Source organism: Leptonotus elevatus, chromosome 7 (assembly GCF_054856555.1).
Source record: "Leptonotus elevatus isolate MCC_2025b chromosome 7, RoL_Lele_1.0, whole genome shotgun sequence".
NCBI classification, from domain to species: Eukaryota; Metazoa; Chordata; class Actinopteri; order Syngnathiformes; family Syngnathidae; genus Leptonotus; species Leptonotus elevatus.
The window spans coordinates 3041757-3330114 of record NC_141245.1 but is presented as its reverse complement, the minus strand read 5'-3'; the positions used below and the strand labels follow the sequence as shown (position 1 = coordinate 3330114).

The following is a 288358-nucleotide window of genomic DNA, read 5'->3' as shown; positions in this document are numbered from 1 at the left end:
GATATGCACTTTATTACATTCTTTCCAGGTGGGTTTGAAATGGTCAGTTTTTCGTTGCCAAATGGGAGACAGTGCACTGCAACGTTTACTGTGGCTGGCAGACTGCACACTGGCTGACGGTGGCCCAGAACTTTAGCTGAATGGCAAATGTTGAGCTGCCGCACCAGAGGCGATGGCTACGAACTCCGCTCGAAGTTAAAAAAAAGAAAAAAAGATTGCGGAGCAAAAAATGTAAGACTTCAAAAGAGAGTAACGTTTTTTTCATTTTGTTTTCTACCCATACAGAGGAGGCATATGTTAAAATAGTTTGAATGTATGGCATTTTGTATCTGAGTATCAAGTATCTTGAGGTCAGGCTGAGTGTCCTCTTTTTTTGGAAATGAAAATATGGTCAACCTGGGATACGTTGTACACTCGCCTACCGACACACAAATTCGTAATTAGTGTGCGTCTCAATTTGCGACTGCCTGCCTACCCAAACCTAGAGCTCACTACACATCACTGCTATAAGTGTGCTCAATGTAGATTATAGATTGTTCACAGCAATTCTAGCAAGACAAATGGAAATAATTCTACCAGAAATGATCAGTTTAGATCAAACAGGATTCATGAAAGGAGAGACTGCAGGTCTACAGGAGATGCACGGAGGGACCTCAAGCATAAGTGGGTTACACACACAGACACAAAATGTAAAAGAAAAAAAAAGTGTATACAGTGTGTTTGTGGTGATCATGTCTCACGGGAAACTGAGATCTGTGACTCAAGAAGACCCCAAAGACAATGAAATGAGAAACCTAGATTTCCGGTTCCGGGTCGAAAATGGCGACAGCGTAGTTTGGTTTGGGTTTTGTTGTTTGTTTCTATCATGGGTTTGGAGTTTGTTTTGATTTTGCTCTCAAGTTTCTTTAGTCAATCTTGATCTGTGTTTTGTTTTGGTATCCTTGTATGTCTCCCTTGGTCTCGTTAAGTGTAATCCTGCCCTTCCTTGTGTGTCAACCAATCAGTGCCCTCAGCTGCGTAGCGGCTCCTTATATCAATCAATTTCACCCCTGCTGTCTGTGTCAAGCCATTGTTGTTTGTTTTCTCCTCTCACACTGCTGCTTTTTTGCCCTGTCGTTCCCCCTACGTCTTGCCTTTTTGGGGACTTTGTTGTTTTGTTCCCCGGCCAGTACTAAGTTTGCTTCCTTGTTTTGGTATAATTAAAGATTTGTTTGGACTTTACCTCTGCCTTCTCACCCTGCCTCCCTGCACTTGGGTCCACAATCGCCACCTCATCCCACCTCAACGTAACAACTGCTCCCCGAGAAAAGTGGAGAATATGCCCCAAAAATCATAAGCCTGAGGAAGCTATAAGCACAGACTGTGACAATATCAGAAGCTTGGATTATGTTAAAGACTACCAAGAGACAAACTGGAAACTCTAAAGGACGTGGAAAGGCAAACGATGAGAAAGCTAAGCTAGCAGAGGAACTAGCATACTGGGAGCCAGAGGACACCAAACTAACGGAGAAGCTAACAAGTGAAACCATGCAAGTACACGGTAAAATAGCTGTTTTGGAGACCGTCCTCAGGGAGATTAGAGATTTTAGAAGGGAGACACCCGATAGCCTTAATGGCATTCGTGAAGACTTCAAGCTGGCGAACGGCAGGATCGATGATGTCGATATCCCCTTTGGTCCAATTGCAAACATATCTTGTTGCCTCTAGCTGCCTCTGAGGAGGAACGGCAGTGGTCCAACACAGTCATCCCTTGCAAATGGACCTTTTGGAATTCCATGAAAAATGACCCAAACGTTTTGTCACATAAACATGATGGTATACTATACTTTCATTGAGGAATTTTGTCATTTAGAGCCCTGCTATTTTAACTAAGTAATGCCTCAGTATGTTTGGCCATAGAGACACTTCTCATGTTTGCGGAAAATCGTAGAAGCATTTCACCCAAATAACACCGTCGCCACAGTGAAACACGGTGGTGGGTGTATTATGCTGTGGGGATGCTTCAGTGCGTTTGGAACTGCAAATTTTGTCAAGGTGAATGGAATTGTGAAATGGGGGTATAAATCCTGTGTGGTGAGAACACCTGACACAGATAATCTGCTGATCCTCCTCTACCATGCCAGCAAGATCAACCTCTCAATCTATCTTGAACACGGCTCTGGAAAACATCGCATTCTCCTAAATGTGACGGAACTGTCTGAATCACTTGGCCCAGAGTTTACAGGTGCTCGTCAAAAATTAAAATATCCTCAAAGTTGAATAATTTCCTGTAATTCAAGTATTTATTTGTTTATTTTTACATTATTTGGGCTTCCAGCTCATAAAATGCATTAAATGGGGGGGGGGGGGGGGGGGGGGTCCAAAACGACCAAAGAGGAGGTTTATGGATGTAGTTAAAGAGGACATGAAGGTAGTTTGTGTGAGAGCAGAGGATGCAGAGGACAGGGTTCGATGGAGGCAACTGATTCGCTGTGGCGACCCCTGGAGGGAAAAGCCGAAAGGAAAAGAAGAAGAAGAAGTCAAATGTAATAAATTACTATTTCACTGAATTCCCTGTGTCATATCTATGGGGAAAAGTGTTAATTTGTCTCTGTAAGTTGTTTATATCAAAAGTTGTGCCACTTCCTATATCAGATTTAGATTTTCTGATTGGGTGCAGTAAAAAGTTAAAAAAGAAACATTTTAGACATTTTTTCAGCTTGTTACCTGACAGATTTTGAATATAGACACTTAAAGGATTAAAAAAACAAAAAAAACAGGCGGCATCAAAAAAGCCGGGGGTGCGCGTTTCCATCTAGACTACAGTGGCTCTAAGATTATAATAGATCTGTAATTGTGCATCTAACTGGACTTTCATCATCTTCAAATCACACATTTTTCCACATTATAATGTGGGATACAACAATCTTCTTATCTCTGGTCTAACAATTGGAATGGATTTAATTTCATCATAGAATAATAGCATATCGGTGGAGTTCTGATATGCCAAAACTCATTTTTTAATGGTTATAGTGTAATGTGATTTTACTTGCATCATAAGTAAGTGAAGTGCAAAATAGAGTTTTTTTTCACCCTGAAGGGTCTTCTTGAAAACATGCATTTACAGTTGTAGCAGTATTGCCAAAAAAGCACTCGCATACTGTAATGTCAGCTGGAATATCGCTCTGTATTGGAGCTGAACTCTTGATTTCACCTCTAGACTTGCAAAACAGCACATGATCAGATGCAATGTTGCCTCAGTTTTGCAAAGTGATGAGCATTTTATAAATCAATAAAGATGATGGCGTGTTGATAGTAATAAAGGAAGTATGGATTGGCTAGCTCTAACAGGCTTTTACAGTCCTGGCTTCTAAGACTGACACAGTAATGGCTATCTCATATATCATCTATACTAATGGACATCATGGCTCTGAGATTGAAATCCAGTCGGGGTTACTCCCTCTCACTTTTTTTTTTTGCCAGAGCAGTTTTTTTGGTCAGCAATGAATGGGCAAGATTACGGCTGAAATGAAAAAAGTGATCGCACGCACACGCACGCACGCACACACTGTTTTTATGATCACATATCAGTAGGTCTAGAGTAGTGGTGTCCAAACTCGGTCCTCGAGGGCCGGAGTCCTGCAGGTTTTGGATGTATCCCTGCTCCAACGCACCTGTTTCAATGAACAGGATCGTTATCAGGATTATGCAGAGCTTGCTGATGAGCTTCAGGTGTGTTGGAGAAGTGAAACATCCAAAACCTGCAGTACTATGGCCCTCGAGGACCGAGTTTGGACATCACTGGTCAAGAGCGAGGCGTGGTTTAAATCTGCGCTTGGGTGAGCTAGACTAGGTTTTGATATGTTCATGGACACAGGTAGCTTATCACAGTAAAAATTAAAATAAAGAAATAAAAATGCCCAGTTTTGCGCCGTTGTGGGTGTGAGCACAGCCAACTTGAATTCCTGTCAATCACAGTGGTTTATCTCATTTTGGGAAGCATTCCCACATATGTTATTGTAATTTTTTGCAGAGTAACAACTCCCACATAATACTTCCGATTTACACTGTACAAATGCTTTAAAGATTCACTCTTCCCGGGGTATATATCATCTGATTCCACATTACTTGCAGTATTGGCACAATTTAACGTTAAATATCAACGTTTCCCCATTCATTTTCAATGGGACAGACATTGAACTTTTTCGAAGTATCACTTTCCACGCTCACTTCCATACATATAACTTATCATCATTACCAGGTGTCTGATACTGCTCGGTAGCACAGTTGGTAAAGTGCATTGTCCATTAACCAGGAGGTCATAATTTATCTCTCAATTTACTTTAAAAGCATTCGACATTTCTTCAGAAATTTAACTTAGTCTAGGTTTTTCAAGGTTTCTCATTTTTCGCCTGAAGGGGTTTATTTTTTATTTTTCCTTGCCCTCTTGTGTTTTGATTAGGGGATGTCGTTGATATTTGTCAATTGAGGACATGTCAAGTCCTTTGTGACTTTGTGACTGTGTCTGTGTGATTAAGGGCTATATAAATAAACTTGAGTTGACTTGACTTGACCTTTAAAACTGTGCGCATGATGTGCAGTCCTTGACATGCTGGGAGAAGACACTGAGGGCCATATCCACTAAAGGTTTGCGTAGCTATTGCGCGGTGCTAACTAGTATAAATTGATTTTTTTTTTTTGCTATGTTGGTTTACAGCACATGACATGACTCGGGCTGATCGGCGCAGGGGGTTGGGTAGTGGGGGGTCTGGGGATATTTTGCGTTATTTTCACGTGACAGATGCATACTGTATGCCCTCATCAACCTCTGAAAAATTATTGTCCCAATAATTTATATTTTAAGGACATTGAATGAATGAATGGCGTCCTCCTCTCTGCTCACTACAGCTTAAATGAGGAAAATGCTTTTGCACCTCTTCCTCAGTTCAAGTTTGCTTTGTGATAATTTAATCTTTTTTGCAACTGTTACTAAACTCCCAAGTTTTTGGCACAAACCCATTGCCATGTGTGGTAAATCAGGTGCAAATTTGCTCCCAGCTGTCAAACTTTATGGGCGTGTTTGCGTTGGTATATCATTAGAGCAATATCCTTAGTGAATAGGACATTAACAGGGAACAAGCTGCAGGTGCAGATGTAGAGCAATTTTGGGGGCTGTAAGCGGTCTAAGCGCATTCTTAGTGGATTTTGTCCTTATTACAGTCCATGCGGGAGCTCGGCAAAGCCTAAGGAATTGCAAGCAGAACGCCACGGATGGATGATTTGGCCAAGGAGATCACAGATCTGTAAAGTGGGCACTTTCACCCTGATTGTACGTGTCCTTGTGTGAGCTGGTCTGCCACACCATGATGCTGGTGTTCACCATGCTGTCCAACACACACATCTGTAGAAAGCTTCCCACTCCAGCATGATGCTGCTTTCAGAGAAAGTATACAGAAAAAGCCCAGTGATGAATTGACTCTCTCAGAGTTGATTTCAACACTTGTAAAATAGTGAAAATATTTCACACTGAGAGAGAGTACATTTTTAACTCACAAAGTAGTTACTTGACACTGCAGGAGTAGACATTTAACTCTCCTCAGACACTCATGAAAGTTGACTCGACCACAACGGGGATCCAACCTGTGCACTCTGGTACCACAGGTAGTGACTTCAATCTCCAGGCTATCTAACCACATAGTGTTTGTAAACAAATTTAACCGGTAACTTCGACCCGTCGCGAGTGCTTGTTTTTTTTTTAAAATAGCGAACCCTTGAAAAAGATACACAAACATATTTTTTTCAAGGCATAAAGTACTCGCCGAAAATGTGGTATGTCAACATCGGCCCGTCACCGGCGAAAGCTTCTGCGTTTAGCGAGGGCTTTTGTTGGTTTGAATATTGGCTGTGACCTTTCTGTGTGGAGTTTGCCTGTACTCCCTGTGCCGTGTGTTTTCTGCGGATATTCTGGTTTGCTCCCAAAAACATGCATGTTAGGTTATTGAAGACTTAAATGGTGTGAGTTTGTTTGTCTGCATGTGCTCTATAACTGACTGACAACCAGTCCAGTATGTACTGTTGGAAATCAGTCCTTGATTTCTGCGTGTTCAAATAAATTCAAAGTTGAAATCTGTGAACAAGTTTGCCAGCTTTTATTTCAGAGTCTGAAAGACAAATTGAGGGGCTGCTCAATCCTACAGCTCACCCACAATTGTGTCCTTCTCAAAGTTCATGCATGCATATATACACAAATGTCCCCACCCCCTTCATCTTCAAGAAAGTACCATTTGGTCTTCCAAGCCATGTGACATTTCCTGTCAAAACAAGTCTACACACCCCCTCTCCTTATCTCAGAATGTGGGCAAACACTTCCTTGTACCAGGGACCCCCCATAAAACCCCAGATAGAGCAGAGCCCCCGAGGAATGAAAGAGAGACTTTGATCTTGTTTTGTCAGCAAAGCGAAATACAATCAGGCCATCTCCCATTGAGTTATTTTAGTCCTCAACAGATGTGAGGTAAATAATTGGCTTCTAGATAAACAATTTAACTCTGTAGCATCTTCGCACCAGAGACTCCCGCATATCGGCCCTGTTATTTCAGACACCCCTTATTTAGATTAAATCAGACACCTCACTTCCTTAGGGGGAAAGAACACAGACCACAGTCTAACTAACATATGGGGAACAGTTTTACATATCTAACTAAAATCAAAAACACTTTGAAGAATATATATTGAAACAGAAAAACAATGTTAATAATCCAACAGTACCCAACCTCTCACCTGATAATATCAGCCATCCTGTCATGGTGTTGGTGTTTAATTATTGGCAGGGATGTGTGCTGGCACTACATTCAAATGAGCCACAATGGAACCTCAATTCTCAAACTATGTATTGTTTGTAAAAGAGTCGAACCACCATTAGCGAGAAAAAATATGCTTCAACATTGCATTATTAATGTATGACGTCAGCGTCTCATGTAAAGCATCCCCACACCTATGACTAACATATATATATATATATATATATATATATATATATATATATATATATATATATATATATATATATATATATATATATATATATTAATACAGCATATGTTTAGCTTTTTTTCTGTGGATTTTCATGTCTCTTATTCTTAAAGAACAATAAACACTCACCTGAACTAACTCTACCCATTCCTTCGTGAGTCACACCAAAATGGACTTACACAAAATGTATATGAGTTAGTAGACATGCAATGTCCATTATATAAACATGTATATATTTTTTACTCTGAATTCATAAACCAACTGTCTGTTAACACAGTGTGACATGGGAAAATGCATACATTACACGCCGAGGCACTGATGTATTCGCTCATGTCAAAGAGTGTGTGTCGACATGCACATACATAAGTAGGCATGGTAATGAATTTGAATCCTGGGGAGGGAACAGCCATCATTCAAATACCCTTGCATTGTCCTTCATCTACATTGTGCATGCGAGTAGGGGCTTGGCAATGCACCAAACTGGCTCATTACACACACTGACAAGCAGACGTGCTAGCAAAACACACACACACACACACACACATACACACATACACAGGCACGCGCACACAAAGCAATGTCAAATATACAAAGAACATGTGTCATCATGTATGCATTTGCAATGCATTTGCGTTATTTGGGTTATTAATAAAGCATCTAACACATGCAGGTAGGATAGGTTGGATAGGACAACCAGGGATTAGGAAAAAGGTGAAGGGTCATTGTCTCCTTGTGACACCTTTGCCTTCATGTATGCGGTGGTGTTTGTCTGCGGACAAGTCATGAATGCCAAACAGCCAGTATGTGTGAGCTGAAAGAGGAGTAGAAGACTACTGATAGAATGAGAAATGATGAGTGCTGTGTGTGGTGTTTAGTCAGTGGACTTTTTCCTGCCTCTGGTAATTATTTATTTAATGCTCTAGCGACGCACTGGCTACTTTTAATGTAATACAACGCACTAATGTCACCTATTCAAGGGAAGAAAGAGGAAGAGGATGGTACATATTTGATTCAAGACGCGAGTAGGAAGGGAAGACGATGGAAGAGGGCTATGGAAGCCCAAAAGAGTCGCTATTAAATAAACAAAAACAGCGTTTTGAAATAAGTACTATTTTTCATAAGTAACTGACTGATGTGTAATATGACCATTAAATTGTAAAATACGTTAATATTATTATGAAATATGTTCTTACTATTCTTTTTTTTTTTTTCCTCTGGTCTAAAAAAGGGACCACATTTTTTATTATTATATATTTTTTAAGAGCTTAGTATTGTTCCTTCGGTAATGTCATCATCATTGCTCTTTATATATATATATATATATATATATATATATATATTATTATTTTTTGTATGTGGGTGAGTATGTGTATGTGCGTGCGTGCGTGCGTGTATTTGTTAGCTCACCAAAAACCTATTAGAAAAAATCCCATACCGTTCACCTAAACCGAACACCGCCGTCAGGAGACCCGAGGGGACCAAAGAAAACAAAGGAAAGTGAAATCCAGCACCGACCAAACACCGCCCACCGGGCCACCCACCAGAATTCTTCCCCAACCCCAGAAACATCTAAATTCCAACAAATCCAAAAAAAATAAAAATAATAATAATCTAGGGAGACCTCAAGAGACCGAAGGAGACTGAGGAAAGGAAGGAAGGACAGACGAAGCCGAGTGAGATCCACAGACACCAGCCTCCACCGATTCAATGACCTGAGGAAGAAGCAGATTGTGTCTGAGTTTCGATAGATGCTGGTGTGGTGGATCTGGCATACATGAAAATCTCCACCAAAGAGGGGAGCCGTCGACCCCTGCCAGGACAGAGCAAGCGCAACACCTCAGGGCCCCCCAGGCCGCGGCAGCGCCAAAGGACGACCCCCGGGCCCCGCCAGGGCCACCGGCCGGAGAGCAAACCCAGGAACAGGAGCGCCCCCCACCCCAACACGGCCCGCGCCCCCGACCCAACGCAGCAGGACGGGGCACTACAGGCCCGCCAGGCACCCCACCGGCCCACAACCCCCGTCCATTTTTATTTGTTTTCATTATTTTCATAATGCCATTTTTTGACCACAATTACATGGTCTGTCAATTAAATCACATGAAGTTGAGCTAGTTAAGTGATTGGCTGATCTTTTACACACACATTAGCAGCAACACTTACAGTATCGATTCAAGCGTGGAGACTTATCATTAATGATGAGAAGCCTGAGGGCCACGTGGATCATGCATTTGAGACACAATGGCTTGTGAGACAGAAGTCACTTTCAGAGTTACTCAGAAAGTTGCTAATCGTTTGGATAGTAACGTAAGGCCTTTATTTAAGCCTGAGAGAGGATTACATTAGCAGGGTGTTTTTGATGAGGTGGTGTCTGGAAGTTTACAGAACAGTCCAGCATCGATGCTACCAAATGCTAATGCTGATGACCACGCTCCACAAAACCCAGTAGCCTACAAGGTTTATGAAGCGGTATGTGTGTCCCAATGATCTATATATGTTGACTGGGGCACATCTGTGCATATGAATTTAAGGGCCATGGCTAAAGAGTAAGAGTGACTAATCAGATTTTGTTGTTAATGGATTGGTTTGTGAGTTTGTAGGTAGACTGCTTCTTTGCTGATTATTAAAAGCAGCAGTTTTTCTTTTGCTACGCATATTTGTCACAAAAAGACTTCAAATAGTTTTTGAGTGCTTGCTGTAGTTGTACATGAGAGATCATCAGAATGGTTGAGAACTCTGCAGGGTCAGACATCCTGTGCAATTGTGAGAAAGGGCAATTCAATTGATGATGGTGTGGTAGACTAAAATCACAACTGTGTTGCCTTGAATAAGAACAGGAGGATTTTGAATTGGATGCGAGTCTGAACCGGAAGCCAGTGTAGCTGGTGGAGGATGGGGGTGATGTGTTGGGTGGAGGGAGTTCAGGTTATGATGCGGGCAGCTGAATTCTGGACCAACTGGAGTTTGTGAAGGTATTTGTGAGGAAGGTTAAGACGGGAGGTGACAAGACTGTGGACTAGGATGGCGGCAGTGTGGGGGGTCAGAGTGGCGAAGAAAATTTATGATTTTTGCGCAATTTAACATGGCCGATAGAGGTCGCTAAACTAAAATATGTAGCATTTGGTCGTAATTTGTCACCTTTTCAAAATTACCTATGTGGTCGTGTTGATTGGAGGACTGTCTCAATCGCTGATATATGATGGTGCTTGACCATGCAACGCTCTAAAAGTCAGTACAAAATGTTTACATTTATTCGAAAAGAAACTGGGAGCCGATGTCCAGCTTTAAGAATGGGAATAATATAAAGCCATCTATTGGCACCAGTCAGTAATCTCGCTGTAGAATTTTGGACTTGTTGCACAGGACAACTTTTTTTGTTTAAACATGAAAATATACCATTATAGTAATCTAAACGAGATGACACAAAGGAATGTATAATCAACTCAAATTGTTCAGAGTTTAGAAATGTTTCACAAATGGTAAAAACTATTTCTTGTCAACTGTTTGGAGTGGTGCTCTAGAGACATTGTCTTGTCCAAGAAAACACCAAGATTCCTAAGGCTTGCTTTAACGAACAAACCCAAATCACCCAAATGTTGCTGTATCCCTTGAAAAAGGTGTTGTATTTGTAAAACATACAATAAATGTATTAAATTAATGTAACATGCTCTGATATTGTTCCCAAATCACTCTTAAGGTAAGACTCGTTAACAGTTTTTGGGCATAGTTGGACGTTTTTAGAGAGAATTCTTCAAAACTGCATTAATACGGCCACTGGGCAAGAGTCACATAATGTAAATTATATGAGTGCAACAGTGCACACTTAAGTTTTAATTTCACCTCATATATAGGGGCAACTACTGAAGTAATCGAATTACTCAATTGTACGCTCAAGTAAATACTCAGTCATTAATGAAGTACCAGGCAACAATGTCACTGTCATGACCTATTTCATTTAATTTGCTTTAACATGGCATTTGTAAAGATCTCCCCCCCCCCCCCCTTTATTATACAGTATATAGCGGTTTTGCTTATTGCTAGTCCACACTTTTGGCTTTTTGAGTTTCCTGCTTGCGTCCTGGTGCTTGGCTCCACATTTTGCCTGCACACCACAAAAATGAACCGCCAAACATGACAGAACAGTCAGAGAAACCCAAACCCAGCGGGAAACACACGTTGGCGAACTGCATGCTGTCACTCTGCTAGATATCGCCATCCGCCTGCCAACCAAGCCAACCTTCAGCCAGTAAGCTCTCTCGTTTCCTCTCTGTCCTTCACATCTACTGTTTCTCCTTCAGTCTTCCTATTGTATCTTGTGATAGGTTTTTGTTGTGCCCTACTTTTTTATTTTTTTTGAATCTGTTTCATATAATATGATTTTCAGATTTATTAGATTTAGACAACCTGTCAGATTCTGATTTTAACTCATTTGGTTGTACCTGTGTTGCGTATGTATTCCTAGTCAGTTTTTTATCGACTTTGTCATATCCGGGTGTGGGCCTTCTCCTGTATATCCCCTCTTATCTTTGCTTAAATAAACGTTTGTCTATTTATATATTGTGTGGTGGCCAACTGAGGCACCTAGGTCATTGTCATTTTGTTAACCCTGTTCCATCACCACATCATTCCATACGTTTTCTTCCCTTGATCCGCGCCAGTCTGTCGTCACATTGTTCTGCACTGGTTTGCGTGACTGCCATTTCATGCTAGTGTCCAAGTCATGTAATTCTGCACCGCTCCCCCAATTCTTCTTTTATAGTGTCCATCACTTCATCTATCATCAATGTCCTTCTCTATTCTCAATTGTCTTCACCCGCCACCCCCCTTGTCCTTCAATCTATTTTGTGGCATGCTAATCAGGATAGTGCAACCCCCGTTCTAGCTCCACAGCAACTAAAGGCCCCAGTTGCAGCTACACTGTAGGTGAAGTCTGCAGTACTCTCTCAGCAGCTGTTCATGGACGACAGCAACTTGAGCCCGCTGTTCCAGCTCCGTGGCAGTTCAAAGTGATGGCCATCAAGGACCACATGAGTAGCCCGCGGGCATTTAAAAAAAATAACTCACAGGTGATTGGACATTGTGATTTTCTAGGAATGTTGTACAAGCGATCATTTGAAAATATAAGCACTGGCAGAGATTTACAGAAGTACAGTGATGCATATGTGAGTCTTCACATACATGAAATTATTATTATTAAAATAAAATAATAACTTTGAGAAATTTGAGAAAATATGTTATTTCAGAATGGTATATTAAACTACTAGCCCTTTGTATTAGTCAGTACCCAAGAAGCAGCTCCCATTTTCCCAAAAATATGTTAACATCTGAGTTTGAGCATCCAGGTGGCACTACTGATATATTTGTGATATGAAAGAAAAATATATCCCTTAGGGGCAGTAACAAATAAAAAGAAAGAAAGAAATCACCCATCACTAATACAAGATCGAGGAAAAATATATTGTGTTATGAAATATGATGCAACGGTGACACTTTAATTTTAGTGTCTTTCTTGCACTTAAAGTGCTCTATTTTTGTTCTCGCCCATTAAAGCTCACAAGCTAATCATTCATCCATCTATTCTCTTCCACTTATCCAGTGTTGGGTGACTCGGGTCACTGTATCCAGGGAGACCTAGATTTCCTTTTTCCTGTGTGCAGTCAGGTGGTCTGGTACCCTAAACTCCAAAGCAGCCTCCACACAACTCACAGAAGGACAGGGTTGAACGTCTTCTCCAAGTTCACAAGACACTCCCATGAACCCTCAAGGACCCCGTTGAGGATGTAGGGCTGGTCCACTGGTCCACTGTTCCACAGCCAGGACAGCAGAAATCACACTGCTCCAGCTGGAATGGATGAATGACATTTCAATTAATTTCAATAGGGGAAATTTTGATAAACAGGTAAATTGATAGGGGCTTGGTTACAGAGGAAAATACAAACTTGTCAATTAAAGGTAGCACTCTAATTATTCATTGGTGGCACAATTTAACCACTGTTGCTAACACATGTAATACATTGGCAAACATTTTATTACTGAAGTATTGACCAGTATATGTAAAATACATGTGTGAAGAAAGGGCATGAACAGAAACACTGAGGTTGACCACGACGATAATTGGGTTCTCTTCGCCTTCTGCGGGGCGAAATAACAAATAACTTTTTAGCCCGTTATAAAAGCACTGGGCCTTAGTGCCTTGTTTTTTTCTTATGCCACTTCACCTTCCTTCAAGTGATTTATGCTGGTAGGCTGAGGAGACTGTACTGACCTTTCAACTCATAATCCATGCTGACAAAGCCTGTGAATACAACTCTTTGAACCACTCACACGCGCGCACGCACACAGAGCGTTCCAAATCTAGCCACTCACCTCGGTTAGGCCACTGCTCATGTTGTTAGTAAAGCTCAGAAGGGCAATTGCGCCCAATATTTGGTGCATTAATATTATTTATATATATATATATATATATATATATATATATATATATATAGTATGTGTTTACTTGTTTAAAACTGTTGATAGCAATAGTGCTAACATTATTTAAAAATTTAGCACGGCCACCAGTATGCAAGTGAAAAACTAAAAGCGCTTGAGGGGCTCTCATCAAAGAAAAAAAGGAAGGCGCTGCAGGAGAAAGAGTGGCTCACCTGTAGTGCAGTACTCGGCAGCGCTCTTTTTTTTTTTTTTTACATAGCGACCCTCTCCTTCTCCGGTGTGCACAATGAAGCTGTCTGTACTCACAAACGGCACAAGGTGGACACTCACTCCCGTGTTTGGTGTTTAATTCAAACAGACACTTGCTTGCAGCGTTTTTTGCTGTTGTTTTTGATTGCGCCACCTCAACATCCTCTTTCGGCCATATTTTTTCGGCTTGAATTTGATTTCGGCCGAATGCCGAAAATGCATATTTTTGCTATTTTTGGCCGAAATTTTTCGGTGGCCGAATATTTGGTGCACTAATAATATATATATATAATATTAATGCACCAAATATTCGGCCACCCTGCAATTGCCACACTTTCTCCTGCAGTGCCTTCCTTTTTTTCTTTGATGAGAGCCCCTCAAGCGCTTTTACTTTTTCACTTGCATACTGGTGGCCGTGCTAAATTTTTAAATAATGTTAGCACTATTGCTATCAACAGTTTTAAACAAGTAAACACATACCACTATCTCCAGGGTGAATACAGATCTGTACAGGACACCGTGTGTGACTTTGCAGTCCGTTCCCAAAGCCAATTGGCTGGTGCGAAGAAATGTATTTGTTTTTAAACGTTGGTGAATATGTGAATGTGCCAATTTTAAGTGTGCCACACTGTATCCCGCTCCAAATAGCCTACAAATGCGTCAAGTACTGCACATTGACTATAAAGTGCAATTGTACCGCCAGAAAATGCTCAGTTGCTCACCCCGCGTTTGGTGTTTAATGTACCATTCGCCAACATGTCTCTGATGTCTGTGGTGTGGACGCATTTCAATTTATATTGTGCTGTGTTTAAATGCTAATGCTAAATAGGCCTAAATATTTTATAATAATATTATAATTTTACCCCTCCGTCTGGTAGGGCCACCCATGGCAAACAGGTCCGAGGTGAGGGACCAGACAAAGCATGGCTCAAATGACCCCAATGATGAACACAAACTTTGGATCTTCGTTTCCCTTGCCCGGATGCGGGTCACCGGGGCCCCCCTCTGGAGCTAGGCCTGGAGGTGGGGCTCGAAGGCGAGCGTCTGGTGGCCGGGCCTATACCCATGGGGCCCGGCCGGGCACAGCCCGAAATGGCAACGTGGGTCCCCCTTCCCATGGGCTCACCACCGGTGGAAGGGGCCAAAGGGGCCAAAGGGGTCGGGTGCGCAGTGAGTTGGGTGGCAGCCAAAGGCGGGGGCCTTGGCGGTCCGACCGCCGACTACTGAAGCTAGCTCTGGGGACATGGAATGTCACCTCTCTGACAGGGAAGGAGCCCAAGCTGGTGTGCGAGGCTGAGAAGTTCCGACTAGATATAGTTGGACTTGCCTCCACACATGGCTTGGGTTCTGGTACCAATCCTCTCGAGAGGGGCTGGACCCTCTTCCACTCTGGAGTGGCCCACGGTGAGAGGCGCAGAGCAGGTGTGGGCATACTCATTGCCCCCCGGCTAGGCGCCTGTACATTGGGGTTTACCCCGGTGAATGAGAGGGTAGCCTCCCTCCGCTTTCGGGTGGGGGGACGGGTCCTGACTGTTGTTTGTGCTTATGCACAGAAAAGCAGCTCAGAGTACCCACCCTTTCTGGAGTCCTTGGAGGGTGTGCTGGAGAGCGCTCCCCCTGGGGTCTCCCTCGTTCTGCTGGGGGACTTCAACGCTCACGTGGGTAATGACAGTGAGACCTGGAGGGGCGTGATTGGGAGGAACGGCCCTCCCGATCAAAACCCGCGCGGTGTTTTGTTATTGGACTTCTGTGCTCGCCACGGACTGACCATAACGAACATCATGTTCAAGCACAAGTGTGTCCATATGCGCACTTGCCACCAGGACACCCTAGGCCGCAGTTCGATGATCGACTTTGTAGTCGTGTCATCGGCTTTGCGGCCGTATGTGTTGGACACTCGGGTTAAGAGAGGGGCGGAGCTGTCAACTGATCACCACCTGATGGTGTGTTGGCTCCGATGGCGGGGTAAGATGCTGGTCCGACCAGGCAGACCCAAACGTATTGTGAGGGTCTGCTGGGAACGTCTGGCAGAATCCCCTGTCAGAAAGAGTTTCAACACCCACCTCCGGCAGAACTTCTCCCTTGTCCCGGGGGAGGCGGGGACATTGAGTCCGAGTGGACCATGTTCCGCGCTTCCATTGATGAGGCGGCCGATCGGAGGTGTGGCCGTAAGGTGGTTGGTGCCTATCGTGGCGGTAATCCACGAACCCGCTGGTGGACACCAGCGGTATGGGATGCCGTCAAGCTGAAGAAGGAGCCCTATTGGGCCTTTTTGGACTTTGGAACTCCGGAGGCTGCTGACAGGTACCGGCTGGCCAAGCGGAATGCGGCTTCGGCGGTTGCTGAGGCAAAAACTCGTACATGGGAGGAGTTCGGTGAGGCCATGGAAAACAACTTCCGGACGGCTTCGAGGAAATTATGGTCCACCATCCGGCGTCTCAGGAGAGGAAAGCAGTGCGCCATTAACACTGTGTATAGTGGAGATGCGGTGCTGTTGACCTCGACTCGGGACGTCGTGAATCGGTGGGGAGAATACTTCGAAGACCTCCTCAATTCCACCGACACGCCTTCCTTTGAGGAAGCAGGGTCTGGGGACTCTGAGGTGGGCTCCCCTATCTCTGGGGTCGAAGTCACTGAGGTGGTTGGAAAGCTTCTCGGTGGCAGGGCCTCAGGGGTGGATGAGATCCGCCCAGAGTTCCTAAAGGCTCTGGATGTTGTGGGGCTGTCGTGGTTGACACGTCTCTACAGCATCGCGTGGACATCAGGGACAGTGCCTCTGGATTGGCAGACTGGGGTGGTGGTTCCCCTTTTTAAGAAGGGGGACCGGAGGGTGTGTTCCAACTTTAGAGGGATCACACTCCTCAGCGTCCCAGGTAAGGTCTACTCAGGGGTGCTGGAGAGGAGGGTCCGTCGGGAAGTCGAATCTCGAATTCAGGAGGAGCAGTGTGGTTTTCGTCCCGGCCGTAGAACAGTGGACCAGCTCTACACCCTCAGCAGGGTCCTCGAGGGTGCGTGGGAGTTCGCCCAACCAGTCAACATGTGATTTGTGGACTTGGAGAAGGGGTTTGACCGTGTCCCTCGGGGAGTCCTGTGGGGGGTGCTTCGGGAGTATGGGGTACCGAGCCCCCTTATACGGGCTATTCGGTCCCTGTACGACCGATGTCAGAGTTTGGTCCGCATTGCCGGCAGTAAGTCGAATTCATTTCCTGTGAGGGTTGGACTCCGCCAAGGTTGCCCTTTGTCACCGATTCCGTTCATAACTTTTATGGACAGAATTTCTAGGCGTAGCCGAAGCGTTGAGGGGGTACGGTTTGGTGGGCAAATGGAAGACATACAACACCAAAGATAATTTCCCCTGATCTGGTGCTCCACGCAAGATCTCACACCGTGGGGTCAAACTTATCACAAGAACGGTGAGCAAAAACCCCAGAACCACACGGGGGGACCTAGTGAATGATCTGCAGAGAGCTGGGACCAAAGTAACAAAGCCTATACACACTGCAAAAAAATTACGGCATACCGCAGTGAACACGAGTTGTATGCAAAGGAATTTGCAGTGCTACCACAAAAAACCTGTGGCTAACCACGCCTGCAAAAACACCTCCAAACAGCCTCTCAAAACTGTTACCACTGTTGTATGCGGGGGGAAAATGCCCCACTTTGTAGGGCTGGGTGATTATGGAAAAAAATAATAAGCACTATTATTTTGATTGAGATTGAAATCACCATTAATAAAACAATTATTTATTTGGTTTTAAAACGTAATATTTTTTCAAACTTAAGCATTACATTGCCCTCTTTAATATGTTTATTTTAACTTGTGTTATTTTCACACGTCTGGGGATTTAGTGGGCTAACAGGATCTAAGGGGTTGTATTTTGTGCTATGTTGTGTAAAAGTGTGTTGTTATGACAAAAAAATAAAAGTCCTTGCATATTTGTATTTTTTAATTTTGAGAAGTTAAATTAGTAAGAAAGTAAAATAATAATATACTAAAATAACAAATGAAAACAAATACTGGGCATTCCTGCGCGTTTTGGCCTCTTAGGGGAAATGTAGTGCCATGCATCCATGGTGTACACACTTACAATGAGAACAGAAGAAATTTGCGATTGAATTCCAATAAAATAAAATAAAAAATTCACAGATTGGGAAGAATCTGTGCCTTTGAGTAGTGTTTTTTTTTTTTAAATCACAATCTACTCCCAAGGCAGCAGGCGGTCTTTTGTCAGACTTCTCTTATTGGTGTCTTTAGGGGCTTCTAAACAAGTGAGCTGGGGATACCTGGGTATTAAGTTTCTTATCCACCCTTTATAGACATGTTTATGGGACACTAGTGAAAGAGCAAAGAAATATGATGAACAGGGACACAATAAAGATATGGCGTGTGAATTTGATCCGGGAGGAAATCTGCTCTTCAAGCTTGTTGTTCACTATCATGAAACACATAAGTATAGAAAAGATATGCAAAATGAATGGAAAGCAGTAACTAGACATAGTTGGATCATTCATTTAATGTCAAACTTGTCTGGGCACACAAAATATAGTTTAAACAGATCTGAAAACAAGTTGACCGTTGAAGTTGCAGTTAACTTTGATATAACCCCTGCTGATTACAAACTTTCAGCGATAAATTGGCAAATTACAAAAAAAGGATAAATGCCTTTTTTGTATCTTCCTGTTCCCACCCTCATGATATGAATCTGTTATGTTTAGCGTCAAAGGAAACTTGCATAACTGAACCCCAAAGCAGAACGAATACCAGAGAGTTAGAAAAAAAAGCAGTTATTTTAAAAACCCAAAACGGAATGCGAACAAGTAGTAGTAATCAAAATTGTGTTTTGGTACGTACCAAAACCCAGGCTGAATTTATGATTCGAAACGCTGTTTCGAGATCTGTACCAGAAGGACAATGTCACGTGACTGCATGTTTTCTATTCTAGTTTCTTCAAAATAGTCACTCTTTGCGCTGATGATTTTTCTCTTATGGTGTCCATTATACAACAATATGCTGATTGCTAATTGTGTAAATTAGATCATGACAGACAGCCAATAGCTACTTTCCTTACTGGGCAGTTGGTTGGTAACACTGCTGTGATATTTTACAATTGGCCACTTGATGTTACTGTGGGGAGATGTTTCGAATCGTTCCAAAAGATCGCTTCTTTTGTTGAATCACTTGTTCCAAATGATTCAATTGTTTCAAGGTTCCATTTCTGCCATCCCTACGAAAAAAAAGAATACAACAGGTAATGGTCTCAAAAATTAACAACATGGAGAGTGGGCAATGCCAAAGAGAATAACCCGACAGTGTTCTTCAGCCTCTGCTACACCTAAATACCTAGGTTATTAAGATGATCCTCAGGTTTGCAACAGGAGACTCCGCCCACTCAGTAGAATTCCAGGATCTGTTGGAAATACACGAAAATGACACTGCAGACTGCATGGAACAGAAACATAGGACAAGCCACTAAAAGTTATTTAGTGTAATCCCAGATTCACACAAACTTCAATCACAATAAATAAACACAATGTTAATGTAGTACAGTTATTTCAGTGTAAATTTAAACACAGGATCAATGTCTTTGTAATACTAGATTTTATACAGGCTCTTATTTAATTGTGCCCTGTGTGTAACTGTTTCCCATGGACACTTAAAAAGAACAAGTCTGTTCAATTTGGGGATTAGTCAAGGGTGTTCCTTGCCCATTACTTACAAGTGGCCTGTTATGGAAAATTGACTTTTCCCACCTTTTTGTTTGTATGAGTGTGTGAGTGTGCGTGCGTGCGTGACAATTATGGTTGGATTAGTTAGTGGTAGCTTTGCGCAAGGCATGGGGGCAAATTGCACTGGGGCCGGGAGGGACACGTCCACCTCCGATATTTGATGACCACAATCCGTCCCTTCCACTTTCACCACCTAAGGTGATACTCTTCAGTAAAACATAGGACATTGAGTTTGCAAATAGCGTATTATATATATATATATATATATATATATATATATATATATATATATATATATATAATAGCGTGCAAATACCAGAATTCATGAATTGTATTCAGACCAGAAAAGCCCTTAAGTTTGCTTGTTTGGTCCGGACCAAAAGTGGACTTTATTTTTTTCGTTTGGTGCGGTTGACATTCACACTGTGCTTTTTGCAAGTGAACTATATTGCGTAATCAAATCGACGCGCGTGATGATTTGATTGGAAAGAAATAACAAGGGTGGATTGCAATGCGCAAACCCGGAAAAAGAGGAAATCATGAAATTCCTACGTGCTGCATTACTGCTCTATACATGTGTGGCGTTAGTAGATGCAAAATATTTATATAAATTGAAACAGTAAAACAATGTTAATAATGTTAACAGCGTCAAGAGCACCTTATTTAACGGAGCTTCCGTGAAGCCCTTTGAGACTCTTGTGTGATTAAGGGCTGTATAAATAAACTTGACTTGACACTGTTTCTAATTTTGGAACAGTGTTGTCGAATTGCGTGTAGTAACCCAAAGGAGCCCTTGCGCTCCGCGTGCCCCAACTCACAACTAAACAGAATACGGAGGATTATGTATGAATTTAGCACAACATTCACAAACGAGCAATATGTCTCCCCCTTACTAGAGTAGCTTGTGAAGGCCAAAAAGCCATTTGCGCTATTTTGTATTCAGACTACGAAGCAAACTGCAAGAAGCGAGTGCGTTTGGAAGCAGAATGAGACCACTTCAAAAAGTGGGCCTCTTGTTTGATCCGCACCAGGATTTGTTTGTGTGTATTCAGACCTGCACAAAAGATACGGATCAGCGTGGGAAACGAACTCTGATCCGTTTAACCCATTAAGGCCAGGAGTGCATTACTGTGTTTTAACTATTAGAGTCAAGAGCGCTCTAGCGCTCTTCTACCTTTAAAGCCAGGAGAGCGGATATGTCATTTTGTTTTGTTTTCACTAGGGATGTCCCGATCCGATCACGTGGTTGCTGACTCGATTGGAATCGGACGTTGTCTCCCGATCTGGACTCGGATAAATATATGAGGTTATTTTTATAACTTTTTATTAAATCTGGACTTGTGTGGTGGCACAGAGTGAGACTCCATTTTTCCACACAGCTTAGCGTGACACTATTAATGGCATTGAACGGCGGGGCTAAACAAAAATAGCACCGAGGTATTTGGAAGTTGATGATAATAAGTTATTATCATCTTTAATGTGGAAAGCAGAGATGGTGCGACTTGCACTGTGTGCAAAGTGAGCATTTCGTGTGGCGGAAAGGATATAGGCCTACAGTAGATGCGTTGCTTCCCCGCTGTTGTGCTGTACTTCACTGACGGGCTGCCAGGCAGCCCGCCGCCATTAGGCGCTGGCAACTCAGACGTGCGGGTGTGCTTCGTTTCCTCTGACGTCCTTAGCATGGTCGCCAATCCTGCCCGGGCCGGCAGTCAAGCCTAGTGCGAGTCCAGACCCAAAGTCTAGATATGGTAAGATTACATACATTTTGCTTGCAAACCTAACAGATGAATGGACACTGCAATTAATTCTCTTCTCACAGAATTACTCACCGTTTCCTTGTTGAATGTTGAATAGCGAGAGGCGCTTCGTACATTTTTATCTTGTAAAGATGTTCATGCTTTTTTCCCCCTCTAAGACAAGACTGAAGACGACATTTTCATCCGTTGCCTCGATTGGTCAAACGTGCAAAGATGCCGCATCGTCCAATCAGTTTGAAGTATTGTAGAGCAAGTCCCTCCTTTCCCGAACAGATTTGCTGAGTGAAGTTCCAGATTGAAAATGTGAAGTACTCCCTTGAGTGAATCACAATTATCAATCTGGTTTGTTAGGTTACTCCTTTCATGGAGACATCTAGGAAAGATGATCTCACTTTATTGCCGCACCTACATAAATGAACCGTCTGCATGGCTTAATTACTGTACTACTATTTATTATCTTAGTGTATGCATATTCACAATATCCAGGTCGTGGTTACTTTACTCTTTGTTTTCATATATCAGTGTTCACACTCAAACCCATAGTTTGGTGGAAAAAACATTTCACTTCATAATTAATGCAAATACATCTGCTCAAGGGCGACAAAGAGAATATTGATGTTGATTATTTTGGTAAAAAAAAAAATTACATATATTTTTTTAAATGCACGCGCAACACTTTCAAGACGCGGAATCAAGAATTGCCACATAATCAAGATTGTTCTGTGCTGAATCAACACTTTTTCCTTTGCACACCCCTGGGGAGACTATGAAGGTTATGATTTAGATATTTTAAAGCTTTTTTTTTTTTAATTATTTAATCAATTGAAAAAAAGATTTTTCTTCCATTGTATGTTCTTTTAGTAAGCAGTCTTTTATTTCTGCACTTTGTTTTTAAATGTCTGTCGTTCTTTTGTTTTTAAATGTTGTACTTTTAAATGTTTAAAGCATTGCATTAGCTCGTGTATGAAATGTGTTGTATAAATAAAGCTGCTGTGCCTTCCCTTGTTTTCTGCCAAATTGAACTTGTGAATTTGTTTTTAGTGTGCGTTCATTTGAGAACTTATCACTCACTGCTCCAGCTGTGTACTGAAATGGGCAATCATTTATATCATGTACAGTTAGACACAGTGAGATTATAAATATGATTAAGCATTTGCTTGGTTATTTTCTTGGCAGTACTTGCTAAGGCACAGTGTTGAATGACTACAGTAGATCAAGCGGAGGATACCCTACTGGGTTACAGACCCAACATCCTCCATTACTGAGACAACCTGTGCACTACATGCCTGACTGAACCAATGTCTGAGCACATTCTGTCTTTAAGCATATCCTCACTCACCAGCAATTTGGATTAATAGATTTCAGATGAAGGAGATGGGAAGGTGAAATCAGGGGGAAAGAGAGTGATAGAAAATAAAGCCGCTTTTTTCATTGTACCAGTTCCACACTGGAACAACCTTTCTCTGCTCTGAGTGGTTGCTTTTCTATCACACTATGGCCAATGTTTTTACAATGGAACCGCTCTTCAGAACCCCCTCCAAGGTGATTCTAAAACATAGGCCAACTTGGGCCGTGACATTACTGACATATGAGTGGCCAACAGGTGTGGGGCATTTCATCGGCCTTGTCTACACGTAGCTGCATAATACTCCTCTGTCATGTTCGTGCTCTCAGACTGTATCCTTTGTGTTGCAACTGCCTTATGTATTTGACGACCACAGACTATAAAGGGAACAGCGGAAGACACATTCTGTTTGTCGGACGATTCATTTGCTTGCCTCCACAGCCCAATGAATGATAGTTAGCTACCTAGCTCCACGTCTCTTAATTCAGGATCCCTTCTTGCTGTTTCTGGTCTAGTTTTCGCTGCCTCGTCTAGTCGTGAGTAAATTTCGCGCTAACCGCTTAGTTAATGACTTGCTGAGCATTCCATGTTTAGCGTTTGGCCCTGGCTGATGCAAGAGTCTTTGTTCTCTTTGTCATGTTACTGTTAGACTAGGTGATTGCATCACCTTCAGTTGAAGCTTTGTTTTACAAATAAATGTCAAAATTATTATTTGTGTCTGCGTTTTTGAGATCCAACTCCTGAACGTTGTCCGACCATATGGATCCCGCAGACTGTGCCATGCCCTGGCCTCCCATGGACAGTTGGTTGGACGTCATGAGCAGTCCTTGACTGAGCTTAGGGAGGCGCTGAATTCATTAGCAACCCAGTATTGATGATTTATCCGCGCATGTTTCGACTAGGGACTCATTGGGGGGCTCACCTCGCGAACTGAGTCCCCCACATCCGTCTCGCTGTGGGTGTGAGCCCGGGTTGTGCGGCGAATTCATTCAACACTTTTTTAATTTTTGACAAACAACTCTGTATCTATTCTCCAGATAATACCAAAGTCGCGTTCATGATGAGTTTACTTACGGGTAAAGCAGCAACTAGTAAGTAAGTAGTTTTTTCCACAAAGGCCTGGATCCGCAAGTAAAGGACGAGCTAGCTGTCAGGGATGAAACAATTGATTTAGAAGGACTCATCGCTCTCGCCATATGACTGGACAACCGCTTGAGGGAGCGTGGAGAGAACGTCGCTTGGAGCGTTACAGGTACCCCTCGCGCACCACCGGGACGGTCCCAACGGACCCTGGAGGTGGTTCCGGCCTTGTGACATCTGTCATAGAGCCAGTGAGGAGAGACCAAGTTTCGAAGAGGAGCCTGGACTGGGCGAGTTAGACCAAAACGTATATCCCGATATACTTTGGCTTAAATATATATATTTTTAAATCCCCGCAAATAAATTTTCAGTCAAAGCCAAATATGACATGCCATAAGTAGTTTTATTGAAACCTGATATTTCAGGGAATAGTGGCTAAATCAAATGAATAAATAATTCATGAAAATGCTCAGTTGTTCAAATAATAAAATGTAAATATAAATGCTGCATAACTATTTTAAAACTAAATATCTGCAAGGTGCACAGTTAAATAAAAATATATCTTCGGTGACGAGCTGCAATTGTGCACTACACAGTGTATCTTACACAGTTCAGTTGATCCTGCTTCAATTGACTGGTGCGTGTTGTAATGGAAAAGCAACGGAGGCCAGCCTGGATCAAGTGAGGTCGGTGAGGCGTTGCCCTTCTGGAACCTGCAATAGAGAAACAGCCAGCCACAGTTCTCCAGAGCATGTTTTTTTTCATAAAAATATATAATAATATCTAATATCTAATATTTGCAGTGTTGGTAATAACAGCGTTTAAACTAACGGCATTGGTAACTCTGTTCTTTTTTCATAAATGGAGTAATCTTAACTAATTATTTTCCTCTATATTTGAAACTCCGTTAATGTTAGTGTACATTAAATGTATTGCGTTACAATTGATTTATTAGTTTCAAGGTTCTAAATAAGCTTACAGTAAGTTATGCAGTCGTGTGCGCTTTTCCAGAAAGCTTGCTCCAAGTCCATTTATGAAAATGCCATTTGCGCAGTTAGATGCACTGTTGTTGTTGCACCTTGTCACAATCAAGGTGCCTTGACAGCTGGAACATGTAGTGACTTTTATTTTGGAGGTTCCGCGTGAAGCGTGTCACAAAGTGTTTTGCTTCACAATAAACTTGTAAGCATTATTAGCAAGAGCCTACGTCCCTAGCCTGGAACTGATTCCGGCTTTGATAAGACTGACGTTAGTCAAAATAATAACATAAGCACCATGACAGACAAAGAAAAGATAAGTCATAGCGACACTCGTGAAACACTCGCCTAGTGTAATTAATAGCGCCAGCAATTGTATTTCTCTTAAGTGTCTGTGCTAGGACTGTCCACAAATTATATATAGGTGACACAAATCCCCATATATCCAGTATTTTGTTTTTTATATATATATATATATATATAATATTATTCGGGTTGTAACTGATTGTAGTATTTGGCGGTGGTGGAACATATAATCTGTCATTATGGAGTGACACAAAAGTCATTGAAAACACCCTATATAGCTTGGACATCATTTGAATTCCTGCCTTTAATAAAAAATAAAAAATATGATAATATAATAATAATAATATTATGGATATAGTATAAAATAATAATATTTTTAAAAAATCCAAATTATTTGATATAAAGCAACTTTTGTCGTGAAAATTTTTACTTTTCCTGGTAATGAGTTACTTTTATTATGAAATAATTCAATTAACTATAACTACATTTATAAAGTAACGTTCCCAACACTGAATATTTGCATAGTGTTTGAAAACTTGGTCAAGCTTGGTTTTTGGGTGGTTGAAAAGCTCGGGAAACAAACAATATCTTTGTTCCACATCTTCTTTGCTAATTAGTTCTGTTATATTGCTCAGTGTTGTTTGTGGCTGCAGATCACACAGCATGACATGTTTCATCTTTTCTACTCTCGTACCATAGCACTTTGATATGAAAACAGGAAATTGAAAAGTAGGTAATGGGCCCCTTATTTGGCTTCTATCATTCCTTACTCCCAATGAGGTTCTGAAATCACTTCTTGTGTTCTTGCAGCTTCTGCCCTGATGGCTACACAAGTGCACTATGCTTCCCTCATGAAATCCTCATGGGAGTTATTACTCTTGTTTTCCAGGAGCTCCAAGAAATCATTCCTCACCTCTGCACAAAAGTCACTTATGTTCTTAGTTTTGATCCCCACGTGCTGTCGAATATAAATCAGAGTTTCCTTGCAGTTCTGGTCCTCTAAGCCAAAAGCTACGGCAGGGCAGGAGGTGTCACTATGTTTTATGGACATGGGAAACCTAGCAAAATAAAAAAAATAAAAAATAAAATAAATCAAGCTAATGTGATTGAATATTGTCAATGTACGTTCTTTTTTTGCAATTTTGGTAAGCTACTATTATTATGTTTTTGCTTTGCTTCTAAATGACCATGTTTACATGCAGTCAACTCTTTCAAAACCCGAATATTGGCAATATTCTATATATTTACACAGTAAATATATATTATATTATGTTGTATATCTTTTAGGTGGACCGCGCCCATTGTAAATTTAAACATGATTTCTGGCGTTGTTTAGATTGGGTTTACTGTGCCAGGTGTATCTGCTAAATACATCCATTATGGTCGGGATGTGCCGATATGTAGCTCTGGCATGCTTGCTTGCCATTTCTCTATGCAAACCAGGCACTGGCGGAGCCAGTGGGGTGGCCGGGGTGGCACTGGCCCCCCCTCAAATGTGATTGGACCCCCACAGGTGCCAAATGATTGACATATCGCGCAATGGTGCAATGCAATCTGCCAGTATTTTTACCAATCAGACGGCTACTAATTGTTATGCCCCTCCTGCACAGTAGCTGGCGCTATTTTCCAGAAAATTTCATCTACCTCACTAGCAGTCTGGAGAAGTAGAATCTCCAGAGTCCAATCAAGATGACTTTAGTTGCCAGTAAATTCCTGTAAATTATAATAAAAATAGTTCCAAAGTTGTATACTAGATTACAGTAAATTACTGTTTGTTTGTTTTTTTATACAGTAAGTAACTGTAATTTATATACAGTAAATACTTGTAAAAAAAAAATACAGTAATATACTGCAATAGATTTTCACAGTAATTAAATTAGATTTTACAAGAATTAGCCGGGAACTTTTTTGCCATTTATTTCCCAAAACTGAAATGGTTGTTGTGTGTATGGATATTAGGGAATAATAGGATCATTTTAAATAGTCTTATTATTGTCCTTGATTTGCTGTAATTCTTTCCATGGTACTTTTTGTTTTCTTGTCCATGACAAAGAGGTGGCTTTTCGAGCTCCACCCTCGTGTGTTGTACTGTACTGCTGCAGTAAAACAATGAAATGTGGCTGTAAACTGGAATGCAATGGGTAGATGGATAATTTGGAACCCTTTAAACTACAGCCATCAATTTTATACCTCTTACCCTGTTCATGGTCACAGTTGAGTTAACTTGCATCCATTGTAAAAATACATTCAACCAGCGCGTTTTTTTTTAAAAAACATTTTGTTATTTTTATTATATACAGTATTTATGTTCCCACTTCTGTAATCTCTATTCTCTAGTCTATTGATCACTGGTTAATAGTGCAGGTCTTACAGGAAGACAGGGAGAATCAAGACTCCAAAGACACTGACCTTCACCCATCCAGCTTCAGTGCTAAATGAACATGTTCAAAATGTTATTTAGTGCAGTTAAATTGTAATGGAAAGGTGTCAGATTTATTAGAGGGATAACTGATTCATTGATTGCTATTAGGGGCTGGATGGCTCGCAACTCACTTCAGTAGGATTCATTGAAATATATCCATCCATCCATTTTATTAACCGCTTATTCCTCACAAGGGTCGCGAAGATGTGAATGTGCTTTGTTGAACATGGCATTAGGAATTTTTGGTTGAAAAATGAATTTTATTTTTTAGACAAAAAGAACAAACAAAAAAAGAAAAACAGAAAGAAAAAAAGTTGAAAACTGAATATTTGGAATGTGAAAATATGGCACCCTATTTGCTGTGCATTTCTGGAGTATGTTGAATTTGAAAAGATGTGAAATCTGTTGAGAAATATGGAAGTCGATGCATGCTAAGAATGTTATATTCAAATTTACTTCCACTTCCGTATACAAAAAAACTGTCCAAAATGGCGACAAGCTTCAGCTCTTCAGCCTGCACAAATTCAATCTGTAATCCAACCTGTTGCACCAAAAATAATTAACCCAACCTTAGGTAAAGTAACCCAATCTACTTAAAATCCCCAGATATTCAGCGAGTAGGCTAGGAAAACAAGCATGCCTAGCATGTTTTGTTTCTCTGGGGTTTCGGGGGATAATATATAATTATAAAAATCCTTGAAATATAAATCTTTTCAGCAAACGTGAGTGAACGTATCACTTCCTGAAGTGATTCATTCTATTCTCAGGGCGCTTTCGGGAATATGTTCTCAGTGTGCACTGTTTCACTCCAACCCTCGAAAACATGCTTGAATTTGAGTCCTGATTTGACAAATGAGTCAGGTGCAAGTTCTGAAAGAGCACCAGAGGAGTCCGTTGTGAACTGCTCTCCAGCCGTGGTTTACTATACATAGGTTTTTTAAATTTTCAATTATGCATATTGAATAAAGCACTTGTACGGAAGCGCTGCGTGGAACTGCCAATGTAGAATAAACACTGACTGGCAAATACATTTAAAAGGAACCCTGACTGTAATGACAAAGTTGCACCATATTATTTATTTGGTTGCTACTGACATATCTATGAGAGCTATTTTTCAAAATTAATTTCCAGTTTAATACGTTTTGTAGAAATGTATTTGTATGTACGCCGCCATTGTTGTTTACGTCGCAACGCATTCTGTGCATAGTGACGTGGAATGGAATAAACTAACGGCGTTAGGTAGGTAACGCCATTCTTTTTTCACAAATAAACTAATCTAACTACCGGTAATTATTCTCCCCATATTTATTGTTATTGCATGTGAAATTTGGCACGCTAAAATGTATTTATTAGTTTCAAGGCTCAAAGTAAGCTTACATGTCGTGTGCACTTTCCGGAAAACTTGCTCTGACAATGTCATTTGCACACAGTTAGAGGCACTGTTGTTGTCGGACCTCGTCACAATTAAGGTGTTTTGACAGCAAAAATGTGTAGTGACTTTTATTTTGGAGGTCCCGCGGGGAGCGTTTCACCATGTGTCTTCCTTCTGGACCTTCACAGTAAACATATTAGCATTTTAGCAAAAGTCCACGCTTGGAACTCTTCGGGCTTAACAACTTTGACAAGAGTGACAATAATCAAAATTACAGTAGAGATTTGCCGAAAAACGTCCGCCTTAAGGAACGATTACAATTCTGTTCCACCAAGAACCATTAACATCGCAACTCCACAAGCACCATGACAGCGATAAAGAATACCGTTAAGTCATAGTGACATGCTCGCCTAGTGTAATTCATAGCGCCAACAATTGTATTTCTCTTATTTCATGAGTGCTAAAAATGTGAAAAGTGTTGAAAGAAATATGCAGTCTGGGCAAATCACACTCTCAGGGGTGATGGAGTCGAGGTTTGTTGTGAACACCAAACAAATTAAGGTGAGAAATGGTGCACAGTTATATAACATTTGTATGTGAATGATGCATGTTAAGCCAAGAGTTGGGCAGTTTTCTGACGTGAATCAATTAATAAACATGTCTCTAAATGTGTAGAATTATAAACTCACCATACTCTCTTAATTGAAAGTGTACAAAAGTATGTTTTTCAGAGAGCTCAAGTGGAAGCTGATGATTTTGAGGAGGAAATGTAGTAGTAGTTATGGCAATGATTTTGTCCATGATAGCATTAATCACTGCATATTTAATAGCATTGGCAATTTCTTTTATATGTTATTGATTATTTTAGCCCACAACAATCATTAAAAAAATGCCCGCGAAATCCTGGAGGGACTGGCTAGGACTGTCTACAAATTACCTATAGATGACATATGTGCCACGAATCACCATATATCCAGTATTTATTTTATTTATTATTATTATGATTGCTGTAGTAATTGGCAGTGGTAGAACATACAGTACATCACCACTCCTGTTCGCACCCTCAGATCCTCCTCATCAACCATCTGACTGTTCCACCTGTCCGCCTCAGTACTATGGGCTTTGGAACGCTCTGCCTCCTGATTTCTGCAATTCACCCTTGACTATTTTCAAATCCAAACTAACAACTCATCTATTTAAGATCGCCTACACAGCATAACCACACTGCTCTTTTTTTGATATGTTATTAGATTTTAGTTACAATTCTATTTAATCAGTAAAAAAATTTTTTATTTTGTTTTGTAATGAATTATTATTATTATTATTATTATTATTATTATTATATGATATGTCATTATGGAGTGGGGCATATGTGTGACATAAATATTAACAAAAATAAATGAAAACATCCTATATAGCCTGGACATCATTTTAATTTCTTGTATAAAAATATAATAACAATAATAATAATAATAATGTAAATATCCAAATTAATTTATATTTAAAAAAAAGTAGTGACATTTTTTTTTTGCCTGGTAACGAGTCTAATTTAATTACTAACTCAGTTACTTTTTTAAGCAAGTAATGAGTAGCTATAACTAATTACTTAGTAAAGTATAAAGTACCGTTCCCAACACTCGCTACGAGGTTCACCTTGCTTTCTGTATATCTGTTTCGCATTGCTCGGCAGAGAGACAGCCGCCATTCAACGTCATTACGCACTGAATGCGTTGCGCCATAAATAGCAATGGCTGCGTATGTACAAATAAAGTTTCTACAAAATGCATTAAACTGGAAAAAAAAATTAAACATGAATCTCATAGTTTCTATCTATAATTCTAATCTCATAGTCATATGTTAGTAACAACCAAATAAATCATATGGAGCAAATATGTCATTGTAGTCAGGGTCCTCTTAAACGTACGTATTTATGTATGTTCAACCGCAGTTTAAAAGGATGTTTAAACATACTGGTATTTGTAAATACGTTTAATCATACTTGCCAATACGTTACGAACGTACTTGTAGGCTAAATGCTAAAACCATAGCATTTTCTCGAATGCCACGAGGTATTGACTTGCGCATGCAATCTCAGCATTTAGCCTACATTGTACCAATATATTCGTAAATTAAATAAGTAAACGATAAGCATTGTCCATTCATAATTTTTATGATTTGTTATGTCAGCAGTTCATGATTTACATGCATCATTATTTTCCCATAATACAACAGGGTATGTGAATGAGGAAGTCAATACCCCGTGGCATTATGGGAAAAATAATAAATGATTTGAAAACAAAACACACAAGGAGTTTAGTGTTGCCAATTGATATGTGTGTGCTTTGGGTCTCGAGGACAGCATTTCCAGGCGTGAATCTGTAATCGACTTTGTGTGAGCTGACTTTTCTTCACCATTGTGACTAACATATTGTACCATGGTCGTTACATTTTGTTTCTGTTTATCTTGTGTGATAAGACCATTCAATACTGAATAACTGCAAATAATGCATTTATTATGTGCATATATTAAATAGCTGGCAGCTGTTTCAATCTTTCCCTGTTACTATATAAAATGTGTGTGCATGTGTTGAGCTTGTGTGTTAGTGTTTGTGCCCCCGGCATAATCAATATGTTATTTGTGAGTGCCTGCAAGGAAACTTACACATCTGTGGTATGTGAGGAGCATGTATGAGTATTGTTGCTGCCAGCACAGATATCACATGGGATTTTCTGTGTGTTCCCTTTTGGTTGATTCACTCGGTACAACAGATGGGAAACATACCCTTTTGTGTCTTGACTGAATATACAGTACCTCTGCTGTAAACACATATTGGCAAATAATGACATATATCAGGCAAAGCCTGCGTATATAGTATGGTGCAAAAGTCTTGGGACACGATTGGATTCATGAATTCTTTTTAGCAACGGCATAATAATCATACTGTATGCTGTATAACTAGAATGCCACAAAGTCTATTTTGTCGCCTATTTTGAAAACAATTAATTATAAAAAATAAAGCTTGTGGGGGCCTTGGTTTTGCACCGCAGTAATCACAAATATAAATATAAATATAATATAAAATTTGTACGTTTTTTCTCTACTTCCGTGACTGCCAACCTTGAGCGGCATGTGGCACATTTCTGTATGGAAATGGGTTAGACCTGATGTTGGTAATTTCACAGACAAGCACAGGCCGATATGCAACAGGGAGGGCTGCACCACTGTGGAAGTGGTCACAGGCAACTTCAATCAAGGTCAATCAATCAAAGCTAATCCTTGGAGGCCACTCCAAATTGTTAATGTGCACCCCAAAATAGCTGTGGCAGCCAGTGGCATGGTTTTCAAAATATAATGTTGATAAAAATTAAATTATGTGTTTAATTAATTGATTTCTGCACTGATTCAGAGTGTTTGATGCCCACTATTCACATACTTATGAATGAAATACGTCTGACATCCACCACACATGTTCATAGAGCTGCCTGTGCGCCAATCAAATTAATCCAAATCACATTGGATCAGCTGTGCCATTATTTAGACATGGTCTGAGTGGCTCTAAGTTCAGACCGGCTACATCTTCAGGTACATCTTCCGATTTCTAGGATTTGCCTTGCTTGTTGTGCTGCTTGAATCGACACCTGACTGAAACATATGGGCCTTGTGAAGAGTGGCCGTTGAAGTGAGGATAACTGTGATAAAAATAAATAAATAAATAAATAAATAAATAAACTCACCTACTGAAATGCATGACAGTGGTGTCTTCAGGCACGCCACACAATGCTGGACGGTATATGCAATATTAAATGTATTGTACCTCATTCCTGTCCTTCAGGAACCAGAAGTCATATTTATCACATTTGGCTTGTGACGCATTGGCCTCTACTTCTGCATTATCACAGCAAACACTTCAGCATTTTCTGTGTGTATATTTATTTTGTGACTGATACACGCCGACAAATATGTTTAAGAAAGACACATTCACAATTGTTGCTGAAATAATGACGAAGCTGAGGAAAGTAATATTGAGCACACCAAAAAAATGTGGCTGGTTTAATTTAATACTCCACCTGAGACTTGCAGTGTATAATCTTGGGAAATATAGTAAAGTCCTAATTGCTGTGGATAGTGTGGCATCAGTGAATGAGTTCAGTTATTACCTTGTATGGCAGCCATTCCAGCCACTGCCATCATCATCATCACTTTGTGAAAGAGAGAAAGGCAAGCGTTCAAAGGTTCTATATTAATCCCAGCTGTATACCTTGTTCCCCTGCCGTAGTTTGAAAGCCTTTAATCTGGTTTATTGATGTCACAAGACTGACAAACTGCCACACGTGTGACCTTAATGAGGACAAGAGGCATGAAAAATGGATGGACAAAATCTGAATAAGAATTAACGATAGTAACCCCAAAATCCTTCCGATAACCGTACATCACCATCCAATATGTTCCGTCCCCTATATCTGGAAAATGCCTTTTCTTAGCCTTGATTTATATTTGATGGGAGTTTCCATCAAAGAATCAGCTAACATCAGCTACCCACAAACCACCTCCAATACGCATAAAAATGTAGATGTAGTGCTATTCTGTGTCATCTAAAAACTACCCATAGCTTTCGTCACGCCTTCTGCACCCATAGGACACAATCACCTTTTGTTCAAGTAACAAAAGATCACTAACTCATACTCACTCAATTAATCATGGTCTTTTCATTTGCATTTCTTTACATCTCTTTCAGTGTGTTCTCCATAGCCTTTTGTCTCAAACGATCTTCGTTAACAGACAACAGTCAAGCCCTGCAGTTGGCAGTCTCTTCACAGCACAGCTTCTCATCTTTTAACGAGTCCTTAGATTATCATCATCCTCTCCCAGTTCCACTATCGCCTTGCTTCTCGTCTTGTAAAACTAACAAGTCATAGTATAGGCGATGTAGCGATCAAAATCTATTTTGCAGCCAAAGCATTAAAATATTTTCTCACTCCCATGACATCTCTCGCTTCTTCTCCTGATTGCCACTGCCATTTTCTCCTTAGACATTCCTTACTATTAATTTAGAATTTTCATATAATAATCAGAAATTTTAATTAAGACCCCAGTGACAAAGACTAATTTGCATGCATGAAAGGAGAGAAGACCTCAACTTTTATCACCTCACCTTCTCTCATTGAGCTTTACTGACTGGTAGCAACCCTGTTTTTAATAAACACTAAACAGTTATAAGACACATTTGCTTACATACCTGACACATATATTTGTACTCTTAAGTTTGAAAATTACAGCTTTACTTAACTCTTTTACTGCCACAAGTTATCCAAAAAACAACCCCGACAGTGCCAGCCGATTTCGAGCATTTGAACTCATCTTTCAAGGCAGAATATCGTGTACTTTGACTACACAAACATACTGCGTACCAAATGAAAGATCGTGACAACAGCAAAGTGCGCATTCGCAGTGGACACCATTCAGACATGTCAAGGAAGATGAAAATACTCAACATAACTCACGCGTATGGCCAATTCACACTGACTGCGGTGCGTTTTCCGTACGGCCGCTGCAAGCAATAGAAAGCACTCGAGTCTGCGTGTCAATGCGGTGCGTATCGGATGCAGCTCTATTTTTTCCGGACGGCGCGTGCGGATTTTCATGAAGCTGAAGAAATTACACGAGCCGGACAGGAAGTCGAGCGTCGGCATCAAGGTAGATCCGGTATATTTCAAAATAAAAACCGTTTGAAAACTCATTTTTGGGGGAGGGAAGCTAGCTAACTACATAGCATGATATGAGTAGGACATTCAGGACAAAAAAATTAGCTCAGAATTAATTAAACATGACAAAATAACACAATTTAAACACAAAACGTACTTACGCATGGTAGAAGAGCCATGGTAGAAGTCCCAGAAATAATGTCCAAAAGCATATCGATCATGTGACAACAGGCAAGTGTGGCCATTGTTTACTAATAGGACTGTATATACAGGGTTATCGCGTGAACTCAACTCTCCAGCGTAAACCCCCGTGATCTTGTGGTCTGGCGGGTGCAGATTACCGGACACAAACAGCTCATGCAACGCAGGCGATGTGAATTGCCGTCCGTGCGGCGGTCGTACGGAAAACGCGCCGCGTCCGTTCCGCAGTCAGTGTGAATTACGCTCAGGTTAACTTCCCTTTTAGTTGTTCGTAGTTTTGATTGACATTAAAGTTGCGACCGCCGACCAACATCAACACAACGCTATCCCAAACTCATATTCAATCGCTAATTTAGGATGCTAAGAAACCGCTAATTAATTACGCCGTCATTCATGTATGATACGGCAGAAGTCTCCGATGTAAGTGGCTACTTGCTCGCATGCAGTTAGTTGTTACATTACATACGGGTGCTTGGCTGGTAGCTGTAAATGAGTTTGACAGCTGGTAACTGGCTTACATGAATTATTTTTCACTATTCTGGATCAAGGCTACTTTGTAATTCATCCTCCATGTTTAAAGGAAGGGAATGTGCCTTAAATTACACTTTGAGGTATTTTCATTATTAAAAAACAAACAAAAACCAAAAAAGATTAATAGAACTTTGTCTTCATTTATTAAAAAAACAAACACTTTTGCCCAATAAAAAAGAAAAAATTCAACTCAAAATGTGAATCATAGCCGTTTAGATTGTAGTTTAAGCCCTTAGTAGGCTACCTTGTTATTTTACATATGGACCATGTATAGAATGAAAATGTTTCTGCCTCATATTGCACTTTAAGTTGTGTTCCTAAATCCTAAATGGCTACATTAGACATTTGGAATTATTTTTTATGTAATTTAATGGGGGAAAAGCATTTTACAAAATAAATGAAGACACTCAACCCTAAACGGCTATATTAGACATTTTGAATTGAAGACAAAGTACTATTTATCTCTTTTTTTTCTGATCCAAAAAATTATCCGATCTGTGGCTCAAATCCCTGATCATTGACATTGGATTATCTGAATTTTGCTGATTTTGATGAAACGTGGTCAAAACTCACCTGATGATCAGTATGTGTGCAAGGTCAAAAGATTATCAGCGGATGTTGAGGTTGGGAATTTATCCACAGGTCACTAAAGCAGGTGAGGCCAAGGTGCTCTTCATTGTTATGCAGACCCAGTGTGTTTCAGATGAACAGAGTGGGGGAAGGAATCCAATAGTATGAGGCAGAGGCACTGCTTCCTCTCACTTGGGCGACCTTGTGACATAACGTGTGATAACTCCAACTTGCGATCTCTTCTCTGGCCTTACTTCCAGCACATGCCAGCGTTTTTCAAAAGCATCCATTTCAGCACACAACCAGAGGCAATGACACGTTAATGTTTTGCATGTCTGCTATTTGTCCTATGATGTCATGCCAGTCGCAAATTTAGATTCAAGGCTGTGTTCAGACTGCAGGCATATCTGAGTTCAATCGGATTCCTACTCAAATCCGATTTTTAGAGCTGACTGTCTATACACTTTATTGACCCATCTGACAAGTTGCTATAGCAACGACGTCGAACGGAGGCATCGTTCAGCACGTGTAGTGTTTGACGTCATACGTTTGCGACACTTTTTACAACTCCACACCGCCCGAATGGTTCCTCCCTTACCACATTTGTAGTACAGTACCCCAAACCGTCATGGTTTGGGTTAGGTTACGCCCAATTCACACTGAATGCGGAACGGCATCCGTACGGAAGCCGCAAGGAATAGAAAGCATTTGAGTCTGCGTGTCAATTCACACCAGCTGCAGTGCGGTGCATGTGCGGTGCGGATCGGATGCGGAAGATTTCCGCAAGCTTTCTATTTTCTCCAGATTCCGCATGCGGATTTTCATGAAGCTGAAGAATTTCACAAGCCGGACAGGAAGTCAGGCGTTGGCATCAAGGTTGATCCAGTATATTTCAAAATAAAACCGTTTGCGAACTCGTTTTCTTGGGAGGGAAACTAGCTAACTACATAGCATGACATGAGTCGGACATTTCAAACACAAAAAATGTGCTCAAAATGAATTAAACATAACAAAATAACACTATTTAAACACAAAACACACTTACCCATGGTAGAAGAGCCATGGTAGAAGTCCCGAAATAATGTCCAAAAAGCATATCGATGTGACAACAGGCCAATACCAATAGGAATCTATATACACGGTTGCTATCACGTGAACTCAACTCACCAGTGTAAAGCCCCGTGAGCTTGTGGTCTGGGGGGGTGCAGATTTCCGGACACTGACAGCTCACGCAACACACGCAGTGTGAATTGCAGTCTGTGCAGTCCGTACGGAAACCGTTCCGCGTCCGGTCCGCAGTCAGTGTGAATTGGGCGTTAGGGTTAATTTTGTTGCTTTTGATTTTGTCATGTTTCTTTAAGTTTCTGTCATGATCTGTTGTGTTTTTCCTTGTGTGTCTCCTTTGGTCTTGTTAAGTGTAACCCTGCCCTTCTTCGTGTGTCAACCAATCAGTGCCCTCAGCCACTTGTGTCTTGCCCAGGTGTGTCTCGTTTTGTCATTTGTGTGCGTGTGTATATAGTCTTTTGTCTCCCCTCTGTCTGCGTCGATACATTGTTGTTTTCCTCCTGTCATGCTGCCGCGTCGTTCCCCCTACGGCTTTCCTTTTTTAGACTTCGTTGTTTTGTTTCCCCAGCAGTACTTTGTTTGCTCCCTCGTTTTGTTTTATTAAATATTTGTTTGGACTCCACCTCTACCTCCTTGCTCTGCTTCCTGGCATTTGGGTCCTCAATCACACCCCAGGTGCAACAACAATCTCTTTTTCTGTATTTATTTTATTTTTGTAACCGACCATATGTCAATGGCTAAGAAGAGGGGCGTAGCCCCAAAAAATTAATTGGGGTGGCCAGGGTGAAACCATGACTCATATAGGGGTGACCATAAATTTATACCTGAAACGTCTAAATAAGTGGTTCTTAACCATGCAGCCATACCGTCCGCATGCCGACCTTGGGCTGCGAGCGCTGACAAGTGGGCTGTATAAAATATGTAAAGAATTCAATGCATTGGCGCTGTTACAATTGACAATGAGTTGCTCAGTTACAATAGAGCTTTCTGCCACTTAGCGGCAATAAGGCAAATGTCAGTTACTGACCTGTACACAATAAGTAGAAAAGGAAACCGAACAGCGAAATTCACAATCTTGATGCCTTACTTCACCAAAATATGTTTTTCCTGTGATAAAATCTATTTCATGTAGTTATTTTTGTGTTAGTAAACAGGACTCAAGACTCTGAGCTTAATTTGATGCAGGAATTCTTTGCCTGTTTGGCATCTTGTTGGATGCCAAAGTTCACACATTAATAAATGTATTTTTGATGATCGCATTGTTTCATGTTATTTTATATTGTTTCCGCTTTTTATAAGTGTATTTGATTTCATAATTGAATACAATCATAATATCTGAATGGACCATTTTGTAAAAGAAATACAGGTTAAAAAGAACCCTTGGTTTATTTTTATTATATTGTTTTTTGTAGTTCTTATTTTTTTGTTTTATTGTGTCTTTTTAAAATATCAGCTTGTTCCTACTGTACAAGATTGATTCATCAAATGTCTTCTTTTTGTGTCTAATTTTACACACATTTATTTGTTCAAAACACTGAACATTAAACATACAAATAAATAACAAAAACAAGTAAATTACCAGTATGCCTTTTCATGGACTATCCATCCATTTTCTTAACCGCTTGTCCTCACAAGGGTCGCGGGGGCGCTGGAGCCTATCCCAGCTGTCTTTGGGCAGTAGGCATGGTACACCCTGAACTGGTTGCCAGCCAATCGCAGAGCACACAGAGACAAACAACCATCCACACTCACAACCACATCTATGGACAATTTGGAGTGTTCAATTAACCTGCCATGCATGTCTTTGGAATGTGGGAGGAAACTGGAGCACCCGGAGAAAACCCACGCAATCACGGGGAGAACGTGCAAACCCGGAGAAAGCCCAGACTCAATCTCACGTCCTCTGCACTGGGAGGCGGACGTGCTAACCAGTCAGCCACTGTGTATGTCCGTGGCCGTGGCCACCACGTGCCTCCGCCATGGGCTATGACCAGGCAATAATTCACTGTTTCCGGTTGCATATGTAAAGAATTTAGTGGGACCGATTTCAGCATTTGAGTAATGTAATGTAAACTGTCACTGTATGTCCGGTTGCGCATGTGATGAACCAACAGGACAGTGGAGCCGCCTAAGCATTTGACCACCATAGCATGTGAGGAAGCAGTTGGGCAGGTGGAATCGATGCAATACTGACAGCGCTGGCACATTGGGTTTTGCGTCACGTAGAGCGACGTCAAGGACAGTCGAATCCGATCTGTGTGTTTGGAGTAGAGGCTGACATTTTTTCGGAGTGAACTTTACCTTTACTCATGGCACTGTATATTGACAATATACTGTGTAAGCTGAGCAATGGCAGCTCATCAATAGAGGGCACTAGGACACCACTTTCCTGCCCAGTCACACTGAAAGGGATAAAAAGCCAACAATGAAAACAAAATACACTGTTATCAGATAAATACTTCAAAATATATGTACATCTGTTATTAGATGAGCCATTATCTATATGACATATACTATCCCACAAAAAATAATATAGAAGAATAACATAGGTAATTTGTAATTCTGGTGCGAAATCACTCTTGTAGTCTGAGCTTTGTATGTGGAACCGTTGTATCTTGGTCCTGGTTAAAAAAGAGAAGTGCTTGCACATACTCCATCATTGAACTGACTTAGCTTTTTGTGCACCTCGTGCAACAGACTGCTTGATTGAAGTTCTTACATTCCAAAATTCAAACAGCCTGTCAGCACTGCTATAGAAAAAAAAGGGCAGTGTGGCACTTAGATGAAAGCCCAGATTGAGTGCATAGATGTCAATGTTTTGACAGCATCAGTTCAGTAGCCTGGAAGATATCAAGTCAAGGATTCTGGTTGTTGAAGATTTTGACCATTTGAGCTAAAGTGAATCATTTCTGTCATCAAGAATGCAAATTTAATTCAACAACAAAATAGTGCATTTGTTCTATTGGCCGATAAAATAGAAATATTTTGTTTGAAATGTCAATATCATGTGGAAATTACTCAATATAAAGTAAATCAGCACAAACTCAAAGTTAAAGACCTACAAATATAGTAAGATATAGTAGCTGAATGGAACATTTAGAAAAAGTAACCACTACTACAATAATTGAGGTCAAACATATTGTACACAAATGCAAATATTCATGTTTGCACAGCTGTAGCTGATGTATCAGTGTACATTCAAATCCATGTTCCTGTCAGAGTATTGCAACGCTCTAACGAATCATATGTGCATCTGTAGTAGCTGATTAACATCCATTGAATCCTGTCCAAACTTTTGTTTTAGAAATTGAGAAAAAGTGTGTTGAGGACTGTTTTGAATTTTAACATTTAAAATTTCTAGGGTGAAATGACGCAGTTTGATGACCCGTACTTGAGGCTGTTCCATTCTAAAAACTTAAGATGATTTTCAAGTCCAATTTATACAGGTGCGGCTTCGGTTCACACTCGCTTTGCTTGTAGTGCAGAACACCCAACATTATCAAGACATGTGTGTCTGTGTGGCAGAGAGCTTTCAACACTGAAACTTGACAGCGCAAACAGTTGTATCTCTTTATGTATATCTCAGGCGCTTGAGGTGTTCTGCATTGTCCATTTTCCACTTATGCACAAATGGACAAAACCATCTAGAAAACCCAATTACAGTACTTTGAAACATTTTTGTCTTGCTATTTGTAGAGTGAAAATATGGAATACATTAAATGGAGAACTTCAACAATGTCCAACAATAAATCAGTTCAAATATTTAAAAAATAATAATAAAATGGAGAGGTATAGGGCAGAGGAGGAGCTGGGTTAAAGACAGGGATTGGAATTAACTGTTATACTTATGACTATAATTTTGATATTATGGTTAAGATAAGGTTATAATATTGCTATTTACAAATATGAATAGCTCACTCTTATGAGAAAATATGGGTTTATGCTTTGTAAAATGAGTGTAGGAACTATTATTTGGTAGGTTGATACACTGAAAATTAAAAAATAACTACTGAGAAATTTGCTTTGAAAAAAAAGACTGAAATATGAGCAATGTTATATATATATATATATATATATATAAATGATTTTATATTTCCATTTTTTTTATTTTTACATAAGCCTGATTTTGTGAAAACGCATTACATATATACATGTACATATTAATGTTGTTGTAGTTATTCCTAAATACTAACTAGCATTGGCCTACATACTATATTATTAGTAGTAGTTATTGTACATGGTCTTTTAAAGTGTCAATTGGCGAAGTAGGCTCATGTGATACTTTATAAGGTTACTGGGTGAGAGGAACCAATGGTTTTGGGAGAAAGGAATGTCTGTAACATACTGTGTACGCATAACTACATCTCTATTCTAAGTGTGTGTGTGTGTGTGTGTGTGTGTGTGCTTGAGTGCCAATCCCTACTTTCTCATCCATGCGTTGTAGTGATTCAATATCCACCACCATGCATATAGTCTATGAACAAATCCACTGATTAGGTTAGAGGCAAAGATTGATTTGAGAACATCCACATTCCCTTTGTGGTTAAATTTAAACTGGTAGAGTGGCTCTGGAAGGGAAATATAATATTACATTATTATCCGTGCCATTTTTCACTGAACTAGATTGAAAATGAACTTGAGCACTAGGCAAGAAGAAAGATGAAGGAAAAATTGTAGTGTACATTTGCATAAAAAAAGCAATACATAATTTCCAATTTTGTGTTATAAAATAAGTCAACAAAGTAGACCTACTACTACACAATAACAGCAATACGTTGTCAGCATTTTCTGAAGACCTCCTAGGGAGGAAGGGCATTCATAAATGTCCATAATTTGCAGTAATTAATGTAAGAAAAGTATGATTCATTAAATTCTATATAATAGTAATTTTATTTTGTTTGAACCTTTCACATGACAATATATTATACTATATTACGTTACCTTGTTTAATAAGTGCCCTGAAATTCTCACATGAAGTCACCTGGGAAAGGGAACTGCTCACCCGCAACCTTAATGAGGAAAACTGATATATTAAGGAGGAAGTGATACTCATAAGTTCAAACATTCAACTTTACATTTTTTAATTGTAATGGGACTTTATCAGGAACATGTTTGACTTCAGAGAAAGACAGATGGAAATCAAAATTTTCTCTTGCACTGTGTTACATAAGCTGTTGGAACAAAAGCAGACATGTCAGGTCAATGGCAGTCTAATTTTGAAATAGGCACTGCTCTGATTTAATGGCATTGGTAATTAACTAAATCATGTCTATCGTTCTGCAATGATTAATTGCTAGTATGTAGTGTAGAAGTTCTTTAACTGAAATTAGATTGTGAGGACAAGGATAAGAAAATGGATGGATGGATGGATGGAGATTTTAAATTCTAATGTATAATTATTATTTTGTTCTCAAGTTTACAAAAAAAAAATTGTATATCACATGATTATTTCTTTATATGTCCAAGTTTAGTCATAGTATAGTAAATTATAGTTATACATTAAAGGTATTAGAGAAGATTTTACTACAAATTAAGTTGTCTGATTCACTTAAAAATCGCTTTATAAACCTGTAACAGACTTGTACTTATGGTTACCAAAAAATATGTTATTCATAGACTGTGGACATGGCGGGGAATGTTAGATTCTAGCCAATCAATAACGAAGGTGCGTCGTTATTGATTGGCTCCTGGCTTGTCAATCACACTTCTTGCGTATGTGCCCCGAGTACGTAGCTTGCGTAGGCCTCTAGCGTAACAGTGATTACCAGCGCAGCGGTGGTGTAGCTTCTTTCTACTGTAGCTAGCTACTCACGTGTGTGTTCAAAGTTAACCAACAATGGCAGAGAAGGATACAGGACCACCGTGCCATAAAAGAAAGAAGGTTTTTAAGGTTGCTGAACAGAGGAGACAAGGACTGAAAGAGCGAAGCCAAACAGAAGTCATTTTTTAATGGGGTTTACACATGCGCGCTATTGACAAAACTCAAACAGCCGCAGAATCCTTTTTAATACCTTGAAGATGTCAAACACACACACACACACACATATTTTTATTTCACACCGACAGCATCAGAAACTGGGGAAGCTAGATAATGTGATGGAGACAAAGGGGGGGGGGTGGAGGGATGGAGGGAGGGAGGGAGGGAGGGAGGGAGGGAGAGAGAGGGAGAGAGAGAGAGAGAGAGAGAGAGAGAGAGAGAGAGAGAGAGAGAGAGAGAGAGAGAGAGAGAGAGAGAGAGAGAGAGAGAGAGTGATGTGTTAACGTTTGAAGGATCACATTTTCATTATGTTTCTGTAATAGCTTATCATGGCAGAGGTTCAACAGCTTAAAAAAAAGGAATGATCCACTTCTGAGCCCGGCCTCCAGCACTGAAATTGTTTTCATTGAAAATTCAAACAAATGTTTCAATATCCTCAATCACATTCTCGAGCACTTTGAAATATATTAATTGTATATAACGCCACATGGCCCAGTGGGGAAAGTAAGACAACACTGAAATCTAATCTGTTCTGAATAGCAAAAGAAGGTTTAGCGTCTTGCTCAAGGGTGCTTAGAAAGTAGTCAGGAATTGACTTTCAGCTATTTGTCTTTTTTTAAAGCCCAAGTTGCTTACAGATGAGTTTGCCAGTAAATATTCTCATTCATTCAGATCATTTCTTTGTGAGAGCATTGAATCGATTGCAACTTGACTGCTGTTCTTCGAAGAAATTTCGCTTCTCTTCTGAGCAGGCGTTATCATTTCAAGCCCTAGACTAGATAGGCCTGCTGCTGTTACCTGAACATTAGTGTGGAAACGCAACTACTGTATTTATTCCCTAAATTGGAGACATGCTCTAACCACCAAAAGTATGAATCTTTTGGGTGCGAAACAACAATCGTTGAGATGCACTGACCACTGTCTGCTAACAACAGTATTTGGGTAGAATTAAGATCATTAATATTCTATTTAGTTGCAACAAATTACAATGTTTGTGGTAGCACCTCAAGGCCAAAATTGGTTGTATTGTGGGTTAATTTTTTTCGAGGCTAAATTATTCTCAGTCTCATTGCAACATGGAAGATGGGTCGTGTTATAAGCCCCCTCCTCCTCATTTTAGAGATGGCTTCTCAAACATATGATTGCCTTTCTTACTCCTCTTTCTAGCCATCCGTCTTCTCAGAATATTACAGATGAGGTGCTGTCGCCCGGAAAATTCTAGTTCCCATAACAGGAGTCAAACCCAGGTCGCATGGGTGAAAACCAGAAATCTAAACCACAAGACCATATGGAAGGCAAATACTCCTGTGAGGAACGGCAGCAGTCATTGTGGTTTATGCATGATCATTGTAAAACGTATATTACTGTACAATGTAGCCGTTGAGCCCTGTCATTCCTGGATTATTTCACAAAAACAAACAACAACAAAAAACAATCAAGGCCAATAAGGTATTTATTGAAAAAGAGAAGAAAAAGAGGGCAAATCTCTAGAGAGCTTCTTTGAAATGCAAGAAAGAAGAAGAAGAAGAATCATCTTTATTCGTCATGTACACACATGTACACGAAATTTGACCTCTGCATTTGACACCATCACAATAATTGAAACAGCAAACACACACTGTTACGCCGCTTTTCCCAGTAAGGGTTCCAGAACAGCCTGTCCCGGCACCACTCCAGGTGTGCTTGGCCTTTTCCAGTGCAAACAGACACCAATCAATCTGAGGCTGGATCACCTGAAATGAGGATCCTCCACTGCACACACGCAGTATGTGCAGTTCAGCCACAAGATTTCACGAGTGGTGAGTCTCTATGCATGATGGGGTGATGCCGCAAATTGCAGCCCATCAAATGTACAGAAGCTTTCACGCAGACAAAACAATTTCCGACATCTGCTGCCAAGATATAAGAATAGTTTATGCAGTATGCATATTGTATTTTAAAAAAATACTCATGAGCCGAGGACACGTTGCTATGTCCATTCTCTTGAATGGAGAGCTCACTCTTATCACTGGGCCGCCTCTTCAAGTCGCTCCCGCCGGCAGCACATCATTGTCACACTCTGGTGTACAAAGCCATCCGCGACAGCCACTCTCTAAGGCAGGGGCCACGATTGTCGAGCCGGGGGACCACCGAGGTTGCAGGCTGAGGCTGAAAGACGTCTTCACCGCGGTCGAGACTACCCGGAAGGTTCCACACGACGCGCCACGCCTTCCTTTTGGAGACCTGGAGACCTCTCATTCATTTCAATAGAGAGTTCGCTTTCATTCAAGTGAATGGCATTTTTTACCACAAGCTTCACTACTTCATTCATTGGTATAGTGCTGGGCGATATACGATAATTATCGCGAAGACGATAGAAAAAAAATTCTCGTGTCATTTTTTTCCTATCGTGTCTATGGTCATTTGTCACTTACAGCAAACAGACAGAGAACCTTTGACGGACAAAAACATTCATTCTGCATGTTTGTTACGCACAGCTGTAATAGGTGGCAGTGAATGTTACATAGTCATCGTACATTACAAGCTTACGGTGCCAATGTACTGTAAATCTAACGTCCATCTGAACCGCTTGTAGTCTATGATTTTTTTAATTATTTTTTTACGAGGTGGGTAAATGCAAATACTACTACTTTGAAAAACTTTACTAAAACAACAAACCCATAATTATTAACGTTTTAAATATATATATATTTTTAAGCCCATCTCAAAGCATGCTAAGTACTCCTTTCGGCTCATTGAAATAACCTAGTGACCTAGCTGTGTGAAACACGCATAGCACTTTGCGGGTCTAAATGGGCTGTTTTAGCTATTTGTAAGTTTTTCTGAAAATTGAAGGGCGGAGAAAGCCCCCAAAGGCTTCGTGGGGATGCTTACGTTACCTATAAAAAGGGTTTCTTAAGTCGAGACGAGATCGGTTCTACTACTTATGCTGCAGAATAGCAACGAGCTTCGGCCGTTGCACATAAACATGTTGCGCTTGCGCTCCTAAGTTAGTAATCACAACCTCCATGCTGGCGTATAAGAAGCACTTCTTTAGTTACAAATATCGAAGTCCTCAGATTGAGGCGTGATTAACGAGGAAAAGACGGAGAAGCCTTGCAAACTGCTTTGCTAATCGGCTAACGTTAGTATGGAACTGACATTAATTTAAGTGCTTGGGTGGTTGATTACACTTTTTACAAAGTTCTTGCTGGTGCCGCGTTAAAGTGGAGCGTGTTGAACTTTTAACAGCAAAACAGCTGGCTTTTTAATGTGTCTCTGGAGAGAAAAAGTAATGCAACACACTTAGCAAAATGATACAACACAGTTAGCTAAACAGGAAGTGATGTTATTGTTATGGCGTCCCGTGCGTCAACCGGGAGGAAGAAGATTAAATGTCCAGGATTGATAAGCCATTCAGAAAATGGATATACCAAAGTTAATACCTTTTCTTTTGTTTTCTGTCTGAATTTTTTTTGGTATCCCCTATTTAGATTCACAAATACATTTGTGAAAAATATGTCAGTGGTTACTGTGCCTCTTGTGAACATTTGATGATTTTATATAGCAGCAGTACTGGATGCATTTCTCTTTTGATACAGATTTGTTTAATGCCACTTCAAAATAAAAGGAGAAAAGGTAAACAATCATAGTGTGTTGTATAATTTGTTTTTATATAGAAACATTTAAAATATATTGGCGTATGTCGTTATCATCATATACAATAGCCTATATCGTGATAGAAAAGTTTTCCATATCGCCCAGCACTACATTGGTACATACTGTACGAAATTTTACGTATTGTTGTAAACCCCCAAAATATGTCTACGGTATATACTGTATTTTTATCACTTGGCGACAGGTGGATATGCTGTGGAGTTTCTAGCAGTATCAGATAAAAGTGATGTCACGGCCTTCCTTGGCCTGCATTCTTGAACCAGTTATACGAGGTTCTGAGGAATGCTTCCATTGTAACCACACGGCTCCGTGTTGGTTAAGCGCCGGGGGCGTAGTTCGGGGTATCAGTATCTTGCTCAAGAGAAAGCACAAATGTTGAAGAAGCAGATGACACAGACAAAGGCGCATACATGAATTGCAAATGGTGATTTACAAGCTCTAAGCCCGCTTTGTACTGTATAACATGCGAACACTAGCTATAATGAGGCCATGGAGCCTTCACTACAGCGTTGCTAGATATAAACACAGCTCAGGGATAACACAGATTCTGTGTTATATGAACTGTGTTCATGAAATACTTTATTTTCACCTTTATTTTCAAATATGAAATAAAGAAAATGACTAGACTTTATGGCCATCTGATCGCCTGGATCATGATCAGACGATAATTTGGCACTGTATGCAAGATAGGTTATCGACTGTGCTGTAATGTCAAAATTTGCCCGATTAATCAAAGATGTCATTAATCAGATCCTCAAAATAAGACATTACTCAAAAACAACCTTGTTCACTCCAGAGCCCATTTAACCCAAATAAAAGAACTAACTAACTACAGTATGTGTGTTGTTTAATTTCAACATCTTTTTAATTTCAAATAGCTTTCATCACTCAGCGTAAGTAGCATCAGCTTCCGGCTACGCACATCCAGCCAATCACATATGCAATGAGCAGGCAGATGTGTTGCTTGTACTTATGAGGAAATACAGATGCGCTAAACTTTTGCCAAACAAGGCAATGTCAGAGAAAGAGATATTGTAAACATCTTATGTATAGTAAATTTAATGTTTATCTGCGGGGTTTTTTAAATATAATTTTTTAGTTTCACCCACCCCCCAATCACCCCCTCCCCACTGATGCATTTCATTGTGTGTCAATTACAGCTGGATTTGTGCTATGCATGGGTTAGAATGTCGAGTTAAATATGCAATTTGTTTAACTTAATATTGTTCTCCATCTAATGATTGAATGAGACATTGAGTATCTTTCTTTTTCCAAACCAGCTGATTGACCCCAAAGATCCTGACGCCAGCCAACCAGCCAATTCTTATTATTTTTTCCAAATAAACAGTAAATAAACAAATTATTTAAACAGACATATTGCTTCATCTTGCTGATCGGCAATCGTGATCGGCCCCAAAAATCCTGATTGTGTAAAGCTCAGAAATTACCTTGCCATTTCAATACTTTTGGAGGGGACTGTCCGTCATGCATCTGACTGGCAAGCAGTACATGGTATACCCCTGGGAATTCAGCTGTCATTTGCTTCATCTCACTCGCTACCCTTAACAGGATAAGCTGTATAGAATTAATGAACAAAGACAAGGCCTTCATAGGGGCTACACTCAGATTAAGCCTGTATGATTATGTGAATTATTTATAAATACAATTTGGAAGTATAATTGATCCTCCAATGAAGTTAAAAAAAAACAGGCAGTATAAAGCTCCGATGAGGATAGGTTCTGATAATGCATACAGACACCATGTACCTTTTACTCAAGCTCAGTGGCGGTTCAAGACAGTTTTACCTGGGGTAGCAAGGTTGTTGCAGGAGTTTTTTTATTTATTTTTTAACATTGTGAATGTATGTTATTTTTCTAATTTTTGTAAGTTACTTTTGTTTTCCCTGCTTTGCTTCCGCTGTTGTTTGTTGATGGTTGTAGGTGTTGTCTTTGCTTGTGTGAAGCACATTGAGTTGCCTTGTATATGAAATGTAACCTTCCTCTGCAAGATGAATTCTCGCGGTATTTGTGAGTTCACAAACTCCAGAGAATACATCTTGTACCGAGCCCGTTGATTTCCACTGAGGACCAAGCACAGAGCGACATTGTGTTTGGGGCGTGATATGCAGCTGTGACGAAACCAGGAAGGCAGCGCTGACGGAAAAGCAAACAAACCTAACATGGACATGCAATTAATTTTGTTCTTGCAGAATTACTCACCGTTTTCTTGTTGAATGTTGAACAGCGAGAGGCGCTTCGTGCATTTTTAGCTGGTGAAGATGTTCGTGCTTTTCCCCACCTTTGACGAAAACGGAGACGACATTTTCATCCGTGGCCGTGATTGGTCAAAACAAACGTGTACAAGATGCTGCATCGTCCAATCAGCACGAAGTATTGTACAGCATGTCCCGCCTTTCCCAAGCAAATCCAAATGCAGCAGTTCCAGATTGAGAACTCCCTTGAGTGAATCACTATATCAATCTGGCTATTGCCAGGTTATATGAAATGTGCTTTAGAAATAAAATTGCCTTGCCCTGTTAACAAGCAGTTCTTCTTAAGTAACAATCATTAGCTTACAGCCTGATTTTTTTTAGGTATATACAAACTAAAAATAAAGACAACTAAAATGACAGTAAAATCAACTTTGATTAAACTGCAGCTTTTAGCAACATTCCTGACCTGAGTAAATGAAGGTGTAACGTCGATTGTTGTTAACATTTAGTGCATTTTTAAATGGAACCAATACTGTCCTCTTTTGAACAATTAGGAAAATTCACTGTGGTACAGAAAACTAAAATAAACACTTGTGGCTTTGTTTTATTAAATTTTACCTTTATCCAAAGGGTTTTGTTTCACCCCAATAGAATGCTTAATTTAAAAGAAGTTAACTGATTTACACAATTAAAATGAGTTACAACAGGAAGGGGGGGGGGGGTCACATTACTGTAAAGATTAGGAGTGGGAACTTCTTTTTTTTTTGTCACTACAGTATAACATTGCATTGCAAATAACATATGTGTGAAGGTCAAAGCCTTCACACAATGAACTGAGTTATGTGCAGGCCCGGCGAGACCAGCGGAAAATTTCCCTGCTCGCCGCCAGGGAGTGCTGTTTATTTCAGCCCGTGAGTTCGTTTCAAAAGCAGCAATTAACTCTTTGACTGCCAACCATTTTCAGAAAAGAGAACATGTGGGTGCCAGCTGATTTAGAGCATTTTGACTGATCTTTCAAGGTCCACAGAAAATGTTGTGTTTGGACTATGGAAACACAGATACTAGCAAATGAAAGATTGAACTCTCATCTTTCATCAGAAAAAAAGTTTGTTTCCACCTCATTCAGTTTTTCAGTAATCAACAATAGAAAATAGGTTAGTTTCACCCAAATGCTCTGTTTTGGACCAAAATACGGAGAAATCAAGCTTTTTGTGAAACGATATTATTTGATGCACTCTAGTGAATTTGACACTTTTTTTTCCATAAATGATGCCACAAACACCTAAACAGTGCTTTATTTCTATAAAACACTACCACCAACAATGAAAAGTGTTTTTTGATAGCAAAATAAGTTTATTTACATTTAACAGTGTAACAATTTGACAAAACAATTTGGCAAACTATATACAAATGTGTGCAACTGTGCATGTGTGGTGTGTGTACGTGTTACTATTTACAATTGTGTGGATGTTTCAACTACACAATTTTTCTTTTTGTGTGGTATATTGTGTAACACTCACAGGATTTGCACCACAGATTAGTTTCACTGTGATTGCCCCTTCGCGTGCAGACCCTACACTTTCTTGCGGGCATTTTTTTCCGGGGAGTAGCAGGTTTGTACTGCAGTGTGTGTTTGGCCATGTTGCCATCAAGTCTACTCTCAGGATCATGATACGGTGACCTGGTGTTACGTCTGGCTTCCTCATGCCCTTCAGTTCCTATACCTGCAACAACTTCCTCCTCCTCTTCCTCCTCCTCCTTGTCTTGTGGTAACAGCCACCCTTTAACCACCTAGCCGGATAAACTCCAAAAAGTGTTGGCACTTCCCAGGATTTTTTGTTTTGTGCAGGATATATGCATTGAACATGCATATTTGAAATAGATAGGCAACAAATGTTTTGTGCCATTTCATTGTTTTCTGCGTGAATGGGTGGTAAGAGATGTTCTGATCCATCTTATCCACTCCATTCATGGTGGCATTGTAGTCCAGAACCAGTGTCTTCTCCGTGATCAGACTGTACCCACTCCTCCGATGAATATGCATTGGACTCAGGGTACTCTTCATCGTCCGATTGAACGTCCGCCTGTGCAGAAGTGCTCGGTTGTGCACCACGTTTTCCGCCGTTAGCATCGCTAGCCTGTGAGGCTGTATGACGTGGTCGAAGCCGCCACGTCAACGCTTCAACTTCGGCGTCAACCTCGGAGTCACCATCATCATCATCAATGTGCTCTTTAGCACTGGTCGATGCTTTTCGTCTTTGAAAAAAAATGCTCAAGCGTGAGCTGCTTGCAACCGGTCGCCATTTTCGCTTCCTCAGCCATTCTCCCCTCAACACTCTAGCTCCACCTCACATCTTCTACTACTGACTCCTACCCGATCTTGTCCAAAAAGAGTAATCGCTGCCATCTAGTGCCCATAAATAGTCATTATACTAACTCGATCTGCTTGATACCTAGAGCACAGCTGGCCAAGTCTTTCCTCTACCTGTTTCCATTAAAAAACATAGTTAACGTCTTTTAACGTTTTGGGCGGCACTCATTTGGATTTTACTAAACGTTATTAAACGGTTTTGGCGGTCAAAGAGTTAAAGTGCTTTTGGTAGACCTAGTCAGGCCCAGAGAGACTAACTTGGAGTGGCCTGTATTTTCTCGCTTGGTCGGCCTCAATTATGGACCTTTTGGCTGCTATTTTGTGCAGAATAGATCATACGCAGCAGGCGTCACACTCTCTCTCTCTCTCTCTCTCTCTCTCTCTCTCTCTCTCTCTCTCTCTCTCTCTCTCTCTCTTGCTCACTCTGTCTCCCCTCCCCCACCATCTTTATTGCCCGCTGGCCGACACAACAGTCAAACAATACACTCTGTCTGAGTGTCCGGACTCGTCAAAAGTAAAGTCAGATAGCAGAGTGGCGCAGAAAAGGCAATAATAAAGGTGCATTGAGCCGTTAAAAAATTTAATATTAAAGTTTTTTTCTATATCATGCATGCTCCACCAATGCCCAGATGAGTACGAAGAGCCCTGACAGTTTTACTCTGACTGCGCCGATCAGCTTTTATCTTCCCTTTATAGTAGAGTGTGCGGATCCTGCACACGCCACAGTTTCTTAGGGGAGGTGATGAGTGGAGTGGTGGAAGGTGACATCATGCGCATCCCCTCGGAGTAGCGGACATGTGGTGTGCACTTACGATCGTGCAAGTACTCGCACACCCACCATGAACGAGTCTGACACAGATGCTGCAGTTACGCTTTGGGCCAGAGGTGGCAGTCGTGAGTAAAAAAGTGACCAACTGCACATAGGTCCTTTTAAGAGAAAGGGATGAACGTAGCAATTATGTTATGTTCTGTTACTTTGAGTGCTGTTATTTACGAGTTCATGAACACAACACCGTTCATGTTTGCCACATAACCATGTCAAACACGGCTATACAAAAACTGTCAACAACTGCCGTACACATTATGCACACTTGCACTATGAATACTATGAAATTATATATACTATATACAAAAAGAAATGCATGTAAACATATTCCATTCTGCTGAGGTATTACACATACATTTTTTAAACAATTAAGTGAAGTCAGACGATATAAAAAGAGGAAAAAGCAATATCTAGAATAAAGACTTGGAATGTTTTTTATCTTTGTAAACTTTATTCATCCAAAATGTTTTTTTTTTGCTTCACGGAGAAGGCACAGATAGTAATGGAGAATGAAGCTTCATGAAACACTTGCATTTTTTTTTACTCCTCTAGATGGTGATCTTAGTTTAGAGATAATTGCTAGTGCAAAGAAAATGTATTACACTTCCACTGCATCTCTAAACCAATAGCACCATCTAGAGGTGTAAAAAATATCGCAAGTGGTTCATGAAGCTTCATTTTCCCATCACTAGACGCAGGCCTCCCGTGCGGAACTCTGTACGACTCCAGGGTGAGTCCCTGAATAAGCACCGCGAGCGACCTCCTCGCACAACTAAAGGCTCGCTCTCCCCACCCCCATATCAACTGATAGGCAGCCATGACCTGGGACATGGACGGTGCACAACACCGACATTCCCTCCTCGCTCAGCCACAGCGACAAAGTGTCAGAATGGGAATAAATTCTAAACACACTTTATATACACACTATGGAGAAATTATAAGGAACATTTATAATAACATTTTGAATTTAGCATTGAGTCATTGGCAACAGGTGTGGCAAGTGGGGTGGTAACCGCCACCCCTTGCCACCCCGTAAAACCGCCCATGCTCAAGCTGAAAACATTAGCCTTGGAACATGCACTCACATTCCAACTACTGGTTTTACAGTTCCAAAGATCACATTGCCCATGGAACCAAGGTTTTCACTTTCCACACCTTATCATCAATACAGTATTGTTTGCCTTCCAACACTTAATAATTCCGTACCAGAGCACTGCTGCACACTGCAGCTTGGTGTTTGACAGCAAGAGTCCAGCCGAAAGGTGATTGGAAAATGGAGCTGTGAACATTAAAGTAAAGTTCAAGTAAATTGTGAATTCCACAGGGAGTGAACTCATGTTTGTATTGGAAATGCTGGGAGCAAGTTATTGAAAAGGATCACAACCCACAGAAACACCCCAACTTTGATTAAAGTTATCCACTGTGTTTGGATGTAAGCCAACAAAAGTATCTACAAAAACAACAAAAAGTGTAGCCATGTTGTGTTAACTTATCAATTGTTTTTATTTATTTAAAATATTTAGCTATTTTTGGACATTATCACAGTTGTGTATTGAATTTTCTTCGAACAGATGTTTGAATTTCTGATTGATGTTTGTACAACATACATCGGTTAAAAACCTTGCTTATGTCCTTGTGATTTCGTGAGAGGTCATCAGTGGCGGCCCAAGTGTTGTTCCAATCAGAAGTATGCATAAACCAAGACCACACGGAATTCCCGGATGATTTTTTGCTAGCTTAAACCAAGCATGCATCGGTTGTTGCTTGGTGAAGGCTTGGCTGAGAAAATACCCCAAGATGCATTTCATACTTCAAGGAACAAATTGCAGCGGAGGAGCATCACATTTGTTCTTCTTCTTTCTTCTTCTTTCATTTCCGGCAGACCAGGCACGGCATGTGCCTTGCTGCCCCCCACCAAGCATTACGTTTGTAAGTACAGTATTCCTCCCCTTTTAGGAGCGTAAATAATAATAAATATTTAACGTGTAAAGTACAACTATATTCAATCTAGTCCTTTTTTACACAACTTAGTTTCACAACTGCAATTTACAATATTATATATGGATATATTAATATATATTAAATATGATTTGCTATATATTCAAATATTTTTTTTTATAGATGTACCACAATTTCAGGAGAATCAGATCAAAACCTGCAACTCACATTGATGTCTTTCCAGAACCCCCCCATATAATCCTAAATTGGATTAATCCCATGTATAATTTTAAATTATACTTCTTTAATAAATTACTCATTATTATATAACATCTAGTCACGTGGTGCACAGTAACGGCAATGCGTCCAGGAAGCTGGCCGTAAGAATAACATCCAGGTATTCTGTCCGTTCTTTGCTCGACCTTTATGGCTTTTTGCGTACTTGCAATTAGAACAGTACTTGGGCCGTGACTGATGACGTTTCAAGACATCACAAGGACACCGGACACTAGATACCGGCGGTGAAAACAAGGCTTTAAACTAATAAAAATTAACTAAGATTAAGTATTTTTTTAGGGGGGGGATACAAAAAACTAACAAACCTGCTCTAAAACGTAATTAAAACTAACTCAATTTCAAAAACAAAAGGCTAAATGAAATAATAATCATTTTAAAAAAAATGACTACAGTAATGAAAAATGCAGAAGTATTATAACCCTGGTATTTATTTGGACACAAAATATTTAATTCACCACAATGATCAGTCTCACTCCTGTTTTTTTCCCCTCCGTTTTTGTGTGTGTGTGGGTGTTTTTATTTTTACATATATACATGTTCAAAAAGAAATACAGCTGAGAATGTGAGTAATAATGTTTCTATGTGTCGGTCATGTGATCGGTCAAGGGACATGTGACTTACATGTATGTGTAAACATTCCAGTGGTGAGTATATATACAGTACATACAAGTCGAAATGCCACACAGTAACGAATTAACTGTAAAATGTACAAGAAATAACTGGCAACTTTTTGCCAGTTAATTCTTGTAAAATCTAATTGAATTACTGTGAAAAAAATTCCTGTATATAAATTAGTTACTTAATGCATTTACTTTTTTTTTTTTTCAAGAAAACAGTAATTGACTGTAATCTAGTTTACAACTGTTTCTTGAAATCTAATTTACAGGAATTCCTGTAAATGTCATTGTAAAATCCATCCATTCATTTTCTTAACCGCTTATTCCTCAAAAGGGTCGCTGGGGTGCTGGAGCCTATCCCAGCTGGCTTCGGGCAGTAGGCAGGGCACACCCTGAACTGGTTGCCAGCCAATTGCAGGGCACACACAGACAAACAACCATCCACACCTAGGGTGTTGTAACCTACCTTGAGAATTATTGTATTGCATGTTTAGCAGTTATTCTAATGTAGTTAAACTAAAACAATTTTAGTATGTACATTTATCTACATAGGGACAATTCAGAGCGTTCAATTTACCTGGCATGCATGTCTTTGGAATGTGGGAGGAGACTGGTGCACCCGGAGAAAAACCCCACACAGGCACGGGGAGAACATGCAAACTCCACGCCGGAAGGCCGAAGCCCGGATTCGATCTTACACCCTCAGCACTGGGAAGCCGACGTGCTAACCAGTCATCCACCGTGCCGCCCTCATTGTAAAATAAATTCTCGTTCTGCAGCCAAGTGCACAAATGAATGTTAGCTGTAATGTTGCCTGTTTATCGGAGAAATGCGATGTGAAGACGATGCAGACTGCCCCGGGCTAAAATATTACTCACCAATTCACTGAATTCTTGTCCAAGCTCCGGTGACAATACAGGGTCCGTTATTTGCTTCTTCTCCTCAAGTTACGACCAAAATCCCAAATCTTTACAGTATTTTTTATGTAATCCACATATATACATGCCAAAACATAGTTGCTGTAAAATTGACAGTATTTGACCGCTAATTATACAGCAAATTACTATACTTAGTTTTACCCATAATGCACTTTGTTTACCCCAGAATGCATTGCGGTATACAGTTAAATACTGTAAAAAAAAAAAGAAAAGATAATTCTGTAATTTTTTATTATAGGTATTACAGAAATGTGTTACAGTGCATATACAGGGAGTCCTTGAGTACGCGACCTACGTCGTTTCGACTCTACGGGGCCCGTGCCTCGTCCGTAGAAACCTTCTTTTTGGTTAATTTCCCACAGTAAACACGCCATTTTAAAGTTATTTAAAGTTGTGTTGTTGTTACCTCCAGCAACGGACATTATCGAGCAAGTCGGCTCGCCATCAGGCGCGTCACATTTCCGTGTTTAAGTTTGAATTAGCTTCGCTCTGCTGTCCGTCAGCAATGAATGAGCGTGCGGAAACACGAAATATTGGTTCCGACTCTTCCAGGTCGTGCAAATATGTTTTTTTAAATTACTGTACAAAGTATTTTGATGTAAACATCAACTTCTACGGTGAAATCCGATTAAGTCGAAATTCAGGTTACATCGCCAGTGTAGGAACATAACTCGGCCGTAACTCGAGGACTCCCTGCCCTGTACACGGACTCTTAGGTTTAACAGGTATCATATCAATCAATAAATCAAACTTGATTTAAATAGCACCTTTCATACATTAAAATGCAACTCAAGGTGCATATATGCAATGACTAATCAATAATATGAGTTAGATGGTGAAATAGGAAAGACAAAATCTCAACGATTGGATCTAAAATGATACAAAGAATACATGTGTCAGTGCAATTGTCATTCCAAATAAGATATAACTTTTTTCCTTTTTTTCTTTTTTTCTTGGTTGCTATGGCCTCAGCACGACCAGCTATGTTGAACATGACATGGAAATAAAAGACAGCTTTCTGCACCATTTGCCGAAAATAATGATTGTGGAGACTAAATCGGATCCAAAGGTCACTACCCTTTTCCATGTTGTTATACAGCAGAGCTATTTAAAGATCAAGATTACTGGCTGAGCATTCATAAATCCTTACTGGAAAAGGTTGGTTGGGATAATGATCATGAAAAATAAATTGTGCCAAGGATGTGCTGTCCTTTTTATTCAAGTGATTGAAGGGGACAATAAAAGGAAGGCAGGGTGGTAACTCCTGTATTGGATGGGGTCCTTGACAGCAGTGTCTTGTGAGTTTAGATTTATGAGACATATTGCTAAGGCCTACAGATAGCAGGGTCTGTCAATATGTCGAACCCATAGCCCACAGCAGCCTCTTCTCAATAACTTCCACATATATTTGGATGACGATTCCTGGGAAGAAGCAAGCATCTCGCAAGGCGAATGCTCTGGCACTTTGGATTCACAAGATAACAGAATCACTCTGCTTGCATCCATGAATATCATGCGACTGAAAATGATTCCTCGGAATGAAATTCTGTTCGAATAATGTTTACAATTTCGAGCAATATTATTAACTCAATGCTGATGGAAATTCTATTTCCTGTTCTGTCCTCTAAATTCAGGTTCCACAATTGTAAACTAATAAAGAATCTTATTGATTGGTCATGCTCCTTGTCGAAAGACCAGTTTCAGACTGTTCTGTTCATTTTCTAATTGATTTCTTGTTTTTGGCACAGTCAATTAACTAATTAACTTTTAGTTGGTCATACACATTGTATTATACTATTTCTTCTCTGCATGGAAGGAAGCTTCAGTGTTGTTTTGTTGAAACCACTTTGTAGATAAGAAGTAGGTTAAAATGTTTGCCTGGGCTTCTTCATCTGTTTTTTATTTTTTATTTTTTGGTCCACGTGCCTCCAGCACCGAATTGCAAACCCTCCTTCCAACAAATGGAGTAAACAAGCATTTTCGAATGAGGAATATTTAAAGCACCCTGAACCTCACATATTTAGCTGTATTCATTGCATCTACTTCACTTGCTGATGTTACCGGGTTGTAAATAGCCCCAATTTATCAGCTTTGCTTTTGTCTCCTGTGAACATAAGGATTGCTTAGCCCCAATTCATAACACAAACGTACAACTCCTTACGTTTACTATATCACCAAAACGATCATCTTTATTGATAAAAATGCTTTTGGTAAAACAATATATTCAAAAATGTATACTGGAAAATATGCACCTTGCAAACATATCCAACCTGTTCCTTTGCTTGGTTAGGTACACGTTACAATGAATGTTTCTTTCAAAAATCAACCTTGTTTTTGGTCTAATACTCCATTTTGGTGTCTTGTCAGAATAAATAATTACAGATTTTTATAACAGTACACCTTGTGGTAAAGAATTGAGGCAAAGACAAAATTGCTTGTGCATGAAGATGTGTGCTCAAGAGAGGATGAGAGATGTTAATTGAAGACTAAGAATTATATATCCATCCATTTTCTATACTACATGTCCTCATTAGCGATTTTTCTTGCTGACTTGGCGTAGTACAACCTTAACTGGTCGCCACTCCAGAGTGCCAAAACTCACAGATCAAACAACTGATCATTCGTCCATCCATTTTCTGAAAGATAATTTATCAAATGGAAATAATATTTTGGAGTAAAAGAATAGAAATTCATGTTTTAAACTCTGATTCATTGATTAATAGAAGAACAAATAATAATTGACAGTTATTAAAATAATTGTTTACAGCAGATTTAAAGTAAATTGTAATATTTACGGCTAATCCATGGGAATCGGCATCACATTAATTTATATGCGAGAGTGTGAATGGTGGTCTTTATTGTGTCATTCGTGTGGGTGACGTCACCGATTTAACTTTATAGATGATGGATGAATGGATAAAGTAGGCTACAGGTCATTTGAATATTTTGCAATGAACAAGTATGTTTTGCAACAGGTTAAATGAAATATTCGTTTTTGAACGACGGGATATCTCAACTGACAGTCTGCCGTTTCTCCGGCAGGCTGTGCTGTGCCCGCGCACTAGTGCGCGCGACACGACTCGTCACGAGCGCGCGGAAGCAGCAGAGGAGAACGCTCACAGCGGAGCAGCCACTCGGTGAGCAGTTGCTGTGCATTGCAGTTGTACCGCCGTGGATGGTAGGCATAAGTACGGACTTTTCCACCGGGATATTCCGCAGCATGTGCAGGTAAGTCTCGCCGTTTGAGCCGCATATATTTCTTCGGGGATTCATGCGAAGTTCCAAACATGCACGCGTACGTGCAGTGAGCATGAATGAGGAGCAACACGCATTTCTGCAACGAGTGATGCGATTTATTGTATATATTTTTAAATGAATATTTATGATGTGCTGGACGCGATGAATGAGCAAGGGCATGGTGTACAGTCTAATACTGTAAATGAAGTCCTGCAGCAGTCAGTGTGTGTCCTGAATAACTGGGTGGAGGAAGAGCAGATGAGAGGTGATTGCTGATGATTGGTGTGCTGAACGTGTTGGATCTCAGTCGCGTGGGACTGTCCGAGTCCGGGCGCCATCCGGACCACAACCTTGTTTGTGTGTGTTTTGTTTAATAATAATAACCTAGGCCTTTTGAGAGTATTTCATAGAGGCAGGTGTATGTTGGATACTGGACTCCAAATCATATACATCGTCTTGAATATCAATGCGTTAGGTTGCATTTGCTTAAAAAAAGAAAAAGAAAAAACGCAATAGAGTAGCCTATACACACATCTTGTGCCTTGATGTCAATTAATTTCCAAACTCAACCTTAAAATACACTTGGTGTCATAATGAGCCCTGCAAGATTGCCTGTAGCTGCAGACAAGTATATGAATGCAACAACTGGGGGCTGGTCTCAAATGTCCCACGGATCTCCATCATGAAGGTTACCAGCAGTCATTAGAGGGCTGCTTTGGCGTCTCGGGAATATTTACAGTCTGGTTTCTGCAAAAGCCATCAGGACGCAATTTCTGATGTGACCAAAGAGGTTATTTAGTGTACAGCCTGGCTTCTCTGATTACAACATACATCACATGCACACACATACCTGTGTATATACCGTACATCTGCTTTGTGTGTTAATCTTCTCACCTTTCAACTGGCAGGCATCCAAACAAGTGCACAGCTGTATGGCTGCTCGGCGGGCCTGTGTTTACAGATCCTCTTCATTTCTGTCCCTATCACCTCCTCCTCTTCCACCCCATCACCTCTTATCCTTGCACCTCCTTTATCACCGCTCTCGCTTTCAACAGCGTCGCACAGGCTGGGCTGTAGATCAGCTCGGCTCACGGTGGACTTGCGTCCTTGCAGTAGCCTACGTAATATTACCAGCACGTAACTAGGAGAGAGCCTGCAGGTGTTTATCATACTGCCCAATGAATTTTTAAACACATTTGATGTTCTTCAAAGATTTACATTTATTCCTGCTTGACATGTTGGGAAATAAGCTTGTAGGTGCAGTTTGAACATAATGCAAACAGTTCAGTGTTTCCCAGTGTATATTAATACTTGGGTGGGCCACCCAAGTAAACTGGCCACCACCCAAGAAGTTTTCAAGAAAATCTGTGAAGAATATATTTAAAAAGAAAAAAAAAGTGTCGCGACCGGATATACCGCATGTAACGTTAGTTCGCCGTCACTCACTTGTGGATCGTGAGGCTTGAGGAGACGTAGTAACAGGACTGAGAACTGAGCACTTGTTAGTGCAATAAGAAAAGAGCAAAATATAAGTAAAAAAATTAAATAAAATAGCATATAATAAAATATCTAGATATCTACCGTATAAAAAAATTAGACATAGAGGTAGGAAATAATGGTGAATTACACGTTATTTGTATTGCAGACAGTTAACACGTGTTGTACATTTGCATAAAAAACAATTACAGTTATTTAAATAACGCTGCATAAGGAATTATTTCATTAAAAAAAATATCAACGCTGTTGTAAACATATTCCAGACATTCCCCAAAAATTCCGGATGTACTTTTTTTTTTTTTTAACATTGCATTGAATTATGGGCATCAGGGTTTTCAAGTGGTTAGCAAGCATGCCTCACACTTCTGCTGTTTTACATTTTTAACTTTGCTTTACAAGTTTTCTCTGGGTCCCTTCCACATTCCAGTAACATGCATGTTAGGCTGAAGAAGCTAAATTGTCCAGTGAATTAATGTGAGTGTCAATATTAGTTATTCCGTCTATGATGGATTTCCCCAGTGATTGGCAAACTGGATGAATCGATTCATTGAAACAAAAAAACAATTTTTTTTGGGTGATTTGTTTTTTTGAGATTGGGTGAAGCAAAGCAAGGATTGTGATTTCATTACAATTAATATATCTACGGAAGTTAAATAACCATATGCGTATGTTAAATCAAAGCAGCAACATACAGTATTTGTCTTGACAACAGCTTCATTAAGTCAGGTACTGGCACATTTCTTTGTGGTTTGGGCTTGGATTGCAGATCTTATTCGTGTGGGTCGGGTTACTGTACTAATGGGTCAAATGTGCTTGTTGCGGGTGCAGCATTGAACATTGAATCTGGTTAGAGACAGGCCTTGAAAAAAAAATCATTTTAGGAGTCGCTGTTTGGCAGCATTTTTAATGGATTAAAGCCAGCCTGCAGTGTGTTGGCGCAAACAAACCACCCAGATGGAATAATTGAGTGTTTCCACGTAAAATACATACAATGTACTAACTGACTGATAGATTTTTTGTTAAATTTTTCCTACACCATGGTTGAAGCATCAACTCGTCAGTCTACAACAATTTTTTTTTGTTCGTGCCTTATTTCTACAAGATAATTAAATATCATAATGAGATTATATTCTGCCTTTACAAATGTATAAATGCTCAGTTTTGATGGACAGTATCTGTGATGTATTAAATTATTCATGTGTAATATTGTGGTTGTAATTTACAGTGGTGTCAACCTGCAGTATATCAGGATGTCACTGCTCTGTGTATTTAGGATCATGTATAAAAAACAGTGAACATTGTTCCGTTACTGTCTGACTGACTGTCCGAAATAATAAATTCATCTGTTTTAAATCTTGACCCACACAGCAAATACTGACTGACTGACTGCAGTGTGTTGGCGCAAACAAACTGCATTAGTATAAATGTTTTGTGAAAGCCTTTTTTCCCCCCTTTTTTTTCTTCTTCGTCTCATTAAAAAATCCGCACATGACTCTTAACTGGTTTAGTGGTAAAGAAACTCGATGAGCGTTTCTACACCAGTACAAATGGCTTCATACCTCTACATTGCACCATGCCTTGATTTGAACTACTTAGCAGAAGTGTGGCGCTAGAGCAGTTTTATGTAATATGATATGAATGAATATGCATTTATGGTTTATGTCATATGATACTTCTTGATCAAAGCTCCCTCGAGTTGTTAAACTGAAGTCACTTGAAAGCAGAAGTGTGTCCTTTTTCTTAATGTTAATACGCAAGTATATGCAGAGTATCACATGACTATTAGAGCTGGGCAATAAACCAAATTAATTTTGAAAATCTAATCCTTGAAACTTTGCGAAATCATGAAATCAAATTGTGTCTTCTGGCTTATGAAAAGCTGTTGTTCTTATGTTCAGTTACATCCAGATGATATTGTGAGTTGTAATTTTGCACAAGTGGCAGAATGCTGGATGGGTGGTTTACATGTTTATTTTATTGTATTTTTTCTTTAGAGCTCAGTATTGTTCATTCGGTAATTTTACAGATTTGACATGTCATCATCATTGCTCTCTTTATTTTTATTATTTTGTATGTGCATGTGCGTGTGTGCGTGCATGTGAGTGTGTGTGTATTCATTAGTTCACCAAAAACCTATTAAAAAATCCATACCGTTCACCTAAACCGAACACCGCCGTCAGGAGCAACGAAGAAGGACCAAAGAAAAGAAGGTTTACATGTTTATAATAGCGACCAACTACTTAATTGTGACAATTAAGCACAAACTATGAATGTTACGTTTATGTTAAAACTAGTCTAAAAAGGCTTGTTTAAATAAAAAAATAAAAAAACTGTTTGGTGATGGTCAGGTTGAGAAGGGAGGGTGTAAAAAAAAAAGGCTGCCACATTACTAGTACAAGGCTGGATCTAGTCTAGTGGGATACAGGGCCATTAGCCACCCCAAAATCTTGAGATATTTTTAACTATTTGCCTTACAACCTATAACAGAAAGCTGTAATGTAGCAGTTTATCAAATTAAATTGTTTAATAAATTAAAGCTGAATCATTTTAAAGCGGCCCTTGCACGCTTACATGTTTCTGTATGTGCCCTTTAAGCAAAAAAAAAAGTTTGTACAGCCCTGTTTTACAACAATAAAGATATGTGTTACAGGCCTTTGACTGTTTTATAATTTTTTGTGTTGTTTATTTGTTTAAATATACAGCAGAGAGAAAAATCTGATTAAAAAAAGCTCAGCTGATTTTTACCTATTTTCAAAAAGCTGATATCAGCTAAATGATCAAATTGGTTGAGCCCTAATATTAGAGCTGCCAAAATTAATCAATTAATCGACAAGTAATTGATTATCAAATTAATCAACAACAATTTTAATAATCAAGTAATCGTTTGGAGACATTTTTTTTGTATTGTTCAAATCCGCTTACTTCAACTTATCAACAGTAATTGCTTATTGATTTCTGTAGTCCTAAAACTGATTATCTTCTGTTTAATCAAAATAAGACATTTGCAACCATCTGTTTTTACTTTGAAAAACAATGCTCGAACTTCCACCTTTTTTTTTTTAAATCACTATACAAATACGAAGTAAGAAATAAACACCATCACTGGTTAATAAACAGTAATCAGGGAAAAATGCGTTTGTAATACACTTTAAAGCAAAATTAAAATGAATCTGATTAGTCGATTAACCGATTGAATAATCGATAGATTAATGTACTTCTCATTGATCTATTTTGTTCTTGACTTCTTTTATTTGTTTGAGTTGAGCGTGAAGACTCAACTTTGATGTCGTTTGTCATCTCAAATGTATTTTCCAGACGTGGCATTAGCACGTGCCCAAGTGAGCAACTCATGTCTGCATATTGCAGAGATGTCGGTCCTTTCCTTCTGGTGAACGACTCGGATTGAGTGAGTTTTAACAATCCCTGCAGATGTACAGTACATGCAGATTTTGATGAGGGGTGGTGCGCGTCCCCTGCTGCAGTGGCTGACCTCTCTGCCAAGCACAGTGACCTCCACACGGAGGAGGAGAGGGAGGCCATCCCTCTGTTCGTTTTGTTCTCATTCTCCCCAAGCGCCTTGCTCCACAGGCTGCCTGCTTGGAAATGGCATTACTGCTACCCCTCCTCTCCGTGCTCCTCCACCCTCCCCCACACTTCTCCTTCATCTCCGGGGTCCCGAGGGCTTTGTGAGCGTCTGTTCGTGCCAAATGCCAGCACTCTGAAAGCCCCCCCTCCCTCACTCTGAGTGTCTAGGAGAGAGAGTGAGTTGGGGGATTTCTTTGGTTCCCCTCTCCATACAAGCTGGGGGGCGCCTGTTATGTGTTGCTGGATGCTGCTCCTTCCCCAGTGTTGGAGCGCTTGGACAGTGTGAGTAAGTGTGTGTGTTTGTGTGCAAGGTCCCACTATTGTTCTCCACAACTGCTGGAATGCTGTTGAATGGTGGTGGTGGCAGTTCAGCAGTATTGTCTGTCTTTGTCATTTTCATACTTTGTCATTTTCATACTTTGTAATTTTGCCTCTTTTGTGAGACTGCCTTGCCCTACATATGGTCAAGGACAATGGCGATATGCTGTATCCGTTTTGCCATTAATGATCAACTCAGCAGCGGAGGTGGCAAATCCAGGTCCAGAAAGTAAAAACCCTGCCACAGTTTGGCTTTAGCCCAGGTGCTAGCTAGCTCCCATGGTGCTTGTTTGCCTTTTAGGGAGCTAGCTAGCTAGCATGAGGGGCTAAAGCCAAACTGTGGCAGGGTTTTTACTTTCTGGACCTGGATTTGCCACATCTGATTAGCAGTAGGTAAATGTCTTGAATATGCTGAATATATTTGCCCCCACACTTCAACACTAATAAAAAGATAACACCATTGCTTAATAATTATCCTTCATACCTTATGTAGAGACTAGTATTGTTACAATATAAAGATCCTGATGTCACGTGACTTTGTCTGAACACGCCCCCCTGCGGCAGGAAATTATTGGCGCAGCGTTAATGGTCTACAATGTCGTGGAGGGTGAAAACTAGCGTTTTTCTGTCAACTTTCCACCCAAGAGTATTGACAGTCACTTTGATGAAAAGGACATGATATACAAGTACATGCGCGAGGTGCACAGGTTGGATTGCCGATGAAGTGTGTCAGGCGTGCTTTTTTTCCAACTCGGCGACGCTGCTATGTGGAATTACCCCCTTTCTTACACTGGTGAGTGCTTACAAATCTGATCATACAAAGGCTTTACAAGTTTGTACAATCCGGATTTATTTCCCCTTTATGTGTGGTCAAAATGCCATTGAAGTTAGCAGTTTCATGCAAGTTATGATATTTATATACGTTAGCAACTTAGTACTGCCAATTCAGCCGCGGCTGCCGTCATTTATGCCATAGAAAGTCTTCTTTATGATGTTTGTTAGCTATTAAATTCAACTGTGTAATATCTATTAAACCGTAGCAGCACAAATGAATGCAACAGATTATTTCCCCCACATTTTGCGTGTGGTAACAGTTAGCATCTGCTGATTCAGCCACCATGTACAAAGTGCAACATTGGCTACACATTGGTTCCTCTTTTGGTAGCCTGGAGCATGCTCGATCCTCTTGTTGCCTCGTTGTGGCAGCTTGTCCACCACAGCTGTCAGTCATTGTTAAATTGTGGCGTTTGCAATTTATTCAAAGCGGCAGACGCGTTTTCTATGCTGCCAAAATGGCTTCGTTATTACTACTCCCAAGAAACTTTTTTCGGCAGACGATCCTATCCTATACATTTACTGCATCAAAATTAGAGAACATTTGAGACAGTACTTAGTAGAAACAGCATGATTTATGATGTTAGAAATTTGTTAAGCATAAAAAAGAGGACTTCAGACATTTTACAACTTGCCTTAAATACATGTATAAATGATATGCTTAATGATATTTTCAGGAGTGTTACGGTCCACGATGTCTGTGGCTGTTTTTTTTTTTTTTTGGTGTGTTTGGGTGTGGGCTGTGTGATCGTTCCTCCTGGATTGCCCTATTGGCTTCAGGTGTGTGACCAGCTGTGGTCATTAGTGGCTACATTTTAAGGCCCCTTCCACACGCAAGCCCGTTATTCCACACGATGGCGCGGTTTCGGAGTTTGAAACCCATCACTTTTTAAATCGGGCTCCAGAGTGAAAAGATTTCTAAACGCGTCCTGTACGCATCCGTCTGGACACCATATGCAGGATACTCCTTCAGTGATGATGTAATGGTTGCAGCTCGATGACGACGCATTATCATAGATTGATGATGTGTGCGCCAATATCTCGCATGACTGCACGCAAACAGTTATTCTGTCAACAACAATGGCGGATAGCCGTGTCGTAGTTATTTTGCGCAGCCTCCTTAGCTTGCTCATGCTTTTGCAGCAAAATATTTTGCATCTTTATTCCCATGTTCAACAATCACTGTTGTACTTGAATCACCCGCCAGTGTCACTTCTCCTGTGTTTGTCTTCTTCATGTTGTTTCGAAACATGCAAAGCCATGTTTGTTCTGTAAATTGCAATAAAGTAAAAAAAAGAAAAAAAGTGTCTGTCTTCTTCTCAGATTCTTCTTCTACGCTTTCCGTTAAATCCCTGTGGCTGCGCTACAGCGCCACTCCAGACTTGGCATACACATAACAGCCGTTAAACGTCCTCAGCGTCTTCTTTTGGACACACACATGGCTTGAAACGCTTCGGTGTACGAGATTTGTTTGAGGAACTAAGCCGGCTTTGCTTCCGTCTGGACGGGGCTTTAGGCCAAGTCTGAAGTGGCGCTATAGCGCAGCCACAGGGAGTTAAAGGAAAGCGTAAAAGAAGAATCAGTGAAGAAGACAAACAATTTTTTTTCTAACTTTATTGCAATCTACAGAACAAACATGGCTTTGCAACATCAAAACAGCATGACGAAGACGAACACAGGAGAAGTGACAATTGGCGGGTGATTGAAGTACAACACCGCTTGTTGAACGTGGGAACAAAGAAGCTAAATATTTTGTTGCAAAAGCATAAGCAAGCAAAGGAGGCTGCGCAAAACGACTACGACACGGCTATCCGCTATTGTTGTTGTCAGACTGGCAGTTCGCGCGCAGTCACGTGAGAATTAGAGCATACGTCAACAAACTACAACAATGTGTCGTCATCGAGCTTCGACCATTACGTCATCACTGGAGGAGTATCCTGCATATGGTGTCCAGACGGACGCGTACGGGGCGCGTGTTGAAATCTTTCCACTCTGGAGCCCGGTTTCAAAAGTGATCAGTTTCAAGTTTCCGAAACCACGTTTGGATGAACGGCCTAAACGATAAGAAACTTGTGAAGATACATTGAAACGAGCTTTTGTGTGGACGGGGCCTTAAACTGTTGCCACTAATGACCATGGCTGGTCACACACGCTTGAAGCCAATACAGCAATCAGGGCTCCTCCCTTGCCCTGATTGGTGGACCTAGTCAGGGACAAGGGCCACCAATCAGGGAGGTGCGCTCACACAGCCCACACCCAAACACACCAAAAAAAACAACGGCCACACACATCGTGGACTGTCACAAGGAGGAAAACTTGTATATTTTTTATTAAAGAATTATACCTGCATTTCAATAAAAGATGCCTCTGCCAAATCTAATATTGGGCTCTAAGGAACTGAGTGATAAAAGAAAAAGTGGATGTTCAAAGCAGCACATACCGTCCACTCGTTAAAAAATAGTGACCACCCTTCTAATGCTTTAAATTAATGCATGTAGATATGTTTATTGCTCAAACAACCTGCGCTACCTTTCATGTAACTATCCGCTGTCAAGGTAATTAATTAATGATTAATCTGCGTTAATACATGATAAATGCAATAATTTTTTGCGATTAATCAATGAGTTAACACTAACATTGACAACACAACTAATAACTAATGACTTCCCAATGAATTTGCCCAACACTGATTATTATAGATACCAAACAGGCGCTGTCATCTCGGACTTTAGGACATAAAAGAATGGTGTGACAACCAGTGAGCTGCAGGTCTGTGTTTAAAAAAGCTTCAATGATAAAAGGTTAACTCGTGGCTAGACTGATTTGATCTGACAGAGAGGTGCTGACAGTGAGAGTCATAGAAGCTCTTTGTGTGTTTCGAAGGTCTGAATTTTGTGAACTGTTTGAATCGAGTATGAGTGTAACCTAACACTACCAGGCTGTTCATCATACTGGTAGCGGCGATGTGATATTGTGAGGGATGTTTTGTTTGTTCGCTCGGGCCTGCAGTACCATCACATCCCAGTATTTAAACGCAAACATAATTAAATTTGTGGTTTGCTGAACAACCTTCCTTGTCACTAGATATGATTTCAACAGAACAACCTTAAAATGTGGTAGAGTTACCAGAGTGATAATGCAAAGGAATTTCCATCAAATATGGTGTGATGGTGAATTATGTAGACATTGGAAATAATATAAAGAATTATTCTGTTATGTTCTTTTTTAGTGTGTGTTTTGTTTTTCATATTCCTCTGTGAGCATTAGACGGCGGAGCCTTTGGGAAATTTTAATCAGATGGGGTTGTATGCGCAGCAGTAGCCAATGGGAGACACGGCAGATTTTTTCAGTTGTTTCCTCCATTGACTTGTTTTGCCTCGTGATCTTACGTTACTTTTAAATGATTTCTGTTAACAGTAGGTACAGAACATCTGTGATTTCTGTTGTTTTGTTTTATGTGTAGGTTTGATTTAATGATTTAGTTTTTACTTTGGATGTGGTCTCTCTTTCCACTTTTTGTTGTGGATTAATTACATTGTGAGTTATCTAAGCACCACGTCGATTTCCCCCCCGTTGTTTTCTGTTTAGTTATTGGCATTGCTTTTTTCACGTTCTATGTTCTATGTTAAGGAAATCATATATGGTTGGGGTTTTGCGCTGACAAGTTAATAATTGAAGTTGACCGGTATGTATAACATGTAACACAGTTTTACAGAAAAAGGTGGATTTAAATCTAATAATTAGAGCTGTCAAACGATGCATGTTAAATATTGCAATAATATCAATATCGCTATATTCAGCAACGATATCGCATATCGCATGTTTTTCCAATATCATGCAGCCCTAATATATATATATATATATATCATTTTGTGATACCTTTTATTATGCATGTAAAAAATTACACTCCCCATGCATTTTCTTATTGCGTTTGTCTGTTGTCTAAATTTGGGGCTGTCCAGAGCAGCAGTGATTGTTATCAGGCTCAAATTAATTATACAAACAGTATGCCGTTAAAGAGGACCATTATGGACCATTATATCTTATCAGCACACATAAATTCACCAAACCTCTTTATGTTTAATCATGCACACCAACAATAATTTTCTCAGTTTTAGGCAACACAGACAGGTGTTTCATTTTAATTTCCACATTCTTGCATCGATAGATGAAGGTTTTACTGGTGTGCAAAACATAATTTTAACATCCCCCCTTAACTCTTTGACTGCCAGACGTTTTCAGAAAAGGGATGCCGTCAGTGCCAGCCGATTTAAGCATTTTGACTGATCTTTCAAGGTCCACAGAAAATGTTCTGTTTGGACTATGGAAACACACGTACTACCAAATGAAAGATTGGACTCTCATCTTTCATCAGAAAAAAAAAGTTTGTTTCTACCTTATTCCGTTCTTCAGTAATAAACAATAGAAAATAGGTTAGTTTGACCCAATTTCGCCTGTTTTGGACCAAAATACGGAGAAATCAAGCTTTTAGTGAAACGATATTATTTCATGCATTCTAGTGAATTTGACACTTCTTTTTGTCCATGAATGATGCCACAAACACCTAAATAGTGCTTTACTTCTATAAAACACTACCACCAAGAATGAAAAAGCGTTTTTTGATAGCAAAATACGTTTATTTACATTCAACAGTGTAACAATTTGACAACAATTTGGCAAACTATTTACAAATGTGTGCAACTGTGGTGCTATTTACAAATATGTGGATGTTTCAACGACAGTTTTTCTTTTTGTAACACTCTCCTGCGTGCAAGGAGACGCAACAGCATTTGCACAACAGATTGCCTCTTCGCGTGCGCCACTTTCTTGCAGGCCGTTTTTTTCCGGGGAATAGCAAGTATATACTGCAGTGTGTCATCAAGTCTAATATCAGGATCATGCTACGGTTTCGTTACGTCTCGCTTCCCCGTGTCCTTCAGTTGCTATACCGGGTGGTAGGAGATGTTCTGATCCATTTTATCCACTCCATTCATGGTGGCATCGTAGTCCAGAAACAGTGTCTTCTCCGTGATCAGACTGTACCCGCTCCTCCGATGAATATGCATTGGACTCGGGGTACTCTTCATTGTCCGATCGAATGTCCGCTTGTGCAGCTCCGGCGTTAGCAGCGGTAGCCGCGCTTAGCCGGTGAGGCTTACTACGTAATCATAGCAGTTGCGTCAAAGCTTCCAACTTTGGCGTCAAGCTCGGAGTCATCATCATCATCATCATCAATCTGCATTGGTCGATGCCAACTCTCCATCGCCCGATCGAATGTCCGATTGTGTAGAAGTACCCGGCCGGCTATTGTGCGCGTTTTCCGGCCTTAGCAGCGCTAGCCGCGCTAGCCGCGCTTAGCCGGTGAGGCTTACTACGTGTCATAGGAGTCGCGTCAAGGCTTCCAACTTTGGCGTCAAGCTCGGAGTCATCATCATCGTCGACATCAATGCGCTTTTTAGTATTGATTGATGCTTTCCGTCTTTGAAAAAAATGCTCAAGCGTGAGTTGCTTGCAACCGGTTGCTTGGTCAAGCCACAATGGCTTGAACCAGCCATTGTCTCCTCAACACTCTAGCTCCGCCTCACGTCTTCTACTGACGCCCACGGTGGGCGGCCCATCCAACCTTGTGCAAAGAGAGTCATCGCTGCCCTCTAGGGGCCAAAATGAGTCTTTGACTAATCAGATCTGCCTGATACTTTCAGCACAGCTGCCCAAGGCTTTCCTGCACCCGTTTTTGAAACGTCCTCGGCGCCCTTCCCTAGGTTTATGCTAAACGTTTTATAACGTTTATGGCAGTCAAAGAGTTAATAACTGCTGACAAAGGTCATTACTGGTGATATATTGTACTTCAGTTAATACTAATTTAATTATAATAATTATTTAAAATACCATATTTGAAGACAGTCAGGAGCTCAGCCTTGCACCATCAATATCGACGAGCTGATCATGCATTAGATTTCCCCAAACCTTGTCTGTGAAGTGAACACAAGGCATGATTTGGGATTTGCGGCTCTTTGTGCATGTGCACACAATGTGGTCGCAGTGAAGGGATCATATAACTGGCCTGGAGCTGTGTCTAATTGAGCTGAAAATCATGCTCCAGGTCTTGATCGGGCAAAACATGAGTAGTGGTGCCATGCTTGTACATTGTAAAGAGCATTGGAGGTTGTGCACAACTATTTTAATAATCAAGTAATCGTTTATTAAAAATTGTCCAAATCCTCTGATTTCAACTAATCAACAATAGTTGTTCACTGACTTCTGTAGGTCTTCATGAAAGAAGACTGATTATCTGTTTAATCAAAATAAGACATTTGCAAACATCTGTTTTTACTTTGAAAAACAATGGCCGAACCGGTAACAGTACATCAACCCCCCCCCCCTTTTTTTTGTACTTTTTTTTTTTATCACTATCGAAACAGAAGTACAAAATAAACACCAATCACTGGTTTACTCATTTGCTCCCCAAAACGTATAAAAACGTTCTATTTTAAATATTGCCATAGTCCCAAATACGTATTTATACATTTTTATGTTTTTTTATGCAAGAGCATACAGAAGGCTTTGATGCTGCTTCTGACCTGAAGAAGTCGCTTAAAGCAATGGTAGTTATTACAAAAACGGCCAGCAGATGGCAGCAGAGTATAAGAGCTCAACAATGTTGGGCCATGTTGCAACAAGCTCTTTTCCCCAATGTTTTGAACAGGTTTGGAAATAATGATGAAACTGAGCTATTTTCTAATGCTAAATGCTGCAAAGCGGAAACAGATACACATATATATATTTTTTTCCTGAAAATGAAAAAAGAGACTCTAATCTTTCTTTTGGTAGGTTCCATGTTTTTATATCATTAGAACACAATATTCTGTGGGCCTTGCAAAATCAACCAAAATCCAGTTAAAACAGGAGCGAAGGGGGTTGCTTCAGTGAAAATGGCTGGGAGTGAATGAGTTAATCTACAGTAATCAGGAAAAAAATGCTTTTGTAAAACACTTAAATGCAAAATTAAAATGAATCAGATTAGTCGATTAAGCGATTGAATAGTCGATAGATTAATCGATTCCTCGATAGTGACAGCACTAATTCCATGATTCACTCAATTTCTGTCAATTTCTGTGTTACTAAATTCTCCAGATTATGTGGTAGTGATGGTTTTTAAATTGTGTCTTCAAACTGGCAGAGGCTTTGAGATTTAGTCGATTCCCACTCACAAAATTTGTGGTTTAAAGCAGTGTTTCTCAACCTTTTTGGAGCCATGGCACACTTTTTTCATTGAAAAAAATCTCGAGGCACACCACCCATAGAAAATGTTAAAAAACAAACAAACCAAAAACCCTTAACTAAAATGGCTGTAGTGTTTCATTTTTGTAATGTTGATATTACTGTATATCTATTGTATATGATTGAACAACAAGTTCACATAACTTGGAAAAGCACAGATAACTCTTTGACCGCCAAAATCGTTTAATAACATTTAGTAAAATCCAAATGAGTGCCGCCAAAGACGTTAAAAGACGTTCACTATGTTTTTTTTGTTTGTTTTTTTAAACGGGTGGAGGAAAGCCTTGGCAAGCTGTGCTGAAAGTATCAAGCAGGTCGAGTTAGTATAATGACTATTTTTGGGCACTAGATGGCAGCGATGACTCTCTTTGGACAAGATCGGGTAGGCGTCAGTAGAAGACGTGAGGCGGAGCTAGAGTGTTGAGGGGAGAATGGCTGAGGAAGCGAAAATGGCGACCGGTTGCAAGCAGCTCACGCTTGAGCATTTTTTTCAAAGACGAAAAGCATCGACCAATGCTAAAGAGCACATTGATGATGATGATGGTGACTCCGAGGTTGACGCCGAAGTTGGAATCGTTGACGCCGAAGTTGGAAGCGTTGACGCGGCGGCTTCGATCGCGTCGTAAAGCCTCACCGGCTAGCGATGCTAACGGCGGAAAACGAGCACTTCTGCACAGGCGGACGTTCAATCGGACGATGAAGAGTACCCCGAGTCCGATGCATATTCATCGGAGGAGTGGGTACAGTCTGATCACGGAGAAGACACTGGTTCTGGACTACGATGCCACCATGAATGGAGTGGATAAGATGGATCAGAACATCTCTTACCACCCGGTATAGGAACTGAAGGACATGAGGAAGCCAGGTGTAACACCAGGTCACCGTATCATGATCCTGAGAGTAGACTTGATGACAACATGGCCAAACACACACTGCAGTATATACCTGCTACTCCCCGGAAAAAAAGGCCGGCAAGAAAGTGCACGCGAAGGGGCAATCGCAGTGAAACTAATCTGTGGTGCAAATCCTGCTGCGTCCCCTTGCACGCAGGGGAGTTTTACACAATATACCTCACAAAAAAAAAACTGTGTAGTTGAAACATCCACACAATTATAAATAATACCACAGTTGCACACATTTGTAAATAGTTTGCCAAATTGTTTTGTCAAATTGTTACACTGTTGAATGTAAATAAACGTATTTTGCTATCAAAAAACACTTTTTCATTGTTGGTGGTAGTGTTTTACAGAAGTAAAGCACTGTTTAGATGTTTGTGGCATCATTCATGGGAAAAAAAGGTGTCAAATTCACTAGAGTGCATGAAATAATATCGTTTCACAAAAAGCTTGATCTCTCCGTATTTTGGTCCAAAACAGAGCATTTGGGTGAAACTAACCTATTTTCTATTGTTTATTACTGAAGAACGGAATAAGGTAGAAACAAACTTTTTTTTTCTGATGAAAGATGAGAGTTCAATATTTTTCATTTGGTAGTATCTGTGTTTCCATAGTCCAAACACAAAATTTTCTGTGGACCTTGAAAGATCAGTCAAAATGCTTAAATCAGCTGGCACCCACATATCCTCTTTTCTGAAAATGCTTGGCAGTCAAAGAGATAATTTGTTAAAATCAAAAGTGCAAATATTCTTACAGGTTTATTATGCACATTATAATCAAACTATATAAAATAAATTGCCAATGCTAAGAAATATGCGGTGCTTAATTCTATCATGGCCAACATCAATGCTATAACTACTACTCAATTTCCTCCTCAAAATCATCAGCTTCCACTTGATCTCTCTGAAAAACTTACTTTTGTGCACTTTCAATTAAGAGAGTATGGTGATATATCTTCAGTTTATAATTTTACACATTTATAAACATGTTTAATAATTGATTTACATCAGGAAATTGCCCAACTCTAGGCTTAACATGCATCAATCACAATTTCACACACAAATGTTATATAACTGCACACCGTTTCTCACCTTAATTCGTCCGGTGCTGCCGACAGATCTCGACTCCAACGCCTCATATTTCCTTCAACAGTTTTCACGTGTTTAGCACTCGTGAAACGTTTGTCGAAGGACGACTTTAAGTTCACCGTCGCTTATGTGCAGATGGTCCAGATATTGGTTTGCACGGTCATTTAATTTCTCATTTTTCCATCTATCCATTTTCCAAACCATTTATCCTGATGAGGGTCCCAGCTTTTCACACTTCACATTTTCTCTACTGTCAATGTAAACACATTTACTTGCATAATGTTGCAATGTTTGCTAGCGTGTAAAACAGGATGTGACATGTAGCTTTGTTCTTCGTGAGTTCAGCTCCGACGTGAGGGCTTTCATATACTGCCCGCGGAGCCATTTTGGACGAAATAACCCCAAACTGAAGTGAAACGTGCATTTTAAAAATGTATTTGTTGCGGGAAAGTGTTGGGGTTTGGGCAAAGATGCGTGTAAGTGCGATTTTGCTGGATTTTCCAGATAATAATTAATTTGTTTGTTACCAATTAGTTGGAATTGGACAATTTACCACGGCACACCAGACAGTATATCACTGTACACTAGTGTGCCGCGGCACAGTGGTTGAGAAACAGTGGTTTAAAGAAGAACATGACATCAACAGCGGGACATTTAACTGTATCCACGCAGACCTCCACTATGGTGACTCCTTCCTTAGCATTACTGCTCAGTATGACACTGATATTGAAATCGGACTTTAAGACTTTCATATCATTAAAAACAATAAATTGAATTGGAATGATCTCAAAACTCACCAGTACACAGCAAATCTCTGCAATCTTATGCCATTGTCGATCACTGTGTGGGTGAAAGCACTTACCGGTAAATGCTTTTTTTGTTTTGTTTTCACGTCAAGAACTTGATTTTCCACTGGTCAAAGAAGCTAAATATTCTGAATGGGCTCAACCACTAGCGAGCGGACTTTCATCACTTAGTCAAATGACTGAATTTGAAGCAAATGCAACAAGAACTACTTATATTTTGGTCTCCAGAAGAAGGTTTGCTTTTATTAAGTGCTGCTGACATTCAACATTTTCAGCCCAACTACTTCATTTGACCTTTTTTTTCTTCTTTAGAAAAAAAAAGACACACACACACACACACACACACACACACACACCCACATACCCACCCACACACACACTGTTTCATTTGACAATTGATACTATTGTCAGCACTGACCTTATAATCAATCTCTGGTCCAGATGTTCAAAAATTGGCCTTTCCTGCTGTGGCCATTGCCTTTTTGTCTTAGATGGATATTCTTGCAAGAGGCCTTGTTGACAGAAAATTGGAAAATGCTTTTAAAGTGCAGCTTGGTGGCATTTCGGGAATCAATAGCTTGTTAGGTCTCATGTGAAAGTGATTCAACAATGAACTGAGATGTAAACCTTTTACACCCTTTGACATTACTTTGAACAAAAGCAGAAAATTGTTGCCTGAAGCAAAGTTTCGCGTCTCAGCCACAGTGGTTCTCTAACCATATATTTTTGCAAATCTAATTATATAACACACTTTATCACCAATGCTGAAGGGTATTACTGTAGATGACCATTGAACTTTGGCTGGGTTTCTGAATAGTACAGGTCACTTATTGATTCACTAAGCTTAAAAAACAAACTAATTTAATTTAGCCAAGGAATAAATAATACAAATTTGTGATTTTTGCATATATTGCTTACAAGATCAGGCATAATTAGGGTCGCCGAACACTAAGTGATGTAGTTGTGTGCGGGATTCTCAGCCACTGGTTTTGTGACCATTCAAAATACGAATCACAGTTGCACGATGTGACGATGTTGCGATCATAGCCAAGCAACAAATGCACTGAAGCTTTCACACTGGCAAAAAATAAATAAATTATAATTTCCAGGTTATAAACAAGACAAGACGACACAGCCGCCCACCACACACCGCCAAGTGATAGAAATACATTATATGCAGTCCCCATAGTGTTTTTAGAGCTGACAACTGTTTGTTGTTACGGAAATCACTCAACGCTACCTCGTTAGAGCCGTAAACATTTTTTTTTGTGTTCTTCTTCTGCAGGTCCAGTGACGTAATGCATCACTGCTCACTCATGGGCAGTAGAAGCTAGTAGAGTCGGACATTAGCTGAAAGCTACTTGGGGCTAACCATGACCGCCGCTCGTCTTAATAGATTAATATCAGCGGCGAAGCACAAGGGCAGTGGCACAAAATAAAGTTTCATCGCCAGTCAATACAGTTTGAGGCGACACAAACGGGACCAAGCACATTAGCTCAAAACTGGTAAATTTGAACTGGAACATATATCCTGTTGCGACAGCCATTCAACATCGAGAATGTGCTTAGCACATCCCACACACAGTACTCAAAAAAAAAAAACGTAATCACTGTGGTCTGGGGGCATCGGGAGCTGTAGAACACAGCTATCTTCCAATACCGGCCGGGACCGAGCCAAAAAGGAGCACAGTTGAAGAATAAGGAGCGAGAAAAGTTGGCGTACCTAAGTGTATGTACTTGTTTACATCTGTTAACTGTGAAACAGATACCAAGTATGGTGACATAGTTGCTAAGTTGGCAACACTGTGTTGCTGCTTGCATTGTTATATACCCTAGTTTTGCCACTGGTCTCATCACGTACTGAAAGTCGTATTCTGTATTTGCAATGGGGCACCCCCATTCCTCACTCCAAACAGAATGATTTCAACCAGTGGACAAAGTGGTTATTACGTGTGTTGCAATTCTTTATCATTTGTATATTTTTAAGGAAAAATGTTGGAGACTATTTTATTAAGACACCTGGGAACGATGAAAAAATCGCATAGTATGTCTTCTTAAGGCAATTAATTGGCAAGCAGTTGGCGAGCAGGAACACAGCAGCATAAATGGTGTTCCAAATGAGACGGGCAGAGCAGCTCAAGCTCGATTTTAATAAGTAATACGTAATGCAGCACTCCATATTGGAAGAGAATGGTGCCAAGATGTTAAAAAAATAACGAGATCTTTGCTGACATTGACCAGCCATTAAAGTATGGAAGGCAGTCAGTATTTAGTACATAAATACTAGTGTTGTTCCGATACCGATACTGGTATCGGCAGAGGCCCCGATACTGCATTAAAACAGTGGTATCGGTATTGGTGAGTACTTACAAGTAACATGCCAATACCATAAATTCTGACTCTAATATAGGAATTTGGATGCAGCAAGTTTGTGTCTTGCTCATGCTCGACATTCACTGATGTGTGACATGTTCACTGGATGCCGAGCTAAGATATACTATTGGCCCTTGAATGCACTGAACCAATGGCAGGACAGCTTTTTCATGTTGAGAAAAAACAACAACTTGGGTATCAGTATGGTATCGGCATCGGCCGATACTGCAAAGCTGGGTATCGGAATCGATATCGGGAGCCAAAAACAGTATCTGAACAACACTAATAAATACCATCACCCACACACATAGCACTCACACAGACTCAGGCGAAAAGCAATGCATGTACACCAGGTAGTAATTGGCGAAGGGGGCGGGGAATTCCTGAGCCAGTTAAGTGGAGGGAAAGTGCCTAGTCAGCAGCAGAGTGTGGGTTTAGCTTGAGGCATATGTGTTTAAGAGAAGGAACAGGTGTGGGGGTAATTTCACAGGCCTCATGTTTTCACTTTCTCTGGTTGTAATTTTTCACCAAGTGGTTGTCAGTGATGTGTGATGCTCCATTCATACGTTATTTATATCCAGATAGATGGACAATTCATTTTGCCCAAGTCTGAGCTACAGCATTTGGTAAATCTGAACAATATAATGGTGTCCAATTAAAAGTATGTGCCTGTATTGTTCCATGCCTTCAAATATGAACAAGCGTTATCATCCTTCTCTATGGTTCTCATGTTTCTCTTCATTTATTAATTGTCGTGCTCTTTAAGGACATATTTCCTATGACCTGATTTTTGCAAGCATAACACACTAAAAAATGTGGGTCCCGCTTGGTTTTCTACTAACACAGTGCTTTACTTTAGTGTAGAATCCCTTTTAAACCTAGTGAAAAGATTATCTCAGACTAGAAGGGATGTGGCCTTACAAGTAAAAAAATATACATTGTTCTTGTTTTATATAACATTATGCTTTATTCAAGCAGTTGATACACTGGTTGATTTTGGTTGTTTGGCGTTTTGAGGGGTCCTTTGACGAAAGTCCGAAATCTGTTCTGCCTGCAAACGGTCAAAGTGATACTGCAGCCTGAAGGTGCTCGTGTCCCTTCTTTACGCATCAAATTTGATCAAGAAGGAAGAAGCTGTCCAGACATAAGAGAAGTTTATTACAAGTTGTTGGTACCACTCCAAGGGTCCGCCATAAGAGCTCTATGAATTTCAAATCATACGTTTGGTAAATGTAAGGCTTAAAATAAGTGATTTTGCATCACAGTTTGCAAGTCAAAATGTGCATTTTGCGCCTCATCAAAACTCATTGAATAGCAAAAATCACAGACTTTTAAGTTTTTCCAATAATTTAGAGTGACTTTTTCTCATGTCTTTTACACTTTAATAGATCAATATTATAGATGTTCTAGTCTGATCACTTGATCAGAAATCAAAAAGTGCCGGTCCCCAGAGTGTTTGTTCACTGGAGGGAGAAAGAAAGGAATAAAATGAAACTTTTTATGTACATCTGTAGCTCTTTTCGGGAAAAAAAAGCCCCGGTGTGAGAATGTGGAAACATTTTGCTTACACAGTCAACAATGCAGAGCATCGATTACTATTCTCACTTGTCGCAATGGGAACTGTGCCAGGCGGCCCGCAACATGCGTCAAATTATATTTATCGATGGGGTTGGGGCTGTGGAGTTTGGTGGTCGGCGATCACCGGCCCCTGGTCCCCAGCCACTGGCCTGAAAATGGACCAGCCGTTCACACAATTCACAAAATTCCCGATGATGTCTGGTCGTCTCTTTCACTATCCATCCGGTGTAACGCTGCGTCTGCAATCCCCTTCCCTCAAGCCTACAATTGTTTTCCCGGTGGGTAGAATCAAAGCTTCTTGACTATCACCTCCTCTAGCGGGAGTCTCATAACCGGCCGCTTACCGTGCAAGCAGGCCAGGGTTGCCAGATACTTTATCAAATATTTCTCACAATGGAAACTGTTTACTTTTAATTTTAATTTTTATTTTTTACCAAAAACCTATAAATAAAAAAATCCCATACCGTTCACCTAAACCGAACACCGCCGTCAGGAGACCCGAGGAAGGGCCAAAGAAAACAAAGTAAGGTGAAATCCAGCACCGACCAAACACCACCCACCGGGCCACCAACCAGAGTTCTTCACCAACCCCAGAAACATCTAAATTCCAACAAATCCAAAAAATCAGGGAGACCTCAAGAGACCAAAGGAGAGACTGAGGAAAGGAAGGAAGGAAAAACGAAGCAAAGTGAGATCCACAGACACCAGCCTCCACCGATTCAATGACCTGAGGAAGAAGCAGATTGCGTCTGAGTTTCGATAGATGCTGGTGTGGTGGATCTGGCATGCATGAAAATCTCCACCAAAGAGGGGAGCCGTCGACCCCTGCCAGGACAGAGCAAGCGCAACACCTCAGGGCCCCCCAGGCCGCGGCAGCGCCAAAGGACGACCCCCGTGCCCCGCCAGGGCCACCGGCCGGAGAGCAAACCCAGGAGCAGGAGCGCCCCCCGCCCCAACACGGCCCGCGCCCCCCAACCCAACGCAGCAGGACGGGGCACTGCAGGCCCGCCGGGCACCCCACCGGTCCACAGCCCCCGCTCCCCCCACGCCCCCAGGCCCCCAAGCCCCCAGACAAAATTTCTATATACGTAGACCATGTTTCTTTAAAAAAAAAAATATTTTATTTTATTATTTTTTTATTTTTTATTTGATATTTTGTTTTTTATTTAAGGCAGATATTTTTTCCATTAAAATGTGATTTATGAGGAGGTTAGACCATTGGTCGATATTCAGAGTTTGTTTATTTTTCCAGTTAACAAGAATAGTTTTTTTTGCGATAGTAAGGGCTACAAGTGTAGATTGAAATTGTTTATGTGGTAAGTCAGTTGTTGTTAAGTCACCTAGCAAACACAAGTTTGGAGAGAACGGTATCCTACAGTCCAAGACAGCGGAATGTTTTTCTAAGACTTTAGTCCAGAAATACATAACCGGAGTACATAACCATAAAGCATGAAAATAAGTGTCTGTAGTGTTTTGTAAACACTGGAGACAAATGTTGGAGTCTGAGAGTCCCATTTTCTTCATCATATATTGAGTAATGTATGTTCTATGAATCATTTTATATTGGATAAGTTGTAAATTTGTGTGTTTTGTCATTTTAAAAACATTTTCACAAACTTGAATCCAAAAGTCAGAGCTATAGACAAGTCTGTTTCCCATTTCGAGATGGGTAAAGACGTTTTATCAGTATATGGAAGTAACTTATATATTTTTGAGAGTTTTTTTGTTGTTGTCGGAGAAAGCTTGGTAATATCTTTAGCTAAAACAGGCGGTTGGAGCGTACCCTGAAGTGTTGGAATTTGTTTCTTTATCATACTTTTAACTTGCAGATAATGTAAAAAATTTCCGTTTTTTATTTTGTATTTTTGGAGCAAGGATGTATATGATATACACATATTATCTGAGAAGAGATGGTGGAGATGTGTAATTCCTTTCTGCTCCCACACACCTAAATAAAACGATTGTTTGTTAAGTTGAAAGTCGGGGTTATGCCATACGGGAGAAAGCCCACAGGGAAACTGTTTACTTTGTTGTAAATCAGGAGATGAGTAGGAGAAATGACTGATCGGGAGATACGATTGAAATTCGTGAGTCTCCCGCCTGAATCGGCGGAGTTGGCAAGTATGTATGTATGCCTTAGTGAAGACAGTAAAAACAGCAAGCAATAACGAAGTTTATGCTAAAGTGTTGAGTGTGCATTAAAGTCAGAATTCATTGATTATTGCAGTATTCTCTTCTAATATTACGTGACACATTTACGTGTTTTTAGATGAACCACTACTGCCAGTGTTGAGCAAGCGATTTGCAAAATGATTCCTCATTAAATGACACTTCAACACATTGAAGCTACCCACCAGAGGAATGTGGCAAGCTAAGCTACTATAAAAGCTTCTTATTTTTTAAACATCAAACCAGATTTTGTAATTTTATTTTTGGCATATAAGAGTCCACTTAAGTCAACCTTGGGTTTATTAACAGGAATTATTTTTCGTACATTAGTGTAAAATACTTTTCTCAGAGGATGAAGTACTTCTCATGCTAACCTGAAGTGCATGACTGACTGAAGCATTCAAATACTCCTCGTCCAACCTGGTGGGTTAAATTTATTTATATTAATACAGTAAAAACAAAATGTCAGTGTTCTTTTAATAATCATGAGCTTGTTTAGGCATATGGTTAATATGATGTTCAGGCAAATGTGTGCTAGCAAAATTTGCTTATTAGCCAATACAGATCTACACCACTAATGTAAGCTAAATTTAAATACATAAAATGATGAAAACGCCTAGAACTCACTTAAAAAAAAAACTTTTACTTTAAAGTGATATTCAACACAAAATCAACATTTTTTTTTTAATACTCTTTTTTTTTTTGCTGATAAACTGTATAAGCGAGTGTCTCCTAATGCTGTCTACATGTCCTGGTCATTATTTTGATATTTTATTGCATGTTTGTTGAAAGCTTGAACTTGGGGCAAAAACTGTCTGACATGTGGCACCATTTTCCTGTTAAACACTGGATGAACAAAATGTTTCTGTTTGTCCTCTCATTGGACGAGAAGCAATTTACTACGTCATTTGCACAACATGACGTAGTCGCTCTGCCACCCACCCGCTCAGTCTCGTAGACGCCTTCTTAGCGAGTTGGAGTTAGAATAGTAGCGTTTGTGCATCTTTATACTGATTTTCAGGTTAGTGAATTATAAGCATAGCATTTGGTTATAACCAGAGGTGGCAAATCCAAGTCCCGAAAATAAAAACCCTGTCACAGTTTGACTTTAGCCCGAGGTGCTAACTAGCTTCCTAGCTAGCTCCCATGGTGCTTGTTTACCTGCTAGGGTGCTAGCTAGCTAGCATCAATGGCTAAATCCAAACTGTGGCAGGGTTTTTACTTTCTGTACATGGATTTGCCACCTCCAGTTTAAACCAAATTTAGCATATAGCTTGTTGTAGTATAGAAATTATTTAGATCGTAGTTTTCATTGCTGCTGTCAAACACAGACGGACCACGCCCAACACTCCAGGCAACTCTCTGAGCGCCGTTTTCAAATATTATTGACGAGTGGAGCAAGAGTCTGTTTGGAGGGTGACTTACGCTTTAAGTACGTGAGAAAATATTTACATTAAAGTAAATCAATAGCAATATTCCACAAGGTGTCTTTAACTTCGACCAGTTATTTTCTGTTAAGATACTTGCACTTTAACTCCAGGATCACTTTCAGGACTGCTTGACATCAAGTGTAGCATTTTTGTAATGTCGCAGTATTTATGTAGCTGCCAGAGCTATTAGCATAAAGCCCCATGGTAAATAAATAAATAAAAGCAATTTTCAAACCATGCAGCTGAAAGTGTCACATTCTTAGGATGTTCTTTTAACAGTAATTGAATTTTGTTATTTGCTAATTTGCAATGAAAACAGATTAGAGACGCAGTATTGAAGAAAACGAAGTGTCAGCCTCACTGATTAGCCAAAGAGTCAGAAACTGTAAAAAAACAGGGTATTGGTAGCATTGCAGAATATTTCCATCTTTGTGCTTTTGGGGAGAAGAAAGCTGCATTTTTTTGTGTGAAATGTGCCTGGCTCCTATGAAAGGCTTGGGAGGTGAAGGCAAACGTGCATGAGGAATAAAATATTTTATCTTTAAATGTTGTAAAAGACCAGACATCAGTAAACTCTAAACACCTGCTTAATCCTGGCAGGCTGTCATGGATGGTGAGCAAGGCTCTAAACTTGCTTAAAATCCTTATCGCTTCTCAAAGTCCCGTCTTTGCAATGAGCACAAATACAGAAATATCTCTGTGAATGACAAAGGTTTTTATGTCAGAATGAGAAATTCAGTTAACCCAACCAAACAGGATCAAAACAATACTTGAGTCTAGCATTAATCCAGTCTAACTGTGAGCTGAATCACAAACCTGTCTTCATAGCAGAACTCCTATTTAATCCGACAGGGAGAACAGCAGCATTCCGTTAACATTTGTTCATTAGCCAAACTTTTTTTTTTTTGTAATGACACGCACACAGCTAGTGAGTTTGTGTACAAAATAACTTCAGTTGACAATATCATCAATGCCTATAGATAATTTTGGTAAAACAAACTCCAGACTTTACAAAAGTACTCATAGAAGCGGGATTACCCTGTGGCAGTGTCATTCCGGACCTTTCAGTTAGTGAGACTGTACAGTCTGACACAGAGAAGCAACAGGCACTTTTTGCGTATTTTCTGACATGTTCCAGACCAAACAAGCAATTAAATCATACTTAATTTATGTTTGTGCATTTTCTGTCCTGTCAATTTGAAATAATGTCCTGGTTTTGAGTAAAATGGATGCAAATTAAAACGTTTCTTAAAAGATATGATTCGTCGAATAATTAACAAAACTATGGGCAGATTAACTAATTATTAAAATAATCGTTAATAGACCATATTTAAGAGGACATTTTTGTTATACATCTGGTTAGGAAGTGTGTAGTCCTAAATTGTTAGAGCAATTGCCTGCCACCATGGAGTACCTGAGTTTTAACCCTGTTTAGACTACATTTAGTACATTCGATGGTTCTGACTATCATATCAGGAAATGGATTATAATTTCAGTGAAATTATTGAATTCATGTTTTTTTTCAGCGTCAGATGACACTTTTCAAAATAAATATGCCATTAGCCATCAATTTGAACAAGTCAAGTTAGCTCAGTGCTTAGAGCAATTGGCTGCCAACATGGAGAACCTGGGTTAAAACCCCGTTTGGACCCCATTTTAGTACATTCGATGGTTCGATACCAACTGACTATCATATTAGGAAATAGATTATAATTTCACTGAAATGATTTAAGCAGGCAGCACGGTGGCTGACTGGTTAGCACGTCCGCCTCCCAGTGCAGAGGACGTGAGATCGAGTCCGGGCTTCGGCCTTCCTGGGTGGAGTTTGCATGTTCTCCCCGTGCTTGCGTGGGTTTTCTCTGGGTACTCCGGTTTCCTCCCACATTCCAAAGACATGCATGGCATGTTAATTGAACTCTCTAAGTTGTCTATAGGTGTGATTGTGAGTATGGATGGTTGTTCGTCTCTCTGTGTGCCCTGCGATTTGGCTGGCAACCAGTTCAGGGTGTACCCCGCCTACTGCCTGAAGCCAGCTGGGATAGGCTCCAGCGCCCCCCGCGACCCTTGTGAGGACTAGCGGTTAAGAAAATGAATGAATGGATGGATGGATGATTTTAAGTACATGCATTCGGCTAATAGCATTCAGCTTTTCAGCAAGCAATTATACCAACAGTCAACCTATACCAAACCAAAAACTGGGCCCACAATCACATTAAATATTCAAGCTTAGTGACCACTAAATGAGCAACGTCACAGATTCACACAAACATAGACATACATGGCAGCTAAGTTGCTTGGTCATCTGCGTCCATTTATATTCAAATGTGAGTGTTTGACCCCTGAAGTTCCTCCTGCAGCGGCTATCGCTCTCTGTCTGTGTTTCTGTCTTTGTCTGAATGGATTCATCAGGCTGGAAGCTGTTTGTTCACATCCGACTGCCCTCATTAACATTTCACTGCCTCTTCTCCTGCTCCCTCTCGCTCTTTTTAGCGCACTTACACATATCCACCAGACGCATGCATGCAGTCACGTTACGCACGCACAGTACACACACACCAGCACACACACACGTACACGCATTGAAGCCTGCTGTGAATCATGCAGCTCTAAGTTTCTGACAGGCAGTTGAATAACATGGCGGGAAAAGTTCCGTTTTTTTTTTACTTTTTCTTTATTCTCCCAGTCTGGCTGCCTAATAGCTGGCTGTAAACCATGAATTGTGTTTGTTCAATTGCCATGTGCAATAATTAAGCAAAACTTAGTTCAGCCAAAATTATTACAATTGCTTTTAAATGAAATTACACAGTGGAAGTGTCACTAAAGTTGATAAGGGATTAATAAAATCTTGCAACAAGCGAGCCCAGTATAGTATAGTATAAAATAGTAAGTAGAGTAGTGTATATACTAGAGTCGAATGATAAAATGTTTTAATCAGATGAATCACATCTTTGAATTTTGATTAATCATGATTAATCACTTAATTAAAAAGGCTTTTTATCGAAATTTTTTGCTTGCCAAATTTGAAGAGCACGTTATATGTTAATTCTTTCGACGTTTAATGTTATGAGGACGTCTTCAACATTTTTTGATCCACTGCACTCTCATCTTCCTCGTTTTCTAATCAGTTAATTACTTGCATAATTTAAAATGAAAAAAAAAAACTCCCCGACCCCAGTAGTTTCACATTAACAAATATTCTGAATGTCATATGCAAATATTTATTCAATGCTTTACTTGAATGCATGTAGTTGTGTTTATTGCTCAAACACAACCTGTGTTGGGAGTAATACATTACAAAACTAGTTATTTCAAAAAAGATAACATTACATTGCTCAGCATGCAATGCAACATATTACATGAAACTACAGTGTGGTATAAAGACATTTCATTCCGGTATGTGCCGTCAGCAGTAAATATCCCCATGCGCTCTTCAGAGGTGCTGTGGGTCACACGGCATGCACCGCAGCTGGTTGTTATGAACCTGCTTCCAGCTTCTTGACTCCTCATTGAAGAAATGTTCTACGTGTCTCCTTCTCACATCCAGGTGTCGCTCCTCGGTCCCGGTAAAGTGCACACATCCAGCCAAACGCCATTAAGCACTGAACTAAACTTCACTCGTGTCCCAGCAGAGGGCAGTCAGTGTGAGTATCAAACGATACAGGCTATGAATGTTTAAAATAGATTAAATACAAAAAACATCAACTTTGCATCCGTTGAAATGGTCCAAATCACAGCCTTCTTTGTTGCTTTCCATCATTTTTTAATATTGTTTGATAGCCAAAAAGTTTACCTTACCCATAACGCACCACGCGGCCCCAATCCCTTATTAAAGCATTTGGTCTATTAAGTTCCACTCAAACACAAAATCATGAAATTTGTTTAATTTACACAATGTTTACTAGGGCTGGGTATTGTGAGGCAAAAACCTCACAATACAATGTGTTATGATACAGGGGCAGAGGTGGCAAATCCAGGTCCAGAAAGTAAAATCCCTGCCACAGTTTGGCTTTAACCCCTGATGCTAGCTCGCTAGCTCCATAGCAGGTAACCAAGCACCTGGGACCTAGCTAGGGAGCTAGCTAGCTAGCACCGGGAGCTAAAGCCAAACTGGCAGGGTTTTTACTTTCTGGACCTGGATTTGCCACCCCTGCACAGGGGATACGATACATATCACGATACACATACAATCCGATATATGACCTTCAAGGCGATACATGTCCCGATATTTGACATTATTTGACATACATTTTTATTTTGATGTATACCCAAATTATATTTTAATTATGCTGAACGGGAAAAATGTTTTCTTATTCTAATGTTATCAGCACGTTACCAGAAGCCCCATGTCAGGTCAAAATGTGTGCTTACTGTACAGCAAGGAGCAGCTTTCAGACACGCCGGGAAACTTTATGAATGAATGTGAAATATCGATTCTGACACTTCCGTATCGATAGGTGTATTTTAAACGATATATTCCCGTATTTTTGAGAACACCCCTAATATTTACTAACCAGCATCACTTTACAGTACATCTTGGAATTGTCCATTGTTTTGTTCGATCATCTGTCATCTTTATCACTTAAAGTCTGTTTTATGAGTTGTTTCGGATGTCTTCACCTGATGTCTTATACAGTTCACAAACAGAAACAGGCAATGCTGCTATCTGATGACATCAATGTGTCACTGTGTTTCTCTACATCCATCCATCCATTCTCTGTACCGCTTATCCTCACTCGATTCGCGGCTGTGCTAGAGTCTATCCCATGTTTCAACTAATTGGCTCTGACAGCCATCATTGAGTGAAGGCATGGAAGAAACTGTCAGACTTTATGATTTGACTCATGTTGTGTTGAAGATATTTATTTGGACCTTGTAAAACTTGGCCATCATTGATTGTTAAAATGCTGAAAGCACAGGTTGGGCTGTGTGGGGACGGAGGGGGGCAGGCTACAGTGCAGTGAGAGGAGTGGGACTCGTGAATTGGCTAAATTGGCAATTTCTCTGCAGGAATTCATGTGAAATGACATTGGTGTACGCCGTAAAGTGGCAAACATATTTAGATAATAGAAATTGGAGTCTATTTTGATGATTGTAGCGGCTGCACTTCACTCCAAAGCCCTAACAGGGTAACAACTACTCAAGGCTACTATCCCTCGAGAAAACCTTGAAATAGAGATCCAATTTGTATATTTAGGTTGTCAGTTCTAACAAACAAGATGGCTACTGCTTCTGGCTATCATGATAAGGATACTGAATCTGAGTCAGGGGAGGACTTGGGAGGACACTGATAGGCGAATGATGAGTTGAGGTTTAGTTAGTTTAGAAAGTGGTTAAGATGATCGTTTGCCACTATGGCGATCCCATTTCAAGAGGGCAAAAAAATCAGTTTTGTCATACGTGGGCAGAGCTACAAAAGATGCAGCAATGGACACATGGCAGACACCGATAGTCTACCCTAAACTGTTCCCCGGGGGGCTGTTGCCCCCTGCTCCAGTGTTTGCCAGCAACAGTGTGCTTACTGTGCTCCCAGTTAAATGCAGAGGACAACTTTCCTGAATATGCATATATTTATGACTAATGACTAAAAAGGTGATTATTATTCTTAAAAACAACTCAGAAGATCATGTTATTCAAAATGGAAAAAAAAATACACATTTTAGATGAGTAAAAATATCGGTACGTATACATTTTAAGACTAATTCTATACAGTACAGTGAATAAGTCTTAATACTTAGTTTCAAATTTTTTTTGTGCTTGCCATAAGTTCTGAAAGCCTGTGATATGTCCAAAGTTGTGGCCACTGATAAACCTCTTCACTCCTCCACAAAATGTTCCTGTAGACTTCTCAGTTCGTTTTGATGCTGCCATTTTTTTGTGTTACATCATCAATGAAGATGATTTAGCCTGTCTCAGAATAAGCCATGCAAGCCGAAGTCATGACATGACCTCCACTGTTTTTCACAGATAAGCTTGTATGTTGGGGATCAACATAGATCCTTTCTTTCTCAAAGCTTTTAGCCTTTCTATTACTTTGGTTAATCTTTGTCTGGTCAGTCCATGCTACTTTCTCCCTGGATTTTTGACCCTCACGTCTGTACTTTTTAGGCAAATGTTATTATTCTTGCCAATGAAAAATATTTTGCAGCCAGCACAGTCATCAAAGCTCACGTAAGAAGCAATTTGTACGGTGAAATGTTGAGGGGACACAAACAATGGATGGATTAGTTGAATGCTTTATTCAAAGCATTACCACAATTAATGATTTTTTTTAGACTGCTTTGTCCTGACTTCCTTTATAACTGGCTCTGACTTTATCCCATCAAAAACCTTTTAGATGAACTACAACGAATATTGTGTTCCAGGCTTTCTCATCAGTGTCTGACCTCACATAAACAGCCACAAAGTCTGCAGAGCTGCCAACCCATTGAAATTCACTTCCAGAACAATTTGTTTGAATTTCCATATTTTTAACCTTTTGTCAAGTACATTATCGAGAGACCCCGTTACCACAGCGTATCTTGCGGTATCTATTGCACTAAATTATTAGTATAATTGCATTAATGCAGGGTTCCCATGGGGTCTAAAAAAAGTCTTAAAAAGTCTAAAATTTAGAATCTTAAATTTTAGGCCTTAAATGTCAAAAAAAAAACACCCACATTTTCATCCCAGGTCTAAAATTGTATTTACCCAAGTCTTAAATTCTTATATCCGCTCCATCCATTCCGAGAACTGTCTGTAAAAAAACAAATATGCCTGTTGTGCTGGCGTTTCTACAGTCTGCGAGCTGAAAAATGTCCACACCAAAAGCGAAGGAGGCATTTGAGGGGGTGCGTTTGTATTGCAGTCAATGTATTTCAGGCGAGCGGGAGCGAAGGTGCGTGGGAGGGCGCGAATGAGTCGTTTTGTGCGATGGGACGCGGCAGGTTTTGCGGAGAGATTTGCGACAACACAGGAAGATGTCGTTGTTTCTGTTTGCGGATATCCCAAATTCTACAACCCGGCAACCTATCACTACCGGGACAAAAACAAACGTGAGCAGGCAAAATGGTGAGCAACAAACTTGGCAGACCAGGAGTGTATTCACTTTTTTTTAAACAGTTGTTGAACTGTGCCAAAACAACATAAGACAGCAGTATTGTTTAGCATGTGACCATTTCAAATCCGTCCTCAAAACCACCATTCGTTGCTTGTATTTGACATTTAAAACGCGTGTAGTGGTTAGCATAACATCTAAGTTGTTGCCTTCCGATCACGGCAGATAAAAGCTTTCGATCACCGCAAATAGTTTTAAATTGGGTGGAGGTCGCTGTCTGTGCCTGAGTGTTTGTGTCGCGCTGCCATTATTTCTCACCGCTGGTATGAATAGCACCTATCAAGGTTAGCCTTAAGACGGTAGCTTTTGGCTAACGTTGGATGCTCATGAATGAGCAGTGACACATTACGTCACCGAAGCTTGCGCCTTTTTAAAATATCCATAATATTCATGTTACGGCCAGAACGCGGCAGCATCCATTGATTTCCATAACAAAACACGGACAACTCGTAACATTTGGCAGCTCTAGGTTAACTGGCTTTGATTGCATTAGATGACACTGATACAAAAAAGAAAAAAACAACTCATTTACTATTGAAAGCACCCAAAAATACAATAATATATGAATATCATGCTAAAAATCCATATTGTCTGGCAATAGCAAACAATAAAAGATGTTCACAATATTTTTTATTTGCCTGTTCATAGTTTACTCTGTATATATTTTTGCCAGCCATGGATAGCAGATAAAAGACCGTATAAACTGTACAGAAATATACTGGATTAATACAAATACACAAACCTTGATCCTCACACCATTTGATTTAAAATAAATTGGAATAGACTTGGATTTAGTCCACCAACTGTATGTTCTATTGCTTGTCATTCTATTACATGCTATGCCTTTGCAGATTAAAAGAGGCTTCGAAAAGTAAGCACAATTAACTGACTGTGGTATTGCTGTCTATTAAAGTCAGTGTCAATTTCTTGTCAAGGATCATTTATGGGGAAGACACTGCCCACTCTAACATAAATGTTCAATTGGTTTGGAGTAATTCTTGATTTATAAAGCTAATACCAATTAGTGTCAAATAATATGTATATATGTAATAATATATATATATAATAATGTCTAATAATTCGTTGAAATTAATAAATAAAAAATCAGATACAGTGAGCTTGAAGACTAGCCTTCTATAATGGACATTTAATTATTCCAATTCTTTGTCAAACTGTAGCCAAACTAAAAGCCATGAACAGATAATGATTTAAATGTGAAATATTTCAAGGTTTGTAAATGGCATACAAGTTTTAAAAGAATTGAAAGTTTAATAGTAAAACTCCACATTTCTTCCATTTTCATTTCTGCTAAGGAAAACTTCCAGAATAATTTTTGATCATAAAGTATTTATGAAGTAGATAAATATATAGAAGTCGTATTGTACATAATATAAAATTTAGCAATTTGCTCACATATAACGAGAGAACGTGTTATATCTCACGCTCCTCACTTCTGTCTGGCACTCTCTGTCACACTCTCTCCATCATGATGACACTTCTCTATGTGTTGCAGTGCGTGAGATGTTTTTGCACTCTTGTGTGATGCCTCAATGTTTTACAGAACTGTCAGAACATGTAGAAATACTGAAAGCGGAGAAAAAGGTGGCACAGTCGTTTGCCACTCGAAGAGACAGGACTAACTTCCTCCAAGCTCATAGTGAGAGACTGCTTGCTGCATGGTGCTGGACTGGGCAAAAAAAAATGTTTCTAATATTTTAAAGACATTTTATAAGGTCCCCTGGCCAGTGGTTTAGGACCTTGCCACATTTTAGATATGTTTTCTAATCCATTTTAGAGGCTTGTGGGTAACTAAGGATAGTATGGTTAGTGTACATATTCAGTGATATAATGACTCAGGAATATTTTTTAAAAGACTATGGAACCTATTTTCATGCTCAGCGCAAATTCTAATGCAAAGTGTGGTTTAATTGGGCATAGATGGAATTTTCTTTCTTTTTGTATTTTGGCAGACGAGCGCAGGCGGCAAGGGGCGTTCCCCAGCGTTTGCATCGTTGTGGAATGGAGCGCAGATGACTCTCCGCCAATCAAAATGACTTCTCTCAACCCCTTTAAAATCAGGCAATTGGAGACCACCTTGCACCCCCAATAAGCAAAGAGCGCATCTCGGCAGCGCGGTGAATTATGGGTAGGCCGGCTGGTAGCCTGCTACCAACTTTTCATTGAAAACTAATGGAGTCTAGCGGTCTTAGCTCTGATTTGGACCATTTCAACCGTTGGAAAGTTGATATTTTTTTATTTAAATATTTAAAAAATGCATAGCGTGTTGTTACTGACTGCCCTCTGCCGGGACATGACAGTTAAGCTTATTTAAGTGCTTAATGTTTGGCTGAATGTGCGCACTTTACCGGGAGTTGGACCGAGGACAAAAAACAGGGACGTGATCAAGAGACAGGTCGGATCTTTCTTCACTGAGGGAAGCAGGTTCTTAAATTACAGTCAATCTATTAGTTTCGATACACGTACGTCCGCTAGCAAGCTTCGTGATGCTTCCATCTGTTCCCTCGCTTTCAGGATATTGACAAAATAAATGTGTTAAAGACATTTTCAATTTTAGCTTTTATTTTGGATCTTTCTTTTCTGTCTGAAAATTGGGAAGGGTGAAACGGAGGTTTACAAGTGAACACTTCCGTCTTCTGGAGCTTTGCAATGGTGTTTTTTGTGTGCCTATAATCTCAATTAGGACAGTAAAAAAAGGCACTAAGTGCACATGTCGTTTTGTCACTTAAGGCTGAAAGCCGTTGAAACAATGCTTGCAAGCTTTAAGGTGTGCAGTTACGCAAACACGTTCAGCACTCTAATCTCCGCCATTCAAATGACGGCTATGTTTTTTTTTAAACTTAATTTTCATGCATGCACAAACGTAATGGCACTTCGCTTATTGTGTGTCTGAGTATAACAACTCCTCCCCACACACAAGAAGTTGAGTTGGTCAAGGGGGTACGTTAAAAGATATGCTAAATATGATGATAATAATAATAATAATAATGATAATGAGTTCAATGACATTATTTTAACAAGGATTCAGATGCTTCACCGGGCATGCTGTTGTCACAGTTGTTTACAAATGAAATACGGTGACATCCACCATAGAGCGCAACCTACCAAAATCACGTTATACCACTTGTGCCACAACTTAGAAAACACCAAACTGATCTAAAAATCTAGATCTATCTAGTCTACTTTTTGTCACTAAATTGGCTAATAGAAAACACCCTCGGTCCAACGGAATGCCTAGCGAGGTCTACCAAATTACCAAACATGGAAAACTAGCCTTGCCCCTGAACGAAAAAGAAGATGCGTCTTTTTTTTTTATGCAGCGTGCAGAGGCCCTTGTGTTTTAAATGTGTTAAATTGTAGAAAATGTGTTTGTGCGCACGAGCAATGGGTGTTCTGTGTGTGTGGCCCAAGAGTGTAAGCATCATTTCAGAGCGCTGTTATGTAGCATCACTTTGTAAATGTCAGGTCACTCAGCATGGCATGAATATTGACATAGTGCTGTGGTGCAGCTCGACTCTCCAGTTTGTCGTGGATTTTGAAACAGCCACTTAGTAACTGAGAGCCTCCCAGCAGATGTGGAGGGCAAGGGTGATATATATACACAATGCCAATCTCTCTTTTTAGAACTAAACATGAAGGCATTAGCACAAGGGCCATAAACTATACAGCGCAAGGATAGAGGTCAAACTGTTTTAGAAATGTTGTTTTGTTTATTTTCCCCACTTATGGTATGTGGTTTCAGGCTTGCAAAACAAAGCTGAAAAATACACCATAAAAAATATTTATACGTGTAGTCTTCTATTCTCCAAGTCCCGTGTTCTTCTATTGGAATTCTAATTGCAATATAGATTATGTAGTTAAAAGCAAATAATTTTCACAAGATTATTTTATTACGCATCGAGAATTATGTTGACATTTCACCACCATTTTATTTGCCTTACTTGTTTTTGCTGTATTAAATCTGTCCAACTGGCATTTAGTTCCAGACAATGTCCATGCTGTCTGACTTCAGCTCTAACTAAAAAAATAAAAAATAAAAAAATAAAATAAAAAGTAGAAGAAAAGGAATAAGTTAAAGAAAATGCTTAAATAAAGGCTTGACAGTTTTTCATGGCTTCTATTATTTATTTATTTTTATCTCAAAATGCACACAAGATTATTATGCTGACTCTCGTAGACTTGGAGTTTGAAATGCAAAAACTAGGAGACATCATCCACTGTTTGCAAAACTGCAATGGCTGTATAATGTCTTGATCTTGCAGTGCACACTGAGCGTGACAGGCAGGCCTTCTGCATGAAAGCACGGGATGCTTTCTGCGTCCTGCAGAAGATGCAATAAATTCCGTCTGTTGAGAGATGGGGTGTGAATATTTGACCCCAAAAGGCTAAATAGACTGGACATGCATACTGAATTGCTCTGTGATTCTCTCTCAGGCCGCATGTCCGGTGTGAAATCTCAGTGACATGTTGCAGCATACCAATAGTCACACCTGTCCATCATCCGTCAGAGGAGCTGTTTGTTCGACAAATGTCACTTTGCATGATTGAAGCACATTCAAATATTTTGACAGAGTCCACCGGGCCCACAGCATCATGGCATCACTTAAATACTAGCTAATGATGACTTCCTCCTGTCAACAAACTAAACTGCTTTGTACCACAGTTCCAATGGCAAATGTGTTGCTGTGTGTGAGTTAATCAAAAGCTTGTCATTCAAAAAACCTGCAGAGAACATAGAGAGCATATGCAGTAAATTACACACTGAAAGACCTGAAACACAATCCATATCTTCTTGTTGCATCCAGCAGTGTGGCACTATTGTATCAAATAGAATATTATATATAATATAGTGGATTAGCTACAGTATGCCGGTAAAACGAACATTTCTTGTTTTTTTTTATGTCAAAAGAGAACATGTTGTGATGGTGAGAAATAGTCACCCTTCAGTAAGGATCATGGTCCAAGACACCATTAGGATGCAAGCTCCGGCCGGAGTAGTGAATAAGTGACTGAACGGAGCTCAGCAGCAATCTTTGATCTGAATCAACACTCTGCTGCCGTGCCACTGCCAGGAGTATGGCTGTGCATACTAAGCATGAGCAAAGAACACTTCTCTACTCACATTCACTCGCTCACACTTTCATCATTTATACTGTCTGCATGGCACAGGTTTCTTTCAGATTTTCCTGCATTGCAGTGTGAGTTTTTATTTTATTTTATTTGTAATGATTGTAGCACTATATTGACTCCAATACACAAGTTGGACATCGCTTTTTTTCAGACTTTCCGGCTAATCACCATAGAACACTAGATAGAAAATGAAGACATTTCAAGGCCTAAATGACTATACGACTCCAGAGAAGCAATTATACTATTGATGAATAATGAAACAATTACAACTGCAGATGTAGTAGATGTACCGCGGGACTCCATACAACACCTGTTTTGACTAAGTCAAAGTATTTTTTTATGGTTGTAGAAAAGGCAACACGTCGTGAGGGAATATTGAATGATTGCTGAATGGTTTGCATTTCTCAGCAACATTGATTAATTTCAATGATTTGTTGTATGTTTACATAAACTATGTATTTGCTTTGTGATTTTAATTTCACATGACCTATGTATGCTAATCAGGTTGGATTTAGTAGATTATTATTATTTTTTTTTTTACTATTTCAGATCTCAACAAAACCTAGAAATTTGATCTCCTTCAATTTTGACATTTTATTTTATAACAGTACAATCATTGATTAAACTATTTGTCAACTTCCCCAATATCTGGTAACAATATACTCTAACGTGACATTTCTGTATGGAAAGTGCGGTATAGTCCAGAAAATGAAAATACTGTGTTTGTCTCGACTTGACCCGATCTGATCTTGTGTTCAAAAATCGGGAGTGATCACGTGATTTTCACCTTAAACGTGTTGGCTGAAGAAGATTGGATTTGTAAATTTTCTTAATTACTAAAGTCGATGTTTGACCTCAAGTTTGAACACCCAAGCAAAGCCGAACGTACCTTGAACGGGTAGCCGAGTGAAGCCGAGCAATGCCAAATGCTCACGTTGCGGTCATTGACACGAAGCACTGCTTATTTCCAGTCAGTGAGTGAACACTCGCGGAGGTGCTCTGTACATTTGCGAGTGCATTTCAATTTTTTCAGGACAATTTTCTTCAACATGGGCCCAAAGAAAGACAGCGGTGCCAGTGGCAGCAAAGGAAAACGTACAGTGCTACGAACTACAGTGGATGTAGGAAGGATCTTATCGCGCCGTTGTAACTACTGTGACTGACTGCTTCCGTAAATACTGGTACGAGGACCCCTCCTTAGCTGTTCAACAACGTGCCTGACGTTAAGAGCGCACGCAAGGACCCCATAGTAGTCTAACAATATGCCCAATGTAAAATACACCATTAAAGAAACGTAGCATTTTTTTATCCACTGATGCCATCACACCACAACACAAAAGGTGAGGTATTTTTTATTATGTAAATACCATACCGGGTCTACATGTAAAAAAAAACATAATCATTTTCTTTTTTGGGGGCTTGGGAACGGATTAATGGCATTTACATTATTTCCTATGAGAAAAAATATTGCGGTGGTTGAACAATTCGGACGTTGAACATTTCACAGGAACAAATTATGTTCAAACCCCGAGGTACCACTGTATGTGTATGTATATCTATCTATCGGCCTAAAATTTTCGGTGCATCACTAATATATATATATATATATATATATATATAGGTCGCTTAAAGCAATGGTAGTTATTAAGAAAAAAGGCCAGCAGGTGGCAGCAGAGTATAAGAGATCAGCCAGGGCCATGTTGCAACAAGCTCTTTTTGCCGGTGTTTTCAATAGGTTTGTGAATAATGATCAAACTTAGCTAAACATTTTTTCTTTTCTTCTTTTTTTAAATATTTTGTTTTTTTGACACACCTGCCCCCAGCGGGGCCCTTCCCAACCGGGCGAGGGCAGGAGGCGCACCCGGCCACCAAACCCCCACCCACCCCACCGGGACCCCGGCGGACATATGGGACCAGCCCGGCGGGGCGATAGGGCTCGCCCCCGGATACTGGGGCCCGCCCGAGGTGCCAGGAGGCCCACCGGAGCGGGGCAGGCACAACATCCCCACCTACCCGCCCGGCCCCAGGAGCCCCGAGACCCGGGCCATGGATGGAGCCCCCGGCCCAGGGGAGGAAGAGGAAGGCGGACAGGGGAGGGGGAACAGATGGGGGAAGGAGACGACAAGAAGGGCAAGGGGCAGCGGCAGGGCCGCAGAGAGAGGGGGAGAGGAGGAGGAAGGGTGATAAGGGAGAAGGGACAGGGAGACGGAGGACGGGCGGGAAGAGGCGAGGAGGGAGAGGCAGCAAGGGGGAGGAAGGGGGAGGGAAGAGGGAACCACGGGGCACCCCGGAGGCCCACAGGCCCCGAACCGCGTCGCCCCGGACACCAGGGAGAGCACCGCAACACAGCACCCCCCAAGAGACCCAGGGAACGGCCAAGACGCAGCCACCACCCAGCAGCCAACAGAGGGGCAGAGCCGCCCAAGCTCAGCCAGGGGGGACAGCACCTATAGAATTAACCCACTGGCATGCAGTGAATCTGAATATTAACCCTTAGTGCCCATTGGAGGTGAATCTTGAGGAGTTGGTGACTGTAAGGTGTCGTTTGATGTAGTCTGCTTGATCCTGCTGGCCGCAACTGGGTTCCTGACTTAAAAAAACTTAGCTAAATTCTAACTATATTCTAATACTAATTGCTGCAAATCAGAAACAGATACAAATATACTATTTTTTCCTTTCTTTTGGTAAGTTTTTATAGCAATAAAACACAATATTCTGTGGGCCTTGCGTGGGAGCGATGCGGGTTACTTCAGTGAAAATGGCTGGGAGTGAATGAGTTAAAAACAAATGACTTGGGCTCGGACTTGGGTGCAAAAAAAAGTTTTGTATTTTTTTATATTGCAGCTGGCAGGATACGACAATTTCCTTTCACATCAAAAAGCTCTGAAAATAATAACATATTTGTTGATGTTCATGACAAATAAATTTCATACAGCACAGCTGCTCAGCAACAGTAAAAGTGATAAACCTGAGTCAATGTTATTATGAGAGCACTACAATCCTGTCAACACTGTGATTTAAGGAAGAAATCACCAATGCGGACATTTATGAAGAGTCATGTTGAAGAGTGGGGTTATGGAAAAATCTCATCATGCCAAAACTGATTTTGCTTCCCAACGCCAACAGACAACGAGGACGTACTGACACCACAAACATGACATCCTCATGTTTTTCTCCAAACCAGTTGTAATGGAGCCATGTCTTCTAAAGGTTAGGGTTTCATATGATCTGTGGTGGTTCAAGAAAACTGATCTTGTCTCTGGCTAACCACAGGAAATCTGTTTTAGTCATAATGGGGTTTATTATGAGCAGGGTGGAATATAGTCTAGTCTAGTGCGGCCTCCGTCTCCCATGACATCAGGGAAACACTATCACGTGCTGCACATTGTTCTTGTATTGTCCTTTGGTACTTAAAGTTACAAAAATGAATTTGGGGACAAAGTTATTTTCACCTCCAAGCAAATTCTGCCTGGAAGTCTTTTGTGATTGCTTTATAATTAACTTGCACATACAGGAGTTGTCCCATTATGGCTTGCAGTATCAAGTATCTATATTAATAGAGTTGAAGTCAGTTTGGAATTTAAGGATCCTGCTAAAATACTCAGCAACACAAGAGGGCCTGTTGTTTTCACCGTCCACCTGTTTCATGTCTGTCATCTCCTCAGAACACAGAGCTGCCGTAATGAGCAGTCTGAGGACAGTCCACGCTTGGCATAGATTCACATGGAGATTACATTTGGTAACCAAGTATAAAGATTAAAAAGGACAATTTTTGTCATTTTCATACAGTACATTTGAATTGTGTGAATTTGCATTAAATCTTAAACGAGAAATATGAACAGTAAATCTAGGGATGTTCGATAAAAAAAATTCTGACCGATACCAGTACAAGTACTCAACTCTTGACTTGCCATGCTAAAAGCCATGAACAGACACCGATACAAAGTATCGATACCAATAGTAATTTTGATACATAAAATGCCCAACCCCGTTGCCCAAAAAAATAATGACAGATAATTTTAAAGAAAGAACTATACCCCAATACAGCATCTTTCCTCAAAATTGCATGTAATTAGTAGCAATTTTCTATTGTTCTAATTTCTAGTTCCTGATTGTATAACTGCTACAAAAGGGCCGTCGTGAGTACCGATACCTTGAACATCCCTAATTAAAACAAATGTCCCAGGTTTGTCACAAAGATGTTATTAAGGCAAATGAGCTATTACTCATGCTGCCTTCCTCTACTGCGGGGTGTCCTAATATTATGCCCTTGACCACGGTATTCTGATTAATATTGTGTTTGTGCAATATAAATAAATCAGCACAATTCTCCTGTTTCTATACATCTCAGGGGGCGACCATTTTGCCACTTGCTGTCGACTGAAACTGTTGCGGTTGCTCAGGGCTCATGTAATGAACAATCACAGCTCAGCATGCGAACGTCACATGACCAAACTCAGAAAAAAAGGTGAGCCGTGATTGGTCGTTATTTATCTGTGCCCTGAGCATTTGCTGTGTTGTAATTTTCAGGCAACGGCAAGTAGCAAAATGGCCGCCCCCTAAAATGTATAAAAAATGAGTGGATTTTGTTGCTTAATTCATATTCCAAAAACAATATTAATCAGAATGCCATGTTTAGTCTAGTGGGGGCGCATACAATATATGCTGTAAAAACATTTTGGGGTTGACTTTGGTGTAAGGCATGCAGCTTCAGGTTAGTTAGTTCGTTAGGTAAAGCCAGTGGTGTAGTCTAGGGTATACGCGGGTATACGGCGTATACTCACTTCTTTTCAGTCAGTTTTGCGTCTACCCACTTCTGAATCCTCCTTGATGTGCGCCATTCAGCCATGACCTTCTAACTGGCTGGCCTGCACTCGCTGCCTTAATGGTTAATTAAAGGCATTAGAACTGATGCGCCAATCAGAGAAGGAATAGGGCGGGCGGGTCATGAAGAGGAATCTTTTGCTAACACGTAAGGTGCTAACGCCACTCTAGTTGTTTGACAGGTCACTGCGTGTCCTTGAAAGTTGTGCGATGATTGGAAATGTGAGCGGGGCAGAAATTAAATAAATGTGAGTGTAAGCAGTGAGTGACGGCATGTATAGAAAGAACATACTGTAAATTCGATGAAAACATCATTCCCAGGTAAGTTTTTAAGGTTGTTTCCAAACAAATCGTTGTTTTAAATTACTAATTATTAGAATTGCGAAAACAAGACTGAATGCAAACGCTAGAAATTAAAAAAAGTGCCAAAAATTCGCAAAAAAGTTTTTACGCATGGAGGGGGTGGATTTTGTAGCGTATCGAAAAAAGGAAAATGCTAATTTTTGCTATGGAAACAGGTTTTGCGAATAAACGCTGACAAGACCAGATACACGTCACATGTTTTGACCGGATATTATGTCACACAAACGTTTGTAGTCCCAAAGCAATAGCGGATGATAAAGTAAGGTATGTTTGGGGCGACGACGAAACAGAAATCTTTTTGGAATGAATTAAAGAAGTAAACATTAATACAATTTTAAATGGAAAACAGCAAAAGAAACGCTATGGTTTATCAAGAATTACAAGCGCAAACTCATACGACATTGTTGCACAGTCTCTTCCTGGTCTTCTTCTTATTTTAAATTACTGGTGGATCACATCTCTATGGTGTATAGTCCCCTCTCAATATTCGCAAAAAAACAGATAGAAACGGGCATAAATTGCATGTCCGTTTTGCGCATTTTCAGTAAATTTGCTTTAAAAATTTGAAACAATTGGATGGAAACCCCACTAGTGTCTATGAAGCTTCCCCCCTTATTTTTAGGTCTAGATAACGTGAGCAAAGTTACTTTTATAGTATTTTATAGTAGATAACATACTATTCATGTTTGTGTCATAAATACATTTTACATTACAAACTGCTCCTAAACAAGTAACGATAAATTTATTATTGTGAGTACTAAATGCTGGCTTGTTCTTGCATGTCGCTGTTTCTAAAACAGGGCGCATTTCTAAGCTGAAAAAAAAGAGGGGACAATTCAGAGTATATCCACTTCTCCAGGGACCACTACACCACTGGTTAAAGCCATTAAACTATGTTTTAGCAACTAAAACTCAATAGGGCTCAAATTCAAACTGGTTCTCAGACACAAAGGAGGCACCTGAGTGAACGGACACTCACTCACTGACACTCACAGATTGTGTTGACTCATTCATGCTGGACGTGGAATGATGATGTAATTGCCAAACCGTTAACATCTTAAGGTGGTGGGAGCCAGGCAGCCTTTGTCTGCTGGTGACTGTTATTGCAGTTGGCTGAAAGCGTAGTGTTCGGATGTTGGAATGCTCGACAGTGGGCATGAGCCAGAAGAGTCCCTGGCATCTGCTGCCATGGTAGTTCACCCCCTCCCCTCTGCTACAGCTACATTTATAGGCTTAGATGGAAGAGTGGGGGAGAAAGACAAAAGACTGAGGGACAAGCCGGACAATTGGTAAAGACAGAGGTAAAATAACGGTCAGTTTGTAAGTTCCTCCCACACATAAATTGAGGCAGAGGTGTGTGTGTGTGGGAAAGTGTGAAGCTATAAAGTAGCCTTACAGTAAATCTCAGCCAACCTTTTTCTCAGTCACTGAGCTGCCATTAATCTTGGATGTTTGCCTGTTTGTTTGCAACGGATTATAAGGCGCCTGAACTAATGAGTTTAAGACCAGAAACTTGAACTCACTCCAGCAAGACTGAGGTGAAAGGGAGGTGGAAAAGCAAAATAATGGGATGGAAACTCACACAGACACAAATTATAGTAGGTGTGCAGTTTCTGCAACCTCGAGAAAGAGTAATGTGGCGACAATTAGGTTGTGACTTTGACTGCATATAGACAGAATTAAAGGTGCCCCACATATGCGGTGAAGAGGAGGAGATCTTGTGGTTTCAGGCATCGTATGAGCCCGCACAAGCCTGACTAAACAGGATTACGCTCAATTAACCGTGGCCAGGCTTGTTGTTTTCAATCAGACCATGACAGTTAATTTGGTGCAAGGTTCCTTGTTGCTGTCAACTGACTAAACTGTGAGCTAAATTTAGGCAGGACTTTGAGAGCACCTGAAATGAACTCTGACCTGAAGTTGTGCCAGTCTAAACAAAATAGCTAAAACTGGCTACTTTAGACAGACCTTGTGTGAAATTTGTTTCATGCAACTTGCGAGTTCCAGCAACAAGGTCTCCAATAGAATGTATACTGTATACTGAACAGCAACGAAGGGATTGATGTAAGACAGTGCCTCTCAAATAGGGGGTCTGCAACGGTGCGATGCCAGGCTCATGGGGGTGTGTGGGGTGGGAGGCTGGATGTAACCCCAGGGAACATGTTTTTTCTTGCCATACTAGAGTAAAGTGTAATTGCACATCCACTACAATAGGTGGCAGTGGCGCTCTCATTGACTACGTTTACATGCAGTCAATATTCGGGCTAAGGTTAGAATTCCGGTTTCTGATAAATCGAGGTATCCCATTTACATGCGTGGCGGACAGAGTTACTTAACCATGTAACTCTGTCCGCCACACATTTTAACGTGTTACCTTGATTATTTCAGAAACCAGAAATTTGAACACTAAGGAACTTTCAGTTTACGTTATGGTGGTGCCATATGGACAAAAGCGGTAATGTTATGCTTGAAGGAAGATTATTTCCCATGAGGACAAGCGCATTCAGCACATTTGTAGTTTTGCTCTACCGTTTTATCGGCACAGTCGAGGAAAATACCAAAACAAAGAAAACTCCACCCATGCACACAGTTTGATTATGCTTTGCACTAGAGTTACGCTGGGAACAAAAATAGAGCCTCTAATGTTCAAACAGATAAACTTTATTGTTTCTTCACTTTAGAAGTTGGTAACTTTGCAAACAATTGATGGAAAGCCAAGCCGTCTTCAACGTTCAGGCTGTGATGCATCTAACTTTTGTAATTCAAAGTCTGTGTGCTGTTACGCAGTACCTGTATTAGATTTTTGGATGGTTGTTTTTAAAATGCTTTTTAAGAATATTTTTGTTGACTTTTTACCACACTATGCTTACATCGTTTTTATTTATTTATCCTGCACACAAGAAATGCACAAATAAGAAAACACATTAAAATTGATTAAAACTAAGAAAATTAAAAACATATAAAAATATAATGAAAATTCCCAAACTATTATAACCCTGGTCACGAGTATTGACGAGGCTAACATTCTGTTATTATTATTTGTTATTGTTTTTTTTGTTTTTTGTTATTAGGGCTCCGTAGAGCAGAGGTGGGCAATCTCGGTCCTCGAGGGCTGGAGGCCTGCAGGTTTTTGATTTTTCTCACTTCCAGCACAAGCTGATTCCAATCAACAGTATTGTTATCAGGCTTATAGAGTTTGCTGATGAGCTGATCATATATCAGCTGTGTTGGAGAAGGGCAACATGCAAAACCTGCAGGACCTCGATGCCATGCCTTAGAGGATGGCTTGTAAAGTCAGTAAAATACAGAATTTATTCAATTAACAAAATCTTTATCCATCAATTAATTTTATTTATATTGTGCCAAATCAAATAAATATTTGCAATGGTGATTTAATGAGTAGATCTATGGAATACAAAGCTGAAAACTCAAAACATCCTTCTAACAGACACATTCTTTGTGAGAAGCAGAATGTAAATTGTTTAGTTTTGATCAGACACGTTAGTGCAGTACATGCCAACTATATTTCCAGTTGGTTTATTAACTCTAGAAAGCAATGCACTTTACCCTGACTCCACTGCATTGTTTGACACATTCACAAATGTGCAAATGGTCTGTGTAATGCTTTTACGATGATGCAAATCTTCAAAGCTAGGATGCGTTTGTCGGCTTGAGCAGAAAATACACACTATCTGTCTCAGTTTGTTTAAATTCTCCCAACATCAATCCTGACATATTTGCTTTCTTTGGAAACTGTTTTTTGGACTACAATCTAAGTAGTACCCTCTGGATTTAGCTGTGCTTCCATTTGTCTCGATTGACCAAAATGGAGAATGTGAAATGGACTGAAGATCATAAATGGGTAAACATTCAAGCTAGTGTGGTATTGTTTTTTTTTTATAGGCCAAATAAGTTGCCTTTGCCCTATTTTCCCCTTTGTATCTGATTTTATGAGGAGATAATGTCGTTTGATCATAAAACGATTACAATTAGAGTGTTTCCTACAGAATTGAAATCTACTTGGGTTGGTGGACTTGGGGTTAGGGGGAGGGGGGGTTGTCAGTCCTGTACTTGCGTGATCTCTTACCTCATGATCAACTAGTGAGTGGCGGCGAACTAATGTTACATGCGGTCGCAACACGTTATATATATATATATATATATATATATATATATATATATATATATATATATATATATATATATATATATAGAAAAAAATAATTAAATTTTCTTGAAAACTCTGAATTAGGACTTTGTGTAAGGATGCTTAGTGTATGCATGCATGTATGTATGTATAATAGACAATTTTGAGTCAAAATAGCGGTGTTACTCTGTGAAATGACTCATTGTTCATTGAAAAGCATTGGACTTTGGATCGTTGTAATTTGATATGTGAGGATTATTTTCATTCCAAAATGTGATAAAATATTGTTTGACTACTATAACAATCTACTTGGTTTATATGATAATCGCAGGCAAAAGCAATACAATCCACCGTTTGTTTTCACCGTACAAAGGAAGCATTTGCATTGCGGAAATATCAGAAATGCCCGGATGTTCGGAATTGTCAATAGACCACTTCTCCTGGCTGACGTATGACATATCCATCCATCCATCCATCCATCCATCTTCTTAACCGCTTAGTCCTCACAAGGGTCGCGGGGGGCGCTGGAGCCTATACCAGCTGGCTTGGGGCAATAGGCGGGGTACACCCTGAAACTGGTTGCCAGCCAATCCAGGGCATAGCGTATGGCATAGCGTAGCGTAATTCATTTACGGCTCTGTTTAGCAAATCAATTTTTCAGTGGCAAGCGGTGACCTTTGAGAGTGGGCATGCTGGAGTGACACATACAATATGTTAACACCCGCTAACATTTTGGGGATATTTTTATTATTAATTTTAATATGAAATATAATTTGATTACTATTACATACCACTGTGTTGGTATAAAATTAAAGCGGAAATATTCAGGACTGACGCAGGTTGATGCACAAACACTGTAATGTAACCAGCTTCGTGGTAAGTAAAATGACACAATCACATGCCCACAAATTTGCCAATACGTTGGAATTTACAGTATTCGGAACTGGCTTGTGCCCATGAAGTGGGCTCAACCCGGTGTTACAATTTGGGTGGCACGAAATGATGTTGTGGCACGCGGCTAGCACACAAGGAAGAGGGAAGTGGTGGAGAAAGGGGCACACTGTAAAGGGTGGACATGTTGGTGTAACGACATACGAGTGGGGCAACACTCGATGAAACACACTACACTATACCTCAACAAAGAAACAAAACAGAAGAGAGCTGACACTCTCGAATGTCGGGCCACTCTCCCAACCTTCCAAACTGCCCAAGTGCAATGTCGAATGAATAATGATTTGATAAATGAATGGGTGAACTATGGCGCAAGTCAACACGAAAGAGTAGTGGGTTAAAAATGATCGGACAAATTTATGTCTAAATTGCACTAAAACAAAAGGACAGCGGAACAAGCACACAACACAAGAGGTACATAGCGGCTGGCTACAAAACAAACGAACAAAGTGGGGGGGGGGGGGGGGGGGCACTAACATAAACAGCCAGACCGCTCATGACCTAACCACCAACCTTTTAAGCTGTGGCCACTAATGACCACAGCTGGTCCCGCACCTGAAGCGAGTACAGCAAACGCTCCTCCCTTGCCCTGATTGGTGGACAGAGTCGGGAACAAGATCCACCAATCAGGGAGGAGCACTCACACAGCCCGCATCCACCACTCACAACCACAAAAAACAAAACAAATGGCCACGAAACATCGTGGACCGTAACACCGGGAGAGGAAAAAATTACATTGCAGCGGAGCCACAAGAGGTTTCAACCAACAATCAAGTTTGCTAACCTGTGAACAGCCAGCTAGCCATTTTAGTTTCTCGTACGCCCTGGCTTGAACGTGACGGACACAATTCTTCCCCGTTATTGTGAGGATTTACTTCAGTAGAATGGCCTCCTGAAATTATATTCTTCTTTTCCTCAAAAGTTCACCGGGAAAATGTCACTCATTGTGACTCAGCAATGAACTGAACCACTGACTGTTTACTGCAGAACATTTCAAATAAGCCTATTATGCACATGCACGTTGTGGCAGATAAGCTGTGTCACTGAGAGCTTTTTTGCCCTTCATGTGCACGTACAGTCAACAGCCTCTAGGAACTGACACAACTTGATATCTCATTGCGCATGCGCAAAACAGGCTTTTCAGCTTTCCGCGATGAAACCAGGACAAATTACACAGGAATTTAAGACCAAAACAATAGAACTAAGGTATTGTATAATAGAGGACACTGACAGATAAATATTTGTAATGATTTTATTGAAGGGCTTGGGCATGCACTGCATTTATAGCTTATATTGACCGCTCGCCACTGACATTTTCTTTCCCGAGTCCAAACACTAATTACTTTGCCTGCTATTTTGCTGTTCAGTTGGATCTTCTCCACTTTAACGCTGTTCCAAAAAGTGGACTCGATCACCGAAGCAATGCGGCACTTAATTCATATGTTAGATGTGCTAGCCATGTCAAACTTAGATTAGCTTAGCCCTTAGCATGACTTTTTTACCTCATCAGAATGATCCTTGTCAGAAGTGTATCTCATTCGCAAAGGTGATGATTGCTGACTTCGGAGTGACTCCACCACAGCCACGGCAAAAGCTAACTGAAGCTCATTGCAAGCTAACTCGTTCAGCGTAGGTAGCACAGAGCTTTGCCTCAACTTCCGACTAACGCGGTGAGCAAAGTGAGCGACGCAACCTATTGAAGCTTTTTGGGAGGTCTCAGCGGTTGATTCCCATGTTTTGCTATTCAACGTGTTTTAATGAGGCGCAAAATGCAAATTTTGTCTCAAAAAACTCTGATGCGGTGCTTCTTATTTCGAGCCTTGATGTATCTATTTATGTATGTTACACACAGTAGGCACTGTATGGATTTTGGTGTGATTTTCTGGCGTTATGATTCCCTGTAGTAGACCTGTAGTCTATGACTGTCATGGCACCTTGTTGCATAATTTGATGGAGGAGATATTTGTACGCAACCACTCACCTGCACACATTGTATTTGCTGTTGGTTGGGGCCTGAAAAAACAACAACTGGAGATTTAAAAAAAAACCCTGCAGTTAAGTTCTTGTCCAGATGTTCCTGCTCAATTACCGTCAAAGAAAACAGCTGTGTGTAAGTCAGGGTATGCAGTTGCATACACATCTGTGTGAATGTGTATGTTTTATTATTGTGTGCAGACCCCCAGGCGATTACTGAGAAACAGGAGCTTTCGTCTCACAAAAGCAGCTACTTCAGGTCAGAACAGGAATGCCACTATTATAAATACAGGCTGATTGTGCTCATGCCCCCCCAACAAAAAATGGTCTAAAGCCTTTAGCCTAGTGTAAATCTGAGGGAGCAAATCCCTCGTTAACTGCAGCGCAAGCAGTTATGTTCATGGCCCTAATTTACACCCAGGAGGAATATACCCTTTAGATCTGCTTCATGCTGCTGCTGCCTTTTGCTTGACTCAGACATTGGCTTCTTGCAAGGATCAGTCTCAAGAGTACTTCTTTCAATCTATCTCCTCTTTGCCTCCCATCTTTTCACCCACTCTACTCTCACATTCCATTCTCTTTGCATCCAGTTAAGTCTGGTGCACACAAAATATTGGGTTGATTTTGATCCTGATTCTCATTTTCCAATCAAAACCTACGGAAGAGAATTAGGGCCAGTGAAGAGAGGGGAAAAAAGGATGGCAGAATTCTGACTTTATTCTCAGCATTCTGTCTTTAAAGTAAGAATTATGACTTTCTGACTTCCCCCCGCAATTCGTAGCTCTATGTCACAAAGTCAGAATTTTTTATTTTAAAGTCGGAATTCCAAGATTAAAGTCAGAATTCAGAATTCTGATATTAAAGTCAGAATTCTCACTTCAAAAGAAACCCTGACTGTTATAACAAGTTTACTCTTTATTATTTGGTTGTTACGAACATATCCATGAGATAAATTTTTCAAAAATCATGTCCAGTTTAATACATTTTGTAGAAACTTTATTTGGTAAGCCTCGTAGCGTTCCTAAAGAAACAACATGCGACCAGGAGAGTCACCCTCCCGCACGCCGTGCTCTCGTCATTCACCAGACACATTCAAGAGTTTTGAACGTGCGATGGAGGCATACCTTGCTTTCCTTATGGTTTCACATTGCTCGACAAAGAGCCAACCGCCATTCTACGTCACTACGCACGGAATGCGTTGCGATGTAATTAACAGTGGCGGCGTACATCCAAATAAAGTTTCTACAAAATTTATTAAACTGTAAATGATTTTTTTTTTTATTAATCTCATAGTTATGTTGGTAACAACCAAATAAATAGAGCAAACTTGTTATGACAGTCTGGGTTCATTTTAAAGTCAGAATTCTGAGAATAAAGTGAGAATCCTGCCAACCCTTTTTTTCCCCCTCTTCACTGCCCCTAATTCTAAACTGTAGAGCTGGTTAGTTTAAGACTCGAACGATTATACCCACTAATTGTGCTGTGCTTGGAAAACATCGAAGGCCTACAATTGTAAATATTAAATATTAAAAAGTCTGTTGTGTGTGGTCAACACACAGCAAATCGCTCAGTGTTAAATTTCCAGTGTTCGATCAAATATGCAGTAAGCAGTGTTAAAGTTACACTGTCAGAGTAAATCTCCTGGTGTGGATGTTGGGTGTAACCTGAATAGTACTAACTTGAGTGTTAAATTGACCACACCCCACAGGAGCCATTGTTTCAAGCCTTTTATTTCAATTGTGCGATACATCTAGTTGTTGCTGTGGTTGTTGTTAGGGTGGCGTGGCTCTGTGGAAGAGTGGTCGTCTTGGAACCCTGACATTGTGGGTTCAATCCCAGGTCCGTGTGATTGTCGAAGTACCCTTGAGCGAGATACTAAACCCCGAGTTGCTTCTGATGCTGCGTCATCAGTAGGTGAATTGGTTATCAAAATGTAAAGCACTTTGAGGGCGCCATGTTAAGTACCATTTACCAGAATGAAGTTTTGTTTGGCTGTGTTAAATTTTTAACACTGACACTAGTGTAGAGTACTTTCAACACTACTTAAGTTGATTTTTAACACGATACAATGTTGGAGTAACACTGGTTAAATGTGAAAAAGGTAACACTTTAAAAAGTGTAAGATTTACAATAATTGGTGTGGACACTTATAAACACTTTTCTAGTGTTAGCTCTAGGAAGCAGATGAGATATATACTTGGGATTTGGGACCCTGCAAATAAATATATATTTGGTCCCCATTTTCTCAAAGTTAAGATACTTTTTTAGGGCCCCTTTTAGTCTTGTCATCATAATTTTTCTCCTCCTTATGGCACCCTTGCTCCAAAGCATAGGCACTTAACCCTGATTGATATTGTTTTGCTATGCATTTTTTCCCCGGATTGCTTTGAGATATTCTATTTATTGTCTATTTATTTATTATGTGTGGTGGTTTTGCTCAAGAATTGAAATATTTCCACTACAATGTAAATAAATATAAAGTCCAATGATGATAATTTCTAGAGAAAAAGAGAGGATGACAGTGGATGAAAGTATGACAACCGGAAATAGTTTTGCTAGCTGAAATTCTAGTAAGCTTGGCAGTTGAGTGCTGGCATACAGTCAATTGCTGTGAATTGAATGGCAAACTACGTTGTCCTGTTGAGCCTCTTTTTAAATCACACTGACTTTCAAAGGCTGATGAGGGGGGGAAAAAAACGGTAGTCTTTTATTTCTGTGTGTCATAGTGAGTGACATCCACAAACAAGAAACTGGATGATCTTCCAATTCCTGCTGTGAGTGGGGTTTCCATCAGATATGCACGGTGATGTGTTGGGGAGAATGAATGCTATAATTTTGTATAATCAGGTCTACATTGTTTTTTTCCCCCTCCGATTTATGCTTGAGCAGTAGCTTGACAGAAGTCATTGGGACTCTAGAGCTCGTGCATACTAATCTGAACACTGACATCAATATTCATGCCATCCGTCTGTTCCCACGCTACAGAGTATTGTGTGTGTGTGTGTGTGGGTGTGTGGGTGTGTGGGTGTGTGTGTGTGTGTGTGCACTGAAGAAATGGAGGGCTATATACAAGGAAAAATAACATAATGCTATCACAGAAACTAAATATGGATGAAATTGTGTGCTTTTGTTTGTTCTGTTTTGCGCTCCTATCTGATCACATAGTAGCCTACTCAATGTGTGTACATGTTTACCAATACTTAAAACGGATATTGTGTTTGTGTGTGTCAAAGCAGAGCGGCATAGTTAACATTTAATATTCATCTCATTAGATAACACAACTATGCAAATTTAGCCAAGCTGCTATGTATTGTGTTGTCCCCACATTCCACTCTGATCAGTAATAACAACCCAGTGCTTTTATGTCAAAATCAGATCAGATTTTTTACTTTGATGAACGACTCAAACTAAAGCAACAAGATTGACCTTACAAATAATTTTTTTTTAAATGTCACTTGATTTGTAATGTAATAAACTTATCATAAATTAAAATGATACAAATTAAAAAGAACAACACCCTTGTCAATGCCGAGGTCACATATCCTCGCACCCTACTATTTGTGCAATCTGTTTATGTTAGCCACTACCAGTAATATAAAGTTAAAGTCAAAACTAGTCACACACAGACGCACGATTAGCCAGTCTCATTCTCGGAGCCCGGCGAGTCAATTTGCTTCCGCAATGTCAAGCATGGGGTTGCGCGTTTCGAACTACCTTGATTTTAATGCAAATGAGGCCACTACGATTGGCCGGGAGTCTACTACATTCCATCCCATAGCGGCACACAATGGCGTAAACGCCCCATTCAAGCAGTGCCCGTCTACGAAAACACCAAAAGAAAGAAAACTCCACCCATGCGCACAGTAAGACTTGTGATGGCCTCTAAAATAGAGGGCTTAATTGTGTGCGTGTGTGTGTGTGTGCGTGCGTGTGTGTGTGTGTGTGTGTGTGTGTGTGTGTGTGTGTGTGTGTGTGTGTGTGTGTGTGTGTGTGTGTGTGTGTGTGTGTGTGCTTGTGCACCCACAAAGCACAGAATGTGTCCCCCACACTGACCCAATGCCCCCCTCCCGGATGTGCTCTGATGCCGACACTCCAAAGACATTTTGGATTGCAAGGGCTCACTATAAAAAAACATTTTTGTTGTGCAAAAGTAAATAACAACTAACGGTAATTAAATATATAAAATTACCATACTACTATATACAATATAACTACTTTTGATTTTGAATCAGTCAATAACATTGTGTAGAATCTTTTGTTCAGCCTCAGGAAAAAGTAGTTTTCAACAATTAGTCAGATCAATCTGCATGAAATATAAATATTTTGTCGTTTTAAATGAGAGTTGCCCATAGTCCCCCAGTTATAGCAGCATACCACCATCACAATGTTTTGTCTTGTCTAATAACTGCAATGTATTTGTTTTGCTAATGGACATATATTTAGACCTAATTACTTTTTCTAAATCTTTTTTTTTCCAGATGCTAGGAAAATCAATGTTGTTTGCATCAACCCGGATGGTGAACAAGGTAAAAAGCATATTTCTTGCTTGTGCATTATGTTGAAACATTGTATGACATTAACAACACAATAAGATCGTTCTTGTGTGTTATCAGTGTGAATAAGGGACCTCCATTCACTTTGTGCCGTGGCTACATCCCTGCACTGTGCACTTATTTATTAGCATATCAGCATGGTGTCTATTGCTTGTAAATGTATTTGATGAGGGTAAGTGATGGATGCTAGGTGTGCTTGAGTAAGGCCCCCAGCAGTGTGTGAGGTTTATTCTTCCTTGAGGCATTATAATGAGTTAATAACAAAACAAAACAAAAAATGCATAACATTCTTTTCAGATATGGTTCACTTAAAGTGACAGTGTGTAGGATTTCGTGCCATCTAGTGGTGAACTAATAGAATGTAACAATTTTGAAGTACACGCACTACGGTGCCTCAGGGAGACCACAAGCCGTCAGTTACTACCAATTATTACTTGGAACGAGCAAGCTAACAAGAGCCGCTAGCAAGAACTAGTTGGAACAGCTAACAAGAGCGGTTAGCTGGAAAAACTAGCAAAAGCTAGCAAGAGCAACATAGACGGAGAGCAGCGGGAGCTTGAGGCCCCGTCCAGACGGAAGCAAAGCCGGCTTTGTTCCTCAAACAAATCTCGTACACACAGAAGCATTTCAAGACTTGCGTGTGTCCAAAAGAAGACGCTGAGGACGTTTAACGGCTGTAATGTGTATGCCAAGTCTGGAGTGGCGCTGTAGCGCAACCACAGGGAGTTAACGGAAAGCGTAAAAGAAGAATCAGCGAAGAAGAAGAACACATTTTTTCCCAACTTTATTGCAATCTACAGAACAAACATGGCTTTGCATGTATCAAAACAACATGACGAAGACGAACACAGGAGAAGTGACAATGGCGTGTTGAACGTCGGAATAAAGAAGCAAAATATTTTGCTGCAAAAGCATAAGCAAGCTAAGGAGGCTGCACAAAACGACTACGACACGGCTATCCGCCAATGTTGTTGACAGACTGACGGTTCGCGCGCAGTCCCGCGAGAATTGGCGCATACGTCATCAATCTGCGACAATGCGTCGTCATTGAGCTGTGACCATTACGTCATCACTGGAGGAGTGTCCTGCATATGGTGTCCAAACGGAAGCGTACGGGGCGCGTTTTGAAATTTTTCCACTCTGGAGCCCGGTTTCAAAAGTGATCGGTTTCAAGCTCCGAAACTGCGCCATCGTGTGGACGGGTCCTGAATCACGGGATTCAACGATGACCACCTAAGCCCCAGTTGTGGAACGTAAGCAGTGGTCGACCCATTGGGTCCGATGCTAGCTGCAAGCACCATCAGTGGCTAACTATGTTTGCAAAGTTTTTCTCCTCTCTACGGCTATCTGTAGCAGAAGGTTGCAAACATGTCAGCCTCATGTAAGGCGACCTATGTAATACAACTAGCAATTATTAGACCTACGATTATATGAAACAATGTACGTTAAAGTGATAGAACTTCTTTTTTTTTTTGCATATTATTGAAATGAATAGTGGGTTTTCAAAATTAATGAATTATTACTTCACCACTAGATGGCACTAAATCCTACACACTATCCCTTTAAAGAGCATTTTCTTTGTAGTACGAGTTCTATGGACGCCACTAGTCTAAACACAGCATTCTGATTAATATTGCATTTGTGGAATATGAATTAAGCAGTAAAATTTCCCTGTTTTTATCCAACCTAGTGGGTGGCCATTTTGCCACTTGCTGTCGACTGAAAATTACATCACCAGCTCACATAACCACCAATTAAGGCTCACCTGTTTGGTCATGTGACATTCAAACCCTCTGCCATGTTTGGTTGTTATCTGTGCCCTGAGAAACTGTGATGTCATTTTTTATGTCGACAACAAGTGGCAAAATGGTCGCCGCCTTAGATGGATACAAACGGGTGGATTTTGCTGCATAATTCATATTTCACAACAAATACAATATTAATCAGAATGCCGTGTTTAGACTAGTGAGGCCACATAGAACATATTATTTATAAATATTATTTTTTTACTTGACTTAAAAGCAGTGGTGGGCACACTCGGTCCTTGAGGGCCAGAGTCCTGCAGGTTTTGGATGTTTCCCTTCTCTAACACAGCTGATATATGAACAGCTCATCAGCAATCTCTGCATAAGCTTGGTAACGATCCTGTTGATTGGAATCAGCTGCGTTGCAGCAGGGAAACCTCCAAAAGCTGCAGGACGCCGGCCCTTGAGGACATAGTTTGCCCACCACTGCTTTAAAGGCATGTGGCAAACTCAGTCCTCAAGGGCCTGCTGATAGGAGTGCTTAGTGTAAACATTATAATTCTACAGCCACGATAACTATTAGCTTACTAGTAAAACAAGATCACAACATTGCTGAAGACCATTGATCGTACCTTTGGAAAGAGTAAATCCCGCACTGGCGACTGAACAGCTTCCATGGATTGTATACATTTCAATGATTTGAACTTCTGTAGCCAATTCTGCTGGGAAAAAAAAATATTTGTGTGGTCTGTGCATTGTGGGTGGTTTGTTCATTAGTCATCTGCTCATTTATTTGCCCAATGGTTTGTTTGACTCACAGCCATTTTGTTCTATCTGCTCTCATTCCATGGAACTGTTTGAGTTTTCTGTCAGCGCTTGCTATTTTGGAGTTTTTCATAAATTCCGAGTTGTGTAACAGCTGTCACTGATTAGATTCAACATTAATTGTAATTTGGAAGTCAACATTCAGATATCACATGCTAGCTTATGTGCATCTGCCGTGCTTTAAAGTTATTTTGTAATGTAGATGGAAGATTCATGCATTGCTAATGAGATATGCTGAACTTTTGACTTGTTGCCCCCATTGTGTGTGCGTGTTTGTGTCTGTATGCGCACAACTAAAGCAAGAGATGGTAGCACATGCTCCGGTGAGACAATCTCACCGCTGTTCAAATTGCAGCTACTTAGGCCGAACACCTTATCCAACACACTCCACAGTGGATGTGTGTACTGATACATTTTGGTGCCATCTTGCTGAGAATTCCACACTTAACGAGACAAACCAGATGATTTGTTTCACAAAACCAGTGCCACAAAAATAAAATGATCGTTCAATCATATTCTTCATGAGCTTCCAATAAATTGGCTTGTTTTGACACCAAAGGGCATAACACAGTTGGCTTGACCAGCGTTTAGTGTTTGTCTTTGCTTTTTTTATTGAAAAAATTGAAATCGGCTCTCATAGCTCCTCCATTTGAAACAAGGCCTTAAAAAGCCTTTAAAAAGATACTGACTAATCTTGTCTTTATAACGGACCACAACAGTATCAGTTTGGAGTTTGACTTTGTCTTTATTTATCTGTATTCAGAGGTGGCAAATCCAGGTCCAGAAAGTAACAACCCTGCCACAGTTTGGCTTTAGCCCCTTGTGTTAGCTAGCTAGCTCCCTAGCAGGTATCCGAGCACCCGGGGAGCTAGCTAAGGAGCTCGTTAGCTAGCACCTGGAGCTAAAGCCAAACTGTGGCAGGGTTTTTAATTTCTGGACCTGGATTTGCCACCTCTGTCTGCGTTCCCCAATCGGTGAGCCATGAAATCACTGACACAAATATTGTGTCTATAACTTATTTTCTCTAAATCCAGGCGCTGTCATCATGGTTAGAATTCCCAACACCATTTCCTCACAAAGTTTTATTAAAATACAGGGAACTGACCAAGAACCTCACTTACTGAAAAAAGGTAACCTCCAAAAGGACAAACAATCTCCACAGTAATCCATCAATTTTAGCTCCTAAAATTTGCCAAAAGGCGCCTGAAGGACTCTCAGAACGGGAGTGAGAAAATTCAAAAGACAAACAAATGAGCTTATTTTTGGTGCTAATGCCAGATGTTTGAAGACAAAAACCCATTGCTCATCACCTGACCAATACAATGGTGGGGGCAGCATCATGCTGCAGGGATGTTTTTCAGTAGCAGAAACTGGGAGACTTGTCATGATTGAGGGAACATTTGATGTCGGTCAGTACACTAATAACTTCTTTCTTCTTGAGGATATTCCAAAAGGCTGTACTAGCTATTGTCCGTTTGTGCCAGGGCTCTTGAATACTTTACATCTCACATCTTCACAAGTGATTTTTTTTGTACATGTATCTTTTGTTTTCTGTTTTCAAGTAATCTGTCCAGGCAAATCCCAAATCTGAAAGTGGGCGTAGACATTCAGAGCTGTTTATTGTTTGAATAAACAATGTAATAGGACACACCTGCGCAGTAAAACAAAGTCCAATGTTCCAATATTTTTTTTCTCACATGAAAAAATGGTGGGTTTAAATAAAATGTGCTAAATCTTCACACTTGTGCGTCAAGATGCATCAGATGTAAGCGCCTGATAATGTTGACCACTTCTTTGAAATGGTTTCAGTCTACAGCAACAATGAAGAACTTGGTCTCAGTTTTTGAATACTTTTAGAAGGAACTGTTTTACACGCCCCACATGATGCGAACACCATATTCCCAAGGACGGGATTAGATTTCAATGTAGATCAATGTTCCTTATCCATGTCTCTTTCTCCTTTCTTCTCACATTTCACCACACCATTCTCCCATTTTTCTTGTCCAAAAACTCTGGGGACATTTGGAGGGACATGACAGGGATAGCATTACATGGCGAGGGCTTAAACTAGAGCAGAACCCACAACACCGTCAGACACATAAACCTTAAAATGATCTTTGCTCTTACAGCAGAACAAATGGGCTCCCTAAAAACGGAAGCAGAACTTAAAGGTGGTCTGGGCAAGGCTGCAGTTATCATGCACACTGTGTCCAAAGGTCTTTTAGGACACACATGCTACTTTAGCTATGAGCACACGTACGCTGGGAGGAGAGAGAGAGAGAGAAGAAAGACGGTTGATTGGATTTAGTGTCCTCTCATGGGGGTTGGAGCAGTGCAACGCACATAACTCTGGAGGACTAAAACTGCCAAGATTAAAAATAAATAAATGACTAAATACATAAATAAATACAAACTGATATAAAAATAAATGCAAAAATAAAAAACGAGATTCAAAAAATAAAAATAAAAAATAAATATCAATCAATAAATTCAAACGTTCTGCTCTCATAATTATTTATTTCATGCTGCAGACGCTCTTTCAGGTCGAAATGTTTATCAAATGATGGCCGGTCCTAAGCGTGTCTTGGGTTGGCAAACTGCCTTTCAATGGTCGAGTGAGTAGGTCGGCAAACAAGGAAGTCTCGCCGGCTTGCTTGGAGAGCTCCAGCAATGGACGACTATCTTGTTCACTGTCACCACGACTTGTTGTCAAGCAACTCAAATAAAAAAAAGTTGACCGCCCCCTCATTTGAATAACATTTCGACCTGACAGAGTGTCTGCAGTATTTTTATTTGTTGATTGATATTTTTTTCTATGTCTAAAATTACTTTTTGTATTTATTTCAACATTAATTTTTATGTTTATTTAGTTTTTTTGAATCTCGTTTTTTTATTTATATTTGCTTTTATTAATTTTTTTAAGGATATTTTTTCTTGTTTTTATTTCCATTTCTATGTATTTTTTTGTATTTAATTTTTGAATTATATTTTTTTATATCCATTTTTATTTTCACTTGTATTCATTTATTTATTTATTTAGTCATTTATTTATTTTTTAATTTGGGCAGTTTTGGTCCTCCATACACAATAGTATAAGTGAATGCATGCAACCCTTCACACACTGGCATTTCCCCTGCCCTCCACTGAAGTAAATGGGGTGTTCAGTAAGACTTATGCAATTATTTCTGCCTTTCCGCAATGCATCCTTTGTGAAGTGTGTGTGTGTGCGTGAATGTGCGATAATGGGTATCTCCTCACATCATAGCAGTATACCCACACGTCTCTAGTGAAAAATGAATGCTTTCAGAAACAAGGAAAGCATAGGAAGTGAGAACATGCACACATATAGAATTTCTGGCAATATTAGATGAATTAGTATGGATGAGCACGAGCCAGATTCCCCCTGACCACACATATGTATCACAAAATTGCCTGAGTGAGTTTGTAATGCTGCTGATCCGGCTGCCAGATGACCATTAACGCAGATAGCATTTCCTCAGGCGGCTTCAAGGTCAAAGCGGCCTTCTCACTTTTTGTATGTGCATATTTATATCAGTCTTGTTGAAAGTCTTTGAAATTACCACTCATCTTACTGCAGTATTGGGATGATAGCAGCACGTGTCCTTGGTGTTCAAGTATCTCCTTTCAGAGCAAAGCAAGGAGACGGATGTGGTTGCTCATTTGGCTTTATCAGTGGCTCTGTAGGCGCGAGCAAAACATTGCTGCTCTTTGTAACAATTTGCCCCAAAAATATCTTTACAATGGCCTTTTTTATTTGACCATTTATGACTGAAACATCTTCTAATTAGTAGGGGTGGGACAAAAAAAAACATTCAACCAGATATTGTTCGTCAAGGAGAGCTATAAGGACCGTATCGGTAGCAGACTCCTCAATCGATACAAAATCCGCCGGGAATCCTTAGATATGTTGCTTGTAAAGATGTGGACCAGGTATCTCATGGCTATGAATCGGTTGCATGTGCGAGGCTTTATGGTTTTCATCTGTTATAACAAGAGCAAGAGCTCTGCGCCGTGCTCTACTTGTTTTGTTTACATTTCAGAAGCGTCACTGTTCAAGCTACTTCCGTGACCGTGTTTACCGATAGCCAGCAAAGTAGTGCTCATAGATGCTTCATTCCTTCATATGTTGTAAACATAATGCACCTTTTTTTAGGCCTACTGTCAACGCCAGGCTCACACACGGCACGTATATGCAACTGGAGATGGCAGAAGTCCGTACATCTCGGCATTTCCCATGGCTATCAAGTCCTCTCGGTCCACTTGTACGTTCCGGTGTTGGTATTGTGCGCGACCCCAAATAATAACTCCCGTGACTATCCAATGCATGGATTCAAACTTCACGCCGGTATGTCCCAAAGCTAACACACCAGCACCAGCTAAGCTAAGCTAAAAGCATGCCGCAAGCATCTCATTTCTCTTTGTGGCTCCCTCTCAATGTACACAACTTGGATGAGAAGCAGATAAGAGAATTGAGACCTACCCGCAATTACGTCATCAAACTCAAATCTGTTGACGAACATGTACAGTTGTGATTCCGTGGTCGTTGTGTCTCACAACTTATTAAAAAAAAAGAAAAAAAAGAACGTACATTAACCAAAATCAGAAAGGAATGTGACGGCAAAAGAAAAACAAAAATTGCTGATAAAAAGGGATGGTCACTTTTAGCGATATTTTTGGATATATTAAGTGGTAAAAATGTGTGATAGATGTATTTTTCCATAAGATGGCTTGATATTTCTTTTGGCTGGACAGTAGGTTTTTTTCATGTCTTCATGTCTAGTACTTCGTACTGTGCGCATATCTTGTTTAATTGTGTTTGTCTTCTTAAAGGTTAAATATTTATAGTTCAAATTAAATTATCAGCCTTTTTTTTTTCCTGATCCTTATTTTGAATAGAAAAAACCCCCAATTATAACTGTCAATAACAAATAATAAATACTTAAACCGTGTTACATTTTTCAGTCATATTGCCCAGTCCTTTGTTGTGGTCTATTTAAAGAGTAACTAAACATTAAATCCACTTTTTTAATTTTTTTTCGGATAAACTGTATGAACTGGTGTCTACAAATGCTGTCCTTTTGACATTTTAGTGCATGTTTGTTGAAAGCTTGAATTTGGGGCAAAAAAACGTGTGTTTGGTGCCATCTTAAGGTTAAACACTGAGATAAACACCATTTGGCTGTTGTCCTCTCATTGCATGAGAAGATACACTCTGTCACTCGAGCCGAATTTGTGTTTTTATTTATTTATTAACGTTTACAAGCAACAAATGTTAACTATAATATTGTTTTGAATATAGAAATGAATCATATTGAATTGAAAAATCTTATCGTTCTCAAACTTAATCAAACCGTATCGAATCGTTTTGCTCTGAAAGATATCGTTTTGCAATTGAATCACAACCTGTGTATCGAGATACGTATCGAATGGGCCTCATTTAAGAGATTCCCACCCCTACTAATTAGCAGATTAGCACCTTAGCTGTTCACAATGGGTACTCCTGCAAGCGAATAGTTTTCAGACTGGATTTGAGTTAGAATTTCCCGCCCTCTGTTTGCAGATGTGATGTCATGTGCGCAGTGTGTACGTGAAGAAGGGTGTGTGCAGTTTCATTTTTCGGCCACAGGTGCCAATAGTGATTCAAAATTAGGGCTGCATGATATTGGAAAATCATGTGATATGCGATATAGTTGCTGAATATAGGTTATCAATATTATTGCGATATTTAACATGTACCTAAATAAATGACATTTTAATTATCTAATGAAAGAATTACATTTTTCATGCAGCAAAATAAGCAAACTCAATATAATCTTAGTTAATTAATCAAACTATTCACTCTAAAAACAGTAAACCAATTATAGATAAAAAATGGACCGATACACCTTTTTTTTTTTCTGGGTTGTTTTATACAAAATGACCCAATTTTTTGGACCTACCCAAGTAAAGGATCTGACCAATATTTATGAGTTGTTTTACACTAAGGGCACATTCACACTAGGACCATTGTACCGTGCCCAAGCACGCTTGCTGCTAAAGTCCGGTAGTGTGAACGCGATCGATCCGCGCCTGAGTACGGTCCGGATCCCCAGTTTAGCACGATTGGGAGAGGTGGGCCAGAAAACGGTACAGTTGGCCGCGCATGCGCACATGCGCGGCGAGTAGTCGGCGCGCGAAACATAACCATGACGTCATGTACGTACGGTGATTATTTGGAAATCCAGTTAACTGCTTGCTCCTCATCATATCACGCTAGTTTTCCTGCTCACAATGCATTGTGGTCTATATTAGACTGTTGAGTGACCATCGATATTCCCTACTTTTCCAAGTGCATTGTGGGCAATTTTGAGCACACTACATTTTTTCTCTCTCTGGACTTTCGCGCACCACTACAAAATGGGGTGACTCCTATTTAATTCATTAGGGACTAGTATGGACATTCAGACACACCTAATGTCTTCAGAAGTCTCCAATAACAGGATAGAAAGTCTGTAGATTTGTCTTTATTGGTTAGTTCTGAACAGCCACATCCCTGTTGTGCACACTTAGGGCTCTCTTTTCATAGACTGGTGTCTGTGCGCTCAGCGTAAAAACGGGCACAATTTCCATTTTGGTGTAGTGTGAATCTGTTTGTGGCTGTGTTGCGCCTCACTGGGACTTCTGGCGCACGCAGCTGCCTCGCTCCCAGTGCACCTGACAATTTGGTCACAGAAAGTAGACTTAGCTTGGGACATCTCCATTTTGGTGCTGCAGCTCACATATTGAAACCAGAGGAAACAGCAAAATAAGCAAACTCAATATAATCCTATTCAATCTTTTTCATTTAACTCAACCCAAATGCAACACTAGATCAGAAATGTGTGACTTGTTTCATTATACCATGGTGTTTATTAAATACGTTGGGATATAATAGGTTCTCATTATGGTTGCAGGTGAGCTGGAACCTAGCCTAGCTGGCATTGCTTATAAAGGCATTATGATAATATATATGAACAGTATTATGCACTAAGTATTATAGCAATAGGCACTCTGGATTTTTCCCCCCTTATCTTTATGGAAATTAATCACTTGTGCTTGGCGGAAGTAATAAGGGTCATTTTGGTTTGATAGGTATCTTCTACTACTACTACTACACTTAAAACAAAGACTTAAAGTGATTACTGTACCATCTTGGCCAATCTCTCCTTGCAAATAATGTTGAAGACGCTAACTTGCAGGTGGTTGGTGATGCATAATGAACCCCTTTATGGCTAAACCAGCTGAGATTGGCTTACATGTCCATATAACCCTGAAAATGATAAACAAGACTGAAATAAATACTAATAGAATATACATTTGTTTTAGGTTTAAGTTTACTTGCACAGCCATTTATTAAAAGGGAAAATAATTAACCCTGGTATACAGAAGCTCTATCCTTCTTTTTTTGTAATCTAAAAATAATATAAATGACGCACAGCACACTGGAGCCTGAGAGACATTTGTAATAAACATATATTTGTGTGTTTTACTCACAATGATTATTTAATCTAAGCAGACATCAAGCCATTTAGTGTTTAGTGGTTAGAACAGAACCACTAAGCAGCAGCAGCAGCAGCAGCAGCAGCAGCAGCTGACTGCAATGTTCGTAATATAAGCGGACGTCGAACATGAGCATGACTTCCCAAATCTAATTGTTCACTTGGGTGAATTCGGGGATTGTGCAAATGGCAATTATCTGTAATTCTTTCATACGGGAAAGAAAAAGAGGTAGTAATGAGTACTCTTCAAATGTTTTGAAAAGCAAACCAGACAAACCTGAGCTATTAAATTCTTGAGAGTCACTAAAAATACAATATTTAATCGTAATAGGACAATTAAATCTCTTGCGGCCCTCCGTCCTTGCCAATGACATTGCAATTTATGACTGTGAGGCTCACACATTGTTAATCAAATAGGGCTGTGCTACAAGGACAAAATAGAAGCTCTGAATGAAGCGGTGTCACAAACCATTCCTCCCCCATCCAGCTGCTGTGGAAAATGAGAATGCCCGTGTTTACCAAGGAAAACCTTCTGAAAAAGGGGAGAGAGAATAAGCAGTGGGGGCTTAGAGAACAAATGCTTTGGGAGAGGAGGCGGTCTTAAGCAGAAAGAATTTCTGCAAAATCACTTACCTGACCTGCATTTCTGTAAAGCAGAGGGATGGAAGAGGTACAGCGGTGAAATAATGCCGTCTGGGTACATAAACATGGATTTGATTTTATGCTTTTTTAAGGTGACTTTCCCTTAGCAATCCATTAAAAAAAAAATATCATTTTGGTCTTATTATCAGCAACACAAACTTGATTCGATTTGGGTTCTCTTTAATTACGTATCTTCGGGAACATTATTCCCACCACACGTGTAATGGCTTATCAGAGAGTTCTGCTGGACAAAATGTGAAATAAAAAGGTGGTTCCGTCCATTTGTTGCGTTCCATATACCGACAGTATATTTATAGCTAGAGTGGAATTGTAACAGCCAGTGTGAGTATATCCATATTTGGCAAAGCAAAACGTTTAGTTGGGGTACATGGATGCAACAACTGTGAAGGATTATTCAAGCTTGTTTGTTTATTTATTTATTTGCTTCAGTATGTTGGAGCTGCTCAGATGAAGTCAGCTGCTGTAAAAGAACAAAAGCACAGTTTGGTTAGCTCACAATTCCAGATGGAAATGTGACCCTCCTCCTTTTTAAAAAGCCTTAATAGTCTCACCACATCTCTATTATTCTCAATGAAAACAATGAACCTACATAGTAAATTCTGTAGAGTAAATTTGACTCTATTTAGAAAGGGACCAAATAGAATCCGTTTTAGAGTAGGCTAAGATTTACACTAGGAAGAGAGTAAATAAAAAAATAAACACATAAATAAAAGTCACTCAAGGGTTGAGGAACGAACTCACAGCTCTTTATCTTGGGAGACTGCCACACTACCACCTAAGCTATGCCCCTCCTACTGTTTGCTTATCTCCAAGAGACCAAATACATCGTTTTTAGGAAGATTCCATGGAATTATGGAATCAGCTGAAGCTGACATGAGCGATATACTACCCAAAAGCAGAAGCTGCGTGGCTCAGAGAGTAGATGGGCTGTCTCCCAAGCTAAAGGTCGTGAGTTCGTTCCTCCACCCTTGAGTGACTTTTATTTATTTTATTATTTTTATTTTTATTTTACTCTCTTCCTAGTGTAAATCTTAGCCTACTCTAAAAATGAGTCTATTTGGTCCCTCTCTAAATAGTCAAATTTACTCTACAGAATTTAATGTGTAGGTTCATTATTTTCATTGAGAATAAAAGAGGTGTGGTGAGACTATTTATTTATTTATTTTCCAATTCTTTATTTTACTCTCTTCCAAGTGTAAATATTACTCTAAAACTGAGTCTATTTGGTCCCACTCTAAATAGAGTCAAATTTACTCTACAGAATTTACTGTGTATGGTATTGGAAAAAATCTGAAACAAGTTCCTTTGTATGAAAACAAACTAGGACATATCGCTGAAGACTTGTATATCAGAAGGATAACAGGGTGATTATTGGTGAGCAAAGCAAGAATGAAGGGAAGTGAAAAATGAAACATTTGCTAATGTTTGTCCTTTCTCCTTACAGTGAGAAAAACGGGTTAATTCCACCTTCATTATCACCATTGTCTGCTTGTTAAGTGTAGGAGGGAATGGTGAGAGCAACAGGTGGGAATTGGAGCAGGATTTAGTAGACCAAAAACAAATGTAGAACTGCAATGAAACGGGGCCCAAATTTAGAAGATGGACATAGGAGAGGATTGCGGAATAAGACACACGGGGCCTGATTTGCTAAAAGTTTTCATGTGCAAACATGGTCATTATTGGGTATTTTGATGAATATCGGTATCAGCCTTTTTTTTTATTTTTTTTATCTGAAAGCCGATGAAAGGTAAATCTAAAACCATTTTAAACTCAGGGAACTATTCATTAACATTTTCAGTTAACTTTATAAGAGTTGCTGCTGATCCTTGGAATATTTTGTTTTTGTTTTTTCGACATTATTAAAACAAAAAAATCTGCAAGTTTAAGGTTTCAGGTATTTTAAAATTTTGGTAAAAAAAACAAAAAAAAAGATCAAAACAAAACAAAACAAAAACGATTGGCATTTGTATTAAAACAATTTTTATGTCAGTATTTTTATTTTTTTTGTGTGAAAATAAATCTCTTCTTCAAATATCAGTTATCGGCTTCCTTGACTACTAACAATCAGCATCAGTATCAGCCCTGAAAGTACCATATTGGTCTATCTCTTTAAATAACATGTCTAAAAGTACAAACTTGCATGCAATCTAGTGCCAATAAGCGCATGTAAGATGGGAGGTGGCGAAACACCTTTTCCACTCATGTTAACATTTTTGAAACCAGAAACAAAAACCAGCATAACATATTGTCTATTCAGCAATGCAAATGTAAAGCTTCTGAATGATCTAAGGCAGAGGTTGGCCGGAGTCCTGCAGGTTTTGGATATTTCCTTTCTCCAACACACCTGATTCCAATGAACAGGATCGTTATCAGGCTTCATGAAGAGCTTGCTGATGAGCTGATCATATGAATTAGCTGTGTTGGAGAAGGGAAACATCCAAAACATGCAGGACTCCAGTCCTCGAGAAACGAGTTTGCCCATCGCTGATCGAAGACATAGGTCTCAAACTCAAGTCCTCGAAGGCTGCAGTCCTGCATATTTTAGAGGATTCCCTCCTCCAACACACCTGAATCAAATGGTCAGGATCGTTATCAGGTTTCTGCAGAGCTTGCTGATGAGGTGATCCTTTTGAATCGGGTGTGAAGACCTCAAGGACCCGAGTTTGAGAACTATGATTTAAGGGCTGACTCTGAGCCAGTTACAAGAAGGAGTCATGCCATAATCACCAGACAAAATGTTTCTAAACTCAACATTTTAGTAATTCTGGTTCATTTCTGCAACCCTAGAAACCCTCTTTTAAATGTGGCAGTCTCCACCACTTTTACTATCCACCTGTTGCCAACAACATGCTCAATATGTTAGCGTGAGTGCACACGCAATTTAGTGGCCGCAATTAGTGAATAAGGCCCATGCAGAGCAAACGATGTGAAGAAGAGGAATTTGTATTAAAAGAGCAGATACAACTACTTTTGAAAGAGACAATGGGGATGTTTTTGAGCATACTGGCTTTTTAGGTGTGTTGAATACTGTCAAAGGGTCCAAGGGTCACATAAAAATCAATGCATCATCCTTTGACATTTACAATACGATTTGGAGGCAAGATGAAATAACATAAATAATTGTTACCTGTGTGCTAAAAGATCATCAATTAATGAGAGCAGAATATCAATGAGTCTCAATTAATTATTCATCTCAGGTCACAAGGGAATTAAAAAGTAAACACACATGCACACACACACAGCCCCCCCCCCCCCCCCCCCCACACACACTTCAATATATTTCCGGCGTAAGAGCCACTAACGTAATGACAAATCCAGCAAACATGTGGGGAATATTTGACACGTCTGGCAAAACACCCTCATTGCAGAGAGAAGGCCAACTTCAAAAATAAACCTCCCCATACCAAGTAATATGTGGCGCGCAATGCCAATGGACGCTTTTATTTTGAAGTTGTTCCCAGAAGCATTTTGCCAGTCGCGGCGCAACAGATGACTTGATTCGTCCTGCGGAACCTGTGTCTGCAGTTCTTATTGCTGGCGTAAACAATTGCGACCAAAGTCAACAAAACAAATTCAGATTGATTGCCAATAAAGGGCACTAAATGAATACTTAATTACGCTGACGTTGTATTGCACGGTGCCTGTTGCGAGTAGTGTTAGCGTGCTAACGGTGCTCGCGGCTGCAGCTAGAGTCATCGGACTACTTTTCAAAGGCAGTCTAATCGACGTGATGATTTGCACATTTTGATGCTGACCGCCAGACACAGTTGCCGTTCGTAGAGATCAGCTTAATAAACCGAGCTCACTCAATTGTGCAGTCAGCAAAATCACAACAGTGGTTCTGACGCCACTTTGTCACACAGACCAAAAACGACTCAACTCGGAATTTCATTTCATACAAATTTGCTGTACATGTAGTAAAAAATCAGTCATGGAATAAAGACAGGTAAAACAAAAATAACCCCAAATAAATGTATAATTATCTTAAGTAGGTAAATTAATAAGTCAATAAATAAATAACACAAGTAGGTAAGTAAATAAAATAAATAAATTAATAACAAAATACAGCAGGCACCGTAAAACATTGAAACAATGATGAGTCTCATGCCGAGTCAAAAGCTATAGAACAAAAATGTTTTTAAAAAAAAGGAAAATCTTTTTGTGATTTTCTTTCTGAAATAAGGTAATTGCATATCTGGAGATGTAGATGAAACATGTTAGAAAAAGCCAACTAGAACATCTGAGTTGTATTAGAGTAAATAAGAAGCACTTTAAATGGTTACAGATGTGTGCTGAAAGACAATAAAAGCTGTAGTGGTAACTCAATTTAGAATGTCTGTGTTTATGAACAGTTCAAATTACGCACACAATTTTTTGTTGAAAATTGCGTTACTGCTTGCGTACTATTTTCAGTACACGAACAATCTTGGATGGATCTATGTTGTTGTTCTTCTCATGCTTTGTAACCATCTTTGGCTCCTTGCATAACACATTGCTCTAAACTAAAATCTAGCTGTATCCCTCTGTGGTGTTGGAAAGCAATTACATGTTGTATGTAGGCGGAAGTTCCTCGTTCATCCCATCAAAAATGACTATGAAATTTGTAATTGACGTGATAGCCTAAAATCTGTCTAAAATTCATTGTTTTTTTTGTCAGAAAATACTATATATAGCATCTATGTTATTTATAGAATTGTAGTGTCTCTTTACTGGCAACAAATGGTTAATGTCAGAGTAATCACGTCTAGTGCTGTCACTATAGAATATTTTTAGAATCGAGAAAATTATTGATTATTTAATTAATTAATTTCAATTTTGCATTTAAGTGTATTACAAAATCATTTGTCCCCCTGATAGCTGTTTATTAACCAGTGATTGGTGTTTATTTCGTACTTCGTATTTATAAAGTGATTAAAAAACGGCTTATAGTGATTAAAAAAAAGGGGGGGTTGATGTTGTAAAACCAGATGTTTGCATATGTCTTATTTTGATTAAACACAGAAGATAATCAGTGAACAATTACTTGTGATATGCTGAAATCAATAGGACAATTTTTAATAAAAAAATGGCTTCAAACGATGACTCTATTATTATAATAGTTGTCGACTAATTTGATAATCATTTACTTGTCGATTAATCGATTAATTTTGACAGCTCTATGCCAAAATAAAGTCTCTCAGCGGAAGATCCGCTGCCATATAAGCAGTGTTGGGAAAGTTACTTAAAAAAAAAAAAATTGTTATAGTTACTCATTACTTGCTTAAAAAAGTAATGCGTTAGTAATTGAATTACTTTGTAATAAAAGTAACTCGTTACCAGGCAAAGTAACTATTTTCACTACTTAAAAAAAAAGTTTTATGTCAAACAATTTTTATTTATTTTAATTTGTTTATATATATTATTATTATTATTATTATTATATTTTTATACAAGGAATTCAAATTACGTCCAGGTTATATAGGGAGTTTTCATTTATTTTATGTCAAGTATTTATGTCACACAAATTCCTCACTCCATAATATGACACATCATACAATAATAATAATAATAATAATAATAATATTAATAATAATAATAATAATAATACATTTGGAGTGGTGATGTATGTTCTACCACTGCCAGTTACTACAGCAATCAGAATAGTAATACAAATAAAATAAATACTGGATAGATGTTGATTTGTGGCACATATGTCACCTATAGGTAATTTGTAGACAGTCCGAGCCAGTCCCTCCAGGATTTCCCGGGTATTTTTTATGATTGTTGCGGGCTAAAATAATCAATAATAGATAAAATAAATTGCTAATGCTATTAAAATATACAGTGTTTAATGCTATCATGGCCAAAATCATAGCCATAACTACTCCTATATTTACTCCTCAGAATCATCAGCTTCCACTTGATCTCTCTGAAAAACATATACTTTTGTACACTTTCAAATATGAGAGTATGGTGATATATCTTCAGTTTATGTTTATGTTATGGTGCTTGTGGAGTCGCAATATGGCTCTTGGTGGAACATGATTGTCAACAAATAGCTCCTTATGGCGTCCGTTTTTCGGCAAATCTCGACTGTTATTTTTTATTAATGTCACTCTTGTCAAAGTTGTCAAAACAGTTCCAGGCAAGGATGTGGACTCTTTGCTAAAATGATCAAATATGCCAAGCCTTAAGGTACAGAAGGAAGAAGGACGCCACGTCCGTCACGTTGTGACACGCTTCCTGCGACACCTGCAAAATACTTACTCTACATTTCAGCTGTCAAGACACTTTTATTGTGACCAGGTCCGACAACAACAGTGCCTCTAACTGTCAGAGTTAGTCACCGCACAATGTCTTGTAAGCTTACTTCGAGCCTTGAATCTAATAAATAAATTGTAACGCAATGCATTTCTCCTACAAGAACGATAACGGCGTTTGAAATATGGGGAGAACAATTAGTTAGATTAGTCCATTTATGAAGAAAAAAAACGATTTACCTAACGCAGTTAGTTTAAACGCCGTTAACACTGCACATAAGTAGTTGTGTTTGATATTGATGTGGTGAAAAGTCTGAAAATTATTTCATTTTCGTCAAAAAGATAATATTTATGTTACTTATATAACTTGAGCATCTGTTTAATGAAGACAACAAATGCTTAACTCATTCACTCCCAGCCATTTTCACTGAAGTAACCCCCTTCGCTGCCGGCTGTTTTATTGGATTTTGACTGATTTTGTAGGGCCCCCAGAATATTGTGTTTTATTGCTATAAAAACCTATCAAAAGAAAGATTAGAGTCTCTTCTTTCATCAGAAAAAAAATCAATCTGTTCCTTTTTGCCACAAATAGCATTCGAATACAGCTACGTTTCATCATTATTCACAAACCTGTTCAAAACACTGTGGAAAAGAGCTTGTTGGAACATGGCCCTGGTTGATCTCTTATTCTGTGCTGCCACCTGCTGGCCGTTTTTTGTAATAACAACCATTACTTTATGCAACCTCTTCATTTCAGAAGCTGTATCAAAGCCTTCTGTATGCTTTAGCATTAAAAAAAACATTTAAAAAACGTATAAATATGTTTTTGGGATATTTAAAATAGAAAGTTTTTATACGTTTTGGGGTGTACATGAGTCAATGCTGGCGTAATCATGAAAATGCATGTTGTCGCGAGGCGGAAGTTCCGCCAACGTACGATACATTCACCCAAACACATATGCCAAAAGCAGCCACATTGTTAAGAATGAATGTGGAATTAGTATAGGGCCAATGTCGACGAATGTTTTTTTGTTTTCCTTGGATCGGTATGTGAAAATCAACCAAAGAATTAGAAAATAAACCGACATAATAAAGCACACCCGAATCCGAATTCCCCTGCATTATTATGGAAGAAGACTCTTGTTCACTGGAGCACTTGTGCTTTTAGAAGCTGACTGACGCATCTGCGGCAGCCTCTCCCAATTTGTACATTTTGGCCTCCCACCAGTCCCCAAGCTAAGTTCTTACAGTCTGCTACTGCTGGCCCCAAAGTCTTAAACTCTGTACAGTGTGACACAGCGACAGTACGTACAATATGAGGGTAGTTGAACAGAGTGACTGACTGGGCTGCTCTCTTAATTGCTCATCCATTACTCTGAGACAGATTACATATACACCAAGGACATAAACACTGGCACTGGCATTCACAGACTGCTGCCTAATGGATATTTGTGTATGTGTGTGGGAGTTGCACCCCACGCCCCCATTTATTATACACAAGCCGTTGTTGTTTTTTTGCTGCTGTTACTCCAGGGCTATTTTACATGAGGCAAAAGCCATTTGTGTGTGCATGTTTCACACTATCAGTCAAACTAAAAAGGCTTTCTATCAAACCACAGTGAATAAAAGCCACAAACAACATAAATAATAAAAGCCACAAACAACATACAGTAGGTAAATATGGCATGTATTATAATGTTGAGTTACACTCCATTACTACTTCTCAATAATGGGTTTTTTGTGTGCTCGATGCAAAATGACTTTTATGAGCAAATTGAAACATTCTAATTGCCATTATTTTATTATTTTTTAAGGAAATTTGCTGTAGTTGGGATGAATATGTAATTTAAAAAATATATCTGTCGTTGCTTTTTTTGGAAATTTGATTTATAGGTACTAATGGCATCAGCACTTTGTATCAGTATCGGTGAGTTCTGAAGATTTGAGTATCGTTATTTGTATCGGTCTCAAAAAAGTGGTATTGAACATCACTATTTTTGTATTGTTATTATTCCTTACGGTTTTACTATTACATGTTGACATACAATTTAAGATCCTACGTGTAACTGATTGAAATTTCGTGGTATGTGAAGTTCTAAGATGATTCTAAAATGCCTGCATGCATTGTTTTTCTTTTGGAAGCTTCTTCAGTTTCTTGCCACCCTCTCAATTCTACCTCCCTCACATGCAAGGAGATTAAACACTCCTGGCTGAGTGGCGAGAGACTTGATCCCTCACTGACTTCCCACAATTAGCACTGATTGTGTTCGATGTAGTGCCTAGCCGAGCTTGAAGCAGCTCTCCCACAAGCTCGACTTGATCTTATTTTCACCTGCAACAGCCTTTAGCTGAAAGACAAGAAACGGAGAAGGTGTTATTTCTACAGCTTGTTGATTTTTTTGTTTTGTTTTGTTTACAGCAAATGATTTTCTTGATCTGCTCAGTTTGCAGCACAGCGTTTTGGTTCCTTGGCACATTGAATTTTAATGATTTTGTTTTGGAAACAGGGTCGCTATGATGTGGCTTCTACTATTGATTTAACAGAGAGTAGAACTAATGCTGTAACAAAAGTTACACTCATTTGAGTTGAACAGGTGAGACACCTATTCCAACAGTTTGCTTCAGAGACGGTTGTTGATAAGGCACTGGAACTGAATTTGTTTGGTGCCTGACCTATTTTCAGTTTTCTTTTTTATGTGTGCACGCATTCTCAGTCTGTCTTTCGCTCTTTCTGTCTCACACAGAAGCAAAAACAAGCATTTACGCACACACTTAACTTAAGCCAAATCAGTTTGGGATTTTTCAAAAAATGCTTTTAATTGGTCTTTCTATGAGTCATCTGGGGATTTGCCATGCTAGATGCTTTGAAATGGATGTGGGGGGAAAAGAATAGCGGATTTTGAGTAATTGAGTTTTTCCTCGGCCCAATGGATGTCATTCTACTGATTGATGTGTTAAACAGAGATGACAGTCATGGTTTCAGGCAGTCTTGTGGGTGCACTTGCCTGTATGGATGAGATAATACACACTCCAATTTCTTGGTTTGGTTTGTTTTCTCCTGTAGCTTTAATGCTCTTTATTCCATCCACCAATCTGCTTTCTTACACTCTTTCCAGATGGATTGGGCTTTGATTAACACAGCAGGAGCACAAAACAAGCCAGTTTTTTATTCTGCAAAGAAAAATTTGGCAGTGAGATAGATGCCTTACTGATAAATTATAATATTTATGAAGCATATTTTCCTTTTTTTGTGGTGTTGGTGGAGGGATGATGGTGTTGCCTGAATCTCATTGCAACGATGCATAAAATCTAAACATTGTGACTTTAGACAGAGCAGATGAATGACATGTATCCGTCCATCCATCTGTCCATTCATTCATCCATCCATACAGTAGGTACGGAAAGTAGATACAGTGTTCCAATTGAAGCAGAGGTGGAAGTATTCTAATCATTCACAAGTATGCATGCCACGCGCCCCACTGGTTTGTAGTAGTACAAACACTTTTTCTGTGAAATATTTAAATGAATTGTTTTGTTTATTTATTTAATTTAAATAATATAGTTTTAATAAAACCAATTCAAACCCCAAACGTATAAATACGTTTTTTAAATATTTGTCCTTCACTCCCAAAAACGTATTTATGCGTTTTTTTTATTATTGTCTTTTTTTTGAGCATACAGAAGACTTTGATACAGCTGAAATGAAGAGGTCGCATAAAGTAATGGTTGTTATTACAAAAAACGGCCAGCAGGTGGCAGCATAGTATAAGAGATTAGCCAGGGCCATGTTGCAACAAGCTCTTTTTGCCAGTGTTTTCAACAGGTTTGTGAATAATGATAAAACTTTGCTATATTCCAATGCTAATTGTTGCAAAACAGAAACAGATACAAATTTACTTTTTTTTGACTGATGAAAGAAGAGACTCTAATCTTTCTTTTTGTAGGTTCCATGGTTTTCTAGCAATAGAACAGAATTTTCTGTGGGCCTTGCAAAATCAGTCAAAAATCCAGTAAAAAAGCCAGGAGCGAAGGGGGTTGCTTCAGTAAAAATGGCTGGGATTGAATTAGTTAAAATTTGTTAAATAAAAATACAATAAGCACAGTGTACAGCTAAAGAGAACCGCGACTGTAGTTTGTTCTATTGATTTATTTGGATGTTACTAACATAACTATAAGATACATTTTTGGAAAAGAATTTCCAGCTTTATATATTTTGTAGAAACTTGTATGTATGCATGTATGCTGCCATTTTGTTTGCACACAGTGCATTCTGGGTAGTGACTTAGAATGATTGCTGCTCTATGAAAGCAAAGCAAAAGAATTGCAAGATTCCATTTGTTCTTCTTTTGTGAATATTGAGAGGGGACTTGCGGTATACACCATAGAGATGGGATCCACCAGTAATTTAAAAGAAGAAAAAGATGACCAGGAAGCGACTGCGCCGTGTGATGACGTCGTATTATTTTGCTTTTGTAATTCTTGATAAACCGTAGCGCTTCTTTGCTGTTTTCCATCTAAAATAGCATTAATATTTGCTTCTTTAATTAATTCCAAAAAGATTTATGTTTTGTCGTCCCCCCCAAACATACTTTACTTTATGGTCCGACATTGCTTTGTGACTACAAATGTCCATGTGATGTAATATCCATCAAAACGTGTGACGTGTATGTCAACGGTTATTTGCAAAACCTGCTTCCATAGCCCAAATTCGCTTCAAAATCCACCGCCTCCAAGCGTAAAAACTTTTTTGCTAATTTTGGGCCCTTTTTCGAAATTTCTAGCATTTCCATTCAGTTTTATTTTCGCATTTCTTGAAAATTCAAATAAAAATGCATGGATGGAAACCCGACTAATATCCAGCTGGTTGGCCTTAGGACGAATGAGAAAGATGTCACCAAATTTTCACTCACCTGCATTCTGCAAACAAAGTAAGAGATTAGGTGAAGGTATGAACGTGTGAGCGGTAGCAGCCAAAATTATTACTGATTTGATTGTGCTGCTTCCGTACGAGGCTTTTCACACTCTTAGTCAGTCTGCCAACTGGTAAACATCGATACACAATAAAAAAAAAACATAGAAGCCCTTCTCATGTGAGCAAGAGGTCTGAGCCACCAGAAGTGACAGTAACTCGTCCAGGGTGTGGAGGCGGCTGGTTTCCACACACAATTCAAAACTAATTAGCCTTTGATGAAAAGCTAATGAGAGGGTGTTTAGGACTAACAGTAAGTGGGGCTTCTTAGTGAAGAGGATGTTTTTCTGTCGCCGTCCATGTGGTGTGTGCGTGTTTGACGTGCATGTGTGCGCACAAAGAATGTGGTGGTCTTTGGCTAGTGGGGTTTCCGTGTATAGAAACAACTGCCAATTATGGACTTAAGAGCTGACTCTATCATAAATGTGTTGACTCTAACATAACTTCAATACTGTACACGTTATATTAAATTCAACATTATTGGCAAAATGTAATAAAAAATACGAATTGATAACCCAGGCCGTAACTAGTGTTGTTCCGATACCGTTTTTTGGGCCCCCAATTCCGATACCCAGTTTTGCAGTATCGGCCATACCAATACCTATTTGTTTTTTTTTCCAACGTGAAAAAGCTGCCCTGCCATTGGTTCAGAGCATTCAAGGGCCTTTAGGATATCTTAGCTCATCATGCAGTGAACACGTCACACATCAGTGAATGTCTTGCACAAGCAAGACACGAGATGCTGCATCCAAAGTCATATACAACACTAGCCCCCCTTGTGAGGTTAAACAGTTCAAAGAATGGCTGATTGAATTAATAACTACTAATGCACAAGTATCTTCAATATGTGTCAGTGCTGAGTTTTTCTCAAGTCATTTAGATAATTAAAATTATCGTGTTGCAGCACGGTAGCCGAGTGGTTAGCACAACTGTCCTACAGTTCATGGGGTCATGGATTTGAATCCAGGCTCAGGCTTTCCTGTGTAGTGTCTGCATGTTCTCCATGTGCTTAATTGAGTTTTCTACGGTTTCCTCTCTCATTTCAAAACAATGTTAAAATAATTTAAGACTAATGTCTAGTGTATACATGGTAAGTATGAGTGTGTATGGTTGTCTGATTGGCTGGCAACCAGTCCAGAGTGTACCTAACTCTCAGCAGAAATAGGCTCCAGCACAACCACTACCCTAGTGAGGAAGCTGGATGCAATTATCATAATATTTTGCTGATATAAAAGACCGTTATGAGCATCATATGAGCTAGCCAGACTAAAACTTTATCTTGTTACTTATAAAATTGTCTAGTTAAGTTTAGTTACAATCAATCTTTAGGCTTGTACTGTTAAAGGGATATTCAGTGATCCTAGCGCCATCAAAAGGTGAACTAATAATTCATTCATTTTAAAAACCGAATGTTTATGTCAATAGTAGACTATGCAAAAAATATGTTTTCATCGCATAAACATATTTTTTGGTTTATGATATAATCGTAGGTCTAGTAATCACTAATTATATTACATGGCTGTTGTCTCACCTTACACTCTAAAAACAGTTGGGTCAAAAATAACCTAACCATGGGTAAAAAATGGACAGATCCTCTACTTGGGTCGATTTGACCCAACTTTGAGTTAATAAATGGGTCTTTTCAGCGTAAAACAACCCAGAAAGTTGGGTCAAATTGACCCATAAAGTGAATCGGTCCAATTTGATCCATAATTGGGTTACTTTTGACCCAACTGTTTTTAGAGTGTACTAGAGCTGCCATATTTCACCGCCATCTTCCTGCTCAGGATGCCCAAAGAACAATTTCACGAATGTAGTTAGCCCGGGTGGTATTGCATCAATTGTCGGACTCAGTGGGTTGATCGCAGCTTACCTTCTACAGCTGGGGCCTCCAGCCTATGGCTCTGACTAACTCCCACTAGCCGCTCTTGTTAACTGCTCCGGCTAATTCCGGCTCGTTCGGTCTTTCGGTGTCGCTCACCGGGCTTCACAACGACTGCCAAGTCATCATCGCTCTCCGAGATGCTCGTTTGCAAACGCAAAATAAGAATTGGTGGTAGGCTTGTGAAATGTGGTTTCTCTGAGTCACCGTAGTGTGTGTGCTTCTAATGTTATTCTTTGACCACTAGATGCTGCTAGGGATCACTGAATGTCCCTTTAACAAAAAGGCATTCTTTTTTTTTTTTTTTTTTTTTTTTTTTTTTTTTTTTTTTTTTCTTTTTTTCTTTTTTTTTTTTTTTTTCTTAAGAGCTCAGTATTGTTCATTCGGAAATGTCATCATCATTGCTCTTTTTTTTTTTTTTTTTTTAAATATATATATATATATATATACACATATATACATACATATATACATATATACATACATACATACATACTTTTTTTTTTTTTTTTTTTGTGTGTGTGGGTGAGTATGTGTGTGTGCGTGCGTGCGTGCGTGCGTGCGTGTGTTTGTTAGCTCACCAGAAAACCTATTAGAAAAAAAAATCTTATACCGTTCACCTAAATCGAACACCAGGAGACCCGAGGGGACCGAAGAAAACCAAGGAAGGTGAAATCCAGCACCGACCAGACACCCCCCACCAGAACTCCTCCCCAGCCCAAGAAACATCCAGACCCCAACAAATCCAAAAAACATAAAGTCAGGGAGGCCTCAAGAGACCAACGGAGAGACCGAGAAAAGGAAGGAAGGACAGACGAAGCCGCGTGAGATCCGAGACACCAGCCTCCACCGATTCAATAACCTGAGGAGGAAACAGATTGTGTCTGAGTTTCGGTAGATGCTGGTGTGGTGGATCTGGCATGCATGAAAATCTCCACCAAAGAGGGGAGCCGTCGACCCCCGCCGGAACAGAGCAAGCGCAACACCTCAGGGCCCCCCAGGCCGCGGCAGCGCCAAAGGACGACCCCCGGGCCCCACCAGGGCCACCGGCCGGAGAGCAAACCCAGGAGCAGGAGCGCCCCCCGCCCCAACACGGCCCGCGCCCCCGGCCCAACGCAGCAGGACGGGGCACTGCAGGCCCACCAGGCACCCCACCGGCCCCCAACCCCCGCCCCCCCACCACCCCCCGCCCCCCATCCACCCCCCGCCACCCACCCCAACCCAGCCCCAGCCGCCCCCATGCCCCCAATCCCTCAGACACCCCCCACCCCCAGCACCCCCCCACCCCGCAACCCCCACCACCGCCCCCCCCCAACAAAGCCGCCCCCCCCCCCCGACCCCACCCCGACCAACCGGCAGCCCCCCAACCCCCGACCCCCAGCCCCCGGGGACCACCCGCACCCAGGCACCGGCGCCGAAGAGGGGCCGGACAGCGGAGCGGAGAGGGCAGCCGCGCCCACCCCACCCCCCGCCGTGTGGAAGGACGGAACACCGGGGGCAGAAGGGGGAGATGGGGGCACCGGAGGGCGGCCGACACCCCCGAACCCCAGGCCCAGCGGGGGAAGGCCCCGGTCGTCACCCCAGCGTTCTTTGTGAAAATTAACCCCTGTTACTGAGTCCGCCAGCTCGCGGACTGGCGAACTCTACCCCTAAACCGTGAATGTGACCCCACCCAGTGTATATACAAGTGTGTGTGTGTGGTGCATTAAAATTAGGAGCAGGTGAACCGGAGCCGATGGAAATGATATTCCCACGCTCCGATCCACCCGCCACCCAAGCATGTTGCTGAGTGTATGTGGTGCATTAAAAAAAATAGATAGGGCGGGGGGGGGGGGGGCGGGTGGCGACACGGACAGGGGACCGCAGCACTGCTCTATACTGCGGCCCCCAACCGATGGCACCCCCACAAGCCCCCAAGCCCCCCCCCCACCCACAAGTTGTGTGGTGTATTAAAATTGGAGGGGAGTTGTAGGGTGAAGACGGTGTTTCCACCCTACCCCACCCCCCAAAGTGTGTTATGTGCCCTATATGTCTATAAAAGTGTATTGTGCAAACCTAGTGTAGTGAGTTAAGAGGTGTGACCAGCGGGGCCCCCCCCAACCGGGCGGGGGCAGGAGGCGCACCGGCCCACCAAGCCCCCACCCACCCCACCAGGACCCCGGCGGGCATATGGGACCCGTCCGGCGGGGCGATAGGGCTCGCCCCCCGGATACTGGGTCCCGCCCGAGGTGTCAGGACGCCCACCGGAGCGGGGCGGGCACGACACCCAACCCCAGCCACCCCCGCCGGCCCCCATAGCACCGAGACCCGGGCCATGGATGGAGCCCCCGGCCCAGGGGAGGGGAAGGAAGGCGTACCGGGGAAGGGGAAGGGAGGAGGGAAGGGGACGACAAGAAGGGCAGGGGGCAGCGGCAGGGACGCAAGGAGAGGGGGAGAGGAGGAGGAAGGGCGACGAGGGAGAGGGGACAGGGAGGCGGAGGACGGGCGGGGAGAGGCGAGGAGGGAGAGGCAGCAAGGGGGAGGAAGGGGGAGGGGAGAGGGAACCACCGGGCACCCCGGCGGCCCACAGGCCCCGAACCGCGTCGCCGGGCCCAGAGCGACGGACCGCGCCGGAACGGCGCCGCCCCCGACACCAGGGAAAGCCCCGCAACGCAGCACCCCCCAAGAGACCCAGGGAACGGCCAAGACGCAGCCGCCACCCAGCAGCCAACAGAGGGGGAGACCCGCCCACTCCCCGCCAGGGGGGACAGCACCCACAGAATTAACCCACTGGCATGCCGTGAATCCGAATATCAACCCCTGGTGCCCATCGGAGGTGAATCCGCTCGATCCCGCTGGCAGCAGCCGGGTTCCTGACTATGGAAACACAACCATTAGTTACAAATTGCCTAATACAGAAACATCAATGCCAGTTATAACGCTGCTGTGGCTCTCGCTAACAGGCAGAATTAAAATCCAAGTTTAGGTTAAAAAATTCTATATACGTAGACCATGTTTCTTTAAATTTTGACATTTGGTTTTTATTTGAGGCAGATATTTTTTCCATTAAAATATGATTTATGAGGAGGTTAGACCATTGGTCGATATTCAAAGTTTGTTTATTTTTCCAGTTAACAAGAATTGTTTTTTTTGCGATAGTAAGGGCTACAAGTATAGATTGAAATTGTTTATGTGGTAAGTCAATTGTTGTTAAGTCACCTAGCAAACACAAGTTTGGAGAGAACGGTATCCTACAGTCCAAGACAGCGGAAAGTTTTTCTAAGACTTTAGTCCAGAAACACATAACCGGAGTACATAACCATAAAGCATGAAAATAAGTGTCTGTAGTGTTTTGTAAACACTGGAGACAAATGTCGGAGTCTGAGAGTCCCATTTTCTTCATCATATATTGAGTAATGTATGTTCTGTGAATAATTTTATATTGGATAAGTTGTAAATTTGTGTGTTTTGTCATTTTAAAAACATTTTCAGAAACTTGAATCCAAAAGACAGATTCCGGAGCTATAGACAAGTCTGTTTCCCATTTTGAGATGGGTAAAGACGTTTTATCAGTATATGAAAGTAACTTATATATTTTTGAGAGTTTTTTTGTTGTTGTTGGAGAAAGCTTGGTAATATCTTTAGCTAAAACAGGCGGTTGGAGCGTACCCTGGAGTGTTGGAATTTGTTTCTTTATCATACTTTTAACTTGCAAATAATGTAAAAAGTTTCCGTTTTTTATTTTATATTTTTGGAGCAAGGATGTATATGATATAAACATATTATCTGAGAAGAGATGGTGGAGATGTGTAATTCCTTTCTGCTCCCACACATTCAAATAAAACGATTGGTTGTTAATTTGAAAGTCGGGGTTATGCCATAGGGGAGAAAGCCCGCTGGGCTCCACTTTGGCTTTTGTCATTTCTAGTGCCTTCCACCAGGCAGTCAGGGTGGCGGAAATCATTGGATTTTTAAAGCAGTTATGGCGCTTAATCGATGTTGTAATAAAGAGTAAATCTAGGAGTCTGAGGTTATTACAATCCTTCTGTTCTAGTTCCAGCCAACAGTTAGTATCTCTATTGGGTTGTGCCCATAAAATAATATATTGTAGCTGGTTGGCTATATAATAGTGCATAAAATTTGGTGCCTCTAGACCTCCTTTGGATTTATTTTTCTGAAGAGTAGATAGACTAATCTTTGCTTTTTTTTTTTTCCAGTAAAATTTTGTAACGGCTGAGTCCAACAACTGGAACCAGTTAGCCGTAGGTTTAAATGGAATCATTGAGAAAAAATAGTTTATTTTGGGTAAAACTTTCATTTTAATAGTGGCTATTCGTCCTATTAGAGAAATAGGAAGATTATTCCAGCGCTCCAAGTCACTATAAATGCTATCCAGAAGTGGAGTGAAATTTAAATGAACTAAATCAGTTAATTTAGGTGAGATTTTTATGCCTAAGTATTTTAAATTACCTATAGGAAATGAGTAGTATGGGTCCTGGCTTGCAGGGTTCCATGAATTTTCTGTAATAGGTAGAAGTGTTGATTTTGTCCAGTTAATAGAATAGTCTGATAACTGTGAGAATTTAGTTATTAAGTTAAATACTTCCCCTAATGAAATAGCAGGCTTTTCTAAATAAAGTAAAATATCATCGGCATATAGATTAATTTTATGTTCTGTTACCCCAGAGTGAATTCCTTGAATCATTCTTTCCTGGCGTATGGCTAATGCAAGCGGTTCAATAAATATTGCAAATAATAAAGGCGACAGTGGGCATCCCTGTCTTGTGCCTCTCTGTAGAGTAAAACTCTTAGATATAATCCCATTAGTAGTAACAGTAGCTTTAGGAGAATCATATAATACTGACACCCAGTGAATAAATGACTTCCCAAAGCCAAATTTATTTAAAACAGCAAAGAGGAAGGACCAGTTAACTTTATCAAAAGCTTTTTCTGCATCCAATGATATAATAACTGCCTTTTTATCATGCCGCTGTGACATACTAATAAGGTTAAAGAGCCTTCTAATATTATTAGTAGAGTGACGCTCTTTAATAAAGCCTGTTTGGTCGCTATGAATGATTGTCGGGATTACTGTTTCTAATCTAGATGTAAAAGCCTTAGTGATAATTTTAATATCAGTGTTAATTAGTGAAATCGGACGGTAACTTGATGGAAGGGTGGGGTCTTTTTCTGGCTTTAATAAAAGTTTAATTGCTGCTGTATTCATGTGTGGGCGTATGTGACCATTAGTTTTAATTTCTGTTACTACTCTTAAGAATAGTGGAGCAAGCATTGACCAGAAGTGCTTTAGAAATATAGCCGGATAACCATCAGGGCCGGGTGCTTTGCCATTTGGCATACTATCTAGAGCACTGTACAACTCGTTTATAGTAAGTGGTGCATCTAACATATCTTTATATTCAGTAGTTACCTGAGGTATACTTAAGCTACTGAGGAATGCCTCAATATGCTCTGGGTTAGGTTTATTAGTTTCTGAGTATAAATTGTGATAATAATTATAAAAAATTTGATTAATTTCTTCTGGTGATTGTGTACATTCACCAGTTGTACCTTTAATAGCCGTTATAAGCGATTTTTCCCGATTACGTTGAAGTTGGTTTGCAAGAAATTTACCTGATTTGTTATTATATTCAAAGTTGTTGTATCTCAATTGTTGTATTATAAACTCTGTCTTTTTAGTTAACATATCGTCTAACTGTATTTTTGTATTTTGTAAGTCAGTCCATATTTGGTTATTTGGGTTTATTGCGTACTCATCCGTCAGTTGTTTAATTTTATCTTCCAAGTCTTTTTCTAATTTTTGATCCTGTTTCTTTTTATAAGATGAATATGATATAATTTTACCTCTAATTACTGCTTTCCCGGTTTCCCAGAGAAGAGCTGGAGATAGGTCTGGAGAGTCATTTATTTCCAAAAAGTCCGCCCATTCTTTTCTTATAATTTTGTCAAATTCTGCGTCGTTTAGTAGTGAGATGTTAAAACGCCATGTAGGTGGTGGTTTAAAGGTATAATCAACTTGTAGGGAAAGGGAGACTGGTGCATGGTCGCTAATAATAATAGGATGTATTTTTGTAACGGTTTTATCAGCAATAGAATTATTTGTAAGAAAAAAATCAATTCTTGAAAAGGACCGGTGCACAGCGGAAAAGAAGGTAAATTCCTTCTTATTTGGGTTTTTAAGTCTCCAGCTGTCGACGAGGCCAAAGTCATCCATATATTCCCCTATTACTTTTGTGGATTGTGATCGCCTTATACATGTTGTTTTATTAGAACGATCTATTAATGGATTTAAGGTTGTGTTAAAGTCTCCTCCAATAATAATAGTAGAGTTCGCTGCTAATTCAAACAGTTTAGAGAAAAATTCATGGAAAAAGGCCGGATCATCATTATTAGGGGCATATAAATTACCGAATGTATATATTTTATTAAATATAGTCACCTGAATAATAATGTATCGGCCCTCTGGGTCTGTTATTGTATTATTTAGAGTAAAGAGTAAATTATTATGTATGAGTATACAGACTCCCCTTTGTCTACTGTTATAAGGGGCAGAGTACGCTTGGCTAAAATTTTTATCAATAAGTAATTTTTCTTCAGATTTTTGTAGGTGGGTTTCTTGTAGGAGGCAAATATCTGCTTTTAATTTTAAGAGATGGTCTAAAGTTTTTATTCTTTTTGCCTGTGAGCGAGCGCCACAAACATTCCAGGAAACCAAAACTAATTTATGCATACAAATAATATAAACACAGTCCTATGTATATATCTGTATAGGCCATTTGCCACCACTGGCATGTTATAGGATAGAATCAAAGTGGTTAGGTGATTTATATAGTTTGTATAAAATATGAGGTAACGTATAAGGCAACATGTAAGGTAATGTGTAAGGTAACGTGTAAGGTAACGTGTAAGGTAACGTGTAAGGTAACGTGTAAGGTAACGTGTAAGGTAACGTGTAAGGTAACGTGTAAGTAAATAAAACCGTGCAAAAACGAGTAGGGCGGTGAAAGTGAGGGAAATTAACAGGGGATTAAACATAACAATACACCAGTAACCCCAGCGAGATTTTTTTTTATTTTATTTTTTATAAATATACTTTAGATATAGTTGTGTATTAATATTATATTTATAATATAGCCTAAACATAATAAGTATTCATGTTTTTGGTTTTATAACCACATATACAGTATATGTATACACCTAGTAATCAAACTAAGTTTAGTTCCACCAATGCTAATTAGAACAGCCAGGGAGTGGAATTGGGGTTCCGGAATAGTTGGCCATCGATATATAACTTATCAACGGCTATCGTAGTCCGCTTACCCTCCTGCCTATTTTGTTTCATTATAGGAAACAGTACCTTTCGCCGCTCATTGATCTCTCTCGGGAATTGATCATTCATTCCAAATGAGGTCCCTTTAAGCTCCCGTCCTTTACTTTTAACAAATAATTTCTGTTTAAAATGTTCAAACTTTGCAATAATAGGACGGGGTTTGTTGCCTCTACGGGCTCCAAGCCGATGTACCCGGTCAAAAGAGATGTTATTTACCGTCTCCTGAGGAATTTTTAATGAATTCGTCATAAATTTTTTTATCTCAACCTCTGGGTTATCAGAGGTATTCTCAGATATACCTGAGAATATTAAATTCTCCCGCATACTGCGGGATTGTACATCTAAAACTGTTTCTTTTAGCGTTTTATTTTCTTTTTTCATAGTTTCCAGCTCGGCTGAAACAGTCGTGAGTGTAGAATGTAACTCGGCATTTTCCTGTTTAAGGACACTTACCTGCTGACTGATAAATTCCATACTTACTTTTAATTCTTTGACGTCCTCGAGGATGAGGCCGAGGACGTCAAGTTTTTTATTTATGGACTCCAGCACACTGACCGAAACGTCCGTAGTGGTGGTGGTTAGGTCGTCCGTGTCCGTCGCTGAATCGTTTTTCCTCTTCTTCGAAGAGGGTTTCTTTGATGGTTTCTCGACGGCAGGATCCTCCATCGCGCAGCTGTAAAAATATCCGTCGATGAAACGTTCAAGGTCCTCCACGTTGGGTGGTATTTCAGATCTGCCGGATGAAAAAGAGAGAAGAGAAAATGCAAGATATATGATGGTTAAATTTGGATTAGTTTAGTATATTAGAGCTAGTTCTATCTTAGCAGCAGGACGCCGCCATGTTAGGGTTTCTGGTCTCGCTGTAGGTCTCGCGATAGTCACAGCATCTCGTGAGCGACTTCCGTGTCACTTTTTAGACAAAAAGGCATTCTGTCTAACAACATATAGTAAACAAACGGAAAATCAAGACCACATTAATCAAATAACTTTTGCTGCCAGGTAAGACACACTATGTTCAGCCTGTATCGTTAAAGATCTTTATGAACAATGTGGTTACAGATCTCAACAGAAATATTTTAGGTGTAGAGCAGGGCAGCATGTGTGGTACGAGTTTGCCATCAAAATACTGTATGCTTCCCTAAAGCAACCTCATGGAGTAAAAGTCAATGTAAATAGTATGTGGGGAACTGGAATAAATCTCCATGGCCACAAGTGTGTTTGTGTGGTGTCAAACCGGAGGAAAAAACATGCCTGTGTGTGTTTATTGTGATTCAAAATATGGCTATCTCTGGGGCAGAATAGTATCATAACAACTGAAAATAAACAGCAGGAAAAAAATAAATCAAAATAAATAGATAATAAACAGCAGACTAAACTCATGCGCTTTAAACAAACAGTAGTGGTAGTGCAGGCTGTCGCTCCTCTGTGAGCATGGGCCACATGTGAAATTTGTAATAAGCAACTTCCGGAAATGCTTGTTCTCTCAATTGCTTGTTTAAACAATAATTGACAGCCTTCCAATTCATAAGATCGAGCGTCCACCCACTTACTGAGATAACATTTGATGGTGTGTGAAAACATGGATTTGACTACTCTTTAACAGGTGAACTCAAAGCAACCGACTTAAAGTTGGCCATCTATGAAGTATACTGTATTTGCAAAAAGCACTGATGTATTACTTTCTTCATCTATTACCTTCTCTTCGTTTCTTTTAAACTTTGCCTTTTCACCGTTATCCAGATGAATAATGCTGATGCCATAGACTGCGATGGAAGCAATGTTAACATCTCATTCACAAACTGCTGAGGCAGCAGCAGTCGCAACCGGTGCTTCACTATCTTAAAAATAATGTGGCAAGGTTCTATGGTATCTGGGGATTTTGCAACCGTCAAGTTAAGAGACAACCAATCTGCTTGCTGAGAAAAGGCCCAAATGTTTTGCCAAAGTCTGACTCACAATTCTACTAAAAACCTGAGGTAATAGCAGCAAATTGCCTGAGCCTGTGTTCTAGAAAAGGACACACACACACGCACGCACACAATCAGAGGTGGCAAATCTAGGTCCAGAAAGTAAAAGCCCCTGCCACAGTTTAGCTTTGCCCCCTTGTGTTAGCTAGCTAGCTTCCTAGCACCCGGGGAGCTAGTTATGGAGCTCGCTAGCTAGCACCTGGAGCTAAAGCCAAACTGTGGCAGGGTTTTTACTTTCTGCACCTGGATTTGCCACCTCTGCCCAAAATTACATGTCTGTGGCATTCTTTCCTCAAAAATAATTTTCGGTTGTATTTCCGACACTTCTTCAAGTTGGCCTATTAACATGTCTACCTTCACAACCGCAACCTTGCTGCTATGGTTTTGTCACAATTAGCAAGCTAAACCAGCTAATATGTCTGTTGTTTGTGATGGATTGAAGCATCACAGGGCTGCTTCACTCTATTTCTTTATGAGCAAAGACGGACTGACCTAGTAAAAGTGACATATATTGCTTTCAGACACTTCTCACAGGAAAGTGCTCAAAACGCCTCTCTTCCCTTTCCCAAACCACTCAACCTTCACTGACGGAAGTTGATATTTTGATGACAGTTTAGGGTCAGATGAAAATTGCAGGGTTCTTCATCTTCATTCCACTAGTGTGGATTCGAGGCTGACTTTCCTGATTTGACTTATATTTAGATATTGGCTTCAGAGTCAGTTTGCATTGTTTCCACAGAGGTGGTTTTTGGCCAGGCAGGCAAAACCAAACATTCAGAGGTCAAGACTCTTGTGCAAGACAATAAGATGTTGCTTTAGTAAAAACAATATGTCCAATGTATGTGGCTGTGAATTTTATATTTGAACTTGGCAATTTGTTATTGTAAGTATGTTTTCTTGTCCCACCCCATATCAGTATCCCTTGTGGTGGAAAGTGCCAAATCATCGAGTTCCAGACCAGTGTGGCTCTCCTTTGACCACAACAGGGCATTTACCGAATCAGGCTTGTCTTCCAAAGACTAGCTTTGCACATATTTGTGGTTGCAGTTTTTTTCTTTTAAAAAGAGAACGTACTCTGAACACATTAACTTGACTCCAGGTTCAAAACCATATCCCATTGCTTCTGAGGCTAGGACATGGTTTTGAGTCTGCAGTTTCTGCGTATTTCAGGAAAATGATTATGATAGGGTCATGATGAAGTAGCCCATCATTTAGTCCACGGCAGTTATTTTCTTCCATGTTTGTTTTGGTGATGTTACACTTATCTTGCTAGCCATATAATTATTTTGTTCCTTCTCAAACCACCTCTGGTTTTTATGAAACTTGCAATTGATGGTCATTGTTTTGTAACCGCAAAAGGATGATGTCAGACCTCATTTTGGTTCCCCAAGAAATGTCTCCCCCTCCACACATCCAATCAGTCTTGTGGTCTACTGGATAATTAGTCGCCCATGAGAGTCGAGAGTTCAAAGATCAAATTGGGGTTCCTTTTGTTGCCGTAAATTTCTCTCACTCTGCTCATCTGTATTTTTCTGTTTCAGGATGGAGTGATGATGGGATGGATGTGAATATGGGCCAGTGGGCAGGCATGCGTGCCCCTCTGCTCGGCCTCATCTTGCTGCTGCTGTTGTTTTTCTTCAAACCACCACCCTGCTGCGGCCAGAACACCCAAGGGGCCCCTCAGAATACACCTCATTTTGGTTTCACTCAGCCTGTGTACCATGCCACAGTCTATGAAAATTCAGCTGCTCGCACCTATGCCAACAGTAAAATTAAAATGGGAATCCACCTGGCACAGCGCTCCTGGGAGATTCGCTACAGAATCACATCAGGAGATGATGAAGGTTTTTTCAAAGCTGAGGACTATATGCTGGGCGACTTCTGCTTCTTGCGGATAAGAACTAAAGGTGGTAATGCTGCCATCTTAAACAGAGAAATTCAGGACAACTATGTTTTGACAGTCAAAGCCTCAATTAAGGGAGAGGCGCTCCTGGAGACCTGGGCTAAAGTCAGCGTCCAAGTCTTAGATATGAATGATCTTCGACCGCTTTTTTCCCCCACCACTTACTCTGTGACCATTGCAGAAAGCACTCCTCTCAGGACTAGCATAGCACAAGTTACAGCTACCGATGCAGACATTGGCTCCAATGGGGAGTTTTACTATTTTTTCAAAGAAAAAAGGGAGTATTTTGCAGTGCACCCAACTAGTGGTATTGTGTCCCTCAGTGGAAAACTCAATGTTGAGGAACAAAGCCGGTATGACTTAGAAATACTAGCGGTGGACAGAGGCATGAAGCTTTACGGAAATAATGGAGTCAGTAGCACGGCCAAACTCTATGTCCATGTCGAGCGCGTAAATGAGCATGCACCCCTCATAAATGTGATCACCCACAACCCCTCTTGGCTTGATAAAAACTCAGTATATGCTATAGTCACTGTTGAAGACCCAGATGAAGGTTCAAATGGTGATGTAGACTCTCTGGTCATTGTTGGCGGAGACCTCTCTGACCAGTTTTACACAGAAAGAGCTAATGAAGGAGAGTTTTCCATTAAGGCTTCTGAGGCAATTAACTGGGAGGCTTACCCACATGGCTGTAACCTCACACTGCAAGCTAAAGACCGAGGAAACCCACCAAAATTCTCTGCAGTCAAAGTCGTTCATGTTGTAGTTAACAAACAACCGAGAGTGGATATAAAGTTTGAGCGTGAGTTTTATGATGTTAATTTGAGTGAAATAGCACCACCAGGTACAATTGTACAGGCTGTGAAAATAAAACCAGAGCCAGATGATGCAGAATATATCTTGACACCCTCTGCAGAGTCCACGTTTTTTCAAATAAACACCATAACAGGTGTCATCTCCACCACGCGTTGGTTAACCCAGGTGACTCAGAATGTGTTTAACCTGGAAATTATGGAAATTGATAGTGAGCTCAAAGTGAAAGTGCAGATTTCTATCGAGGATGCCAATGACAATACACCAACATTTACTCAACCCTTTTACAAAGCTTTTGTCAATGAGAGTGTACCAATTGGGAGCACTGTATTAACGGTTTCTGCAGTCGATGTGGATAAAGGAGAAAATGGATACATAACTTATAGTATCTCCAGTCTTGTGACATTGCCATTCAAAATTAATCAGTTTTCTGGTGTCATCTGCACCACGAAAGAGTTGGACTTTGAATCATCTCCCGAGAGTTTTATGTTTGTCGTCAGAGCGTCTGACTGGGGCTCACCTTATCGGCGAGAGAGTGAAGTCAATGTTACACTTCACCTGGAGAATACCAATGATAACCGGCCCTTGTTTGAGAAAGTAGCATGTCAGGGGGTGATCTCCAGAGACTTCCCAATAGATGAAGTAATTACCACAATGTCTGCAATTGATATAGATGAGTTGGATCTGGTAAAATATAAAATAATTTCAGGGAATGAATGGGGGTACTTTGACCTAAACCCTGATTCAGGGGTCCTTGCACTGAGACTACCCTTGGCTACAGCCAACCCAAAGAATGGTATCTTCAGTCTCAAAATAACTGCCACAGATGGTGAGAACTATTCGGATCCCATGTTTGTTAACATTTCACTTGTTAATGGGAAATCTCCACCCAAAGGTTTTAATTGCAAAGAAACAAGGGTAGCTCAAAAATTAGCAGAGAAATTACTAAAAAAGTCAAAATCAAACAACAAGCCCAAAATAGAGGAAGGTTTTATTGACCTTTTTTCTGTCAATCGGCAAACACCCCAGTTTAAGAGCTCTTTTCCTGCTGATATTTCTGTGGTAGAAGATCTAAAGGTGGGCTCCAGTGTGTTCCAGATAAATGCCTATGATGGGGACACTGGTTTCAATGGCCGACTTCTTTACTCTATTTCAGATGGGAATACTGATAACTGTTTTACGGTTGACATGGAAACTGGTCTTATTCGTGTCTTTCTTCCAATGGACAGAGAAAAAAGAGATCGTTATCTCCTCAACTTAACTATCTATGACCTTGGTCTGCCACAGAAAGCCGTTTGGCGTTTGCTCACTGTCTACATCCTGGATTCTAATGATAATGCACCTCAGTTTTTGCAAGAAGGTGGTTATAGAATTGTCATACCTGAAAACACAGCCATCGGGACGGATGTCATTCAAGTGGAGGCCACTGACAAAGATCATGGACTTAATGGAGAAGTCTTATACTCTTTTTTGACCAGCACCACCCAATTTGGTATCAACTCCACAAATGGCATAGTATATGTTGCTGGACAACTTGACAGGGAGTTTAGATCTTCTTTTCATTTGAAGATTGAGGCTCGAGACAAGGCAGATAAAGGGAGACAGAGGTTTTCTGTAACCTCATTAAAAGTCATTTTGGAAGATGTGAATGATTGTCCCCCACTCTTTATCCCAAGCGTGTACAAAGCCAGGGCTCTAGAGGATCTCCCAGTTGGAACAGTTGTGGCCTGGTTAGAAACCCAAGACTTAGATCTGGGTCTGGGTGGCCAGGTCCGCTACTCTTTAGCCAATGACTACAATGGATGGTTTGAGATAGACAAAGTAAGTGGAGCTATTCGTCTGACCAAGGAGCTGGACTATGAGACTCAGCAATTTTACAACCTCACAGTTCGGGCCAAGGACAAAGGAAAACCAGTATCTCTTCTCTCTGTCACCTTTGTGGAGGTAGAGGTCCTGGATGTTAATGAAAACCTCTATGCACCATACTTTTCCCAGTTTGCCTTGTCAGGATTAATTAAAGAAAACGCACGTATTGGAACTACCCTTCTGCAAATCAGCGCTAATGATGAGGATGATGGCAGGAATGGAGAAATCCAGTATTCCATTCGTGATGGGAGTGGACTTGGACGATTTGCCATTGATGAAGAAACAGGTAGGTTTTCTTTGAAAATTATATATTATAGCCATGCTTTTGATAGGATTGTCTTGTTTTTTGTTTTTTATTTTATTTGTGAATGGGAAACCAATTTACAGAAGAAAAAACTCATTTGCTGAAGTAGTCAAGCTATTTAAATGTTTCAATTTAAAATAAAGTTGAGATAGTTTGAATTCCTCAATGATAAATGGCATATTTTTGTGAAACTTTCAATCCCAACTTCATTGGTTCATTCTTCTATTTTGGTGCAGTATAATGACTAAGAGTTCCATTTCCGTGCCCTGTGCAAGTCTACTACAAGGTGTGGTCTTAATCTGTGCAGAGGTGGGCTTGACCAATTTTGGTATTTTCAGCTTGGCGCATTGGGTATTTCGTGTCGTTGTAGGCGTGAACACAGCCAATTTAATTAATTCACCAATCGAAGTGGGTCCTCTCATTCCTTTTAGGATCAGTCATTGATATGGTACAAAGAGAAGCTGATGAGATAAAATGCGTTTATAAAGAACCTCAAGCAGATCTCCTGCCTCGTCAGGGTTTTGTGACCTACCTGTCCTTACCTGTTCTCTGTTGCCTCTAGTGTCTACCAATATGAGGGTCTTTGTTGACATATTTTTGCCACAGGTGCAGTTGGTTGTGTGGGAAGAAATTATGGCGGGTTGTAAAGACCATGCACACCAAGAAAGTTAGTGGGCGAAATGTCCAATATTTAAGCACTTTAACGACTTAAGACCTGAGGAGGTTTACAGATAAGTCAATTCTTCCTTGTTTAAAGCTTCTTGGAGGTTTGTGCACTTCTCATTGTAGTACATAGCTGCATGTTGCTGCGCCACGCCACAAGTTCTTGTGCCAGTCTCTTGGTCTCTGCTTCAGGCTGCTGAATTCTCACTGTCTGGCCTTTTCGTTGTTTGCTGCACGGGGATCTTGATCATTAGTGACGGTCGCTTCAAGCTCCATGCATCATAACCCTGGTCTGGAACCATAGCAGAAGTCAAAGCATAACACATTTCTGATACTCGTTGCCTTTTGATCCTCTGTTCATAACGCTGGGTGGATTTTTGTTTTGCTTTCATGTTTTGCGATCCAGCATAGCCCATTTTAATGTAAGGAACATAGTGAGGGTGCTGTGGATCGTAGGATGGGATACCTGAATAAGACCATGAAAATTAGGGATGGGGTTTCGGGCCGATACCAAGACACATATCACTGTATCGGTACTCGCGACAGATATCGATACTGGTATCGGCCCTTTAGTGGCCGTTTTTCGGTCAGGAACTAAAGGCTGAAATGGTTATTTTGCATTTATTGACCGCCACAGGGGGCTCCAGTAAGAGAGCACATAAATCTTCAGTTGTACTCAACAATTTAACCCATTAAGGCCGGGAGCGCATAACTGCGCTTCTACCACTAGAGCCGGCAGCGCTCCAGCGTGCTTCTCCCCTTAAAGCCTTGAGAGCGGATATGTCCTTTAGTTTGTTTTGACCAATTCTTGGTCTCGTAGCCGATGAAATGCATCAGAATATACACAAGAGGATGATGTGGGCCTCGTAGCATGCCCTGGAATTTTATTCGCGCATTTATGGCTGACGCAGATTCGCAGGAGTTATGATATAAATGACGTGATTGACGATGACGCGGGAGGCATTCGAATCAGTGTAACGATTTGACAGTGACATACAGTTAAGAAATCTGTTTGTAGACAATGAAGATGTTGAAAATGTTGACGGCTTTGTAACGGAATGGACGTGTTGAAGGTAAATATACCCGCAGATGCGACACAGTTTGATGATTTAAAAAAATATATATTGAAGGTTTATAATAATAAACTTAGGTTTGTGTGAACATCGCAGGTATAAGCTCTGAATTATTTTGGGAATTATGTTTCTATCTGCTTCAGGAGCTGAGATATCAATTATTTAGTAGGCATTGACAATATTGTTGAATATCCTGGAAAACTGGTTTTCGGGGGTAACTCAAAGGTCACCCATAGGTTTTAGAAGCATGCTTTGGCAGACGCTTTAAGCCTTAATTGGTTAATTAGCTCTGAAGCGCAGACAGATCTTTGTACATTATATAGTGTATCGTCATTGACTACTGCACTGCTATGAGATGAATGACGAACGGAGAACGTGAAACAGGAAATACAGAGTAGCCTTCCAAATTAAAAGCATGAATTTCAAAACAAGATAAACTTAAACATCACACACTAAACAGTTTGAGGAACTCTTAACATGGTAGGTATTACTAAGTTACTTGAAACACTATAGTATTGAATTGAATTATTTGCACTTCACTGTATTCCTTAAAAAGAAGTTGTACAACCACATATTTTGATCTTTCATCAGGAAAAAAGTATATTTGTAAAAAAAAGTAAATATGTATATTTGTGACGCAATTAGCATTAGAATATAGCTAAGTTTAATCATTATTCACATACCTGTTGAAAACACTGTCAAAAAGAGCTTGTTGCCACATAGCCCTGGCTGATCTTTTATACTCTGTTGCCACCTGCTGGCCGTTTTTGTAATAACTACCATTTCTTTTAGCAACCTCTTCAGGTCAACATAAAAAAACAAGGGTACTTCTACCTTGCTTTCCTGGAACTGGGTCCTCAACCACACACATCCTTAAGAGATTCAAAGGGTTTAATGCCGGCTGTTATCATATTTATGAATGAAATAGGATGACGTCAACCACACAAGCAGAATCTGTCTGCCTGTGCCTTGTACAACCTGAATTGCCTTAGACTATATGCGCCAATATTTAGACGTGATTCCAGCAGGTGGAAAGTTTAGACCACCAAGCACCAGCACAAAAATCAAGATGCACCAGTTTTTCGCTTGAGTAGGCTATGCTTTTTACAAAGAGCTTATCCTCTGTATAAACATCATGAGAGGAAAAGTTGTGACAAAATTCAATTAAAAATAATAGCATAACATTCCTCCATTGGAGTGCACACCTGTATTGTTGTACACACTTGTACTCTAACACAATCACTTGCGACATACCAAGACACAGTATTTAACTCGGTGTGCTTGTCCCAAGGTGATGAACACGAGCACAGTGAATTTTAGGATGTATTGCCCTTGTTAACCAAGCTGTGGCAGGCCTCATAAATCAGCAATTATAACTTAAAACAAAAATTATCCTGGTCTACACACACACAAGCACTCACATCAGCACATCTAATTCAGCAAGCTCTGTAAAATAAATGAAATTATTAACTAGTAACGTGGTGTATTCGATGTTTGGATAAAACATATTTGACATCAATGTGAAAAAAACGTTAGGCACTGTCATTGATACACTTTTTATTGTCATTCAAACATCCACTTGTTCTTGAATGTACATTTTGTGTTGAACAGTTACATCTCAGAGATATGCATAAATGGGCCTTACGGGAGTGTGGGATTGGGTTAAAGTGAACTTTAATTTGCACTTGGATAGAGTCATTCTGATAGACTTTCTGCTTAATTTATTTTTAAGGTAACCTTTAAACCTCCACAATCCAAGATGGGTAAAAAGGATTATGGAATGTTGGCAATGGAGACAAAGCCAATATTTTTTTAACTGACACTTAATTCTAAAATTAAAAATGAAGAGTGTTGAGGTTTGGCCAAAATATCCCTTTCTGAAATAAGACTTGGTTGCCTTATATAATTGTCCAACATCCTGAGTTTATTAACTCATTTGCGTCCCAAAACGTATAAATACGTTCTAACATGGCCCCAGAGACGTATTATACGTTTTTTTTTAATGCTAGAGCATACAGAAGGCTTCGATGCAGACTCTCAACTGCAGAGAACGGTTGAGGAAATGGTAGTTATTACTAAAATGGCCAGCAGGTGGCAGCAGGGTATAAAAGATCAACCAGGGCTATGTTTCAAAAACCCTAACCCCACTGTTTTAAACAGATTTGTTAATAATGATGAAACTTAGCTATATTCCAATGCTAATTGCTGCAAAACAGAAACAGATAGAAATATACTTTTTTTTCCTGATGAAAGAAGATACTCTAATCTTTCTTTCTTTCTTTCTTTTGGTCCATGTTTTTATAGCAATGGAACACAATATTCTGTGGCCCTTGCAAAATCAGTCAAAATCCAGTAAAACAGCCAGGAGCGAAGGGGGGTGCTTCAGTAAAAATGGCTCAGAGTGAATGAGTTAATGTGGGTCAACAGAAAATGTGTTTGAGTTCAAAAGGAAGACTAAAGAGGTAGTTTGTGTCTTTACTGTTGTTTGCTCGATTGAAATTCACAGTAGGTATTTTATTTAAAACCATAAATTGTAGGGGTGTCTAAATATCTTCCAGTTATACATAGGGATGATCTAATCCGATTCACTGTATCGATATCGAGTCCGATCAAGGCCAAAATGACTGGATTGGTATTGGACCGTTTATCTTAGAACCAGTCCAATACAATCCATGAGCCCAATCTATATCATATATTTTGAATTGGGAATATTATCGCTATCCAATCCGCTACGTCGTCACCTCGAGCCGTCACAGCTGCGTGCTGGTTGTGACGCAATTGACGCGACAATAGCGACACGCAATTGTGCCAATTTCTGCCAAAGTATAGAAGATTCGAGAAAACCACTATCATTACTATGATATTCAAAAAATATTAACATACTTACATTTATGTGTTTTGGTTTTATTTTTTCCTGGTGCCGCCATTAGTTCCGAACAAACAGCATATTCATCTGAGACTAGTCTTAAGCCTTTTCTCTGAAACCGGGCCTTAGAGTGACAAAAATAATCGGATCGGTATCGGCCGATCCTTCAGGCTGCAGTATTGGTATCGGATATGAAAAAGTGTTATCGAGACATCTCTAGATACATATATTTCGTTTTTTGTTATTTTTACATTATCAACTAAAATTACTAATCAAATGTGTTGTTTAGTTATGCAAATGCATGATAATAAATTGCACCACCATCCATAATAGTCATCAAATTATACTGACATTGGGTATAAGGAGTATGTTTTATTAAACCTGACAAATTTACATATTAATGACCAGCCAATGAGTTCCATGTTTCACTTACTCATAGCGTGATGAGGGGATGTCAGTCCACCTCAAATCCACCTCAGTCATAGTAGAAATAAAACCCTATGTCTCAATATTGATCCTATAAAAGGTGTACCCAACATTTTGCCTCAAGTCAAATGGATCGTCTTCAACTCACCCATGACCCTAAATAAACCATCCATCCATTTACAATTGTGCTTATCATATTTAAGGTCACGGGGAGCTGGAATCTATCCACCAGAAAATCATATGTCATATATAAAACAGACAATTGTTAACATTCACACCGTCACTGATTGGGAACTGATCCCAGGCTGCCTTAATCTATGTCAGGAAAGCGCACCCAGGACCAGTGACAGAAAATTAACGAGTGAACTCAACACTATGCAACTCTTAGGCCACCACTAGCTTTTTTCACAGCTGTCAATATGACTCGTAAAACATGAACTAATTGGACATAGCAGTTGTGCACAAATGAATACACATAACTTTGTAGAGGAGTGCTGCGTGAAGGAACAAGCAATTACTGTATGATAGCTTTGGAGCTGTCCACCCCACAGAATCATATTGGCACCTACCATCTGTTCCCCATCTTCCATTAACCGGGGAGTAGCCTGCTGAGTAACATGCACAAACAAATTCAAATGCGAGTCTATGAATTGTTTTTACATGTATTCGTAATTCGTCCTTGGTGGAAGTCTGCACTCTTTGTGGCAGTTTTAAGTTCATTGCAGCAATGCTAAAACAATAAATGGAATGACATTTTCACAGTGCTCTACGCAAACTCTCCACTATTTTCATGCTTACATTTTTATATTTAGTGTAGGAGATACAAAAACAATATCCACAAGTGCTTGTATGTGTACGCATGCACCTTTATGGACAACACCTGTTAAATTAAATGAGCAGCATTTTTTTTCAATATATGCAAAGAAAAAATAAAAAGAAGAGAAGTTGTGGAATCATTTTGAGTAGTCAGGTGAGTCAGTGAATAGTAGTCAGTTTCAACCCTTACTAGATGACAATTAAATGCACTTTTTTTTCATGGGTCACACTTAACTTTTTTTTTATTTTACAGTTTCTGACAGCAATGCTGTAATTACAATCACTGTAAATTATCCACACAGTCTGCATTTTGGCATGGACACAGATGAATTCTAAAATAAGTATTGATTTAATATTCTCCTTCTCTTTTTTGCAATAGACACATTTTCAATTAACGTTGAAAATGATAAACCATGAATCGAATTCTAATCGCCGGTGGCCCCTGACCACATTAGGGGGCACCTCGATTAATTACCCTCAAATTAAAATAAAGTATTTTCTTTCATTTGTATTTTTTGCAAACTAAATAAGGACTTTAAAAAATGCTGATAAACATTCAATGCACGGTTTCCACAAAAAACAAAGGACGAACAAAAGGGGGGAAAAATCTGCAAAATTGCAACTTCACGGGCTCCGTATTGTATTAGCATTAAGTTTTCCTTCTGCATGTTTAATTATGATGAGTAGGTATCTTGTGTGATGTTCACACAATTGAAAATGAGGTGGAAGTGATTCAATGCTGAAAAGGGGAAAACGGTTTGTTGTCGGCAGATGTGGAGTTGGGCTTTTATGAGTGACTTAAAAGAGACATTCATTTTTTTTCACAACATAAACCAGTTCTCAGGGATCTTAAACAATGTCAGTCAAATTTTTTTCTTCTAAAATACTGCATAAGAAGCAAGAATTGTAGCACCCCTTACACACCCACCCTACTTTGCCCTACTGAGTTTAGGTTATTTTTAGAAAGTGTGTACAGTGTTTCACAAATCTGTCGAATTCAAGTGAACCACCATGTATGAGGTGTGGCAGAAAAGTTTTAGGTTTTCTGTGGGTGGTGCTACGGGAGTATGGAGTACTGGGCCCCCTTATATGGGCTGTTTGGTCTATGTACGACCAGTGTCAGATTTTGATCCACATTGCTGGCACTAAGTCTACGTCCACACTGCAAGGCGTGATGCCCAATTCGGATTTTTTGTTAAATCCGATCTTTTTATGTGCTCGTTCACATTTAAAAAACAAATGAAACTTCTAAGTGAATGCAACGCGCCCGTGATGTGACTCTCATGCGAGTTCACGGAAGTAAATATTGTCCCGACTAGCAATGTTTTACCTCCAGCCAAGCCGCCGAGGCAAGCGACTTTTATTAGTGCCATATGCTAATTTAGCTGTGCCAGCGCACACTACTGATTCGTGGACTTGTGGTCTCATTTTGCTGCGAGTTAAGAGTTTGATTCGAGACAGTCCCACCAATAAATACGACCACATAGGTCGTTTTGAAAATTACGACCAAGTGTTACGTGTTTTAGATTAGCGACCTCTATCGGCCATGTTAAAAAGCACAAGGATACAAAAGGGAGACTCGAACTCGGTCCGTCTGGTCGGAAGACGAGTGTTTATCTGACTGAGGTATTTGTCCAGTGATCTTTTTAGCGTTGACTACATGTCTTCGAACGGTCTACAACCTCACTGTGCTTTTTCCTAATCTCAATCATGAGTGTTTCATGTAAAGACGTAACGTGTACTGTACAACCTCGCTGAAAGCCTCATCCTAACCCCAACTATTAGTCCGTGACGGTGAATTGACATACATGTCAACACTAAAAATGAACACAAAGATCATTACTGGACTGATAGCTCAGTAAGTTAGACGTTAGTCTCCCGACCAGACGATTCGGGTTTGAGTCTCAGTTTTGTATTTTTGTGCTATTTAACATGGCCAATAGAGGTCGCTATACTACAATACGTGACACTTGGTCGTATTTTGGTGCATGGTAAAACGACCAATATTGTCGTTATTGTTTGGAGGACTTGTTCGATTCATATGTCTTGTCTGCATACATGATGTAAAATCAGCTGTGTGAGCGCCCGCGCTCTGGGTTGGTGGACTGTTTTCACGCTCGTTCTTGGTTGACTGCTGTCTTCGGCTTCCTTGAGTGTCAGTTTTGAATGTGGTGTTTACAAACGGCAACAGAAATCCGTCAGACTCATTAAAAAAAAAAAATCTCATATCACCAGAATGGGGTAGATGCCACGGACTTCCGACTTCCGGGTTTCACACATCAGCGCTGTTTCCGGCGACTGCTGGCCGCGTTGCAAAACTCGCACCTCCACCCCTGTGTCCTCCAACCATGCGCTTCCGCCCATCTCTGAAATGCTTCGGACAACTGATGCAGACACACTAACACTCACACCCGTCGACAGGAATGCGCTACCGAGGGGCACAAAGGCGGAAGCTCAATTACTGGGACGCGGCCCACACGTCGCAAACCGGAAGCAGAAACAAAGTCGATGTGTCCCGCCTTCTCCGTGGCATATATCCCATAGCGAGGTTGGAAGAGGTAGAAATATTTTGAGGAAATGAGGGGACACATCTCAACCTCCTCATTCTCATTGCCATGCGTGATGGGGCTGAATTTCTAATATCACCACCACAAATGTCCGCTTTATGCGTCATGTTTCAAGTGTGATTAAATTAAAGACAAATAAAAAGTTAACACTTGTGGAAATTCCATCCAATTATTTTGAATTTTTTAAGCACATTTTTTGAGAATGCGCAAAACGGACATGCGACGTACGCCCGTTTCCATCTGTTCTTCTTTTGCGAATATTGAGAGGGGACTCCGCCGCTTTAGGTGGCGGTATACACCATAGAGATGTGATCCACCAGTAATTTATGATGATGACGATGACGTCATATGAGTTTGCTTTTATAATTCTTGATAAACCGTCGTGTTTCTTTGCTGTTTTCGATCTAAAATTGCATTAATATTTGCTTATTTTATTAATTCTAAAAATATTTCTGTTTCGTTGTCCCCCCAAACATACCTTACTGTATCGTCCGCCATTGCTTTGTGACTACAAACGTTCGTGTGATGTAATATCCGATCAAAACGTGTGACGTAATATCCGATCAAAACGTGTGACGTAATATCCGGTCAAAACATGTGACATGTATCCGCTCTTGTCAGCGTTTATTCGCAAAACCTGTTTTCCATAGCCAAAATTCCCATTTCCCTTTTTCGATACACTCCAAGCGTAAAAACGTTTTGGTTAATTTTGGGCCCTTTTTCGAATTTGAAGCGTTTCTTGAAAATTTTAATTAAAAAAATGGGTGGATGGAAACCCCACTATTGCTACTCAAAACAGCTTTGTATATTCACGGACGTGTCAGTAGTCGCACATATCAGGCTTTCAGGCTTTTGATGACTGATGACCGATGTATAGATCGGATGCGTGCGGATGAGCGTTCACAGTGCAGGCGCATCGCATACATATCCGATTTGTATCCACATACGAAAGAGGCCCAGGTTGGGTGTGAAAAAAACTGAATTGTACTGTTCACACTGCATGAAATCAGATACGTGTGAAAAAAATCTGAATTGAACTAGCTGCAGTCTGAAGTAGCCTAAGTCTGATTCGTTACCAGTGAGGGTTGGACCCCGCCAAGGCGACCCTTTGTCACTGATTCTGTTCATAACCTTTATGGACAAAATTCATAGGCAGAGCCGAGGTGTTGAGGGGGTCTGGTTTGGTGGCCTCAGTATTGCATCTCAGCTTTTTGCAGATTAGCTACGATCTCCATCTCTCACTGGAGCAGTTCACAGGCAAGTGTGAAACTGTTAAGAATATCCAATACTGAGACCATGGTGCTCGGTCAGAAAAGTCTGGAGTGCCCTCTACGGGTCGGGGATGAGATGCTGTCCCAAGTGGATGAGTTCTTGAATATCTTGGGATCTTGTTCACGTCGATCGAGCTATGCTCCTACTCTCAACTATGGCCATGATCTGTGTGTCATGACCAAAACTAACACGATTCTGGATGTAAGCGGCGAAAACGAGTTTACTCCGCATGGTGTCTGGGCTCTTTTTTTAGGGTGAGAAGCTCGGTCATCAAGAAGGGACTCATTGTAGAGCTGCTGGTCCTCTACATTTTACAGATTAATAACTCATCAACATCAGCTCCTCCATAGCGGAATACCATTTTTTCCCTGCTTAATATCGTGTGTGTATGTGTGTAAAGGACTAAACAAATGCAGAAACATTTCCTTCAAAGCCTAACCTTTGCATGTCATTCTTACGCCCACTGTGTTCAGTAGAAAGCTCTTGACATCAAGACTCTTAATCACAGTGTCACCTCTCCTGTTTTAGGTGACAGAATGATAGAAAAGCGTGGGTGGTGACGAACAGAATTCATGGCCTCTTTTTCTACTGTAATTAATTTCGAACCGGGAGGGAAGGCTGCATCTTTGTCTCCCAACAAAACCAGCTTTGTAACGAGTGTTGAATGTGAAGCGCAGAGGAAGATGGAAACGGGGACACACACGTGCTTGCACACAAGCTACGTACTGTATATGTAAATACCTCATATCTGTCATGCTACTGTTGTGTTTGTGTACAGATTATTTGAGATGCAAATGTATTGAGTTACAAACACGGTTCAGAAACAAATTAAACTTGTATCTGAAGGCACCTCAATTTATCATAGCAATCAATGTGCTGGATTTAGATCTTTGCAATATGTATTTAAAAAAACATGTCAGCCAGTATTGATTGGTATCATGTGGGATGAAGCCTAGAAAATCAAGGGAAAAGTGTTATTTATTGGTATCCCCAAGGGTCATCCTGAAATGAGCCAATCTTGGCAGTATCATGGTCTGACAGTAACTTCCTTGGCAAGTCTGAGCCAGTGGCGTAAATATCGCCGGTGCAGCCGGTGCGTCGCACCGGTGCCCAGAGACAGTGTAAGGGTCCATGACAGAAGGGGGGGGGGGGGGGGAAAGAAGGAAAGAAAGAACAAAAACGGGGAAATATTTTTTTTTTTGTAAATACGATGTCGGAAATGATCATTTAATCACTTGACTTATGTCAGTCACGATGAGTCTTGACGTGATGCAAGTTGAAAATAAAAGTGGTAGCTAGTGTGCGTGCTATCGTCGCCGTCATGCTTTGCAAACTAAAAAAAAAGTGTCGCGCAAAAAAGAAAAGACAAAAAAAACATGACGTTTAAGCTATTGGAAGAGATGTGATAGACGTGGTTTGAGTCCAGGCCATTAGCAAAATCTAGTGTCCCGCTCCCACCGGAGTCTAGCTGTAGCTTGCCGGCAGCTAGCTCCATCGCAGAAGCGACTCTCCAGCCGCGTCTTGCTTCTCCCGGCGGTCAAAAGCCTCAGGGGAAGAATTTGACGCCAAATGCAAAAAGCTAATATCGCATTTGGCTCAGGCGCTCTGGATCATTCTCCAGATACAATAAACAAGGAAACAGGTGTTTTTCTGATAAATGTTAATGTCTAATGAGTGAGTATAGCTACAAATAATTTTTGTTATGAAGTGCAGTTAGTGGGATTCAAATCTATAGCAAATTACTTTATTGTTTTTTTGGTGCCATAGTGAGCCATTTGCACATGTTCAAACGTATTTAAAAGTTGTAAAATAGAATATAATGTATTGGAAGATGTTTGTGATATTTTTAATGTTCAATATAGATATAGATAAAATTGGAGGCCCTGCAAAAGTCCATGGTGACAAGTCACACTTCTCTCCAATTGCTGTGTGCGTTCTTGCGTGTTTGTGCTCGGGAGCACTCGTGTGTGTGTGGGGGTGGAGGGGTGGGGGGTCGGGGGGGGGGGGGGGGGTATTGTTGTTGGGGCGTTGTATGGAGGAAAAATTGAGGGGAGGGGGCCCAAACCTTTTTTTTTGCACCGGGGCCTCTCAGCATGGTGTTACACCACTGGGTGTTACACTACTGGTCTGAGCAGTAGTCTGTGCAGTATTGCACTCATGCTTGTCCACAACCACAATATTGACCAGACGTGGGATGTTTTTCTTCTATATATCTGTCTATTTAGTTTCAATAGATAGATAGATAACTAGCTAGCTAGATAGCTGGCCTGACTGATAGCTAGCTAGCTAAATAAATCGCTAGATGGATGGATGGATGGAAAAAAATGTGTGTGGTTTATGCTGCTGTTTTACAGTATGTACTATTTGTTTACATGTCACCCGAAAAAGGAGCACACTTGTTACCTTCTATTGTGTTATGGGCTGAGTTGATTGACAAGAGAACAGAATCAGAATTATCTTTACTGGTCAAGTATGTAAAAATACTCAAATAATTTGTCTCTTGTAGTATGAGCTATACTAGTATTGCAGTAACAAGAAACTATAACAAAGGCGTGATATTGAGTATCACTATAGAGAGAATTTACGTAATGTAAGGGTACCGTTTGTGATGTAGTACCAACCAAGGACAGCTGTGCAAAAGATGCATAAAGTAATCAAGCAAAGATAAAGTGACCAGTAGTTTAGTAATTACAATACAATGGCAGTTTTGCAGATAATCATCGCACCTTTTAAAGTGACCAGCATAGTACTTGTGATACAACTTTGAATGTACAATCGTACAGAAAGTTCTTGAGCACTTTAAAGTGTCTAGTGCTGTGGAATATTGATAAACGACAGTTATACAACTATGTAGAGAGCTTTAGCTGATATAATCCATACAAGTAATACTGTCACACAGGGATGAGGAGCAATTTGCATCTCCTTATGAGGTAATAGGCGCTTGGCGGCAGCCAATGCAATGGTGCTGCTTGATGACTTTTAGTCAACACACAATAAGTCAACTACAATTTAAAAAAAATAACTGTTTGACCTTATGCGACCATACAGTTTGACATTGATTGCAGTTACCTTAAAAAAGTAAATGAAAGTAACCAAGTTAGATTCCAAGTTACTTGATTGGTTATACTCAGCAGCTCCATACATCACCATATCTATTTACAAATGACAACCGGTTTTGTCAACACATTATTGGAAGTAAACAACAGTTTATTTAGCTTTCACTCCAAGAGATTCTTGATTATTGTCAGTCAACAATAACCAGTGTCAGTTTATGAGAACATTTATTTTTACTATTGCTTATATTTCTTGGTTTTATCATAGTCTATCTTGTTTCTAGTTTTAGTCTTATTTTTCATATTTTCAATTAACGTATTCTTTTTTTTCTTTCTTTCCACACAATGGTAGAGTTATTACACTTACATTAACCTAACGTATGATGAGGATTTTGTGTGTGTATATATATATATATCTCCTCTGCCTGTATAGTATTCCCCCTGCAGAATCACCCTTAAAAAGCTCCAATTTGCTGGTATCCTTTATTATCAGAGTGAATAATATGAATGAATAAAGATTCAAAGCATTCAATAAAGTTTAAAAGCTTTTAAAACAGACCTCTGAGTCCACAAAACAGGCTCATGACGCTACCACATGCCACTGTGTTGCACACCATGTGAGTTCCTCTTGTAGTTTCCCATAGTCCTTTTGTGTTTGTTATGGTATGTATTGAAAAAATAATAATAATGTAAAATGGGGGAAAAAAATTAAATGCCCAGAATGATAATTGAAAAAATCTGCAGTTAGGAATGTTGCAGTAATGCAGTTGTATGAGGATGTTTTGACATCCGTAAACATGCTTGACCATGGATGAGTGCAGCGCTGTCTCGAGTGTGCGCCAGTGGGAGAATGTGGCAAGAGGAGTAATTGTGCTACACCCACAGTCTAATGTCCTTCCAGTGAGCACTTGCAACTAAATTAAGCGCACTGAAATAACTCATTAAACCAACATAAACATTTTGCCCGTTGCTATTACAGACTTGTGAGACATAATTGGAGCATAATAATTAGTTTATTTTGTTATCATGAAAGTGAAGTCTCACAATTCTAGACTAAGCTAGACTTATTTGTTTGCCGGATTGAAGACAAACCAACTAGAGTTTCATGCACACTCACAATTCTATTCTCGATGCCCCTTTTTTCTGCTCTGCAATGCAAAAGATAATATATTTTTTTTTTTTTTTTGAAGGTGCAAGACTGGAAACTACACACATTGTAAATCCCATGCAGCCATCTAATATGTGAATAGTCCCTATGGACGCAGAGCAATTCTTGAATATAAATGTAACCAAGAAGTAATATCCTATCTTTTATCTGTGCCAGGAAACAATCACACACGCGCACACACACACACACACTGCAGAGGCTACATTTCCTCTGCTTGGGAGCAAAATAATATTGGTAATTATATCTTGTGGTTCCCCTCGCTGTGGGGTAGCCAACACATACATGTACACTTGTACATTGTGTACCGGTATGGTAACATGATTTAAAACTCCTCTTCAACATACTACAGTATATGATATAGAGGACCAAAACTGCCCAAATTAAAAACAAATAAATAAATGACTAAAAGTAAAAATAAAAACTGATTTAAAAAATATAATTCAAAAATGAAATACAAAAAATAAATATAAATGGAATATATATATATATATATAGATATATATAGATATATATAGTTGTGTTTATTTCTATTTAGTTTTTTGTATAATTTTTTATATTTTTTTATATCCGTTTTTATTTTCACTTTTATTCATTTATTTATTCATTTATTTATTCATTTATTTATTCATTTATTTATTCATTTATTTATTCTTAATTATGGCAGTTTTTGTCCTCTATACTATGATGCCTAGTGTGTACAATATGTATTCTATTAGTGGGCCAAGAATCCTGTTGACTTCTGACAGCTCACCAACAACATGTTTTATTTGTGAGTTTTTAATTCACTTACATAACTTTAAGTTACTTAATAACAACGTAATATGCACTTGGAAATTATGATGGCAACGTGATCTTAAAATGTACAGGGAGCCGCTGAAGGGAGGCTGCAATTTTGTGCTCCCTTTTCAGAGCTCCAGTTAGGAAGTGAGGTGCAGCATTTTGGACCAACTGGAGAGACACTTAAGGGAAGACTGGCTAACTCCAAAATAAAAAGCATTACAGGAATCCAGCTAAGATGCAACGAACTGCTGTTGTGAAAGGATAGGCTTACATTTTACTTTATTTTATTCTGCCCAAGATGAAAAAAAAATGGCTTTAACAACTGCACCGAGCACAAGTTTAAGCACACTGAATAGAATATAGATCTGATGTAGTATGTATCGCACGTAGGTAGTAGAAAGTGTGTGTTGCGGTTGTGATAAAGGATTTCACAGTAAACACAATGAATGGCAAACGCCATATATGAAAAAGCTACTAACATTCATCTCGAGTCAGCATTGAGTGATAGGAGGACATCATTAGTATTCACACACACACACACACACACACACACACACCCACACACACACACACACACGCACGCACACACACACTCCCCTTACTCTCAGGTTATTTTACAAAAATAATAAATCCACATTGTATGTAAATGTTGTCCTAAAATGAAAGATTAATAAGACTGTGGCTATAATATCCATATGTAATCATCGTGTAGACCTGTCTAGTCATAATTTCGCTTTCTTCCATTGTGTGTCTTGCTGGATGTCTATGGTCTTCAGCTTTTATTCAGTGCTGTGGAAAAAACACCAATTAGGACTCACAGCCTGCCGCTAGAGCAGCTCTAGTGCCAACAAACCCCAGAGGGGAGCAGATTAGGCACACGTGAAAGTAGTGGAGGGCGTCAATGCTGTGGGAAGATAGAGTCAGGTGCAGTAAACAGGAAATCCAAAAGTCTGTCTTCATTACGTTATTGTAGTTTTGGCCCAAATGATGATAATCAGCAGTAAAATGAAGTATATTGTCTGCATAAACTGCACATTGAGTAGCTAAAAGTCTCAATTGAATACCATCCATCCATCACAGTATGGCCACTTGTCCTCATTAGGACACAGGTGAGCTGAAGCCTATCCCTGCTGACTTTATGCCTTAGGAAGGGCACATTTAGACAAGTAACCAATGCACTCCTATTCACACCAATAGACAATTTAGAACATTCTTATCAAACATACGGCCCGCGGGCCAGAACCGGCCTGTCAAGGGGTTCAATCTGACTAGTAAGGACAGAACACAGCTTTTCAATTAAATTAACTGTTGTTGCTATTTTTTCCCACTTGAGGGCACACAGACCACAGACTACTTGAATGACATCCTGAAATTTGGCTGAGTCAGGATTTGATGCAAAAAAATTGCACTATTTTTTGTTAACACATTTTAGATTACTCTGCAAGAAATATAAAGCTAGCATAAATTTTAAGAATGTACTTGCACCAAAAAAAAAGAAAAAAAAAAAAAGAATTTATTTTGACCCCTCCTAATTTATTACTCCTTAGTCCTCAAGCATTACCGTACTAGTTCTACCCATTTGAGATTAATTTAGTAAAATTGGCCAAAAATGATAACACAATTCTAATATGTTGGAGACAAGCAAAATAAGTAGATAATGTAATCTGGTTTTGGGCGATTTTACATTTTGAAGTTGTCAGGTTGGGGAGTGGGGTGGAGGACCCAAATGCAGGGAGCAAAAGCAGCAAGGCAGGGATGCAGTCAAAATGGGAATTTAATTAAGAAAAAGGCAAACAAGGTACTTGGCAAAAATAACAAAATGAACAATGTCCAAAAACATAAGTCAAAGCAACAAACAGAACAGGAACACGGCTAGGTAAGGAAATGATGACAAAATGGCATGGGTGTGACAATGACAATGACTCGACAAGGACTGAAAGAAAGCAGGGAACTAAATACACATAGTAACAAGACAACGAAAGACACCTGAACGAGACACACGTGGCTTGGGGAACTGATTGGGTAACACCAGGGACCGGGATAACAAGCACAGAAGGACATGATAAAACTTGACGAGACATTGACAAAGGGAGACACATAAGGAAAACTTGACCCATAAACAAAACCAAAACACACACACCATGACAGAAGTGGGATATAAAACAAAATACAATATAATAAACATAACTACAGTGTTGTTTTAATCAATCAAACTAAGTATACAAAATTGTGTGCCTGTTATTAGATGTCGCACATGGCAAAAACAAACGTCTGTTAGAGAGCAATAGCTGACAAGCAATGAAAGAAAAGGGGAATTTGAAATAGTTTCTTTGAGATGGATGTGGAAGCCAAGTAATGAGGCAAGTATGTTGTGCTGCTCAAAACATGCTGCACACGGACAAGTTTTCTATTAACAGATGTTTTGACAGGTACCAGGGAACTGTTGCTTTAGCTCTTTTTCCTTCCAAATGAGTGTCAGAGATGAAGATGATACCGACATCGCTCATCTGATTCCCCATCACTGTCATGGTGGGCGTGAGTGGTTGAGGGATGTGCACCCAAATGCAGGGAAGTAAGGCAGTGAGACAGAAATCAAGTGCAATATGTGGGACTTTAATGAAGCACAGAAAAAAGGGTGAACTGACAACCATGACTTGATGGGCGTGGGCAGGACGTAACTGGACTGGACGTTGCGACTGGACAGGACATGACGAGACTGGTCATTGCAACTGGACCGGACGTTGTGACTCGACAGGACGTCGTGACTGGACAAGACAACGTGACTGGACAAGACAACGTGACTTACAGTGACAGGACGTGAATAGACTAGTCGCCGTGATTGGACAGGATGTGACTAGACTAGAACGAGCGTGACGTGACAGGACCAGACTTGCTTTGACTTGACTTGCTGTGGTGTGGCTACGGCTTGGCTGTGGCAGTGACGTGACTGTGAAGAAGACTTGGCTGTGACGAAGACGAGACACAAACTTCCACACATAACATCGACAATGCACCCACACCAACTGGACAAACAATAGACTAAAAACACTAATGAGACACACCCCGGGAAGGGAAGACACACACAGGTGGACGTGGTTAGACATATCGAAGTGAAAAAAACAGGAACACATGACAAAAACACCAACCACAGACAGAAATAGAAACACCCATAACAAACAAAAACCCAACCCCCACAGAACCGAAACATGACAATCACATTTGCATTTGCACAGTACTAAATATATTTTGATGTATCGTGTATATATTCTTACTAATATAGTGGGGTCGGAGGATGACAAAGTGGTCAAGCTCTTATGCTTATCAGTAAGTATTACTGGTAATACAGTTGCGACTCCTACTAGTATTTATTAATGCTTCAACAAATACATCAGTCACACAATTATTTAGGTAGCACTAGTGACATTTCAACAATGCATATTGCACACACATATTTTAAAATAAACACATGACCCCAAACATTGTAGTTAATGGCTACTGGCCATTCGGACAGCAATAAAAACAAAAGATTAAGAATATGACTTACCATACAGTACTTGAACTTCAACGAGTTGTGGCCGTTTGTATGCAGTGCTGTTGTAGAGTTTACTATCCATCCATCCATTTTCTGAGCCACTTATCCTGACTAGTATTAGCTATTTAGCTAAGCGAATGCTTGGCTCAGCTGCCCCTGTCCAAGGTCTCGCTGGTTGCGCCTCGCGCCATCTCTTCTGAAAGTGCGTCCGGTAGAAGTCGCTGGAATTCGTCAATTTGTACTGTTTTCCAATGTTGATTAAGTCCACACGATTATAGTATGCAGCAACGAAGGTAAAAGCAGTTTAAAACAAAAAATGCCCGGCGGCCCGATCGTGACCACTACGGCCTCTGTGCATTCCTGGCTGCCAAAGCTGGCCGCCTCCGATGCAGTCCCTCGGAACTTTGGGCTATCTGGTGACCGCGGACTCCGAGTGAGCCTCAGCTGTGTCTGTCATTTCATTCAGGAGAATGGGAGTCTCTGCAAGCATGCGCTTGCGAAAAGTATTACTCCAGTTCAAATATTTATAATAACTGTTTACCTTCTTTAAAAAATTAATAAAAGACGCACACACACTCAAACTCACAAACGCATTCTCTCAATCGGTAAGTGATCTGGCCGCACCACCTTGCCAACCAGAGCCCAGACTCACGTTTACTTCTGATGTCCCGCGCAACAGCACCATTTTGCCTCTGATGTTATTGCAGCGGAGGCTTGAGCTCCTAAAGTGACAGTGACCAGAGCAACATGGTGTATTTCAGGCGGCTTTCACTATCGGTCTAATTCTGAGCAATTGGACCGATAGAAATTACGTCATCTTTTCCCAATATCATTTAAATAATTATCGTGCATCCCTAGTAAAATTATGAATCAGCATTCGTTTACGGACAATGCACAACTTAAAGGTACATTGCGGGAGTTTGTCACTTTTTTACTTACAACTTCCATCTCTGGCCTATAGCGTAACTGCAGCTTCTGTGTCAAGCTCGTGCATGGTGCACGTGAGAGTACGTGCACTTGAATAAACTCTGCGGGGGGGTTTTCTCCAGTTTTTTGGGAGTCTGAGCTGGAGTTTAGGCTGTTCTTGAAGCCGGCCTCGTCTATTTTTTTTTAAATTTCCATCTTAACTGTGTCGTACGCTAGCTAACACAACGCTGCATGTCCGTGTCCATGAAACTTCCCTTTAGTGTGGAGTGTCCGCCCTGAACACTCCACACTGAAGGAAAGATACTAGCTGATAGGCGCAGTTAAAAAGCCAGGGCTCTTTGTACTCATCTGGGGATTGGTGGAGCGTGCATGATGTAGAAAACTCCGCAATGCAACTTTAATTCAAGTCACTGCCGATTCATATGTGTGTATGAATCGATGCCTGATGTAAGAGGTGGGCGTATCAATACATTTTGAGCATCCATCAGCAATCGTCAACACTCGGGACAAAGTTTTCATCAAAATGTAACAAATACACCCTTCCGGCAATGTTTAGTTTCCCGTCAATCGTCAACAAAATGGGTGTCCGTCATTTATGGATTAACGGACCTTCCCGTATGTTCTTCTTTCAATATAGTTTTGTAGAATTGCATTCATGTGTTGTGTTTTGAGAAAATGAAACAGTATGCAATATTGACATTGTAATGAAAATGACTGCAATATAGTTGGGGTTTTGTCAAACATTTAATCATGATCTTACATCATCACAGTCTACATGAGTATCACTGTAAACACAGATATTATATTTTTGTGTATAGAGTTAGCTCTACCACAGCTATATAGTAAAACATATAGTAAAACGTGCCTCCCTGAAGGAACGTAATAGATGAGACATTTATGTATGGTTCATTGAGACCTACTCATTTGGACTTTATTAAAGGCGTATTGCAAAAGCAACTCCACTGGTGCTGTATAAAAACATGAGCATGCTATATTGACATGCCAGTCAGTGCTTTTCAGCAGCAGTACTTCAGATGTGAGGCTTCCCCCTTGTGAAGACAGCAATACACAGAGCAAGGGCCTGTGTAGTGAATTACAAATGTCTTCCACTCCCACGGATTAGTGCAAATGCTAATCACTTCCTTAATTAATCCTCACCTAATTCCCAATTAAGCTTGAGACTCACTTTGTCTGGTTTGCTGAAATGAACTTCCTCAGATTTGGCACTGCCCTCAGGACAGTCAGGCAGCTTCACATATTAGCTAAATCAGGAGACTGAAAATCGTTCATTCATTTTATTCCCGGCATTTAGTGGTATTCAACTCATCGCTCATTGCTGTGATTGTTGAAAGTCGACTTAAGCAGTGTCTGTGAATTCAGCTTCTGGCTTCAATTAATTGGTTTATTTGATTACAAGATAATGCTATTTTAGTCTTCATTTATTTCTGCCAACAACACATTGACCAGAACTAGCCAGCTGTGGTGGTTTGGCGTCACTACTGATTGTGATTCAATGTAAAATCTCGAATAACAAACACGTGGTACTATTTTAAAGGATGTCTTTTTCAGTTTTTTCTCTCCATTTATAGTTGAAATTTGTTTGCCTAATGCCAATTTATTGCATTTTAATAGGCCTCTCACACTTCTTAAATGTATCAATTGATGTTCATGTCCAGTGTTTAAATTAATTAATTAGACCAAGACACAGTCTAGTATTTTGAAGTAATTTAATGCAGAGTCTTTCCCAATTTAGTGAACGCTCAGTGTGTTTCTCTTTGGAATAGGAATTAGAAATTACAAACTGCATTTTTGAATTTTGAGCATTTTCAGTAGGCTACTCCTTTAAATCAAATATTCATCAAAATCCACTGATAAGTGTAATACTTAAATTCAATATAATTTTGATTAAAGCACTTCCACATACCGGTATATAAACATATTTGTTGAAGTTGGCATGGTACGACAACATTTATACTGCTGGCATCGAGTCGAAACCTCATAAGTCACAATTTGATTAATTTAACTTATTCACTCCCAGCCATTTTCACTGAAGCAACCCCCTTCGCTCCTGGCTGTTTTACTGGATTTTGACTGATTTTGCAAGGCCCACAGAATATTGTGTTCTATTGCTATAAAAACATGGAACCTACCACAATAATGACTCTCTTCTTTCATCAGAAAAAAAGTTTATTTGTATCCGTTTCCATTTTGCAGCAATTAGCCTTAGAATATAGCATCATTATTCACATTCCTTGGGAAAACTGTATAAAAAGAGCTTGTTGCAACATGGCCCTGGTTGATCTCTTATACTCTGCTGTCACCTGCTGGCCGTTTTTTGTAATAACTACCATTGCTTCAAGCATTCTCTTCAGTTCAGAGGCTGCATCAAAGCCTTCTGTATGCTCTAGCATTAAAAAAAAGCAAATAACAAAAATGTTTAAATACTTTTTTGGGACCATGGCAATATTTAAAACAGAACGTTTTTATACGTAATTTAACCAGCCAAAAACAAGGAGGTAAACCGATACATAAGCAAAACAACAAAGTCCATCCATCTATCCATCTATCCATCCATCCATCCATCCATCCATCCATCCATCCATTTTCTTAACCGCTTGTCCTGACAAGGGTCGCTGGGACAACAAAGTCCATAATTCAAATAAAACACTAATCGACGTGGCAGGGAGACAGCTAGATGCGGAGGGAACAACAAGACCAAGCGACACGACAGCAAAAACCCACACTGAAAGCAACAATGGACCGACAAGGACTGAACAAAAGACAGGAGACACTACACTTCATTACACTAACACTAATTGACATAACGAGACACACCTGGGCAAGACACTGGTGGGAGAGACGCGCTGATTGATTGACACACGAGGACAACGGGTGGACGTGATAATGCTTGACGAGACAAGGGAGGCACACACGGACAACATAACGAAACACAAATCATGACTGAAACTAAGGCCCCGTCCACACGAAAGCCAGTTACAATGTATCCTCACAAGTATCTTACCATTTAGGCTGTTCGTCCACACAATGGCGTGGTTTCGGAGCTTGAATCCGATCACTTTTGAAACCGGTCTCCAGAGTGGAAAGATTTCAAAACGCGTTCCTTACGCGTCCGTCTGGACACTATATGCAGGATACTCATCCAGTGATGACGTAATGGTCGCAGCTCGATAACAACGCATTGTCACAGCCAATTATTGTGTGATTGCGCGCAAACCGTCAGTCTGTCGACAAAAATGCCGGGTAACCGTGTTGTAGTCGTTCTGCGCAACCTCCTTAGCTTGCTTATGCTTTTGCAGCAAAATATTTTGCTTCTTTATTCCCACGTTCAACAAGAGGTGTTGTACTTGAATCACCCGCCATTGTCACTTCTCCTGTGTTCCTCTTTTCCATGTTCTTTTGATACATGTAAAGCCATGTATGTTCTGTAGATTGCAATAAAGTTAGAAAAAAAAGTGTTTGTCTTCTTCGCTGATTCTTCTTTTACGCTTTCCATTAACTCCCTGTGGCTGCGCTACAGCGCCGCTCCAGACTTGGCATATACATTACAGCCGTTAAACGTCCTCAGTGTCTTCTTTTGGACACATGCAAGTCTGTAAATGCTTCTGTGTGTACGAGATTTGTTTGAGGAACGGCTTTGCTTCCGTCTGGACGGGGCCTAAAGTAACATGATAAAAAACTCACACAAAAACCCAAACTAAAGCTAAAACATGACAGAAGCAAATAAAGCTAACCAAGACCAACCAAAACCATAAGAGTTAATATTTGAACAAACAGCCTATGCCATTTTTGGGGGTGGCTTGGCTCAATGGTAGAGTGCTCGCCTCCCAACAGAGGTTGTGGGTTCGACCCCATGCTATTGTGACCATGTTGAAGTATCCTTGAGCAAGATACTGAACCCCCAGTTGGTCCTGATGCTGCGTCATCATTAGTTGAATGTAAAGTGCTTTTGAGGGCCTTCTAAGGTGGAAAAGCACTATATAAATGAAGTTCCATTTTGTGGTGCTTGTATGCATATTATTATTATTATTATTATTATTATTGTTGTTAATTACAGCCAATAATTGAACTTTGAGCTAATTGTGATTGCAGCTGATATAAAGATGTTCTCATTCAAACTTGTAATAGTTTGAATCTATTATTTAGCTTGGAATGGGCCATAGAAATTTTGTTTGTAACTATTATTTGCAGTGAAGTGAAGCCAAGAGGCCACAAGGAGGCAGAGGAGAATGAATGGGGAACATACGAGAATCAGATTTTAATTGTGATCGTTTCAATTTGCACCGTGTACAATTTTCTGCTTTTTTGCTGTTGAATGTTTGTCAAAGCGCAATCAGGTCATCATTTAGCTCCACATTACCAGTGTATGTTTTTCCTCTAGAATTACCATATAATAGGAGAGTTTTTCAACATAAGCATCAAAGCCGATGTAACACAATAAAGAAACTGGGACTGTAAGAATGTGTACGTATAGTCATTGAAACTGATATTGTGTCTGTGAACAAAGAAGAAAAAAAACTCGTAGGAAATCCCGCAGTTACCCCTGCAGTGGAAATATTGAGACAGATTTACAAACTGAACATTGAAGAAGATATGGAGTGGAGTGCTGAGAAATTCAATGGACTTCAGTCTTTATAATGCAAAACAGATGTTACTTGTCTAAATGTATTAGTAAATATATTTCTCTCCACACAGTCAAACTGTATAGGATAGTAGACATGAATAGTTTCTGTAATGCTCCCTTGTATCATTTTTCTTTTTCTTTTTTTCTTCACTAAGGGGAAGTCTAGCTGAAAAATGTACTCTACATTTATTATGAGCTTCTCCATTAAAGCATGAGAGCAAATGGAGGGCCGAGGAGCTTTACACTTACATGCGGTGTGTGTTTGCGTGTGTGTGTGTATGCGTGTGTGCGGGGGTGTGTGCGTGCTCTTGTTTGTGTGTGTGTGGCTTGCAGAACACATGTAAGTGTCTAGCAGGATTCATTGTAGTATGTAGTGATTGATAGCCGAATAGATTACCAGTGTGCTGAGTCAAAAGTGAAAAATAAATACAATGAAACCTCGAGTTACAAATGTCCCTGTTTACAAGCAATTCGAGTTACTCTCAGAATTTTCGTAGAAAAATTGCCTCTATTTATGTACTATTTTTGTATGAGTCTTTTTTTCGTGTTGTATAACCATCACCGGCAACGCAAAGCACATTGCTGTAAACTGGAAACTAGTTTTATTCCTCTGCCAGGGAAAGTGGAATCTGTTGCATGTGTAGGAGTGAGATTTGCTTGATCATCCTATCACAGCTGTGTTAGCCCAAAAGAAGTACAATTATCATTTTATTTCCCATGTTAGAAAACACTATGTACAATTTGAATGTTATTTATTGAATTGCAGTATCACTTCAATTAAGCAACAAACGGTTCATGTCACGTCAAAATAGTCGTCCGTGCATGTTGTGCGGAAGTTCCACCTATATACAATACATTTACCCAATCACAGATGCCAGAAGCTATTGTGTCTACTTCAGAGCGTTGCCCTAAAGTGCTTACTGGTGATAGCATAAGTGAGGCAATCAAAAAGATGATAAAAAGGACCAAAGGAAATGTGTGGCAAATTAATCTTTAATGTTTATCTGGATGAGGCTGCCAAAATCAATCAATGAATTAGAAAAGAAACATACATAATAATTCTGACTTTAAAAAAACACTCAACAATCACAATTTGCTCATGTTATTATGGAAGAAGACTCTTTTTCAATGGAGGAGCTGCAGTCCTCCTCCCCTTTTTCCCTCAGTTCATGAACAATAATAATTCTCATGTTTGTTTGTTTAAAAAAAACAATGATTCTATGTCTTTATAATTGTGTGTTTTCACGTATTTCTATATTGCAATATTATTATTATTTTTAACCACACACTGATTAACAAAAAAAAAAGAGGTAAGTATAACGTAGCGTTTGGGTTGGAACAGATTACCGTATTTTCACGACCATAAGGCGCACCATATTAAAAGACGCAGTCTCAGTTACGGGTGCTATTTCTGTATTTAACACACACATAACTCAAACCGCACTATTGGGCGCAGGCACGGTTAAACATACGATAGCTCCAAACATATTTAGCATGCTTTCACATGAAAACATACGCGAGTATGCATGCTTGCATATATTTTCAAAAAGGCAGCGGAGCAAAACTGAGTTTGGTTGTACTTTATTGAAGTATTTAACAATGTAAACAGTGAGTTCAGTTGTACTTGAAGTATTTAACAATGTACTCAAGTTACTTTTGATCAATCCTCATCCACAAATCCCTCAAAGATGAGGACCATCTTCTGTATCTGAAACAAACAGCTGATTCTCCATCGAACACGGCAAGTTCCCTCTCGTTATTGTAGTATTGTTAGAGTCGGTCTCGTTTCCGTACGGCTCCTCAGATATGATACCGGGTTTTGTGAAAGCTTGATTAGTGCAAGCAGACACGTTTAGCCCAAGCATTCACAAATTGTAGCGTAACTCGCTCTAGCAGTTCCATAAAGCGAAAGCAGTGAGCACCAAGACGTCCAACTGTATCTTATATACAGGAAAACCAGCCCTGGTTGAAGACTGGCAGGCATGAGAAACTGAAAGACTCTCGTAATTTTTCAGTTGAGTCTTTCAGGTTCTCATGCCTGACAATCCTCAACCAAGACCGGATTTCGTATATTTAAGCAATTTGACGGCAGAAATGCTTTGGTCGCTAAGTTACTGTTGGACAGGTAACTTAAGTTTATTTTTTGAGTAAGAGCTATAGTTTATGAAGCTTGTTAAACACGTAAAGTTGTATAATGACTCCAGCCTCAATGCAGCTCAACAGGTTGTTTATTGACGCTACGTTTCCTGCGTAAAGAGTTCATACATTTAATGAAGACGCGTTACACTTGAGTCGATGGTAGACTTTGCGCAGCCAAAAAAGTGTGCAGCAGCGCGCCTTTTCTGACTTGAACACACATGCCTCTAAGTTCATAAATTGAGGTTCCCCTCTACAGTTCATGTTCTTTACAGAACACTTGTATCTGACAGATATGACACCTTAAAGGCAATGAAGACAGGTGTTGTATACAAGCTTTTACACACGCAAGCCGCTGAATGCACACGCGCTGGGGTTAGCGATTGCAGGAGCTTTGATAATCATAACGTACCATGGGGTTGTACTACATTCCAGAAAACCGGGAAGCCAAACAGTTGGCCATGTTGGAGTTCTTACTCACAAATTAAGATTGAATCCTTGTTTTATCAATGTATAAATGACAACATAATTAATCCCCCCCAAAAATTATTTAGTTTGATTGTTACAGACTTGTGTTAGCATGGTTGTCTCAGCTGCAGTGAGCAAGCAAAAGGGAAGGCAGAGAGAGTCAAAAACAATGCAATCATCCACATGACATAGGAGGCACTAATATATTATATACATAAATAAAAAACACAGAATAGGCTAGATGGTGATCAAAGTGCTTTTTAAAAATAAAATGTGAGTTAGGCATGACTCGACAATACACAATGAAGTCACAAGTTTGAGTAAGTAGTCATTCGCTGATTGGATGAAGTGAATGAAACATTTAATTAGCAATGTTGCTAAAGATGCAAGATGTGACATTTTTTTCAGCATGTGTGTTTTGGCTGGATTGCACCTTGACCTTTTGAGTTAAATTGATTGATTTATTTTTAATTAAAAAATAAAATAAAATAAATAGAAACCATGTGGAGAGAGAGAGACAGAAAGAGAGAGAGAGGTGAGAAAGAGAAAGGAATAGCAATAGCACTAGTTGTAGGGATGGATTTGACACCACTTTTTCTCATACCGATAACAGTACTACAGTATTCACTCTTTACTCACTGATACCAAGTACCGATACCGCATGTATTCTTGATCTATAACATTTCATTTAACACAATAACAAAATGATGCATATGATGATTCGCCGATGTGTCAAACTACCTCATTACAGTGCCAACTACTGCTTAATTATTTTTGCCTTTAGTATCACAGGCCTGATACTGATACCTGGTATTGGTAGTGTAAAAAATATACATATTATCCAGACCACTAGTAGTAACATTATGACAAGTCATAACAAAAAATTTAGGCCAAAATACATATGAAATATTCATCCATTTTCAATACCGTTTGCCCCCATCAGGCTTATGGAATCCCTAATGACTGGACAAGAGATGGGATACATCCTAGATTATTATGATGTTTACGTATTATGGCAAATGCGGAATGTCTAGTTCTAGGCATCAAATCTAAAGGGTGACTCAGGACAACTTCCATGACTTGATTCCACGAAGCCAGCATAGTTATGGGTGAGAACTGAGAAGTGAATGAAGTATAAGGATGGGTGCACATCCTCCAAGGACGCCATCATAAATAGTGTCTTGAAGATGAGTGACTCTGACAGACTGAGGTCTGCTCGACGAAAATTGCCAGAATCCGCACTGAGAGGGTGGTGCTCATACTCTAGTTGCTTTAAGCAGCTTTACATGCAAGTTTATGTGTATCATTCTCTTATACTATTATTTCTCACGTGACGCTATTACCATGACATTATGTGGCATGTGTTTTATTAGGGATGCAATAATTGTGATTTTCTTGCATAATATTAATGTAGGAAATACATAAAACAAAAGAGCTTTAACTGCAAATACTGTCCCACAGTCTTAGATAGTCTAGATATATAGCTTGTTTGTTTGCCCCATTTGCTGCCACAAAATGTTTTATGTGCACAACACAAACGCAGTTTTATATAGTTGGAACCGTATTTTAGATTTCAGCATGGGCCATAAATGCATTGAAACAATGGTTTCATAACACCTGTGTAATTGAAAGCATCAGAAATACAGAATAAAAAAAAACAATATTATTATGTTATATTGTGACATTCTCCCAAAAATTCGTACAACATGAAGCACCCTACCGAAAAACAAAAGCTTCCTGCAAAATGTGGGCACTGCATCACGACTGGAATTCAACTATTTATACTGATTAACTACTTGTAAATTTAGAGCTTGTTGTATTTCCGCCACTGAAAGTTGTGAACATCATACTGTCTGGGTTTAGCCCTATAAAGCCTGAACCATGAACCATATGAGAGGAAATTCTGATTCTTTGTAAACAGAGTATTTATCGGTCCTTTTGAACAAACAACAAAAAAACATTTTTTGAAAACTTCCACATATGATTTTTGATTTGTGTCATATTTGATACATCTGGTCACAATGCATTAAATTTGTACATATGTTTTATAAAATTATAACAAACAGACATATCAAACATCAGTATTTCCAAAAATCTGAAAGAACATTTCCCACTATTAACTAATTCAAATACATTTTTTATACTTTGTCCTCCACTCCCAAAAACTTATTTAAACTTATTTTTTTTTATGTTTTTTTTTTATGCTAGAGCATACAGAAGGCTTTGATGCAGCTTCTGACATGAAAAGGTTGCTTAAAGCAATGGTAGTTATTACAAAAAACGCTCAGCAGGTAGCAGCAGAGTATAAGAGATCCGCCAGTCAGGTAACAACAGGTTCTTTTTGCTAGTGTTTTCAACAGGTTTTTGAATAATGATGAAACTTAGCTATATTCTAATGCTAATTTCTGCAAAACGGAAACAGATACATATATACTTTTTTACCTGATGAAAGAAGAGAGTCTAATCTTTCTTTTGGTTGGTTCCATGTTTTTATAGTAGCAAAACACAATATTCTGTGGTCCTTGCAAAATCGGTCAAAATCCAGGAGCAAAGGGGGTTGCTTCAGTGAAAATGGCTGGGAGTGACTATAACAATAAGTATAGGTGTCTCTCCTTTCTCAATTGGGGTGACCTTGCAAGGTCACTGGAAAAGCGATACTGCCCTCTAATGGATTATCCGTGCAATGCATGTGTCAGATAATGTACGTCGGGGTTTTAATGGGGACAAAATATTATACTCATGAAATAGAGGGCTCAAAATGTCATGTATTTATTAATATGATACATTTGGATTTATAGGGTTAGTAAGAGTTACAAAAATGTATATCTCAGGTCAAATGTCACAGTCTTACTCTATCCTAAAATATTGCGTTGTACATTTACATTTTCTCTTTCTCCAACAGGAGTGATCTATACCACAGACATGCTAGATCGCGAAACCAAGGACTCCTATTGGCTAACAGTGTACGCCAGTGACCATGGTGTGGTCCCTCAGTTTGCCACAATTGAAGTATTCATCCAAGTGGAGGATGTAAACGACAATGCCCCGCTGACGTCTGAGCCGCTGTACCGACCGTCAATACCAGAGAACTCTCCTCGGGATGTTTCTGTGGTCCAGATCCAAGCCCAGGATCCCGATGCCACACCGCACTCATCCACTGACCGGCTCAGCTACCGCATCATCAGCGGGAACCCGCAGAATTTCTTCACCATCAACTCTCGAACTGGTCAGTAATTGTTTTGCTTTGCTTTGCCTGAACTGCTTTGTAAATGTACCATTTGCCGAAGAGAAATGTGTGGGATATTCCATTAGCCACGGCTTGATTTGACAGACAACTCTTATCATTTTCCAAGGCCAGTAATGACTGACACATTGAAACAGTTTCCACCCACATAATGTTCATCTTTGTATTAGAAAAAGAATGTGATTCATTTCTTCAGATTGGCACATGTAGAGTTTGCTCACCCGAGGCTATAATTACATTATGTCACTGTAAAGAATCATCTGACAAAACACATTTTTTAGTGGTGTTGTACCAAAACTAAGATGTAAATCAAGTGTCTCTTGCAGCAAAAAGGAAAAGGGCTGAACTAAAAAGAAGAAGAAAAAAAAGATGAATTTGCAAATAGAGAGATCAGGGGAGCAGTTGATTGCTGAAGCAGAAAGAAATGAGCTGTCTTCCTGTATCTCAAACATGATGAAGCTGATTGTAGCTTGCTTCCCATTTACCATTTTCTGTTTCCTCCGTTTATTTATTCATTCATATTTTGTCCTGCATCAACACAGGCAGTGATGTGAAGAGTTCAATGATATCAATCATCAGAATTCAAATGAGAGACTATAGGGCCGTATTTTCATGCCCAGCGCAAGTTAGCTGCAAAGCAGAGTTTTCTTTCTTTTGGTATTTTGTTATACTAGTGCAGATAGAAAACTGCGCAGCTCACTCCCAAGCCAATTGAAGTGGCTCTCCTGATTAATCAACTCATTTGCTCCCTAAAACATATAAAAACGTTCTATTTTAAATATTACCATGGTCCCAAAAACATATTTATATGTTTTTTTTGATATATATATATTTTTTTTTTGCTAGAGCATACAGAAGGCTTTAATGCAGCCTCTGAACTGAAGAGAACGCTTCAAGCATTGGTAGTTATTACTGAAATGGCCAGCAGGTGGCAGCCGAGTATAAAAGATCAACCAGGGCCATGTTGCAAAAAACCTCTTTCCCCCACTGTTTTAAACAGATTTGTGAATAATAATGAAACTTAGCTCTATTCCAATGCTAATTGCTGCAAAACAGAAAGAGGTAAATATACGTACTTTTTTTCCTGATAAAAGAAGAGACTAGTTTTGTTCCGATACCGATACTGGTATCGGCAAAGGCCCCGATACTGAATTAAAACAGTGGTATCGGTATTGGTGAGTACTAACAAGTAACATGCCGATACCATTAATACTGTCGCTAATATAAGACTTTGGATGTAGCGTCTTGTGTCTTTCTCATGCACAACATTCACTGATGTGTGACATGTTCACTGCATGCCGAGCCAAGATATCCTATTGGCCCTTGAATGCTCTGAACCAATGGCAGGAAAGCTTTTTCATGTTGAGGGAAAAAAAAAAGCGGGGGCTGTGGACCGGTGGGGTGCCTGGCGGGCCTGCAGTGCCCCGTCCTGCTGCGTTGGGTTGGGAGCGCGGGCCGTGTTGGGGTGGGGGGCGCTCCTGGCTCCTGGGTTTGCTCTCCGGCCGGTGGCCCCTGCGGGGGACGGGGGCTGTCCCTTGGCGCTGCCGTGGCCTGGGGGGCCCTGAGGTGTTGCGCTTGCTCTGTCCTGGCAGGGGTCGACGGCTCCCCTCTTTGGTGGAGATTTTCATGCATGCCAGATCCACCACACCAGCATCTATCGAAACTCAGACACAATCTGCTTCTTCCTCTGGTCGTTGAATCGGTGGAGGCTGGTGTCTGTGGATCTCACTCTGCTTCATCTGTCCTTCCTTCCTTTCCTCAGTCTCTCCTTTGGTCTCTTGAGGTCTCCCTTATTTGTTGGAAATTAGATGTTTCCTGGGGTTGGTGAAAGACTCTGGTTGGTAACCCAGTGGGTAGTAGGTAATGTCTGGTCGGTGCTGGATTTCACTTTCCTTTCTTTTCTTTGATCCTTCCTCGGGTCTCCTGACAACCTAACGACTCTAGCTGGATTCTGAAGTATTCGGTTTCGTTGAACGGTATGGGATTTTTAATAGGTTTTAGGTGAACTAATTAATACACACTCACACGCACATGCACATACACATACACATTCACATACTCACACACATACATAATTTAAAAAATAATTAAAAAAATAATTTAAAAAATAATTAAAAAAATAATTTAAAAAATAATTAAAAAAATAATTTAAAAAATAATTTAAAAAATAATTTAAAAATAATTTAAAAATAATTTAAAAAATAATTTAAAAAATAATTTAAAAAATAATTTAAAAAATAATTTAAAAAATAATTTAAAAAATAATTTAAAAAATAATTTAAAAAATAATTTAAAAAAATAATTAAAAAAATAATTTAAAAAATGCACTTGACTGAGGACCAACTGAAGCAGATTTCTGTCTGTCGATCCAGGTCAGGACAGACAGTCCTGTGTCCGAATGTGCAACCTACTCCCTATAAGGTGCCCTACTGAGGGGTCACACCATTTTGTAGGGGTGTCCAAATGTCAAGGGAGCGAAAATGTAGGGCACTCAAAATTACACATAATGCACTCTGAAAAGTGCGGGGCTATGTAGTGAATGAGGGCTAAGGGGATGAGGGTGGACATTCGGACACAACCCCTGTGTTTTTTCCAGGTGTCATAAATCACTTGCCAAAAATGGCACCAACAGAGAAATGGCCCACCTCCCTTTGTTTACCTCTGCTTGCGTAATGCGCCTCAAACGACGCACGTGCAAATAGGGCTGTGCAATTAATAAAAATTAAATTAAGATTTCAATTATTACAATCCACAATTACAAAATTGGCATAATCGGAAAAAAACTATTATAATACTCGGGCTGAAAACGAGTCCTCGTCATTGCTTCCTCGGATACCTGCTGAGATTGTCGTAGTCAAGCTAACGGCAGTCTGCATGTCCGAACACGAGACTAACACTGAGAGAAACCCAATTTCAAAATAAGCCTTACCATACCAAGTAGTATATGTAGATTAATGCATTGTAGTGCTCCAGCCGTCTGATTACTTTTCAAAGGCGTAAATACTACAGCCCGTAGACAGCTGGGGTAGGCTCCAGCGCACCCGCGACCCTCGTGAGGATTAGCGGTTTGGAAAATGGATGAATTGACTGTGCACACTTTGATGCTGACAGCCTGACTACTTTGCCGTTCCTATTGATCACTTATTAACAAACGAGGCTTACTCAAATGTGCTATTTATTTAGCCGACAAAATCGCAATTGTGGGTCTGACGTCACTTTAGTTCCATTCACCAAATTCTATGAAGAGAGATTTGTCTAAAATCTCACTTTTTCAGAGAGCGAAATAGTTTGCTGTTAAGCACTGTTTAAGTAAAAAAAAAGAAAATAAGTTGATTGTTCATTATTACATGCAAATGTGTTTTTTGTCTTCTGTATTTATAATTGTTCTTTAACCAAGAAAGAACATACAGTGGAACCTCGAAGTTTAAACGTCTCGGAACTCGTACAAATCGGACTTTAACCCAAAAATTTGAGTAAAAAATGCCTCAGAGTTTGAACTCATTTTCGGAGTTCGAACACCCAAGCAAAGCAAGCTAAGCCGAACGTACCTTGAAAACGGGTAGCCGAGTGAAGCCGAGCAAAGTCGAGCAATGCCGAATGCTCACGTTGCGGTAGTTGAGACGATGCACTGCTAATTTCCAGTCAGATCGTGAATACCCCCGGAGGTGCTCCATACTCGCGAGTGCATTTTGATTTTTCCATGACAATTTGAGCAGTACTCCATAAACTCAAAATACCAAGATTTATTCCAAATATAGCCTGCGCACGACACAAACCAAAACTCGGTTGAATCTAGGTCTTCCGTCTGTGTTTATATGACCAAATACCCAAATAAGAGCATATTGGGTTTTTGCGCGAGTTTACATGGCCTTTCAAAACCCGAATATTGCTAATAATTCGGGTTTTGAAAGTTATTGACTGCATGTAAACGTAATCTACATCATCATTATGTTCCTATGTGCTGACACAAAAATGAGTAGTGTTAGTGAGTAAATAAACAAGTAGATGTTATCAAGTCAGGAGCGCCAGAAAATGCGACTGCTCCAACATGCCATCACACTGCCCATAACTCTGGCTCTAACTAGCCAACCGGCAGGCTTCCCGTTCTATCTGCCTCTTTTGGTCATTGTTATTTTTAGTGTTTGTCAGACATTGTTATTTTTAGTGTTGTAACAGTGAAAACAAATTCCTTGTGTGTTTTTGCCTACTCGGCCAATAAATGTGTTCTTATTTTCTGCAAGAGTGTACATTCCTTTTTCCGCACATTTGTCTGTCTCGCTTGTTGATGGCAGGTCTTAAATATTTGATCATTCGTCATGAGACATGAATGAGGGATTTACAGTTCATCCCATCAGCCTGTATCATTGTTTATGTCCTATCTGTCTTCTGCTTGTTTGTCTTCTTCTCTGTTGGTTTATTCCATCCACAGATCTTGCAAATCTCTCAAACCTTCTTTCTCTCAGAGTTTTATGTTGTCATTACAGCTGCTGACAGGCTGTAACAAGGACATGACTCCTATCTGCATACACACCAATCACTACACCACTGTTTAGATGTTGACTAACCCTGCCAGCAAGATGAATTCTCGGGGTATTTGCGAGTTCACAAACTCTGGAGAATGCATCTTGTACAGCTCCCGCTGATACGTTTGCAGCCAACCTATTTTAGGTGGGACCAATCAGGCGTTGTTAAGGAAAGACGAAACCAATAAGCGCCGATGGCGGGGGGAAACAAACAAACCTAACAGACGAATGAATGCAGCACGAGATGGAAGATGAGATTTTCATCCGTTGCCTTGATGGGTCAAAACAAATGTGCAAAAATGCCCATTGTCCAATCAGCTCGAAGTATTGTACAGCAAGTCCCGCCTTTCCCGAATAGTTCTGCCGAGTGAAGTACCAGATTGATAATGCGAAGAACTCCCTTGAGTGAATCCCAATTATCAATCTGGCTGGCAAGGTTAGACCAAAACAGCCAAAATTGTAAATAAATAAATAAAAGTGAAAATACAAATGGATATAAAAATATAATAATAATAAAAAAATTACATACAAAAAAAACTATATATATATAAATATATATATATATATATTTGTTTTTATTATTATTATTATTATTATTTAATATATATATATATTAAATAAAAGTAAAAATAAATACAATATAATAAACGAGATTCAAAAAATATATAGATAAATAATATAATAGTATATACTATATATTTTTATATTTATTTTAAATTTTCAACCGTGTTTTTAAAATAAAAAAGAGATTGAAAAAATTCAAATAAATATAAATAATATAATAACATGTAATATATATTTTTATATTTATTTTCATTTATTGAATCTCGTTTTTGATTTTTGTGTTTATTTTTTACAAATGTTTACTTTTTTATATGCGTTTTTATTTTCATTATTTATTTATTTTTAAATTTTGGCAGTTTTGGTCCTCCGTATTAGCCGCCTACATCGAACAAATTTAATCTTTGATCATACAAGAATAATTTTCAGCTATTTGTTAACTGGGGTTAGTCACTGATGCGTCTCAGTACACCTGCCTGTCTTCTGTGCAGTCCATCGAAGTTAAATTCACACTCATGAAGGTGTGAATGTGTAATGGAATGGCTGTCTGTCTGTAGATGTGCCTTGTGAGTTAGTAGCGACCAGTCCAGGGCGTAGTCTGCCTTTCGCCAAAGTCGGATGGGATATGCTCCAGATCCCTGTGACCCTGAACAGGATAAGCAGTACAGGAAATATATAGATGGATGGGTTTTACTCAGTGGTACAGCACAGGTTGTCAAAGCCCTTGCAGGACTCCAGAAGAAAATTTGAGAGTGGAGCTGGATGAAACATTTCCCTTCGTTCTCTTTGTATGTTCAGAAATATTTTCAATCCACATTTTATTCTGCAAAATGCACAGTTAATTTGTTACTGCTATGTACTAACAGGGACTTATTATTGGGTCAGGGAGCTGAGTTCATACTGACTAAAGAAGTCGTGACCTAAGGCATCCATTCCAACTTAGATATTAGTAAATAATTTTTGTAGCACCATTTTGTACCATACCTGGTTTTTGTTCCACATCTAAATAGGCCTACATTTCAACTCAACCGTGTACTGTACGGTTTGAAATGATAGTTTTCATTATTCATTTGTAAGCCAGTTGCAAAATGAAGTCCACAACATGGTTGAGCAAGAAACCGTTTGACAGTTGTATTGATTTCCCACGGGGTGCTTTCTTGTGTCTGCCAAAGATGACACATCACAATCATCGGAATTGATTTCATTTGGCTAATCAAATTCCATATCTTCTTGAAATGTCTGATATTGGATGGGCAGAGGAGAATGTGATTTGATTCAGTTGTGCCATTGTTTTATTGTCCATGACCTTTCTCATGCGCTGCTGCCTGCCCGCTTCCTATTTCTGCTCAAGAAAATTGTAGCTCTTGAGGCAGGCTTCAGCCATACATTTACTGCACAGACTTGAGTCCACATATCTATATGGTAATCAAATCACGCTCTCTCTTTATCAGACACACACACACATGACTCCTTTACATTCCACTCCTCCTTCTTGTCTTTTTCACACTCATCATTCCTGTCATCCGATTATCTAACAGTAGCCCCCAGTTTGTTAAAAATTAAAATTTCCTATACCACCAAATCACTTTATTCGATCTTGAATAGATCATTGTTACATTTGCAGGACCTGTATACGTTTCTGCAACCATCAGATCATCAGGAAAGTTGTATTTATTTTGGTTTGATCTATCTATCTATCTATCTATCTATCTATCTATCTATCTATCTATCTATCTATCTATCTATCTATCTATCTATCTATCTATCTATCTATCTATCTATCTATCTATCTATCTATCTATCTATCTATCTATCTATCTATCTATAAGGCCCCCAAAAAGCACCTTTCAAAAGCAACAATGTGACAATCAGTGGTGTGTATATATATATATATATGTATATATATATATATATATATATATATCAACCATCTCATCCGACGCCCATGTCGTATATATATATATATATATATATATATATATATATATATAAAGTTTCACAAACTAAAAATGTATTGTATAAAATTAATGTATTCCAGTCTATTTGGATCTATTCAATTGTATTTTGCTTAGCTGTATGGTGTGTAGCCTATGTTAGATTTTTTATTTATTTTCTGGTCCAATTAGGTTTCTGCCTCTTTGCGCTTCCGTGTCAATGTAATTTGCCTGGGGCCTGGCTGGCCGATGTAATTTAAACTATGTTAGCACTGGGGCTGTGCCTTTAAGCAGCCATATTTCAAATTTGCCTCAGAGGGCCAGCTAGTGGACCTACAGTTACATCAGAAATAGTAGGTTAGAAAATCTTAGTTCAAGTACTATCTTAACTAGCGATAAACCAATATGTTTTTTTCAAGGCCGATACCAATGCCGATTATTAGTAGTCAAGGAGGCCGATAACCGATGTTATACAAATGCTAATCTTTCTTTTAGCATTTTTATTGAACAATTTTTCTGAATTTTCAAAATGTAAAAGTTTTTTTTAAATCTTAGACAATAGACATCCTTTTAAATGTTTTAACAAAATGTTCAGGGAGCTCCCAAAGTTACCAGTACGTCTTAAAAAGTTAAATGGAACAATACCATAGCTCTTTATAGTTTTCTATAGCAAATCTTTTTTTCCAAAATTTAAAAATACCTGAAATCTTAAACTTTCACATTTCTTTTTTCACATTTCTTGTTTTAATGTCAAACAAAAACAAATTGTTCAGGAGGTTCCCAGAGTCAGCAGCATCTCTTATAAAATTAACTGAAAATTTAAATAAATCGCTCCCTGAGATTAAAATGGTTGTAGATTTATCTTTTAACGGCCGTCAGATTTTTTTTTTAAAAGGCCAATACCGATATCCGTCAAAATGCCCAATATCGGCGCCGATAATCGGCCGGGCCAATTGTCGGTCTATCCCTAATCATAACAAATCTGCATCATTCAATAATCAGCATAGTGAGAATGATGGATTTTTATTTTTAAATATTTTTGTCCGATTATTATAGATAAGTATTGATTCTGGACTGATATAGATGATATGTGTGGCACAGCTGCATGTGCGCTTTGTCCCTCTCTCTCTCTCTCTCTCTCTCTCACTCTCTCTCTCTCTCTCTCTCTCTCTCTCTCTCTCTCTCTCTCTCTCTCTCTCTCTCTCTCTCTCATTTATATAGGTTTTTGTATTATATTATAGTGTGATATGGTTGGGATTAAGAGCTGGATTAAGGCAGCTACATCCCTACTGAAGGCCCAGGTACCAAATGCATGGCCCACTACTGCTGTAGTGTGCGTGTTTGTCTGATGAATTGTGGAACAAGAGCATTTGAAGAAATGACTTTCTATTCGTCATTTTCCTTTGAAGATTCAGTGGACAATCGCAATTGAATCTGTACATGTGATGTACAGCACTGGCATTCACAAAGCGCACCTCATGAATATGCTGATGTATTTTTGCCATGTGAGGCAATGATAAGTAACTAATAAGCTATATGGAGTCATGCCTGTGTCCTACATTTTATATTCAGTTGCGCTGTACATATCTATCCAAAGACAAAACAAATGCATTAGCATTCTATTTAAAGTTAAATATGAAACGTTTGACAACCATCATTCTCTTCCTCATTTCTTATGCACTCACTTGTCTGATAAGCGGAGAAAGGCTACTCTTTCTTATGATTACCAGTGGCGTTTCATGACATCATAACAAAAGTCAACAAGCTTTCTGTTCTTTTGCATAGTGGCGTAAAGCAATTTAAAGCTTTTGCTTCACACAAAATCAGGCCTAAAGATGTAGTGTAACCAGGGATGACTTGTAGGGCTGGGTTTAAAAAATCGAATAATCGATATTGAATCAATTTTCCTTTTCGAGCCAGATATCAATTCATAAAACCATGAATCAATTATTTTAATATTTCTTTTTTCCATAAACTCATAAGAAATTTTAAAGGCTGAGTTTTTTTGTGTATTTGAATGTTTTCTTGACATTTACTGTTCACAAGAATTTAAAAGTATTCTCTTACATTTATGAAAGACCTGAATAGTACTTTAAGACAAAATTCAAGATTATGTAAATTTTTGAATTTTTTTTACATTTTAATGTTGTTGGGATGAAACTGAATGCAAACATCCCAAAAGACGTAAACATCGAGAATATATATTTTTTTAATGGACATAAGTGTTTTTCACAGCTGCTATGAAATGATTGTGTAACACTGAAATGATCATAACACTAAATCATTTAACCAATTACTTCCTCCGCAAAATGTTATTTGTAATTTAATGTTTGTGGAGTTTTTATCATGTCCTTATCATGTCCTTGGTATTTAAGACTTGATGTTCCATAATTAATCAATATCGGATTGAAGTGAAGTGAATCAAATCAAAAATAATAATAATCGAAATCGAATCAAACTGAACTCTTGTGAATCGAAATTAAATCGATTGAGGAAATTATAATCAATACCAAGCCCTAATGCCTTGGTCTGTTTTTCAATTTAGGTTTCTTATTGGGTTACACTCAGCAATGCTATAACAGTTTTTTCTTGGTTTCATGAAGATTTCCATCCATCCAGCCTTTTTCTACACCACTTACCTTGTTCAGGTTGCATGGAGCTGGAGCCTTTCCTACCTGACATTGTGCAAAAATCAGACCTCCGCGTAGAGTTACACAGCATACTTCATTAAAATAGAGTCGAAAGTATAACAACGGAGTGGGAGTTGAAGTTCACCTTGAGGGACATGAATAAGTAATAATACATTTGTCTCCACTCAATCACAGTTTACAAATACAGACAGACAATCATTCACACTCGCATTCATGCCATCATCGAGGGGGAACCGAACCCACTTGGCCTGCACAGACGTGGGACAAATGAACGACCACATCGTCAGCAATTTCCCCAGTGGCAGTTGGAAGTGAGTGGCAGCTGAGATGGAGCTGTCACCACTTGGTTTTAATGTATGTAGTATCTCCTTTTTCACCCACCACCAAAAATTCAAACCTGATCTGTTTTACATCTTGTTCATTCAACCTTTATACAGTATAATCTCTGCAGGTGAAAAAGTACACTTCATTTAATGTTGGACAACTTGGAACTGATCAAACATTAGAAAAGGACGCAGACGAATCATATGAGCCTTTCTGAAGCTTTCGCTGTAGTTTTTACACTTTACCAGAAGAGTGTCGCTTGGGAGATGTACGTATGTGTATACGTCATTGATTGCCGTATTCTGATAATGTCTGGCTCCCTGTGATAAGGTTTCAATCTGACTACTTACATTGCAGCCTTACTGGCGGTTACTGATCTTGTTGTCATCCACATTTGAATGTGATTGTATGACCCCCCCTTTATACTGCCATTAGCCATCTGATTCAAATCTACCTTTTTGAGTAAATTCAGCCTTGGACTTCTGTTCAAAGGTTCCTAACAAACAAAGGTTCATAATAGCAGACATGAAACACACACACGCACACGCGTGCACGCAAACACGCAACAGTCATATAACTGACTGTCATACATATGATGTAATCCCAGTGCATGGATAGTAGAACAACTAATGAAATAAGTGCTGAAACAAAATATTGTCGGTGTCAGAATATTTTCAGTTTTAATAACTTTCAACAAGCCTTCTGAACTAACGTGGAACTGAAGGTTTTGCATAAAAGATATCCGTGCTGTATTGGATTAGTAGCAGCTCATGTGTTTTGCCCTTTTAAGCAGAAAGTATTAGCTTCCAACTGAAAATTTGACTTAATGTCACAGTTCTGCCTCTTCCCTGCACCACAATCCTGCTGAATCAACTGCCCATGGTGTCCAAAGGCATACTACATGTAGATATACACAAACGGTGTATTAGAGGTGTGCCAAATAATAGATTCTCATAAGAATCACGATTCTCATTTAGTACGATTCAGAATCGATTTTAAATGTCCCAAAATCCATTTTATTCAAATTATTTTCTACTGTTTTGCCCTTGTTTGTGTGTGTCTTTATTCGGAGCTCTGTTCATGTTGTACACAATATGGCCACTTAGGGGCAGTGTGGTTCCATGCGTTCTGATACACTCACACATGAGAGCGTAGAAGGAAAAAGTCACAATCAAGTTATTCCAATAAAAGTTGTTTTTTGCAGCGTAGGAAGAGCATATGCCGGTGAATAATGTTAGCATATTCCTTTGTATACATTCCTGAAGCGTTTTGTATGAATAGCCCTTCTTTTGAGTGATAAAAGTGCCGCGAGTAGCGCGCTAATTAGCATTAGAATAGATCATGACGATTCTTACTTTGCAGATCTATAAATTGAAGCAGAAATCATTGTCAATCAAATCATTTTAATTCAAAAATTGTTCTGAATCAAAAATTGATTCTGAATCGAATCACAGAATCAAAAATCGGAATGGAATCGAATCGAAACCCCAACAGTGTATGCAACATCAAAATAGCTATAAAGATTTGGTGCTTATTGGTTGCAAATCTTCTCCTTTCAGTTCCTAACAATCGTAGCAAGGTTAGTTCGTAACAAAGCTTTGTATGTATTGAAATCAAGATAATTCAGACGAGGCAGCCACTTGTTTGACAGCTTTTACCTATTAGCCTAAAAAAAAACAGTGACATTTAGCAAGTGACACTTTCATTTGCAAACTGTAACCCAATAACATTCCATTTCCATTTCTTATCACAAACAGCAGAAACATGTTTGCATGGCCAATTGTTTAATGTTATGAATTTAGTGGCACAGTACTTTAATTAAGAATTGAACTCATGCTCATTATTCTTCATACTGTATGTTCTTATTCATTTCATATGAATTTTCAAATTTACCAAAAAATAAATACATACATGAGATTTTAAATGACAATTATTTGAAATACATCAGCATATAACATCCAAATAATAAAAGGAAAACTACATTCAACAATATGTGTCTTTTTCTCAGTTTTGCACCTAATGCTAGCCTGCTAAACTGTATAAGTAGGAACAAATACAATGCTGTTGTCCTCAGCTGTGCACCTTCACACAGTATTTGCCTACAAAAGACTATTATTAAAAAAAAAGTGGGGACAAGCAAATATGACCTGGAATCATCATGGACAACTCAAACTTATGCACAAACCAGGCATCCATTTGGCTTAACTTTGGCAGTACTGGGCGTTTTAGTATTCAAGAGAACTTTGATTATAAATATTAACTGTAATTGGCACCTGGCATTTGACTCTTACGCTCTTCCTCTCGCCCATCAGTTATAGCAGCTTCTAAAAACCCCAACTCTGTAAAATATGTAGTAAAAAACATGAATAGGATGAGCACGCTGCATTAAACTTTGGTAAGATGTCTACTCATAGAGATCCCGGTGTCCAACACAAAAACTTTATTGTAAGTATTGTCGCTATGGAAAGACACAAGACAGAGCCACAATCTAATTTCTTTTTTTCACTTTCAAATTCATCTTGTAGGTCGGTTTTAACCCACAGGCCATATGTTTGACACCCCAGTTCTAAGGTCTGTATGTTGTTTACAATAGAGTGAGGGTGATCACCTCTTGTTTGGACTGCTTTATATATGTATTGTGTTTTTGTGTAGTCGCCTATGATACAGTAATTTATTGACTAAGAGAATCTTACGTGAAAAGTGAAGCCCAGCAATAGTGACCCTGTGGAGTTTGGAGTTGGAAATTTCATGGAAGCCTCCAATGGTGATGGCAGTCCTTTTGTGGCCATAATGTATAAACACAAAGATACTGCACAGTCCTGTTCCAGTTTTTCAGAGGCCATGTGCTGTATTGTCCTGCAAAACTTGATTAAAACCATCCTTCAGTTCACAAGTGTTGAAAGGGTCAGGAAAAGCTTTAAAGCTTTCTTGATTTGTTGTCTTCTTGTGACACCCACTTTGCGGCCCGTCTCTGATACCCCCCACTTCATAGAGCGTGGCCTTGAGTTTCAAGATGTTATGAGGGCTTACTCCAAATAATTCAACAGATCGCTCTTGTGGAACACCCGATTGAAGTTTCCATAATGCGTGTGGAAGTGAACCACAGGCTCAAAACACGAGTACCGCAGCGGAATGAACCATTTGGCACAGCCATAGAAGATTTTACACATTTAAATACAGTCAAGCTTTCCAACAGAATGAAATATATTGCAAAGAAACATTGCTGTATTGTGAAAACAGAAAAAGTATGTTACTGATATTATAAATATTTATTATTAGCATATATATACATGCAATATTACCATTAATAATTTTAAAGGGGAAGTCAACCTTAAACCTTTCTTGACAATAATATCTTATATTATCACTAGTCTAAACATGACATTACGACTAATATTACATTTGTGGAAAATGAGCTATGGAGCAAAATCTAGCCGTTTTTCTCCATCTCAGGGGTGGCTATTTTTGCCACTTGCTGTCGTTGCTCAGGTCTCAGGTAACAGCCGATCGATTGGTCGTTGTCTGAGCCCTGAGCAACATTGATATCATCTTCAGTTACAGCAAGTGGCAAAAATGGCCGCCCCCTGAGATGGACAAAAACGGCTAGATTTTGCTGCTTACCTCATATCCCACTAACGCAATTTTAACCAGAATACCGTATTTAGACTAGTGGGGCCTCATAGAACATATTATTGTCAAGAATTTTGTTTTTTGTTTTTTTTTGGGAGGGGGGGGCTCACCTTTTGAGTTTGTAGCAGGGGTGGGCACACTCGGTCCTTGAGGGCCTGCAGCTTTTGGATGTTTTCCTTCTCTTACACAGCTGACATATGATCAGCTCATCAACAAGCTCTGCATAAACCTGATAACGATCCTGTTGATTGGAATCAGCTGCGTTGGAGCAGGGAAACATCCCTACAACCCGGCAGGACTCCGGCCCTCGAGGACAGAGTGTGCCCAGCCCTGGCTTATAGGCTTGTGTGTCCCAACTTTTAATGAGCCATGGCACATGTTTCATATTTTGGAAAATATTCTCATGGCACACATTTAGGATAATGATTCACTAAAAGATATAAAAGTTAATTTTGTACCTTCGGTCAGCTACTGGAAGAGCATTTGATTGTTTTGCCTCTTATGATATGTGGTTGGCATACATAAAAAAAAATATATATATATATATATATATTTACTTATTTATTTATTTTATTTTATTTTATTTTTTTCTAAATAACGTTCGATAACTAACCAGTGGCACACTGGTTATCATTGTTATAGGCCACACTTGGCTGACATATGCTGTTGTGGAACTTAATTTATTTCCAGTTTCCGGTTCTGTTTGGAGAGTAGATTTTTTCTCCAGAGTCCTGACTTTTAGTAATTTGCCTATAATTTTCATCTGCAAAATTGGATACGCTTTTACACGATTCCAGCCAAACTTCTGCAAAAAGTGCACTGAATCACCAAAGAACTTACTGTCTCACGATTACATATCAATCTTGGGCAGGCATTGGGGAGTAACGGCGGTACGTGTATTCCGTTACAGTTACAGGAAAAAAACAGTAATTAGATTACATGTACAATTATTAAAAATGGGGATTACTTCAAGGGATTACAATTTCTATGATGAGAGAGAGTGTGAAAGAGGATGAGAGAGAGAGAGAGAGAGAGGGGGACAGAGAGATAGAGACAGAGAGAGAGCGAGAGAGAGGGACAGAGAGAGGGACAGAGAGAGAGAAACAGAGCGAGAGAGACAGAGCGAGAGCAAGCGTGCACGTCCCGAGTGGGACCATTGCTACATGTCGGGGAGGTGGGAACGAACGAACTGACAAGTCGTGTCCTCCACACGCTGGCAGTTTGAAAAAGCTTCACGGACGGGAGGAATAAATAGCGACCGGTATTCACTGGAACTTACTCGGAGCGAAAGTTTGAGCTAAGAGTCCAGCGCCATGCTTTGCGCTGTAGCTTCTTGCTAGCTAGCCCGCTAGCGTACAACCATAATGTGAGTTACACCTTCCAAACAAATCTTCCTCCCACCAATTCACTATTTAAACATCATGCACAACATATACACGGCTAAACTTGTGACTGGGATAAAAGTTCATTTTGCAGTTGATGTCACGCATCATCATCTTCATTGGATCTATCTATCTATCTATCTATCTATCTATCTATCTATCTATCTATCTATCTATCTATCTATCTATCTATCTATCTATCTATCTATCTATCTATCTATCTATCTATCTATCTATCTATCTATCTATCTATCTATCAAAATGTGAGGTGGTTGCTTTCAGTGACAGTTCGAAAGCAGCATATGGCTTTCAATCAATCAAATTAATCAATTAATCAATGAATGAATGAATGGATCAATCAATCAATAGCCTACATGCTTTTTAATTACACAAGGATTTTTACTATTTGTAGGCTGCCCGGGTCCCTATCACCTGCAAATAGCAGGGGCACATTGTATAGAATATATATTGTGGTGATATTTATTTGTATTTTGTTTTCATGAGCATACTCAATATTGTAATCCAAAAGTAATCCAGTTACATTATTTTACTATTATGGTACTTGGATTACGTTACTACATTACTAAAAATTTTAGCAGGTAATTTGTAACTGTAACGGATTACATTTTAAAAGTAACCCTCCCAACCCTGATCTTGGGTTATTTTAGCAATTAGCATTACTTTGCCATCTTTCCTCGTCATCATTTTGTGAGAACGATATTTGTCAGTATCTTATTTGCCGCCACTAAGGCACTGATTACTGATAGTGACTCTGCAACATGTTTAGCTAGATTAGTTTTTTTCCTTGTCTTTAAGCTAACCATATTTATACTCAAAAAAACTCTTCAGAACTAGTCCATGGTGAATCATACAACTAACCTGATTATCACAGTGGGTATTTTACTATTTTACATTGATGACAAAACATTAACCTTAATCTTCTAAATAAAATAAAAATCTCACATTTTTTGCCAAGTTAGAATCACTTTTCCTTTCATATTGTGTAGTAATTGCGTAACTAAGTATTTGAGCTAATGTTGCAGAATAAGCTTGCTACATCGTGTACTCCTTTTTTCTAGAAGACAGAGGGACAGGCTTTGTGTGTTCGATAATGTCTTACAAAGGTGTTGTAGAGAGAGTTAAATCATACTTTGCACAACGGTACAGACAGTACTTTTCACTAACTTCATTAGTGTTTAGTTTTAGAATGTGTTTTTATGAATTTGAGTTATTTGTTTCATCAGGACGTCTTACTCTACTGCCAATGGAATTCATCTAGCCAATACTTGTTTTATTTGAGTACTGCTCTGTGTACTCTGACTCGGTTAAGTTCGGCAACAGAGCGATTCCACACCAACTGAGGTGAGGAAGTCTTTTGTAGATGGGGAAATGGAGCTAAACTAAAGGCTTAGTGGCTCGCTGAGAAGTGAGATAGGTACATTAAACTTATTTCATTATTAAGGGCTGATTGAGATCTGTAAACTGCTCTGATGAACGACAGGACCTTCAGAGAATGCAGTTTACTATGTTTTTCTGAAACGTGGCTAAGTGTGAACACCCCAGATTCTAATGTCTCAATACGCCTCTTCAGATCAGTCAGACTGTAGATTAGCCAAAACCTATGAGAAGCAGAAAAGGGAGAGACTCACCTTGTACTTGAATAACGATCCGGGTATGGAGCTGTCTCCAAGTGCTGCACTTTATGACAGAGATGTGCTTCTGCCACATCAAGACTCTTGTGCACGACTAGTGCGCCACATTTAAAGATGATGAAAGGAGCTACTTTCATTGGCCATCACCGAAGTCGGCTCTGACCACTCCCACTGTGCTCAGCTGCAAATTACCAACATTGGGTCTAACCTGGCTCTGTGCAGTGTTATACTGTACGTGTACTTGTCTTCCTAACAAACTACTTTGATTTTAAAGTAAAGTAGCTACATAGTCCGGCTAATATTCAACCTGTAAAACTGTTGTTGTGCAATGGATGGTATTGATCTTAATTAGTTTTCTCGTTTCGTGGACCATTTTACAGCAGATGGTGGAAATGTGTATGAGGGGAGTGAACCTCTAATGCGCCCTAATGCACTCCAGCCTTAATTATAAATCCAGTTGTATGGTTCTATTTCTTTGTGGGGGAAGGGGGAGTATTTTGATGTTGTGTTATTGTAATAATGAGCATTTGTTTCTCAGTTCCAATTTGTTTAATATTGTCTGTGGTGTTATGCAGCATACTCTGTATGGCTTTGATGCTGACCTAAGAGGAGAATTGAAAGTAGATTAAGGGAAGGTCTAGTGTTCACCCAGCAGCATTTATCTATTTTATATTATTTTTTTAGCTGTCATGGCTGCAAAATGAGTCGATGAACCCCCACCCCCCCCCCCCCCAATAGTTCACGCTAATTTCATCAAACCAGCATTTTCCCACATGCTTTTGGGAAACCTGAAGTTTTTAGACAGGCTTTGGTGTTTCTCTTCGTTAGAACAGCCTTCCGTCTTGCTGCCTACCCCTTCACCCAGTAATGTGTAGTAGAATAGTGGAGATTTTTGTCACATGTCACAGTCAGTGCTTGCCAGACAAACATTTTTACTAGGAGCACAGTATCTTATGATTTCATTTTTTAGGAGTGCTGGAAGACACTTGAGGGGGTCACACATAGTAAAGTGACCTGAGCTCAGTGTGATTTTTTTCACAACCCACTTAACAGTTACCTTTCCTCCTTTTCAAACAGTATCTTGTTTTCTCATGTCTTTCAATATAATTACAATAGAAGCCAACTAACTATAACTTAGATAATTGGCTCACTGTCATGTTTTTTGTATGTGATTTCAAAAACAATTCTTTATATTTTCTCTGCTGTTTTCTGTCTCAGGTCTGATCACAACAACCTCGAGGAAATTGGACCGTGAACAACAAACGGAACATGTTTTAGAGGTGAGGACTTAAGCACATAATAGAACACAAGAGATATGTAAAATGGCAGTTCTGAAGCTCCAATTGTACTGACGTTATGTGCTTAAAAGTTGAAACTTCGTGCCCCCACTACTCCGCTGTCTGGCCCCTCTCCGGCACCGTTTCCTGGGTATGGGCTGTCCCCGGGATTTGGGGGTCGGGGTTTGGGGGGCTCGCGGGGGTGGGGGGCTTGTTGGAGGGGGTACGGGTGACTGGGTGGGGGGTGCTGGGGGTGGGGGGTGGGGGGTGTTTTGGGGTTTGTGAGCCAGGGGGCGGCGGGGGCTGGGCTGTGGTGGGTGGCAGGTGTGGGTGAGGGGCGGGGGGGTCACGGAGGGAGCGGGGGCTGGGGGCCGGTGGGGTGCCTGGCGGGCCTGCTGTGCCCTGTTCTGTTGCGTTGGGCTGGGGGCGCAGGCCGTGTTGGGGCAGGGGGCGCTCCGGGTTACTGGGTTTGCTCTCCGGGGAGGTTGTGCTTACCCTGTCCTGGCCGGGGTCGAAGGCTCCCCTCTTTGGTGGAGGTTTTTCATGCATGCCAGATTCACCACACCAGCATCTACCGAAATTCAAACACAACCTGCTTCTTCCTCTGGTCGCTGAATCAGTGGAGGCTGATGTCTGTGGATCTCACTCTGCTTCATCTATCCTTCCTTCCTTTCTTTAGTCTTTCCTTTGGTCTCTTGGGGTCTCTCAAATTTGTTGGAATTTATATGCTTCTGGGGTTGGTGAAAGATTCTGGTTTGTAACCCTGTGTGTAGTAGATGGTGTCTGGTCGGCGCTGGATTTCACTTTTCTCCCTTTTCTTTGATTACTCCTCGGGATTCTGAAGTATTCGGTTTAGGTGAAGGGTATGGAAATTTTTATTAAGTTTCAGGTGAATTAATGAGCACAAACTCACACTCACGCACATATGCACACACGCACACATACACACGCACATTCTCATGCACACACACACAAAAAAGAGAGAGAGAGCAATGATGATGACATGTTGAATCAGTAAGATTACCGAATGAACAATACTGAGCTCTCTCTCGAAAAAAAAAAAAGAAAAAAAAAGAATTGACTTTCAGGAAGTGTTGAAAGACCACTGGAAAGTTTGGTACCAATACCGTTTGCCTAAGGTACCGGTTGCTGTGGACTTTTAAAAGTTGTATGTGCCAAAAAACTTCAAATGTGTTTTTCTCAAACGAGGGATTTCAACCTGCCAACATTGAATTTGCTCAAACTTTATACATTTTTGAGGTACCACCACATATTATACAATATTTGAAAGGGAATTAAAGGGACATTCAGTGATCCCTAGCGCCATATAGTGGGCAAAGAATAGCGACGCCAAAAGATTGAGCAATCCGGAATTAGCCGGAGCAGCTAACAGGCCATCAGTTACAGGAATATGGCGGTGAAACATGGCAGCTCTAGTAATGTGAGACTACAGCCATGTAATATAATTAGTGATTACTAGACCTACGACAAGTGGTGCAACGAATCGCCATTGGTCCGTGGTCGGTTCGGATCAGGCCCCACGATTCAGATCTCACACGATCCGCGGATTGGTGGGTGGGGGGGGGGGAAACCCCAACAAAGGATCACAGTCGATATCATTCTGACATGTCAAAGAAGCTGAAACATACTCAACGTAACACGCTAGCCTAACTTTAAAATAAATTTACCAAATACAGTAATACATTGACGGCAATACAAATAGCCTTGGTAGATTTTTACTTTGAAGTTGGCCCACGTCGTGGCGTGTTGGCTAGCTTGACCTCCCTTTTAGATGTTTAGGATTTCTTTATCGTAGTTGATTGACATTGTAGTCCAACGTCAACATATCTCGAACTCATGTTCAATCGCTAATTTAGGACGTTAAGAAACCGCTAATTAATGACGCCGTCATTTAGTGATGGGAAAACGAAGCTTCATGAAGCACTTGTGATATTTTTTTGACTCCCCTAGATTGTGCTCTTGGTTTAAATATAAAAGCTAGTGCAAAGGAAATTGATTAAATTTCCACTGCATCTTTCAACCAAGAGTGGCATCTTGTGGCGTCAAAAAATATTACAAGTGCTTCATGAAGCTTCATTTTCCCATCACTACCGTCATTGTACAATATAGCAGAAGTCTCCGAAGTAAGTGGCTAGCGGCTAGCTGTTAACATTACCAATGAGTGTCTGGCTGGTAAATGAGTTTGACAGCTGGTACCTGACTTACTTTTAATTATTTTTCAATATTCTGGACCAAGGCTACTTTGTAATTCACTCTCCATGTTTAAAGGAAGGGAATTTGCCTTAAATTGCACATGTGAAAAAAAAAAAAAAGATAAATGTCTTCATTTATTTTATAAAACACTTTTGCCCATTAAAAAAAAACCCATTCAACTCTAAATGTCAAACTTAGCTGTTTAGATTATAGGAACACAACTTTAAACCATTAATACCATGTTATTTAACATATGGGCCATGTAAAAATAGGAATATTTCTGCCTCATTTTGCACTTAAAGTTATTTTACAAAATAAATGAAGACAAATTACTAATTATCTTCTTCTTCTTTTTTACCTGAAAAATTATCCGATCTGTGACTCAAATCTGTGATCCGATCCGAACCGTGACTTTTGTGATCCGTTGCACCACTACCTACGACTATGTATAAAAAAAATAAGTTTATGCAATACAACATGTTTTTTTGCATACTATGGACATAAAAAGTCATTTTTTTAAATGAATTAATTATGAGTTCACCACTAAATGGTGCTAGGGATCACTGAATGTCCCTTTAAGTGTAGAATTAGAATATATGAATATCTCTATTTTCAATTTCGTAGACATAAGCCTGATTTTGTGAAAACGCATCACATTTCTTTACAAGTACTGTGTAATTTAAAAAAAATGCACATATGTTGCGTCACTTACCGTCTAAAATTAGTGCTAATGGTAAATATTCCACACAGCAAACCACTTTACACATTGAGATACAGCTATCCAATTTCATCTTGCATAATAATTAAAACCTCTCAAATGAAATTATATTCACCCCTGCTGTGTTACCTCAGGACTCATAATGACAACCTGTTCTTTATAAATGAACGACATATGGTTGACATCGCCTTGCTGATATTTAGCCATGCAACTCATACTCCATTTCAGAAGCTGCCAAGATTTTGATGAAAACAAATGGCCTCTCCCATCTCATCTACGACACAAACTCGGCTCTTTCCCCTCGACTCGCTATGGCTTCCCTCAATGTGGTTTTCATTAGCTTGGTAATTGAACTTGTTTGAGGACAGTCAGTCTATGCTGGTCTCTTTTAACAATAATGAGAACCTGTATCAACTCGGGTCCACCTTGATTAGTGATAAATTGTGCCATGCAGTCAGTGGCTTTCTCATCATGACTCAGAGTTGAGTGAAAGAAGTGTGTAGTTCTTGTTTTAGGTGTGTGTGTGCGTGCGTGTCTTGTGGCCTACGGATAAAAACTCAGTTACCCATAAGGGAATTCATTTTAAATGAACCGAGCAACTATCCTGGACATGCTTGCCACCTGCAAAGAATCATCATCACACACACACAGTCCTTCCAAGTGTGTGTGATTACCAGTGTTGATGAGGACACCTAGGCCAGCCATTTCAATGACTCTTTTCAACGAAGGTCTACCATCTATGCTAGCTAAGGCTACACAACCATTTTTGAAAGAGTAAACTGTAATTTTGTAACACATATTCAATAGTACGAGCTTTCCAAGGTCTCGTGGTTTATTTTCAAGGAAGCAAAATCATTTTATTATGATGATGATGATGATGATGATTATTATTATTATATTTTTATGAGTATGTTTTATTATTTTAGAGAATAAAATAAAATAAATAAATAAAATAATATTTATATATTGTTTAAACTAAGCATAATCCTAATAACCACATAGTTGTTAGTGACTACCCAAAAAGGACAAAAAGACACAAATGGCACAATTGATTATATTGCTCTAAGTCTAAACTTTATGCAAAGATGGCTCACCAACTTGAATGTGCACATAAGGACCAATGTGATATCGCCAAATCCCTCAGCATCCGTAAGTAGTCACCGAAGCGAAAAAAGTGTCTTGATTAAATTCGCAACAGGGGAAATTTTGCTCATAACGCCATTATGGAGTCAGGAGTGGGAGAACTGGTGCTATTTAATCAACTACCTAACTACGCACAGGGAAGTGACTTCATGCACTGTGCCTACCATCAAGGCCTTTTTACAAAAAGAGGTATTGTGGCTTAAAGTGGGCACAGTACCCCTCGGAACTAGGAAAGAATCGTGTTTAGTCAGTGTATAGGGCCAATACCTCACCGCATGAGTCTGCAATTTCGGAGTTTCATGTGCTCCATAAATCTTGACCCAATCCAAGATATCGTAAATAATGACAAATGCATTATTGGTATTTGGCAGCACATGTTGAATAAAGATGGAGGAACTTTGGCCCCCCAAAAAAATTATAATATTGACCACATAAAATATTGACACTGAGCATTTTCGCTTTGGGGTATAGTCACTTGTGTTACCGAGGGGGTTAGCCATTAATGGCTGTAATTTGACTTATTTTAAGGGAACAATAAATTTGCACTGTTATAGGAGCTGTACACTGACTACTTTTTGTTGTGTCATTCCTTCAGTGTTGTGCCATGAAAAGATGTTGTTAAATAACTGCAGACATCTGAGGGGTGTACTCCCTTGAGTGAGATACTGCATCTCGACCAAATACACAATGAGCACTACAAATGTTCAAAGCCCTTTCACCAAAAGCCTGTCTGGAGCTGACAAAGGCGTGTCTAAGCCAGATGATTCCCTTCAACCAGTGCCGTGAGGGCGAAGTTGTGGCCATGCCCTTATCTGCATTTGTAGCAAGACATTGCTGATCCCCACACACATGTGGACTGAGCACTCTCCGAATTGGAGAAAAAACTGTGCAGACACTTCTCAAGGATTATAACTAAGGGAAGCATGGCCATCCTGTCTCAATTCTCCTGACAGACACAAAAAATTATATGCACATTACAGCTCCCTGTTTCAGACAGCCATCTGGAGTTCTTCAAGAAATCCAGTAACTCTTTGCAAGACCTGGAACCATTATGTTACGTTGTGTTATGTTGCGTTATGTTATGTTATGTTATGTTATGTTATGTTATGTTATGTTATGTTATGTTATGTTATGTTATGTTATGTTATGTTATGTTATGTTATGTTATGTTATGTTATCTGTATCAGTGCAAATAAGAATCAACTCAACTTCAAAGCCATTGTGTTACGAAGACGGTAATCAGACCTTGGATACACCCGTGGGGTAAATGTGGTAGCATTTAATGATTTATTTTCTCAGTCTTCATGTAATATGCTGAAACACTTTGCAAGAATCTGAAAGCAAATTGCAAGATCTGAAAGCAAATTGCAAGATCTGAAAGCTCACCACAATGTCAACATTTTGTTTTCCCTGTCCAAAATTTCCAAATATTGTATTTGCCACAACAGCTGGATCCTTCTGTTACATGTATACTCCGTTTGCTTATATTGTATTTGCTTCTGCCAAGTATCTATGGGAGGTACGCTGACCTAAAAAAGGTCAAACAAGCGACAAGTTGAAATTGTTGTTAGTTAATGAATTCTCAGTAATAAAAGCCATGTTTAAACTGTCACATTATGATCTGCAGTGCTACCACAAAATAGCAATTTGTATTGATGACTTCCTTATGTTGAGGTAAACTAACTCTCCCTGAAAAAAAAGATGGTTTAGTCCTCCTCATCCCCAGTGACTTCATTTTTAAAGAATCTGTCTGGATTTTGAGTTTTATTATTGTTAATTTGGGTGCATTGACTAAGTGTATAGATGAGAAATGTACAGTAGATCTAACGTCTCAAGCGTTTTCAAGGTAATAAGTACGCATCAGTGCTTTCTACATACAGGATGGATCCAAACTATACAGCCCTAGTTGTACTCATATGGTTGTGTAAATGTGTTAATTTGCATATGCATATGAAGTTTGACAGATTTTAAGGAGGTAAAAATGTCAGTCTTTTTCCGAGTTCATCCAAGTAAATGTAAGAATTTATTGAAGGTTGCATTTGTGGCATTTGCAAATATTTTAGCCTCATGCATTTATATATGCATTCATGCTCGTAATTCTGTCCTGTCCTTTCAGGTATTGGTGTCAGATGGTGGGTCGAGTCCAAGGCAGAGTACAGTGTGGGTGATGGTCCAGGTCCTAGATGAAAACGACAACAAGCCAACATTTCCAGAGAAGGTCTACCAGGTCAAACTACCAGAGAGGGAGCGGAGAAAAAAGGGGGAGCCTATTTACCGGGTCTTTGCCTATGACCGCGATGATGGACCCAACAGTGACCTTTCATACAGCATTGTGGATGGCAATGAAGATGGTAAATTCTTTATTGATCCCAAGACGGCAATGGTGTCATCTCGCAAGGCCTTCAGTGCTGGGAGCTACGATATCCTGACAGTATGTACAATTGATCTTTGTCCGATTCCTGACAAAAAATTATTATAGTACAGGGTGTCTCTTTACAATTAAAACAATGTTTTATAAAGGCAGTTGTTGAGATATTTTAACTAGATGTATTTTATTTTAATGAGTGTTTACTAAAAAAAAAAGTAACTTCATTTATTAGACCTCTATATGGGCACCATTACGACCAGTTCAGGGTGTACCCCGCCTACTGCCTGAAGCCGGCTGGGATAGGCTCCAGCACCACTGCCACCCTTGTGAGGAATAAGCGGTTGAGGAAATGGATGGGTGGATGGGCACTATTATTTTCACAAAGCACATCAAGACAGTATAAACTGCCCAAATGATATATATATATATATATATATATTAATAAATAAAAGTGAAAATAAAAACGTATATAAAAATCGAATTAAAAAATTAAAAAATATATATATATAATTGAAAAAAATAAAAACAACTCTATACATCTCTCTCTCTCTCTCTCTCTCTCTCTCTCTCTCTCTCTCTCTCTCTCTCTCTATATATATATATATATATATATATTTATTTTGAATGATATGATAGTCAGATAGTATACATGTATATCACTTAGCATAATAGCCATGGAAATATTTTCAAACTTGTGGCCTCCTGGTTACTGGACAGTGCGCTTTACCAACTGCGCCACTGAGCTTTATCAGACAGTTGGTCAAATTCAGCATTTTGCAGAATCCTCCTATATTGTGATTTTATGTCATGCATTTAAGATATTTGAAGAGGATTTCTATTAATAGGTCAATTGAGGAGGAAAAAATGAATTATGTATATCCAATTAATTGGAATTGTGTGTCACTGACAATATTATGAGCATTCCTTGTGCTTCCTTTACAATTGCGGTTGATGACTTCTTTTTTTAGATTAAAGCAACAGACAATGGTCGTCCTCAGAAGTCCTCTTCGGCTCGCCTCCACATCGAGTGGATCCGTCGTCCTCCTCCCACTTCTCTGCCACCTCTCTTTGATGAGCCTTTCTACAATTTCACTGTTATGGAAAATGACAAAGTCACTGAAATAGTTGGCGTGGTCTCCATGCAGCGGAGTTCGGCCCCCTTATGGTTTGACATCACAGGTAAAAAAAAAAAAACTGCTTTTCTGCCAACCAGTAAAAGGCTAATTGCATGGCTTGTTTGGCAAGAATAGATCATTGCATTATCAGCGCAGCTCAGGTACCGTTGCCTCACTGTTTGATCCGTTACGCCCTGCTCATCCCAGTCACCAGGGTAACAGCAATTCCAGATGTATGCTGTTTGCTGTGTAGGAGAAGAAATAATGAATTAAACCAGCCGGTCTATAAAGAACTTTCTATAATAGTCTGAAATATGTGGTTTGGTCTAATGAAATATATTTTTGCACAAAAGTCAGTAATAAATCAGCATTACAGTTTCAACATTTGTATATGTAGTCCATCATTGTACAAAAATATGCCTTTGAAGCGTCAAAGTTGACTTTTCTCCACTTGAGAGGCTTAAATGAGATTATGTCATGTGAATTGCGTTAAGCCCAATTTGACTGCATGTGTTATAGTACCAACTGGTGTGGTACGAGTGACGTGATCCAATTACCAGTACTCTTTTTGTGTTATTCCATAAGACTCAAGATGTGTGACAGTGCCTAGGAAGGAAATAGTGCTGCATTTCTTCAATATACAAGTCTCACTTCTTTAGTCGCTGAGCAAGTCAGCATGTATCCTATTTGAGTTACTTTCATACTTGTGGCTGACCGGTTGCTTTTTGCTGTCCATGACCATTTTTTCTGTCTTTCCATTTCACTGATCATGTCTCACTATCTCAGATATGATATTTTTCACATGGATTTCAAACCTTTTTCTTGATTAGTAAAATACTTTTTCAGTATTACAGCATTACATAGCCGAATTTCGATGTGTTTTTAATGGTAATAATAGGTTGACAGTAAATGGGAAGTCAAGTTAAAAATGTTCTTTAATAATATGTTCTACATGCCCCCACCAGTCTAAACGCGGCATTCTGATTAACTAATTTGTTCCCAAAAACATATAAAAACGTTCTATTTTAAATATTGCCGTCGTCCCAAAAACGTATTTATACGGGGTTTTTTTATGCAGGAGCATACAGAAGGCTTTGATGCAGCCTCTTTTCCTGATGAAAGAAGAGAATCTAATATTTCTTTTTTGGTAGGTTCCATGTTCTTACAGCAATGGAACACAATATTCTGTGGGCTTTGCAAAATCAGTCAAAATCCAGTAAAACAGCCGGGAGCAAAGGGGGTTGTTTCGGTGAAAATGGCTGGGAGTGAATGAGTTTATATGGCATTTGTGGAAGATGAATTAAGCAGAAAAATTCCTCCATCTCGGGAGGCAGCCATTTTACCACTTGTCGAGTGAAAATTACATTGCAGTTGCTCAGGGCTCAGGTAACGACCAACGACTCAGCTTGCAAATGCTACATGACCACACTCCGAAAATAGGTGAGCTGTGATTGGTCACCCAAGCAACAGTGATGTAATTTTCAGTCGACTGCAAGTGGCAAAATTGCCGCCTCCTGAGATGGGATGGATTTTGCTGCTTAATTCATATTCCACATTTCTATATTTAGACTCGTGGGGGTGCATGGAACATATTGTGTTGAAATTTTTTGACTTGACTTCCTCTTTAAGAATATTAACATTTCAGATCATACATCATTGAAAGTTACCTTTCTAGATCATAAGAAAATGAAAAGACACCCAAACCTCATCCACAATTTCAATGCAATTTCTAAATAATATGTAATGTGAAATTACAGAAATTGACCCCGACTCTATACATCTTTCTCTCTCTCACACACACACACAGTGTTATTATTTATTTATTCTCCAATTTGATCAGGTGTTGTATTTTGATTTTAACATTTTCATCTCAAATAAGGCCTGATTCAGTATAGTTAAGAGTCCATATTGTGCTGTCATTTAAAAGTAATTTGTATCTGCATACATGTACAATCTTGGCATGCTGGAAACAGTGCTTCTGCTGGTCTGTTTGGTCTAGTGTAGCTGCCACTTCATCATGCAGTCCTTTCGTCCTATTCCTTTAGTCTTTGTGTTTTACTTGTTTTCTCCTCTTTTTCCTCAATGCTTCATGACTGAAAGGTCCCCGGTCTTTCCTTGAGATGTTTATTATTCTGCAGAACGCTTGCATCCGGAACTGTTCCTCAGAAGGTATCTTACTTCCACTTCCTCTTTTATGCTGTCAACTTTCCACTTAGTCTCCTTTCCTTTCTTTCTAATATCTTTTGGCTGTTTTTACTTTAATCATTAGCCATTCATGTTATCTCATTTGTGTTGGTTCTATCAATTTGTCGTTTGGTGGTTGCAAATATTTCATTATAGACTTGTGCTTGATCATGTCTGATCTTTTTTCCCTACCTACATCATGAATGTGTTTATTTATTCATATGAAAATTAAGAGCTGGGCACTTCTGTCTTCCATTGCTTGTTGTCATTGGCGATGCCCACTTTTCACAGAGGGCTTCCGCATATTCAGTAAATGCTTTATGATGCGATTCCTTGAATAAAAACACGGACCAAGCACCGACTGAAGCATGTTTACCTCTGCCAATCAGGGAGAATACAGATGGTCTCTCCCATTCTGTGTATTTTTGCGAGACTTCGCATCATAAAGCATTCGCCGAATATGCAGAATCAGGTTCCCGAAATGTGGGCATCGTCAACGACGGCAAGCAACAGAAGACGGAAGTGCCCAGTTAAATTCTACCGTCCTCAGTGTGACAGAAGAAATTTGCCAAACACAACACTAGTCGTTTTTGATAAAGACAAAGTAGCTGAACAACGAAATGAAAAACTTGAAAAATGCTGTGGTAGAGGTTTATACTTCGCTGATTCGCTTATTTCACTGTCAATCAAAGAGGGATTTTGCCCCAGACAGATCAACCAATCATCATGCGGAAGCCGAGACTTTGGGCCAGCCCCATAGATTCCCAGAGATGCTGAGTGCCCAATGGGCGGGCTAAACATTCATGACCATCCAGTTTAGCGCAGTGGCACAAACACACTCTACATTTACCTATCGAAGCAGTTGAAGCTCAGCGTCTGGCTGTGTAACGAGGGATGAATGAGAAGGAAGTTGTATCAGTTAGCTGTGATAAGTATCTGATTATAAACAGAAATTGAAGGTACAGTATTCTACCGCATATTTAGTTAACCTTTTTTGTGTGTAGTGGGGTGGGGTGGGGGGGAGTTCATATTGAGAGGTTCATATAGGACTGGAGTAGAGCTGTACAACATACCATATGTCAACATATGCCCAAGTGCAGTATAAAAACGTCCAAAGTTCGATATTACCCTCTATTGTTTATATCAGGCTTCCTCACTCCTGGTCCTTGTAAACCAGAGTCCTGCAGGTTTTAGATGTTTCCGTCTTCCAAATGCACCTGATTCATATAATCAGCTCATCAGCAAGCTCTGCAGAAGCCTGATAATGTTTCTAGCTGTGTTGGAGGACAGAAACCTAAAACCTGCAGGACACTGGCTCTCAAGGACCAGCTATGAAGAAGCCTGGTTTATATAATTTTTTTGTTAAGATTTTAGAGAATCCTGTAATTTATTTTCCTCCGCTTATTAACTCATTCACTCCCAGCCATTTTCACTGAAGCAACCCCCTTTGTTCCCAGTTGTTTTACTGGATTTTAATTTTGCAAGGTCCACAGAATAGTCTGTTCTACTGCTAGAAAAACATGGAACCAACCAAAAGAAAGATTAGAGTCTCTTCTTTCATCAGAAAAAAAGTATATTTGTATCAGTTTTCTTTTTGCATTATTACCAATAGAATATAGCTAAGTTTCATCATTATTCACAAACTTGTTGAAAACACTGGGAAAAAGAGCTTGTTGCAACATGGCACTGGTTGATCGCTTATACTCTGCTGCCACCTGCTAGCCATTTCACAGAATGGGAGAGTGGGGGCAAAAGGCTGCCACAGAGCAGACCCAGAGAGGCAGGGTTAGTGACTGCAATGAGAATTCAGGCTGTCCTAATTACAGGTTGTCTGGCTATTGGTGACTTCAGAACAAATAGCATTTAATATAACTGCAAGAAAGTCTGGTCACACACACATGCACGTTTACACACACACAAACACACACACACACGCACACACATGATGAGTGATAGTAAACATTTATAAAAGAAAAATCATGGGCAAGCAAAAATAGTTGCTATGTGTTCAAGTGGGGACTTGGAAGAAGCAGCTGAGCAGACAGGGTCACAGAATTTCCCCGCCGCGGGGAGCGAAGGAGCACGGCCAAGGCAAGGTCTCTCATAATTGATCAATGAAGAGTGAAGACTAGCTCTGAAGCTGGGGTTCCGCGACATACGTATAAAGCGAGCCTATCCCAGCTGTTTTCGGGAAGTAGGCGGAGTACACCCTGAACTGGCTGCCAGCCAAATGCAGGGTACACACAGACAAACAACCTAGGGACAATTTTGAGTGTTCAATTAACCTACCATGCATTTTTTACGGAATATGGGAGGAAACTGGAGTACCCGGAGAAAACCCATGCAGAAATGTGAAGAACATGCAACCTCCAGCCAGGAAGGCTGGATCTTACAACCGCTACACTGGGAGACAGATGTTCTAACCAGTCAGCTACCATGCTGCCTGCTATGAGCATTAATCAGATGGATTTTTTATTTTAATTTATTTATTTATTTATTTTTATTTATTTGGGGGGGGGGGGGGCAATGGTGGTTGCTATTTTTATAGTCATACATAAATTATTATTAATTTATTTAAACTTTATTTAACCACGTAAGGAAACCGAGAACAGATTATTATTTACAAGGTCAACTGCAGACAGAGTAATATAAGGCTAAAATAAAATTACAAATTAACAAGTAAAATAAATTATGAAACATACACGAAACATTAAACAAAACATAAAATATTGAATTACCGTACATACATTAAGTTTTAGTTTTAGTATGTACAGTATACATTTGTTTTATTTGTTATAATGACCTTTTTTGAAACAATAGAAAACAGATTTTATCATGAAATAACTACATTTTATTAAGTTGCAGCTAATTTATGTTTTTGAGTTATCCATACCCAAAAACAATTATAGTTCAATTTAATCAAAAATGATCAGTACAAAAGCTTACAAAGTAACACCAACTTAAAAAAGTTAAGTTAGTAGTAGTTTTTATAATTTTTTGAGTATTATGTAGATAATCTATTTGATTATTTTGAACGTTCGAGTTTACTGTATATGCAATTATTTTTCTACTGTTACATAATATACTGCAATAATGGTCTGGCAGTAACGTTCTTGACATAATGTTACAGATATGGAACCCTTGTCAACTTCCATGGTTAAAGGTGACCTACTTTTTTCTTTTTCTTTTTAAATACTTTTTTTGTGGACAAGAGACTGAGGGTGCGCAGGCTCTAGTGTACACTAACAAAATATATACACACAAACGGCTATCAGTCGACTGTGATTGACTGGTATAGAAGCTGGTTTGTTTATTTAGGAGATGGTACTGAGAATGTGAGGTTCCCAGGCATATTCACTTGATAATTGTAAATTGTGTACAAATAAAACAACATAGATTAACATACAATATATTTAATGGGAAAATAAGACTGTGCCCTGGAAGATGCAGTGATGATTGATCTTCTCACAGCAGCCACATTTAAAATGTGATGTAATGGCAACCAAATATAAGCATGCACCAACCACACCCTCATATCAAACACCTCATTATCCAGTTAAAGCTGATACTCCACCCAGAAGATGAAACAGGCATAATAATTATGAAGTGCTGTAGATTACACATTCCCACGGTACATGCAGTGGATAGCCATCTGTGAATGTAAGTGCTACTTAAAGTAGTAGTAACAAGTAATTGGGTTTTTTCTCCCAGGCTCACTTTAAATTATGGTACTGAAGTGTAATTAACTTTTAATTTGTCAAAAATAAAAATCTAAGCAGCAATCATGCATTTGTTGATGCAGACAAGGCGACCTGATTTACCAAAGGTTTGTAAGGATTGCGCAGGCAAGCAGATGTGGAAGCTGATCTACAAATCGGGAGCACCAGGATTGCATCTGCCAAACGGACAAAACTGCAGCTCGGTTAATTGTAATCTAGCAAACCTGAGACGAATTGTGGTGCTGATTTTTTATGTTAAAATACTGATCGGCAGGTGGAAACCAACCAAATTTGAAGTGATGGGGAGAGTGGATCGTAATTCTTGTGTTAACATTTTTGAAATGCCAGAAACAAAAATTACCAAGGCATATCTTCTGTTTAGCAATGTAATGTTTACATTTCTGAATGATTTAAGGGCTTGCTTAGAGCCAGTCACAAAAAGGAGTCATGCTATATCACAAGTATGGAGGTAAATTTGGTGCAAAACTAACTTGTGCAAAAAATTTGTACCTGTAGAAAAAAGTCTAAATTTGTATCTGTAAAAGTCGTGATTTGTATCTGTAAAAAAAAATGTGTGCCTGTAAAAAAAAAAATTGTGTCTGTAAAAGAAATTTGTACCTGTAAAAAAAAAATGTGTATGTGTAAAACAAATTTGTATCTGTAAAAACAAATTTGTACCTGTAAAAGTCATGATTTGTATCTGTACAAAAAAAAATTTGTACCTGTACAAAAAGTATAAATTTGTATCTGTAAAAGTTGCGTTTTGTACCTGTAGAAATGACAACTTGTAGTCAAAGAAGTCGCCACTAGGAGTCACAAGTGGGTTTTCTGCTGCTGTTCAGTGACGTGAGTTTTGCCCCATTTGTCGCGCTACAAATGGAGCAAAACTAATTTGTACTTGTAGAGCGCCGTGATTTGTACTTGTAAAGAAGGGGGCGGGCTCTGGTGTAATGAAGGTTTGTTTTGACCAATCAAGTGAGAAGGATTTGAGCGGATTGGAGCGCAACCTCATTGGTTTAGCGAACGACGGTGGCGGGACTCGCGGAAGGATACAAGCAGGACACATCGTCGCCAACCAACATACATATTAAGAATACTTCAGTCGACTGAAGTATTCTTCCTCAACATACATATTAAGAATACTTCTTAATATGTATGTTGAGGAAGAATACTTCAGAATTCTTAATATGTATGTTGAGGAAGAATACTTCAGTCGACTGAAGTATTCTTAATATGTATGTTGGTTGGCGACGATGTGTCCTGCTTGTATCCTTCCGCGAGTCCCGCCACCGTCGTTCGCTAAACCAATGAGGTTGCGCTCCAATCCGCTCAAATCCTTCTCACTTGATTGGTCAAAACAACCCTTCATTACACCAGAGCCCGCCCCCTTCTTTACAAGTACAAATCACGGCGCTCTACAAGTACAAATTAGTTTTGCTCCATTTGTAGCGCGACAAATGGGGCAAAACTCACGTCACTGAACAGCAGCAGAAAACCCACTTGTGACTCCTAGTGGCGACTTCTTTGACTACAAGTTGTCATTTCTACAGGTACAAATCGCAACTTTTACAGATACAAATTTATACTTTTTGTACAGGTACAAATTTTTTTTTGTACAGATACAAATCATGACTTTTACAGGTACAAATTAGTTTTTACAGATACAAATTTGTTTTACACATACACATTTTTTTTTTACAGGTACAAATTTCTTTTACAGACACAAAAAATTTTTTTACAGGCACACATTTTTTTTACAGATACAAATCACGACTTTTACAGATACAAATTTAGACTTTTTTCTACAGGTACAAATTTTTTGCACAAGTTAGTTTTGCACCAAATTTACCTCCATACACAAGCCTCTGACGTTCAAAATACGCTGCATAATCTGAAAAAACACAAGTTAGGTGCATTTTTTTCCAGTTAATTTAATCATAGTTTGTAGATGGCACTATGGATCACTGATGGTCCCTTTAAGTGCATTTCTGCTCAGAGTGTCCACCTCTGAGCATAAGCAACAGTCACATTGCCAAAATCAAACATGAAACAGGCAACTCACAAAATAAATTATTGGGTCGTGTCATTTTACATTTCATAGGAGGTAAGGCCCTTACAAATACCTTCATACAAGCAATTAAAAGGTCAGTTCCCATAATATGACAATACAATATTAACAGGATTATATCTTTAATTAGTTGGTTTGGTGCCTAAGTAAACGAGAAGCTGTTTTCATTGCTCTGCCATCTGACGGTACTACTAGTTTTTCATTCAGCTGTATAGATCTGCATGGATAGTAATTGCTGCAGTCCCTCAGATACACCATTTTAAATGATAAACTCCACTTTGAAAAGCATTGATTAAGTTGATGTTATATAAACAACTAGGAGATGTCCATGATATTGGGATAGCATACAATTATGCTTTGCATTTGAATATGTGGGGCCACTGATTAGAATGGGTGGTCACATCGCTCTTGTGTGAATTTGTATATAGTTTGGCTGTTAACCCCAACGATTATCCTTGTGCTTAGTATTAGTAATAGTATGCCTCTTCAAAACAAATCTAATTAGAAGTTAGTGTAGCTCTGCATCTATCAGCCATTTAATGGCCAAATAACAGCTGCCTGGAGGAAACTGTCTACTGGTTATTGAATAGTGCTGCAGGCTGAAGGTTTATACTTTAAAGGGGAACCAGGACAAGTTGGGTTTTTTTCTACTGTCATCAAGGTGCTGATAGTGCAAGCAAACATACCCTACATGTTGGTTGTAGTAGTAGTAAGTAGAAGTTTGAGAGCATCTGGATTTGTAATTGTTGTTGTTGCAAAACTTGTAATTCATGTTACAGCCTCTTTCAAATATCTCACAAGAAAACTTTCTAATCTCAATCTAATTTGCATATAAGTGAAATACTGCAGAAGGGAAAACGGCTGCAAAACAAGTACTGTACCATAGATGTAAAGAATGCACGCGCAGTAATGAAAAGCTTCCCTTTATTGATTTGTAACAGATATCTTTATATTTAATAGCAAATACTAAAATGATAAATATTATTAAGAGATGTTCCACCATGATGATGCTCCACCTTAATGCTTGCATTTAACTGAAGATTGCATGGTGGAGCAAGGTACTGCCGTGTTCTGCGGAGAGACAGTGATCATAAACCCCGCAGGCAGTGTAAACCAATTTGGCTGGCTGGCAGAGGCCGGCTTTTCTTTGTATATAATTTGGTGTTGGCAGATGGGAGGTTCTCTCTGGCCTCAGTGGGATTCTTGCCAAACCTCTTTCTTCCAAATGGCCTAAAAGAGGATGCTTGGTTTGGAGAGCAGACTCTGTAATTTGAACCATCCTGTGATCACAGGATGTTTTACCGTCTTTTTCTGTCTTAGTGTCAGCATTCCCATTTTCTACTGTTGAATAAACAGCACACCCCTGGTTATTGAATGAGAACATAGAAAATCACAAGAAATTGCCATTTGACTCTGAAATCCTTTGTTCTCAATAGTGTTGTTGTTTGTTCCTAGCGGAAATATTTATCTAAAGTGATTTCCAATGTGTTCTTATAAATAATTCAGTAGAGCATCCAGTCTAAAACGTAGGCAAACATTCAAAGTTGGCATTATGATGCTAGCTAGCTATATGTGCTAGCTATCATCTTCATCCTGTGAACACTATACACACAGTGGCCACAATCTACCAGATGTAAGTGATCCAATAATGGAGTGGTATCATCATTTCTACTTTTACAAAGAAAATGATGATCAGTTTGACTAACCTGGTCAAAACTGAGCACTTAAGTTTGCCATTTTCATGTTGGCAAATGTAGCTAAAAGTGTAGTTCTAAACCACTACAAATGACAACCAGAAAAATAAACAACCATGGACTGTGTTAATCAGCTTGTGCAGGTGTGTGTGTTCACATGTTCATCGTGTCAGCCGTTGAGTATTTGGACTAAATCAACCTGATTAACATTGTTTGACCCCTTCAACTCTGTCTGTGTGGAGCAGGTGGGAACACAGACAGCGTATTTGATGTCGAGAAGGCCATGGGCACCATCATCATCGCCAGGCCTTTGGACGCTGAGCAACGCTCCTTCTACAACCTAACAGTGCAGGCTACAGATGGCGTCAACATTGCATACACACAGGTAAGACACGTACAACACACAACTGCTCTTGACTTTGACTTGAGGCAGAGTTGCAACTGCGGTAGATGTATGAATAGTTTAAGTATATTTTAGGGATAACAGTCACTCACGCCATATGAACGTGGCCTCATTGATACAATTGATACATTGAGATTGTAAAAGACTGTTTACATCAACACAGTCTATATGGTTTGTGTGGTTATCTTCTTACTTTCCTAAAGAAAAGTTCATTTTTGGATTATTTATACACTTATGTTAGCAAATGTATGCATGTAGCATGCATCGACGATGTCATACTTGGCAAGAGGTGGTAAACTTGTCTGACAAATTTTAATTTCACTCACTTCTTTTGTGACTGAAGATTATTTCTTGGAGGAACCAAGTAGTTGTAATGTTTGCTTGCTAAAAGCTAAATGTATTTATTTTGGCCACTTAGGAGAGTGTAATTGTTAGCCAGTAATGTAAAAATGTTTGATACCAATGTTTTTTGTCTTGACCGATACCAGTACAAATATTCACACTTTGAGTCCTCACCAACATCGAGTACTAATACCTCTAAATACTTCTGATATATAAATTATATTTAACACAATGACAAAAAATTGTGAACAAACACTTTTCTTTCTGATGAAAATTTGTCGATGTGTTAAATTGCCGTAGCATAGCGCCAATTTCTGCTGATAAGGACTTACTCGGTCAGATTTTGTTTGGCTGAAGTATTCGTGGCTGGTATTGACAGTCTCCACAATTACTGATAACATATAATAATGCTGGTTTTGGCACTGATACCGATCTCTGGTATTGATACTCGCCTATACCTAGTAAAAACGCAACTTTTTGCTATTTTATAACAACAATAAGTACAGTAAATACAGTGTTCCCTCACTTTTTGCGAGTGATACATTCAATGCCCACCGCCATAGGTGTGTTACCGCAAAGTAGAAATTGTTAAAAATCGCTAATACTGTCTGTCACCTTAATGAGCTCTTTTTGCAGAGTTACATAACCAAGCAGCCCCTTTGAAGTATATTGCCTTCAATTAACTTGTTTTTCTACTTCTTACAAGTGCACGTGCCGAGGCGCAGGGGGATGAGACACATACATTGTGTATGAGTAACTGGAATCTGTTCTAAAAATAGCTCATCAGTGATTGGACACTTACTTGCTCAGAAGAATTAAAAGAAGAAAAATGTCAAAAAATTATTAATAATAATGATAAATAATCATGATATAGTCCACGTTACAATATTCTAGAGAGCTCAGTATTGTTCATTCGGTAATCTTACCGATTCAACATGTCATCATCATTGCTCTGTGTGTGTGTGTGTGGGGGGGGGGGGGGGGGGGGGGGTGAAAGTGAAATCCAGCACCGACCAGACACCACCTACTACCGAGTACTACGGGTACTCACTATTAAAAATAGGGGGGATAATTACAACAACAACAACAAAAACTACGGCAAAATATTGAAGTACAACCGGAGGTAAACACCCCGCAATGTATGAGTTATGGACCCAAATAAAAATCTGCGATAGAGTGAATCCGCAAAAAATGAACCGTGAAGTAGTGAGGGACCAATATAATCTCCCAAATGTATTAATTTGATTTTTTGACAATAAAAAGTAGAACAACAATCATTTTAAGGGTTAATAACGATTGCCCGTATGTTGTGTGTTATTGATACTGAATAAATAACTAAATAACTAACTCCTTTTTGTTGGTTTTAACATTTACATTTTAATTTAAGCTTTCAATTTTAATTGTGGCTCAAAAGAGAATTGGATAACTTTAATTTACTCTGACTTTAAACTGCTGCCAGATTAAACGTTTTTCATAAACGCACGTTCCACTGTTACATAACATTAAAAATAAAAATTGGTGTCAATCAGTCATCTATAATTCGCCTTTCATGTGCTCAGATCAGGGAATGGCTTGGAAGGACCTTTCTCCCTATGCACTCCTCTCTTCCACACAAATACACACACCAGTAAGATGGAATCAAGTCTCTTATATGGACATTCAGCACAGCAACATGCCGCCAGGGAGAGCCTTGGCAGTTCAGCTACAGAAGGCTGACTGCCGCAGCAAGGTTTATATTTAGACTAACTGCCTGGCAGCTCTCCAGTCTGTTTCCTTCCACTTCTCGTTATGTTTTCTTTACAAATCTCAGGATCCAGTTTCTGAATGTGTGCAAAATACATGTTGATGCTTTCCTCGCCTTGCAAGTCATACCACTGCTCCTGCTGCAATTTCACTTCGGTTAGTTTATTTTGGATGAGCAGTCAGGCAGCACAGAAACTGAGAGAAGCTTAGCTGGAGCTTGCTGGTTTCGAAGCGGGCCAGATTGTGTGGGCCCCTTTGACACGAGGTCAAGTATTGTGCTGAAGTTTCTGTTTATTTCCTAAGTGACTTTGAAGAGGGAGTCCTTATCTTTTCATCTTGCTATATCTGAAATGTTCTGATCTCATCATTCCCACCTAATGAAACAAACCAAAACATTTGGCTAGCAGTTTGGCCTAGTGGTTCCTGTATTTAATAAAAATGCAATGGATGACCCAATGACTTACTCATACTGCACTGAGCACAGCACACTGTGTCGTCCACCAACCGGTTCATGAAAAATTTTCAATTCAGGTGGCAGCGTGCTGCGATGACATCTCGGCATATCCCATCAGAGCGATGGTGGCGGGATTTTATTAGAGTGACAGTGTAAAGAGTTTTGGTAAGAGAGTTTTACAGTGAAAACTGCAGAGAAAGAAAAAAAATGAGAAAATGGAGGTATAAATAATGTGCTGTCCCGGTATCCTCAATTCTGGGGCACAAGACAGATGACATGGTAAAAAAATAAAACAATGAAAGGATATTTACACTCATTTGTATGTAGAAGGCTGAAAGTGGAACATACATGTTATTGTAGCAAACCCCATAACTTTGCTAACTGTAAAAAAAATACTTTAAAGGAATACTTAAAATTAATTTGATAACTTGTTTATTTTTCATGTACAATTAATACCTTTAAAAACAAAATTTTCCACTTGCTGTCGACTGTGCTAAGGAAGTAGGTCAGGACCGTTCATATTTCACCAGTTTTCTCAGTTTGGTTAGTAAACTGAGCCATGATTGGTCGTTACCTACTGCCTCACCAGAGGTGATGCCATCTTCAGTCGACAGCAAGTGGAAACATTTGTTTTTAACTCATTCACTCCCAACCATTTTCACGGAAGCAACCCCCTTCGCTCCCAGCTGTTTTACTGGATTTTGACTGATTTTGCAAGGCCCACAGAATATTGTGTTCTATTGCAACAAAGACATGGAACCTACCAATAGAAAGATTTGATTATCTTCTTTCCTCAGAAAAAAAAAGTATATTTGTATCTGTTTCCGTTTTGCAGCAATTAGCGTTATAATATAGCTAAGTTCCATCATCATTATTCACAAACCTGTCAAAAACACTGGTGAAAACAGCTTGTTGCAACTAGGCCCTGGTTGATCTCTTATACTCTGCTGCCACCTGCTGGCAGTTTTTTGTTGTTGTTTTTTTTGTAATAACTACCATTGCTTTAAGTGACCTCTTCAGGTCAGAAGGCTGCATCAAAGCTTTCTGTATAAAACATATACATATGTTTTTGGGACCATGGCAATATTTAAAATAGAACGTTTAGATACGTTTGTGGGAGGTAAAGGTATTAATTGTACATGAAAAATAATGAAGTTATCACATTAATTCTGGACAAAATATTAACTTTTTAGTGCTGAATGAGTCTAGTATTTATTTTGCTTCCCTATTATAAGCAAAGCCAGGGCTTTCCATTAAAACACTGACAAATACATATTGTTGGGCTGCGACCTACTTTACATCCAAACCAGCAGAAAAAGTTACCAGTCTCTTCCTTGTTCGGTCGCTTACAAACAGCACCGAATGCAGTATGGGACCTGTAAGCTTGTAACCTTGCACTGCAAGATGAATTCTCGCGGGATTCACAAACCCCCGAGAATCCATCTTTGTACCAAGCCTGCTGATTTCACCGATCAGTATACTTTTTGTACAGACCAATCACAAAGCGGTACTGTGTTGGGCATTATTTGTGGCTGTGACGAAAACAAGAAGCGCAGAAGCCATGGGAAACTAATCAACCTAACATGGACAAATGCATGGACGCTGCGATTAATTCTGTTCTCGCAGAATTACTCACAGTTTCCTTGTGGAATGAAGAACAGGGAGAGCCGCTTAGTGCATTTTTAACTGATATATATGTTTGTCCTTTTTTTTTCCAACCTACGATGACAATAATGACGTTTTCATCTGTTGCCATGATTGGTCAAAAGAAAAGTTTGATAGACGTGCACAAGTTGTGCATTGCCCAATCAGCTTCAAGTATTCTACTGAATGCCCCGCTTTTCCCGAGAAGATCACATTGGAGTGGTCCCAGATTGATATTGTGGAGAACTCCCTTGAGTGAATCACAATTATCAGTCTGGCTATTGCCAGGTTAGTTAGCTTGTGCCATGGTGCCGTTGTCCCTGCGCCGTCCTGTACTTTATCCTGCAGTGGCCTCCACGAAACCAAGCGTGGTGTGTAAGCAACTTAACAAAAACTTTTGTGTGAAACCTAGCGATTCTCAACAAGGGTGCCGTGAAAGATCATGCTGCAAAAAAGTATCTATCCATTGTGACTACATTTGTGCGAAAATGATTATTTATTCATTACAAATACATCTTTGTTCATCTGTCCATGCCATAGATGTACAGTGATAGGCAAAACAATGAATGCTCCTTCACTAGATGGCAGAAGGTACAATAAACCTATAGGGCCCATAGGTGTTAGAGGTTTCCCACCTCAAACAAACTCTGCAGAGACGTGATAATGATCCTGATTATTTGATTCAGCTGTGCTTGAGGAGAAAAACCTCTAGGCCCTGTTCACACGGAAGCAAAGCCAGCTTTGTTCCTCAAAAAAATCTCGTACACACAAAAAGTTTCAAGACGTGTGTGTCCAAAAGAAGACGCTGACGTTTAACAGCTGTAATGTAAATGGCAAGTCTGAAATGGCGCTGTAGCGCAGCCAGAGTGAGTTAACGGAAAGCGTAGAAGAAGAATCAGCGAAGAAGCCGAACCACTGATCTGAATATATTACTGGATAACCGATAGCAGGCCAAGACTTTTGAAGCCGCGAAGCCGCCACATTACTCCTCCCAAGAAACGTTTCTCGGCATACGATCCTATACATTTACAGTATCGAAATTGGAGAACATTTGACACAGTACTTAGTAGAAACAGCATGATTTATGATGTTTTAAATTTGTTAAACATAAACAAGAGGACTTCAGACATTTTACAACTTGCCTTAAATAAATGTATAAATGATATGCTCAATGATGTTTACAAGAGGAAACTTGTATATTTATTTTTATAGAATTATAGCTGAATTCAACAAAAGGTGACTGTCCAATCTAATATTGGGGTCTAAGGAACTAAGCAATAAAAGAAAAAGGGGGTCTTCAAAGCAGCACATACCGTCCACTTGTTGGGGGTAAAAATAGTGACCGGCCCTATACGAAGAGCCTACGAGCTGTATACGTCTAATCTGTACGTTTACGTATAGTTTATACAGTAGTCTGCTCGCAAGATGGGAGGAGTAAGACAGCCGCCCTGTTGCTTCAATGGCTTGCACGGGCGTGTATGGACTATCGACTATCCAGTAATATATACAGATCAGTGGGACGAACACAGGAGAAGTGACAATGGTGGGTGATTCAAGTACAACAACATCATGCAAAATATTTTGCTGTAAAAGCATAGGAGGTTGCGCTAAAAGACTATGACACGGCTATCCACCATTGTTGTTGACAGACTGGCGGTTCGCGCCCAGTCACACGAGAATTGGAGATACATCATCAAACTACGACAATGCGTCGTCATCGAGCTGCGATCACTACCTCATCACTGGAGGAGTATCCCGCATATAGTGTCCACATTGGAACATACAGGGAGCGTTTTGAAATCTTTCCACTCTGGAGCCCGGTTACAAAAGTTTCAGTTTCACGCTCCGAAATGGCGCCGCCGTGTGGACGAACTGCCCAACTGGCAAGAAACTTGTACGGATACATTGAAACGGGCTTGCGTGTGGACGGGGCCTAAAACATGCAAGAAAGATAGATAGATAAATAGATCTGACGATAGTTTGCATTTTAAACAAAATCGGTGATCGGCTGTATTGTTTTAATTTGCCCGATCGATCAATTTCATCACTGATCGACTCCGTCAAATAAGACATTACATGTTATACTTAATGTGTATCAGCAGATTTTTGAAGATTTTTTGGGGGGGTTCTTTATTGTTTTTTCCCCATGCATTTCAATGAGTTTTTGCTATGGGCCAGTCTCTGTGAATGGCAATGGTTGACTCTAGAGTAAATATAACAGTTTAAATACATTTAAAAAAAAAAAAAGATACATTGCTCTATCTTCTGATCAAATCGGTTATGTTTTTTTGCCGAAAAACCCTGATTGTGGAAAGCCTAATGGTTCTTTTTTCTTTTTAGTCTAATTTTTGTTTTTAGTCAAATGTTTGATCATCTTGAATCCCTAAGGTAGAATGATGGATGGATATTTTTTTCTGTCTTTCTACCAGCTCTCTGTGTTTTGTCTGACTCATGTTGTGCCTTGTCAACCGTCATCGGTGACTCACAGGCTTTCATTTGCCATAACACGCTACTATCACAACAGGCCTAAACAGTTACTTGACAGTTTTCAGTATAAAGTAAATTGCATTTGCATGTCTTGATCATAGTGACTGCTAGGGATTCTTGATCATTGTCAGCTGAGGAAACACATTATAATTTTTATTTTAAAATAAGAGAGAAATGTATGTGTGTGTATGTATATGGATGTCAATTTCCACATATAAAGTATGAAAATAACTTCAAAGCATCTATGCTTCAACTTTCAAGAGCATGTAACAATACAACCACTCAACGGTGTTGTCTTTTCTCTCCATGGTCCAGGTTCACATCACTGTTACTGACAACAATGACAACGCTCCCATCTTCTCCCAGCCATTCTATGATGTCACCATTTCTGAGGACACACCTCCTGACACTGAAGTGGTTCAGGTCCTAGCATTGGACAGAGATGAGTATCATCGCCTAAGTTACTCCTTGCAGAGTGCAATAGACCCAAACAGCATGCGTCTATTCCGCATCCACCCCACCATGGGCACTATCTACACAACCCAGAGTTTGGACCATGAGGCTTGTGCACAGCACATACTTACTGTTATGGTAAGAGATCTTCAGGTGGAGATTGATTGACCCATGGACTAGTTGTGTGCACCTGTTGAATGTGTTATTTTCTGTTAAATGTTTATATATAACCTAATGACAGAGATTTAATGATCATTACATGCATGTAGGTCTACCTAAAAACAGTAATCAGATTACAAACAGATATATATTGTACCTGCAAATCCTCCACTTGGAACATAATACAGAACAGGGCAGGGTAAGTATTTCAGGATATAAACATGAATCTTCTAAGTGAAGGGATACAACAAACTCAATGAAGAGTGTTGACGATCTGGAAGTGTGGCGGAGACCAAGACCGGTGTAAAACAGGCAGTTGCTAATTGGTAGAATGACATCCATCTGCTCGCTGGCTCCAACACGCTTGTGTCCAAACCTGCAATTAGCATACACACACACACACAGGCACAGAGAGGGGAGAGTTGGCACTCAGGATGATGAGAGAGAGGACCTGTTAATGAAATACAAATATTGCGAGAATTAGCTGCCACTTCTCAGTGGCTATGTTGGAATTGTTTGTACTTGGAACATTTATAAAAATATTCATGGAGGTGTGAACTTAGAATGTACTATCACATCATGTTTGGTTAACAGTACTTATTTGTAGTTGTGTATGGAGCGTAGTCCGCCTTTTGCCCTACGTCAGCTGGGATAGGCACCAAAACCGTCTACAGACACATAATGCTCATATAGTAGTCTTGCTGTTTAGGCCCTTCTATATCACTTCTCCAACATCTGGCTCCATTATTGTGACTGACATTTGACAATGTGTCCTCCCACAGGTTAAAGACCAAGAATTCCCTTACCGGAAGAACCTAGCTCGTGTGCTAGTAGAGGTGGAAGATATAAATGACCATGTACCGATATTTACTAGCGCACTGTATGAGGGTTCGGTCTATGAGTCAGCAGCTGTGGGATCAGCTGTTGTACAGGTGACTGCCTTGGACAAAGACAAAGGAAAGAATGGAGAGCTTCACTACTCTATTGAATCAGGTTGGCGCACCTAAATATTTTTTTAATATACTTAGAAATTATTATTCTTAAATGAACACGTGTTTTGCTTTATTTTTTCTCCTTTTTTAAACAGGGAACATTGGAAATTCATTTCATATTGAGCCAGCTTTGGGAATCATCACAGTTGCACATGACCTTGACTTGTCCAGTATAGGTCACTATATACTCACCATCAGAGTCACAGACAATGGCTCCCCCTCCCTGTCCACAACCACGATAGTGCGTATTGTCGTCACTCTCTCAAACAATGCCGGTCCAAAGTTCCAACAGCCTGAATACCAAGCTGACATCACAGAAAATGCAGTGATTGGGACTTCTGTCACTACAGTTAGTGCAGTCAGTCAGTCTACGCTCACTTATGATATAAAACAGGGCAACTCTGATCGAATTTTTCAGATAAACCAGTATAGTGGAGTAATTACAACTCAAAAGTCTCTGGACTATGAGGCTAGAGCATCTTTTACGCTCACAGTACAGGCTACCAACATGGCTGGCTTGGCCTCCAATGCAACTCTTTTGATACAAGTTTTGGATGAAAATGATAACCCACCAATGTTCAAACAACTTCACTATCACGGCAGCATCAGCGAAGCTGCACCAGTCAACAGTCTAGTTTTAAACACAGAAGATTCCCCGCTAGTTATCAGGGCCACAGATGCTGATCACAACCAAAATGCTCTGCTCATATATCAGATTGTTGAGGACACAGCAAAAATGATTTTCACAGTGGACTCGGGTACAGGCTCCATCAGGACCATTGCAAATCTAGACCATGAGACATCTTCTATCTTCCACTTCCATGTTCAAGTCAGGGATAATGGCAGACCTCAGTTGACAGCAGACAGCCCAACTGAGGTCACAGTACAAGTTATAGACATAAATGATTCACCACCTCGTTTCACCCAGAGTAACTATGAATCAGTTGTGCTTCTACCCACCTATGTTGGAGTGGAAGCACTGCAGGTGTCAGCCATTGACCCAGACAAACAAGCTACAGGACTCACCTACTCTTTCACAGATGGAGCACTGGAGCATTTTTCCATCAAACCTTCCAATGGGATTATTATAGTTAAAAACAACAGCTTCTCCAAAGAACGTTTCCGCTTCAGTGTCAAAGTCTCAGATGGGAAATTTTCCACCACAGCTATAGCAACCATTCTTGTACGCGAAGCTCTTGATTCTGGTCTCAGCTTCACTAGTAATCTTTACACTTCCTCGATTCAAGAGAATGTATCTAACATCACCAAGGTGGCTGTTGTCAATGCTGTTGGAAACCGTCTCAATGAACCACTGAAATACACATTGTTGAACCCTGGTAAACGCTTTAAAATCCGTCCAACTTCAGGGGTGATCCAAACCACAGGTTTACCCTTTGACCGTGAAGAGCAAGAATTTTATGAACTGGTTGTTGAGGCAAGAAGAGAGCATGACCGTTTGCATGTAGCCAGAGTTATGGTGAAAGTCCAGGTGGAAGACATCAATGACAACGCCCCTGTATTTGTTGGACTTCCTTATTATGCAGCTGTTCAAGTAGAAGCTGAGCCAGGATCCCACATTTTCAAAGTCATGGCCGTTGATGGGGATAAAGGAATTAACGGAGAGGTGTCGTATTACCTCAAGGATGACCATGGTCATTTTGAAATCAATCGTCAAACAGGCAATCTTAAGCTCAAGAGGGCCTTTGAGTCTGACTTGTCCAATATGGAATACCTGATGGTGATATACGCCAGAGATGGGGGTTATCCACCTCTCTCTTCTACAATTGAATTTCCTATTACAGTTGTCAACAAAGCCATGCCTGTTTTTGACAAATCTTTTTATTTGGTGTCTGTTAATGAGGATGTGGCAGTGCACACACCTATCCTTGGTATTAATGCAACTAGTCCTGAAGGTCAGAGTATTTTTTACACAATCGTTGATGGAGATCCATCGCTTCAGTTTGACATTGGTTTTGACACCGGAGTCATAAGTGTCATCCATTCCTTGGACTATGAAACAGCATCCTATTATCATCTGACCATTAGAGCAACTGACTATTTAACTGGTGCCCGTTCTGAGGTTGATGTGAATGTGGCCGTTCAGGATGTTAATGACAATGTCCCCATCTTCCAGAAAATGTCCTACTCTGTAGTTTTATCGGAAACAGCCGTGATTGGGACTCCAGCTCTTCAGGTCATCGCCACTGACAAAGACTCTGAGAAGAATAATATTGTTCTTTACCAGATCTTATCCGATTCACACAACAACACAGACTATTTTCACATCGACAGTAGCAGTGGACTAATTCTGACTGCCCGTATGCTGGACTATGAACAAGTCCAGAAGTATGACTTCATCGTCAGAGCTACTGATAATGGCTTTCCACCTTTAAGCAGTGACATGACTGTCACAGTTGTGGTGAATGACACAAATGACAATCCTCCAGTTTTCAACCAACTTCTTTATGAAGCCCATGTAAATGAGCTGGCACCAAAGGGTCAATTTGTAACTTGTGTCCAAGCCTCGGATGCTGACAACTCGGATTTTAACAAGCTGGAGTACAGTATTTTGTCTGGAAATGAAAGAATGAACTTTGCGATGGAAAAAAAGACTGGAATTATCACCTTGTCCAGCCACAATAAAGAAAGGATGGAACCTGTTTACAGCCTTAATGTGTCGGTGTCAGATGGGGTCTTCACCAGCACTGCACAAGTTCATGTTAAAGTGTTGGGAGCCAACTTGTATAGCCCGATGTTTGGACTGAATGTATATGAAGCAGAGCTGAGAGAAAATGCTGCAGCAGGAACCAAAGTTATACAGGTAAGAATAAATGCAGTTATTACATTCTTTAAGAGTTTATCTTATTTTATTGTAATTGGGAAAAGACCCTTGCATATATATTGTTGTTTTTTTTTCTTCTAAATTAAAGGTAAAGGCAACAGATGCGGACCCGGGTGTTTTTGGTCATGTTACCTATTCATTTGTCAATGATGTTGACAAGAATCAGTTCAGCATTGATGCAAGTGGCCAAATCACCACAGCGGAAAAGCTTGATCGTGAGGACCCCACTAATGAAGATATAGTATTGACTGTGCTCTCCCAAGACTCAGGTGGACGTGTTTGTTACTGTACAGTACAAGTTACACTTTTGGATGACAATGATAATGCACCGCATTTCAGTGCTACTGAATACAGAGCTTCTGTCAAATCTGATGTCGCTAACGGGTTTTTAGTGACACAGATTCAGGCCAGTGATCCTGATGATGGTACCAATGCCAGGGTTACATATTCGCTCTACAGTGAGGCACACATCCCTGTGGCAGACATTTTGGAGATTGATCCTGAAAATGGCTGGATGGTGACAAAAGGAAGCTTCAGCCATTTGAGGAACTCTGTGTTATCTTTTTTTGTAAAAGCTGTGGATGGTGGAAATCCAGTTCGCCACTCTCTAGTGTCAGTCTACATTCATGTTCTTTCCCCAGATTCCATCATTCCTTCATTTAGCCAACATCCGTATTTATTTAGCATACCAGAGGACACACTAATAGGCTATGCTATTGGTATGGTCCGCCTGAACAGTCCGTCTGGATATGACACCCTTATAGCTACATTTTCCCTGGTTAATGGAGAGAATGGAGAAAACAACAAAGATGAAGTGTTTGTGATTGAAAAAGATACTGGTGTTATCAAGATTGATACGCTCTTGGACCATGAGCATATCAAAGAATACCATTTCAAAGTTATTGCCACCGTGCAACAGGCCAAGCTGGATTCTGTAACTTCTGTTGACGTTAATGTTAAAGTACTAGACCTAAATGATAATAAACCATATTTTGAGGCCAACTCCTATGAAGCTACTGTTTTGGAAGGAATGCCAGTTGGAACAAGAGTTATTCAAGTCCAAGCACATGACCCAGACTCAGCTGCCAATGGACAAGTAACTTACAGTCTTGGGACCTTCATCCCTTCAGCAGGTGATTCCACGGAATTAATTAAAATGTTCAGTATTGACTCCAACGCAGGCTGGATTTCCACCCGCAAGAACCTGAACCATGAGTCCAATCCATCATACACATTCACAGTGATTGCTTCAGATCTCGGGGAGGCGTTATCTCTTTCCAGCACTACCACTGTTACAGTGGCAGTATCAGACATCAATGACAACCCACCCATTTTCCTGGAGCAAAGCTATGTTGGTACAGTTAACGAGAGCGACTCACCAGGAGAAGTGGTTGCTGTGCTGAACACGAAAGATGACGACAGTTCTACCAATAACCGACAAGTCAGCTATCACATTACTGGTAAGAACAGTTTAATTGTTTGTTTGTTTTAATATATAATTTTTATATTAGAAAAAAAAATTATGTTACAATGATTTTGACGCTTGAGTTCTGGCTTCCGGGAATGTGTACCAGGATAAGAGTTTGGGTAAACTAATGATTATGGTAAAGAAATACCATGGCATTGTTTTATTTGGAAAGATTTCAGGGAAGGATTTATTGCAAATATGTTTAATGACTGAGGACTTTTAACAGTATAAAATTATCCAAAGGTCATACAACGTAATAAGCACTTGCAGTGAACATTTGTTTCTGTAGTTGTTGAATACATCGTATAATTGTGGGGTTAACCAAACATTCATTGAGGGCTTTCCCTGGAAACTAGGGGTGTGAATTGCCTTGTACCTGGCGATTCGATTCGTATCACGATTCATAGGTCACGATTCGATTCAATACTGAATAATCCCGATACAAATCTATAAATTGATTGTTGCGATTTTTTTAAACTCAAATTTAGAAAATAATAATCAGTAAACCTGTACATGTACAGTGTAAGATTTGTATGAAAATGTATTTATTTATCTTAAAATTCAGGCTTATAACTGAGCCTCTGCATTTAACAAACAGGTTGCAGTCTGTTTCATGTTTGAACAGCACTAAAATAAAATATTAAGGCTTAATGTTCCATTAATATAACATTCTTCCATGCCTAATGTGTGAATCTTAACCCTAAGTAAGAAGTTTTGTTGAATATTCCCATAAAAAAATTATGTTTAAAAATCAATTCGGCCGCATATTGAATCAATCGAGAATTGCGCGCTGTAATATCGCGATATATTGCCGAATGGATTTTTTCTAACACCCTTACTGGAAACTTAATGAACTCCATGTCATATTATTTTCCAAATGAATCAGTGTTTAATTTGTATGTATAATTTTAGAGAGAAAAAATAAAAGTAGACACACAGAGACACAGAGATACAATAGAATACATATTGAGGGCAAAAGAAACAATGAAAATGATGGGATTAGTTCGGTACTTGATTAAATAGAAGGCATTAAGATCAAAGGATTATTTCTTTCATTGGCAAATAAGGTAGTAATGAAGTTGGAACTTATCATGAGACAAAGTGGCACCCCCAAGAGACAGGAGATAAAAGATCTAATGAATAACTTTTGATGGAAGAAATTCATTCTCTTAATTACATTGCAATGAGTGTCTACTAGACAGGCATCCGGATTTGTGTTCTCTTACACTTGACAGTTGAGTAGGAAAACAGTCTGTGGGATTCACTTTTCTTCCTTCAAGGTACTCAAAGCGCTTTTACACTGCTTCTTTATTCACCCAGTTGCACAGTGATTAATGGGATATATATTCTTGATTGAGTTCAGTTTCGTGTTCAAGGATACTTCCACAAGGTCAGCTGCGGAAGGAGATGGGATGCGACCCAGTAATAAATAATAAACTGACATGAAGTAATGTTGAGAAAATGTGCTTGTATAGTCTAATCAGTTGTAATTATCAAAGAACAAATTATATAGATTACATAGACACCAGATTGATTGCCCTGTGTTTCTCTGTTTTACAGGTGGGAACTATCGTGGTGTTTTTGCGCTGGGTCTAGTTCAGGGTGAATGGAAAATGTATGTGAAAGGACTGCTGGACAGGGAGGAACGCAACCTCTACATTATTAATGTCACTGCAAGCGATGGACTATTTGTTTCCCAAGCAACCGTGGAGGTCACAGTGATGGACGCCAATGATAACAACCCCATCTGTGACCAGGTGACTATTAAGCTTGCTCTTGGCCACTGTCTTCGTTTTTTTGGATGCACTGGATTTGGATGTATCAGAGGCCTATAAATTATTTTAGACTGAATGTAGCAAGCTGGTGTCAAAGCTTCATGAATTATTTAATCCGATGGCTGTGTGTCTGAATGTGTTTGTGAATGTATGTCCACAGGCACTCTATACTGCATCCGTTCCAGAGAATATCCCTGTGAATAGTGTGCTGCTAAGGGCCAGTGCGACTGATAAAGATGTGGGCATCAGTGCTTGGATCCAGTACTCCTTGCATGGCCTTGGATCTCATGACTTCAGTATCGACCCAGACACCGGTATGAATGCAATTTAGAAATAGGGCTATGTTTTCGTGCACAATGCTAGTGTAGCACGAGGCGTGTTCTAAATGGGTGGGGGGGGGGGGGGGGGGGGTTGTATGGGGCAGGCTCGACCCTTGGTATGTTCACAGACACATGCATAATAATAATAATAATAATAATAATAATAATAATGCAGTCAATTAATTTATTTCTACAAATTAATGAATGTCTGAGGAGCACAGAATCTATACAGTAAATTCTGTAGAGTTAATTTCACTCTAAAGAGAGTCTATTTGGTGCCATTCTAAACAGAGTAAAATGTACACATAAGAGAGCAAAGTATTCAGAGTAAATTTTACTCAAAATAGAGAATAGAGAATTTGCCTATCCCATGAAAAAAAAAACTATGAAAGATTTTCACTCAGAAATTCTAAGTAAAATTTGCAAGGAGAGATTTTGACTACATTTTACTAGTTTATAAAAAAAAAAAGGGTTGAGGAACAAACTCAAGACCTTCAGCTTGGGATACTGCCACTCTACCACCTGAGCTATGCCACTCCTACTGTGTGTTAGTATATCGCCCGTGTCAGCTGGAATCTTCGTACCTCTGAGAGACCAAAAATGATACTAGCAAACAGTGGCCTAGCTCAGGTTGTAGAGTGGCAGTCTCTCAAGTTGAAGGTTGTAACTTGTAATATAGTAAAATTTTGTAAAAATCTTTCCTTGCAAAATTACTTAGAATTTCTGAGTGAAAAATCTTTAATAGGTTTTTCATGGGACAGGCAAATTCTCTCGTATACACTAAAACTACTTTGAGTAAAATTTACTTTGAATATTTTACTCTCTTCCAAATGTAAATGTTACTCTGTTTAGAGTGGGACCAAATTGATTATTTTTAGAATAAAATTCACTAAGAATTTACTGTGTACCTATTCACCAAAATTGCGTATAGGCACTGTCCACACGAAAATGAGTTTCAGTGTACCCGCAAAAACAGTAAGTTTAAAAAAATAATAATAATATGATTAATTTTATTTATTTTTTAACTGGGTCTCGGTCACAAAACGTTGCTCTCATGTTAACGTATGTACAACACCAATGTGTGGTTTTTTTTTACATAATGACATGGTTACCCCAGTTGTCACGTGACCATGCGTGAACACAATGTTGGAATACCGTGTTACTTTCTTGCTGCAGAAAAACAGCAAAATCTCCACTCAAATATATTTTTTCTTCCTTGCTGCACTTTCACCGCCATTGTTGTGAGTTTGTTTGCATGGGACAGTGTTTTTTTTTGGTGACTTCATGTGGCATCGGTACAGTGCCACACAGGCCTAGCATATATACGGCACTACAGCGTTTCATAGTTTTCATGTAGACATAGACACATACATTTCTTGAAACGATTTAGTGTACACAATAATTTTTTGCTAAACAAATCTGGTTCAGTTTCCGTGTGGACTTGGCCTTTAAGCGCTAATAGTTAGATGTGATTCCAGCAGGCATAAAGTTTAAACAGCGTTGCGCCGGGCGCATATGAAAGACAAAACCCTCAGTAAGCTAGGTCAACCCACCAAGGCGCAGAAATGCACAAACAATTCCCAAACAGGTGAAATTAGGCTTGCAGCAGCACAAAAATGGCAAATCGCAGCTACGCCATCTACAAATACTCTGTAAAGTCCATTCTGTGGATTTTTTTTTTTAACACTTAGAACATGCATTTGCATTGTGCATATTTACTGTCTGTATTGTATATGAAACTAGACTAAGCGCAATTTGTGGAGAAATTGTGTGGGAATGCTGAAAGCTGAATGCTAATAGTTGAATGCTAATAGATGAATGCTACGTTGAATGCTTATGAAGGAAATTGAAAGATAAATTATGAGAAAATTACAAAGTGTGACAATCTGTGGTACTGTATAGTTCAATATGTACAGGTTAAGTTACTAGCCTTTCATTGTGCACACCTAAATACAAATCACCATGCCTGTTTTCTTCAATCTGTAATTCTTTCACACGCTGTTAATAACTTCATTAATCAGGTGAGATCAAGTCATCTGTCGCTTTGGACCGAGAGGTGACACCCAACTACTGGCTGGTTGCCCAGGCAACTGATGGCGGTGGGCGCTGGTGCCGTGCTGAGGTGTGGGTGGAAGTGACAGATGTGAATGACAACCCACCTGTCTTCACTCTGCCACACTATATAGCAAGTGTATATGAAGACACTGCCACGAAAGCCCTTCTCACTCGAATCCAAGCCATAGACCCCGATGAAGGTGATGGGTTTCATTTTAATACTTGCACCTCTGAAATATTACACTAATTCCTGGATCAAATAAAAAAAGACACAGTAAAGGTCATTAGCCATATAAAGACATAATTGAAGTCCAGCTTTAATGCTCTATGTAAGACATTGGTATGCTTATATATCATATATATATATATATATATATATAGGGGTGTTAGAAAAAATCGATTCGGCAATATATCGCGATATTACAGCACAAGAATTTCTCGAATCGATTCAATATGCGGCCGAATAAATTTTTAAACATAAATTTTTTTATGGAAATATTCAACAAAACGTCTTACTTAGTATTAGGATTTACACATTAAGCATGGAAGAATGTTATATTAATAGAACATTAAGCCTTAATATTTTATTTCAGTGCTGTTCAAACATGAAACAAACCTGTTTGTTAAATGCAGTGGCTCAGTTATAAGCCAGAATTTTCATACAAATCTTACAGTGTACATGTAGAAGTTGAGTTTAAAAAAAAATCGCAACAATCAATTTATAGATTTGCATCAGGATTAATCGGTATTGAATCTAATCGTGACCTATGAATCGTGATACGAATCTAATTGCCAGGTACTAAGCAATTCACACCCCTAATATATATATATATATATATATATTTTTTTTTTTTTCTTATTGCATTAGAGTTCATTATGTAGTTTTTGAAGTATCCATTCAATGCAGACTGCATCAACACATTTGAAAAGATAATTGGGTAGTCATTGAGTTCAGTTATGTTATCAAACACCCGTGCATTTTTGTTTTGTCTAACAGGAAATTAACTAGAATTACTTGTTTTGTCTGTGCAGCGGGTCCAGGACGTACAGTTGTCTACTCCTTAGCAGACTCTGCTGAAGGCTCATTCTCTATTGATAAGTCAACAGGCATCGTGGTGCTTGAACGCATCCTCGACAGAGAGATTCAACCATCGTATCAGATAAAGGTCCGCGCTTCAGATCAGGGTTCACCTCTGCCCCTCTCTTCATTGGTCAATGTTACAATCACTGTGCTGGACATAAATGACAACCCGCCAGTGTTTGAGCGTCGCGATCAGTTGGTGACCATCCCAGAGGACGTGGTGGTGGGCACCAAGATGCTCACAGTGTATGCTGCTAGCAAGGATATAGGGACCAATGCTGAGATTACCTACAGTATACGTTCAGGAAATGAGCATGGAAAGTTCAGTATCAATTCTCTTTCTGGTGAGTATGACTTCTATTGTTGTTGGTATTCTCTTACTTGCAACACACTTGACAGTGCTCACCAAGTATATCTTATGCATTCTATATCATTCCACATTGCACATTTTCACCAATATTATTTCACATGAGTACTCATCAGTCAAACTCTTTCTTCCCATTCCAAATTATTCCATATTCAATGTAATTTCAAACAATTCCTTATCATCCACTATCATTCCCCATGATTTCATTTAATTCAATATCGTTCCACATGATTCCACATAATTCAAAACCATTCTATATCATTCCAAATGATTCTGTATCATTTGATCATCATTCAAAACCATTTTATGTCTTTCCAAATTATTCCATATTATTCACGATAATTCCCTAGGATGTCATTCAATATCATTCCACATGATTCCACATCATTCAAAACCATTATATATCATTCCAAATGATTCTGTCTCATTTGATCATTGATGATTGAGGATTAGGGCCAGTGAAGAGGGAAAAAAAGGTTGGCAGGATTCTGCCTTTATTATCAGAATTCTAACTTTAGAGAATCCTCACTTTGAATTTAATCTCAGAATTCTGACTTTAGAGTCAGAATTAAATGATTAAAGTGAGAATTCTCACTTTAAGGTCAGAATCTTGAGAATAAAGGCAGAAAGAATCCTGCCAACCTTTTTTTCCCTCTTCACTGGACCATATCCTCTTCCATACAAAACCATCCTGTGTCATTCCAAAGTATTCCATATCATTCAACATCTTTCAAAACAATTCCATATAATTCCCTATCATTCCCCCGATTTCGTTTCATTCAATATCATTCCACATGATTCCACATCAGTCAAAACCATTATATAGCATTCCAAATGATTCCATATCATTCAATATCATTCCCCATGATTTTATTTCATTCAATACCATTCCGCATGATTCCATATTTTCAATATTAAAGCACTGACGCTTAGTTTCTCCAGAAATTGTATTTTCTAGTTAATTTGTAATACCTATGTGCTGCAATATATCATATTCACCAGTGTTGCTTTTTCTCCGCTCACCTCCCTTGTAGGTGCCATTATCGTTGCCCAATCACTTGATTATGAAACATGCAGGGACTACTTCTTAACAGTGGAGGCTCAAGATGGGGGCACACCTCCATTGAGTGCTATTACTACAGTGAACATAAATGTAACAGACGTGAATGACAATGCCCCCATGTTCAGCCGTGATCTCTATACCACTGTTGTGTCAGAGGATGCCACCATTGGAGAGTCTGTTGTACAGGTATGTTCAAATCAATTGGTGAGTCTTTTAGAACCCCTTTGAACCAAGACATCATTATGAATCTCTTCCACATCATGACATTTGAAGTTATTACTGTATTTTATTTTTTAATATGGTATTATTATGGGAACTTGGTTATTATTAGAAGGATAGCCATGTTCTTGACATGACATGTTCTGTCTTGATCTCATCCAAATTTTGATTTTCGCCGTTAGACAACAACTGAAATTTAACATTGGGAAATTACATTTAACAGTATGATATGTCGTCTGCATGTAGTACTGTATACGTGTTCAATCAAAAATATACAAAGAGTTATTATAATGGTATGATAGGCCAATGCTTAATTCAAGTAGTACTTGTGGAATCTCTTAAAACATTAGTTTGTCTCATACAACGTTTTATTGTTGTAGGCCATTTCATGCAACTATTTTTTGTAAGCACTGTACAAATCTATAATTAAATAATGATAGAAAATTGTAGGAGAGTGCTGCTAAATTCTAAGCAACAAAATTCAGTAAGTCACATTTTGTTAATATATTTCACATAGTCATTAGGGAGTGTTGCGTTGGCTTTTACATTTGTTGTTGTTGCTCATTGTTCGTTGTTAATTTGTTCTCCCTCTGTGATATTGTTATCAATCAATTCTTCAAAAGGACTTTTCATACAGATGGGAAATGCAGCATAAAGGCTTGCACATAATAAACAATAACAAAATTGAACACATTCAATGCATACATTATATGCATACACACACACACACACATACAGGCACGCACACACATGCATAAATATTTAATGTATATATTTATATTTAATAATATGTTAAAATACTAGAAAAGGAAGTAAAACGAGGAAATAAAATAAGGAAGAAAGTGATTTATTTATTTATTTTATTATTATATTATTATTATTAGTAGTAGTATTAGAAGTAGTAATAGTATTTCCTACTTTCAATTACTTACAGTATAACTTCAATATGATATATTTTTTAAATTACAAAATGAAAATTATTAGGCAACTGAGTACACATTTACTGGAATCTTATCAGTAAAGTTTTGAGTGAAAAATTGAATGGCTTTTATGATAAGAAAAGGTCATCCTTTATTGATCTGAAAATTTCAGAATAGGTAAAACCAAAGGGTGTAAATCCCTGAAACCTGACATTTGAATCAAAAGAGGCTGATATTTGTTTTGTGACGTGTGTGCGTATGTCTGCTTCGCAGCTGGTAGCAGAGGATATGGACAGTCAGCGGAACGGGGCCATACTATACTCCATTGTGAGTGGCGACCGAGACAACCAGTTCTTCATTGACCCACTCAGCGGGATCGTCAAGGTCAACAAGCATCTGGACCGGGAGACAGTGAGGGCGCACAAACACACGCTCACATACAAAATCCCCAAAAATCTCATAATATTCACTTAAATATTTGCCAACAATTATCAGTCTCACAATGCAGATATAATTGGGCCCTAATATTCCTTGCCAAAGGCTCTTGTAGACAGCCAATGAGAAACCTAGAAATTGGATGACTCCCAGAGCAGATGGCAATTATTCACACCTAACCAGGAAAGCCAGATAAACACAAACTCGGTCAATGTTTGCATGAATACTTAGTGCCATCTCTACCACGCCGTTGTATTCTCAGCCTTCGACTGCCTCTTCGTCATCTATTCATCTGCAGTGCTTGCAAATTTCAGTAATGTTGAAATTCTAATCAAAAAGTATTCATGAGCATGGTCCATGAGCCATCTGATTGTAGTTTGAAGTTGGTGGGGTGGGATCAAAGCTTGAGGCTGATGAAAGTGTTTTAGGGTTATCACACACCGAGCTGGTTCATATTTTTGTGTGTCTGAGAGAGAAAGAGCAAAAACAATAGTTTTTTTTCCCTGTGGTTGTTAGTATTAAAATAGATGTTTGTGTTTACCTGTTTCACCTCTGATTTACTTCTATCACTTGCCTCACCTCCACCACTCCCTCATACACTCACTGTTTCTCCCTCTGAAGCAGGCTAGAGATGTTAACAAATGACTTTTTTCAAATTTGGGTTATTATCATATTCCTCATATTGTTTTGCTGCTACATTGGCATTTCTCTCTAATTTACTTCATTAGTACTTTTGGGTTTGCTTCTGACACCCCCACCCCCGTCGCAGTGTAGAGAAAAATAAGCGAACAAGAGAATAGCCTGCTGTCTGTAGAGCACTGTGCAACACATTAGAGAACACACAAACTCTGTGTGTTTGTGTTTGTGTTTATGTATTCAGTATTATTAAACAATCCCTCATTATTACAACAAAGCAATAAACAAGTCACACCAGGTTGGAATTAAGGTACATACAGTAAATATAATCCATTATACAATGTGACAAAAGCTATGTTTGTCAAATATCATTACTAATCTGGAAATGCAATATAATATAGCCTATCCACTTCCTTTGTGTTAGACATTAAAAGACAACTAGGAGGGGCGGGTGAGTCGGGGTGGGGAGACATCAGTTGGGGCAGAACGCAGTGCTAAGCAGTGCTGTGGTTCCCCCATCTGTGTCCCCGCCCCGCCACCATGCCCCCCTATTTTAATGCATCACACACACACTCTTGTATATTCACTTGGTGGGGTCACCTTCACGGTATAAGGATAGAGTTTGCCAGTCGACAAGCTGGCAAACTCAGTAACAGGCTTAGTTCTCACTAAGCACGCTGGTGTGACAACCGGGACTTTTCCCTGCCGGGCCTGGGGCTCTGGGGTGCTGCCCATCCCCCAGTGCTCTCTCTTCTCCTTCCCTCCCCAGTGTTCTGCCCTTCCATGCGGCTGGAGGTGGGGTGGGCGTGGGTATTCTCGCAGCGCCATGTTCCCTGATGTCTTGATAAAAGGTCTCTGACATTCTGAAAATGAGCTGATGCTCACGTTGCACCCCTGCATGGGCTAATGCCATATACAGCTTTCGTTTTCCACGATGATGAAATGCGAAGGTAAACCATTGCAATACAATGAGGTCTGCTAGTCTGAATTATTTTCCCTTGTGGTGGCAGTACTTCATCAAGAAGGTGTCATATTACACTTTTTAAGTGGTGTTATGGAGCCATGCATATGGCGCATGCAGTGGTCATATCGCCAAGCACATTATGCAGTTTTTGTGTAGTCTTGAAAAATCGAGCCAGTCAAGGGCAGACATGTTGTGAGGGCTACATTATGTAAATTAGCTTAACTGTGACATGCATGCCATGCAAGTTAGCCATGGCATTATCGCCACAGTTATACACATAAACTTGTATGTTTGGGATCATGAGCAGATCCCGATCTTTCCTGAAGCTTTAGCCATTCCAATTCCATCATTTTGGTAACATTAAACATGTCTCATCTGTCCATTAAGCCTTGTTCCAGATGTATTTATTTGTTGCTCTCATCTCTGTAGATTTTGGACAAATCTAGCCTGATCATTATGTTCTACCTGCTGACGAGAGCTTTACAAAGTGGTTTTACTCACTATGATGTGATCGTGGTTCTGATTGACTTTGCTTAGCTTCAAAACGTTTTATTTTCCCATCCACAGACAGCTCTCTGATTTTCATGATGGTAAAGGTGTATATGTCGTTTTAAAACCCAATTCTGAATAAGTGTAGACATTATTTATTGTTTTAAATGTAATACAGCAAAACATGCCTATCAGTCACCTAATATTCCAATACTTTAGCTCCGTTGAAAAATAGGCGGGTGGAAATAAAAAAAAGTGCTACTCTCTATATTGTGTGCCTAAACTGATGGAGTCTACTTTAAGCCCAAATCTTTTTAGTCACCACAAAAATAATTTAAAAACAAAAATGTTCAAATACTTTTGGAGGAACTCTAGCTAAACAGCTACACTACCTTGTATTAAGGACATGTATAGTCTACTGAGACTAAGTACAATAGGTGTTTCTGCCTTTAGAGGTTCTTACTGTCAAAGAGGTATTGATTAAACTTTTTTTTTTAATATATAATTTAGGAGGTAGTGTGCAGTAGTGAAGAGCTGCACTGCACCATACTGTGCACCCATCTTGTTGGGCTAATTAAGGTAACCAATACATTTGAAACATTGCACAACTTGAAGCAATGTAGCTCTATCCCACAGCAAACTACAACCCCAAAAATTTACATAATTAAATTATTACCTCAGTAACAGCAGTATTTTTTTTCGTCAGGGTAGAATTTATGATACTTTCTCTTAGATGGAATCTAATGAGGTGTCTAGTGAGTGTATCCACAGCACTTTTATAATAATAGTAATTCTACTTATTTTTAAACATTTATAAATTATAAAGACTATTGTACATTTACAATTGTGGGCAAATCAATAGTGTTTCTTTTTCTGCGACCACTGTCAAAATGAGTTAGTTGCTTAGTTGGCACTCCGAACAGTAAAGCATGATCAATGTAATTATTTTGTGCCACCTAGGTTCCCGGCTATTCATTGGCCATCCGAGCTCTGGATAGTGGAATCCCACCTCTGTCCTCCACTGTTATGGTCAAGATTGACGTCTCTGACATTAATGACAATTCGCCTACTTTCTCACCGGCCAACCTCACCACTGTCATTCAGGTAAATGCCCTGCTGTAAGAAACACATTTTCATCAAGATTTGGTGGTAATGTGTTTTTTAATATTGTTATTATAGCATTTAAAGTGTTTTGGGAAAGAAGCCAGTAGTGCTGCCTGTCAGTATGATGTAATAAGGTTGCTGATGCATGATGATAGCTCACCAGGGAAGTCGGAGCTATAATTTATGTCCTAAAATATGCCTGTCATGTAATATTTCCTCTCATGGTTCAGGCTTCTAACGCCCCATAACTTAAATGGTTGAGTACGTCTTGTGACGTGAATAAAACACAACCTTTGAGGCGCTATCACACAAAGCGTGTCAGTTTCAGATCTCAAATGTCGAGAAAGGCACCTTGAGATACCTCAATGTGCTGTTCACAATCATCCTGTGATTAAATGTTAATCAGACAGTCAAAGTAATGTCCTTGCATTCGACCCTGCGGCTAATACAAAGGTGCGGCTTATCCATCAGATCACAAGGGGGCGCATTATAAAGGAAGCGCAAGAGTGACAGGCAGAGCAAAACAAACCAAGTGAGCCCAAATACAGTAGGAGAGACAGAACGAGAGCGAGACAATTTGCACCCTCAAAAAAAAAAAGTAGTGGGAACCAAGTGCGGTAACATTAAAACAACCTGCGGCTTACAGTCGGGTGCGGCTTATATGTGTAACAAACTCAAGTATTCCCCAAATTTAGCTAGCGCAGCTTATAGTCAGGTCCGCCTTGTAGTCCAGAAATTACTATACTCAAGTAAAAAGTAGTCATCAAAAAGTACTGAGTAACTGCTTGAACATGAAGTCTGATTTATTTTTAAAAACAATGTCATTAGATAGACAACAACATAAAATTATGTGGAAATGCTCGCATCTTTAAATCATAAAAAATAAAAACAATAAAGAACTTTTTGAGCTCGAACAACAATGCAAGCAAACACATTCGCCCAAGCATTCACAATCCATTCACAAATTGTGGCGTAACTCGCTCAGCGCTATATAGTATAATCACCATAGGTGGCAGTTTCCCCTTCAAACCCGCATTTTTTCTGCTGGGCAAAATTTATTTTGTTGTTGCTGATTTTGACTCTTTTCCCATAAGAACAACATGGAATTTTTTGGGGGGTGTTATCTCATGTTTTTATTTATTATAGTGGACGCCAGGATAATATGGCTGTAACGTGTTGTAAACTTACCAAGCTTATATGCCACATTTGTTGCAATGTCATGTCCACTGGGACCATCTATGGTCTGAAGGGGTTAAAGTGAAAGCACCAAGACATTAGGGATGTAACAATAATGGCAATATTGTGATATCGCGATATTAAAACTGCCACAATATCATCGTCGCCATGTCACGATATTTAAAGCTGTACATCTGTTAAAAAGGCAAGTTTATATTCCATTTGTGCGCGTTCCAGCACCCTCTGGTGGTTAGTTTTTTAGTGCCATTTAATTTTCATACGGCATGTTTTGGCCTTTCTATGTTTAAAATCCACACTAATCGTCAGATGAAGGGATACGTAATATGCTTGTGAATCGAGTCAATAAGTGGAGGAACTCAATGTACATTAGCAAGTGTCGATTGTAGATTGTTAATGTGCAATGCTGTTATGTACAAAAGCATGATATTATGCTTTTTTTTTGCATGAGCAAATTTTTTTACAATATTGTGACCTTTTTTCATGTCACCATCCTCCCCACAATGTCGTGATAATTATTGTATTGTGTGGTTCATATCGTGATAATATCGTATTGCGACATTTGGATAGCGTTACATCTCTACAAGACATCATCTTTCAGTTGACTCTTTTGGGTTCTCATCATGCCTGCCAGTACTCAACCAGGGCCGTATTTCCTGTATATAAGCAACGTGTCCGCAGAAATGCTCCCACACAGTCAGTCTAGCGGAGCACTTACCTAAGTTGCATAACAACATTTACAGATATTAGAACTCAGTGCGCCGTCGATTATTGAGAACATTTAAGACTTTTAAGGGAGCCTTATGGCCGTAAAAATACGGTAAATCTAATGTATGAAATGGGGCGGCAGGTAACGACTCTAGTGTAGCCCAATATAGCGGAGTAAGAGTAGCATTTCTTCTTTACACATCTACTCGAGTAAAACTCAAAAGTATTGTGTGGTAAAACTACTCCTAGAAGTAAAAAAAATTTCAAACTGTAACTCAAGTAAATGTAATGGAGTAAATGTAACTTGTTACTACCCACCTCTGTATGTAAGATAGGATATGCTCCAGACTGCTGGGGCCCTATTTTCGTGCCCAGGGCAAGCCGAGAGCAAAGCGCAGTTTAACTGTGCGGTTGGGTGAAATTTTCTTTATTTTGGTATTTTTCTAGACGAGCACAGAAGACGAGGGCATTTGCACCATTGTGGGATGGAACACAGCTGGCTCCCGGCCAATTGAATCGGCTCCCCTCTTGATAATGATAATAATTAGTTCAATGAATTGATTTCTGTTGTCATATTTATGAATACCAATACATCCACCTGACATGTCCGTGGCGTGCTGAATGTGTCTGCCTGCGCAAGTCCTGTTCCACCACCTGCTTTTTGCAAGTCTAAAATCTAGTCTACTTTTTCTCACCAAATTGGAGATGCGTCAGGGGACTTGGCAGCACGGTGCGAAAGAGGCGTAAGGCGGTCCCAAACATGATACGCTAGACTTGCATTAAAATGAAAATGAACCTGACTACGAAAATAGGGCCCCTGATGAGACGCATGAAAATAGTATAAAAAATTAATGCTTGTTTAAAAGTAATGTAATGTTACGTATTATATTGCTTCCTATCTATCTTTCTCAGCAGCCACTCAACAGTCTTGATCCTATATAGTCCCTCTCCTTATGAAAAGTCTATTGTTATTCAGTTTCATCTCAATAAATAAAAACATTAAAAAGTTTATATATTTCAGTAGTTCAATTCAAAAAGTAAGCCTCATATCTACTGTACATTTAAACACATGTAAATATTTCAAAGCCAAACAAAACACCAACGCCCACCCCACCCCCACTCCCCATTCAGTACCCTATAAAATGAGAATAATTGACAAGTATAATATTATGTCACACTCCAATCAGCTAATAATTGAAACACCAGCAAACGTTTCCTGAGCTTTTAAATGGTCTCAAAATCTGTTTTAGTAGGCTCTACAATCATGGGAAGACTGCTAACTTGACAGTTGTCCAGAAAACAGTTATTGACAGCCACCACAAGGAATTCAAACCACTACACGCTATAGCTCAAAAAGTGAGTGCAGGATCCAAGCACATTAATAACAGCTTGTAACATAAGCTTTGAGAGGACAATAGTGCAAAACCCATTCAAAAACTTGATGAAATTTGTGATTCCGTCAACCTGCCCACACTAACAAAACTAGCAAAAGCTGGTAAAATGACCAGGACATTGCCGTTCTTCATTGACTAGCAGACAAGCCTGACCTAAACAGTATTGCCATGAGGACGATGAGAGACACGACGCAGTAATGCAGTAAAGCTGAAGTATGTCATCAAGCAACATTGGCTTCAATAACACCTCAGCAGTGCCTCACCACATGGATGCAGTATATACATGCAAAAGCAGCTCCAACTAACTGTTGACAGCATAATGAACATAGTTTTTGGAATGCCAACATTTCTGTATTAAAAATTGGTTCTTTGTAGGTCTGCTTGGTTATGGAAAAATGATTGTTTTCATGATTATTTTGGCAATAATTGAAATCACAATTATTCAAGCAATTATTTATTTTTGGGTACAAACCAAGAAAATGTTTAAGCATTTAAAAAAAAAAATATATATATATATATATATATATATATATATATATATATATATATTTTTTTTTTTTTTAAATATATATATATATATATATTTTTTTTTTTTTTATATATATTTTTTTGCTGTAGGAAGATCATTAATTTTTTGGGTACAAAACAAGACAATGTTTACACATTAAAAAAAATAGAAACAGTTCCTTTTGGACCAAATAAAATGTATAATAATATATATTTACAATAATGTATATTTATTTATTTATGTTGGCAAAAACTTCAAATTCGAGTGCAGCATGTGCACTGTGCAGTTGGATGATTTTTGGGTACAAAACAAGAAAATGTTTATACGTAAAAAACAAATTAAAAATATTAAGACATATAACATTCTTTGAAACACTATAATTATGCAAGTTCCTTTTGGATGAAGCAAGATTTATTAAATTAGTTATTTTAAATTTGAGAGAAAACAAAGGTGCAAATGTATAAATTTAAACAACTCAAAAATGTGTATTAATAATCTTTTTTTACGACTATGCTGATTTTGTAATTGTGGAGTGTAATAATTGAAATTGAAATTAATTCCTATTCTTCTGTAATATTTTTTATTTAGTTTTAAATGCGGGGTTTTTATTAGCTGTAAACAATAATCCTCAAAATTATGAGAAATAAAATCCTGAAATACTGTATACACTATGAATTTCGGTGTTTCACTTTTTGCAGTGAACAACCAGTAAACAGTTTCCCTCGACATAGTATAGTAATTTATTGAAATGAAGCTGTAGTGATTGTTGTGCTATTGCGCTAGAAATCAATTAACAGTGAATTGAGCAACATTCTTGTATTCAAAATCAAAATGTTAAAAAAGATTCATTTGCAATCTGGCAGGTCTGATTCACAGTTTGTTTACTCCCCTAGGAAAACAAGCCAATTGGCACCAGTATCATCCAGCTGTCCGTTATCGACATGGACTCATCCCACAACGGCCCGCCGTTTGACTTCCACATCTTATCCGGAAATGAGGGAGGAGAATTTGAGCTGGAGCAAGATGGAACACTTGTGGCCAATCAGGTGTTCAGGAGGGACCTGGCAACCACATATGTTGTACATATACAGGTACTACCTACGGGCTTTAAAAATATCCCAAATAATTAGAGCAAAATCATCCTAATATGACAAGACCTTGTATTCTTCTTATTATAATGTCCAAGTTTTTAGTTTCAGTACAAATTGCAAGGAGATTAAAAAATATATATATACCATGGTTTCTCGTGAGAGTTGTCTGTGTATGCTGAAGTGAGGAAAAGCTTTATGGAATGATGTATTGCATAGTGGTATGTTGTTAATGTCGTTGTCATTGTGTATAAGGACTCAAGAAAGCAAATTCTTCAAAAATTTGGTACATTTATTAAGCACAACAACAACAAAAAACTCTTGCTTATACTTATAAAAAAATGCTTATACTCTATTGTTCCTTTGATTGTGGCTGGTGTGAGTATGGCTGAGTGTAGTACTGTATGTCAAAAGGCCTGAAATAGTTGGAAACAGGTGTACTGTTGATGGTTTGGCTATAGAAATGCAGTGATAAGCAACATTTTTAAACAAGTGTATTTGTTTAAACGCATCTGGCAACAAACAAGCAAAAAGGAAGCCAATGTATTTTTTAAATGCAGTGAGGAGGTGTTAACAGCACCAAATTATCTGCAGGTGTTGAGATGAGGCAAGCATAGTCACTTCATCAACACTGGGAAAGACAGGCGGGGGGGTTGGGGGGTAAGCGGGGCGCAAGAACTACAACTCCAGGGCAGACGCACAAAGGAATAACACCTTGAAAAACAAATTAAAACACAACGAAATAAAGCAGGCACACTTAATAATAAAAAAAAAAAAGTTTCATCCTGAAATGCTTTGATATGATTTTACATTCAGATAGACATAAAGAGTTTTTAAGGTTTTAATGTAACTTGTGTTGTATTAAAATGTATTAAAAGTATTCAAAAGTCGACAATTTCCCCCCCAAAATTCTGTCAGTCCCAGAGATGTATCGTTTCATCAGTATTTCATTATTCAGTGTACTGTACATACAATCTTTCTTTATCCTTTTTCAGTACCTTAAGTCTGTTTTTCCCCCATCTTTATGTAGTAAATTTGTACATTAAGTCATTACATTAGTCACAAAATTTATTTTTTGCTGATTTAGCGCTAAATTGTACTGATAGTCAGGGTAATATCTGGGCTTGTTTAACTGAACACAAAGCTGATATAAGTACTTGCAGGAAGTCATGACTCATTATTTAAAACAGGTTTGCTATACATTCTATAAGAGAATTTACCATATTCTTAGTCACATTTTTTGGGGAAATGTAGGCTATTTTACAAAAACCGAGACCAACAACAGTAGAGCTCGGACTCGTACCCAAAATCCCTTATCCATAATAGTGGGTGCATTCAGAAATACGCTCTGAGCATGCACTGCTTCTCTCGGACTCTTCAGTGTTGTTAAAATGTGCCGTTCCGTTATTTAGAGTGCCCAGAATAGGTAGTGTCAAGTGTGTCAGGCACTACAGATGGAAACGGTTCAAGCACGAGCTGCTGATTGCTTTATGACGACTTAGGCTGCGTTCAGAAATGAATGGGTGCACTCTGCCTTTCCGAATACATGAGGTCATTACCTTATCTAAAATCACATTGTGACCAACATAAATATTTATAAGAACACTAGAGGCAACGTAACCACTGGTTGGCCATCGTAGGACAAGGGACTGCTATGGTTCGCTGTGCTGTAGTCACCGGTAAGTTGGATAATTTACTCACTTACATACTTGCTGAATTCTTGACGGATTTATAAACCGATTAATTTATTACAAAACTTATTCACGTGGCTATGATTCAGGCTGAATTTATAAATTACCGCTTTGTTTCTTATTTAAGCATGGCGTAGTTGTTTGTGTAATCTCTTGTGACATATCTAACAGCAAAAAAAAAAAATGTGTTTAGAGTTTGGGAGAGTTGAGCAATCTACAGCTTTTTTTTGATCAACAGCTAAAGCCCTGTGCTTCATTGACTATAATGTTATGAGTAATCGAGCAGCCCTGTCCCAAGAAGGCCGGCCGCTCTGTGGTTACGAGTTTTGGTAGGTGATTGTAGGCCGACCTTCTGGTTCTTCTGGTAAACTTAAAAAACATTTCAAACACTTTCAAGCTTTTTTTTTTACATTCATTTACAAACACAGGCACATCTTGTGCTGTAGGCACAAAAAAATTCCATGGTCAATCGGTTTTAACGGGTAATCAAGGTTTTGTCTAATACAAAATTTAATAGCATCCATTTTCTTAACTCATTCACTTCCAGCAATTTTCACGGAAGCAACCCCCCACCCCCCCCCTTCGGCTGTTTTACTGGATTTTGACTGATTTTGCAAGTTCCATAGAATATTCTGTTATTTTGCTATAAAAACATGGAACCTACCAAAAGAAAGCTTATAGTCTCTTCTTTCATCAGGAAAAAAAGCACATTTGTATCTGTTTCTATTTTGCAGAATTTAGCATTAGAATATAGGTAAGTTTCATTATTCACAAACCTGTTGAAAACACTGGCAAAAAAAGTGGTTGATCTCTTATACTCTGCTGCCACCTGCTGGCCGTTTTATGTAATAACTAACTACCAATTCTTAAAGCATTCTCTTTAGCTCAGATGCTGCATCAAAGCATTCTGTCTGCTCTAGCATAAAAAAACGTTTTAAAAATCACATATAAATACGTTTTGGGGAAAAAACTTATTCATACATTTTTGGATTTGAATGAGTTAAACAGTTATCCTGTTTGATCTTATAGGGTTGCTTGGAGCCTATCCCTCCTTTTAATAAAAGGCATGTACACCATAAGTGTTTGCTAATAAATATCCAACCATACCGATCACGGCTAGCAAAAATACCTCCTGACCCGAGAAAGCATACAGGTGATACGTGTACAAGGGTACGTCTGCAAATAAAGGCGTACTGTACATACATCTGATCTTTTCCCCTTTTTCTTTTTCTTTGCAGGTGACCGACTCTGGGAGGCCTCGCTTGTCCTCATCCTCCATGCTGACAGTCAGGGTGATTGAGGAGAGCCTACACAGGCCTGTCGCCCTGCCCCTCGAGGTTCATATTGTCACCATGGAGGACGAGTTTCCCGGTGGTGTCATTGGAAAGCTGCATGCCACAGATGCTGACCCCTACGATGCATTGACCTTTGGCCACGCCCCACCAGCCCATCGCAGTCTCTTCAAGATTAGCCCTCGTGACGGAAAGATCATCGCCCTGGGAGGTCTGGATGCTGGCAGATACTCCCTTAACGCCAGTGTTAGTGATGGCCGCTTCGCTGTCCCCGTGTCCGTCAGCGTGCATGTTGAGCAGGCCACCCCGGAGATGTTGCGCGAGGCTGTGACTGTTCGCTTTGAGAGCGTAGCGCCACAAGACTTTGTCGCCTCGCACCTGAAGAGTGTGCTAAAGGTGTTGCAGCAAGCGGCCACCTCTCAGCAACGGGACGCTCTGCACCTGCTCAGTCTGCAGCCAGTTGGTGGGACCAAACAGCTGGACATGCTTGTCGCTGTGGAAACAGCAGAGGGCGGCTACTACAAGGCAGCTTACCTCACTCAGAAACTTAGCACTTCGCGCCGGCGACTCGAGGAAGTCCTTAAAGTCTCGGCCATCTTGGATAAAAACTGCTCAGGGCTGGATTGTCGTGGGGCACAGTGTGAAGAAAGTATCATCTTGGATTCACACAATTTGGCAACATACAGCACCCCGCGAGTCAGCTTTGTCTCACCGCGCTTCCATCGGACGTCACGCTGCACATGCACTGGTAAGCCATGTCCACTTTTGTATTAGATAGAACAGAACAATTAACTCATTCATTCCCAGCCATTTTCACTGAAGCAACCCCCCTCCCGACTGTTTTACTGAATTTCGACTGAGGCCTATAGAATATTGTGTTCTATTGCTATAAATACATATAATAAATACATAGAACTTACCAAAAGAAAGATTAGAGTGTCTTCTTTCATCAATATATTTCTATCCGTTTCCGTTTTGCAGCAATTAGCTGCTTGACCATAGCTAAGTTTCATCATTATTCACAAACCTTTTGAAAACACTGGGGAAAAGACCTTGTTGCAACATGGCCCTGGCTGATCGCTTATACTCTGCTGCCACCTTCTGGCCTTTTTTGTAATAACTACCATTGCTTTACGCAATCTCTTCAGGTCAGAATCTGCATCAAAGCCTTCTGTATGCTCTTGCATAAAAAACATTTAAAAAACGTATAAATACGTTTTTGGGGGTACAGGACAAATTATTAAAAAACGTATTTTGGGTTTGAATGAGTTAATTAAATTCATATTGAGTAGAATGCAATTATCAAATTGCAAAAACTTAAATTTTTGTCGATCATTAGTCTTTATTTTTTGTATGTATGTATGTATTTATGTATGTATGTATGTATGTATGTATGTATGTATGTATGTATGTATGTATGTATGTATGTATGTATGTATATATGTATATAGTATATGTATTTATTTATATAGTATAGTGTCTAAATATGTCCAGTGCTTAAGAAGTGCAGTTTACACATTTACATATTATCATTTCATGAAAAGTTGAAGTGAAAAAGCTACAGATTTGTTAGCATTGTTTGCAATCTACCTCATGACTTACTGAATGTTGTTATGCCACACACTTGTTTGGTAGTTATTGTGTGGAACATTTAAAAGACTGCAAGTTAAAGTGTTTAGTCAGTTTAAAACACCAATTGAAGTAGATAATCAACTGTCCACATATTCATTCATGGTTTATTTGCCTTGATTTTAACCTATAAGACCAAACCTATATGACTAAATAAATTTTGTATAATAAATCTGATATTATTTATTGTAGTACAGAATAATTTATTGCTTTTGTTTGTTTAAAAAAAAGGAAAAAGAACCTTAACAAAATAAACACGTTAAATCGCAATTGCATTACTGACGGGGAAAAAAATAATATTATTTTTCTAAATTGTCCAGGCATAGTATTGGAGCGTGTAGTATCACATTTAATCTAAATATATGCAAAACATTTTTAGAAGAAAAATATTTGTTTTAAACATATATAAAATAAAAATAATACTTGATTATTATATACAAAGTAGAAAGTATTATCAATTTTTCACAGTTTTTTTGTTTGTTTTGGGGGATTTTGCCTTGGCTTTACGATATTATGTGCAAAGTCTAAAAATGCACAATGGATGAATGAATTGAATGTTGACTAAATTTTGGTTTTCCCTTAAGACTCTTTTCTGTCTGTTTCCCTATTGCCCTCTGGGTATAAATTGATTGATTGATTGATTCTGTTGTTAGATGTCAATTGTGCCACATCATCTGAACAATGTGACGACCAGCCGTGTCCAGCAGACATGCAGTGCGTTTCAGTGGACGCCATCAGAGGGCGCTATGCATGTCAATGTCCACCGGGCAAACTTGGAGTGTGTGCAGGTGTGTGTCAAAAACATTGCTTTTGACATGTTGTATTTATTTTCATAACGTAATATTGCATTTTGGTGTATTTCCGCCCATGTGTGTGTATGTGTGCGTGTGTGTGTGTGCGCATGTGGGTGTAGGACATTCATCTTTGAGTTTCTCAGGTAACAGCTACATAAAATACCAGCTGTCAGAACGGCTCCAAACAGAGTTGAAGCTCAGTCTGAGGATCAGAACATTGCAGACTAGAGGAATCATCATGTACACTCATAGTGAGCCTTGCACCATGCTTAAGGTATGTATGTTGTGATCTCCATCTCTCTCTCTCCCTCTCTCTCCCTCTTTCTCTCTCTCTGATCCATTTTAAAAACTCTTTCACTCTCAAAAGTATTTTTTGTTTAAGCAAAATAACTTTTGCAGAGTCCAGGATTATTTCAGGTGCATTCATCCATCCACAGGGTATAGTTACCGTCACAGACAATATGTTTCTCTGCTTGTGTGAGCAGCTGGACGAGGGAAAACTGTGGTTCCAGCTGAGCTGCGTACCTGGCAGCGCAGGTGGTGACAGTCCTGACATGTTGGGGATCTCTGGCCAGCGCATCAACGATGGCAGCTGGCACACGGTGGCAATGGAGCTTAACCGCAACTTCAGCAGTCTCTCTCTGGATGACAGCTATGTTGAAAGGCGCCATGGACATGCCTACGTGCAACCTCTTGCTCTCGACAGAACCATCTACTTTGGTGCACTGGTCAGTGAATTGTTTTTGATTTCTTAATTAGTGTTATTATTGTACACCTACACAACATCCACACTGTCCTTGATTATATCTATTATGTGTGGTGCGGAGTTAGGACTCAAATACCGACAAAACATAGTTTGAAAACAGATTGTCTTACAAATTAATAACCCAGCAGACACAATTCTATATGACAGAATAAAGGCCTAAAATAAGAGTGCCTAGACAAAATAAGCATCATCATCATCATCATCATCATAATAGACATAGCAACTGAATAGCAACTGATGAAATCATCATCATGTGACTGACATCACTATGATAAGGGACATAGCAACCGCATAGCAACTGACACTATTATCATCAGAATGCACATAACAACTGCATAGCAACTGACATCTTCAGCATCATCATAAGGGACATAGCAACTGCAAAGCAACTGAGTACATTCTCATAACGGGCATAGCAGCTGCATAGCAACTGACAGCAATATCATCATAAGGGACATAGAAACTGCATTGCAACTAACAATATCATCATCAGAAGGCACATAACAAATACATAGCAACTATCATCATCATCATAAGGGATATAGAAACTGTCTTGCAACTGACAATATCAACAGAATGACAATAACGGCATAGCGACTGACAATACTGAGTACATTCTCATAACAGACATAGCAGCTACATAGCAACTGACAACATCATCATCATAAGAGACAGAAACTGCATTGCAACTGACATCATCATCAGAAGGCACAGAACAACTGCACAGCAACTGACATCACCATCACCATCATCATGAGGTGCATAGCAACTGTATAGCAACTGACAACAACATCATCATAAGGGATATAGAAACTGTCTTGCAACTGACAATATCAACAGAATGACAATAACGGCATAGCGACTGACAATATCATCAGAAGGCACATAACTGCATAGCAACTGAAAACATCATCCTCATAAGGCACGTAGCAACTGCATAGCAACTATCATCATTATCATCATATGACATCATCAAATACAGAGCCATAACAACACAATGACCCCATAACCCAACCCAAAACACAGTCGTAACAATATCTTCTTAATTGATAACTATACAATGAGGAGAATTTTGTTGTTGTTGTGGGAACTCACTTTGATTGTCTGGACCAGTCTAGTTTCATGTGTTGTAGAAAGAGAAGGATTTATGTCAATGGACCTAATGGGGCATATGTTATGTCTTGTCTTGCGTTACTGTCCTAACCCTTGCCCCCAATGGCCTCAGGTGCAGCATCCCACTTCACGCAGCCTCATCGACTCCCAAAAGGACCCAAAAGTGCTTGAGGGCTTCCAAGGTTGCCTGGACTCGGTCATGCTCAACAACAATGAGCTGCCTCTGCAGAACAAGCGGTCACACTACGCGGAGGTGGTGGGACTGACAGAGCTCAAGTTGGGTTGCATGCTCTTTCCTGATGCCTGTCTGCAGCAGCCATGTCGCAATGGGGGAAGCTGTGTCAGCCTGCACTCTGGTGGTGAGTGACAGCAACTGCTACTGTTACAAACCAAAATCACAAGTTGCGCAAACAGTATACAATTAATCAAGGATTTATTTTGGCTGGCCTCAATATTTGATTGGCATTCACTCACTGCATCATAAGACCTACCTCTCATATACAATATACAATAATACGCTCCATGACAGACCAATTTAATATCTATGCAGGTTTTTAGCCGTCATGAGGTCAAATTGAATTATATAATTGATGTCCATTGAATAGCACCTTTGTTTGTGATCTAGACAAAAACTACGAACTCAGATCACCCGAATTTAAACGTAATTTTCTCAGTAGCAATGAACAAAGAGGCAAATCTAAAATAAAGATTTTTTTATACATATATAAAATGCTAATTGATGCAAAACAGAAACAGATATAAATATACTTTTTTTCTTGATGAAAGAAGAGACTCTAATCTTTCTTTTGATAGGTTCCATGTTTTTATAGCAATAGAACACAATATTATGTGGGCCTTGCAATATCAATCAAAATCCAGTAAAACAGCCGGGAGCGAAGGAGGTTGCTTTAGTGAAAATGGCTGGGAGTGAATGAGTTAAATGCTATTAAAGGTTGTAGGTTGGTTATATGAACAAGCACAACATTGTGTTTGTTTTTTAGTATGTATAGTATATGGTTTTTTTTTTACAACATTGTGACCCTTTTTTATATCGCCAACCTCCTCACAATATCATGATATTTATCATATCGTGACTTTAATGTCGTGATAATATTGTATCGTAATGTTTGGATATCGTTACATCCCTAATTATTTCCGACGCTAATATAGGACTTTGGATGCAGCATTTTGTGTCTTGCTCATGCACGACATTCACTGATGTGTAATGTGTTCACTGCATGCTGAGCCAACATATCCTATTGGCCCTTGAATGCTCTGAACCAGGCAGGGCAGCCTTTTCATGTTGAGGAAAAAACTAGGTATCAGTATGGTATTGCCATTTGCCGATACTGCAAAACTGGTAATCAGAATCGTATCGGGGGCCAAAAAAACGGAACACCACTAGTAATAAGCAGAGTGCATTCCTGTCACTATAGGGAAGTGCTTTTCTGTTAGAAAGGGCTCTGGTGCCATCTTCTGGTAACTTAGAGCTTTCAAAAAACTTTGAATCTGTGAATTTTTCAGCGAATAACGGAGGCAGGATAATGTTACCAAAAATAAATGTGAATAGGTGACTTTGAGAGTTCCAAGAATAGACTTTCTGAAAAGAGTTAAATTAATTAGACACTCTTAATGGCCCATTTTTTTGCGGATTTGAAGCAGATTTAAAAACGACAGAACTATAAGACTTCTAGCAACTACGGTGTTCCCTCGTTTGTCGCAGATTCATTTTTCGCGCCCTCGCTGTTTCGTGCATTTTTTACAGCGTGCTTTTTATTTTACAGCGTGCATTTTGGGGCTTTTTTTACAGTGTATGTACGCGCCGTTCATCGCCGCCATCAGAAGGCTCAGTGCACCGCCTGCCACCCGCCCCAGGGTTCTCGCAGGCCTGCGCCGGCCACAACACTCGAGTGGAGTTTTGGGGGCACCGCGGCAATGCGGTCCCGGTCAAAATGGGTTTACTTGTCCTGCCTCGTATCTTCATCATTAAAAATTAGATTGTCCGTCCCGAACTAGTCGTGGGCCGTTTGAAAATCCTCGTTGTCCTGGAGGTCTTTGGGCGGCTCGGACATAAAGGACCAACAAACGCCGGATTTTTACCTGGGATGGGAACCATCGCCAGCGGGATAACTTTTTGAAAATCCTCGGTGTCCTGTAGGTCCCCAGCCCTACGTCCTACCGGGGACATACGGGCATCCTCGGATTCGCCTCAACAAGACCTTTCCAACGGTGTATGGCCTGTCGCCTTCCGACAGTTTCCCAATTTCATGCCCTGGAACGCTCCAGCGTGCGTCCGCCACCGCCCCATGGCTCACCCCTAGATTACATTGCATGCGTGTGCATTGCGGATCCGCTCCGCCGATTTGTTTCCATTTCCAGCTTGTTTATATTACATCAGCTGCGTATGCGCTGCAGATCGACTGCCGACCAGCTTGTGCCGAGACCGCCAGACGAATAGACCCACTCGGGCAGGCGCCGGCCACCAGGCAGCAATGCGCTCCAGAGCCTCCCGGTCAAAATTGATTTCTCAGCATCGTATCATCATCATTAAAATTAAGTGTAATATGAACAAAAAAACTTATAGAATGAATGAATTTTATTTTTTCAAACACACATACAGCGCTGCTCAACATTTTGTGAACCTCTTGAGCAATTTGGACTTTGCAATTGTTTCAACCTGATTTTGTTGTTCAATCTGAACCATTACATTTGATATGAAATAACAGTTGTGGGTTTATCAATTCAATGCATTGTTCTTTTTTTTTTGCAATTGTGTTGTCAAAACTTAATTGAAAAGAGTTTTCGGTCAATTCATGTAGGTGCAAAAGTAAGTGAACCCTGAGCTGCATTACTTAAAACAAGCAGTCAAGTAGGATCAGATACGACAAATCGGTAGCTAAACTAACCACTGAAATGGACCAATGAAATGAGAGGTTTAGCAAAGAAAGTGTGCATCACTGACTAAAACGGCAACAAAACCACATCACTTTAGTCTAACCCAGGTGAACCCATACAGGTCAGTCATGCTGAGAGAAAGAGAAATCTTAGGGGACCTCAGGAAGTGGGTAGTGACAGCACATCTGTCTGGGGAAAGCTATAAAGTCATCTAAAAAAAATATTTGCTTCATCATTCTACTGTGAAGCAGATCATCTACAACTAGAAAACACTGAAAATTACTACAATCCAGCCTAGAAGTGGACGATGTTCTAAAATATCAGCAAGAACCACAAGAAAAATGATAATTCAGGTAAAAAGCCAACTCGAACATCACATCAAGGGATTTGCAGACCTCTTTTGCTGCATCTGGGACACATGTGCATGCTTCAACAATCAGAAGAAAAGTCAATCGACAAGGCTTTCATGGAAGGCTTGCAAGGTAGAAGCCTCTGCTCACAAAAAAGATCAAAGCTGTCCATCTCAACTTTGCCAGTGAGTACCTGGACAAACCTGAAGCTTTTTGAAAATCCCTTCTGTGGACAGACGAGTCCAAAATTGAATTGTTTGGTCACAACTAAAACAGTCATGTTTGGTGAAAAGTCAACACTGCATACCAGCAAAAGAACCGTCACCCTAGAGTGCAGCAAAGTGGTGAAAATGTTAAATTCTGGGCTGGCTTTTCATCCTCAGGACCTGGACAACTCCACATAATCCAGGGAATATTGTGAAATGCTTGATCATGATCTAAAGCTGTTCTTTGTGAAGTTACAGCCTGGTAGACAATGGATCATGCAACATGACAATAATCCAAAGCATTCCAGCAATAAAACCAAGAAATGTCTGAAGAACAACAAGATTCATGTTCTGGATGTGCCCAGTTAAAATCCTGACTTAAAATATTTCAAATTACTGAGACGGGACCTGAAGCGGGCAGTTTATGCTTAGAGGCCCATCCAATCTCTCTCAACTGGCTGTGTTTTGCAAGGAAGAGTGGCAAAAATTCCTCCAAAGTAGATGTGAAAGACTGATAAGTCACTAAAGTAAGTGTTTGGATGAAGTTCTCATTGCAAAAGGAGGTGCAATGTCCGATTAAGTGAGAGGTTCACATACTTTTGCACCCATGAAATTTGAGGTTCTTCATTCTTTTGCTCAATAATGAATGACAATATTATCATTATTTTTGTTCAAGTGCATTATTTTCAATGTCAGCATATTAGATTGGGGTATGACTAAACATTTAATAAGGTTATTTTAATATTAACATTTAATAAGTTTTTTTTTAAATATTTTATACAAAAAATCTGACCATGCCTACAGGGTTCACAAACTTTTGAGCAGCACTCTATGTGTATATATATATATATATATATATATATATATATATATATATATATATATATATATATATATATATATATATATATATATATATATATATATATATATATAGTTGTTTTATTACCATTTATATTATTATTTTTTATTTTTTTATTCTATTTTTAATAGTTTTTATTATCAGTTGTATTCATTTATTTATTTATTTAGTCATTTATTTATTTTTTATTTGGGCAGTTTTGGTCCTCCATAAATTGATTTAAACTGTCTTCTATAAATGGGCAGCTTTGGTAAATGAGGGAGAACTAGTCAAGCTTGAAATGGATTTTGAACAATTTTATGGCCCGGACTATTAAAATGGTAGGAGAGTGTGGAATTATTTGTTAGTCTTTTTTTTTTTTTTTTTACGTAAAAGTTCAATAACATTATCAGCAACTAGTCAATCTAGTCAAGTTGTGCAACCTCTCAATTCTTAATTGAGTATTTCCTCTTTTTTCCCCTCTGCTGTCTTCCAGGATTCTCATGCAGCTGTAACCCCTTGTACACTGGAGGGCGCTGTGAGATCGAGATAACGGCATGTGTGCCCAATCCATGCAAGAACGGTGGAATGTGTAAGGCTATTGGCAACGCATTCCTCTGCAGCTGTAGAAGAGGCTTCATGGGTCTGACGTGAGTATCATTCCAATCAAGCTCTGAATGTGAAAAGAGATTAAGGTTGTATACCTTGATTCATTTGATTACAAATTCAGACAAACATGATTAAAAGAGAGATTATACTGTAGAAGAAGATGCGATGAACATAAAAAAATAATGATTGTTAGATTGTTAATAATTGTAAGACAGGAGGATAAAAGCACAGTATAGAGTAAAAAAATAATAATTAAAATTAATTCAGTTTTAAATGTATGCAGCTGCAGGTTCTCTTCAATGATTTCCAATCAAAAATAAAGCTTCATTTGAGTTTCTTTAAAGTTAAAATTTAAAACTCGTTCACCATATTTTAAAGCTGCCTTAATAAGTTTGAAACTTTTTTACACACGACTGCCCCCTCTGGACTAAAGTGCAAATGCAGCCTCCATAATGCTCGTGCATGAGCCGCGCAGGTCTGTACGAGCGCTATCAAACAGAAACTCCTCTGGCAAGAGGCCACTATTTTCAGACTAGCAAAGATTACTTCAACTGATAGAGTGAGAGAAAGAGAAAGACAAGACAATGATAGAGCAATTGTGAATAAATTGCTTGCATAGATAATCTAATTTTATACCGTGATATAGTGCAGTTGCTTGCAAGGAATTTATTATCTAGTAATATTTTAGGCCATGATACTGTAGTTCAAATACATAATAATGCTCAAATTAATTTGTTCCTCATAATACTTCAAATCAAGCAACTAAAAATGAAACGTATTCTTGCACACATTGGAAACGTGTGTCTGTGTTCTGTTTATATAAACTGTTGACTGGAAAGACGCTGAAGTTGCGAATAATACTGTAACTTCTCACATGAATGCTGCCAGCAAACGTGGCTTGTAATCTCACCTTTTTATTTGTCTTCACACAACCGGCTAGTAGCTACTGTTGGCCGCAGCCGACGCCGGAAACAAGAAACTAACCCGCGAGCCGAATTAGCACACGAGCTAACAACAACACGAAGCTATGAGTCCCTCTTCCCCTGCGAGACATACGATGCGTACACTAAACAGTCGGACACCAGAATGCAGACAACAGAATGTGCAACACATATGGCAAGCCCTTTGAGCATTTATTCCATATCCTTGATATCAGACAGTAGTGTTTCTCACTAGTTTTTTGTCAGCACCAAGTGATTCACTAGTTAACAAGTGAGGTCAAAACGAGCCCAACTAGTGCCACAAGTGGATATATTTGCATTTACTAGTTCACTAGATCACATTTTGTACCTCACTAGTCAGCTAGTAAGGTTGGGAAGATCCTAACTAGTGTAACTAGTGGACATTCTATGCCTTCTTAGTTAACTAGTAATCAATTTTAAACCTTACAAGTGAACCACTAAGGTAAGAAAAAACGCAACTGGTGATACCAGTGGACATTCGGCCCTTACATGTCAACATGCAAAATGCAACAATAGACCATAGACATCTTTAATGCGACTCAAACGGCAACACGTTCACTAGTGGACTGCATGCAAATGAGGCAGGCGGGACAAGAACTCTGATTGGTCGATATTCAAATCAGATGTTCTAATTGGAAGAGAGTAAAATAAAGAATTGGAAAAAATAAAAGAGACTCCAAGGAGGAGGAACGAACTCACGTCCTTCATCTTGGGAGACAATCTACTCCCTGAGCCAGGCAGCTCCTGCTGTGTGTTAGTATATCGCTCATGTCAGCTGGAATCTCCAAGAGACCAAAAACTATGTATTTGGTCTCTTGGATTTAAGAAAACAGTAGGAGGGGCATAGCTCAGGTGATAGTGTGGCAGTCTCCTAAACTGAAGGTCATGAGTTTGTTCCTCAACCCTTGAGTGACTTTTATTTATTTATTTTTTTCCAATTCTTTATTTTACTCTCTTCCTAGTGTAAATCTTAGCCTACTGTAAAACTGAGTCTAATTGGTCCCACTCTAAATAGAGTCAAGTTTACTCTAAATAGAGTCAAATTTACTCTAAATAGAGTCAAATATACACTACAGAATTTACTGTGCACTTTCAAACAACCAACTCTGTTTTCTTAAGATGGAACCAAGGGGCAGCAGATGCAAACAGCAGAGGTCCCAGAACTGAACCCTGTGGAACACCAAAAGTTCTGTTTTACATGTGAATTCATATTGCACATATTTGTCTGACCAGTTTATTTTTATAAATTTTTTTGCTCAACATAATTAGTATGAAGGAATTACAATAATGAAGAAATCACACGACTACCATCACAAGAGTCACAAGTCAACTACTGAGCACATCAAATTCCCTGCAGCACAGATGGGTCAAGCGGGAGTTGGGGGGATCATCACGGATCATATTAGTTGGGTGTGTGTCTCGAACCCCTGAGGTTTGATCGAACCCAGGTTCCAAATATTGTCAACGAGCACATTTATAATTGAATTTCCATTTTATATTGGGTAAACAAAACAAGATCATTAAAGAAAAATTTATTATTTTTTCATCTCACAGATAGCGGATCCTTTGTGCAGCCATTGCTATTCATGCATTCTTCTCCTTCTTCTTTCCACCACGGCGCAGCTGCGAGAAAGACGTGAATGAATGTGACCGCAGCAATCCCGAGGGCGAGTGTGAGAACGGCGGCATCTGTGTCAACACTCATGGTTCCTTCTACTGTAACTGCACTGCGGGCTTTGTGGGCCAGCGTTGCAGCCTGCGGCCTGTCGTGGTCCCCGACATGCAAGCCGGACATGCCGTAGTGGGGAAGGAGGAGTTGATCGGCATCGCCGTGGTGCTGTTTGTCATCACCACCCTAGTCATCCTCTTCATCGCTTTCCGCAAGAAGGTCTTCCAAAAGAGCTACTCGCGAAACAACCTGTCGCTGATCCAGGACCCAGCCACAGCAGCCCTTCTCAACAAAGCCAATGGCGTTCAGTTTAAGACCCTGCACTGCACAGCGGGAGACCCCATCAATCTTTACTCAGAGACCGGCCTGGGGCCCACCGTGGTGGGAGCGGGTGGGATGATGGGACCGCCGCAGGTGCCCGTCAGGCCTATGGCGTACACGCCTTGTTTCCAGGGTGATCCACGGTCCACGCTGGAGAAGATGGTGGATGGGCGCACTGTGGAGCATACAGAGATGAGCACCTTTCACCCGGAGTCGCCCAGGATTTTGTCAGGCTCCACCAGGAGGGGGGTTGTGGTGTGCAGCGTAGCCCCAAACCTGCCCCCGGTTTCCCCTTGTCGATCTGACTGCGACTCCATACAAAAGAGTCCGTGGGACAGCGATGACGGTGAGAACATGCAGTTATTGTCATTTTACACTTCACGCACACACGCATACACACGCAGAGGTACTGGTGGCTAACTGTAAGGCTAACAGCAGCACCGAAATGAGCTCACCGTACCATACTTGCCGCATGCATGCTAAAAACAAATGGTAGCATGTATGCTAAAATACAGTAACAAGCATTCTACCATGTGTTTTAAAATGGCAACTGGAGTAAAATAGTGAGTTCAGTTGTACTTTATAATTCAACTATTTAACTCACGGTACTCTTTATTCGTTGCCATGCACTTTAACAGGTGTTCACAATCCATTCACACACCGGCCGGTGTGGCCTTCCAGTTTATTTTGGTGGATTGCTCCAATGCTTCTCCAGCGGTTGAATCCTCCCAAAATGATGGCAAGCACCGACATTTTCTAGCTTCCTCACCTTTCGAACCATTGATGTGGAATTATCTCACGGCTGCTCTATTCCTATGTACAACCCCGTAACTGATAGATTGCAATTTAAATTGTCCCTTGTAAGCCTGTTTCGACTTTAAACTGATGCCATTTACGGAGTTCCGTCGGACTTCCGTCGGAGTTCCGTCGGAGTTCCGCCGGAGTTCCGCCGGGGTTCCGCCGGGGTTCCGCCGGAGTTCCGCCGGAGTTCGAGTCATCTCCGCGGATAGCGCCCGGTTGCTACACATTGCCAAATGGGTGGGGTCCAAACTAAATTAACTACAGGAGACAGGAGGTGACACTGCAGTCTGGCGTTTCATTTTATCTCTTTTTAGTCACTTTCTCGTTCCATCTCCACATTCGAATACATACAGCGACAACTCTCTTCTGCCTTCGCCACCACCCCCGTCCTCCCGCAATCCCAACACAGGCCAGCAGACAACCAAGAAGGAGCGTGAACTGGACCACATAAGACAAATTTAAGTGTGCCTTCTAGTTTTAAAATACATAAAATTTTCTTGAAAACTTCTTCCAGTTTACTTGGGCGACCCGCCCAAGTATTAACATGGTGTGGGAATGGCTGTTATTACAAAAAATGGCCAGCAGGTGGCAGCAGAGTATAAGAGATCAACCAAGGCCATGTTGCAAAAAGCTGTTTTCCCCACTGTTTTAAACAGATTTGTGAATAATGATGAAATGTAGCTATATTTTAATGCTAATTGCTGCAAACAGGAAACAGATAGAAATATACTTTTTTCCTGATGAAAGAAGAGACTCTAATCTTTCTTTTAGTGGTTTCCATGTTTTTATGGCAATAGAACAGAATATTCTGTGGGCCTTTCAAAATCAGTCAAAATTTAGTAAATCAGCCAGGAGCGAAGGGGTTTGCTTCAGTGAAAATGACTGGGAGTGAATGAGTTAAATATTGCACACAAGTAATACACACCATTTTTTTTTAATGAAAACTAATATTAAAACTAACTCTAAAACTAAGCATTTTTGAAATAACTAAAACTAAGCATTTTTGAAATAACTAAAACTAATCAAAACTAACAGAGCCACTCTGAAAACTAATTAAGACTAACTAAAATTGAACCTAAAATGCTCTAGAACTGGATGTGTTAAAAAACGGTCATATAAAGGTCACCGGAAAAGGTTATAGTGCATTTTATGTTCTTCTTGAAATTTTACCCAAAAGCCCAATGTCCCCAACTTGCTGCGAATAACATGTTTGGATGAGATTGGACCATTTACTTGAGTTTGAAAAATAGACTAGTGGAATATGTATCTAATGCAAGCTTTTCTTCAATATATATATATATATATTTTTTTTTTATGATAATAAAACTGAGTAAAATCTTGAAGGACTGAAGCCACACATCACAAATGAACCCAATTTAATTACTCTGCCATCCAAAAGTATTTGAACAGTGAGGCTGGGTCTATTGCACGGCTTCGAAGATTTTGTTTGAATCTACCTATCTTTGATTTGAGCAAAAGTATTGGAACTTGTGACTGAAAAGTGTGCTTTATTGCTTCGGTATGTCTTCTGGAATGAGTTTTCATTGCTCCTCATAGATGTAGCAAATGATGACAGTGGCATATTGAACTTACAGAAACATGTTGTGCTCCGATTTAAAGAAAAAGGCAACCAAAGTGATTGGGGGCTCCTTCACCAAGCAGTAGGAAGCCAAAAAATGGCACCTTTTAGAATGGCCAAGTCAGTGTTAACCCTTTAGCACAGACACTAAAAAGTGTAACACCAAAAAAAACCTGAAACAGGCTGTCGTGAAAGCCTCGAACTGCATCTCAAGAGAAGAAAACATGTATGGTGAAGTCTGTGGCGGCAAATGTGTAATTGACATCAGTCTATAGGTGACAAATGTTCTGCCTGTAATTCATATCTCTATTGTCACGTCTTTTCAATCAAAACCTATTTTCTGATTCAAATTATTATTAGTATTTTTTTTAAATATGTACAGGATATATATATATATTAGGGCTGGGTTTAAAAAATCTAATAATTAATATTGAATTGATTTTCGTTTTCCAGCATATCGATTCATAAAACCATGAATCGATTATTTTAATATATTTTTTTCCCCATAAATTAACAACAAAATATAATTTTAAAGGCCACATTTTGTTGTATCTTACTGTTTTCTTGAAATTTACGTGAATTTAAAAAGTATTTTCTTACATTTAAGAAAGACCTGACTTATTGCAATTTATGACAATTCAGAATATTTTTAAATTATATTTACGATTATTGAATTAGAATTATGAAAACATTTTCATCTCATCCATGCTGATGTCAATGTTTGTAACGCTTAAGTGATTATAACGTGTGTTATTTTCATTAATAAATAAATGTAACTAATTTAATTTAATCCATTTACCGTATTTTCACGACCATAAGGTGCACCGTATTATAAGACGCAGTCACAGTTACTGGTGCTATTTCTGTGTTTAACACACACATAAGGCACACCGCACTATTGGGCTCACGCACGTTTAAACATACATGTTTAGCTACACTGTGTAGCTAAACAGCTTTGAAGCACTACTTCAAGGTGACTTTTGCGATGTCTGTTGCTGTAAGTGAACGTTGTTCAATAAAGTGTTTTAAAAAAGAAAGGAAAACAGGAAACAATACACTACTGTATGTAGTAGTTTAGCCCGACCACATCTTTTGCATTTGGTATGTTCCATCTCCCTCACTCACTGCTCAGCAGAGCGTTCACTTTTGGAGGTAGCTGAGAAAAAATTGGTGTCTTTAGTATGTGGTGTGATGTGTTTAGCTACACTGTGTAGACTTGCACTACTTCAAAGTGACTTTTGTAAAGTCTTTTGCTGTAAGTGCACGTTGTTCAATAAAGCATTTTAAAAAGAAAGGAAAAAAACGAAACAATACACTACTGTATGTAGTAGTTTAGCCCGGACACCCCTTTGCATTTGGTATGTTCCATCTCCCTCACTCCCTGCACGAGCAGTCCGCTCTGATTTGGAGAGAGCTGTCAATCAAACAATTAATGCGTAAGTGGCTTATTAAGCTCTGAAACAAGCAAAAAAGAAAAAAAGAGGACACATGCTTACTGAACATGCATGCTTTCGTGCCATGGCATAAGTTTGAACACAAGTCACAATTGGCAAAGTGAACACGTGGGGGTGGGGGGAGGCTCAGGGGCAGAGGGAGAGGAGGGGCTGGAGAACTGCCACCAAGTTGACTCTTCTATGCTCTCACGTCTGTCCTCAGTCAGTTCCACCTTTCTTGTATTTCAGCAATGTGTGTGGGAAGTCCTCTCACACAGTCAGATTTTGGACTTTGGTCCACACACAAGGCGCACCTCGTTATTAGGCGCACCGTCGATTTTTTAGAGCATTTAAAACTTTAAAGTGCGCCTTACAGTCGTGAAAATACGGTAACCAGTTACTGCCTCTGCAAAATTTTATTTGGAACTTAATGCTTGTTATTTAAGAAGAATTGATGTTCCATAATTAATCAATATCGGATTGAACTAAGTGAATCAATTTGAATAGGAAAAAAAATCGAAATTCAATCCAACTGAACTCTTGTGAATCGAAATCTAATCAATTGAGGAAAATTGAATCGATAATATACCCAGCCCTAAAATATATGTCATACTTGATTTGTAGTGTGTCCTGATCCTCTATGCTCTCTTTGCAGGTAAAATGGTTGATATGGCCGAGGAAGTAACTTGTCTCTCAGGGAGCAACAAGGGCAGTAATTCCGAGGTCCAGTCGCTGAGCTCCTTTCAGTCCGACTCGTGTGATGACAATGGTAAGAGGCACCCTCTTTCCTTGTGTACCATGCTGTCAGTAATCCACTCGGAATCTCACAAATCCCTCGAGTTGCAGCTGGTCTTCTAAAATATCTTTACTTGTTTGCTAAAACTGGGATTGTGTCTCCACATTGAAATGCAAATACAAATGTTTTCCATAAAGATGGATTTCATACATTGGTGAAATGTTTGGCATACAATAGAACACAATACAAAGACCTGGTGTCTTGAGCGTGTGCATGAGGAGAATGAGGATGAAAGAATGGAGGGGACAAGACAATACGGGTGAATTATCAATGAGAAGAGGAGGAATGGAAACATTTACTCCAACAGAAGCTGGCTTCCCTTGTGTTACTTCCACAGCCAACTGTGCCTCATGCATTATTTTGCGGAACTGCAGCTCACATAAAGCACCTGCTTCATCAAGCGCACAGCCGCCCAATGAGTTTTCCCAAGGCATGCTCCTTTTAGCTTTATTGACTCAAGCATAGTAACCGGTTTTGTTTTTTGTCATAAACAAAACGGTTGATACCAAGCATGCCAAACAAGGAAGTTTTGTTTTGAATGATGAAACAGTTGTGTAATTGTTCATTTTCTATTCATATAGCGACTAGAATGCAATAGTAAGAGGGTCTATTTTACTGTAGTATATTCGTCAAATGACAGCTCCCTCTTCCATTTCGTGTATCGCTACTTAGAGCTGCCACAAGCCATAACGGTTATACAGTAAAAATGGTCAAAATTTGTTACTGTGAAATCCCGTGAATAATACGTACCCGTCTACAATAACATTGCCCACCATTGTTTTGTTTTTTTTGTTTTACAATCCCTAGGTACTGGCAAATGTCTAAACAATGTGAAAATGTTTAATTTTCTTGATTTGGGATTTTTTTTTCTTAAAAACAAACCCCCCAAAAAACGGTGTTATTCACAGGATTTTACAGTTATTTTTCATTGTCGGACTGATGAATGCATGTAGACACAAAACAGCAATGTCCCAACATAAACAGTACCTCCTACAGCTGATATTATATGCTACGACCTATATATCTACTTGTGTATCTATAGGATGCTGTGGAGATTGCTTCCCACACAGATTATTGTGACATCAAATTTAAGAGTATAATAAACATCCTGAAATGGTTTCCACTGACTTGTGGGCTCGTTTCCAAAGCATACTCTATTGTTGTGACAGCCAGCCGCACTTCTTTCGGATGAGGCTTTTTAATCTTTCACAACGTCTTGTATGTAGTGCAGCCTTTGTGTGAAGCTTTGCACATGGCTTTGTGTCTTGTTTTGATTGCATTGCCGTGTTTTCATGACATCACTTCCTGGAGCGCCACAATTCCCTCATCAGTTGGGATTCAAAAATGTCAACATCGTTAATGAAAGGCATGCATTTGGCACAATTATTTTTTTGACATTTCAAGCTAATGTGATTTTCCAGGTGTATTGTTTTACACTCCCCACTCCATCTTATTATGTGCTTTGATCCCTCAGGCTTTGTTTTTCATTTGAAATGTGTATCCATTTGCATGCTTGTTTGAAATGTTGTTCATTTTGCATTTGTAAGAGCAAAAGTGTGAGAACTCTTGAGGTTAAAGGTCGTAAAGTAAGTCTTGTCTTCAGGCTGGGATGGCAACTGATGGGGTTTTGAGTGGATGTCCTAATCCATCGGCCTGAATGATTGTCTTTCAAAACATATCTCCTTTCTCCTTCCAAAAGCCTCCATAGTGACCGTCATTCGACTGGTCAATGACGCTGTCGACACAATCGAAAGTGAAGGTACCATGTCCCATCCACTTTGCATCTCATCTCTGACTCTTTCACTTTCTCACATTTGTCTTTCTTTCTTTTCTTCTGCAGTTTGAACTGACCAATACGGCACAGCATCCATGACTTGAACTCTCGTTATAAGTCCCTTTAGATAGATAAAGATAGATATTGGCTAGGAGCCAGGCCTTCGGGGAAGTAGCAGAACAATGCCTTATATTTGTCACCACAAGTTAAGCCCAATAATCACCAAAAGTCTTGGAGACTTGCAAACTTGCAAATCCCAAATGCTGACTCAAATATTGACTTACAAATACGTCTAAAGAAACATTTATTTGATGGAATATTCTGCAGTTTCGTTGACAACTTGACCTTGTGGCTTTTTCTGCAGGCAAATTGATTTATTTGAGACAGATTTTTATTTGTAAAAGCTGAGGATTTATTCTACCAGAATGAAGTATGCAGACGGAAAACTGCTTATATTTGCAACTACTACTGTCTGCACTACAATTGACAAGGCTTTGGAGTTCAGCTCGAGCCTCACATTCTGTGGTTTTGTGTTCAAGGGATCGAAAGGTCAGCTGAATATGACAATAATGTGAGTTCAAATGACGGATGCTGTGTGGAAAATATCATTGGCATTATTTGCATTTGTAATTATTGATATACAATTTAAATAAATAATTAAATAAAGACCAGGCAATTCACCTAAACATGACTTAAATACACATTCATGTAAGACTATACTGTATTTATGGTACAATGCAAAGGTTTAAGGCACCATTAGAGTTGTAGTTTTATTAGTTCTATGACACTGGGGAACAATTTGAAAAACAAAAAAAGCATAAGTTAGATTTTTCTGCTGATTAAGACTGAAATTGGCATGTTGATTCCAAGTTTTTGTCAATGTTTTTTCTGCACAGCTTACCCTCCAGATAAGCTAAATTCCACTGTAATAAGAAAAGCTGAATACAATTGGGCTCATCTACAGTCACAATTGAGACGGTTTGTACAGCTCCCAATAGGTTAGTACTGTCAATATCTGCAAACAGAAAGCTAGCATAGAAAGAATTAAGATCATTCCTGCTGGCTTTTCTTTTAGCCTTTTAACCATGGACAAACCGTAAACCGTTTAAAATTCCATTTGATTTTATGCTGTTTATTTCGTTTTCAAAGCTTATAACTATTTGACCCTAGTGTTTTTTTCCTATACATGCACATTTTTTTTTTCCTATACATGCACATTTTTAAAGAAAACTGGGATCCTTTGCTCAAAAACTTGACGTGATAGAAAAAAAACTAGAACAATTTGGATTCCGCACCCAAGAATGAGTTAAAACAGCTGCCAACCCAATTCATCCAAAATTTTGATCCCCAGTTTAATATAGTATATACAACAAAAATATCACTCAGACCTCCTCAAAGGCCAAACTGTTATCAACAGTGGGAAAAACACGGGAATTGGCGTATTATTTGTGTTTTTATCTATGAGGGTCATTCAATAAATAAGGTGAAAGAAGGACTTGTAATACAGATAGAAGCTTACTTTTTCTTTTTCCAACGTCGTCTCCCAGCACTGTCACACACTTTTCCCATCTGTGCACAAGCTTCCGTATTCCCTCAGCGTAAAAATCTTTGGAGTGATGTCTCAGCCAGTCGCTCACAACACTTTTAACTTCATCGTCACTTTCAAACTTCTTTAAACAATTTAGCCCACTTGTTCGGCTGAAACATGTGGCACCATACACAGTTGACATTTTCCTATTAATTTCAACTGGTTTGCACCCTTCAGCAACCAAAAACTTGATAACTGACTGCTGTTCAATCCTGGAGCATGCTTCTTGGTCGGCCATCTTTGTTAATCGCCAAAACTCTCAAAGTTTTTCTTTAATCAGCAAAATAAATTAAATCCATGTGAAAAATAAGTAAAACTGAAATATATATATATATATATATAATATATTATATAAATATATCTATATATATATATATATATACAGAGAGAGAGAGAGAGAGAGAGAGAGAGAGAGAGAGAGATTTTAAAAGTAAGCTTCTATCTCTATTAGAAGTGCTTATACAGAAAAATGTATCTTATTTATTGAATGACCCTCGTATTAATTGTACTCCTATGAAATATATAATTTAAACAGCAACGCTAATGGTGGCCTACGATTTTTGCACTGTATCATGCAACAATCTATTGTACGTACATTTGTTTCAAACCTCTTATGTTATTCTTCCATCTGACAGTGTCAGTCATGGACCAAAGTCAAAACTACAACAGAGGTGAAAATCGATCTATCTATCTATCTATCTATCTATCTATCTATCTATCTATCTATCTATCTATCTATCTATCTATCTATCTATCTATCTATCTATCTATCTATCTATCTATCTATCTATCTATCTATCTATCTATCTATCTATCTATCTATCTATCTATCTATCTATCTATGCAAGGAGTAGACTTCAACTTGGCCAAATGATGACTACTGACAAAACAGATTGATATTTTAATGGCATGCTATCACTCCAACCGTGGCAACATTTTGTTTGGGGCAACAACAAAAAAACGATGACCTACTTTCCTCAAAGTTTGTTGCAAGCATGTGACCTTTTCCGCAGGACTAGCATCCAACATTTCCATTTGACTAAAGTACAATCCTCTGCAATCGCTTCTTTAATCCTTGCCAGTATCAAACAGACAGAAGTAGTTAGGATGCAGTTTTGTGACTTTGGTGTGACCAGGCCCTGCAGCTTGACTCACCTTTGTGTAGTGGAACCAATTAAGGGCTGCAACACCTCAAAGTGCTCATCCTTAGTCCTGAAAGCAAGCAGCCAGCAAGAAGCAAAAGATAAGATCATATCAAACCTGACTGGCGGAGCACCTGCAACTCACATAGCCAGGCAGTGACTGTTTTAAATGAGTCTACTCCTTGTATCTTTTTATCTCTAAATGCCCAGATGGTCTTTTGTCATTGATAAATCCATGTGGCTCCCCTGAGCTCTATCCCCACCTACCACAGCTTATTGGAATGGCAGCAAAGAACAATCACTCATTTGTCATCCTTCTTCCTATCTAACGCCCTTCTTGCGTGTCCTCTTACTTCCCCTACTACATCTTCTGTCATCCTGTTTGGAGCTGTTCCTCCATACCAGTGATTGTGCAACTTTGATTCTGATTTGATGCATGTTTTTGTTTTTCATTGTTGTTTTTCTTCCCACCTTCCATCACGACTTGCGATGTAATTGTTCAATTACATCCATGGTAGGTTCTCCTTTTGTTGAGAGAATTCTTTGTCGAAATATTCTGACTGTTATGCTTTGGCTTCAGTGTGCAATACAGACTGTGCAGTCTTTTTTTCATTCTTACCTCAGTTGCTTCACAAAGCAGGAATAAGAAACATGTAATTATTATCGTATTCACTCCAGCATTTCATCATGGATATACGTGAAAATCACTATTTGGAAATTAAAACAAGACATATGAATACATTAATTTGGATCACCTCAGCTAATAGCTAAAGCTTATTTTAATGTGCTCTATAGTACAGTAGCCTAAACGCTTTCATTTGAACAATGTGCGTCATGGTGTAGAATGGTAAATCAGTGCTTCTCAACTGTTGTCACCCTGTGACCTGCATTTTCTTATTGTTGCAAAGTCGCAACCTACTTACATGTTCAAAACAACACCGAAAATATTTTATGTAAAAATAGCCTTAAAAAAAACGTGTGCATTTTGAGCCACTGTTTCAAATGATTTTGACATTTTGCCAAAAGCATATTGCTAGCCATGGTTAACACTGTATTTGTTTACAGAGTAAGTAGCGGCTAGAGCTTGACACATATACGCTTACCTAATATGTTCCATGTGGGAACTTCGTACGCCTCTAAACTGGACTAGAAAGAGTAGAGTAGAAATACACAAATTATTTCTAACTAGCTGTCTGTGGCCCACACAAAATTGGGCTGCAACCCACTTTTGGCTTTGACTTAATATTAAATACAGGATATAAACCTACACTTGAGTCTGAATATAAGATAATACTACGATGGCGTATTAGGGCCACGTATAAATATATTCTTTTAGAGGGAGTGGGCAATATTACGAGTTTTTCAGTGGCAAATTTGCTTGAAAAAACTTGTAAATTTGTGACTTTATAAAGTGGCAGATTTGCGAGAAAAAAACTCAGGAACTTACGAGAAATACACATAGCGTACTACTCGGATGTTTGTGCCGATAATTTTCGGTCGGGTTTTCAAATAAGGGGATAGTAATTGCTTTAACCATATCATGTTAAGCATTCGCACTTTGAAGCATTGGGTACGGCCAGCGACAAAGACGCCTTGCTTTGCGATGGTCCACATCCTGAGGACTGAAGTTATTTTGTTAAAATAAATATTTACTTATACATTTATGTTTCCAGAATTATTATGAAACATTCATATATTTTGGTATTTTTTTTGTACAAGTAGCTAAGTTGATGTGTCAAATCTGCTGCTCTCCATCATTCACTTGCATTTACCTAAAGTATGCTAGCTTCTGATTAGTTAGTGTTAGTCAGCTGATAGGGGATCAGGAAGTGTTGTTGCTCTTACTGCCATGTATGACGAGTAAAGTTTAAATTAAGAATGAATATGTCTCCATCCTGCCTTTTTATTTCATAAACAGTGTCCAATTAACCACCAACAAATCCATATTAGACTATAGCTACGGTACGTGTATTTCTCTTTTCTGAGTTTTTTCTCTCGCAAATCTGCTACTTTATAAAGTCGCAAATTTGCCACTTTATAATGTGGCAAATTTGTGAGGGTTTTTTTCGGAATATTGCCCCGACCCTCTAAAAAATATATTTATACATGGCCCTAATACGCTGTCGTATATACCAATGTTTCAAGCATAATTTTTACTCTTCTGAGAGTGTCTGATGAAGTTGAATGAGGGCTTACGTATATCTTTGAACTCAAACACATGGACTCAAGCACTGTCCTAATTTAAATAACACTGATAATTCTTCACATCTGCTGCCAATGAAATGTGTTCACGGAAAAGCCACTATGGAAACATAATGTAATAAAGCCAGCATTTAAAACTATTTCAGGAGTCAACATTAGCATTCAGAAGCAGGAGTATCATTTAGGCCAGACTTCACCAGAGTTTCTTTTTCCTTTAAAAAAAAATAAATTGGTCTTTATATTTTTAAATGCTTAAACATGTTCTTGTTCTGTACCAAAAAAATTGTATTTTGAATAATCATGATTTCAATTATTGCCAAAATAATCGTGATTATTATTTATTTCCATAATCGAGCAGCCCTAACTTACATGATTCAAACAAGTTTATGCTGCTGAATAAATGCTATAAGAGTAAATATGGGATAATTTATGTACATTTATTCTAACTATTATTACTAACTATAAATATTTCCCTTTGCTCAAAATGTCAAGCTTTATGAATATTATCAAGCTTTATGAATATTATCAAGCAATCGTAATTAACCGCATGACTTCAATAGTTAACTCACGATTAATCTCAAATTTTATATTTGTTCTAAATGTACAATAAAATGTACACTAAAATATTTTTTTCAAATTTTGCATACGCTTGTTAACATAAAAATGGGGAAAAAAGGTTAAACTAATCAAAATATGGCTGCGTCTTTTAGTCATTGGTACAGTAATTTCATAGTAATTCATTAAATTGAGTTAAAATTAAAAGATGTACTGTACTGTAAAAAACGAGTGTGATATTCATTTGTGTTGAGGTCATTTTCTGCCACGAGATGGCATAATTCTATTTGTAAGACGTTGGTGACAGCTCAGTGCATTTTTCTTTTCCTATTAAGAGCTATCTAAACTTTAACACGAAGTAACTTCTGCACATTTTTTAAATTGTAAAATACAACTTGACCCCAGTCTCCACAAATATATGCATTATTATTAAATGTATTACTGCTAAATTTTGACGTGGACGTTTCTGCTGCGTTGCGACTGGAATCCCCCCAGTACAGGCCTTCCAAGTAATGGGTGGTCATTAATTGCACGTTAAAAAAAAATGGTGGCGTTAATTCAGGAACTTTAAATTAACTCAAAATGAACGCACTAATTTTGACAAACCTAGTATAACCATAAAGATGTGCAGTATTTTGTCCTTTTTTACTCCAGGCTCAATAGATGTATTCATAAGGCACGCCAAAGCAATTCAACAGGACATCCTGTTGTCAACAAATGTGTGATTATACGACTGCCTCATCAATCAAGAGGACATTTTTGAAGCTTTGCTAACATGCCAAAAGGTTTAATGTTTGTGAACATTGCTTGCATCCTGCAATTCCTGTGAATCTGAGCATGCTGTGATCATGCCCCGTAACGGCTTCTTGTGCATGTGATGAAACCCAGTCTTTTTTTTGCAAGTGCTTGACCTTCAGTGCTATTGTGTATTGTTACTGCAACTGCTTGTGTGCTACACCTCATGCATACCAAAGGCATGTGTGGTGCAAATCTTCACGTTGTGGAGCGGAGGATGTTGGCAGTGGTGACTATTCCATGCAGAACCTTCACTTTGCAGCTTGTCACTAACTATGTCCTCTTCTACTGTCCAGCATACCACTGGGACACGTCAGACTGGATGCCAAGCAGCAAACTGTCAGACATCGACGAGGTGCCAGGCTACGAGGCTCCTCCTGGAGGACTTGCAGCGGGTACGGCAGGAAGCACTCGTGAGTTGGAGTCCGACTACTATCTGGGGGGTTACGACGTTGACAGCGACTACCCCCCTCCCCATGAGGAAGAATTCTTTAGCCAAGACCAGTTACCTCCTCCGTTGCCCGTTGGAGAGGACTACACGGAGCCCCGTGCAGTGCTGCCTGCCAACCTGCCGCTTTACAAGGAGAGCACCTTGACTTCCGCTGACACTGCAAATCAGCACGGCAGGCCTCATTTCCACCCCAGTCAATACCTGCCTCCCCATCAGATTCCAACAGGGGAGGCAGCGCACGGGGACTTACCGAGTGGGGTTACCTCGAAAACTGGGGACAACGGTGACGCCGCGTCTCTAATTTTGCGACTGTCGATCGGAGCGTCGTCAGCATCGGACGTGTCGGCCCCTTGCGGTCTGGACGACTCTGAACATGGCAGCAATTTTGACAGTATGGACGAGCTGCGTCGGGGGGTGACCATCATCACTGAGTCGCAGCAACAAACTGAGGTGTGATTGATTGTACAGTGACAACTCACTGGAAGGATACAGAGGAAAACACATGTCCATTTTGAACAAGTTCCATTGGATGATTCACTCATTCAAACCCAAAAACCTACCAATAAGGTTTTTAATAATATGCCATTCACTCCCAAAGACGTATTTATACGTTTTTAAGTTGTTGTTTTTTAGTTTTGTTTTTTATGCTAGAGCATACAGAAGGTTTTGATACAGTTTCTGACATGAAGAGGTGGTTTAAAGCAACGGTAGTTATTACAAAAAATGATTAGCAGGTGGCAGCAGAGTATAAAAGCTCAGCCAGAGCCATGTTGCAACCAGGGTTATTATTATAGTTTTGGAATTTTCATTTTAGTTAGTTTTTATTTTGTTTTGAGTTTTGTTTTTTTGAGTTAGTTTTAATTAGTTTCAGGGTGGTTCTTTTGGTTTTTATTAGTTTTAGTTTAGGCTTAGTGAATTTAAGTATGAGTTTTTGGTTTTTAAACGTGTAATAATTGCGCGCAACATTTAATGAAAATGAAGAAAGTAAAAAATGTTTTACCTAGTGTTGCATTTTGGCTGCTTTAAATGAAAAAGCAGGCGAGCCGAGCCATTGGAGCCAAAAGTCAAGCAGGCAAATTTGTCGCCGAGGAGCGACGTCATCTGAAGATGCTTTTCTTTTGACTGCTGCTAGATGACGTCACTTCTGTGTGACACACTTTCAAATGTCTTTATTCCGGTTAATATCTAAATAAATCACATTTAAAATTATCCCCAAAGGCTTATGTATTAAATACATTTCCAAAGACTAAAACGAAGCACATTTTCGCTATAATTATAGGTAATTTTAGTTAGTTTTGTAAAAATTTAATGTAGTTTCAGTTAGTTTTCATTTTTTACAAAGCATTTTCGTTTTTATTTTATTTCGTTAACAAAATTGTTTTTTTTATTTTAGTTTTAGTTTTTTCGTTAGTTTTCGTTAACTAAAAAAACCTTGGTTGCAACAAGCTCTTTTTCAAAGTGTTTTCAACAGGTTTGTGAATAATGAGGAAACTTAGCTATATTCTAATGCTAATTGCTGCAAAATAAAGACAGATACAAATATACTTTTCTTCCTGATGAAAGAAGAGACTCTAATCTTTGGTAGGTTCCATGTTTTTATAGCTATAGAACAGAATATACTGTGGGCCTTGCAAAATCTGTCAAAATCCAGTAAAAGAGCCGGGACCAAAGGGGGTTGCTTCAGTGAAAATGGCTGGGAGTGAATGAGTTAAACAATGAAAATATGAAAACAATAACATGATTAAAATCATCCTCTATGGCTTTTCTGCATTGTAGCACAGTCATTGAAAAAAAGAGAAGTTATTCCTTTTCGCGGTTTGCAGAGAAGAAGTGCCCTTTCTGATTCAACAGGAAGTCGTATGTAATGGCAGACGAACAGGCTCGAGAATGTGATTGAGAAAGACAAATTCACAAGTGATTTATATTTAGACATGTTATGGAGAAACACAGAAGGGACAATAATGTAAGTGAAAGGATTGTTTGATTTCCTGCTGACTGACAGATGCCAAAAGGAGTACTTCTTTCTTGACACACACACATCCTCCCCTATGACTGCCTTCCTGTTTTTTCCCTTCTTACACAATTTGAAGTGCTTGTACAGACTATGAATAATACAATAACCTGACTCGTAATCAGGTGTATGTGTGTGTGTGGGATGGGGGGCGTTTTCCTAAAAGGCATGTATTTTATTTGGTGTGGAATGTGCCCCCTTAAACCATGACTAGTATTGTATGAAAGCTAAGGGCTGCTGTTGTTGCTAATATACTTTCAGTTGTTGTTTCGGACTCACAATTCGAGAGTCTCTTCTAAAAGTCAGCATCATCATTTATAAACAATAGACTTTACACCGATTTAGTCGGCTGGATCGAGATCGGATGATGTTTATACAAAATCTGTGATCAGCTGTAATGTCTTCATTTACCCGATCGGTCAACGACATCATTGATCGGCTCTACCTGTTATATCTAATGTTTATCAGTGGTTTGTGAATAATTTTTGGGATTTATTTTTTCTTTTTCCCATTTCAAACCTGATTGAATCGGTTATCGGTTTTCTCAAAGCCATTGATCAATGATCGGCTGAAAAAAATCTTGATTGTGTAAAGCCTAATGAACAATAACATCAGAATCTGATTTATTGAACAAAAAATGGTTAAACGAATAGAAATGTGGCTGCATCTTTTGGTCATTGATACAGTAATTTCATAATAATTCATAACATTTTGTGTAATATTGATTTGTGTTGAGATGGCATAATTACATATGTAAGGCGTTGGTGACTGCTCAGTGCATTTTTCTTTTCATATTAAGAGCTATCTAATCTTTACCATGAAGTAACTTGTGAAATTCTGCACATTTTTCAAATTGTAAAACAAAACTTGACCTCAGTCTCCACAAGTATATGCATTATTAATCATTTTATTACTGCAAAATCTTGATGTGGACGTGTCTTCTGCGTTGCGACTGGAATAAGTATGTAAAAACACACAAGGGTTTCAGTCACAACAGTCCGAGAAACACGATAAATAACGATGGCCGTGAAGCCTGGCGGTTCGCTACTTAGCGCCCCGGATTTCTTAAAAGGAAAGATGAGGAAGGTGGGAGGGGGAAAACATTTGAGTCAGTGTAGCTTTTTGTACAACAAGACCATACCGGCTACGTTTGACATTGTACAGTTATCTCTTCTCTCTACACAAATTGATTATTTCTGTCCCAGCAATACACCCCATCATTAAATTGGTGAAAATGAAACTGGGTAGTGTTCCTGTGATACTGCTGATGGACACAGAGGCTAATAAACCAACAGAAATGCTTGCATTAATTTTTTAATATATTGAGCCAGTCAGAAGTAGAAAGAATTCTACATAAAGTATGCTGCGGTTACCATGGCAACAGTTGTTAGCAATAATATTTGAACAAACGTATAATAGTGTCGTGTATTCTATCCCGTGAATGCAATTTCATATTTACTTACATTATGAAATCATTCACCCACTGCTGGAGAAGCACTGCAGAATATTGAAAAAATTAAATATTTCAGATAAAAAAGGACTAAAAGAAGTTTATGATCTCGTAACGAGAGTGAAAATGTTCAATTAAATTCCATGTATGTTAGCAACCAGCGGCACTCAAGCTTCAGTCATTCAGTTTCTTGAAGTGGTTTACGTTATGGTACGTAAGTGACGTGATGTTGCTTTGTCAAAATGTACATGGATGTTGTGCCACATTCATGAATCCGCCCTCACAGTATTGATATCATTTTCTTCATTCTTAAACCAACAAAAAAAGGACAGTGCAACATTCTGTTTTGAAGTGAGTTGTGTTAAGCGTGTTCCACATATTGGCTTCACTGCCTTTCAGCATTCTCAGTTGTTGCATCTTCACATCCCCACAAACAAAAGTGAATTGAGGTCCAGGTATTGGCTGATCAAATCAAGCATAATTTTTTTGTGTAAAAGATGTATGTTTGTGTTCAAATCTTTGTACAGTGTACATAGCGATGTTGTTATAATGCAGATTTTATAGGAATGGAATTGCAACCCTTGTTTTTTATGAGAATGTGGGGAAAGAGAGATTAATATCAGTTGTTTTCATTTCTTCACTACCAGACTTGTATTGAATTAATTCCACATCAATGTAATATTACAGATGAATAGTGTTCACTCCACACAATGTATCATAACAGATGAAGATCTTTTGCATTTCAGTAATTTGACTGAATTTCATTTGTGACTTGTGAGTTGTTTCAAGGCACTATCAAAATATGGATGTTATCTGCAGAAACTGTACAAAGTGATTCCTTTTTTATTTCTTATTTTTTATTCAGTGCAAAAAAATTAAAAAAGGTTCTTGCTCATGACATCATCTGCTTATCTGCTTATACTTCTGAGAATATTACTTACTGCATGACAGTTTTTTTCCCTCATAGATTAGGATCCTTGTATTGGTTGGGATCCCGTTTCCAAACACAAAATTTGCTGTTGGCTCATCCTTAGTTAAATTCAATCATTACACATGATATATTAATTAATTTAAAATCACTTTAGAGCCGAAAAGTCCAAATTCTGGCACGCGGGCCAAATGTGGCCCATGGCCAAATTTTATTCGGCCCACAGTATCTGTCATAAAATGAATAGTATCTGGCCTGTTTAAGCAGCGTAAAAAAATAAATGTTGAATGCAGTTTCGCATTTACCCACAAGAGGGAAGCATTTCCGGACATTACCCCACCCGTTCCAGCTGCCCGACTAGTTCGGCACATGTGCGACCACCACTAAAGAATGCTCCAGTGCTTTAACAGTCACTAAAGAATGCTCGGAGTGCTTTACAATAGCTTGTAAAACCGGAAGCAAGAAAATGTGTCGTAAATGAATGCACTGCAAAAAGGACAGTAGAAAATTTAAGAAAAACATATAGTAAAATAAGAAAATTATTACTTCGAATAGGCAAAATGATCTGCCAACGTAACAAGAAGATTTTATTTAAATTTACCTGTAAGATTTTGAAACATACGAAGATAATACCTGACCGATATCAACCACAGCGGTCTTGAAAATAGTATTTTTAGACTAAAATCAAGTAATATTGAATATTTTCTTAAAATACATACACATTTATTTAGGGCTGGCCAAATCAGCATGAGTGTCAAGCAGGGTGGTGACAGGTCCCATTTTTATTGCTTTTGACCCAGCCAGGGTTTGAACCCACAACCTGTGCTTTTAGAGGAAACATTAGCTCAGTAAATAACGAAACGCCCCACAAATTGATTTTTACACAAGAAAAAAGAAAAGAGCTATATTGCACTTTTGTCTGATTGTTTTCACACTTGTATTTTCTCCATTTATCTTATTACTAGCTTATGCAAAATCTTAAAATAAGAAAATTCAATTTATGAAACCCCAGTTCAGAGCCTTTGATGTTGGTTAGTCATCTTAAAATTTGGAAAACGTCTGTTTTAAGTCTCACAGTACTTGGATGTTAACACTCAATGCCAAGACTGCTTGATCAAATAAGATAATTAAGTAATAAGTATCTTAAAATAAGCAGAACAATCTTGTCTGACAATTTTATTTTCCGTAAAAATAACTTGTCAAAGCAAAATAAGTAAATTTAGGTTAAATTTAAGAAATTATATCTTACTTAAGAATTCAGTTTTCGCAGTGAACAGAGACTCTTAAGGCATTTTAGCTTATTGTGCATGAAAATTAACACATTTTAAGATTTACAAACTAAGTAAGAAATAAAAGACAAATAATCTTAAAACAATATTAACAATCTTAGAAATTATGTTCTTGCATAGTATATAATTCTCAAAACAAGATCAATGACTTTATGGCTTGATATAAGAGTTGAAGTCTAGGTTAGATAGCTGATTTTTGCAGCGCACAAACACACTGACCAGCAGCTTCTGACTCAGCATGAGATCACACGCAACTTCGTTTATCATTGAAATGTCTGAAAATCTTGTTAACCAAACTTTGAGATAATTAAATACTTGGCTTTTTAATTGAACTTATTGTATATATAAAAAGTTAAGTGATGACTTTTCTCTGAACATTTGAGGGATATTGGAGTTAACACAATCAGGACTTCCTTCAAGCTCCCAGGTGCAGCAAAGGACAATACTTTTTTTTCACCCATCACTTAACAATGCAGAAATGCGAAATGTATTGTCTGTAACTAGTTGATGCTTCTGTGACCTCTAAGCTAATTGTCTTTTGTCAGACTGCTGCAACACGTCTCAATGAGCTCTCCAGATGGTCCAGAATGCTGCTGCTGCTGCTGCTGCTGCTGCTGCTGCTGCTGCTGCTGCTGCTGCTGCTGCTGCTGCTGCTGCTGCTGCTGCTGCTGCTGCTGCTGCTGCTGCTGCTTAAGTCAAGCTTTAACGAGACAAAGGATCATATTTCTCTTCATCTTGTTTTCAGTCCTAGCTTTGCTGCACTGCCTCCATGGAAACAAAAGAAGAAAGAAGGTCTTTTTTTTCTTATGACATATGAGCATAAATGTTTCAGCTCATTAATCAGTTGTGCTTCATTAAAATTCTGCTCACTGGGTCACAGTCAGAAATGTTTGATAAAGCTGGGCATACAATCTGCGACTGTGATTCTATTACCCATACGACAATGTTCCACATTCTAATCAAAATTTATTCATGGCTTGCCGCTTGGAATGAGCAGCCGTCTCATTTTCAAGGATGTCCGACTTAAAACGCACTCAACATGGTATACAGTCATGACAACAGAACTGATATAGTGTGCAGAAAAACTCTTACAAAAACATCTGCTTAAAACCCCAAAACTCCATCTACCATACAGATCTTAATTTACAACCACGGTTAAATTATGTACAGCATAACATCATTGGAATAGGTACAACACAGACACAATATGGATTTCTGAGCAAAACGACATAATACCTTAGCTGTAACGCACACACAAACACACACACACATATATATATATATACACTGTAAAAATAAATAAATAAAAATCTTTAAAAAAATAGTAATGTTCCGGCGGCTGGGGCACCAGAAATATACTGTGAAATAACAAAAAATGACTTTTTTGTAAAAAAACAAAAACAAAACGGTAATTTTCCGACATGTGGTACCAGCAAAACACTGTGAAAATTACTTATACTTTATACTTTACTTTATTAAATTACAGTATTTTTCTGACGCCACAGCTGCCAGAAAATTACTGTTTTTTTGTTTTTGTTTTGTATTTTTTTCCGTGTATATTTCATTAGATGTCCTTTCAAAATATATGTTAATGCAATGAATGCTACCTATAGGACATTACAGAAATTGTAGTTTTTCACAAAGAAATTATGGTAAAATATATATTTTTTACTGTTAATTTCTCAGTAATTTTTTTCTCTCCATTTTTTGTTTTACACTTGAATTTTACATTTTTTCCCCATTATATAACAAACAAATATTTGTGAAATTACGATACATTTCTGAACATATTTTAACAATGCAATGACGTGCGGTCAGGATAGGCAAGGTAGGCGCTGCCTACCCCAGGCTGAAATGAAAATTTTAACTGTTTGGCTTTTTCTATTTATTTTAATTATTCTTTTCATTTCAGAAAGCCTACACTACCTATAGGTTTAAAAGTGAGAGTAATGTTTTTTTGTTTTATTTTCTATCCATACAGAGGAGGCATATGTTAAAATAGTTTGAATGTATGGCATTTTGTATTTGAGTATCAAGTATCTCGAGGTTAAGTCTTCTTTTTTTGGAAATGAAAATATGGTCACCCTAGGATACGTTGTACACTCACCTACCGACACACAAATTTGTAATTGGAGTGTGCGTCTCAACTTGCGACTGCCTGCCTACCCAAACCTAGAGCTCACTGCACGTCACTGTAACAATTAATGTATGTATTTTGTAACGAATATTGCCCGTCACCCTCAATGTTTCCATTTTTTGTGCCTTTTTAAACATTTCCCCCTGGGGAATGCGTGTGCGTGTCTTAATTCTGTGTTTTCAGTTCAAAAGGACTCTTTGAGTTTCCCTCCAGCAGGGACTGGATTTCATTTTTTTGCGTGTGTGTGTGGTTTTGTCTTTGCTACATTGTGGGGCCCATACACATATGTTTTTCCAGGTTTAACTACCATTGTGGGGACATTTTGGTGGTCCCCACAAATGCAGACCTCTTTTTGAGGGTCAAGATTTAGTTTTAGAGTTTAGGTTTGAACTGAGTTATGGTTGAGGTTAAGGTAAGAAATGGGGCTAGGCAATCATTTTTGATGGTTGGAATTAGGGGAAGGGCTAAGAAATGCATCAAGTCAATGAGATGTCCCCACGACGATAAAAAGACAAGTGTGTGTGTGTGTTTTTTACGTAGTTGGGCCAACATTTTCAAAACTAGAGTCTTTCACCAACCCCAGAAACATCTAAATTCCAACAAATTAGAGAGACCTCGAGAGACCAGAGGAAAGACTGAAGAAAGGAAGGAAGGATAGATGAAGCAGAGTGAGATCCGCAAACACCAGCCTCCACTGATTCAGCGACCAGTGGGAGAAGCAAATTCTGTTTGAAATTCAGTAGATGCTGGTGTGGTGGGTCTGGCATGCATGTGAACCTCCACCAAAGGGGGGGAGCCGTCGACCCAGGCCCGACAAGGCAAGCACAGGCCCCCCTGGCCAGCTATCTAATTTATTTAATTTTTTTATATGGGAGTATGTTTCACCAGGATATTTTAGCATCAAGCCCAAATTTAAGGTATATAAATTAACTTTATTTAGTAGCAGTTCAAGCAGTAGTCATTATTGAACAATATATTCAGATTGGTGGAATCAACTTGTAAGTTTTCCACTAGCACGCAGCATGATTTTCTTTTGTTCAAGAGAAGGTTGTTAGTAGATAGCCACTTTTGCACAGAAACAAGATTGTGCTGAAGGGGTCTTCCAATTTCAAACACACCACAACTGAATGTATGCAAATCTAGTATGTCTGCATACAAATACAGCTGACACTTCTTGTGAGCTCATTAATACAGATAGAAGAGAAGTGGTCCCAAGGACAAGCCTTGCGGGATCCCTTTCGACCAAGAAGTCAGACAGTCTTCAATCTAAATTTTACTTTTAAAATTGCATTACATTTGGTATCCAGATTACACTGGGAAAGGAAAAAATGGTACTGATCAAAGTCAGAATTATTATTATTATTATTATTATTATTTTTACAATTATTTAATGGGCAAAAGTGTGTTTAATAAAATAAATGAAGAGTTCTATTTATTTATTTATTTATGAACAGGTAGTACAGGCCATCTTTACATGTACATAATGCTTACAATCCACATATGATCACATATTATTACTTCTACAGCAACCTACAGTATTTATCCCATGATTAGTCATCCAACAAAATAGGTGGACCAAATCACTTCGCCAATATTATGTCTTGGTAGGTAATATCAGAGCTGTAACATAGTGTAACAATCTGCAGAGTGGCACCGTGCCACATGATGGCGCCTCTTTGTTTTTGTGGGCATGTTCTTTTTCATTTTTGGCTGTGAATGTTTTTGACGCAGGGGAGGCACAATTATTGTAACACGCAGTGGCGCCTAGCCCACTTCTAGCCTACTGGGTTTTGTTGTTGTTTTATTTATAAAAGTGAAGCTGTGGACTTCCATTTGCTTTACCGTTTTTTCTGTTCCACTGCGCCGTCCATGGCCGATCAGCCACCCCGCATTACAATAGCCAGGACAATGCTAATATAAAGGCAGTACAGTGTTGTGCAGTTTCACAGTCAAGACTGAATTCTCATGCTCTGATATGTTGAAAAAGGACATTGTCCATATAGTATGTTCTACATCATAGCAGATGCTGATGCTTTCATACATGTAACTGTGTGATTTTGTAATTGTGGCTCACTGTGTTAAAAACAAAAACAAAAAAACAGCAGCAATATCAGATCTTTTCTGTTTTTCTTTGTAAATAACAAATATACGACGGTGAATAAGGGCCACGCATATATTTATTTATTTTTTTTAGGGGGGGGGGGGGGTTATATTCCGAGAAACTCACAAATTTGCGACTTCATTAAGTTGCAAATTTGTGAGAAAAAAACTCTTAACAAAAAAAACGTATGAGATATACGTAGCGTATGGCCTCATTATTGCATCTCTGCTTTTTGCAGATGATGTGGTGCTGTTGGCTTCATCAGGCTGTGATCTCCAAGCAGTTCGCAGCCAAGTCTGAAGCGGTTGGGATGAGGATCAGCACCTCCAAGTCCGAGACCATGGTCCTCAGTCAGAAAAGGGTGGCGTGCTCTCTCTGGTTCGGGGATTAGATCCTGCTCTAAGTGGAGGAGTTCAAGTGTCTTGGGGTCTTGTTCACGAGTGAGGGCAGGATGGAGCTGGAGATCGACAGGCGGATCGGTGCAGCGTCTGCAGTGACGCAGACTCTGTATCAGTCTGTTGTGGTGAAGAAGGAACTGAGCCAAAAGACGAAGCTCTCGATTTACTGGTCGATCTACATTCCCACCCTCACCTATGGTCACGAGCTGTGGGTCGTGACCAAAAGAACAAGATCCCGGATACAAGCGGCCGAAATGAGTTTCCTCCGCAGGGTGTCCGGGCTCTCCCTTAGAGACAGGGTAGAAGCTTGGTCACCCGGGAGGGACTCAGGGTCAAGCCGCTACTCCTCCGCGTTGAGAGGAGCCAGTTTGAGATGGCTCGGGCATCTGGTTCGGATGCCTCTTGGACGCCTCCCTGGAGATGTGAGGCATGTCCCGGGAACGAATCAGGACACGCTGGAGAGACTATGTTTTCCAGCTGGCCTGGGAACGCCTTGGGATCCCGTCGGAAGAGCTGGTCGAAGTGGTTGGTAAGAGGAAAGACTGGGCTTCCCTCCTAAAGCTGCTGCCCCCGCAACCCGATAAGCGGTAGCAAATGGATGGATGGATAGTATCTATAGTCTAATGAGAGGATTCATTGGTGGTTAATGGGACACTGTTTATAAAATGAAAAGGCAGGATGAAGACTGATTCATTCTTAATTTAAACTTTACTCGTCATACACGGCAGCTAGAGCGACGAGGCCTCCTGATTCCCTATCAGCCGACTAACACTAACCAATCAGAAGCGAGTAGTGATGGGAATTTGGGCTCTTTTAGGTGATCCGGTTCATTTGGAGTGGCTCTCAAAACGGCTCTTTGAACTTTAGATTTTCTTTTAAATATTTCCGACAAATATAGCATACATTTTGACAAATTACTTGGTGAACTAAGTGTTTCACTCTACTGACTGTAAATAACAACAATTATAAAGTAAAGAAAAGGTTTTTCGTTTATTTTGTTTAAAGTTAAAAAAGGCTACGAACAATAAATAAGCAACAAAATTAAAACTTCAACCAACAACAATCAAAATAACAATCAAAATAACAAAAATAGTGAGTGGTAATTTAAGTGCAACAGCAGCAGCGAACAAAACAAACATTATAAGCTACTCACCAGGTCCAGGATAAAATACCTTATTTTATTTCAAATTGGCATTCAGAAAAACTAAATACTTCAACTCTCTTCTTCTGTTTGTTTTCTCCTCCTACACTCACTGCATGCCTCCCCTTTCTCTTCCCGTCTCTCCCTCTGTGAGCAGCGCAGCCAAACCTTGCTTCAGACACGTGAGAGAGAGAGAGAAAATGACAGAAGGAGGGAGCCGGCTCTCATCGTTCACTTCCAAGAGTTCGCTAACGACCCATCACTAGAAGCTAGCATACTTTAGGTAAGTGCAAGTGAATGACGGAGAGCAGCAGATTTGACACATCAACTTGGCTACTTGTACAAAAAAAAAAAAAAAAGTATAAATAATAATTCTGGAAACATAAATGTACCAGTTAATATACATTTTAAAACCCGTGGACGTTATTTTGTTTTGATTAAATTCTTGTAATTTTTGCCAAAATCAGGCATTTCCTTTGAAGTGTGATAACTTAGTCATTTATTAACATTTTTTTCACTTTTAACTGTTCAAAATGTTCACTGGCATCAGACCTATCTATACTTTTTTTAAATGCCCTCTATGGACAATAAAATCAGTATTATGCTAACAGCAAAATTAACTATGCTGTATATATATATATATATATATATATATATATATATATATATATATATATATATATATATATATATATGTAAAATAAAGGTCTAATTTGAATATTTCATATGACATATTTAGAGGCTTGAATAAGTCCATAAGTCATAACAATATAATTTTTTATGCATGCCCAGTTTTCACACAATGGCAGTTTTCTGAATAACACAAAATTCTTGTAATTTTGCCCAAATCTGGCTTTTCCTTTGAAGTGTGATAACTTAGTCATTTATGAATTTTTTTTTCACTTTAACCGCTCAAAATGTTCAATAGCATCAGACCTATCTATACATATATAGTTTATTTTATTTTTTATATTTTAATGCCCCCAATGGACAATAATAGCAGTATTATGCTAACAGCAAAACTAACTATGCTGTATATATATATATATATATATTATGGATATATATAAATCAAAGTAAAATATTTCATATGACATAATTAGATCCTTGAATAAGTCAATAAATCGTAACAAGAATTTTTTTTCTTTAGAACAAGAAGGTCAGTCACAATAACTGATTTTGATGACAGAATTTATGAGTAACACTTTAGAACAAATATGCAGAATTCATGAACATGAAACATCAGTTACTGAAACGAAGAACTACTACTAACTAAACACCAGAACTTTTTTTTTCATTTAACATTTCATGCAATTGGTCTTGATGTGTTTTTTGCAAATGTAAATTCCACATTTTGCGCAAACGTTTGAAACTCGAAGTGGCTTTGTGCAAAGGCCACATTGTTGGCGCTTAGACAGGGGTCCAGCACCGCCTGCTCCACCAAGCCTTCAGCAGAAGGCTTTGCTTCCCTTTTCAAAATTTCAGGCCAAATTAGAGCCTTGCCTAGCTCCTCAAGGAAGAGCCGCCGCTTGTAGCCTTTCTTCTGGTTCCATTCAGGGTAAATCGCGGTAAAAAGCACAAATGCATTGAAGCAAGAAATGTCCAGCATGTGATAGAAAACACACATGGGCCACCTCTGTGCCCGCCGGCGGCAGGAGTATGTGGCACAGGCCTGTAAAACACACACACACACAAATAAAAAATCAGATGACAAGACAGCTTTGATAAGACAGCTTTTACAAAGACAAACCTTGATATGCAAAACACGTACTTACCTGGTCCAGATGATCCACAGCACCTTTGGACTTGTTATAGTCGTGAATGACTTTGGTTTTTTTCTTTTCGGTATCCATCACCTCCGGTTCTCGGTGCCGCGTGCTCAAGATGAAGACATTTTTCCCCTTCTTTGGAACGTAGGAGACCAAAGTGTGATTTTTTGCTGACATCGCACAGGGTCCATATTTTAAGGCCATATTTAGCCGGCTTGGATGGCATATATTGCCGAAATGAGCAGCGGCCTGAAAATGAGACCAGCTGCTCATCAATGCATATATCCCTTCCGAGGTTGTACATTTTCGGCAAGAGGATGCTACACATATTCCATATTTCACTGATAGGGGACAGTTTATTTTGGTGGTGGCCTGAGGAGTCTGTCATCAAACCTAATTGTCCGGTTTATTTGTCAGAAGCGTCCATGGGCCATAGTTTTTGAAAATATGGGCCGTCCGCTATCTTTGTCCCATTAGCTGATCGTTGCCTCATGCTTTGATTTGTATAACCCTGCCAGAATCAGCAGCCCCAAGTAAGCACGCAGCTCGCTGACAGTCAGTGTGCTCCAAGAAGTGACTGACCTGAGCCCTTGGAGGTTTGTCATGCCCAAAATTCGCTGTATGATGCCCTCATTGAAAAATAAATCAAACGCAGTTTCAGGGCTGCTGATTCTGGCTACTGCGTAGAGTGTTGGCCCGGGGTTAGGAATGGGAGGGGGGACATAATGTGTGGCCATTTCGTGGATAGGAGACCATAATAGTTTTTTATATTTTGAGAGTCACTCACTATTTTCTTCACCCTGATCGTCATTTTCATCATCCTCTGCCTCCTCGTCGTGTTCATCTCCGCCCCCCTCCTCCCCGCTCTCACCTCCGCGATCATCTGCGTCCACTTTCCACTCCTCGTCATGCTCATCTTCGTCATCATCATCTTCCTCCTCCGGCATCCAAAGTCCAAGAGTAGACTCTGTAACCTCTTCCGAGCTCTCCGAACTAGCGTCCGAATTAAATTCTTCTTCGGAATCAGAACTTTCTAAAACGAGCTGAATCGCGTCCTTCAATGACATTTTTCTCGCCATTGCTACCAGTTGTGTTGAAAGAAATGCAAAGTAGTGACCATCGCGAGAACAACGACCCCAAAAATGCCCAGAACCAATAAGAGTAAAGAAATTCAAACACTCAACCAGTAAGAGTTGAAATTCAAACAATAACAATAAACAAGTGCCTTTTTTTTTTGCATTTGTGGGCGGTACCTCTGTATTTTCTTGTGCACACCTGCAAATATGCATGCCAAAATAGACTGAAAGTGAGCTCAGACACATCAACACTAAACGTTTTTGTAATGCCAACCGTTTTTATCACATTCATTTTGACCAATCTGCAGCGGGCTTTGCACAAGCAAATTCATTTATTAGCCTATGGCGCCACCTGGTGGATTTTGGGTGTTAACACTCTCAACACATAAATTCCTCTATTTTCATGTTTATGACTCATCAAAGAAGCAATTGCATCAGTAATCACGGAAAATGCATTATAACACATCAGGATTACAGCATATCAAAAACTGTGGATTATAATGGGAGTCAATGAGCCAAAATCGGGCATTATTACAAGAATTTCGAGTGAATCTCTCCCTCCTGTTTGCAATAATTATAAATTGCAGCATGGCGCCAATTTGAACTTCTAAATTCTTTAACAATCCTGGTGAAATGTCAGGTCCCTAGTGTATTTTTTTCAAATGCTTTTTCTTTGATGAAACACAGAAAAACATAAAAATGCCAGAAAATGGACAAATAACACCGACGGGTTAAGAAATTAACTTAAATACTTGATCCTCAGGGTGTGGATCTTCGCAAAGCGAGGCGTCTTTCGTCGCTGGCCGTACCCAACGCATCAAAGAGCGAATGTGTAACGCCTGAGTCTGAGGCTGGGTTACCTGCCGAGGGAGTTTGGAAACATTTTCCTCTGCGCCGTGTACGTTCCGCCCAGCGGGAACGCCGCTCACACTCCATTCCCAGTCTCTGGAAAAAATCAGTAATCACCCCGGTTCCTAAAAAACAATGTCCTGTGGTCAATAATGACTTCAGGCCTGTGGCTCTAACTTCTATTGTCATGAAGTGTTTCGAGAGGCTGATGGTGACTCTGCTCAGGGGGGAGGTGGATGCACACTTAGACTCCCTTCAGTTTGCCTACAAGCAGGGTCGCGGCACTGACGATGCCATCAACAGCATCACACATCTGGTCAGCAAACACCTAGACGGCCCTAAAGCTTATGCACGTGTGTTGTTCGTTGACTTTAGCTCAGCGTTCAACACAATGCAGCCGCACCTGCTTTTGGGTAAACTGAAGAAGATGAATGTGAACCCGTACATCTCGAGGTGGTATCACTCCTTCCTGACACAGCGCACACAGCAAGTCAGGGTCAACAGCTCCCTCTCGGAACCCAGATTGATAAGCACAGGCGCCCCACAGGGCTGCGTCAGCTCCCCGGTCCTCTTCACGTTGTACACAAATGATTGTGTGACATCACACCCAGAGAACTTTATCATTAAGTTCTCTGATGACACAGCTATCGTCAGCTTGCTGCAGGCCGGCGGTAGCCCACTGGACTATTTCTCAGAAACAGACAGAGGAGGTGATATTTGATCCAAAAGCTGTTGGTGACCACAGGCCAGTCGTCATTAAAAGCAATCACATCAGCCAGGTGGGTTCATACAGGTATCTGGGGGTCCACATTGACAACACACTCAGCTGGAGGGTACATGTTGGAAGTCTCTGCTCCAAACTTCAACAGCGTCTCTATTTCCTACGCAGACTTAGGGTCTATGGAGTGGAGCAGAGGATCATGCTGTTGTTCTACCGGGCTGCATTGGAAAGTATCATCAGATACGGCATTGCGGCCTGGTACGGCAACCTGACTGTGCAGTCAAGGTCACAGATTGCCGGTCTGGTGCGGACTGCCATGAAGATCATGGGGGTCAGGAATCATCCTTCCCTACAGATGCTTTATGAGCGG

General features: G+C 39.4%; 1 protein-coding gene, 1 long non-coding RNA gene and 1 pseudogene across 5 annotated transcripts; 1 reads left to right on the top strand and 2 right to left on the bottom strand.

The window, feature by feature from the left end:
* Window positions 1-18270: 18270 nt before the first annotated feature.
* Window positions 18271-23819, bottom strand: LOC147170386 (uncharacterized). The gene is made up of 3 exons (XR_015095614.1): window positions 23593-23819; window positions 19031-19097; window positions 18271-18914 (listed from the first exon to the last, which is right to left on the bottom strand). It is a non-coding gene; the product is annotated as an uncharacterized LOC147170386 (long non-coding RNA).
* A 34866-nt stretch (window positions 23820-58685) lies between these two features.
* Window positions 58686-276477, top strand: fat3a (FAT atypical cadherin 3a). Of its 4 annotated transcripts, XM_086080277.1 has the most exons (33): window positions 58686-58806; window positions 86215-86311; window positions 111649-111696; window positions 146423-149749; window positions 179059-179382; window positions 197276-197337; window positions 203526-203840; window positions 204746-204956; window positions 206993-207061; window positions 214803-214942; window positions 221946-222221; window positions 223025-223235; window positions 223330-226055; window positions 226165-227536; window positions 229105-229301; window positions 229480-229633; window positions 231661-231894; window positions 232727-233119; window positions 234177-234391; window positions 235618-235755; window positions 238829-238972; window positions 243670-243867; window positions 246794-247595; window positions 249130-249264; window positions 249390-249544; window positions 249756-249998; window positions 251262-251508; window positions 255938-256091; window positions 258636-259348; window positions 263471-263584; window positions 265311-265370; window positions 267609-267644; window positions 271964-276477. In XM_086080277.1, exons 4-33 carry the CDS (start codon window positions 146440-146442, stop codon window positions 272572-272574), a joined length of 13959 nt encoding a protein of 4652 aa, XP_085936403.1. In that variant the 5' UTR covers window positions 58686-58806; window positions 86215-86311; window positions 111649-111696; window positions 146423-146439; the 3' UTR covers window positions 272575-276477. The 4 variants fall into 4 exon arrangements, with proteins under 4 accessions (XP_085936403.1, XP_085936402.1, XP_085936404.1 ...); XM_086080276.1 differs by lacking the exon at window positions 86215-86311 and having other exon boundaries at window positions 58687-58806; XM_086080278.1 differs by lacking the exons at window positions 58686-58806; window positions 86215-86311 and adding an exon at window positions 64133-64183.
* Window positions 276478-283682: 7205 nt separating this feature from the next.
* Window positions 283683-286412, bottom strand: LOC147170384 (uncharacterized; annotated as a pseudogene).
* Between the last annotated feature and the right edge of the window lie 1946 nt (window positions 286413-288358).

Coding starts and splice junctions, on each gene's coding strand:
- fat3a (XM_086080275.1), top strand. CDS start 64,981: ATGTGGAATTACCCCCTTTCTTACACTG. Junction 249,545..249,755: donor AGCCTTGCACCATGCTTAAG/GTATGTATGTTG, acceptor TTGTGTGAGCAG/CTGGACGAGGGAAAACTGTG. Junction 249,999..251,261: donor CCATCTACTTTGGTGCACTG/GTCAGTGAATTG, acceptor CAATGGCCTCAG/GTGCAGCATCCCACTTCACG.